At 35.5% G+C, this 278,664-nt stretch overlaps 22 protein-coding genes, 2 long non-coding RNA genes, 1 other non-coding gene and 1 pseudogene across 37 annotated transcripts; 17 read left to right on the top strand and 9 right to left on the bottom strand.

The window, feature by feature from the left end:
- Positions 1-16,352: 16,352 nt before the first annotated feature.
- LOC109002543 (probable pectinesterase/pectinesterase inhibitor 61) lies at positions 16,353-20,308 on the top strand. Its single transcript, XM_018980334.2, has 3 exons — positions 16,353-17,542; positions 17,960-18,096; positions 19,254-20,308. The coding sequence occupies exons 1-3, from the start codon at positions 16,587-16,589 to the stop codon at positions 19,952-19,954; spliced, it is 1,794 nt and encodes a 597-aa protein (XP_018835879.1). The 5' UTR covers positions 16,353-16,586; the 3' UTR covers positions 19,955-20,308.
- Positions 20,309-24,596: 4,288 nt separating this feature from the next.
- LOC118344253 (uncharacterized mitochondrial protein AtMg00310-like) lies at positions 24,597-25,094 on the top strand. The gene has a single exon (XM_035684405.1). The coding sequence runs from the start codon at positions 24,597-24,599 to the stop codon at positions 25,092-25,094; it is 498 nt and encodes a 165-aa protein (XP_035540298.1).
- Positions 25,095-27,281: 2,187 nt separating this feature from the next.
- On the top strand, positions 27,282-33,944 carry LOC109002544 (SEC12-like protein 2). Its single transcript, XM_018980335.2, has 10 exons — positions 27,282-27,759; positions 28,232-28,326; positions 29,235-29,385; positions 31,209-31,300; positions 31,481-31,580; positions 31,868-31,943; positions 32,048-32,168; positions 32,675-32,791; positions 32,900-32,967; positions 33,670-33,944. The coding sequence occupies exons 1-10, from the start codon at positions 27,454-27,456 to the stop codon at positions 33,753-33,755; spliced, it is 1,212 nt and encodes a 403-aa protein (XP_018835880.1). The 5' UTR covers positions 27,282-27,453; the 3' UTR covers positions 33,756-33,944.
- A 4,419-nt stretch (positions 33,945-38,363) lies between these two features.
- LOC109002534 lies at positions 38,364-59,638 on the bottom strand. 5 transcript variants are annotated; one of them, XM_035684255.1, is made up of 27 exons: positions 59,200-59,283; positions 58,684-58,966; positions 58,417-58,526; positions 58,153-58,279; positions 54,719-54,817; positions 54,572-54,640; positions 54,324-54,458; positions 54,184-54,252; positions 53,671-53,726; positions 53,355-53,514; positions 52,936-53,100; positions 51,580-51,664; positions 50,877-51,113; positions 50,660-50,754; positions 50,460-50,502; positions 50,173-50,330; positions 48,559-48,669; positions 47,306-47,374; positions 47,042-47,185; positions 46,540-46,614; positions 46,270-46,446; positions 46,097-46,182; positions 41,450-41,504; positions 39,529-39,654; positions 39,276-39,389; positions 38,893-39,009; positions 38,364-38,698 (listed from the first exon to the last, which is right to left on the bottom strand). In XM_035684255.1, the coding sequence occupies exons 2-27, from the start codon at positions 58,684-58,686 to the stop codon at positions 38,633-38,635; spliced, it is 2,751 nt and encodes a 916-aa protein (XP_035540148.1). In that variant the 5' UTR covers positions 58,687-58,966; positions 59,200-59,283; the 3' UTR covers positions 38,364-38,632. The 5 variants fall into 5 exon arrangements, with proteins under 5 accessions (XP_035540148.1, XP_035540146.1, XP_035540147.1 ...); XM_035684253.1 differs by lacking the exon at positions 58,684-58,966 and having other exon boundaries at positions 59,200-59,638; XM_035684254.1 differs by lacking the exon at positions 58,684-58,966 and having other exon boundaries at positions 54,722-54,817; positions 59,200-59,638.
- Positions 54,964-57,840, bottom strand: LOC118344192. Its single transcript, XM_035684258.1, has 2 exons — positions 56,482-57,840; positions 54,964-55,998 (listed from the first exon to the last, which is right to left on the bottom strand). The coding sequence occupies exons 1-2, from the start codon at positions 56,702-56,704 to the stop codon at positions 55,394-55,396; spliced, it is 828 nt and encodes a 275-aa protein (XP_035540151.1). The 5' UTR covers positions 56,705-57,840; the 3' UTR covers positions 54,964-55,393.
- Positions 59,639-67,077: 7,439 nt separating the features above from the next.
- Positions 67,078-71,201, top strand: LOC109002545 (nudix hydrolase 25). The gene is made up of 6 exons (XM_018980336.2): positions 67,078-67,434; positions 67,980-68,030; positions 68,720-68,812; positions 69,361-69,455; positions 70,729-70,840; positions 70,920-71,201. Exons 1-6 carry the CDS (start codon positions 67,369-67,371, stop codon positions 71,022-71,024), a joined length of 522 nt encoding a protein of 173 aa, XP_018835881.1. The 5' UTR covers positions 67,078-67,368; the 3' UTR covers positions 71,025-71,201.
- Positions 71,202-71,626: 425 nt separating this feature from the next.
- Positions 71,627-79,864, top strand: LOC109002546 (mitogen-activated protein kinase 9-like). Of its 2 annotated transcripts, XM_018980338.2 has the most exons (12): positions 72,177-72,283; positions 72,590-72,739; positions 74,214-74,622; positions 74,725-74,852; positions 74,945-75,004; positions 75,458-75,607; positions 75,761-75,916; positions 76,039-76,176; positions 76,287-76,360; positions 78,822-78,923; positions 79,025-79,280; positions 79,550-79,864. In XM_018980338.2, exons 3-12 carry the CDS (start codon positions 74,217-74,219, stop codon positions 79,598-79,600), a joined length of 1,521 nt encoding a protein of 506 aa, XP_018835883.1. In that variant the 5' UTR covers positions 72,177-72,283; positions 72,590-72,739; positions 74,214-74,216; the 3' UTR covers positions 79,601-79,864. The 2 variants fall into 2 exon arrangements, with proteins under 2 accessions (XP_018835882.1, XP_018835883.1); XM_018980337.2 differs by lacking the exon at positions 72,590-72,739 and having other exon boundaries at positions 71,627-72,283.
- A 2,838-nt stretch (positions 79,865-82,702) lies between these two features.
- LOC109002547 (serine carboxypeptidase-like 50) lies at positions 82,703-84,555 on the top strand. The gene has a single exon (XM_018980339.2). It carries the CDS (start codon positions 82,872-82,874, stop codon positions 84,258-84,260), a length of 1,389 nt encoding a protein of 462 aa, XP_018835884.1. The 5' UTR covers positions 82,703-82,871; the 3' UTR covers positions 84,261-84,555.
- A 302-nt stretch (positions 84,556-84,857) lies between these two features.
- On the top strand, positions 84,858-86,703 carry LOC109002535 (annotated as a pseudogene).
- A 1,242-nt stretch (positions 86,704-87,945) lies between these two features.
- LOC109002548 (ATP-dependent DNA helicase homolog RECG, chloroplastic) lies at positions 87,946-107,425 on the top strand. Of its 2 annotated transcripts, XM_035684283.1 has the most exons (18): positions 87,946-88,106; positions 88,293-88,387; positions 88,618-88,700; positions 88,773-88,887; positions 89,454-90,005; positions 90,104-90,216; positions 91,370-91,604; positions 93,329-93,492; positions 94,528-94,609; positions 95,427-95,516; positions 96,262-96,496; positions 103,113-103,183; positions 103,448-103,600; positions 103,681-103,824; positions 104,410-104,568; positions 105,116-105,199; positions 106,437-107,009; positions 107,178-107,425. In XM_035684283.1, the coding sequence occupies exons 2-18, from the start codon at positions 88,349-88,351 to the stop codon at positions 107,268-107,270; spliced, it is 2,985 nt and encodes a 994-aa protein (XP_035540176.1). In that variant the 5' UTR covers positions 87,946-88,106; positions 88,293-88,348; the 3' UTR covers positions 107,271-107,425. The 2 variants fall into 2 exon arrangements, with proteins under 2 accessions (XP_035540176.1, XP_035540178.1); XM_035684285.1 differs by lacking the exon at positions 87,946-88,106 and having other exon boundaries at positions 88,605-88,700.
- A 4,517-nt stretch (positions 107,426-111,942) lies between these two features.
- LOC109002549 (homeobox-leucine zipper protein HOX3-like) lies at positions 111,943-116,076 on the top strand. The gene is made up of 4 exons (XM_018980343.2): positions 111,943-112,141; positions 112,516-112,700; positions 112,915-112,994; positions 115,267-116,076. Exons 1-4 carry the CDS (start codon positions 112,054-112,056, stop codon positions 115,553-115,555), a joined length of 642 nt encoding a protein of 213 aa, XP_018835888.1. The 5' UTR covers positions 111,943-112,053; the 3' UTR covers positions 115,556-116,076.
- An 8,630-nt stretch (positions 116,077-124,706) lies between these two features.
- On the top strand, positions 124,707-128,372 carry LOC109002550 (auxin efflux carrier component 4-like). Its single transcript, XM_018980344.2, has 6 exons — positions 124,707-126,192; positions 126,298-126,607; positions 126,700-126,785; positions 127,198-127,355; positions 127,452-127,528; positions 127,620-128,372. The coding sequence occupies exons 1-6, from the start codon at positions 124,953-124,955 to the stop codon at positions 127,684-127,686; spliced, it is 1,938 nt and encodes a 645-aa protein (XP_018835889.1). The 5' UTR covers positions 124,707-124,952; the 3' UTR covers positions 127,687-128,372.
- A 6,534-nt stretch (positions 128,373-134,906) lies between these two features.
- Positions 134,907-136,926, top strand: LOC109002537 (probable aquaporin NIP-type). The gene is made up of 5 exons (XM_018980326.2): positions 134,907-135,380; positions 135,474-135,695; positions 135,798-135,995; positions 136,113-136,174; positions 136,294-136,926. Exons 1-5 carry the CDS (start codon positions 135,264-135,266, stop codon positions 136,502-136,504), a joined length of 810 nt encoding a protein of 269 aa, XP_018835871.1. The 5' UTR covers positions 134,907-135,263; the 3' UTR covers positions 136,505-136,926.
- A 7,012-nt stretch (positions 136,927-143,938) lies between these two features.
- Positions 143,939-149,598, top strand: LOC109002551 (protein WVD2-like 7). Of its 4 annotated transcripts, XR_001998018.2 has the most exons (11): positions 143,939-144,255; positions 144,347-144,430; positions 145,346-146,119; positions 146,377-146,598; positions 146,803-146,846; positions 146,921-147,016; positions 147,096-147,192; positions 147,288-147,359; positions 147,767-147,877; positions 148,643-149,387; positions 149,485-149,598. XR_001998018.2 is itself a non-coding variant. In XM_018980346.2 (10 exons), the coding sequence occupies exons 2-10, from the start codon at positions 144,389-144,391 to the stop codon at positions 149,120-149,122; spliced, it is 1,938 nt and encodes a 645-aa protein (XP_018835891.1). In that variant the 5' UTR covers positions 143,939-144,255; positions 144,357-144,388; the 3' UTR covers positions 149,123-149,421. The 4 variants fall into 4 exon arrangements, 3 of the variants coding, with proteins under 3 accessions (XP_018835891.1, XP_018835892.1, XP_018835890.1); XM_018980346.2 differs by lacking the exon at positions 149,485-149,598 and having other exon boundaries at positions 144,357-144,430; positions 148,643-149,421; XM_018980347.2 differs by lacking the exon at positions 149,485-149,598 and having other exon boundaries at positions 146,927-147,016; positions 148,643-149,421.
- A 1,401-nt stretch (positions 149,599-150,999) lies between these two features.
- Positions 151,000-151,440, bottom strand: LOC109002536 (leucine-rich repeat extensin-like protein 3). Its single transcript, XM_018980325.1, has one exon. It carries the CDS (start codon positions 151,438-151,440, stop codon positions 151,000-151,002), a length of 441 nt encoding a protein of 146 aa, XP_018835870.1.
- A 10,833-nt stretch (positions 151,441-162,273) lies between these two features.
- On the bottom strand, positions 162,274-163,058 carry LOC109002111 (vegetative cell wall protein gp1-like). The gene has a single exon (XM_018979717.2). The coding sequence runs from the start codon at positions 162,891-162,893 to the stop codon at positions 162,501-162,503; it is 393 nt and encodes a 130-aa protein (XP_018835262.1). The 5' UTR covers positions 162,894-163,058; the 3' UTR covers positions 162,274-162,500.
- A 2,282-nt stretch (positions 163,059-165,340) lies between these two features.
- Positions 165,341-167,500, bottom strand: LOC109002110 (dnaJ homolog subfamily B member 7-like). Of its 2 annotated transcripts, XR_004797921.1 has the most exons (6): positions 167,110-167,500; positions 166,897-166,984; positions 166,687-166,757; positions 166,536-166,592; positions 166,072-166,165; positions 165,774-165,868 (listed from the first exon to the last, which is right to left on the bottom strand). XR_004797921.1 is itself a non-coding variant. In XM_018979713.2 (5 exons), exons 1-5 carry the CDS (start codon positions 167,215-167,217, stop codon positions 165,656-165,658), a joined length of 537 nt encoding a protein of 178 aa, XP_018835258.1. In that variant the 5' UTR covers positions 167,218-167,499; the 3' UTR covers positions 165,341-165,655. The 2 variants fall into 2 exon arrangements, 1 of the variants encoding a protein (XP_018835258.1); XM_018979713.2 differs by lacking the exon at positions 166,072-166,165 and having other exon boundaries at positions 165,341-165,868; positions 167,110-167,499.
- A 13,073-nt stretch (positions 167,501-180,573) lies between these two features.
- Positions 180,574-180,680, top strand: LOC118344376. The gene has a single exon (XR_004798149.1). It is a non-coding gene; the product is annotated as a small nucleolar RNA R71 (small nucleolar RNA).
- A 5,954-nt stretch (positions 180,681-186,634) lies between these two features.
- Positions 186,635-188,176, top strand: LOC109002109. Its single transcript, XM_018979712.2, has one exon. It carries the CDS (start codon positions 186,923-186,925, stop codon positions 188,024-188,026), a length of 1,104 nt encoding a protein of 367 aa, XP_018835257.1. The 5' UTR covers positions 186,635-186,922; the 3' UTR covers positions 188,027-188,176.
- Positions 188,177-191,196: 3,020 nt separating this feature from the next.
- LOC118344189 lies at positions 191,197-200,645 on the bottom strand. Its single transcript, XM_035684211.1, has 2 exons — positions 200,381-200,645; positions 191,197-191,779 (listed from the first exon to the last, which is right to left on the bottom strand). Exons 1-2 carry the CDS (start codon positions 200,495-200,497, stop codon positions 191,456-191,458), a joined length of 441 nt encoding a protein of 146 aa, XP_035540104.1. The 5' UTR covers positions 200,498-200,645; the 3' UTR covers positions 191,197-191,455.
- A 6,750-nt stretch (positions 200,646-207,395) lies between these two features.
- On the bottom strand, positions 207,396-214,640 carry LOC109002108. Of its 3 annotated transcripts, XR_001997970.2 has the most exons (5): positions 214,525-214,640; positions 214,294-214,371; positions 209,075-209,189; positions 207,621-207,830; positions 207,396-207,454 (listed from the first exon to the last, which is right to left on the bottom strand). XR_001997970.2 is itself a non-coding variant. In XM_018979711.2 (3 exons), exons 1-3 carry the CDS (start codon positions 214,578-214,580, stop codon positions 212,284-212,286), a joined length of 435 nt encoding a protein of 144 aa, XP_018835256.2. In that variant the 5' UTR covers positions 214,581-214,640; the 3' UTR covers positions 212,265-212,283. The 3 variants fall into 3 exon arrangements, 2 of the variants coding, with proteins under 2 accessions (XP_018835256.2, XP_035540632.1); XM_018979711.2 differs by lacking the exons at positions 207,396-207,454; positions 207,621-207,830; positions 209,075-209,189 and adding an exon at positions 212,265-212,584; XM_035684739.1 differs by lacking the exons at positions 207,396-207,454; positions 207,621-207,830; positions 209,075-209,189 and adding an exon at positions 212,265-212,584 and having other exon boundaries at positions 214,294-214,389; positions 214,525-214,634.
- Positions 214,641-235,058: 20,418 nt separating this feature from the next.
- Positions 235,059-237,756, top strand: LOC118343737. Its single transcript, XR_004798054.1, has 3 exons — positions 235,059-235,128; positions 237,290-237,429; positions 237,626-237,756. It is a non-coding gene; the product is annotated as an uncharacterized LOC118343737 (long non-coding RNA).
- An 818-nt stretch (positions 237,757-238,574) lies between these two features.
- LOC109007637 lies at positions 238,575-241,861 on the top strand. The gene is made up of 5 exons (XR_004798053.1): positions 238,575-238,646; positions 238,750-238,902; positions 239,262-239,438; positions 240,301-240,368; positions 241,616-241,861. It is a non-coding gene; the product is annotated as an uncharacterized LOC109007637 (long non-coding RNA).
- Positions 241,862-258,179: 16,318 nt separating this feature from the next.
- LOC109008181 (putative 1-phosphatidylinositol-3-phosphate 5-kinase FAB1C) lies at positions 258,180-267,271 on the top strand. Its single transcript, XM_018988194.2, has 11 exons — positions 258,180-259,853; positions 260,261-261,049; positions 261,159-261,312; positions 261,477-261,821; positions 262,018-262,677; positions 262,802-263,133; positions 263,227-263,353; positions 263,489-263,653; positions 263,786-265,324; positions 265,451-265,717; positions 266,549-267,271. Exons 1-11 carry the CDS (start codon positions 259,264-259,266, stop codon positions 266,801-266,803), a joined length of 5,223 nt encoding a protein of 1,740 aa, XP_018843739.1. The 5' UTR covers positions 258,180-259,263; the 3' UTR covers positions 266,804-267,271.
- A 1,018-nt stretch (positions 267,272-268,289) lies between these two features.
- On the bottom strand, positions 268,290-270,826 carry LOC109008172 (uncharacterized protein At1g66480-like). The gene is made up of 2 exons (XM_018988181.2): positions 270,029-270,826; positions 268,290-268,641 (listed from the first exon to the last, which is right to left on the bottom strand). Exons 1-2 carry the CDS (start codon positions 270,665-270,667, stop codon positions 268,582-268,584), a joined length of 699 nt encoding a protein of 232 aa, XP_018843726.1. The 5' UTR covers positions 270,668-270,826; the 3' UTR covers positions 268,290-268,581.
- Positions 270,827-273,951: 3,125 nt separating this feature from the next.
- On the bottom strand, positions 273,952-277,580 carry LOC109008163 (U-box domain-containing protein 11-like). Its single transcript, XM_018988171.2, has 4 exons — positions 277,165-277,580; positions 275,921-276,037; positions 275,401-275,850; positions 273,952-275,235 (listed from the first exon to the last, which is right to left on the bottom strand). Exons 1-4 carry the CDS (start codon positions 277,492-277,494, stop codon positions 274,165-274,167), a joined length of 1,968 nt encoding a protein of 655 aa, XP_018843716.1. The 5' UTR covers positions 277,495-277,580; the 3' UTR covers positions 273,952-274,164.
- Between the last annotated feature and the right edge of the window lie 1,084 nt (positions 277,581-278,664).

Here is a 278,664-nt window from a genome sequence, read left to right as displayed (position 1 = left end):
AGCAAAATCATTTTCACTAGTATTAATTCGATCGAAACATATATGTATGTGTATATATATATATATATAGCCTTGGATTCTCCAATTTGAAAGCAACTTATCAATTAGCCACAATTTGATTGAATATGATCGTTTTGGCCAATGCTGACTGAAATGTTTGCATCATGATCAGGACGACGTTCATCAGGATCTAGCTAGCAAGCATTTATATATATTTATATATATATATATATAAATCATTCATGGTACGAAGATGATTTCTTACACGTAATATTAGGCCTAGCTAGCTAGCTAACACTCAACAATTATTCATGAAAGTTGACTCAGTTTTCTGGACGGCTCTTAAAAAAAAACTAGAAGTAATTAATTAATTAAGTTGTTTTATTTTATTGAGAAATTTCCATTACCCATTAAATTACTTGACAAAGAGAAATAGTAAAGTGTAATTTAATCTGTATTAAAATGAATGATTCACACCTCGTATGCAAACCCTTTATAAATTCACCAACCCAATTAAATTTAGAAAAATTCTTCTTATCAATTATTATTCATTATTCCACACCCTATACCTTATTAAAAACACTTTCACATTTTATAAAAAAAAAAATTATATGTGTAGAGAGTGAACACATGCTGAACACATGCCGTTTTGGATTTGGGAAAATAGGTAGAAGTTTAAAGAAATCAAAGCATTAGAGGCATACAGCTCATGTAATAATGAATATTGAATGGAACATATATATATATATATATATATATATATATGCGCGGATTTATACATGAAGTCTTGATGCATGATACACGTATAGATCATTAATGGTGGACAAGCTAGCTAGGTGACTTTGAACAGTACTGTTTACAACACAATAGAAAGAAAATGACAAAACAGTACAGCAAATTATAAAGTGCATGACAGATGATCGATCAAGCTAGGGGAAGCAGATCATGAAAAGAATGAACGACGTTGAACTGTGACCAGTACTACTGATCAGCAATAATTTGCCAGAAATATATATATAAACCACAGCACTGTGGGGATCGATCAATCGATGTATGGAAGTACTTTTGCATACTTTCCTAGTGTTAGTCTTGTGGATGGACAAAATTTGCAAGTCACTTCACAACATGCAATAGTCAGCATTACTAGTACTCCAAAAATAATCAGATCGATTTATATATCTCAGATTCATGCGCATGCATTTTGTGAAAGTCGTGCCGTAGAAGAAACGACAATGTAGAAAAAAAAATCACATAAAATCAAATGGGAGAGCTAAAGTAAAATAAATATTGAAATATGCCCAGCTGGTTCATGAGTACTGCATGAGGTACCTCTTGAGTACCGACTAATTGGCCAGTCAGGAACAATTACATAAATAATCTTTCATAAATCAGCTCAATTATTATGTAAAAGTAGAAGAAATCAATGACCGTTTACAATTACTTGACTAAGCTATAGCTTTAGGATGATGATATGTACTTTAATATATAGTATTACATGAAGCAAGATTAGGGACAAAAAACAGAGTATATAATTGGAATTTTTGATTCCCTTTTCTAGACCACAAAGTTTTCTAAGTAGATAAGGTGCCAAGGGTTGCTGTTTTTTCCAAGGAGAAACCAAGAGCGCCGTGGAATATCTAGCTGATACATATTATATATGCATGAGTAGTGGGGACTTTTAAAATGAAGTTTCATTGGACATTTAGTCACTATCTTCATTATCAAATCCAAATAATCCTCGAAATATATAATAAATGTTTATGGGTAGAGATTTGTAATATATCCTATATACAAGGAATCATGCATGTATGCTTGGGATTTTGGCCCCATGTCCCCCCTACCACCATGAAAGTGGGCACCGGCACATGCTTTTAGCTAGTTTGTTTGTTAGCTTGGCCATTCATTCGTATCCCTAGCTGTTATCCTCTTCTCTTTTTTTTTTTTTTTTTTTCTCCCACCGATTTGATCAAAGCATTCCATAACAGAAGCAATATATAATATTATTAGAATATATATAAGGCCTCGTTTGGTTGCATAAATCATAAGATGAGATGAGATAAAAATTAAAAATTAAATTAAATTATTATTAGAATAAATTTTTTTAATATTAATTTTGTTTTAGAATTTGAAAAAAAAAATTGAATTATTTATTATATTTTGTATGAAAATTTAAAAAAATTATAATGATTATATGAGATCTTATCTCATTTACCAAACAAAACCAGGTGCGTGTGAGAGAGAGAGAGAGATCATATTTCACAACTACTAAATAACTTGGCCCTCGAAGGATGTTGTTAAAAATATAATACAAATAATTAAGTCTAAATTTTTTTATCATCTTAAATTTTTGAAACAAGTAGTAATTTTACATAGTATCATAACAGAAGTCATGAGTTCAAACCCTGATTCTATACTCAATCTAATTTATTTAAATATTTTATATGTTAGACTCACTTATTGAAGAAAAATCTCAACCTAAACTTTTAAAACAAGAAGTAATTTTATATACGTTATATAACAAAATAAAAGTCTCGTGAGATTGCCCCAAAAGTGAGTAGATTAATACACAGATCCGAACTCTTATTGTATAATTACCCCAATTATAGATCATCATGAAGCGACTATAAATTATCAAGGAAATAACATCCAAACAAAAAGTAAAAATTGGAAAGAGATATATAAATATATATATATATATTATATGTTCTTACGTTTTACTGGAAATGAACATTTCTATTTGCAAAAAAGGTGATACCCTTATACTTCATTTACTATTATTTTACTATCTTTTTTTTTTCTTTTTCTCTTTGAATCTAGATTAAAAATTTCAGAACATGACATTTTTGTATAATCTAAAAGAAGATAAACTCAATCAACCAACATAATCATGTAATTTAATTAAAAATAAACTCAATTTACCTTTTTTTGCTCTTTGAGTTTTAAATATGTCAGAAAGAAAGAGACCCTTTTTTTTTTTTTGTAGGCAAGTTTCATTGATGAAAAAGAAGATGTTACATAGTTCTGATAGTAATTAGACAAATAACTATACAAATAAAGGAGGGTCCTTTACACTATGAAACTCTAGGAGACATTGTGGAATTGAAATGAGGGGAATGCTTCCAAATTTGAGTTTGGATGCTACCCATTGTGCCAAGTTGTGCGCACATCAATTCTGAGATCGATGTATTTTTTTCACCTTCCAGTCTTCAAAACTGCATAAGTTGTAGTGAATATCTCTTGTTATGGCTTGCATTGTCCAGTCTAAGGTTGTATTTGGGTTAGAAATAGCTTGTACAACATGTTTTGAATCTCCTTCTATCACAATCTTTTTGATGCCCCTGATTGCAGCCTGTTGAATTGCCATAAGAGCCGCAGAGGCCTCTCCTATGTTTGGGTTGGTGTTGTGGATGTAATCTGTCTGAACAAATATTGGGATTCCACTTTCTGATCCGCATATTGAAGCTATGTAGCTTCCTTGATCTCTAACTGCTACATTAAATGTCAGTGAATGGTAACCTTTTGGTGGATTTTTCCATTTCAGTTTCTTTTGTAGTTCTTCTGTGATCCAGGCTTTACTATGTTCCTTGTGGAGTTTTGTGACTCTGGAAAGAAACCACTCAAGACTTGGGCATTGAGTGTTGTGGATAATTAACTTAGTTTCTGAAAAACCAAAGATTATCCATTGCAATAGTTGTAAAGATTTGGAATGAATGGATTTCCTCTTCTGGGATTTTTATGAGATGGGCTGGATTGAGAATTATTTGGATCCAATTAGAGATTGGTTGACTGGCAAAGGTAGAGATGTTGATTGACCATTGGAATTGCCTCCATAAGATTCTTGAAAATGGACAGTTAAGGAAGAAGTGGCTGAAATTTTCTTCTTCTATCTTACAGAGGGGGTAAAGAGTCTGATCTCCTTGTTTGGTGGGGATAACTCTCTTGATGACTTCTTTGGTGGGTAGAATATTATGCATTATTTTCCAGAGTATGAGTTTTAGCCTGTCCTGCATTTTAAGTTTCCAAAGCTTTTTCCAGAGTTCAGAGTTTGGGCTTTCTGGTGGGGGATTTTGAGTGTTTGTTATGATGGCATAGGCTGATTTAACAGAGAAGTTGCCACTGTTATGATGAAGCCATTTTATCTTATATTCTCTGTTGATGTAATCATTAGTGATATACATATTGTAAATTATGAAGAGAATATCAAACTTATAAATTTTTTATAATTTTATATTAAAATAAAAGATATTTTTATAAAATTAAATTTATTTTTAATTAAATTAAATGATTATCCAAACTAGAGATGAGATAAGAGCGGTGCTACCCTATTGCTCATATTTGCCCGCTATAAGTTACTGCTAGACCAAAATCAACTTCTTGTACACTAATTTCTACCCCAAGACGATCAACACTTCAACTATATATAAAACAGTAGTTGTACTGTGCACCCTTTCTTTAGATCGGACGGTCAAGATTAATGTATGTGTTACGACACTTGTTTTCATCAATTTTTCATCTATCTTTAACAATTATTATAAGAAAAATGTTATGTTGCGCTCTCAAATGTACCGCTCAAAGTTATCCTTAATGCATTTGTGTGTATTTTATATTTTAAAAAATATAAATAAACTAACGATAATTTTGAACAGTACATTTGAAAGGACAACGTAGTAGAGTCCTTATCATAATTTGACGGTGCTATTTATCAAGTTTTGGTAGTGAAATGGTGTATTGACTATCAATCTTAATAGTTATGGATCCACAATATTGCAAACAATTATTAGTTGAATTAATGATGGAAATAGTATTTTCCCCTATTAATATATTTATCTAAGAACTCTCTCATCATTCCAACACTCTATTATATATAATTACTAAATGATGACTAATTAAGTCTATTAAGTTTTGCAGACCTGTTCCATGCATGTATTTCTATGTAGGTCGAAAATATTGGTAAGCATAGAAAATTAAAAGGTAGCAGTACTTGATAAATTAAGTTTATATATATATATATATAGAAATGCTACTTATAATATTACTACTAGCGTAACATCAGTGGTGTTACATCCTATATATACATGATTATCATGCATGCCTTGGTCATCATGTTACATGCATAACATCAATGGCAAGCAAGCATTGGGCATTAATAAAATTTGGAAATCAAATAATATATAATAAATCTTTCAATATATATATATATATGGGCACCATATGATCAATAATGTTACGAGCATGCATGCAGGGTCATGTGACGGTGATTGTGTTAATTGTGAGTTACTTTTAATTTCTTTAATATATAAAAGGTTATTTTTCATTGATCATCTTTTAATTAATTCGATCCCACATGAATTAGATATATATTTTATTTCGAATTAAATCATTGGTGACCAATTAGATAGGGCTGAAAATCGATGGGTTCGGCGCAGTTTTCGGTGCCAAATTGACGTCACGCCAACGTTTGCCATGAGAGCACAGAACCGGCCGAAACCGGTCGATTGGGAAGAGAAAATCGATATTATCGATCTCAACGAGGTGCAGTTCGATTCTTCAATCTGCCGTCGGCGTCTCTGTAACAGAGAGGGATGCCACGTCGTCTACCATGAGAGAGTAGAAGGAAGTTGCAGAGGAGAAAACGACATTCTAAGGAAGAAGAAAACGCGAAGAAGAAGAAGAAGAAAAGGAGCCAAAGGGTTTATTAATCCATTTTGAAATGGAGCATCGTTCCGTATGTTTTTTTCCTTTTTAACTTCCAATTGGCAAAACGATGCTGTTTCATTTAAGTGAAACGACTCTGTTTTATAGAGATATATTTAATATATATATATATATATAGAGAGAGAGAGAGAGAGAGAGAGTGAGTGAGTGAGTCAGCCGGTTCAGTGATTTTCCAATGGTTCAAGCCGGTGTCGAACCGGCCGGTATTGATTTTCATCAATTCCTGCTACCCGCTAACCGGTTTCGGCCGATTTACATAGTTCCTATACACCCCTATAGCTAGATATATTATAAATAAGTAAAGATTAGACCAAGGGATGGGAGATCATATTAATTAGGGCTTCCCCCTAAAAAACTAATAATAAAAATTATAAAATTAGCTTTAATTTTCATCTCTAAGAAATTTTAGAATATAAGCTCCTTAATTTGGCTTTGGCTTCTCAAACTCTAAAAACACTCCTAAGTAACCCTCTCAAAATTATGAAAAAACCACTTCAAAATTAAGTTGGACAAATATTACCCAAAAAACCTTTTAAAAAAAAATACATGTGTGATGATCGTCTTTCAAGACACAAAACATTAATTATTATTATTATTATATGATTTTACCCTTTTAGATTCATGCGTTGTATATAAATAAATATATATATTAAATGCATGCTAGCTATCTTACTGGCATTTTTAATTTAAATTTAACGCAAAATTTTAAAATATCTCATTTGGCTTCTCAAAAATCTGAAAACACTCATAATTAACCATTTCGAAAATATGAAAATCACTTTTAAAAAGTTGAAGGACGATTTTTACTCAAAAGAAATATTTTAAAAATACTTGTGTGTATTAGTTTTTCTAAGACCCAAATTAATTTAGATAGGATTTGGAAATTTGTCTTTTAAGGCGTGAGAATTTAGTTATTACATGATTTTTAACTTTTTCGACTATATTTTTCTATATTAGGATTTCTTGTATATATATGGACTTGATCCATAAAATCCAACAGTTTAAATAATTATTTCGAGAATTCATGTTTGATTTTTCTTACTGATCTAATGCTTTGCCTTTGCGTTTGGGTTTTTTGTTGGAATTATAATACATATATAATTCCCTAAAGAAATCAGAAATTATATCACAATCATGTGGTGTGTGTGTATATATATATATATACATACATATACACACACTCCACTCTCCAGCCGGAGTCAATGTAAAAAAATGACTTAATTCGTCCGGGAATAAATAAATAAATATGGAAGCAAAAATGTAGTCAAACATAATTATTATCTGTGACGCGTGTAGCAACATGCACTAGTATTCAATTATGTCAAATTGATAGATATGATGAATCTTCCACAGTCTATAATATTATAGTGTTCCATCGAGTTCTCTATGATTGTCCAACAACGTCATTATCACATCATTATCATTAATAATGTTATAGTACTACTGTATATATATATGCCTTTATGTTTTAAATTAAATAATTATATATTTATTTTATGAATAATGTATTATATCATGCACACTGTAATACATCATTATCAACCTGGCTACGATACCAAGTCAGATTTAATAAAAATGGAGGCTAAGCTCATATGGGATAAAGAAGAAGCAGTGCAAAAAATAGACGACAAAGGTGCAATGTGGAATAATTCGACTGAACCTTTTCTTCATATCTCATCTATGCTGTACAGTAAACAATATATAGAAGGAATCGTCTAATGTTATACAATGTAAAAAGACTAAACTATCCTAACTATCTGTACAAATTACACTTTATGCTAGAAAGTTTGTTGAGAATTCTTTTGTGTGTCTCTCGAGTTGTTTTGGTGACGTGGCAGAGGAATTTTATTCTGTAATAACTACCATTCCACTATATAACATATTAACATGTGACACATTTATCATAAACATTAGATAATAAAGAAATATTTAATAAAGGATCATTCAATTGTAATATTTGTACCACAATTTTACATAGTGGGATGATAGTATAGTATAGAATTTTCCTTATTTTATGTATATATAGAAGGAGTTATGCTACGCATCATCTATTTTACCATAATCCTCTCATCACATGATATGACATTAAATGATTAAAAACTATTTATTATATATATCTCACTTGCATGCCTAACTTTTAATACCACATTAAAAAATGTTGATGATAAAAATAATAATAAATATGTTTTTCCATATAAATATATATATATTAAATAATTTAATTTAATTTAATTTTTTTTCATCAGTTTCAACTCATGAGATAATAAGTGACGATTTTATTTGATATCAGAGTAGATATCTTATTAATAAAATATTTTAATTAATGACATATTGAAGTCTACTTCTTTATATATATATATAAGAGAAGTATACTAATGATCTATATGATCCGGGACTGACTAGGAGGGCACAGAAAAGACATGAGTTACTAAAAACTTCGCTATCGACATGCATGAAAGGAAGAAAGAATTGAAAGGATCAGAGACTTCTTTCTAGTGGTTTAGAGATATCTTAAGAATAAATAATATTGTCCCATGCGCTGGGACTGTCGGTGGATTCTCATAATTAGGCCCCATGGTCTTTGTCTCCATCGAATATTATTATACATATATACACAGTACATTTAATTAAACCAATCATGAATTCCTAATTAATTCGTTAATTTTATAACCGTCGAATTTAAGAAAAAAAAAAAAATCATATCCCCTAAGAGAGTTCTAAAAAACACTCTTCCGGTCCTCCCAAATTTTGATATTGCCCTTAAGACCTCTTGCCAAAAAAACATATAAACCTATAGTATTACTACTCTCTCAAAAGAGTACTGCTACATCCACCGAACGATGTAACCCGAGAACCCTTCGAAAAGGTAAAAATAGCTTTTTTTATATATTTTTTTAATCATCATAAATATTTTTTTAAAATATAAAAAATTCACAATATTATTAAAAAAATATTTCCTTAATCGTTAAGTAAAAAAAAAATTATTCGGGACACAAATTCAGAACCCAAATTTAAGTCCCAAAGCATTTCTGCTCTCAAAAAACTCTAATGATGTGTGTATATATATACAAAAGAGAGTTTTCTTTCTAACACTGAAATGTTTACCCCCAAGCTTTTACTAAATTATTGATTTTTACACATTGCCTAATCAGCATTTTGACATGCGCATGCATGCACCTTCTTACTATACATCAAATATAATATTTTATTTTTTTCTCTCCTACTAAATGTACATTTGGCAAAACTCTTTTGAAAATAGGCTACTCTCATCCATTTTGCCAGTACTTAGCAACTGTAGAAGATGAGGGCCGTGTGGAAAGTTCTATCGGATTTTCTACGTAGTTGTAATAAAATAATAATAGATAATAGTGAATAATTTGTAAATAATTATAATAAAGTAATTATATTCCTAAAAAAGACTCGTAAACTCTAGTTCGTGTATCACTACGGCCTGTTGCGGCTTTAACGGCCGGCCTAGTAGCCTACAATATCACAATTTTTAAAAGAGAAGATCGCAAATGTACGTCTTTAATATATATTATAATGATCAGATTGTATATACTATTTTGTAAATTAAGTGCATTTTTATTAAGGGTATTCATTCGAGTTCTAATCCGAAAATTTGGGTATATTTGAATTGAGACTCGAGTTTTAAACCCAAGTTAGAATCCAGATCGATTTGATTTGGGTCAGACTCGGGCCAAAATCCCGGATAGATCCGGATTCATTGAAACTTGAAAATCTGAGTTCCGGATTGTACCCTGACTTTTTTTTTTTTTTTTTTACAAAAGCTTTTTTATTATTAATTGTACTTCAAATATTTTGTCTCCATTTAGAATTTCAAATCATATTCTCAATAGAAAACCAATATAAATATCTTTTAGTCTTACTTCTTAATACAACATAAGCCTATAAACAATTAATTAACTTTTTACTTAAATGCATGTAAAAATAAATAAATTATTATTCATCATGTAAAATACATGTGATATACAAGATGCAATCAACTACATATTACATTGTTTAAACTAATTTGTTAAGAATATTACAAAACACATACATTGCTTTAATCAAACTCTAATACACAACAAATTGTTTGCAAAAAATTAAAAAATTTTCCATCAATTAGCTATTCTTCCAACAATTACTGAATAGCTCTCTTGGCTGAATCAAAAACTAGTATTTGATGTTGTTGCACGCTATATGGGAAAATGAGCATTTGTTACAACCTGTACAAACTAGAAGCAATATCAAAACGGCGTCGTTTTGATACCGGTTTTTATTTATAAAAAAAAAAAAAAAAAAAAGATCCGAGTACCTCGGATTTGTCTGGGTTTTTCAACTCGGGTTCTAGCCAGGGTTTGATTTGGGTCGGAACCCGATTTTTCGGGTTCCAGACCACTCGACCCGGATGAACAATCCTAATTCCTATCCACTTTCTTAAACACCTGTTATTTCTATATTTTGGGAAGATTTTTTGGAGAAATCTTAAAAGCCTCCTCTCATCCGGATTCCTAAATTAGGGATTTCATTTAGGGTTGCTACTGTACATATTGGAACCACTGTACATCCCTAATCGAGCCATCCGTTCCTCTCTTGCTGTTAGTCCCGCGTGAAAATCTGTCTCGAGTCTCGATTGCCCTCGATCTAATTGGCCCTCTCACGCACCGTTTGCCACCATCTTCAAAGGCCCCTCTTCATCGGTCGGATTTCATGTAAGTCTTTATCATTCTCTCCCGCACAAATGCACTTCTTGTTTCAGTTTCCTCCATGTTTAAACTATGTCCTTCTCTCTCGCACAAATCAAACACACTCATTATCTCTATCAGGTATGGCTTTCATCTGAGACACTGCACAATTTTGACTTATTGGTTGTATGTATTTTGATCTTTGGATACTCAAAATTGAAAACCGTACATTGTGAGCTACTCTAGGGTTTCAATTTGGATCTTAATTTTTCTTCACCGCAGCCATTCGAGGGCCGATATAGTTTAGTTTGGACTAATTTCATCAACTGCATTATTCTGGTTTGAGTAAATTGTGTGTACCTTTAAATCCATTCATACATTGTTTGTTGGCCATTTGAATTTTGTGTTAGTTTGCCTATTTAATCTCTTTTTTAGTTTCTCTTTGTTTTGATTCTATTTGGCAGCCCGGAATTAATGAATTTTGTGTTGGTTTGCATTGATAACCATAATGTTACCATGTCGGCTTTGTTGGTTTGCATTATTAAATTGTTAACCATAATGTTACCATGTTAGTTTGCATTGTTAACAATTTTTTAGATTATTACATTGTTAAATTGTGTGTGCGTTGGTTTGCATAATGTTGTCATGTGTGTTGGTTTGAATTTTGTGTCGGTTTGCATTGGAGAAATTGTTAACCATAATGGTTTGCATTGATAACCATTTTTTAGATTCCCTTTGTTTTCATTCTATTTGGCAGCCTATAATGCTATGAATTTTTTGTTAATTTGCATTGTTAACCATTTTTTAGATTCTCTTTCTTTTCATTTTGTTTGGCAGTCATTCCTTATGGATTCTCTCTACTGCTTTGGGTATTGATTTCATTATCTATACTGTGATATATAATTGATTTTATAATTGGATTTTTTGGGTATTCAAAAAAAAGCCCTACATTGTTATATGTTGCTCTAGGGTTTTAATTTGATTTCACTATCTTTGCATTCATTATCTTTCTTTTATGGACTATGTCTTCTGCTTTAATTGATTTCAATATCTTTGTTATCATTGTTATCATTTTCTTTGTTTTCATTGATTTCATTTTTGTTGTTTTCATTATCTTAGTTTCCCTAACCCACCATGATCGATCTGGACTAATTTATAATAATGTTTCATGTGATGTTTATAACCATGATTATCCACCATTTGTTGCCTCTTTTATTTCTTGATATGTGAATGATGCTACATAATAATTGGTGCATTGATCATCACCTTGCAGCTATCAAAATTTCCTCCACGACTCTTTTGCTTTGTTGTTTTATTTCTCAATAATTATGCAGGCACCTTCAATCAAGTTACCTCATTATATTTGAGATATATTGCTTATCTCATTGGTGTTTAGTTTTACTTTTGTCCTTTGCAACTTTTGGTGTTTATTTAGGTCTATTTTCCTAGGTTGCATGTCTAATGTAAGGTTGTGGTGATGGTTCTAATTACTCAATGGGAGGGGATTAATTCACAAGTATTTTTATTGGGGTTCTATTGATATGGCAAGGTAATCCGAACCCAGATGGCCACTAAATATTTTGTGATAGTTTTCACAAAAGGCAACCGGGGTTTAATGTTTTTCAGTCATTCGAGGTTGGGCTCCTGTCTTACACATGTTATAAATAAATAAAAAACCATTATGAACTCCATGGAACACACATTTGTTATAGAAGCGGATGTGAATGCTCTTTTTCATTTAGCATCGATTCAGTTTCTTTACTATCACTATCTGTTTATTAAGTAACTAGGATTTATTCATGTGATGTTCATTTATTCGACACACAGCCATTTTCTATTACGATCATTAATTCTTTAGTTTGTCATTTCTGTTTTGACCATAACTTTCTTACTTTCTCATTTATGTTTTTATGTTCTTATTCATTTTGCATGCTGCTCAGTATTGTATTAGAACATTCTGTTTTAATCCATATATTACTTCTCTCATATTTGTTTTGACAAAGCCTTGTGATATTTGCATGTTGATTTCCTGTTGTTTGGATTTTGAAAATTGAAGAAGCTTGGCAGACACGTTGTGAATTACCGATATGAATTAATTATTTTATTTGTCGCTTTAGAACATTCTGTTTTAATTGATATATTGCTCATTTTTGTTTTGTTGGTCTTAATCATTTGTTTGGATTTTGTAAATTATATTTTTTGGTGTTATGTTGTGATTTAGTAATATCACTCAGTTTTCTTTGTTGGATTAAAGCATGCTTGCCGTTGGATTTTCCTTCTCTAACCCCCTCAGTTGTGACAATCACAAAGTCTCGTGGAGACAAAGGAAATTTGGTACATACCTCCATGGCATGGTAACTCGTACGGCCAATAAGTAGTGGCAACCGGTTGTTGCAGTCATTTGAAAGTGCCAAATTTCCTATATGTTACCATTTGATTCCTGAGTCGCTTAGCAAAATCACATTTCCATTATTTTTAAGTGTCTAATATGTCTACCAACTATTGTGTGTCTATAATTTGTTAGAGATTGATTCACAAGACCATGGACATTTGTACTTCACCAATCTTCTCAGTCAATACCCTCAAATTGACCACACTTACAGTAATCAAAGTGAACAATCTTGTGCGACTTTCGATGACTCTCCACCCCCCACCCCAAGTAGAACCTCTCTCCGTAAGAAAATCAACCAGGGGTGCAAACTTCACCCCCAAAAAAGACAAGTTACTTGTCTCAACATGGCCGAATACTAGCGTTGATGCCATCCAGGAAACGAACCAAAAATACGCCCAACTTTGAGAAAAAAATTAGTCAATACTTCAATGAGTATAAAGAAAGTACAACTGAGCGGAGTGTTGGATCTTTAATATATCAATAATCTGCCATTCAAAGTGTGACCAACAAATTTTGTGTTAAACTAACCAAAGTCGAAGAGTTGAATCAAAGTGGCATAACCGAGCAAGATAAGGGCAAAAATATTACCGTTATATAAAATAACAAAAATATATTACCATTAGACAACATTAAGAACTTGAATTAATTTTTTTGAGATTATCTTAGTTAATCAGCAGCACTTAATTAATTTAGGGCTTAATTGCTTTCCTCCGTGGTAGTCTATTCATCTTTAATTTGTAGACCTATTTACTTATTGTCGTTAAGTTCACTCCAAATGAACTCATGCAAATTATCGATCAACGTACTAATTATCACAAAACATTAATGTCTGATCAGAGAAAATTACTTGAGAAACAAACATGAAGGCAATCGCCAAAGCCCAAAAAGATTAAAAAAAAAAAAAAAAGGTAGAAAAAACAGGCTAAGCCAGAAATAATGAGTTGTAAAGATTACTCTAAACAAGGTCAACCAAGTCTTCATGCATATTAGGTAGCAAAGTATTTTCCAAATTATTCACTCATGAAATAACATCTAAAAAGAGATAATTAAAAAATCTGTAGCCAATTAATTCTAACTCATGTGTAACTCGTCTAACGTACTGTGCATCGAGCACTAGTACCATATATTGTTTTTGTTTGGAGGATATAAAGCAGCGCCATATATATGGATATATATATATATATTAATAAAAACCAACATATAATATATATATATATATGCATATTAATATTATAACTAACTGATGAACCTTCTAAAAACTGTTTAGTAGCAAATAAGGAAAGGAGCCTTCTAAACATTTCAACTTGCCTAATTTTATATATCTATAAATATATATATATATATATAGATACGAAATTTTCATGCTTCCCTTAATATCTGTAGAAAATATATGTTATATTAATTAATATAATATAAAAGAAGATGGAGAAGAGAGAAAGATGGAAATAAGAGGCTTTGAGGGTTACATTTTTACTATGATGAAGTGTCTAAATACATAACATATATCCTTATTTATAAGGGAATGGAACTAAAGAAATAATAGAAATACAATCAATCAATGATACTAATTGATATTGATTGATTTACACAATAAATTAAATATGATAGAGAATAAATTATATTACCATATATACATATTAAAATATTATGAATATTATATTTTAAATATGATAATATTGTATAATAATATTTTAACAATATCATTAATACATATATGTAATCGTCCTATCTAGTTTCTTGAGTCGACATTCAAAAGATAGTAAATCATAAGCTGATCATCGATCTCTGATTAATATTACAGAGTACGTCTTTCTACATAGTACATGATCATCATCATTTGTCAGAAGCCTAAACATGCATGCAGGTAATAAAACATTTTCTATTAAAAAAAATACTTATATATAGTCAATTATTTTTTATTAAAATGATAATTTTCTATTAAAATGACTCGTCAATTCTTATTATAAATTAAATAGTCATCTTTGTCGTAAATTATAACTCTTCATAATTATTTTGTTTTTAATTTTTTTTTTTTAATTTTTAGTGTTCCTTGCAATATTTTGAGCAAGTAATAAAAGAATAAATTATTTAAATTTGTGTGCCTTCAATGCCATATCGATCGTCTATGATACATAGGACCATCATTTTCAGAATCCTATCTCATGCATGGGGGCTGGTAGGGTGGGTATGCGAATTAAAGGTTTGGGGGGATCGAATTAATTACTGCACCCTCTTTTTATGAAATATTAATTTTATTTATCCTTTTGGATTGATGATACTTTTTACATATTACAATACAAGTCAATTACAAAAAAGTCAAGTCAAGCTATAGGCCTATATAATATCACGTACGTACCATTTATATATATAGAATTAATTAATGGTCTGCATCTATCTATATATCTTGCCCATTGTTTTATTACCTGACTTGCTTTCCAGTTTATCTTTCTTCCTCACTATTGTAAAGTATACTTTACTAAAAAATAGTAAATATGATTCAATATTCTTGTTTTATTAGCTCACTTGCTTAAAATTTCAAAGTCATTTTATATAATTTATTGAAATTAGAAAAAATCAATAAATTAATAAATAAAGAACTCCTCATGTCACCTATAAACCTAGCTATATATGATCGACGATTCTCTCGTGATTGTAGATCAAAATTGACCACAAAAGAAACAAAAGCTTAATTAATCAGAATGATCCTGATCTCATGATAGTCTCTGCATTGGCATGTAATAGATTGATTAAAGATGAGATGAAATAGTTTTAGATGAAAATAAAAGTTGAAAAAAATATTATTTTTTAATATTATTGTTATTTTGAGATATAAAAAAATTGAATTGTTTATTATATTTTATGTAAGAATTTAGAAAAGTTATAATGATGCGATGAGATGAAATAAAACATTTTCTGAATCCAAATAGGCGTAAGGGACAAGCTGATGATTTTATATAATATGTAGAAGGAAAAATGTATGCAAAAACAGAGAGTTAGAGAGCTCATGATCATAATCAAGACGATGGAGAACGCCCAAATAATATTGGCGCTGACTCTAATTAATTAGGTCCAGATCGAAAGGTATAAAGAGCTCCTAACTTTGGTGAAATCAGTACCCCCAATCACAGAAAAGAAAGAAAGAAAGGTTTCTTTTTAAGTCCCAAATCCACTAACTGAAAAGTGAGAACTTTTATGAGCATATGAGTATACAATGGACGAAAGAATAGGACTTAGCTTAATACTTAAGAGAATGCAGACGCAGTGCAATATGCACCGGCCTCATCCCCCCCCTCAACCTCCTTTCACTTTACCCAAAATCTCACTTTCCTAAATCTTTTATGTTGTCCTTAATTATATGACTAAATCGATGGAACCATGAAGGAAAGAAGACCAAGATCAATGAAAAGCAACCACATTTAGGCTTAATTTGGGCGTAAGATATTCTCAGATATTATTATTTTTATTATTATTTATAATATTCTATTATTACTTTTCACTACTTTTTTTTTCTTTTTTAGATACTATTCAATACCCAAAAAACAACCTTAACCCCTCTCTTTCTCTCTCTCTAATCTTTGGGCTCGCTAGGAAGTAGCGGCCAGCTCATGCTCTCCCTAGACATCGACCTCGCACCAACCTCCTTTACTCAATCGATCCCTTCCTCTCTTTTATATATTTGGTCACACTACTACTCATGCGCCCATTCCACCTCCATTGTTAAACCTTCGTAATTAGCTCTATCTCTCATCTCTTTTCATAAACTTGGCGCTCTCTTTGACGACCCCAGCAAAATGGAGTACTACGGCAGGCTCCAACAGCCTGACACGCTGGGTGAGTCATCCAGAAGCCACATCCATGTACCGGAAGACGCCAGTACTATACCCTCCCCACAGCGCAGCAGAAAGAAGAAAGTGATCCTCCTATCACTGCTCTCAGTCGCTCTAATAGTTGCCGCTGCGATCTCCGCCGTGATTCTGATCGGGCTCCCTGGCGGTGTGTCTAACCGACCCGAATCGGCAATCCACCGCAAGCCCACCCAGGCTATCTCCAGGACCTGCAGCAAGACCCGGTATCCGGACCTCTGCGTTAACTCCCTGCTCGATTTCCCGGGCTCGCTCACCGCGTCGGAGCGCGACCTCGTTCACATTTCCTTTAACATGACGCTGCAGCGACTGAGCAAAGCCCTCTACTTCTCCTCCGGGATCTCCTACGTCCAGATGGAGCCACGCGTACGTTCCGCCTACGACGACTGCCTGGAGCTTCTCGACGACTCTGTGGACTCGCTCTCCCGTTCGCTCGTCTCAGTCTCCAGCACCACCTCCACCCAGGACGTGCTGACGTGGCTGAGCGCGGCGCTGACTAACCAAGACACTTGTGCGGAGGGGTTCGCGGACCTGAGCGGGTCCGTCAGGGACCAGATGGCGGCAAGGTTGAAGGACCTGTCTGAGCTGGTAAGCAATTGCCTGGCCATATTCTCGGGGGCCGACACGGACGACTTTTCTGGAGTCCCGATACAGAACAGGCGCAGGTTAATGGAAAACGATATGTCGGTGGAGAATGAGGATGGTTTGCCGAGATGGTTGAGCAGGAAGGAGAGGGAATTGCTGGATATGCCGATATCGGCAATACAAGCCGATATAGTGGTGTCCCATGACGGGAATGGAACGTATAAGACGATTGCAGAGGCGATCAAGAAGGCACCCGAGCATAGTTCTCGACGGACGATTATTTACGTGAGGGCAGGAAGGTAAATTCAATTCACTTTTCCTATGTTTTTCAAAATAATAATAATCATAAATAACTTTACAGCTGTATATAATTGTCCACCTTATTATAATTGTAATAGTACAACGACGGTGGTTAAAGAAATTAATAATTATATATGGAAAATTTATTTAGTTTCCGAAGTTTTTGGTATTTCCTTTGGGGCAGTGATAATTGACTCATTGACTTCGCCTGACTAATCATGCTCTATACTCTAGTTGATTTTTACAATTCTCTTTTCAAATTTATTCGTATTATATATTAATGTATAAAAAGTCTGTCACATCAATTACCAATTTCTTATATAGTAAAGTAATATATTTCAATTTTAAAAATTAATAAAATTATTTTTATTTTCATAGTTTTGGTATTAATTAATAGTTGTTGTTTTGTTTTTAAGGTACGTTGAGGAAAACTTGAAAGTGGGAAGGAAGAAGACGTACTTGATGTTTATAGGGGACGGGAGGGGTAAGACGGTCATCTCGGGTGGCAAAAGTGTTGCCGATAAAGTGACGACATTCCACACCGCATCGTTCGGTAAGTTGTGCTCTACGACGATTGTCTGGCAGTTCCTTTGTTGTCGTATAATTTTTCTATTATTGTTCTTTTTGTTTTTGTCAGTAAGAAATCTGTGGGCCATTACTGTGCATGATGTAGGAAGTTGCACGTGGTCTGTCCCCTTCATACTTTCATGCCACTTAGATTCCAGTTATCGGATCCATCCATTATTGCATGTGGCTCATTTGTTTTGTCCATTTTGGTCGGAATTGCCCTCTTAAAACTCCACTTTCAAGTGATCTCAGCCAATTTATTTTTTAGAGTTGAAGGGGAAGCTAGAGTCACTATAAAAAATAAAAAATATTTATAACAAATTATTTACCATGAAAATAATTATTTGAGATAAAAATAAATAAAAAATAATCATTATCACAAAAAAATAATTTTATTTTATTTTATTTGACAGTCACAGTTGAAGGGTATAATTAAGTTGGCTCGTTTCTCCAAGCATGAAAGCTATGTTCTTCAAATGCTGTTTGTTTCTAGTTTTTTCAACCTGGGATGTTCTCTTTTTCAGTGTGCACAGAAAATCTGGAAAATTATGCAAATTCTTGTCGTACGTACATCAAATCATGCGTATTAGTCTCACTTGTAAACGTAAATAGACATCAACACCGTCCCAAAAATAACAGGTGCCTACAAATTAGAGAAAGAAAATCCAATTGTCGGTGTGGGTCACTGATATAAAGCGAATCGTAAATCAGTTTTGTGTCTTAACAAAAGTCACCGCAAACATAGGTAGCCTTTGTTTTTTCATAGGGTCGGAAGGGCAGAGGACTTTTCTTGAATTAAGTAATTAAAGAGGATGTTTATTTATTTAAAGCCACTGAAATTCCATTTTAGTACTCCAATACTATTTACTTTAATACTAGATCAAGTCTAGACCTCCGAGCTCCTATATTTATTTATTTATTACAGCAAAGTTATCATGCTTTCCTTTATACTGCATGTTGAGAATTCTAGATACAATCTGCACAATTTAAAAAAAAAAGAGTTTGTTTTATTGTTAAAAATTTAATTTTTTTTTAGATAAATTCTATATTTAGTTAATTTTTTAAAATAATTATCCAGCACTTACAATTACAAATATTATTTCTCTAACTCATGTTTTCATGGACCTACGTACTGATTTTCAGCGGCAACCGGAGCTGGTTTCATTGCACGGGACATGACATTTGAGAACTCGGCAGGACCAGGCAACCACCAAGCGGTGGCGCTTCGTGTTGGTGCGGACCATGGCGTGGTCTACCGCTGCAACATCATCGGCTACCAAGACACGCTCTACGTCCACTCCAATCGCCAGTTCTTCCGCGAATGCGACATCTATGGCACTGTGGACTTCATATTTGGCAACGCTGCCGTTGTGTTCCAAAACTGTAACATCTATGCTCGCAAGCCAATGCCCCAGCAGAAGAACACCATCACCGCCCAAAACCGCAAAGACCCTAATCAAAACACCGGCATTTCCATCCACGCTTGCCGGATCCTCGCCACCTCCGATCTCGAAGCATCCAAAGGTAGCTTCCCGACATATCTAGGCCGTCCATGGAAGATGTACGCCAGAGTTGTCTACATGTTATCCTACATGGGTGATCACATTCACCCACATGGGTGGTTGGAATGGAACACAAGTTCGTTCGCTTTAGATACACTGTACTACGGCGAATACATGAATAATGGTCCAGGAGGAGCAGTTGGGCAACGCGTCAAATGGCCGGGGTATCGAGTTATTACGTCGAAAGTGGAGGCAAGCAAGTTTACCGTTGCACAGTTTATTTATGGCTCGTCGTGGTTGCCGTCTACCGGAGTGGCATTTTTAGCCGGGCTCTCCGTTTAAATTACACCAGTAGTGTATAATACTAGGGGGTGATAATGCATAAAATATAGAATTTCTTAAATCCCGATCATCATTTTCAAGTCAAAATGCTTAAATCAATTAAATTTGCCACGTCAAAGTGTGACAAGATTTTAACTATTTAATTTAAAAATAATAACTGGGATATGAGAAATTATATATATATATATATATGGTATAATATATAGGGTAAGGAGAATCTCAAGATATCGATGGAGACAACTGAAAATTTTTGTCTTTATTTTTTTTTTTTTATTACCTCTTCTGTATTAATCAATAGCTTAATGTTTATGTGGATTTCTTGTATTATAAAGGTGGAAGAATTTCTTTTATTTATTTCTTTGCTTTGTGAACAATGTCAAACGTTAAGGCCTAGTTCACTTTTATAAAATTTTTTATTTTATCTTATCTAATCATTATAATTTTTTTAAATTTCTATACAAAATATAAAAATAATTCAAATTTTTTAAATTTTAAAATAAAAATAATATTAAAAAATATATTTTTTAATAATTTTTTATTTAATTTTTAATAAAATATATTTTCTCATTTTATCTGCATAACTAAAAGAGTTCTAACTGTGTGGATGGAAAGCGTACGTACCATGCCACAAAGTTTTTATCTTGTTCTCTTGCATCTTGTGAACGCGTAGGTAGGTTTCTTTTTAGAAAAAAGTAAGGTCGAGATTTATCCTATTTTAATGTTGTCGGTGGCAGTTGGAAAAGAAGAATTTCTTCGGGCCAACTAAAAAATGGCCCACATCATTAAAGCTAAAGTTCAATTGCATTGAATTCAGGCCATTAGCTTAATTATCTTATGGGCTAGGACTTTTCTCTTAGCTCCAGTCCAAACTATGGCGTTGGCTTTTACTGGAAAAGTCCGATCAGAAAGGAAAATTTTTAGGAAATGTTCTTATCCTGCCTTCCGATTAGATGTCACTATGTTTTTATATTTTCGAGATTTGACGACTACAATAAGATTGTATTTAAATTTACTTCATCGTGTAATGGTAAAAATTTTGTTTCATTTATTTCCAATAATTTTAAACCCAACTATCAGCTCTCATGCCCATATCTAAATGAGTAGTAATAAATACATAACACTTTACACAACCCATGTTATAAAATAAGAGTATTTTTATAAAATGATGTTAGTTTTATAAGGTATTTTATAAAAATACTCTTCTTTTTAAAATATTGTTGTGTAAAATGTTGTGTAAAGTGTTGTGTGTTTATCATTTTTCTATCTAAATAGAACAAATGAAAATTATAACTTCAGAGAAAGACTTATTTGCAAGTTTGTTTATTTGATGTGTAAGTCTGTCACGTCAGGCAACTGTTTTCAATTTAAAAGTAATTGATGTATGAAAAAGTCTACTTATCATCTCCTACATCACACATCAATATGTGATTTATCAATTTTGTCCATGTTAAGAGATGATTTGATTCCTGTTAAAAAATGCCTCTACAAATTGTTCGCTCAAGCTGTGGTTCTGCCGCTTGAGCAAAGCTTTAGACAAACAGTTCACTCATCATTTGTTCGAGAGTCAGCTTGAGTAGGACCCAACCCGAGAGTTCACTCATCACTCACTCAACACTCAGCTCAACCAAAATGCTAGCCCTAATGTTTGCTTGACCCTCGCTCTGACATGCAGCTCGAGCGAATGTTTAGTTTTAAGGCTTCATGCGCCGTATAATATAAATATATGTTATTTTCATTATATTTCATAATTTTGACACTTTTGAGCAGCCAAATTACATAGAGAGATTGAGATCCTTTTGTGAGAATCCTAAAAGGCTCATTGGGTATATTGGAGCTCTGGGATTAAAGATTTTCTAATTGATCTCTTGTACTCCTCCTTTGTTGAAAGTGAATTGACTCATATTGAGCCAAATCACTTAAATCTTGGTATTCTATGTGTGTGATTATCGTTATTTTCTTTTGATTTGCTTCTGCTATTTCACTTTAACTTAGTAGTTGATAACCAGTTAATCCCAACAGCCCATTTAAACACACATATTAATGTGTAAATATCTATTTTTAAATAGAAGAATAAAAATGATAAATCACATATTGATGTATTTACATCTCGGCGTGCAAATACCAAAACATTGGTACATAACTTTAACCTCAAATCCTTGAAATTTTACTGTATGTGGGATTGGACAAATTGCATAAAGTCACTAGCATTTTAACTTTGTAAGGGCGCGCGATCACTTTCGTTCTCGTATATACATGGCTATTTATTCCCTAGTCCTTGGTGCCAAGCGGTAAAGGGACCACCTCCTCTGCCGAGACGGCAATGTCACTCGAGCTGGAATTGATTCGAAAGGCATTATTTATCCAATTGATACGTGCCACAGGCCAAATACCACATAAATCTCATGTGGTTCTACCCAAAATTTATCATGCCAGCATCCAGGTATGGGTGATCTGTTTGTAGATATGCATACCCCATAAATAATTTCACTTTTGTGATTCTCTTCTGCCAACCAATATTACCAATCAATACCAACTTCACTCCCCCATATATGGTTTTGACAATGTTGGATATGAAGGGCGTTAATTTAATACGTACGTTAATTGTGCCTAGCGAACTGAGTTGTGAATAATTAATTGCAGCCTATACCGTTTGTGTTGCGATACAGCTTTTAATGACATACATAGGAAGTTCGCCTGTGAAATTTTAGAAATTCATCCGAAAAAGAAATTGTTTTATCAACTATAAAACATAAGGTATAGGCATCTTTAAATTTGTCACTTGCAAAAGAATATATAATAAGAGCTGGGGCGATTCTAATGCAGTTTGGCAGGACCTATAAACTTCTTGAGCCATATGCTAAAAGGTGCGCACTACATTTATTTAATTACATATTTGTTTGGGATGTTTAGAGAATTAGATGAGACGAGAAATCTATTAATAATAGTGAAATAATTTATAAATAGTAGTGAAATAGTTTGAGTTATAATATTTGATGAGATTTTGATAAATGAGAGATAAAAAATTGAATAAAAATATTATATAGTTAAAATATTGTTAGAATATAATTTTTATTTTGAGATTTGAAAAAATTAAATCGTTTTTTATGTTTTATTTGAAAGTTTGAAAAAGTTGTAATGATTTAAGTAATGATAATGTGAAAAAATTAAAAATATGAAATTAAAAAGTGTATGTTTGAGATGTGATGGGATGTTGAGATGTGGAGATGAGATGGCATGAGATGAAATTATCTCAACATCCAAGCAATCCCTTATAGTCGATGGATCTTATTTTTTAGCACAGTCCAATATTGGAAAGACTACTAAACGACTCTTATGGAAAATGATAAACACAATATTTTTTACAACCTTTTGCACAGTCATGTTTTTGAAGGAGTGGTATTTTTATAAAATAACTTATAAAAATAATATCATTTTACAAAGAAAAATGATATTTGCAGTTATGGAATACGCAAGCACCGCGCAATCCGTAAAAAAAAATGAGTAAATAAGGGGACTCACATGAAAAAAAAAAAAAACTAATTTTTTAATAGTAAACCTCACTCTTTTTCAAAAGAATTGTGTAATATTTGTACATTCCACGATTATTTCAAGCATTACTCTTTTACAAAAATACCTTCACTTTAAAATATGGAAAACTAAAAAGGGTTGTTCGTGCATTTAGTATCACAATTTGAATATAGAAATAAAAAATAATTTGAGTTTTTAAATAATAATAGTACCATATGAGTTTGCGAGTAACAAGCTCCAAATGCACAAATCTTGTATAAGTCATTTATAAAAATTAGATCTAACTATAAATAAGTGAATTTTTCATATTTTTTTATGATAAGGTCCAATTTTTTATAAAAGACATAAACGAAATATTGTACATTTTAGACTTATATATATTATTATTTATCTAATACAATATAAAAATTTTAATAAATTTATTTTTGTAAGATTATCTTTTCTCTTTCTCAAATATACTATTAGAATTCTAAGGTGTATTCATTCCCCTTCATTCTCAGTTTTGCTTAATGGGGTTCCACAAGAAGTGTTTAAATCTTTTAGAGGTCTAAGACAAGGATGCCCTTTATCTCCTTTTCTGTTTATTATTTGTGCTGAAGCCTTAACTGCACAGCTTCAAGAAGCAGAGATGAAAGGTACTATTTCAAGGGTCCCATTGGCTAGAGGGAAAGTAAAGATGAATCATGTGTTCTTTGCCGATGATAGCCTTCTTTTTTGTCGAGCCAACATGCAAGAATGGATGAGTTTAAATCAGATTTTAAAGGAATATGAGGAAGCTTCTAGACAAAAGCTCAATAGACAAAAGACAGCCTTGTTTTTTAGCAAAAATACCAAGCATCTAGCAAGAATTTATATCAAATAGGTTACTGGGTTAACTGATACATCCAATTTGAAAAAGTACTTAGGCTTGCCTTCTCTCATAGGTAGGTCTAAGATAAGAGAGTTCCAAGGTATAATTGAAAGGGCTAGCAAACGAATTGAAAATTGGAAAACTAAATTTCTCTCACAAGCTGGAAATGAAATATTGCTCAAGGCTGTCATTCAAGCTATTCCAACTTATAGCATGAGTGTCTTTCCTTTACCTAAACTTCTTTATAATAAGCTCAATTCTATGATGTCAAATTTCTGGTGGGGCTCTCAGGATAAAGCTACTAAGGTGCAATGGAAAAATTGGGAGAATTTGAGTTTAAGTAAAAGGGATGGAGGGCTTGGCTTTAGAGATCTAGTGTCCTTCAACTTAGCATTATTGGCTAAACAAGCATGGAGGTTGCTCACACAGGAAACACCAATAGCAACTCGAATCCTTAAAGCTGTGTATTATCCTAACACTTCCATTCTACAGACTCAGGCTGGTTCTAGACCTTCATTTGCTTGGAAGAGTATTTGTGCAACAATTCCTATTATAAAGGAAGGTTATATTTGGCAGGTTGGGGATGGCAAGAGTATTAAGGTGTGGGAAGATAAATGGATTAAGAGAGAGGGGTCCTGTACAGTTCATTCACAAAGGAAAATTATGTCTGAAAGTGCAATGGTTGCAGATTTAATTGATACTAATGCAGGATGGTGGAATGTTCAGCTTATAAAAGAGATTTTCATGGCAGCAGAAGTATAGCAGATTTTGCAAATACCTGTTTCACAAACTGGTTCTTCAAATAGATTGGCTTGGAAAGGCATAGCAGATGGTAGTTTTTCTGTACGAAGTGCTTATCACCTGCAAAGACAGAAACAAGGAATCAGAAAAGGGGAATCATCAAACACAACTGACAAGAGAGAATTGTGGAAGGGTATATGGAATATGAAGACTACAAATGCTGTTAAAGTCTTTACATGGCGTGCTTGCAAGGATGCACTACCCACCAAACATAATTTATGTAAGAAAAGAATAATTACAGACCCTACTTGTCCCATTTGCCTTCAATCACAGGAAACACCAGGACATGTTCTCTGGTCTTGTCCCTCGTCTCAAGATGTTTGATGTTTGGCACCTGTTGCAAAAAGCTTCTATAACAGATGAGGAGTTTGGGAATATTTTTATGCAAGTGCTTAACAGAATTGGACCTCAGGAGATTGTTTTCTTTGCAGAAATAGCAAGGTCTATATGGATTAGAAGAAATAAGTTTATTTTTAAAAATATTTTCTTACATCCATCAATTTTGTATAACAGATCTTTAATAGCACATGAAGACTTCATCCAAGCTCATACTCAGATTGAAGGTTCAAACAGTATCTGAAACCAGCAAGCTGGTATACAATGGCAACCTCCTCCAACAGATTGGTTAAAACTGAATTGGGATGTGGCAATTAGGAAGACAAACCAGAAAATAGGTGTTGGAGTAGTGTTAAGAGACCATGAAGGGGATGTTTTGGCAACTTTTATGCAATCAGTAACTTTTTGTGTGCAGCCTAGTATAGCAGAGGCAAGGGATTTGGTCACTGCAGCAGGTTAGTGTAAAAATTTGGGTTTGCAAAATGTGATTTTTGAAGGAGACTCAAGGCAGGTTGTTAATGCAGTGAAGAAGAGAAGTGATTAACATGGTATTCTGAATTGCATGGTGAGAGATACAAGATTGATCTTGGCTGATATAATGTGGGATATTAAACATACTAAGAGGGATGGAAACAAAGTGGCACATTTATTGGCTCAACAGGCAGCTTCACTATGCAATGGAGTTATTTATCTTGACAATGTAATACCAAGTATTCTGCCTCTTGTAATGGCTGATAGCCATAGAACAGTTTTATGAAATGAAATAGAGGTTTTATTCAAAAAAAAAAAAAAGAATTCTAATAGAAAAAGGATAAAAGACAGTCGCATAGAAAAAGGATAAAAGGATAAGTCCACCTCCTGAACACCCACAAACATATCATTTTACCTTTTTACTCTCATTTTACTTACAGACATGTCGTTCCAGATTCCGTCCCTTTGTTCCCCCCCAAGTCCCCTGCTTCCTGGCCCCTAACTGCCGGAAAAAAAAAATTCCTATCGCAAGAAAAATCCAAGTCCCGTACTTTCTACTCTTCACTGCACTAAGAACTTAGACTTGGGCATATTCCGATCGGCAACACAGGAAGGAGTTATAAGGTAACTGTAGCAACTAGCCCCCCCCCCTCTCTCATTTTTGTAATCTCACTGTAAATCAGTCGGCTGTAATCTCATAAGGGATTAGAGCTAAAAAGTTGGGTTAGAGCTAGACATTAATGTAACTAGCAATAGTATTAGCGATTGTCTGGGAGAGAAACCATATGGCTTTCTAAAGTTCTCTGTTTTCGACTATTTGTGATGCAAGTATGTTCTCTGTTATCGGCTATTTGTGATGCAAGAGAAACCATATGGCTTATAGTAGAAATTTTGGCCCAGTTTTCTTTTGCAGCATGACAAATTGCTAGAGATGATTATGCAAGTACGTTGGCGGAAGTTTTATTCTCTCCATGCATTTGAAGGATGGCTTTGAATCTGATTTACACCAACATATGAAGTTGATATATTAATATTTTTTTGGAATTACGGAATGGTTGATGACATGTTGCCTATCGGAGTCATCATGGCCATTCTTAATCTGAAAATTGTAGCAAAAATTGTTTTACTCAATTGCGATCTTGTGACTAAAGACCAGGAAGCGTACTTGGAGAGGGGGGGCGGCGGGAAGAAGAAGGGGACGGAATCTGGAACATGTTTTCGAGTAAAATGAAGGTAAAAATGTAAAATGATTCCATACATGTTTTTACGTAAAATGAGGATAAAAAAGTAAAGTGACATATTTTTATTTTAATTGAGTGTGCATGAGGCTATGACGGGTATCATGACCCGTTTCCAAATGTGTTATTTAGCTTTGTCATCGCGAAGGAAATGTCTGAACAGAGTATCGGATTCATAAAGGTGTAAAGGAAGGTAGCTCTTCCAAGAGCTTATTAATTCCTTGACTTATTCTGCTGGAGAAGCAAAGATCTAAGTGGCACTCCGATCAAAGAAAATGGGGAGGAGCAAGGGCCTGGACACTCCCAACTTCCAGAAATACGGCCTCCCTTTCTATTCGGCCGCTTGGGTTCCGTTTAAGAGCATCAAATTCGAACACGAATCCTCAGGCCAGGAGGAAGACCTCAACCAATCCAGCGATCAAATTTCCAGAGGCGACGGATCTTCTCTGGCTCCGGAGTCCTCCGCCGATTATAACTACATCGTGTTCGCCGGTGGCGGCGGCGAGGGCCGGAGTGGAATCCCGAACGCCGTTGTTCTTGCCCGATTCGACTACACATCTAACGTTCTCTCCGATCAGCCTGTAAGAATTTCTCGTTCAGATTTGAGTTTTGGTTATTGAGTCTTTTTTTCTTGTGCTGAGTTGTAAGTGGAATAAATTTGGGGATTGTAGAATTTTGGAATCGCTGTTGAATAATTGTATATATATTGATTTTTGGTATCAAATTACATGTAAGTCTTTGCTTGCCTAATGTAAAAACTCCATTTTCAGCTAGCTTAGTTTTAATTTTAAGGTTCTAGAGGATCAATGATGATAAGATCACTACTTCAACCTAGATAGGTCTTATCTCTTGTATACCATCCGGTGTACTTGGGCTATGCCTATCTCTGTTAATAACATCGTTTACTTATAAAAAAAAAAAAAAAATGATGATAAGATCGTTAGCTTCCGGCGTTCCCCAATTGTTCAAGACAGTCATGGATTGCTAAATATATTTTATCATTTGAGATGATACTTTTTCTTCTATTTATAAATGAGTTGTCTTTCATTTCAGGTGGCTAAGCTTGGAACTGGCTCTGATTTGCCTTATAGAATGGGGATTCATCCTGGTCGAGATGGCCTCATTTGTTCAATGCCTAAGAGTTGCAGGTATTCATTCTTTCCATATTTTTCCAGAAATTGACAAACATTATCTAAGGAAAATTATCTCTAGAGCGGCAAAATCACAAAGGTTATGTAGCGTAGGGAAGTTCAGAACCTATGAACTTTTTGTGAACAAAGGTTATGTATCGTAGGGAAGTTCAGAACCTATGAACTTTTTGTGAACATTTTAAGTATGTGTTAAATTTCTGCTTATATATATATATATATATAATATATATATGCAGCAATCTCAAAGTTTCTTCTTCTTCTTCTTTTCTCTTCTCTCATAACACGATTAGCTTTCTTGTGTAAAAGGAAAAGGGTTTATGATGCTGTAATAGGCTTCCGACAAGTCAGATAAAAGCAGAGAGAGAGAGAGAGAGAGATTCTCAGTTAGCACCAGAGGTATAGTTAAGACAAGAAAGAGAAGCAAAGAGCATGAGAGAGCACGGATATTCCTCCCCTGTTAAAATCATGGCCAGGCTGTTTCCAAAATTTGAAATGAATTTCTCATTACCGAACACATTTACAAAATGCACCCGCCTGCATTTGAACTGTATCTTTGGTATATCTATGCTTCATAGCTTAGAGATGATTGCAATGAAATCATTTAAATTATATAGACCCATTTCTCTTCAAGATCCTGGAATAACTCAATTAAGAACCACTAGGGAGGACCTCAAATGGGTGTGCTATTGTGTTGGATAATATGGAGGCAATTAACGTCATTGTGGCAGTACACGATCTAGAAACTTCATTGTGAAAAACTTGTTTCTCAAAGATATGCTTGAGCACTTAATTAGAGTCCCATATTAACAGACTCTGTGAAAATAGTTGAGTAAATTAACCCATTAGTTTTGTTCTATCCAGTTAATTGAGATTTGTTGATCTATTATTGAGTTCTTTCAATGCAGATGGTTCAAATGGGAAGTAGAAAAGAGCGAGGAAGTTCATAAATTGGGTTTGAAGCTGTCTGATAAAGTGCTCACCCAGTTGGAAGATGTTGGACAGCAATTAGCATTAGCTTTTAACAAGGAGGGTTCTGCGCTTGCTGCTGGTGGCGAGGTAGATGCTGTCTTTCAACATTTTTCTCATAACTTAACAGACATTACATGTCTTGTAACATGAGAAAGTGACATTTCAACATATTACGTTCTGACTTTCGGTCTGATTCTGCACTAGAGAGATGGTCGTCTATTAATTAAAATAAACTCAGAAGTTGTTTGGAGTGTCGGCAGGTTTGGAGGGTGGGATGAGACACAAAATTCTCATCGCATCTCATCTCATTATTACACCTTTTTCAAATCCCCATACAAAATATAATAAACAATTCAACTTTTTCAAATCCCAATTCAACTTTTTCAAATTCCAAAACAATAATAATATTAAAACATAATATTTTAAACTTTCAAACAAAACACAAAATTCTCATCTCACTTCCCAAACCTGCCTGAAGGGTCTCTTTACACCACTGTCTTTTCTTTTTTTTTTTCCATTTATGGGTCTCCCAAGGTAACATCTCCTTTGCATCTCAACTAAGGAATGCTCTATACACGGTATGAAATGGTGGGACTAAGATAGTAAGATAAAACTTTGCTGTTGATGACTATAAAGGAGCATCTGGCCCTTTTATAGAGTTTTACCATGAAAGGAATTATTTTACCAGCCTCATGTAACCAGAATTAAAGTGAACTTGTCGTGGGCCTAACCATTCTTTCGAAAGCTTAGCACTGTTGGATACTGATTTAATTAAGCCCTCAACCCTATGGATTGCAACATTCCACCCCGGTTCCACATCCAACTTTCATGGAATGTCCACTCTATCAGCAAGTGACCCAATCTTTTTCTTTCAGCTGCTCCACTTATCGATATTCAATGACTTAAGACTACACCCATTCGGAATACCCATAGATTTTGATCATGTAGGATACCTCTCCGTGACTCGAGCTCGTGACATGGTGTAGGCTCTTATCTCAATTATTGCAAGTCTAATTATTGTTTCAAAAGTCTACTTAGCAAAAAAAAAAATTATTGTTTCAGAAGTCCCATGCCTATTAGATATTGATGATTTCCTTTTACCCTTAACCCTTAGGATCGTGAAAAAAACCAAGCATTTCAATGTGAAACTAATTTTTTTTCCTTATTTTCAGCTGTTTTTGCTCATCTTCTATTTAGAGAAATGATTTGTGCAAGCCCCATACAAGCCCTTGTTAAAAAGTGGACCCCACCTAAAAAAATTGTAAAAAAAAACTATTCTTTATTTGTGGGACCCATCCTCTCGTTAAATTAATCGATTTATTCTCTCTTGTAAATTACTCGATTTCACTTAAAAGAGACTCCCTTGTTTCTTTTGAGCCATAGTGTTTCATGTACTCCCTCTCTGGCATGTTCTGAATACATAACTTTGCTTTGGCAACACTCTGAAATTGGCATGGTAGATTATATCAGAAGGTTGACGTTAGAATAGTTTTCTGGTTTTAATGCAAATCTTAATGAATTAGCATCTTTTTCTTTTTTTCTTTTTTTTTGTGCTAAAAAATGTGGATTCAGGTTCTTAATTCTGTTGGTTTCGTTTGAATTTTATAAGCTTTGTTAGGAAATACATCATAGTCATCTACATAAACAAATCAGAATGCAAGTCATGCAAGTTTGCTTTCTACAACTAAATTCTTTTCTTTGGAATACATTGCCTGCTATGGGGTCTATTCTCCGGTTTATCTTTATATTCATTGGCTGATTTTTGTATATTGTTCAATGGAGTTAAGTTTTGCTTCGTCCCTGGACTGAAAGCTTGATTTCCATTATCTGGATTTTCTTTTCCAAACTTTGTCTCTTGTTTCATGCAGATATAAGATGCCATATGATGATCTGAATTCTGTGCAGTACAGGATGGAAATTTGAGGGTCTTCAAGTGGCCTAGCATGGAAATTACTCTCAATGAGGCTGGCGCTCATACCACTTTGAAGAACTTAGACTTCAGGTCTGATGGCATGCATTTGAAATTTCACTCTTAATATTACGAGATTTAGAGAAAAAAAAAAAAAAGGAAATTTGAATTTATACATACTACCTCTCTTTTAATATATCTTTTAGTAAGCACATGTTGCATCCTTTGTCTGAAAGGAAGTTGTGTTGACGCTCTAGTTTGGTTTTATTGCAGCCCTGATGGGAAATATCTTGTCTCCTTAGGAAATAGTGGCCCTGCCAGGGTTTGGGATGTGACATCCTCAACGGTCATAGCTTCACTTCCAAAGGAAAATGTAAGCAATTCATTGAAATTTTCCAATTTCCAATGAAGGAAAAGCTCATTTTCAACTTCAGTTGAAACCAGATTGATACTTCGCTTTCTAAGTTGACAGCCGCTTCCAGTCAAGTATATTTGGTTGATGTTTTTAACATGCAGTCATGGCATTATCGATTGTGGGCTTATTGTGGAACCACCTGGCCATGATGTCAGACGCTGTCTATTTGAATTAAGTTGAAAGGAGAAAATTCACACCTTTCCTTTGATTTGAGCTGATAAATTTCCTATCATCTGTGCATACAGGATGAGGTTTTTTGCTCATGTAAATTTTCTGAGAGTAGTGATAAGAATCAGGTCCTATATATTGCTGCAGTGACAGGTGAACATTCAGATGAGATGCCATCCTCCCAGTTTATGGTGAAAGTTTTTGTTGTTTACATTACTGTTTAATGAGCTGACCACTGTTATCATTATCCTACATAGGTAAAGGTGGGAGCATCGTGACTTGGAATCCAACCACGTGGAGGAGGATGGGATCCAAGCCTGTTGCTCGGGACACAATTTCTGCCTTTAATGTTTCACCAGATGGAAAGTTCCTTGCTTGGTAAGATTCACTTGGCTAGTTTGAAGCGCTTTACGACATGATTTGTCACCCTACATTCAATTATTTTCAAGTATTGGTATTGAATAGATATGATTGTGCCTTACATCACCAATTATCCTCCACCTATGTCGTCTACAATGGAAATCCATATAGCCAATGCTCAACTCTTTACAGCGAAAAAGAGTGAACTTGGATGCTTTTGAAGACATCCTGCAAGATGTGTTCCCAGGCCACTGGCTTTAAGACAGACAGTCTATCATGACAGCAAGCTGTTGTTTTCAAGATCACCCGTTCGTCACAATAATTACCTTTTTTTTCAGTATTGATATGGCTAAAGCAGGCTTTCTTGGTTGAATCCTTTGCGGGGAGGATCTCCTCTATGTGTGAAAAAGAGAACCAAATCTTCCTTTCCTTCCATAACAATGCGTATTGTACAACTATCTAACACTTAACATGGAACTTAGTCAGTTTTTAACTTATCCTCCCTTTGATTGGTTGACATTCAGCGGGACGACTCAAGGAGACATTTTGATTTTAAACTCAACCAGCATGCGGGTTCAGACAATGGTTAGGAAAGCTCACGTTGGCTTTGTAACTGCCCTGGCATTCTCTCATGACTCAAGGTATCAATAAGCAAATCTGCTCTGCTTCTTAATAACAATTATGCTGTGCAGTATTTCCCTTAATAGGAATAAATAATTTGGTGATGAACCATGAAACTTTGAATATAGGGCTTTGGCTTCTGTATCCCTGGACTCAAGTGCGAGGGTGACACTTATTGAGGAGAGGAAGAAAACGGGTATGTGCATTCCTTATTTTCTGATGTATCGAGTAAACTATCTCTGTTTTGTTGGGCTGGCAATGGTCAACGCGATCTACAGCCTATCCAGTCACTTGATAATATCTGACTTCAGCTCAAATTGCAAATTTAGGCCTCAAGGATTAGGGTTTTCATAGCTTCGTTGCTTTAGTTGAAAGGATAGTTTCTCTAATGGAACTGACATTGAATTTGGGAAGAATGAATTTAATCCTGAAAGCTTGATAACGGCCAGGAATTGAAATGTTCAAGAGAAACCTGGAAGGGAGAAGGGACAAGGGAGAATGTGGGGGGTGCATTCAGATATCTAGGAATGGCGAGAGACCTGTGCTAAAGTAAAACTATGTTTAAACATATCAGTAGAGATTCATCTGGCATGTCCCTTGTGTCTTGCCATCGCTTCTAAAGTTTTAATGGACACGTATTTCTCATTTTAGGTTACACTCTGCAACTGGCTCCTCGATAAATTTTCCGAAACATATTGGTTCCAAGCCAAATGTTCTTTCATCTAGTAAATAATTGGAGTTAATGCACTTGTAAAAAATATAGGTTCAACAAGAAGTTGGGTTGAACCAGTTGACCGTCTTGATGGAAGGATGGAGTCTGTAATTACTAATTCTTTCGACGTGTCTGATAATCTGTTGTTGAGCGGGGATTCACTCCAATTTATTGATCTTCTTGCAGGTGGATTGAGCTTATGGGTCATTGTGTTCGTCATTCTACTCGCCGTTGCTGTATATTTTATGAAGAATGAAGGAATCCTTAGCTAGAAGTTGCTGTTTTATTCTGTTTGAATGAGAAATTTGTACCAGAACTCCAAAATTGTACCGATTGTCAATAAGCAGTTTTGGCCCTTGTTTGAAATTCATGTATGTTTCTTGAAAGAAACCCCCTTAAATTAGCAAACAAAAACACTATATGCAACTGGTAGGGAAAATGAAACGTGGCTTTTTGTATTTTCTTCGGTCTTCAACCAGGCATTTTCCTCCCTCCATTTGACACCGAAATCTTGCAGCGCCTGGTCGATGGTGAACATTGGGGTGCCGTCTCTGCCACAAGTGAAAAGGAGTGAAGCAAAGATGCTGCCAGCGCGGGAGCCAGCCACGACGTCCAAAAAGTCAGAAATGCAGGCATCTGGGTTACCGGATTTGCGGCAAATAAGGTGTTAAGAACGTGAGACTAGAATAATTTTATTCTCAAATGACTTGTTGATTACAATGATACACTGTTGATTAAATAGATAAAGGAAGTTAAACTAAATATGGAAATAAACAAATGTAAGGAAATAACTGATATTTACAAATCAATGGAAATAACTGATGATTCCTTGGTTGATTTTGTGCAAATTGAAATCCTGAGAATTGGATTTGATTGTGTCAATACTCTCCCTCAAGTTGGCGCATGAAAATCCGTAATGCCCAACTTGAATAAAAAATGATGAAAAAATTCTCTGCCTAACGGTTTAGTAAAGATGTCCGCAATTTGTTCATGTGATGACGTGTGGACCGCAGTGAGTCCAAACCGGATCTTGTCTTGAATAATGTGGCAATCAATCTCAATGTGCTTGGTGCGTTCATGGAACATAGGATTATGGGCAATGTGTAGAGCAGATTAATTATCACAGTGCAAACTGAAAGGTTCAGGATGAGGGATACCAAAATCAGTTAGGAGTTGTTTCAACCAGATAAGCTCGCATGTGGTGACAGCCATGGCACGATATTCAGCTTCGGCGGAAGAACGGGCTACGGTCGTTTGTTTTTTTGTGCGCCATGAAATAGGACTTATGCCGAGCTGAATGAAAAAACTGGTGGTGGAGCGACGAGTGGTGGGACAGCTGGCCCAATCAGAATCAGTGTAGGCTATAACATGTAGAGGGTTGGAGGACGGAAAGAAAATGCCTTGGCCTAGGCTGCCTTTGATGTAGCGAAGAACACGAGTGGCGGCTTGCATGTGTGGAAGGAGAGGAGCATGCATAAACTGACTGAGGATGTTCACGAAGAAGACAATATCAGGACGAGTGATGGTCAGGTAGATGAGTCGGCCCACAAGTCGTTGATAGGCACTCGGATCAGAAAGAAGGGGACGATCTTGATTGGTGAGTTTCAAATTTTGTTCCATGGGAAAAGGAGCGACTCGAGCACCAAGTTGGCCACTGTCATTCAGTATGTCAAGAGCATATTTTCGTTGGTTAAAGAAGATGCCTTTTTTGGAACGAGCAATTTTGAGACCAAGAAAATATTTGAGGGGGCTAAGATCCTTGGTTTTGGAAATTGGTGGAGAGAGCACGTTTGAAGACCTCGATTTGGGAGATATCATTGCCAGCAACCGGGATATCATCGACGTAGACAAGCACAACGGTGATACTCGTGGTGGTGACTAATGTGAACAAAGAGTGATCTGCTTGAGATTGAGTGAAACCTGCATCAAGAAGCACAGCGGTTAGTTTAAAAAACCAGTTGCGAGAGGCTTGTTTGAGGCCATAGAGAGATTTGCGAAGATGGCAGACGCGGGTCTCCCCCTTAGGACAATATCTGGGAGGTGGTGTCATGTACACTTCTTCATCAAGATCACCGTGGAGGAATGCATTGTTGACGTCTAATTGGTGGATGATCCATTGTTGAGTGGCAGCGACAGCTAACAAACACCTGATAGTAGTCATTTTTGCAACGGGTGCAAAAGTCTCGTGATAGTTGAGACCTTCAACTTGAGTGTAGCCTTTTCCAACAAGATGAGTTTTATATCTTTCAATTGAGTCATCGGCTTTGAGTTTGGTTTTAAAGACTCATTTGCAACCAATGGGTTTTTTTCCAGAAGGGAGGGGCTCAAGTGTCCAGGTGGAATTGGCTTCAAGGGCACATAACTCATTAGACATTGCTTCCCGCCAATGAGAATGACGAAGAGCAATAGAATAGCAAGAAGGTTCAATAGAAGTGGTGAGAGCATATAAATATGTAAGATGAGAAAGAGAAAAACGAGAGTAAGAAAGAAAGGCAGATAAAGGGTGAGCAGTACCTAAGGTTGATGCAACGAGTGATGATGCCACGGGCCCTGCGTGTAGTGTCGGACAAACATAATCCTGGAGATAAGCTGGTCGAGTAGTAGTGCGACGAGGATGAGTGGATGGAGGTTATGGGATAGAAATAGGAGGAGAGGCCGTGGTGATATGAGGAGGAGAGGGAGGTGAGGTTGGTAGAGGAGTTTCGGGAATGGGTAAGGGAAGTATAGGGAGAGGTGAGTGAGAAATATCTGGAAGATCTTGAAAATGAAAGATGTCTTCATGAAAGGTGACATCATGGGAAAAAAAGATGGTTTGGGTGTCGAGGTTATATAGTTTGTACGCTTTGTGATTGCTAGGGTAGCCAAGAAAGATACATTTTGAGGCATGGAGAGAGAATTTATCTCGATGAGCACCGAGGGTTTGAGCGTAACAGAGACAACCAAAGACATGAAGATGAGTATAGTTTGGAATGGGGTCAAAGAGAAGTTCAAAAGGAGATTTATTTTGAAGAGTGCGACTGGGTGTTCGATTAATAAGATATGCAGCAGTGAGCACACATTCGCCCCAAAATTTGAGGGGTAAGTGGACTTGGAAACGAAGACTACGAGTAATATTCAATAGGTGTCTGTGTTTTCGCTCTACAACACAATTTTGTTGGGGAGTTTCAATACAGGTACGTTCATGGATAATGCCGTGATTATGAAGATATGTTTGAAATTTGTGCGAAATAAAGTCTTGACCATTATCAGTGCGAATTTTTTTGACCGTGGTATTGAATTGATTTTGGACAAGGGCAAAGAAATGCATAAGATTGGTATATGCTTCAGATTTATGACACATAAGATAGAGCCAAGTGGTACGGGAAAAATCATAAACAATAGTGAGAAAATAATGAGAACCACAAATGGAAGAAGTGTGGTAACTACCCCAAATGTTACAAAATATTCTATTAAAAGTAAAAGTACTTTTATTATCATTAGAGGAAAAAGGCAAACGTGTGTGCTTAGAACGAGCACAAATATCACAATTCGAGACAACATAAGAAGAATTAAATAATTGAGGAAGAAAAAAACAAGAAGGATGACCTAGGCATCGGTGCCATAAGTCTTTATTAGTAGAGGATTGCATGGAAAAAACCAGGACGTTGTTGGGCCGGTACACATAAAGCCCATTGCAAAAATCATCCGCTCCAATCAGCCTCGTCGACTGTGGGTCCTGAAAGAAAAAGTTTTTCGAGGAAAAAGAAACAATGCAATTTGTGTTAGTGGTGAGCTGAGGGACAGACATTAAAAAGTGTAAGGGAAGGAGATAAGTGACAAGTGGGTGGAGCTGAAGGACGCTGTTGTTCTTCCTGAAATAAAATAGAAAAAACCTTGGTGATGGGAGGAAGAAGATCCATAGCTAGAATTTGGGTTTTGAGTTGGGCAAAGGAGTCGTTGAGGCCAAGGAGAAACTGGAAGACACGCTCATCATCGGCTTGTTTTTGCATATCTTTGAGATCATTGATGTTTTGAAGGTGACTTAATTCATCCCAGATTTGTTTGATGTGGTTGTAATACTCACAGATGGAATTGGTGTTTTGTTGCAGAGAGGAGAGCGCACGCTTGAGGTGGTAGAGACAGGCGTTGTTGCCGTGGCTGAAACGCGACTGGAGGTCAACCCAAACGTCGCGTGAGTTTGTGTGATATTCAAGGGAGTTGGCTAGAGATTGACTGATGGAGTTCAAAATCCAGATAAAGACCATGTCCTTGGTTTAGTTCCATTGTTTGTATTCGGGAGAACTAGAATCAGGGGTGGGAAGGGAGCCATCGACAAAGCTGAGTTTATTCTTGGCATTGAGTGTGTGGGTCATGGCTTTTTGCCATTTTGAAAAATTATCTCCGGTAAAGAGACCAGAAACAAGAATTAGGTTAGGAGAATCAGAGGGACATCAGTTAGGGAAGAAGAAGAAGAAGAGGAAGACATGGAGGGTTCGGGTTAGGGAGGGATCGTGTTTAGGTTGATACCATGTTAAGAACGTGAGACTAGAATAATTTTATTCCCAAATGACTTGTTGATTACAATGATACACTGTTGATTAAATAGATACAAGAAGTCAAACTAAATATGGAAATAAACAAATGTAAGGAAATAACTAATATTTATAAATCAATGAAAATAACTGATAATTCCTTGACTGATTTTGTGCAAATTGAAATCCTGAGAATTGGATTTGATTGTATCAATATAAGGAACCCTCGTGTCCCTGGTATTGGCTTCTCAAAAATGGTGTTTCCTTATTTGCAGGACCTCCGTTCTCGTAGCCCTTTTTTTTTCTTTTTTTCTTTTTCTTTCACATAAGTTTTGCAAAACTCATTAGCAAAATGGTCTTTCCATTTTGTATTTCAGAATGGATGTAACTTTACTTTCTTTTATGCAATCTTCCAAAACGAATATCACTCGTTAACACTTCAATGACCTATGTTAACTCTTGTATGAGTCATAAATCTTGGATCTTGATACTGTCAGCATCCCTGCCCCTCTAGATTGTCACAAAATGCCTGAACAAAAATACGTACGCCATGGACAATCTTTTATGGCACTATATCTGACTTGAGTATGACATAAATGGATCAACTATCGTCAATGCAAGTAAAAAAAAAAAAGCCATTATTGGCGCTTCCTTTGGTAGAGTGAATAACCAACAAGGGCAGACATCAGGAAGGTCCAAAGTACCTGCGAAAAGTTTTTTTTTTTTTTTTTTTATAAGTAAGATTCTTTATTGAATAGAATGAAACTAGACAATACCCAAGTACACGGAAAGTATACAAAGTGAGACCTGTGAAAAGATATTCAGCAGGGAATATAATCGGAAAAGCAATAAAATTATTTAGAGAAGTAGACAATGTGAGAAAAGGTGTTGCACTTACCGTATTGATGGTGTGCCACCTTTCAAGCCTTTTAATCCTGGATTGCATGTCTTCGATAATCCCATCTATTGGAGATACCTCCCTACATGGTGAGGATTCTGAAGCAGAACTGCTACCCTGTTGGTTCCACAACAGTATTTCAACCAACAATTAGAGATGTAGCAAATATGGCATCTGCACTTTAATGCAAATAGGGAGGAAAGAGAAATTCCACTAGTTTTGGAGATTTCTGGGGATGATAATCTGCAACAGTACAGAGTCCACAGAAAAAGCTATGCAGATAGTATTTGACATGGTCCTAAAATTTAAACCAGGAATATTATCTGTTGTTTAAATTTCGGAAGCAAATGGCAATCATCCTTATTTACTCATCTCTAAGATACCTGAGATTGAATAAATTCCACGAGTTCCTGCAGCCTTGCAGCTTGCTGAGGGTTAATTCCACTGGAACTTCTTTCGATCGCGGGTAATCTCTCCAAAATTATTTGAAGATAACTCTACAAATACAAAAAGCATCAATAAAATTCTGACAGAATTATGATGCGATTTGGTTCTGGTGGTGATTTATTTACTGGCATGCAGCTTGCTACGCAAGCACGCAAACATTCTATGTTGTTCAAGTAGTAGGGGCAAGACCTTCGTAGTATATGAGCCATCCAGTTTAAGCATAGAACCACCAGCAGCTACAGCCTCTTTATTAACACCTTTAATTTGTAGGTAAGGACTAGGGGCGTCTTGTAGATGATCAACCTCAATCAGGATCTATAAAAGGCAACCAAGATAGACATTATCAGTTCAAAGATGATTAAAAAGGAAAAAGGAATGAAGGACGAACTTTTAACATATCAAGAGAGAACTGGGAAAAAGCATCTTATAATAGTAGAAAACATCACACTTTGCCATTATCAGCTCATCAATAGCAGGAGATATGAATCAGATTCAATTCAGGGCATTAGAAAGAGTATGTACTTGAGCAATGCCTATTCTTCTTTTAATATTAGTAAAACTTTTACTTGTCAAAAAACCTAATAATAATAATTAGGTCACTCGTAAATTCAAGTAAATATAACTTTATTTCACATTACATATTGAAGTTCCTGCATATTGGAAGAACATTCTCTGGAAAGGAATAGATATTAGACATTCCATGCCATTCAGTACGGTCAAACAGTGAATCAGAGTTAGGAAGGTAAGTTGGTCAAGCATCAAGAATTGGTGGATCATATATTAAGCGTAGAAGAAAAGTATTATGTTATTGAATGATGAACACCATAGCACATTTAGGAAGATTAAAAGGGCTTGTTTGGGAACACAAACATTCTCATCTCATCTCAAAGTTTCTCATAATTTCTTTCCCAAACATCACTCAAACACAAACACTTTTCAATTCCAAATCTTCAACTTTCATCTAATCATTACAACTTCCCCAAACGTCCAAACAAAACACAAAAAAATATGTAACATTTTCAAATTCCAAAATAAAAATTATATTAAAAAATTATATTCTAACAATATTTTAACTTTATAATATTTTTATTCAACTTTTTCTCTCATTTCCCAAAACTCAATAAAACATCTTAATTCAAACTATTTCACTATTATTCACAGACCATTTATTTCACTACTATTCACAGATTTCTCATCTCATCTCATTCCCCAAACATCTCCGATCAAGTAAAACCGTGTAACATTATTTGGAAGGAACCCATTTGAAAAACAAAATTGATAATAACAATGGTGGCAATAAGAGGTAGAAACGTTTGTTTTACATAACATAAACCTTTTTATCTTGAGAAGTGATCTCATTAGTGCAACAGAAAATGAAACACACTTCCATTACTGCAAATGGCGACAATAATACGCTGAGGTCCAGTCGTGACTTAAAACTAGAGAGCAAATCATTGCAAAATTTGTGAACCTTTTAAGTTTAAACCTTCAAATTGAACCCTGAAGTCTCAACTACAATAATTGTAGAACTTATTTTTTGATAATTAATAATGTAGATCATATAGTCTCAAGATCATTGCAATCAGCGAGTCTTTTTTTTTTTTTTTATAAGAATCAGCGAGTCTTTGATAAGCATATGCGATAGAAACCTACTTAAACTGTCCTTCCGACCTCTTTCAAAGCTGAAAACACTTCAAATAAACAGCAAGCGATATCTATGTCGTTATACGTACTAGTCAATGCATGCACACACCAAATGTAAGCAACCACAAATTTCCACACCGGACAAGGGCAAGTACATGGTGTGTGATATTTGATCACAAAGTTTCCTGTGTCACAAACCAGTAGCCATCCAGAACATAAACGGTATGAAATTGTTTTTTCTAGATCCTTTTATAAGTAATTAAGCTACATGAAAAATCTTTCAGAACCACAAGAAATTAAGATGAAACACATTGAAAAACAAAATTTGGATTGAATGAAATCCCACCAGTAAGATCAGGAAAGGAAAAAAACTCAAAAGAAATTCAACCTAATTGCTTCAACAAGTGAACTTCACCCCAGAAACATACATTTCACAAAAAAGTAACTTCCTATAACTTGAACTGACCTTTCCATCTTGATAAATGAATGCAGATGCTTCTATATAAGCTACAGCTTGATACCTGACATTGAAAGAGTACCAGCCATTAAGAACAAAACAGAGAGAGAGGGGGAGAGACAAGTATGCAAATCTATCTCCTATAAGGCATGGAAAAGAAGAGAGCATCTAAATGGTAATAACTAGTCAGAAAAATCATGTAATGAAATTACTTCTTTAAAAAAAGATCACAGGCATGTTTTCACACTGTGCGCTAAAAAAATGGCAGCCTTTTAACTCACCATAAATGAACTGATTTCCATATCCATACAGAAGGTGGATCATTTTTTTTTTATATATAAGAAGTAACTGTAACAAGAAAGTCATGGAAGCTGAGACCATTTAACTCTAAAGCAATGGCCCACATAAACATACAGAAGGTGTATCATAAAAACAAAACAAACCTGAGAGTTGATTTTAACTCTTGTTTCACGCCGGGGGCGGGGGGAATCTTGTCAAACTTGTCCTAATGTAGCATGCACAAACATCCTTGAACTCCCCTTGACTAATTTTTAACCCTTTCTACTCATGAACTATCTCACAAAGCTTTAAATTATGCTGTAACAACCCAAGAAAAACCCAAGCCACATCTATGTATATACTCCAAAAACACTGGTCAAAGATTACAATTAGAGCTCACTAGAATCGGCATAAAGCCCAATTCTGCATAGAAACAAATCAATGTGAGACTTGACACTCATTGCACCTTTATTATACTTATTCACCTCTATCATACTTGTTCCATTCACTGTGGGACTTAGTAAGCATCACAACCTCCCCTGCTCAAATCCCTAACACCCGTCAACGCCCATGATGCATTGAATGCCCCAGTGCCTTATAGTGTCGCTAAGTCAAAAAATAGATTGCACAGGTTGTGTTTTCTAAAGTGGGACAACCTAGGAATTGAACAGCTTACAGAGTTTAATTCTTTCCGTAGTGAGGTTTAAGTTCTGGGCTTCACACTAATGGAACGCCAGGGAAAGCTCAGCATAACCTGCAGCTGGGTGTTAGTGTCAGTCAAACTCTGGAGGGCGAAATTCATGTTACTCTCTGCCACACAAGTTGAGTATATATAGGTGTCTAGTAGGCTTTACCAGGCATACAAGTAAGCATCTGGTACAACATACGATGGAGTGGATACTCCTAATCCTTGTCTCCTTAACAATGCTTGCACTTATGAGTTCTTTGTCAACAACTCTCAACAAAAGTATGGAGACCATGATGGCAGCAGCAACTTTTAACCTCATAAATCTAAGATATTGAGAATATAATATTTTCCACCATTCATCTAGCATTGTCTAGGACAATCTTATGAAACAACTCCCCCATCTAGGTAAATAATCATTTCAGAGGATCATCCTCCACAATAAAGTGCACTGATGGCTACCAAACTGTACTTTCCAACATGTCCGAAGATTCACCATCCAAGCAGGCATAATTCGATCTATCCCAAATAGGCCAAACCAAATCCCATAAGGTGCTAGCAACTTCGCAACCCAAGAGACGGTGATCCAATTTCCCCCTTTTTTCTTGCACATGAAAAACCAATTAATCATTATGATGCCCTGCTTCCTCATGATATCCAGGGTAATAATCTTTCATAAAGTACTTATCAAAAAAATAATAATAATCCTTTTTTTATCGGTAAACAATATTTTTTTTTTATAAGTATAGGCATACATTAATCGTAAGCATAGGCATAAGCACAAGTATACGGGGCATACAAGAGTACCACCTGAGAGTGCTAGTTCATTGATACAAGAAATTCATGAAACATCATTCCATTGAAATCAATTACAACCGACTAATGAAGTTTTGAAAAACAATTTCCTGATAATAATCTTTCATAAAGCTGCAGTCCAAGTGAAGAAGTTCACTCTAGGGGGGCTTTACGCTTCAAATAAACTTTCACAGGAAATGATCTCTAACATGGGCACACAACACATTGAAAAATGACTTTACTTCAAATATTCCTTTCCTAGGTGGCCCCAAACGATTTTGTCTTCACCATATTGTAACAACCCAGGGAAAACACTAGCGACATCCATGCTATAACCTTATAAAGGCTAAGGAGACGAGTTTATAGAGAAACTTCATCGGGACTTCTTGTGGGGCGGAATAGGAGACGAGTTTAAATTTCATTTAGTAGGATGGGATAAGGTGTGTACCCCTTTGAGAGATGGAGGATTGGGCGTTCGGAATATGAGGGCTTTTAATAAGGCTCTAATGGGCAAATGGTTGTGGCGTTATAATAAGGAGAGGGAAGCTTTGTGGAAAGGGGTGATAGACATGAAGTATGGAAGTACTCGGGGGGGGGGGTGCTCTAGAGAGGGGAGGGGGGCATATGGTGTGGGGCTATGGAAGTTCATACGGAAAGGTTGGTGCTCCTTTGTTCGTCATACTCGGCTATGTTTGGGGAATGGCAATCGGATTAGCTTTTGGCATGATGTGTGGATGGGAGACACGGCATTGAAGGAGGCTTATCCCCCTATTTTCAGAATTACAAGGGACAAAGAAGCTATGGTGGCTGACTTGAGGGTTATTACTAATGGCATACAAGAATGGAACATTAGCCTTACTCGTGATACTCATGATTGGGAAGTGGCGGAGCTGGTGGAGTTTCTTAACTTGCTGTATACTGCTGATATGGCTGTCACAAATGAAGATGAGATGGTATGGAGACCTTCTAGGAAAGGGATTTTTTCTGTACGCTCCTACTATGAATCTTCTACCATACAACAGAGGCAGATTTTTCCTTGGAAGAACATTTGGAGGAGTAAGGCACCTACAAAGGTGGCTTTCTTTGTCTGGACAGCAGCTTTAGGGAAGATTCTGACTATTGACAATCTTAGAAGACGGGGTTTAATTATTACAGATTGGTGTTGTATGTGTCGAAATAGTGGTGAATCAGTGGACCATCTACTCTTACATTGTGAGTTTGCAAGAGAAGTTTGGAATTATTTCTTTTGTAGAATGGGTATTGCATGGGTAATGCCGGGAAGAGTGGTGGAACTACTAGCAAGTTGGAGAGGGATTACTGGGACACCACAGATAGCAGCAATGTGGAAGATGGCTCCTTTATGTATTCTTTGGTGCATTTGGTGTGAAAGAAATGATAGACTTTTTGAGGATCATGAACGTTCCTCAGAAGAATTTAGGATTTTTATGTGGAAGACTCTTTTTATGTGGGCCATTGCTTTAGATTTGCATGGTCTCAGCTTCCATGATTTTCTTGTAACTGTTTTAGTTCCTAATTAGGTGTATTCACATGTATACCTCCAGTGTACCGGGGATATGCCTACTCTTTGATAAATAAAATACCTTATTACTTATCAAAAAAAAAAAAAAGGCTAATCAATTCAAGATTTCTCTAGAATCACTTATAAATCCTAGTTTCACCTAATAAGTAACCAATGTGGGACTTGACACCCGCGACGACATTTATAATTAACCTACTCGACCTGGGTTATTTTTTTTTTTTTTTGTAAGTAACTTGACACGGGTTATTCATATTCCCAATGAGGGACTGGGGTGTTACAAGCTCCCCCTCTTAAATTACTGACGCCTTCATCAAGGCTATATCCCACACTGCTCTAGTATCACATGACTAGTCTTACTAGGTGACTCCAATACTATATGTAACGACCTAGAAAGCACTAGCCACATCTAGTCAAGATTGGGTTAAGCTTAAGCTTAAGCTCTTAAATGAAAGTAGATCTTTCACATTCTATAAGAGAGCATATACTGTCAAGATGTGAGCATATATTGTCACATGAAAAATGCTTGGTCTACAAAGAAATCCTATATAAATTTTTTTTTATAGGTAATCAAGAAATTTTATTCATAGAAATAGACAAAGCCAAGTTCCAGAAATCCTATATAAATAAACTGACAAATTGATGTGGTACGTCAAATTGTAAAGCTCCTTTTATTGTAAAGCAGATCTAATGTCTCACATCGAGACATGTCAATTTGTAAGTTTGTTTTGATAAGAATTCTCTTGTTACGTAAGGATTCCACTATTTTTCAAAAAAGGGTAAACCACTTAGGATTATTTCCAAAAAACCTAAAAAAACTAGTCCCGCCATAAGGGTGGTCCGGCCACCCTATAGGCCGCCACCCCTTGGGGTGGGCAGACATCCTTGTATTTTTTTCCAATTCAGATATTTTAGCTTGTATATTTTTGTAGATTTAATTCATTGTGGGTGAGCCTATTTTATTCATCAGAGTAGAGCGGATGTATTAGCTTTTGATGGTGGAGTGTAAAGGATCGGGCTTACACTAAATCCTAAATGAAGACAAATTCATTCCATAATTACCTCATCATTCTATACAGGTAATCTTCACTCTTGATGCACTTGGGTGAAGTTCACAAGTGTGCAGGGCCTTTAATCCCAACCTCATATACCTAGGATACTACAAGAAACATCGTGCGCATATTCATCCCAATTAATTACTGCCTTACTTTTGACACACCAAGAAACTAATAACATCATCGACCACACAGCTTTCAAAAAATGCATGAAATCCCTGCAGTGAATTGAGTGTAGCCCAAATATGATCTTCTTTTACTCAACAATTAGGGGGAAATTGCATAAACTTATGTATGTGGCTTACCCAAGGTTAAGAAGACCAGAAACCGTACTGATGCTGATATCAAAATCCACTTTGGGTTGAATGATGAAGTTCCCTTCTCTTATTGGCTAACAAATTCAATTCATAAGAAAAAAATGAGCATCTACAGTTTCAGTCAAAGTTATTAAAAAGGATAAATCCGTTTCACCACAAACCTCCCGAATCAGCAATGCAAATCTGCCCTCACATATTCTGACGCGTATGCAGTCACTCTCTGTCAACTGCCCATTAGTGGGAATTCCAGGAAGCCTCAAATATATGTCAATAAAATTCTGGACAGAACTGCAAAACTTCTCTGGATCGAGAATTTTCAAAATATCTTGACAAGGCACCTGTTATTGTTTGGGAATATAGAAGTCTGTCAGGGAATATATATTGCAAGAGCTCAAGCTACCCTGAACAACACTACACAAAAATATGCTTACTTGCTTATTACTCTTCAACACAAACAACGAGCTCTCGGGGGAAAGGACAGGATCAAAGTCATTTCGAATTTTGACCTGCAACATGATGTAGCACCAAAAATGTTAGCTCTTACAAGTAACAACTTAGTATAAAATGAAGACTAACTTGATGCAGTAACATCTAGCTCAAAAAATATTTTCCCAAAAGAAACAAAAAAAAAAAAAAAAACTTCTTGAGAGAAGATGCAACCATTCTGAACGACAATTTCTCGGGGTAATATACTGCCTCCACAGTAGGTATTGTCCTTGTGAATATCTTGTAAGTTACAAAATGAGTGCTTCTAGATATAAGTAGTGTATTTATTGCAAAGAAGCTTTAAATACAAAATAAGCAGACTCAAATAAATGCTAAAGCTCTAGAACAATCTAAAACCTTGGCAATCATTGAAATACTCCCTATACTTACAAATGATACAAGAAGGAAACACACACACACATTCCATATGGTTCCAAGTCTACTAACATGAGCATGAACAAGATGTGGTTCAATGTACTGCTGGAACATTGGAAACACTGTCATCATGATCTCATTTTGGGACATAAAACACCCAACTCGACTTTTATCCCTTTGAACTCGAGAAATCAAATGCGAATGAACACCGCCAACCTGTTTTTCCAGAAATAGGAGTTAGCTGATTTTCTCATCAAATGACTTTGAACATAACGAAATAGATTAAGATGACATGAAAATTAAAGCTCCAAAGATTGAATAAGAAGTCATCCTTACAACAGCAATCCACAAGTCAAGTGATTTTCGAATATCAGGATGCAAAGCATAAACCCCTTCAAAAATGATCTGTTCAAATACAACAATAAGCTTAAAACAAACAACCATGCATTTGGAAAATAATCTAAAAATAAAGCTTAGAATAATATATCTAGTGACTGTTATGATAAGCGATCAAAACTTGGAATAGCAACCAACTAAAATTAATGGTATTGTGCAGAACCATAAAAATTACCATAGAAAGTATTAATATTTATGATGTAGTAAAAAGAAAGAGATTTTTTTTATTAGTAAAAAGAAAGAGAGATAAAGAGTATAAAAATGAAAAAAGAAAACTAGGAGTCTCACAGAAAAGTGAAGAGTTAAAACTCCTATGTCTAAACTTCAAGTGAGAGAGAAATATACTTTTTAGTATTGCTTTCAACATTTATATCACATAAAATAGATTTATAAATAATATAAAAATCATGTTTATGGTCAAAATTATCATCTTCTCTCTTCTTCATTACGTAATTAATTATTTTTAAACATAATACAAAAATGACGCCTTTGTTATATCGGACACCTTAGGCAACTGCCTACCGACACTGACAACTGAAAAGTACAAAGCCAACCACCTTTCTCAGGGACATGGCATGCCTTCCTCACGTCTTCAGAAAGATTCTTCCTATATGCCTATGCAAAAGCCTAAAATTTGGTAGCAACTAGAAACCAAACTTCACAAATCCTTGGGAGGTATCTGATACGGGGCCATTAGTGAACAATATTTTGCAGATTAAAATTTAAAACAACCTTTCTGAGGGCCGTTTGGTACTTTGAATCTAGAAGGTGCACTGATGTCCCCGAAATCTCCCAGTTACTTCTACATTCTATTGCTTTCTCCTGGCCTCCTTTCCTTTCTATCTTTCTTCTGTTTCCTCCTTCCTCAGTTATCTGTGTTTCTCTTTATGATCAAGAACCAGCGAAGACCTAGGTGCTCCTCCAGCCTAATGTTGAAAAGCATGGAAGAGAAACTTGCACCCTTCCTTTATTTTTTTCTATCTTATCATCTCCATAGCTAAGAGAGGGAGCCTTAGGCTCCTCATGAACTGATTCCCGTTATAATATTGTGTGTGTGTGTGTGTGTGTAGATGCCAACTCAAGGAATGAACTGCTTACTCTCAGCCTCTCTCTTACAATATTACATGTTAAATGAAACATAAATCCAGAGAAGTAATTGATATGAGGAATCCAAAACAGGTTTGATTAGATACCACTCCACAATCTTCAGAAACTTCAAGTTCTTTGAAGCCACTCCGAGCACCAGTCTCCAAGTCAAATGTGGGTACTTTTGTTCTTTGACCATTTCTTATATCACCAATATTCTGCGCCAGTGAATCATAAGAATAAGGATGCTAATACAAGGGAATAAAGAAGCGAATAGGCATAAATGGTTGATATTTCAACTTGCAGAAGTCAAGGATTTATCAAATAAATCTTCAATGATTTAGAAAACTACAGAACAAATTATATATTGCTACCAAATTTTTTTTAAAAAAAAAAAAGAATAAATGAAATACAGTGTGGATATGGGATAATAAAATGCAGTAAAAAAAAAACACATGTAACAGCAGATACAACGTTAGGACCACAACAACAGCTTCTTGAAAGCTGTTGTTGTAACTTTCAGAAAGCTGCTATGAGAGGTTGTTGTCAAGAAGCTGTGAGAAAGCTACTAGAAAACAGCTTCTACAGTCAAGTGTTTGGTATTGGAACAGGCGAACTTTTAATAATATAGCCTTTATTAAAGAGCCAAAAGGTACTATCCAAGTACACGAGAAGTATACATCAGATACACCTAAATATAGAAAGTAAAGATCAAAAAGTTTAATTTTGCGACAGGAGAAAATGGAAGATCTGTGGTCATTATCCTGATCTTTTGTGTGGGCTAAGGACAATTCAGGATTCCAAGAACTTCATTAATATGAGAAGCTATGGCAACTTTGAGAAGCAAGCCTTAAACCACTTCTCCAAAGCTACAACAAAACCCCAGGCCAGTACATAAAAGTGGCAAAAAGCCAGTGACCAAAAAAGGTGCGATAGCTTCCCTTTTCAAAGCATAAGCACCGATTGTGAATCCACAAGAAGCCCCACCAATGTGCCCGTGGTCTTCCACCTAAGGATAGTCACCTAAGCAGAAGCCCCCAATAAATTCAACCTCATTGTAGTGGATTGGTGTTGTATGTGTATCAAGTAGTAAGAGATTCATCTTCTTATGCATTGTGAAGTAGTAAGAGATTCATGGAGTTTGCTCTACAAGTTGTTTGGTGTTGATTGGGTTAAGCCTAGAACAGCGAGAGAGTTATTGGTGAGTTGGAGAGGACCGGGGGCCTCCTAATATTTTAAGTTTGAAGGTTAGCTCCTTTATGTGTCAAGTGTTGTATTTGGATAGAGTGGGATGCAAGGACCCTGGAATATAGAGAAACTTCGGTGGCAGAGCAGAAAAAGCATATTAAACTCCCTTTACAAATTGATAGCAGCACTTAATAGCGTGCCTTTATCTAGCATTCTCTGATTTTTTGAACTGCGGTTCTTCACATTTCAATTTGGACTATATAATGGAATGTTAGCACGACAGAATGAGTGAACAAAGCACAATCAATTTCAGGGACTAGAAATAAGAAAGGCTCTTGCCCTACAATATATTGATGAAAGGCCAACCACAAATAGATAGAAAGTCACACAAGTGTCACAAACTTGACCATAAAACCTGCTATCATCTAATATTTTCTAACATACTTATTTATCCAGATCTCAGTTGGGCTAAACTGCTTCCAATCTAATTGTTTTAAGTTAAAACAGCTTGTTGAATGAAATTGACGCCTTACCTTTGAAAGTAATGATAAGTCAAGAGAGCTGAAGTCATCATACTTAAAATCCTTCACTTGTTCAGATTTATAATAGCTTTCAAGGGAAACTACTTCACAGCCAACAATGTTTGCCATTTTATGAGCCAAACTAGTCTTCCCAGACCCACTTGGACCACCTGCAACATTGACAATGGCAAAGACACAGTAAAAAAACATCTCAGAGCTTAAACAATTTGAGCCACCTTGAAAAGTAACTTAATCAAGAGGGGAAGGGGGGAAAGAAAGAGATTGAGCCAACTCATTACCAATTCCAACTATAACTGGGAGACCTTTATTCTCCAACAAAGCCTGACAGATTTTTAAAAAACAAGTGTGAAGTTCGGATACTAGTTTTTTATAGTAATAAGTGTAAAGTTTGGATACAACTAAAAGTAGTTATAAGCTTCTTAAACAAGAAGCAAGAAGTCACCGAAAAAATTTCCCATCTGCTTATCACACCCCATACCTGGATTGCTTGAACAGAAAGAAGCAATCCTCTATCCAAGTCATATGAATCTGGCATTGGAGCGAGCTTTATGGTATCCCTGAAAGAGGCAGGATCTGTGGTTGCTTCATGAGAGAAGTCTATAACATAACATTTCATGACAGCAGATCCACGAAAGATCCCTGGATAGAAACAGTAAAAAGTTCGTGAATATATTCCCTATGTAAAGGAAGCATACCAACAACTGAGCGATCAGAATGGGAAGGATCTGACGAGATGAAATGCCATGCTGCTACTACAGGTTCCATTTTAGATTTAGTTGGTGATCGAGTCCATGGTTGAGATAGATCCTCAATGCGAGTGGCAAGGTTTGAAGAAGTAACACGAATTGGCCTAGGAGTTACAATTACCCGTTCTTGATTACTAGTTGGAGATGTATTAAACAAGGGTGGTGGTGAATTAAGGCGAGGTACACCTGCACATGAAGTAAAATTTTGGGAAGAGTAACAAAAATCAGACCAAACAGAAAAGATAGAAAAAATAGAAAAAATACAGACAACAGCTTTTATTTCACTTAATTAAATAAGTGAACATATCAAAAGATTCCCCAAAAGGAACTCAGCCACCATGTACAGAAGATGTGATCATCTCTAAGGGCAAAGCAGATATTACAAAGAATCTGAAAAGCCAAAAAAAAAAATGCTTGCACCAGCTTCTTTAACAAGTAAATTATCTTGGCACCAATAAAAGAAGAACTAGGAGTCAATTCAGTTTCCGTGGATTTTAAGGGATGTGAGAGCTAGATCTTGTCAAGACCAATAAAAAGGAGTGAAGCAAAAAAGGAGGAAATCCAACATGGACCAAAGGAGTAGAAAGGGGGGAATAGAAGATATGAAACATCAAGACAAAAATAGGAAAAAAAATAAAGCCCAGCTCCCAACCTTTTCTATCAAGAATCAATTCCAAATATGATTTGGTGATCCAAGGTCCATTGATGCCCATTCTCAACGCTTCCTCTCCCACAGTCTATTAAAGAAACCACGACAAACTATAAATTGCAGTTGGACATAATAAAGAAGAACACATCTTAGAACTCCATAAATGGCATGCAACATGCACAAATCACTGTCAAACAGAGGAATATTGTTGGAAAATTAACAAAACACCATGCTGTTCACCAAGAATGGAAAACAAGGATTTTATAGTCCAGGGACATAGATGTAAAGAAATAACTTGTAATCAACTTTTCAAAGAGAAAAATGAAGAAAAAATTTAGTAAATTGGAGTATATCATGTAGGTACGCAAACTCAAACTGAATCACGATGCACATCATCAATGGGACAAGATTAAGAACACAGATCAATCGACCCTGTATTCACCAACAGCATTTTAACCATATGAAATACATAATACCCAAAAAACCCACTGTTAAAGCTCAGATACGTAACTTGAGTCCACATATTACAAGAATTAAATCGAGACCATGTGTAGGAGGAATATGTTTAGAGAATGAAAGGGTGAGATCATTTGTCTTCAGGAAACCAAACTAGAATGTGTGACCAGCAACATTGTTTGCAGCATGTGGGGATGCCACCAGTATATTGGTTTTGTTTGGAGTCTCCGGGAGCTTCTGGAGGGGTGTTGGTGATGTGGGATAGAAGAGTAATGGATAAGGTGAACATTTGTATATGGGAATTCACGGAAGCCTGTTCATATAGAAATGTTAACCTAACGTATAAAAAATTTGAGAAATGTTAACCTATTCAATTTCCTTCTTTCACCAATTTTTGTAGCATGAACCCTCTCAGCAGCAAATTTGATTGTTTCAAAAAAATATATGGGTTTAATTTCAATTGAAATCGAAGAGACTTTCATTTTTAACCCAAAGGATGGGTATCTATAAAATTTACGCTTTCCAAAAATTATTTTCAAAAGTTTTTTTTTTTTTTTTGATAAGTAAAAAAAAAAAGTTTAATGATGCATTGCCACTACTTTCATTCTTTTTTCATTTTTCTCCTTTCTAGAACAGCATTGCCATACATATATATATATATGAAACTACACTCCAAGAATTCAACAAATCTTACTATTTTTGAGCAAGTAAAAACAGACGATAGAATAAATTTTGAGAAGGAAGAAAACTACCTAAACTATTTATACATCACTATAGATACAAAATAAAGCATATGCATGAAATGATGATTGTATACCTAACACAGAAATATTTGGGAACCTAGGGAGGGGTGAAGGGATCTTGAAACAAATGATAAAATAAATCTATAAAGAAGTTACATACTTTCCTATCAGTGCCCCTCAGCACCATGAATGTCTCACCAAGAGTATCAATGGTTTCAAGTGACAGGGAAAGATTGCCATTATTGACTGAGGTAGATGCTCTTTTATAACTGACTACCACAGTGTACCCCAAAGCCAGCAACCCACCTAAAGTCATTCGACCAACCTGTTCCAGCATTGAAGATGAGTCATGAAAACCATCTAAAATCATTAAGCATCAGGATATAGTACATCGTCCATATAGACTCATAATAGTACTTAATGTTACAGATGAAGTAGCAAGTAAAAGCTAAGCCTTAAACAGGTTTCCTTGGTTATAATAACAGCTAAAGATGCCAAAACACAATGCTTATAACCCATCATTATAAGATTGGTTTTTGTATGCCATTGTCATAGATCACGGTGGTGCAAATTCTTTACCTCAAATTCAGCTTTAGGCCTGATGATGTATATTTTGTCAACAATCCTTTGGTCACCAAGTGATAGATAATATCTAATACCAGATTGCCGCACCTTAATCCAATCATTTATCCGTGCTTCCTCACTTGCCGAAGGAGGTCTAAGGTACATCTCAATAAAACTGAAACCAGAGTAAAGTTTCTAGCACACTCAGTACCAAACATGGCTCTAGCAACAAAAAGAACAGAACTGATTCTCAGATTAATAATATGATAGGAAATGGTCAGAGCTAGAAACAACAATCTGCTGAAATCATTAAGCATCAGGATATACTCACTTGTCTGTTTGTGGGTCATTTCCTTGAAATGCATATGCAGCATGTCCATCTGGAGACTATCATAAAACATAAAATATGGTGAAACCATGTGGCTGACAAATATTACCTTATAATGAATTAATAATTTCATAGAGAGGAAATGGTTTATCAATAGAAGGCATGTGTTGTTTATCATTTATGCAACTAATATTATCATAAAATGGTTGGGAAGCATAAACAAACAAGGACCTGGCAAAACTATAAATCAGGGCACTACAAGCAAGAAATATTTCATGCACCTGGCCTTACAAGACACAATAAAAAGAGCTTTATTGTGCTCCTTCAATGTCTTTGATTGCATTTTTTATACAATAGTGAAGCCAATTAATAAGTTGCATATGGTGAAAAGTTTAAAGCAACTACCAAGTACCCCGGATCACTAAAATAAAATAAAAAGGAACATAGTTGAGGACAAGTCCAATTGTACATGTAGGCCAAAAATACATTTACAATGCCAATGAAATATATACGGACCTCATTTCTGCATTTCAACTTGTATATTGCCTCTCTAAATGATGAGACAAAGCTGTTGTTAATTCTAATCTGCAAAACAGATGTAACAAAAATAGAATTAGAAGTGAAAAATCAGAGTTGATAAAAATATGAACACCAACCTGTGCATGATGAAGGTCTGGTTCAATGTGCTTTCTAAACAATGGGAAAATACTGTCAATGAGGTAATCAAGCGAACAAGAATCCCCAATATCATATCGAACTTTAGAAAGAAGGCTGAAATGAACACCACCTACCTGATACACCAAAAATATATTCAAAACATCCGATCACTGTTTTCGGTAACAATTAATAACCCAGCAAGCCTCTCCAGTACAAACCATAAATCCTCAAAAACAAATAATATTACCACTGCAACCCGAATATCGAGCCAAGAGCGCAGTTTTGCATGTAGAGCATAGGTCCCATCAACTATTACCTAGATATAAAAGTAAGAAATTAATCAGCAGAATAGGAAATTGAGTAAATTGTAGAAACTGCAACTACACATGCTTACCACCTCAGATGAAGCACTCTTTATTGATTTTGAACCGACACGCCTTTTTTGTTGATAATCAAAAACCGGGATCAATGTATCTTTGCCTTTTGTCAAATCCTAGAATCAACATGAATTCGGTTTCTCAATGCAAGGAGACAAGACTAACCTTACCAAAAGTCAGGTGCATTCTTCATTGACACAACTTACAAATGCAATAATCTTTTTTTTTTTTTCTTTTTTTTTTTAGTAAAAATATTATATATATCAATAGGAGTAACCAAGTACACTAGACGTATACAAGAAAACATCAAGCCCATACTAGCTAGCCCCAAATGACCCAAAAAGCCCATGAAAATTAGAAATCTATCCAAAATACATCAAGCCCGAATTGGAATAGAACCCACCTCCCCCTAACCCCCACCCCCGGTAAGACTAATACTCCACCCGAAACTCCCTCTACGAGGACGTCTTCATAATGCCCTCCCTTTCATCTTCCCTCGACTTGAGCTACCTTCCTTAGTGTCGTAGTTGATTGCCCAAGAAAGACGTTTTAACTCCCTGCTTTTCTTAAAACTTGATTTGTTTTCAAGCGCGTGGCCAGCCTCTATCACAGTGAGTGGTGCTTTAAATTGGTCTTCACATCCTCCGTGAAAGCCCCACAATATGTTCAATCTCGTTAACCTTGTACAGAACTCAATTTGATGGTGAACTCGCTATGTTGTTTGTCGGAGGAAGAGAAACCAAGGGAATAACATTATCCCCAAACACAATTCCCAACTGCTCTCCCGACCCTGGACGTTCCTCCTCACAAGGCACTAACGACAAACCCGAAATTTCCTCCCCACAATATCCTGCATTCAAATTCCGAACCTCCTGAACAGCTATATTGTTACTATCCATTGTTGTTGTCACCATTAGAGTTTCTTTCACCTCCAGCATAGGTGTTGTCGTTCCATCAATGAGAACATTGCTTGTAGGTCCCCTCGACAACCCTTTATGTGCCACTTTGTCAGACTCTACTACTCCCTCATGAGGCAAAGAACAGGTCGAGGGAGCACTACCTTCTGTTACCCCATTTTCATCTTCTGAAAGAAGCTTGTCTGCTTCTTCCAAAGTACTCAAAATCCTGGAAGAGCCCCCATCTTCAATTGAAAGTGAACCTTGGAAACAGGTACTAACCCCAATTGCAACTGGTGACTGAGGGCAGTCAGACTGAAAATCGGTATGAACAATGATGCCGGCATCTGACGACCCTAACTGTGACGGCGTTGAAGTGCCTCTGCCAGAGCACTTGAGGCCTTCAAACCCGTAGGACCTAGCCCCCCCCCCCCCCGTAGTTTTCAACCCACCACCCAAACCCATGACCAGGTCCAACCCCTTATCCACATTAATTATAAGATCTCTCACATACTCCATAACTCCCGTCAATTGAGTTTTCACAATCCACAAGACCCCCTCCACTTCTCCCACACTCAAACACTCGACCGAGGCAACCATTCCACCCTGCACCACATGGTGCTTACCCTCCACTTCTCCCAATTTCACCCAACACCTTTTGTCTCCTACAAGTGTCATACCATTTCCTTCTGCCGCGGAGCTATTCTCGATCGGACCATCCGCATGTGACCTCAACACCGAGGCACCTTTGACCGAGGAAGGCCTTCCCACTGTCTTTCCATCAACGAACTCTCCTCTGTTTGCATGCTTCAGAACAGCGGCTTTGGACCCAATGACACTTCGAATGGAATTTAGAAAACATTTCCATCCAATGCCATTTGCACCTTCAGGGATCACCAACAAACCTTTCCTCTTCCCATTTCGGAATTCTGAAAGTTGCAGAAAACTGCCCCTTGTGTTAATATGATGTTCAATGATGAGAACTCCATTACCCATCCTTAACTCCCTGAAGAATCCATCATAGCATATGAGTTCTAAACAATACTCTATCCCCTTACCAATCCATGAAGCTGCCGCCCCACATAGGCACATGAACTTAGATATCATTTTACTACGTTCAAAGATGCGAAAGCTATTTCCTCCCTCTTTCGTAAAAACGAATGATTTTATTCTACCTTCAACCACCTCTCACCTTCCATCTGAAACGAAACTATATCACGCGTCATCATCCTCTGGTCCCAAATCACAACATCATCTCCCAAAACATCAAGCTTCCTCTCATTTCGTCATCTGCGGCATCATCTCCCAAAACATTTTGCGCCGGCGAAATCAATGGAGTGGTTTCCTGAGAAAATCCAATTGCCGGAGGGAGGACCAATGCAGAAGTGCCCTCAAAGGAGTCGCCTGAGCCCGATGGTATTGTCTGTGGTGGTGGAGGCACAGATCTGACAGACGACGGCCCAAGAGATCTCCTTGACGATTCTGAATCTCGTCGCCAGAGGGAGGACCGACGTCGGAGTGCCCTCAAAGGAGTTGCCGGAGCCAGTCGGTCTTGTCTGTATCGTGGAGGCACAGCACAGGTATGACGGTCGACGACGCCTCTGAGAAATTTGAGAAATTCCAGGTCGCCAAAGGGAGGACCGACGCCGGTAGTGCCCTCAACAAAGACGCCCGAGTCCGTTGGCCTTGTCTGTGGCGGTGGTGGGGTGTCTTAGGTGAACGATGACGCCGGTCAGTGCCTTAACTGAAGGGTGACGGCGGGGTTAGCCTTAGGGTTTTCTCTCTCTTGAAGTAATGGAAATTATTATTAATCTATTTTCTTAGACAAGTTAATTACATATGGTCAAATCAGGTTTTAGGACAACAAATTGGCCCAGGCTTCTCTTGGAAGAACAATGTCTGAAATAAAACTTCTCATTTTTTCTGATTCTTGGGCACGATTGAGCCAATGAAACTCAAATCCTTCAAAAGTTATTGAAGTAAAAAGGCATTTTGGCAATGATTTATCTCGCTAATGTTTTTTCTGATGATGAGGAGACCAAGCAAAGGCAACATGTATTTTACCCGATTAGACCCCCAAAGCCGTGTAACACGTCCATAATAATTGTTTGCACCCAAGGGTTCAAACCCTAGACCTAGACGAAGCAAATCACCAAGACCAAGGCCTTTACCACTTGAGCCAACCCCTAGAGGGGGGAGGGTAGGACTTTTGTTCTTTTTCTTCTTCTATTCAGCAGGGTGTGTTATCTTGTATACTTCCTATGTACATGGATTGTACTCCTCTGCATGTTTAATAAGATTGCTTTACGTATCAAAAAATAGAGTGGAGGATGTGATCATGGATTCAAGATCCACCATATGCAACTAAAATTCACTAACAAAAAAAAAGAAAATAAGCAACTCCAAGATCTTAGCTAATGCTAAACTCACATGTTGAAAACCTTCTAAAAAACTACACAACTTGTAAAGCTTCCAAGGAGCTCTCACATGATTCAAGCCAATGTCACGTGTAAAAATAGAATCCCACGATAAAGAAATGAGAAGCACATGCAGACCTCAAGATTTCGGACTAGCGTGTCAAAATCAATGGAATCCAGATCATTCCCTTCATCAACTCCAACACGATAGTTCTCCATGGATACAACAGTACAACCAATAACAGATGCCACCTTTTCTGCTAAGCTTCGGGGACCATTAAATTTACAAAACAAATTAGAACAATAGGATGTAAAACCAACAGAAAACACCTTTACTCTAGAAGATTTATGAAGACAATTTAACAAAAATTAATAATCATGAACGGATCACGGCATTCATACCTTGTTTTACCAGAACCGCTTGGACCACCAATGCCAACTGTGACAATACCTTTTTTCTCTCGCAGTTCTTGGATAGATTTTACTAATAAATAATAGCCATGATCGAATGACTGCACCATATCAAACCATCTATTTGTTAGGCCTATCAAAAAAATGATAGAGAAAACCACCAAAATGTTGACTGAACGACATCATCAAGAAATATGTCTTCCCATCCCAATTCCAAAACGAATTAGCTTGTTAATACTACTTTCCAATTTCTCGTACCATAAAAGCTCAGAGTTATGGACGTAGGAAGTCAAAACACAAAGCAGCGCCAACAACAAGCAGCAAAGCATCCCAATACCACAACATAAACACACATGGATGAGTGCAAAAACCATTCCCACAATTAGTCATGCTCTTGAAATCACAAAAGCAGATTAACAAATTCTTGAAATTACGTAATAAATGATGACAAAGAACTCCAAATCCCATCTCCACCAATAGCTATAAAGCAGGCTTCTCGACGAAAAACTATATGAAATGTGCGCACACATGAAATCGTTTCCTACGCCATATAAATAGAGATTAGAGGCGGCAGAATGGGAACATTAACACACAAGATGAATCAAGAATCAAACTTTTTCTATAAGTAAATCAAGAATCAAACTACCCACTAAGCCCCCATCAATATGCATTCAAACCCACACAAATCTCTCTTCAAGAAACCCAATTTCAAGAAATGCTAATCCAAGAAAATAAATAAAGAAATGGGCGCAAGTTTTGTGCGCGCGCGCGTACCACATGGAGAGGGAGGGATTGAAGGATGGAAGAGGAGGACGAGGAGGCGGAAGTGGAGGGCTGCTGTTGGAAGTAGTCCCGGCCTCCTTCTTGGAAAACCCGCTGAACAACTTCATCGTCCATGTTTTTCAGGGGGCGATGGATAGGTCTCAGAAATCAGGATCAAACCCTACCCCCCCATACCAGCGCTGCACCTTTCTTTACTCTTCTATCGCTATCTTTCTTTGTTCCCACCACCTGCTTGCTTGATTGCTTGTGAGGGGAATCTCAGGGTACATGAGAGAGAAGGATTATCCACTCGGTTTTTGTTTGGTGCTTTTCTTGCCTTTATTTTTTATTTTTTTTTCACTTCCTCGAAGCCTTCCTTGCCATGCCTGCCAAGCTTGAAAGTGAGAAAAGCTCCCACTCTCTCTTTATCGTCTCTCTCCTTCAAATCTCTCTTTCCATATTTATTTACTATTCTTCGGAGAAATAGGTGAGAAGAGTGTACTCAGAGATGAGCCACGTATGCAATTGCTTGGCGATAGGTCATTCTTCTATTAAAAATAATTTACTCAAAAATATTTTATAAATTTAAGGTATCAAAATAAACAAAATCAATTAATGAGTTTATTTTTTAAAGATTTTAAAATTATAAAAATTTTCTTTCGTAATTAGCAAATGTGTAAAGTAAGGCTTTAAAATCAAATAATGTTTCTATCTTTTGGGGAAAGAAAATCCTAACTTAAAAATAAAATTCAGCAACACCTAATTATTTTTTTCTAAAAATCTTATCAAATGATTTTCTTTAATTTTAGTAATAAAAATACAAAAATTGAATTAATTTAGTAAGAACCAAAAAAGCACACACCTCACGAAACATTTTGTTTAAAATTTTATTTAAAATAGATTTCTTTTATTATTTTTAATTGAATAATCTCAACTATATATATTATGTGATGTTATATAAAAAATTATATCCCACCATAAAAATTATCAAAAGTTTACTTTTTTTTTTTAATGAAATCTATTTTATTATAAAAGTTTTACATAAAATTTATACATTTAAAACTTATCTTTAATATTACTCTTTTAATTTATTATAAAAAATTATAATTTAGATGTCATTTCTACAAAGCTTCTCTCGCTAACTTCTAGACGGGAGAAGCATTTTCTTTTACGAAACAGTCATCAAGCCTGTAGCGTGTGGGTATGCGAGATACTTGCAAACAATTTTTTTTTTTTAGATTGCCGATTCTAATTTTATTAATTATCCTATTTTTTAAAGATAAATATCGTGATTACAATTGAATATTTGGAAATACGTATCATCTTAAATTCTAAATTCAGGTATCAAAATAAAATGCAAAAATACAAAGGAAACCCACTAACCTTAATTCAATAGAAATACCCAACAAATCAAAATACAAAAGTATGTGCTAACAAAACCTGCAATCAAAACAAGATAAAATGAAGTATAAATTTTACAACAAAATATAACACAAAAATGTTATCGATGTCATATAACTTGTAAACATATCTGATCCATTCGAATAGCTCTCATAATGTCTTTTGGAAGGTTGTCTCTGGTATTAAGTAAATACTTTGTACTTCTTGTGTCCAATTTAGTTAATTTGTCTGTAATATGGTTCGTTTCCCTAAAATAATGATAAGGACATACAACCAACAAACAAGCCATCAGTTTAGCCTCTTTCCAGTATCTCTAACTACGCCAAAGAACTTGCCCATCTTTCTCCCACCAATTAGCTACTAGCCTAGAATCCGTTTCAACTTGTATGTGATTAATATTCATTTTAGCACATAAACTAAGATCATCAGATAGGGCTCTTATTTATGCAATTTTGTTTGAATTAATATCATAGAATCTAACAAAAGCAAAAAGTATATGATCATTCTCATCTTGAAGAATACCTCCACCTCCACTTCGACCTAGATTGCTCATACTAATGCCATCAATGTTAAGTTTAGCAAATCTCTGAGCCGGGCGCATCCGCTTCAATATCTGCATAAATTTTTTTTTGGACAGACATCTTCATTAAATTGAGTTGTCGTAAAATCGTCCCATCTGAACATTTGGTAAATGGCTTATTCGTTTTTGTGTGAATGAGTTGGGCTAAAAATTCTTGATCTTGTAGCACACTTGCTCCATAGTTTGAGCAACCCCCTCCATTCTATCTTTACATATGTATAACCACAGAAACCAGCTTATTAATGAAGGAAGAATGTCAATCGCAATGTTGATTTACGAAACCGTCTGAGCCTTTGATAGCCATTGCTAAATTTTATCACGCCATGTATTAGTAAGAACAAGATTTAGATCCAGTGTGGCCTAAAAAAAATTCCAAACAAATGAAAGAATCTCTCCAAAAAGTAACTAGTCAAAAGGTAGACCATTAAATATACATTTTCACGTAAATATAAAAATTTTACTCGGAATTAATTTATGTCATATCTATTTAGCCCATGACACTTTTTCTTTAGGATCATGTTTGTTGTGTCAAGCTGAAATGTCATAACGTTGTCATTCTGCTTTGCTTTTCGTATAGGAATATTAGTACCTGAAAAAAAATAAATATGTTGTAACTTCAGTTATTCACAGATAGGACTCCCCATTATCTCCTAAATTTTCTCTCAGTTATCTCCCATATCATAAAAGACATCATCTATAGTCAAGTAGGCATTCGTAAAATCTGAGAGTTCACCAAATATCCCTAAAGATGACCAATTTTCAAACCAAGATGATATCTTGCTTTCATTAATGATCCATCTCGATCCTCTAATCAATGCTTTGATCAATGGTTGCAAACATATTAAGGCTACTCGGGTGGAGCCTTTTTAGCCCATGCTGTGGCACAGTGGCCGTTAATGATGAAGGTTTTTTTTTCTAAAACAAAACCGAAGAAAATTTGAAGGATGTAAATCATATCTAAAAATATAATTCCAACAACTAGGACAACCTAACGATATTTCAAATGAGAAATGATATTTATAATTTTAAGTTTTGTAATTACGTACATTTTTTTAAAAAAGTGGATAAATTTCAAATCTATATAAAAAAATTATTTTTTTAATGATAGACTCTATTTTTTCTAAAATGAAGTACACATAACTTATTCATCCTAAAACTATATCAAATGTTACTCTATAAATATTCATGAGAGTGTACACAAATTCCATGTCTCTAATACTGCCTATATACAAAACAAGAGAGGCCAATTACAACCATGTCTATGAAACAAGCTTTTGAGCAGACATTTACGGTTGAAATTCTGAAGGAGACTCTGTGCCAAATCACAAAGTAAGTGGATAATCATTTGACATCGAAATAACCAAATTCATCACTTGTGTTCTGTTTCTTCAACCATTTAATGCGCGACTTATGTTTATCATGTACTAGGGTGTACTCAGTCTGGAAGGTCACAGATCAATCATTTTGATCCATTTGGTTTGATTCGGTCTATGAATATTTTTTTAACATAAAATTAATACAAAGATTAAATTAAATTAAAATTAAGTAATCTTTTTAATATTTTATATATGATTAATGAATATTAAATAATTTCATTATATATATGGTCAATAGTGATTTCTTTGATGAAAATTACATAATTAACTTATACAACTATTATATAAAATAATATTTTATTTATAATACTTAAATATATAATATTTAAATATATATACATTCGGTCGATCTCGATCCAGTTCTGTCCAAAAAAATCACACCTGTTAGAGCATTCGATGATCAGTTAAGAGAATCAAGGAAATCAGTCAAAGAGTTTGATGATCAGTTGAGAGAATCATGGAAATCAGCTGAATAGCAATTAAGAGAATCAAGGGAGAAGTTGAAGACATCGGATCAAATCATAAGTGGTGCAGTAAACGATCCTCTCCAAATTTTCCTTTTTCTGCTTTGATTCAAATAATAGAACAAAGTTAGCTGTAAAATATATTTTGTACTCCTTAATTTTTTATAGTTTGTTATATGTAATCTGCTATTAATACAACGGAATGAAATACAAACGGCAAGCAAGTCAATCAGTTCAAACTCTCTCGTCTCTGTTTTACTTCATATGTTTATAATTCTTACATGATATTAGAGTCTGCCACAAGAATAATGGGGTTCATACTACTTACCCCATGATAAGGATCAGAAAAAAATACTGGCTTGCGTATGAGGGAGGATGTTGAGGAATAATCTCACATTGTCTGTGGATAAAATCTTGAGCATGTTTATAAAGAATGAATAATCATCTATTTCATGGTGTGCCAAGAAACAAGGAGTTGTCTTGCGTTCAAGCATGGAAGCGGAATACCGAAGCATGGTTGCGGAATATCGAAGCATGGCTTTGGCTACAACCAAAGCTTATTGGTTCTGAAAGTTGATAAAGGAATTCAAATTATATATTTCATCACCTCCAATTATCTGGTGTGACAACATAGGAGTATTGGCATTCGCTTCAAATCCCGTCTTTCATGTTAGGACAAAATACGTGAAAATTCGCTATCATTTCATTAGAGAACAAGTGGTTAACAAAGATATCTTGGTGAAGCATATATATACAAAAGATCAAATAGCCAACATGTTTACAAAGGGCCAAACAGCAACTCATGATTCGCCAACTTCCCATGAGTTTGCAGGGGATGTTAGAGCATTCGATGATCAGTTAAGAGAATCAAGAAAATTAGCCGAAGAGTTCGATGATCAGTTGAGAGAATCTAGGAAATTAGCCGAATAGCAGTTAAGAGAATCAAGAGAGAAGTTGAAGATAACAAATCAAATCAGAAGTGGTGCAGTAAACGATTCATCTCCAGATTTTCCTCATTCTGTTTTGATTTGAACAATAGAACAAAATTAGCGGGTAAAATATATTTTGTACTCCTTAATTTTCTATAGTTTGTTATATGTAATTTGCTATAAATACAATGGAATGAAATACAAACGGCAAGCATGCAAGCCAATCAATTCAAAATCTATTATCTCTGTTTTACTTCCTTTGTTTATAATTCTTACAAAACCTACCAATAAGACTATCAATCCGATATGAACCGAACCATTCGGTCCCCTCGATTTTTCCAACCCAGACCGATAGTCTCCCTATTAGTGCCACGTACTCGACGTTCAATATCTCATTATTATTTTTGCACTTTGCTAATACATCTACCAGCGTTTAAAGAGGGCTTAACAAAATGGAAGGCTAAAGTTTGAAACCCCCTCCTCCAAATATTAAAAAAAAAAAAAAAATTCAACTTAATAGAACTCGTACATGTGTGGCATTTTCCCCTTCAGCCACTCTCAAACTCAACATCAACGATGACATGATTGTCTTCTATTTGGTTCGTGTCCTTTAGAATTTACATTCGGAATTTTAAAATCTGAGATGAAAGAGAAATTAATATACAACATAGTATCTAAAATAATTTTTAAGCATTTATTCTGCTCAAGAAAATTACTGGATGTCAGTAAACATTTTATGACCCATTTTATATGTCTATTTATATTTGACGTATTGATGCAATCAAAACAAATTGATGTAGTTAGAATTTAATAATCTCAAATTAGAAAATAAATTTTTTATTTCGAGGTTAATTTATTTTCCCTGGCATTGTAACGTATAATTATCTAAAGTACATTGACTAGATTTTATTCTAAATTCATTTTATCTAATTATTATAATTTTTTTAAATTTTCACATAAAATAAAATAAATAATTTAATTTTTTCAAATATAAAAATAAAAATAATATTAAAAATATATATTTTAATAATTTATTATTTAATTATTTAATTTTAATCTCAAATCATCTCATCTGAAAAAACAAACGAGTAATATCGAGTTCTAGATTTCTCCTTTAAAAGTCGTGTTTAAATTTAATAAATATATAAACGCATAAAATACCGCTGATATTAAACTAAGCATTTGGGTGTGAAAATTGAAAAAGAATGTAATTTAATTAGTATCGTTTATAGTCGCCTGCCTTAATTAAGAACTTGTCAACTTGCAATACGTTTCACTCCCTAATATGAAGGGCTTAGACTTTTTTTGTCGATTGCATCCGAAGAGATATATATTTGTCACAATTATAATGCACATAAATTATATATATATATATATATATATATATATATATATATATAAGTTTAGGATAACGATGGACGTGGTCGTACGTTGTCGTGTTATGGTGAAACATTTAACATGCGTAGGAATTATGTTCATCTAGCTGGTTTCAGTAACGTAGACTCGAAGAGAAGAGAATACTAAGGCGGGTTTAGGTATAATAATTGTTTCGTTTGATTTTATTTCATTATTATAAATTTTTTAAATTTTTATATAAAATATAATAAATAATTTAATTTTTTAAAATTTTAAAATAATAATAATATTAAAAATAATAATATTTTAATAATATTTTATTCAACTTTTAATTTTTATTCTAACTCATTTCAATACCTAATTTTGACAAGCTGTCGATTTTTTTTGAATGGCACGTGGGATCAATTAATTCTCGTGATCAAACTCATGTTATCGTAATGCATGCTCAAACTGCACGTGGATGTTTATATAAAATATAAGTATAATAAATTATTTTGCTTTGATCCAACGCAAGAAACGTAGATTTCATGTGATCTTTGCTTCGATATCTTAAACTAATTACTTCAATTTCTGATCTAAGTTAAATAAAAGGGAAATGATTTATATCGTTTTAATTTTTAACGATGGAATCTATTTTTTTTATTGTAAAAAATAGATAAATTTATACACTGTAAAATTATATTTAATATTACTCTAAATAAAAAAATATAAAACTTTACGCACAACACAGTACTAAAAGATAAAATAAAAAAAAAGTGAATAAGCATATATTAAAATCTAGGCAATTTGCAATATGTTCTTTAATATCAACACTAATTAAATTCTATCTAATATTACTATATTTTGTAATCTTATTTTCATACTATTTAACACTTTGACTCCAAACATAAAGTTATAATTTATAACATCCACTAGTGATCTGACTATTTAACAACACGCCTAAAAGCAACAACTTTAGTGTGCAATAATTTATAACATCCACTATGTTTGTTTTTAATAAATTTTAGAAATTTTTTCAATGAAAAGACTTTTAAACTCAAGAAAGAATTATTTCTAAAATATTTACCTAATTAATTACTTTCCAAACATAAATAAAAATAAATCTCAAGACTATTTCAATCTAATCATATTATACAAATCTAAGGGTTCGTTTGTTTTCAGAAATGAGATGAGATGTGTTGAGATTAAAATTAAAAAATTAAATAAAATATTGTTAGAATATATTTTTTAATATTATTTTTATTTTGAGATTTGAAAAAATTGAACTGTTTATTTTATTTTGTATAAAAATTTAAAAAAATTATAATGATGAGGTGAAATGAGATGAGATATTTTCTGAAAATAAATTATACCTAAAAAAAAATATCAATAATTTCATATATATATATATATATATTGTTTTTGAAAAAAAGATCTTTGATACAAACAAGGAAGCAAATAAGTGCGTAGGTCCACCTTCCTTGTTTTTTTAAGGGTGTCTGTAGCGCGGCCAATGAAAGTCAACGGCCTCCCACGCCCACTACTTTCTGTCTAACATCTGGCTTTTTCCTTAAAAAATTTCTCTTCGCTATCTGATTGACTACGTCACCCTCTACGTGCGCAATGCTATCATGCGCCCACCATCCCCTTCTATCCCTATAACATGATGTCCTCATTTCCATATCATGTTCCCAACCCCAACCCCAACCCCAACCCCTCTCTCTCTCTCTCTCTCTCTCTCATTCATGTTCCATCACGATTCTATAAATACTCAGAAAATGAAGAAATGGAGAGAGCTCATGATAACAAGAAGAGGACGCTATGAGCCTATCCCTCCTCACCAGCCAATTTAATATTTGATAGGTACTAAATAAACTAAACCCTGGGTGGAACGGTGCGCACGATAAGAATCGCAAAATTCTCGAACCCCACTCCCCCATGAGTCAGCCTTTTTGTCAATAGTCAGAATCAGCTTCACTATTTCCCCACAACACCACTTACCCACTTTTTCTAGTTGAATTTCTTCGAGTCGTAAGCACTCTCTCTCTCTCTCTCTCTCTCTCCCTCCCTCTCTCTCTGAAAGCTCCAAAGCAAAAATGGAGGGTCTTCCTCCTGGTTACCGTCCCAACGTTGGCATTTGCCTCGTCAACTCTGACAACCAAGTAACTTCTGTCCCTTTTCCAGTTTTTCCTTTTTTTGTTAAGGGCGTAGATGGTCAGCTGTTTCTGTAATAAGAAGAGATATTAAAAATCGGCAGTGGATTTTCTTGTAGAAAAGTAGAATTGAGTGTTGAATATCTTTCTCTGAGTTTTTTTCAATTTCTTGGCAATGGTTTTTGTCTTTGTTGGACTTACCCTGTATTATTCTTTTCTTGTGGCTTTCTTGAAATCAGGACTCAAATCAAGTTATGATCTTTTCTTGTAATTTTTTTAAAACTATAGAATATTTTAGTCTGGACTCATCTGCAAGACTGCAATTAGAAATTTCGGTCAAACTCTGGCTGGAATTATTGATGTTGGGTGTTTAGGTTGGTTGAGTTTTTTCAGTAGAATTAAACACAACGCTAGAATGATATTTACCTACATGGATTAAATTATGGAGTGGAACAAGTAAAGCTGTAATAAAAAAAAACTCAAGATTCATTTCGGAGCTCTGCCTGCATAAGCAAATGGACAAAAAATGTCAACTTTTTGAGATTTTCTTGCAGGTATTTGTGGCTTCAAGATTGAATGTTCCAGGTGCATGGCAGATGCCTCAGGTGATACAGCATAGATGCTCTGTTTTGCTTTTATGATACCTCTTAACAAGCTCATGTTTTTATTTATTTATGCAATTAGATGCACACATCATATGGATTCATGGCCAAATTTTTTAAGGGCACTGATTTGATTCCTTAGGATTTGACCGCATGACTTACGGTATCTAGTAGATGATACTGTGTAGAGTAAATGCATTCCTTATCATTGCGCTCTATTAATAGAATTCTGTTGCCACATGAATTAACTGTGGCCGCTAAGGTAGTGGGGCCAAAGGGTTTGACCTAGTTATTCATATCCCCACCTCTCCATTTGCTGTTGTCATCCTACGAGACATTTTCCACACGGTAAAAGACTCTTTACCAATATTTTCCCAAGTGATTTGTTGAATGGACCATCATTACCTGCTGTCTCTGGGCAGAAAAGTTTGTCATGTTGGGTTCTAAGTCTATTTTGGCCTCAGACAAATCTTGGGTTTACTTGGAGTCAGTGACATCCTTCCTCAAGGCCATACTTAAGGTGAAATGATCCATTTTACGGATTTTGGTCTCAACCAACCACTATAGAGTTTGAACTTTCTTTTGCATCGTGCCACAATGTTTTTTTAGATTCCCAATTTTTACCCTACATTTTTCCTTAGTGGCAACATATTGCAGCTGACTTCAATTGGCTATGGGATCTTTAATCTCAGGGAGGCATCGAAGATGGCGAAGAGCCCAAATCTGCAGCCACCAGAGAACTGCGAGAAGAAACTGGAATAGTATCTGCTGAAATTATTGCCGAGGTTTGTAGGGGAAAAATGAAGCGCTTCTACTGTTTCAGTTTGCTGTTTGTTTAGTTCTATACCAGTACGATTATGCCCACGAATTCACTGGACCACCAAAATGTCAAATTTTAGGTCTCCTCATGTTTAAAAAATAATGTAATAATGATTAGGTTGCGTTTAGATAGTGAGGTGATCTCAGATATTCTGTGAATAGTAATGAAAAAGTAATGATAAAATATTAAATAGTAGTGAATAGTAGTGAAAAGTAGGTAAAAAATAATAATAAAATAATGACTCCACTACCCAAACTAGCCCTAAGAAAACAAAAGATAGAACATGCCAAACTTTATTTCTGTACCATCACGATTCTTTGAACATTTTTTGAAATCACTTCGATGAAGGTGCTAGAGTTGTATAATTTCACTGCAGGATGAAGCAATCTCAGAATGCTTGAAGCTTATAAGATGTGCTGGTATAATATGTTGCCACTCAAAGTCTATTTTGTAGGGTGGAGTAAAGTAAGGATAGCTTCTTTGTTAATTATGATTCAGAATATGTGCTAACAGGTTCCAAATTGGTTGACGTATGACTTCCCTCCTGCTGTGAAGGCCAAAGTGAATCGTCTTTGGGGAGGTGAATGGCATGGGCAGGCACAGAAGTGGTGCGTCTTTCTTTCTTCGGACACTCAAATGCATCATGAAAGAAAAACCATGTCTGGTTTTTTAAATATCCATTTGATTTTTGTCCCTCTTCAATTAGCCTTTGTTTTATTTTGGTATCTAAATACCATATTGTTTTGAACTCTGCAACTAGTAATGAGATGCATCTTGAGCTTGATGAATCAATCTCAAGGCCTGGTTTCTTCTAATTCTCATTTTCCACATTATCTTCTGTTCCACGCAATTCTATTAGAGTGTTTTCTTTCTTCCATTGGCCTTTGTTTGAATCTCAGAAACAACTGAGGGGAAGGAAAATCAAATTGCTTGAAGTAGCAGCTTCACTTCTTAAGCACTCAAGCAACTTTCTTTCCTCAGTCTTCTTCAGATCCAAACATAGGTTATGCTTTTCCAGGGAAATATATTAATTGTACCAGTTATATATGTGCGAATTGACCAATATGCATTTCTTATATGAGAGGAGAAGTGCCTGTTTGAGCATCCAGCTAAAGGAACTGTTTGTTTATTTATTTTTAGTCATTAACCTATGTTTGGAAACCCTTTTCCAAAAAAAAACTATAAGTGGAAAATAATGCCCCAAGTCTGCAATAGACTATTGATCTTCTTATATGTCCTAAAAATCTAACAGCTTTGCAATAACAGAGATTATATGTATTAGAGAGTAAGAGCTTCACAATAAAAGATGAAGAAGTTTTAGGTCAAGGTTTAAATTCGTTTACCAAAAGCTACCTTCCCAGAGGCTGTTTAGAGTGTAAACATCAGCTTCTTGATTAATTTAGTGGAAAGCGCCTCTCAGTTGCTTTAATGATAAATTAGGTCTCATATGGATTTTTTGTTCCTCAATCGTCTAAGATGTTTTCAAGGCTGACATCTATGCCTTTTGCATGCACAGAAAACAATTGACACCATGCATGCAAGACATGGAATACTTTTATTTGGTTGCCGTGAAAAATACATTTGGGTTTGTCTAACTTACTGGTACTCTTCACTCGTCAGGCTCCCATCTTAGTGAATTATGTGCACCCACAAATGAAACATTGAACAAATGTATTTTTTTGTCTTTGCCATTTGTATTTTTCAAGTCTCCATCCTTCATGCCTTTCCTCTCTGCTTATATTTTTTTGTCTTCGCCACTTGTATATGAAACATTGAACCCTTCCATCAATCTCTTACACTGTACCATGTGCCGATAGATTTATATGGGTATTTTACCCCAATACTTTGTGCTGCGTGATGATGAATTTGGACACATGACAGGTTCCTTATGAGATCAACAAAAGATGACAGTGAGATCAACCTAGCTAATGGTGAAGCAGAACCCGAATTTGCAGAGTGGAAATGGGCAAGCCCGGAAGAAGTTATTGAGCAGGTGTGCTACAGAAACTCTTTTGAGATAAATCTTTCTATCTGTTTCGACTTGGTAACATAAGGGATAAAACTGTTGGCAGGCGGTGGACTACAAAAGGCCAACGTATGAGGAAGTTATGAGCACCTTCAAGCCATACCTTAATGGAAATACAATATCCACAAAATGTAGATCGTCTAAATGGTGAACGTTGTGGGTGTGGATCTTGTGGTTTTGTAGTTCTGTCCATGATCTACTCAATTTACGTGTAAAATTTGGATTCGGTAGAAGTTTTCTCTTTGTAAATGGAAATGCGAGTAAGTACTTAAAGATTAAATGGATGTTTTTGTTTTGTGATAATAAAATCTGTGTCCAATTAATTTTACTCGTTTGCTTTCATGAAAACATGCATCATTTTGTTCATGTTGGGAGTGTCAAACCAAATCTCAAACCTCCATACACGTGGCATTCATACAATTTTTCAACTTAACACATCTTTATACGTGAGATTTATAATCTTTTTTAATTTTTCATAAATAATATTAAATTCATCTTAATATCAAATGCATCTAAACTCATTTTAAATAATCCAATACAACTCATTTCACATATTCAATTCATTACTATTCTCAAAGTGTTTTGTTCAGCTCAACTTTCAAAAACAACTAAATGTATAATTAATTAGCCTTTTTCCCTTTTTAGCCTCTCGGATTGGTCGTCATAATTTAGGTCATCATCCCATCCGCTTTTCCTTTGTTTTCCTTTACTTTCAATTCATCCAAACATTAAATGACGGGTGTGTTACTTTGTTCCTGTTAAATTACAGTGGTCCAAGTTGTAAGAATTTTATTGGGGGGTAATAGTTGAGCATAGAATGATAGAAACGTATGTAATATACGAAGCGTACACCGTTTTTCTCTTGTTGGTGCGGGATCTCTGGCTGATTTAACGGAGGGATCTTCCGTTCCGCACCGCCATTGCGTTTGTCTGCTGACCTGGCACCATCTTATTGGTTGCTTTACTCAATCGGAGAGAAACCATACCCACCGGGGAATTGCCAAACTATTTTCAGATCCGACACACAGAGGGGGGAAAAGAGGGACACGCAGACATAAGCGACAAGTGTTATTGGACTGAGCTGAGGGGAAAGATAGGGTGCGGCGCGTTGCAGATTTAACAATGGAAGGCTTTGTACGATGGTTTCAGAGTCTCTCCACCTCTTCCTCTTGTTCTTCTTCTGCTGTTGTCGACGCCATTGACTGTAACAGCCGTCATGAACGCTCACCAAACGACGCCGTCCAACCATCACCATCACAATCACCATCGTCAACCACCGAACAACACAGGGAAGAGAAACAAATTCAAAAGGAGCTGACGATCACTGTGGATATCAATATCTCGGGCTTGAAGCCGATCAAGGTCCCCCAACGAAAAAACCAGAGACTTGCCCCTACGGAACCTCGCAAGGTGAGTCAACCGTCAAGCGCACAATCTCTCTCTCAGCTGTTCTTGCAATTGTGGCAAAATGATAAGATAAGGCCCGCATTTTGAGACCTGCTGCTGCAATTAGTTCTGTCCTTTTCTAGACTGAATATCTGATCCAAATTATGCGCTTCGTATCATTTTATTCTTTCTTTATTTTGAAGAAAATAATAATTTACTTCACGGCTGTATTTGACTATATGTAAAAAAATTCGCCTTTCCAAATTGTGATCATTTACAGCTACAGTTCAGTTGACGAGCTCAAATTTTATTATTAATAAACATACGCAGACACACGAGCGCGCATATATGTACACACACACACACGTGAATGAGGCGGTGGTCGATTGATTCATATCCGGTCTGTGCTGCTTTGGAGAACACCGAGGGCACCAAGCAATTTCGTGTCCTCGGTCGCTTTGTTGACCGAGAAACAACAAGGTTTTTCTTTATTTGTTTTCTTTTGGTTCATCGTATTTTATAATTGTTTGTCAATCAATTTCATGCGCCGATCATGGATATGAAACTGTGTTAGCAGCTTTACATGTTATATACGGGTCAATGATATCTTTCTCTCGAATAATATTGGTGTTGAAAAACTTACGTAATTTTCATATGTAATTTTGCGATTCTTGATTATGGAATAAATGAAAAAACATCATTTTGTGTTGCGTGTTATGTGTCTGTTTCTTCTTGTGTTTTTCCCTGTACTTGGCCATGAAGGTGGTTTATTTCGTGCTCTTTGGGGTTTTGATTATTCAAAGTTGTCAATCCAAGGTTGAAGTAAAGTAATAATATTTAACACAGATCTCGTTGAGGAAAGTAGCCATTAGTCCTTAAATTTACTTTCAGGTAAGGTGATCTGGTCAAATTAATGTTCATGATCACTTCTTACCGGTGTACATACTTTAGAGTATGCTAAACTTTGCTGCACTATTGATAACCTATTGATAGTTGTTAACAATCAGGCAAATAAGCCAGCCATATGAAATTTTTTTTAGTATTGATTTAATTTCTTCCGGAATGTGAAACTGCCTTGTCTTTGTTCAAGTGCTAAATGATTGAGGGAAACAATGAAAATTTATCCATGTCAAGTTGACAAATCAGGGAGAATGATGTTTGCAGAACGTGATCCGACATGAATTGATAAATTCATGAGATAGTGGCACTAACGTATGGATGGATAACAAGGTTGAGTCAATGTGGTCAAGAGTAGTGCAACTCTTCTTTTATGTTCCTTTTTTCTTAGTAGTGCAATGTAAATGAATTTTGATTTGGATCATGGCATTAATGTGAGTGCATTTTGATGGTGGTGCAACAATCGTAAGTAGATTTTCTAAGCACAGAGACAGTTAATCAAGGAAAATTTCCAAATGTCGGTTTTTCTTATATATATAGATATTTTATGTATGACCAGGTTTGATTGCCTAATTGGTATCATATCAGCAAATCATTCTTTAAGAATGCAATGTCAATGACAATATTCACCCGCTCAGCTTGTATGGAATGCACAATTATTATCATTATTATCAATCAAAAAGATTAATAGAATCACCCATAAGAAAATAAATGTAGATAGAGTCTGTATGTGGTTCGGGAATGCTCCATTCCTTTTTCTCAACTGTCCTGTTGTTTGTTTGGAATTTGGATGGGGGAGTGATAGGATATATCCATAATTCCGTAATACATTTTCTAATGAAAAAATGTGTGAGGACTTTGAAATATCAAAATATTACATCTTTGTTACTATAGAATAATTTGTTGTCCTTTCAGTTTATTGCATAGTGTCTGTGAAGTAACTACATATGTTCAAATATGCACTAACAATGACAATCTTTTTTTTTTTCCGGGGGGACTTCAATTGTTGTATCCACTTGCTTTTGAAATGTTGACGTTTCATGTTTGATTTACTCAGACCATGCTTGAAAAAGAGTTCTTCACCGAATACGGTGAGGCAAGTCAATATGAAATTGAGGAAGTAATTGGCAAAGGAAGCTATGGGGTTGTTGCGTCTGCAATTGATACTCACACTGGAGAGAGGGTGGCTATAAAGAAAATTAATGATGTCTTTGAGCATGTTTCTGATGCCACACGCATTCTAAGAGAGGTGAAGCTCCTAAGGCTGCTACATCACCCAGATATTGTAGAAATAAAACATCTTATGCTTCCTCCATGTCGAAGAGAATTTCAAGATATTTATGTCGTGTTTGAGTTGATGGAATCTGATCTTCACCAAGTTATAAAGGCAAACGACGATCTTACACCTGAACATTATCAATTTTTCTTATACCAGCTTCTCCGAGCTTTAAAATATATTCACACAGGTTGAACCTCCATTTTTCAATGTCCTATAATAGAATTTCCTTTGGTTTTTACAAATCAGTGCCTCTGATACGTTTTCTTTTATGTTTTTGTTTTCTTTGCAGCAAATGTTTTCCATCGAGATTTAAAGCCAAAAAATATACTTGCCAATGCAGATTGCAAGCTAAAGATATGTGACTTTGGGCTTGCTCGTGCATCATTTAATGATGCCCCATCGGCTATTTTCTGGACTGTATGTGTTTCCCTCGATAGAAATTGTTATGTGTCACTTTTTTCAATGTTTTATTAAGCCTATACAAATGACCAACTGTAATTTTTTCTAAGGATTATGTGGCAACCCGATGGTACCGTGCTCCTGAACTCTGCGGTTCATTTTTTTCCAAGGTGAGTATTCCAATCCCCTGTGATTTTCAGTTCTAATGAATTTCTCCTATGGATATTTAAGTTTTTCAGAGGTACTTCTTTTGTGATTTCTGCTTGGGCTCGGGGAGACGGTTGCGCTTAAGTCTGTTTAGTGGAAGATACTGCATCTTTACTGATGAATCAATTGAAATTTGAAGAAGCTATCCTGCTTACTATATCAATTTCTAATTTTGGTTCATAAGATCTCGTTTTGAATTTACATGGTTATATTTTCTCTGGATTATGGTTGGTATGGCAGGTTGATCATCTGTGGTGATACATTTTTTGCTTTTGGTATCTGATTTCAACTCTCTGTTTTCTGCAGTGGGGGAGTTTATGTTATTTCTCTTTGACTTGCATGCTTTGTGTAGGATTAAAAATAGAGCCAATCCCTCCCAGATTTTGGTAATGCATTTTTTTGATCGTCTTTTACAGTACACCCCTGCTATCGATATATGGAGCATAGGATGTATATTTGCAGAAATGCTCACAGGAAAACCCTTGTTTCCTGGGAAAAATGTGGCACATGAATTGGATCTCATAACAGATTTGCTTGGCACTCCTGCAGCTGAAACCATTGCTAGGGTTTGTTGTATTTTTTGATCGGTCTCTTTGATATTATATTTCTCTTAAAACATTGTTAATATTTTTTAAGTGGTTCTTCGAATTTAAATTCACATCTATTTTAAACGTATGCTCTTGAGAGTTCATCAATTAGATTGTTTCTATTACCTGCAGATTCGGAATGAAAAGGCTAGAAGATATTTAAATAGCATGAGGAAAAAGCCACCAACTCCTTTCTCGCAAAAATTCCCCAATGCAGATCCATTGGCTCTTCGTTTACTAGAGCGTTTGCTTGCGTTTGATCCTAAAGATCGCCTGTCAGCTGAAGAGATAAGATTTTAGTAAAACTGATTGTTGTCTTGTCTACTGCAATTTTTAAAAATTATCATATGTAGAATCTGGTCGGACATCATATATTTATTTCCTGATATTGTCACTTGTTTCTTTTTCAGGCATTAGCTGATCCATATTTCAACGGATTGGCGAATGTGGACAATGAACCATCTATGCAACCCATTTCAAAACTTGAGTTTGAGTTTGAAAGGAGGAAATTGACAAAAGATGATGTAAGGGAGCTAATCTATAGAGAGGTATGACCATGGAGATTATAGGGGCCTCAGTACTACTATTCTTTATATCTTGATTTGCATTGTTCTCTTTCCCTTTCCATCTGTTATGGTGTAAATCTCAAACCATGCAGATCTTAGAGTATCATCCACAAATGCTGCAGGAGTACCTACAAGGTGCAGATCAGAGTAGCTTCATGTATCCAAGGTATTAGTGTTATTGTGCTTGTTATTACTACTACTACTGCTACTAATACTACCAATTAGGACTGTTCATCCAGGTTCTGGACCAGGTATCCGGGTATATCCGGCCCGGAATCCGGATTTCAAACCCGGCCCGGGTTATAACCCGGGCTGGAACCTGGATGAATCCGGGTTTTGGGTTCTACCTGGGTTTTTTTTTTTTTTTAAAAGGTAATGTTGAAAAGCATAATGTTTTTATTTTATTTTATCTAAAAGCCGATATTTCTGTTAAAAAGCATAATACTAACAGAAAATTGTCCATAATAATAAAAATGTATCAAAATGGAAAACTAAATTTTATGTAAAAAATAACTAAAGTTATAAACTAATTAACATTTTAACTAAATGCATGCAACACACAATGCGATTCACTACATATTACATTATTTTATATTTATACATTACATTATAAAACACAAAAATTAAAAAATTACAATATATGAATTATACAATCAGTAGCATGGTCTTCCATCATCAACTTTTATTCTAGTATTCCAACTCAGTGGCTCTTTGGGGTTAGTTCTCAAATGTTGCGGTTAGTTCTCAATGGCTGTCCCATTGAACTGAGATTGGTAGTACGAATGTGAATCAAGAGCAAGCATCTGCACAAGAGAATGCATAATATCAAACTCAATCTATCAACCAAACCATTTAATAAAGCAATTCAAAACCAATTCAGTAAGCCATGATACTCCAAATACCTGTTCCTGTGAATGGAAATACATGAATGGCATATAATGCAAGAAATGGCTTTTACCCACAGACCTGCACGTGAAAGGAATCCCCACCTAATGCAGGATAGCATGTTAGGTTCACAATGCATTAAATCTGAGTCACACATCACAAGAAAAATCTACTCTGTATTCAGAATAAACCCATGTACTTGTATCAAACCAAAATTAAACTCCACATATTTGTTCAGTTACGAAATACACTTTCCACAATAACTATGAGGGCTCCACTACTAACCCCAACATATGCAATATTACCTAAGCTCCAGGTTAAAATAAATTAAAAAACAAAAAGGTAAAACAAGCAAGTTGAAAAACCAATTCTTTATATGGTATGGAGGAATGGAATGGAATACTTTTACCTTTGGGGATATAAGCAGAGAATCATGACAGATGATGCTATCTTTAGATGACCATAGGGAGCATTATAATTTATGACCTTATCATTAATTACAATTCTTGAAAGCGATAAGCAGAAATAGAAGTCAGTTCCATGTTATGTCGAAAGAGAGTTATGTCGAAAGAGAGTTATAGAAGTCACAAGAAAAATACAAAGAAGAGATTTACGCTACCGACATGAGGGTGCATAACAGTCAACCATTCCAAAGAAGAGATTTCTAAACATTTTCTCAACCTATCAAGCAATCTGTCTATATAAATCCTGCACCGCACCCTGTTCTCTGCATCAAAAGCATAGTCACAGCTGAATGTATCAATTACTTTTACTACATATTGACAATCTTCTCATAAGTAATATATCTGCAGGAGCAAATGAAAGAGTCAAAAAAGGAACCATTTGGGAAAAAACCCTTAAAACTTAAGAATCACCAAAAGAGAAAACTGATTGAAGATCCGAATCACAGCATCACCTAGAAGATTTACGCTTCTCGTCAGCTGAACAAAGCCCATCATAATCTTTCAAATACCAAGACATTTTAACCCATAAAAATACTCTTTAAACATTCTCATCAAAACAAACTCAAAATCAACAAACAAAGAACAAAACAAACAAAGAGAAGAAAACATACCCAAGGATGAAGACGACGCTTTGATCGGCAGAGGAGGCTAGGGTTTCGGTGAGAGAGAGAGAGAGAGAGAGAGGGTTTTGGCGTTGGCGTCTCAGAAAAGAAAAAGAAAAGGATGACTTAGAAAAGAAAAAGAAAAGGATGAGGAAATCCTAAAAATCTTTGCTGAAAGGCTGACGGGTTTCATGGTCACTGGTGGGGAGTGAAGAATGAAAGAGAGACACGACGACGGCTAGGGTTTCGTGGCTAGGGTTTCGCGTGAGAGAGAACTTGGGGGAGTGAAGAATTGAAATCTGAAGTGAGATTTTTTTTTTTATCTAAACTCGGGTACCAGGATTTTAATACGGAATCCGGATCTCATACCCGGATCAGGGCTGGCTATATCCGGTTTTCACATTGCAGGTTCTGGCCCGGGTTTGACCTGGGCTGAAAATCGTTACTGGGACCCCGGATGAACAGTCTTACTACCAATCCTAGTTTATTCTGCTAAATTAGCTTTATTTCACTACACATCATCATGTTTCTTCTGGAGAGAACATCCCTTTTTACTTGGAGAAATTATTTTGTGCAACGTAATTTGATTTAACTCATTATTAACTATTCATGTTTGATGACTTTTTTTGTCCTTGTTTTTTATTCCTTCTTTCTTAATAAGTTTTATGTAACCCAGTGGACTTGATCGATTCAAGCGACTATTTGCCCATCTTGAGGAACAGTATGGTAAAAGAGAAAGAAGCACTGCACTCCAAAGGAAGCATGCCTCCTTGCCTAGGTTAAGTGTTGGACAAAATATGTTTTATCTGATGGCTATGCAGTTTGTTTGATTTTTTCATCTTTTCCACACTGATGGTTGTTATCCTTTCTATCCACCAGGGAAAGGGTTTCTGCACCCCAAGATGAGACTTCTTACCAAAATGGTTGTAAAAAGTGTAATGCAGCTTCAGCTTCTCGTGCAACCATCCAGAGCCCTCCAAGGTCCGAAAGGATTGAGACAATAGAATATACTTACCAAAATGCATTAGCTATGCAGAACGGCTGTAGCAAACCAAGTAATAGTCCCCGCAACCTGTTGAAGAGTGCCAGCATAAGTGCTTCTAAATGTTTGGCTGTAAAAGGAAATAATTGTGAGGTAAGTATTCTCTGATCAAGTATTAAATGTCCATTTGTTTGCAACTCACACATCATAGAACACTGGCCTTCCCCACATTCGCAAGCTACTCAAAACTGTTTCTCCTTATGAAGAGGGCATATAGAATGGGGTACTATCGTTTGTGTGTATGCACTATCTTGTTGGCACTTTTTGTGGCGTGTAGTCCATTATCGACATGAGAAAAGTTGCTGGCTACGTCCATTGTTTGGGACACAAACATGTAACTCTGCACCTCTGTTGTATTACAGGAAGAAACAATCCTGGAACAAGACGAAGAGGCGGTTGGTTGGTTGTCATAGAAAGTCGGAACAACATTATGCTTGGATTATACTGCTGATATGTGCAATGTTGGGATAGCTTTGTTTTACCTGCTAGGCCCTGATACTAATTGTGCCTTTTTTGCTAGTAGAAGGAAAGAAATGTTTTATTATAATTGTTCACAATTGCAAGAATTGGGTAATTGTATATGACATGGCTTTGGCCAAACTATCATAGTTTTGGTCGGAACCTGGATGAATAGTCTTAAAACTATGCGATGCATCTTGGTATTTCTTTTTCCCTCATCTTACGTCGGAAGCTATTAAAATATAATAATCTTTGCTATGCCTTTTAAGTTATTAAGCTTCAACATCTCTGATTTTGCGGAATTCCTCTCCATAAGTTTGTGCAATATTATTTAACATATTAATTTCCAAAGTGTTAGCTCATTAATAACTAACAATGTTTTGGTAGTTTTTGAGGCAGTAACTTCTTAAGGTGGAAAAGTTGTGGGGGGTGGGATTATGGGGTTAAACCTCGATCCGTTTGAACTATTTTCCAAAACTTTTCCACACCTTTGTAGCAACCAAATGAAACCTCAATTTCCCCGATATTTTCCCAGGAAACAAACAGACCAAAAGGCCAAGGAAGGAAATGAAATATGAAAACCTATTAGGCGACTATAGAGGCCTGGACCCTACTACCCATAATTTGCTCATGAGCTATTTGGTAACGTTCCTTCCCCACGAAAGAAATTTCTTCAACACACAGTTTGCTGATAATGATATCACAAAATTAGTGTACGTAACGATATGGAAATTCAACTTTTATCACAAAATTACTGAATATTAACCTTGTCAATTATTTTGTAAGCCAGCATGAAAATTCGACCATGACAATGACTGTTGGCGTATTTATTTCTCAATTGGTGTTCTTGCAAAAGTCCACATTTCGTTTCGTTTATTTTCACAATTCTTTTCAACTCATCTTATCTAATTATTACAATTTTTTTAAATTTTCACACAAAATAAAATAAGCAATTCAACTTTTTTAAATTTCAAAACAAAATAATATTAAAAAAATATATTCTAACAAAATTTTATTCAACTTTCAACTTTTATCTCACCTAATTTCTTTTGCAAAAACAAACGAGATAAGGGCTACTGGTACTTGATTGTTGTCTAACATAGCTTAATGACCATGTTAAACTTACTTACCAATTGAATTATAGAAATGATATTTGTAATTTTACCGTGTTTAAGCCATGCACACTTTTTTTTTTTAAAAAAAAATAGATAAATTAGGGATCTACATAAAAAAATTATTTTTCTAATAATGGATCCCATTTTTTTTTTTAAAAGGAGTGCAAAAGTTACACATTCTATAACTATATCTAGCATTACTCATAGCCAAGATATGTTTAACTAGCATTGTACAGGACTTTTGAGTGGTATTATACTTGCGTATTGTTGTTCAAGAGTAGCTCAAAACTTTGGATTGAGAATCTCCTTGAAATAATTGCAATGAAAAGAAAAATAATTTATACAGTTTTAAAGTGTGTAAATTTTATTATTTAAAATAAAATGAGGGACACTAAGGTAGTTTGGGGGTTGGGATGAGACACAAAATTCTCATCTCATCTCATCTCATCATTACACTTTTTTCAAATTCTTATACAAAATATAATAAATAATTCAATTTTTTTAAATTCCAATTCAACTTTTTCAAATTTCAAAACAATAATAATACTAAAACATAATATTTTAAACACTAAAACAAAACACTAAATTCTCATCTCATCCCCCAAACCTATCCTACTCGATTTGGATTGAAATAGACTCTCAACCCACCCTATCTCATCTCATTATTATAACTTTCACAAATTTTCATACAAAATATAATAAACCATTCAAATTTTTCAAATTTTTAACCAATTATAATATTAAAAAATAATATTCTAACAATATTTTATTCAACTTTTAACTTTCATCTCAGCTCATCTTTTATCTCAATTCGTATCCAAACCCTAACCTAATCCACACCAAAAAAACCTGCTTTCTCACGGTAGGCTCTATTTTTTGTCAAAGAGGCTGCAGAGCAGATGCTAAAACTATATCTAGCAGAGCAGATGCTAAAACCATATCCAGAAGCAGGGATGTATTTTATGAAATTTAGTAAATGGCTTCTGTCCGACTATAGGTGAAACAAAAGCAGCAAATTTTTGAAGATCGAATTATAAGCCTGAATAATATCATTGCATCTGAACAACATAAACCAAACGTGAAATTGAGGAAAAAAAAAAGACAACGTATATCCATCAAATCCTTTACATATTTGACTATGTCGCGCACAAAAGCAGCCTGTTCTACAAATATATATAGCTGAATATAACAGTACAAAATGGTCACTACCATAAACTAGAGTCTGGTGCACGCATGTGTTGCATGCACTTTCTTTTACGCTTTATCCTTATCCAACTGAAACTTTTGTTTCCTAGTTGAGTTCTGTTTTTCTTCAGTTGCGTTAATTTCCAATTTGGTCTCTGTTTTCTGAAGTTGAGTCAGTTTTGGAATTTAATCGGGTTTGAGTCTGTAAGGCTATAGAAGAAGCTGTATTGATATTAAAAAAATTATCTTTGAAGTTGTTTATGAGACTTTGTTTGGGAGGCCAAGGTTCCCCGAAAGCTTTATTTACTTGCTCAAATTTTCCCCTGTTTCAAGATAGGGAAACAGAGGAGAAACTCCTCATTTAATCGACATATCTCAGGCACGATATTTGTGTTTACAATCACACACTGTGTATAATATCTATATATATATATATATTTATATATATCAACCCCCTTCATATGCGTGGTAGCCAATTTTTTAATCAGATCTAGTTGTGATCAAAAGGAAATCACTTCACCATTTAAATCTTTTACCAAATGGCAGATCTTCCAGTTCCAAAGGGGAATTTCCAACCAGCTTCCAAAAAGTAAACGTTGATTTTTCTTTTTCTTTTTAAGCAAAGATATACCATGACTCACCTAAACTTAATTTTTAATGTTATGAACAGATCAAATCCTATTTTTTAATTCGAGACCATTTTTTACTCAGTCCAAGTCTAATTGGGGTTGTTTGTTTTCAAGCTTCCACGTTTTGGACGGTTTCAATTGATTTTATGGGGGTTTTGTTTTTCAAACAATGCTTCTTTTGTTTCTTGTATGAACCGGTGTCATCGATGAAAACCATGTAACCAAGATCAGTACCCTCTCTTAACGGAGATAAAGTCAAAACATATTGCTAATTGCAGAGGTAAGTGCACACTCTAATGCAGTCAATGTCCTCTATGTTCCTCAACTTCCTTCTTCTCTTGGCCTTCTCCCTCTTCTTCCTGGCCTTCCTCAACCACCTCACAGCCTCATCGCCACCCACTTCAACCTCTCTCTTTCCCAATGAAGCCCTCCCCACCAAAACTGGCTACCTCTCGGTCAATCCTGCCGACTCTAGTTCTGCCATGTTTTATGCCTTCTATGAAGCTCAGAACCCCATTTCACCGCTCTCCCAAACACCACTTATCATATGGCTCCAGGGCGGCCCTGGCTGCTCCTCCATGTTTGGCAACTTCTTCGAGCTCGGCCCTTGGCGCGTGACATCTCGCAAAGCCAGGTCTGAAACCTTTGTACTTGAACCAAATCCGGGCTCTTGGAACCGCATATTCGGCCTTCTTTTCCTGGATAATCCGATTGGAAGCGGGTTTAGTATCGCTTCCGCAACCGAAAATATCCCAAGAGATCAACTTTCTGTTGCCAAACATCTTTTTGCTGCGATCACTTCATTTATTGAGTTAGAGCCGTCGTTCAAGTCTCGTCCACTTTACTTTGCAGGAGAGAGCTATGCCGGAAAGTACGTTCCAGCAATTGGGTACTATATCTTGAAGGCGAATGCTAACTTGCCGGTGTCACAGCGGGTGAACTTGGGTGGTGTTGCTATCGGGAACGGCTTGACAGATCCGATGACTCAGGTTGCTACTCATGCTGCGAATGCTTACCATTCTGGTTTGATAAATGAGAGGCAGACAAGTGAGCTGGAGAAAGCGCAGCGGGAAGTGGTCAAACTGACCAAAATGGGGAAGTGGAAAGAGGCTACAGATGCTAGAACCCAGGTCTTGCTTATGTTGCAGAGAATGACAGGGCTGGCGACTTTGCACGACTTTAGCAAGAAGGTTCCTTATGAAACAGAAATGGTTTTTGCCTTTTTGAGGAAAGAAGAGGTGAAGAAGGCTTTGGGAGTAAAGGAGTCAATGGCTTACGATGTATGCAGCGATGATGTGGCGGCTGCTTTGCATGATGATTTCATGAAAAGTGTGAAGTTCATGGTGGAATTTCTGCTGAAGGAGAGCAAGGTTTTATTGTATCAAGGGCAATTCGATATGAGGGATAGTGTGGTTTCAACTGAGGCTTGGGTGAAGACGATGGCGTGGGAGGGGCTCAGTCAGTTTTTGATAGCAGAGAGGAAGGTTTGGAGAGTAAATGAAGGGCTTGCTGGGTATGTGCAAAAATGGGGGAATTTGAGTCATGTTGTGGTTTTAGGAGCCGGACATCTTGTGCCTACTGACCAGGCATTGAATTCTCAGGCAATGATAGAAGATTGGGTTTTGGAGAGAGGGCTGTTTGGCTATGAAGAGGAAGTATCGTCTTTTTCTTCTCTGTTTGATTAGTCGGATTTGTCATCAGATTCTGGGGTACCCATTTTGTAGCTATGAAGAAGAGGATTGGTCATCAGATTTCCGTAGTTCAACGTAAAATTCGTTGATCAGTCTCTTCTTCTTTTGGTAGAAATGGAGGAATTTCAGTAAATGCTTCAAATAATGATCAAAACTGGGATGTTGAGCACGCATCTATATCATCGAATAAATTCCAACACTCCGCATACCAATCGGTGAAATCTGACTTATCAGCAGAATTGCAATCCCAGCCCATGACTTTGTACATGAAATGTCCATTAATGCTAGAACCAAATGAATAACATGACTGTTTTAGTTTTTTTTTTTCACAATCCACTGTATTTCAGTCGATCTAGACTATGAAGAGTACTGATTGATGTTGATAACATATAGAGACTGACAAATGCATTAAAAAAAATAAATACTCTGACCAGCTAGCACAATCTTAATCATCAATTGCCATCGATTATAAAAGACTATCTCGTGGGTTTAATTGTTCAGCAAAAACTAAAAGTTTTGACCTTTTTTAATGTGATTTTCATAGTAGGAATGCACATTATCTAGCTGTATTAATGGAACTCCAAAAAGTCAATGACAATACCTGAGGTTAGTGATGGAGTCAGCAAGTCCCAACTTCCTCATCAAGCCCTTCTTGGCCATCTTACTCATCTTCTTCCTCCACCACATCAAAGCATTATCATAACCCCATCTCGCTATTCTCGGAGACTCCGCTTATCAGATGGCTCCAGGGTGGCCTTGGCTGCACGTCCATGGTTGGCAACTTCTTTGAGCTTGGTCCTTGGCGTGTGAAAGAACACAATACCAGCTCCGACTTACACCTTGTGCTTGAACGGAATCCGGGTTCTTGGAATCGCATATTCGGTCTTCTTTTTCTCGATAATCCAATTGGAACCGGGTTTAGCATTGCATCCGCGACTGAAGAAATACCATGTTGTATTATGTGGCTCATATTGAGGGGAACACGTATATAGAGAGAGCATATTGATGTCAAGAGTGAAGCAGATAGTAGAGTGAGCAGAGCGTAGTGTACCGAGCAGAGCAGAGCAGAGCGGAATGACTGTTTTATTGCCAGGGATGATTAATAGGTTGGGGGTGCGGGGGCAACACCTCTGTGGTACGGTATAAGGGTATTATTGAAATTTTCTAATACCTCTGTACAGCTAGGGTTAGTATAAATACAACATTATGTAACTCTATTTTGACAGTTAGTAAAAATTCAGCCCGCTCTTGTAGATGTAGGCATGCTACTTTCTTATTTTTCACTTTTCAGTATTGTTTATCATAGTTGCCGCACGTAGCACAACATCCCAAAAGACCAACATTCTGTTGCCAAGCATCTTTTTGCTGCGATCAGTCGTTTCGTCGCATCAGATCCATTGTTTAAGTGTCGTCCAATATATTTTGCAGGTGAGAGCTTTGTTGGGAAGTATGTTCCCGCAATTGGGTACTATATTCTGAAGAACAATCCCCACTTGCCAGTGTTACGGCGCTTGAACTTAGCGGGTGTTGCTATAGGAAACGGGCTCACAGACCCGGTGACTCAGGTTGCTACTCATGCTGGCTCATGCTTACTATTCTGTTTTGATAAATGAGAGGCAGAAAAATGAGTTGGAGAAGGTGCAATGGGAGGCAATTAACTTGACCAAAATGGAGAACTGGAGAGCGGCAACAAATACTAGAGTTAAGGTCTTGCATATGTTGCAAAGCATGACAGGTTTGGTCACTTGGAATGATTTTACTAAGAAAATTCCTTACAAAACCGAATTGCTATCAGAATTGTTGCGCATAGAGGAGGTGAAGAAGGCTTTGGGGGGTGAAGCAGTAGATGGATGAGATCTGCAGTGATGTTGTGGCGGCTGCATTGCATGATGATTTCATGAAGAGTGTGAGGTACACGGTGGAATTTGCTGGTGAAGAAGAGCAAGGTATTATTGTATCAAGGGAATTTTGATTTGAGGGGTAGTGTGGTTTCAACTGAGGCTTAGGTGAAAACAATGAGATGGGATGGACTTGGTGAATTCCCGATGGCGGAGAGGAAGGTTTGCGCAGTGAATGGAGGGATTTCTGGGTACCTGCAGAAATGGGGGAATTTGAGTCAGGTTGTGGTTTTAGGAGCTGGACATCTGGTGCCTAGTGACCAGACATTGAGTTCTCAGGCAATGATAGAAGATTTGGTTTTGGAGAGGGGGCTATTTGGCTATGAAGAGGAACTACCAGCTTAATTATCTCTGTTGGATTTGCCGTCAGATTTTGGGGTACCTATATTGTAGCTTATGTCTTTCCGAATCCTGTTGTACTTGCATGATATTGAAGTTCGGATACTAACATCATGCTCTATATAAATTGGTTTCACAATTCATGCTCTCAGGATTGTATTTGTCATCCTAACCCATTTCTTGCTGTCCATTTCAATCAGAAGAAAAGAAATCCTCAACCCATCGGGCCATCCATCATAGGCAAAGATATTATCTCATTTAATGCCCTCTAAAATTTTCGGCAAAATAAAATCCCGGCTAGATTATAGACCTAAGTTCTAAACTATCCAACATAACTTGTTGGTGATGGGTGTAAACAAGTAAGAAATTATTCTTCTTCAAGTCAATAGCCTGTACTTCTCAGGTTAGTCAGAGTATACGATCTATTCTTTGTTTTCATTTGATAAGTGAGTTTTAAAGCCTACCTTTTCTAAGGAGTTATAGCTGCTTTGGTAGCTTGAACTTCAAAGTTCGCAAGGAAATTTAACTGCCCATATGATCCTGGACTCAGGTTGAAATTCATCAAAAAAAAAAAAAAAGATCATATTTTCCACAAGAAAAAGAAAACCCACAAAAATTTTCCAGAAGGAAAACAAAGATCTGGATAGGGGGTGTTAATGTAATGGCATTTGGAGGCGGATTTGTGATGTAGAGGGGAAGATGGGAATGGGAAAAGAAGCTCAGGCCAGATAAACTTGGGGAAGTTATCTGAACACCGAAGATTCAATCCCATAGCCACCCCACCAAGGCACAAAACCCGTACTATGATGCCAATTTTTATTTGATGTACAGGGCCAGAACGGCAGGGCACCCTGTAGAAAACCTACAGGTTTTTCAGAGCCATATCATCTTTGTGTTGCTCTCCCCTATTTGCCTTGGCCCTTTCTGCTTACTTCTTCTATATAACCTTGTCTGCTCTAGAAAGTAAAAAGAACGAGCTGATTGAACACAGAACCTAAGCCTAGGAAAAACAGCAACTGCCATGACAGAGGAAGCTGAACTCAGGATGGAACGGCGCTTTGTGAAACCTAAATGCAGAGTATTTATAGAGCAGCCGTATGAAGGTCAGGCAGGCTTTTAGCTGGTGTTAGGTCTCTTCTAGTGTTTTAAAGGCGACAAGGCTCGTCTCAATAAATCTACCAATCGTTTTTATAGTGGCGACTTCAAGCCGTTCTCAATATATCATCGTAAACAATTAGATTCTTTCTTCCCTCTTCTTTTCTGTTTCCTTCGTTTATGTAAATAATTTTATAATATTTTTTTATTTTTATTTTTTTCTTATCGAATAAATAAATGATGAATAAAATAATTTAATAAATATAAAAGAAATAAAATCAAAAATAAAATTTAAAAAATAGAAAAAAATAAATATGATTTGTGTCGTGCGGAGACGAGTAGCCTCAAAGTATTACAACTAAGAAAAATGCTGCAAAATGCAAATAATACTAGTGCCCATCCTAACGTCTCCCTTGTCTTGATGTTTGTGGAAGGTTCGCTTCAGCTAAGCCATTGGGAGGCTCTCTCACTCTTCACTCCGCTCTTCTCCAAAACCACTGCGTCTCAGGTCCGTTTACAATTACTCGAGCTTTCATTTTTCTTTTTAAGCTCTTGCGTTAGGAAAAAAGAGAACAAAATGGCCCCCAGATTTCAATCAAACATCAGGATTTCATTTTTTTTCGATAGTTCTAATCGTTTCTCGTATTTGGTTTCTCGCCTTGGTCGATTAATTGGAAGGAAATGTGGTTTTCAGGTTTGGCGTTGATGTTATTCAGGCATGTTCTGTTCATGCAGTAAGCTTTGTGGCATATGGCACTGACAATCCCAATTGTGCAATCATGTGGCTTGGTATCAACTTATATCAAACTCTTCAACCTTTTTTTTCGGCTTAATTTAGCTTGATTTATTTATGTATTTTCCCCCCCTCTCCTCTCCATCTCTTCCAGAAAGCTTGATTCCTGAGTCTTGAAGAAAGAGTAGGGGATAAAAATAAACTTGATTTGGGTGAACTTAATTGCCATATGAATTTTTTCTTGTAAATTTGACATATTTGAACGTGTATAAGTTTTGTTTGCTAGTGCTTCTGTGGGAAACGATTGAGAGCTGCTATTGTTTTTGAAGCTGATAGAGGATACCGGAATGCTTTGGGTAGAAAAATGAGGTAATGCACTTCATTATTACTGATCATGGGACGATTGTAGACATTACTTTCACCAGCATCATCTTATTGCAGGTTCAATAAGTCTCTCATTTCAAAAATATCAAAAGTTTGTTCTCGCCCAAAGCATGACTTGTCATGGTTGGAGGAAGTGGCAAGAATCAAAGATCGATCAAAAATCCTGAAGAAGGTAGATCTTTGCTTGTTCACATTGAGTGCTGTCTATTTTGGTCTATCATAACTTAAAGAATGGGACAGTGGTTCATTTGGTGCTCATGTGCATGAATTATTTGGTAACACTGTCATTTTGAATCTATGTAATATATCTAGCAAATTGTTCATTGGGAAGTCCTGATTTTCTGGTACTCCTTGGCTCTATATTATTGTGAGGGAGATCCAAATTATTGAGCATGTCTTAAGACTGTAATTGTGCATGGTTTGGCTGTTAAGGAATTCCCACATCCAAAATTGATTGAACTCAATACTTCCTCATTGGGGAAATAGTCACAATGAATATTGTACAGGCACCCTTAGCCCAATGGCACACCTGGGCTTTTTGGAGTTTTGGTAGTCTGTTGAATTTATAGCACAACAGTTATTTTTTTTCTTATTTACACAAAAAGAAAGAAGTTATATGCTTGCTCGTGAAGGGTTTCTTCATACCTTTTGTGAAGCAGTTCAAAACGAGTTTCAAGAATTCTCTAATTGCTTTTTTCCAGGTCAACTACTTATATACTGCAACTTGTTTTGTCGTAGGTATGTGCTATGATGGATTATGATGGTCTTCATGACTTCATTGATAATGGAAGAGCTAAAAAGCAATCTCGTATGAACCTTAAAGGTGCAGAGGATGAGTTCAATGACTCCTTGGAATGTAAAAAATTCCCATCCATCATTTTAGGTAGTTCTCCTCAGGTTGAACTGTATGATGAGACTGCATGTTGGTCTGAAATGAGTAAGCTTTTAGCTACCCAAAATGGTGAAGGAATTCTTCCCAGTTCATTTGGTACAGAGCTAGTTCAAGAGAGTTGTACTGAAACATGGCCGCCTTTGTCTCCTACCCTTCAAAATGTAACGACTTCCTTACTTAAAGAAGAAGATTCTTGTGAGCCTTCTCAGCCGATGGCTTTAGAAACCATAGAAAAATCAGATTATTCAGTCACTGTGAAGGAATCTTCTGTCAAAGTGGGGTTTGAATCCCCACTAAATGCTGCCTCCATTCAATTATTTCTTGACAGATCTATCAATTGCATCCCTGGATTAAGTAAGAGGCACTGTCGTCAGCTGGAAAGTTCTGGTTTCAACACGGTGGGCGCTATATCTATAAAGCGAAGCCTTCTAGTTTTTATATTCTTAACTAGAAATCATGGGTTTATGTTTTTCTTTTTCTTTTTTTCCCCATGTAGTTGCGGCAATTGCTACGTCATTTTCCTCGAAGCTATGCTGATTTACAGAATGCACAGACTGCAATTGATGACGGGCAATACCTGATTTTTGTTGGGAAAATTTTGTCTTCCAGGTATTCCTCTTTTTTCCCCTGAAAGGATTGAGTTTTATTTGGAGAAGTTGATTGTATTTCTTGCAAGATGCTCTACTGATTAGACCTTTTGCAGCTTGTTCTTTAAGATATTTTAATTACTGTTGTTATAGAGCTTTGGGTGCCTGCCTTGGCACTTGGCAATGGGAGGTGTTAATAGAGTGCTTGCATCTAATCCTCTTGCGCTAAACTGAATTAATTTGCTTGCGTCAACTCTAACTCAAAGCAATACCAAGATACTAGCATACAACCCATGCACATGTGTATTCATTATTTCCATGCTTTTGTTTAATTTTAATTATATTTTTGATGATGTGACTTACTTATCAAAAAAAAATATTTTTGATGATGTGAAAGTTCACCAAGACAAGGCTCTTTGGACTCACCTTGGGGAGTAAACCCTGAATAAACTACTACACCCATCATAATAGTGTATTGGTAATTCAGAAAAACTCCTAGTGTGAAATCAAACCCAAGATTTGAGTCTACAGCTGATCCAGGCCTGCTGTTTGACCAATATGATTGGTCATGCCTAAGGCTATAACAAAAAAATTCTATGAAATCACTTTCAATATAAAATAAATTGGAAATATGTAAAATATATCATGAGGTATTTTTTAGTCTTATGATGTAGTATGATATAAATTTTCATCCATTTTTCTGATATAATATTTTTAACCCTCATCAATATGAGTCAGTAATTGTAGTCATAATTGTTCATTTTGAATGGAAACCAACTCCATCGTCATAGACTTTTTACCACTAAGACCGAATAGAGAAAGAGTAGAGAAGAAATACAAATGAGCCTTCAAGTTGAACAGAGGGATTCTGAAGGGTCAGGAAACGGGAGCTATGATCCCTAAAGAGCACTTTTGGTTCCTTTTTTTGATAACTTCGAAAGCATTCGTATTTCTCACAGTGCAAAGGGTTTGCATTATATACAATTGTGCTTTTCTCCATGTAAAACAACCTTTTCAAAAGCACATCAACTGACATATTTACTTTTGGTCAAATATTTTGTATCTTTTTAGATCATTTGATTTTGTCTATTCCAATTGTGTAAGTCAGTAGCTGCTTAGAACATTAGGGAGATGGAATCTTTTTTTATACATAACTTTTATGGTTTTTCTTGCAGGGGAATCAGAGCTAGTTCTTCTTTTTCATTTCTTGAGGTGGTAGTGGGCTGCGAGATTACAGAAAATCAATCAAATGTTGAGGATACAATCAATGATATTAATAGCAAGGGAAATAAAACAATTTTTTTGCATCTGAAGAAGTTTTTTCGTGGTACTCGTTTTACATTTCAACCTTTTCTGAAAAGTCTTGAAGCAAAGCATAAAGAGGGAGAGATTGTTTGCGTAAGTGGTAAGGTGAGTTTCTTGGAGATTCTCTGTCGTTGAGTTACTTGTTTTGTTCTTCGATGTGGTTTGACGGGTCTTGAACTCAATTCCATTTTATGGAGTTATATAGCAAGAGTCATACCTTGAGAAAAGGCAAACAATCTAATAAATCCTCATTATGTGATCTTAATGCTTTGAGTGAGACATTATTGCCAGTATTTTAAAACTGATATATGTGAACATGTTTTTGGTTTCATTCTATTTACTCATCAATTTGATGAGGTTTTTCCTTTTTCTTCACTCAATTTTTTGGCAGTAACTTACCAATATTTAAATAGAAAGGGCATTGTGTATGTTTGTGCTATGAGATTCTTGTATAATCCTGCTGAATTACAAACTATTTATGCCATCCTTACATCATTGCTTTTATTAAACCTCTAAGAAAATGGTCTTAACGCTATCATTGGTGATGTTATTGTAGAGATTGTGAGTATCATGCACAGGCATGCTGCTGCAGATGGTTTCTTTTAGAACATTTTGTTTTTTGTTGGCTGCAAGACTGGAAAAACAATATAGATAGGATTTTTAAAAGTCACATTCTATTCTTATGAGCTGGTGGGGATTTTTGACAATGGGGATTAATGCATGTTCACTTTTAGTTTGGATATTGAAACAGAAAGGCTAAGAACTTCAAGTACAAAACCAGGAATGATGTTGTGGTGAAGGCAGATCTCCAAGATATGGGAAAGTGATTTCTAAACTATTTTTTTTTAATCGTCAAACTAGATTTTATTGAAAATAATAATAGGCTTAGCCTAAGTACATGGGACATGCAGGCTATGCTATGCATGATTATCTAATGAGACAAGAAAGTCATGAATGTTCAAGTCATTAAAATCAATTACAATCGGCGAATGGTATAAAAGTATTAAAAAAGAATGTTCTAAGCTGATTGATTGACAGCTCACGATCTTCAAAATTTATTGCATTCCTATCCCTCAAGGTGCATACTGTTGCCCATTTCACTAAATGGAATTTAAACTCGTTTCTATTCCCCCCATAAGAAGTCCCGGTGTAGTTTCTCCATATGATGTGCCACTTTAGTTGGACAAAATACTCCTAGCAATATGTGAACATAAATGTTTCCTCATTATTAATGTACTTTGTATTATTCCCTTCTGTGGCTTTTGTTATGCTAGCATATTGTAGTAAAGTTTGTGCATGAGAGACTAGTTACTTTTCCATTTTACACGCGCCCTTTCCAAGATTTACTGCCTATGCTATGGCCCAAGACAACTAAAACATAGCACTAGCTCCTGCTCTAAACATTTTACCCGTGAATTTGTTATGTATTCTTGTGGTGTTTGGTAGAGCCAAAAGAGCATCAGCCAGCACATGATTGCATCATGATTTTTTGAATGTAAGATATTTCTAAGATCCATACAACTGGTTAAAGTCTCCCCTGGGAATTACATTACATTGTAGCCCAGATGTAATTTTTTTTAACTTTTATTATATGTATAAATTGGTTCATCAGTTGGTGTAGTTGGACAATGACAACTGAAGGGGCTAGACTTTATCTTGATGAAATTAAGCACAGTTTTTGCGTAGTTTCTGTTTGAGGATGCTATTTCGAATATTATGAATCTCTTCTTTGTTTTGCTAAATGTCAAAATTGTTCTTACCCCCTCCCATCTACCCCAGAAAAAAAAATATATGTAAGACTTTTTCTTAAATATTGCCTTCTGATATAGGTGAGGACTATGCGTACTAAAGATCACTTTGAAATGAGAGAGTACCATATCGATGTGCTGGAAGATGAAAATGATCCATCTTATTGTGCAGAAGGGAGGCCATATCCTATATACCCTTCTAAAGGGCGCATAAATCCAACTTTTCTTAGAGACATTATTGCAAAGTTGGTGCCTTCTGCCTTTTTCATAGTTTTATTTACCATGACTACACCCTTAAACTTTCCTTTTCTTGGTTATGTACATTCTTTTATGAATATTTGTGGGAAGCTATCTTAGTTGAAGAATCATGTTTCTTCATTGAAAAATGGCTGTTTTTGGTAATGAAATATGAACTTTTAGTGTGATAGCATTCCTCTTCATCTAATTGTTTGAATTGTGAAGGGAGTTTGCTTTCTTTGAGACATTTTTAATGGAAAGAAGTATACTTATCTTGGGGATTTTGATAGTGAAATTTAGAAATTTTTAGTAAATTGAGGAATGCCTCCAGGCCTTTGTAGAGGCAGTAGCCTCCTTATCTAACTGCGTTTGAACAGAGGATATGCACAGTTCAAAGAGACTTCAGTAACTGGATAAATGTCCCAAGTCCTTTTCTGTTACCAACTTTCTATATATGTGTGTGTATGAAATTTTTTTCCTGGGTGTAAAATGTAATCTTATTAATTAGCTTACCCTCTTTTTATTCCATTGTTGTTTTTTTTTTTATTGGCATCGGGTGTCCAGGGACAGTGTCCCAACTAATCCCGGGGGTGCATAGGCCCTTGGCAAGGAGATTCCCGCAAGTGTACCTTGGGTAATTCAGGGGGAAAATCCCCCAGTCTGATGGCCCCTAGAGATTGTTTGCACCCAAGGGGATTTGAACCTTAGACCTAGGGGGAGCATACCCCCAAGCCCAAGGCCTTTACCACTTGAGCCAACCCCTAGGGGTTTTTATTCCATTGTTTACATCATAATTTTGGATGCAATCTATTTATTCTAGTGAAAAAGCTGAGTAGGTTCAATTGGATGCTTGACACTTTGGTTATTTGGCTGTCATGACATCAAAGAAGTTATTTAACTGTAATGATGTTCCTTGTTTGTTCACTATAAATTTTTTTCGTATTGTTTTTTATTATTTCCTTAAAAGTAAATAATTGGTTGGTTTTCTGTCTGTAAGCATGCCTTTCTACTGATAGCAAAATTATTATTTCGATTTTTCCCAGAACCTTACAAGCTTTGCCTATTAATGTCGACCCTATTCCTGAAGATATTACTCAAGACTTTGGACTGTTAAGCCTTCATGATGTAAGTAGCTTTAATTCTGTTTGTTTTTCCGATGCATACTTGGTTATTCACAAGTGGCATAGTCATCATTCACTAGTATTATAAAAGGCATTATTGAGGTATGCGGGTTGCATATGGGAACCTAGAACCCTGCTCCTGTCCTGTAGCGATATTAATGTAGAAATGCACAGCCTATTGGAGTCTGTCAGATATCTATGCTACCTAGTATTATCATAAACCAGCCACTTATCTTCTTTTATCTAAGGAAGATTTTTTATTTTCCATTTGGATAAACAATAAATTATCTTTAAAAATTGCAAGAGGTGCATAACCCAAGTACAAAAGAAGAATATAAAGGGCATAAAACCTCTGGAAAATTGGGAAATTAATAATCAAGATCTAAATGAAGAGAATCTAAAAAATGAGAAAAGATGTGGAGGTTCCAAAAGAAAAATCGACCTCAAAACGGAACTGTAAGAAAATTCCACTTGATTTTACCCATTGTTTCTCCATGCCCGAAACTATTCTCCCTACTCTTCTCCTACCAAATGCACGGCATAACACATGAGAGGGTTGCTCTACCACTATCTAATACCAGTTCCTCCCAAATTCCATTAAATGCTCTTGCTGGGAACTTTCTTTTATGCACTGTGCTTCATTCAGCTATTCAAGTGCTGACCTAGTTGCTTATTTCTGAATCTTTCTTTGATTGTTCATACTTTAGCAGTTTTAATTAAACAATGAAATATGGATGTACATGCTGTGTTAGTGTTCACTTTGTTTTCAGTGTGCAGATTTTCAGTGGAGAGCTAAATAATATTGTTTTTAAATGATGTAGGCATACATTGGGATTCACAAGCCAAAGAATATAAATGAGGCGGATTTGGCACGCAAAAGGCTTATATTTGATGAGTTCTTTTATTTGCAGGTGAAACTTTATTTGCAGTACATTGCTAATTAAGATTTTTCCTCCTACTGTTGAGGTGGTAATTAAATAGCTACCTTTTGGTCATTGGCTCCTTGCTGCTATTATGAAGCCATACTTTTATCTTTGGTGGTTGGATGCTTATAGTTTTCTTACTTTTTCATCTGATGCCCTTTCAATAGCAGCTATATAAGGATTTTCTCGTAACTTCCCTCATTGTTCTCAATGTAAAGTCTCCACATTTTATTGTGACACACCCAAAACTTCTGTACTATGTGTTGTGTGCACATATCACAACCATCATTAAGCAATTCATGTGCTTCTATATGCATTGGACTCTTGAGTTTGTTTATGGACTTCAGGAAATTTTTTTGCAGCTGTACTTTTGTTGCAAACGTTATTCCGTTCAGAAAGCACTTTTATGTTTTCTAATAAAGACTTTTAATTTTATATGAGAATGCTACCCTGGGACAAGTAGCTAGGGACTTGTCCTGGACACCTGGTGCCAATCGAAAAAAAAAATTGATATGAGAATGCTGTTTTGGTATTATGGACCTGATTCCTATAAACTGTTTGCTTCTCTTTTTCACATTACTAGCTACTGGATGGTTTTATAGTGAAGTATGTTCTTAATGGCTTCATCTCTGAAGTCCCTTCTGGAATTATTAATGCTGGTAGTATTTATGCTTTGCTGTTATGCACTTGTAACACATTGACTCAAACTAATCAAATCATTGTTCTCTGTCAGTTAGGACGCTTATACCAAATGCTTGAAGGCCTTGGTACAAAAATAGAGAAAGATGGCTTGCTGGATAGGTATAGAAAACCTGAATTAAATGCTACTTATGTGGAAGAATGGTCCAGTCTCACCAAGAATTTCTTGAAGGCTCTTCCGTATTCCCTTACTTCTAGTCAGCTAAGAGCTGTTTCAGAAATTATTTGGGATCTGAAGCGGCCAATACCTATGAATCGGCTGTTACAGGGTTTACATTTGACATCATTATTGCTGCTCTCTTGCCAAATTATTTGCAGCCCATTTTTAGTTATTTTCAGGCTTATATCTTATAAACGTATATGAATGCTGTTCCTATGGTTTTAATGTCTAGATCTTGGACTAAATTGTCTAAAATTAAATGACATTCTCCCTCTTGTTGTTGGAGTTGGGTGGCATAATTTGGAAAAATATGACGCAAGAATTCTTGTTTGTCATCTCCTGTTTTATATGAAGCTATAGAAAAGAGATATGCTTCAATATGCTGATTTATATTGGCAATCCTGAGCTTCCCTTTATGTTATTTTTACTTTTTTTTTTTTTTTTTATCAATAAAAGATAGATATTATATATATGAATGAAAAAGGTATAGCCCTTGTACACAGGAAGTATACATCAGTGCTCCTAAATACATTCTAAGAACGATAAATTAAAGACAAGAAATCCTGAATATTGTCCCTATGCAAAACAATAGTGGAAAACCAACACATTAGAGTGTGGAGAAAAAAATTCTTCAACTCGGTCATTGTGCATTCCTTATCTTCAAAGCACCTCCCATTCCTTTCCGTCCAAGTACACCACATAATGCACAACGGAATCATCTTCTACACTGCTGCCACTTGTTGACAGCCTTGCAACTTTGTCCAACAACCCAACAAATCCACCACCCTCAAGGGCATAACCCAAGCAACATCAACCCTTTGAAAGATCTCATCCCACAACACCCTTGTTACCTCACAGTGTAATAAGAGATGGTCCACGGATTCTCCATTCTTTTTACACATGTAGCACCAATCCACCAATACACAACCTCTCTTCCTCAAATTGTCTGAGGTCAATATCTTCCCAAGAGTAGCATTCCAAACAAAAAAAGCTACTTTAGAAGGCACACGAGCTCTCCAAATATTCTTCCATGGGAACGGAGTATTGTCAAGATGTGTAGTCAAGATGCTATAATATGCCTTGACTGTACATATCTTGTGATTATTAGACCTCCACTTCAAGCTATCTCGTTGTGCCATAGGAATCTCCATGGAATATAATAAGCTGAAGACACTAGGTAATTCCCAATCATGAAAATTCCTATTAAATAGAATATTCCACTAGTGCATACCATGAGCAAATAACCGCACATCCGCCACTGAGGCTTCCCTATTAACTGCAATACGGTATAGAGCCGGAAAAACCCTTTCCAATGCTTGTTCTCCACACCACACATCTCGCCAACATTTGATTCGATTGTCCTCACCAACTACAAAACGAATTTGATTTGCAAAACATGACCACCCATTTCTTATATTCTTCCATAATCTCACACCATACCCCCCTCTCACTTCATTAGAGCACCAACCTCCAAGCCCAATACCATATCTAGCATCAATAATATCCTTCCACAATGATCCCCCTTCCAAATGATATCTCCAAAGCCATTTTCCTATTAAAGCTTTATTAAAGGTTTTCAAGTTACACACACCCAACCCCCCAATCACAACTGAGCCACATACAGCTTCCAACTCACCAAATGAAATTTTTTCTCCTCCCCCATGCCCCCCCATAAGAACATCCTAAAGAGTTTCTCCATTCTGTTCACCACCCCTACAGGCATAGGAAACAAAGATAAAAAATAAGTGGGGAGGTTAGTGAGAGTACTCTTGATAAGAGTGAGACGGCTCCTTTTTGATAAATACACTCGTTTCAAGCCAGCCAACCTATTCTCTATCTTCTCCACTACCCTATCCCATATAGCTCTATTCTTGAAAGTTGCTCCCAACGGATGGCCCAGATATTTCATTGGGAAAGAAGAAACCTTGCAATCCAGAAGGCTTGCTAAACTATAGATATTAGAGACCATACCCACAGGAACCATCTCAGACTTGCCTATATTCACCTTTAGCCCTGACACTGCTTCAAAACAGAGTAATAGTGCTCGTAGAGTTTGGATCTGGTTCTATTCGTTTCACAAAAAACTAACGTATCATCTGGAAAAAGAAGGTGTGAAATGATAGTAGGACCACCAGAACCATTGCCCACCTGAAAGCCAGATAAAAACCCTCCCCCAATAGAAGCCTGCACCATCCTACTTAAAGCTTCCATAACTATAATAAAAAGAAGAGGAGATAGAGGATCTCCCTGCCGTAGACCCCGCGAACTGTCAAAGAATCCAGCCGGTGTGCTGTTAACCAAAATTGAGAATTGGGTGGTTGAAATACAATAACGCATCCATGAAATCCACCTATCCCCAAAACCACATCTCTCAAGTGAGTATAATAGAAACTCACAGTTCACGTGATCATATGCCTTCTCCATATCAAGCTTGCACAGCACACCTGAACCTCCCTCCCGTAATCTGTGGTCCAAACACTTATTTGCAATGAGTACTGAGTCAAGAATTTGTCTCCCACGAATAAATGCATTTTGAGACTTGGAGATAATTTGTTCCAACACAGGACTAAGGCCTCGTTTGTATTCGTAACCCATCTCAACCCTCCTCAACTCATCTCATCTCATCTCATCATTACAATTTTCTCAAATTTCCACACAAAATATAATAAACAATTCAATTTTTTCAAATTTCAAAACAATTTTCTCAAATTTTCACACAAAATATAATAAATAATTCAACTTTTATTCTACTGTTCACAAACTATCTCAACCTATCTCAACTCATCTCTGAATCCAAACCACTCCTAAGCCTGTTAGTAAGAACTTTCGAGATAATATTATAAACACTACTAGCCAGGCTTATAGGCCGAAAGTCTTCAATAGTCACAGCCCCGTGTTTCTTAGGAATGAGAGCAATAAAGGTCGCATTTAGGGATTTTTCAAACTTTTGAAGAGAGTAAAATTCATTGAAAACTTGCATAACATCACCTTTCACAATGTCCCAACAAGTTTGAAAAAAACCTATTGAAAAACCATCCGGCCCCGGTGCTTTATCTTTAGCCATTCCAGATAAGACCTTGTAAATCTCCTCTTCAACAAAAGGTCTCTCTAAAACACTCACACTCTGCATGTCAATTGCCTCAAAGTTCAAGGCATCAAGCTTCGGCCTTCAAGAAAACGATTCTGTGAGGAAAGTCTCATAGTAATGTACTATATGATTTTCTAACTTGGGAGGAGAAGAAAACACCTGAGAACCTGATTGGAGTGACTCGATAGCATTATTACGCTGATGTGAATTAGCCACTTTGTGAAAGAACTTCGTACACCTATCACCTTCTTTCAACCAAAGGGCTCTGGATTTTTGACGCCATGAAGTTTCCTCTGACAACAAAACCCTCTCCAAATTTGCTATAACCATACCCTTCCTCAATAACGTCTTCTCTGAATTATCTCTCAATAACTCTTTATCCTCCAGCTCTTGCAGTTCCTCCAATAGTGTAGCCTTCTGATTGTCAATGTGACCAAAAACCTCCAAATTCCACTTCTTCAAATATTGTTTCAATGCCTTCAACTTACTTGCAAGAATGTAACTTGGAGTACCAATGAACTGATATGAAGACCACCAAGCACGCACCATCTCTACAAACCCATCCGTTGTTAGCCACATGTTTTTAAACTTGAAATACCAATGCTCCCTATGAATACCCCCACAATCCAAAAGGATAGGAAAATGATCAGAACTGACTCAAGCTAATCGTTTCTAACTAACTTCCGGATAATGAGCTTCCCACGCAGGAGATACAAGGAATCTATCCAATCTCAACCACACCTGTCCATTTGACCAAGTGTATTCATCCCCTACCAGGGGGAGATCCATGAGGTCAAGATCGAAGATGAACTCATGGAATTCATCCATGGCCAGAGAATTCCGACAATGCCCTGAGCGCTCACTAGGAAAGCGAATAGTATTAAAATTGCCCTCCATACACCACGACACATCCCATAATGAGTATAGACCTGCCAACTCCTCCCACTACCTTCTCCTATCCATATCCACGTTAGGGCCATATGAGTCTGCAAATGCCCATTTCCAACCATCCACCACATTTTTAAATCTAATCGCGACCGAGAATTCTCCGATACACTCCCGATTGACTCAGTAACTCTTTTGTCCCACATGAATAACACTCCACCAGAGGCTCCCAAAGAAGCCAAATAAGTCCATCCCACATACGAGCACCCCCATACACTTTGCACAACTTTCCTATCAATGAAACGCATCTTTGTTTCTTGAAAACACATCACATCACCCTTCTACATCCGCAATATTGATTTGATACGAATGCGTTTATTGCGATCATTAAGCCCCGTACATTCCATGATATAATCTTAGGCTTCATAAGAAACTATATTGCCCCTCCCTTTTGATCTGTCCCTTCCACCGCTCCCTTCTTTCACATCATAATTAATGGAACAAGTTAGCCTTTTAAGCTCCCTATCCCGCTTTGTGACTGACTTCGAATGACTAGCCTCAAGTGCTATAAGAAGAGCCTTGAAATGTTCTTCGTAACCTCCAAAAGAAATCCCAATGACATCTAGAATCTCCTCTACCTTCTTAAACACCCAATTTGACGAACAACTCCCATAAGTAGAGCTGGGAGGGAGTGTACACAAAGGAGTTAGGATGGCCCCCTCCTCACCTGTGCTGACAGGAGAAAATAAAGCCAGTTCTGATCCACACACTGAATCTAACTCCCCATTGGAAGGAGCAAGACCCATCAGAGACCCCATTGATGAAAAGCGATGTTTCGAAATGACTGACTACTCTGGATTCACCACTGGGCCTCCATCCACCACTCACGGCCTTGTTTGCGTATTTTCCAGCAATAGCCCACAAGGCAGCGTCGTGAAACCCACCAAAAACCCATCCTCTGCCAACGGTACCTGCATAGGAGCAACATCTACTCCTTCGACCACCACTTGTGGCTGAGATTGAATGCTCTCCAACAAAAAACCAGCTGAAGGCGACGGGAAAACAGCCCTCGAAATGAGCAGCTCCTCTGTTACCTCACCGTCGTCCCCATCTTCCCGTCCAAATGGCCTTACCGGCACACCATGGTAGTCGACCGCCACTGGCGGTTCTTTCTGTGCCGGTATGGGAGCCGGCGAGACGCTTATCGGCGCCGCCAGAGTTTGACTTAGGCCAAGGACCGAAATCTCGGGCATCGCCCGATTCCTCTGTTTCCAGCATTATTTTGGGCCTACGGCTTGGCCCACACCAAAGCCCATGCTAGAGCCCATCACAGGCTTCCCCTTTCCAGCACCCAAGCCCAAGCCCAACCCATCTCCTTCACGGCCCATCCCAAACTGCAGCACCTCCTTCCCCTTAACACTGCGTTTCAACCAGAGAATTTCATCCAATAAAAACCCAACTTTTTCCTCCATATTACTCAGCATCCCTAGTATACTTTCATCATTTGACCCCAACCATACATTGCCAACTACCCCACAATTCTGCACGATCTCTGGACAGGCCACGGCTGGCACCACAACACTCACATCTCGCGATTGAACCTTCTGTGCTTGAAGCACCTCACTATACGACCGTGAACCACCTGCTATTAACGATGAAGCACCACCTTCTTGCCTGAACAGCTTCAAGTTTCCTACCTGGAAAGCACTAGGTGCTCTGTTTCTCACCTTCGAGACAGAGGAAGAGAAATGAGGACTAAGCTCCTTCACTGTATCTCCAAAATTTCTCCAACCCTCCCCCTTCCTTCCTTCCGGCACAACAATCATACCTCTTCTCTTGTCATGCCCAAATTTCAAGAGGGCAATAAAACTGCCATAATAATTACTACCCCTCCGTACCATCAATACCATATTTCCTTTTCTACAAGTTCTCAGGAACTCTGCAGAACCCAGTGATGCTGCACATTGCTTCACCATAGAGCCCAACCATCCCATGGTTTTATGATCCAAAGAGATGTATTTCACCACACGACGACTGCTCTCTGTGATTCTCCACCACCTTTCATTCTCCTTTCTGAACTCAAAAACCTTCTGATCAATAACAACCTCCCTGCACAGCCCCATCAAGACAAACGAATACGGTACCCAGACTGGACTAAAAACTCAAAACTCTCAAGGAACTGTTGCCATTAACACACCAGTACCAGTACCAGTACCAGTACCAACAAACCAGAAAAAAGAAAAAAAACCAACGAAAACAGGAAGTGTATGGAGAGAGAAGTTTTTTAGAGAGAACTCAAAACTCTTCAAAACTCTTAGCTTATGTTCTTTCATCTAGTAAACTTCCCTTTGTTACCTCCCTCGAATCGGTGCCTATATATCAGACATACCCAACTTTGCATACCCAACTTAAAGTTACCTTTTATTAACGAGGGAAATTTCTTGTCTGGTTGTTTTGGTTTCCTTTGATCATCCACTGCTGATTTCCTAGTAGGCCTGTAAGCATTTGCAAGCTTGTTCTACATCTTACTTCCTTTACCAGGGGGAAAAAAGGAACTCTCTACTTCAGTTTCTATTAACAGAGATTATTAATATACTTACACTTATAAAAAAAAAAAAGTTTTCTATTAACAGAGATTATTCCAAATATTGAGTTGCAGTATTTTCAGTGACATCTGTGCACATGCAACCAAGAGTATAAAAAATGAAAAGGTTTTCCATCTAGGTCATATTTAGCGAAACTTCCTTTCAGGGTGATGTTGGATGCGGGAAAACTGTGGTAGCGTTTTTGGCATGTATGGAGGTTCTTGGCTCTGGATATCAGGTAGTAACTGTAATGATTTTATTTTGTTATTACGCACCAAAAAAATTGCTTTTTTACATCTAAAAAAATATTTTAGTTCATTATTAATTTCTTTTCACAAATGCAAGCTACATGTCAGTTTCACAAATTTCAGCTTCTGTGACATGTAGCTTGCATTTTTTTCATGGATTTAATTTGATGTTTCTTAATTGATTTGAACTTTAGTCCTGTAAATATATTTTGTAATATATAACTATTCTTCGGAATACTATGTCTAATGTGCAGGCAGCATTCATGGTTCCGACTGAGTTGCTTGCTATTCAGCATTATGAGCAGTTGCTTAATTTGCTAGAGAATATAGAGGAGGTTGACTTCAAACCTTCAGTTGCTTTACTAACTGGTTCTACCCCATCAAAACAATCACGGATGATTCGTGAGGCATGGAATTATCATCTTTTCCTTTGCTCTTTTTCTTTGACCATTTTGAGATACATATCATTAAGATTGTGGGTTTGCAGGGTCTCCATACTGGAAATATCTCAATGGTCATTGGGACCCACAGTCTAATAGCTGAGAATGTGGAGTTCTCTGCTTTACGCATTGCAGTGGTGGATGAGCAACATCGCTTTGGTGTGATTCAGAGAGGAAGGTTTAACAGCAAGGTGGTTATTTTCATTGACTTGAGATGATATGTTTTCTGGTGAAGTACTGAATGTTAAAAGGCATGGGTAGGGGAGCATATCCCGCCTTAGGGGGAAGCACCTGCATGAGCAGTTTCACATTTCCCAGAAAACTAGGCAGTTCCAAATTTTTTATTTTAATCTTAAATTTGATTGTGGGGTAGTACTTTGAAGATAATCTATCATTGAGTAAAATTGAGTAACGTCTTCACAACTTCACACAGTGAACTCCTGTTCCTGACAGTGTTGATCCTAGTTTCTGGAGCATGAGTTCTTTCGTTCATCCTATGACGTCTGAGTTTTATTTACTTAGAATAAAACATTGTTGGTAGAAATATCAACATTCAAGATTCTGATCTAAAATAGCACCTGTCAGATTATTTCTGAAACCATTTTCTTGGCCATGAAAAGCTGTCATTCTCTTTGTTTTCCTAGAATCTAGGTCAGCTAGGCCTTTTCATTTTGCCTCATCAACAACATGTGAAATTTCTAATTAATGCTTAAGTCGTTTTATGTTCTGCAATTCATTATCTAAGTTGAAGTGATTGAGACAGCTATTCCCTGCAGTTATATTATACCTCTTTGAGTTCAAGAATGGAGGCGGGCAATTTAGAGGTGTCCTCAAAAGGTGATGTGCATATGGCACCTCATGTTCTGGCCATGTCAGCCACTCCTATCCCGAGGACACTTGCTCTGGCATTATTTGGGGATATGTCGCTTACACAGGTATGTGAACAATTTGCATTTTCCATGATCTGGTGCTGCATTGAAATGGAGTTCTTGAGTCTGTTAATGTGCAATTTGAAGCAATCTGCAAATGCTTCTTTGTTAGTAACTTCCGTTTTGTTTTTAATGTTATAGAATGTATGTTGAGACTTATAAAAAAAAACCATAAAAAAGAATGTATGTTGAGGATAAGACTGTAGAACTTGTGCAATTGGTGATTTGAAATGCAGTTGGTGATTTTTCTAGGTCATAAGGAGGATGTTTATTTGAAATACAATTGGTGATTTTTCAAGGTCATTAGTAGGATGTTTATAAGAACTTGTGCATTGAATTTAATTGGGAGAGGGTATCTGGATGGTCCTTTTATCTGGATGTTATCAAGATGTGGTTTTGTAGATTGGAAAGTTTTGTGCTATTCTTTATATGTATATTACACACACAAAAAATTGACTTCATGATCAAATATTTGGATCCCTCATGTTCTTACAATTTTTTATTTAGCTTTTTGTTTCCTCGTGAATGTATTTTTTTGGTTTATCCATTACAGATTACTGACTTACCTCCTGGAAGAATACCAGTCGAAACATTCATTATTGAAGGAAATGATGATGGCTTTGAGAAGGTCTACAAGGTAATTGTATTTCTTGTTGTAAACAACCTGCTATTCTTTGTAAGAGAAATACTTCAGTCACAAAGAGATTACACAAAAGTAAATCCACAAACTGACGTGACTTGATGCAATATGTCAGATTGTAAAGTTACTTTTATTGTAAAGTAGATCTAACGGATCACGTAAAACCACGTCAATTTGCGGATTGACTTTTGTGTAATCTCTTTATGTCTGTAAACGGTTCTCTCTCTGTAATATCATTTCTCTGACCTTTAGTAGTTCTCTGGTTTAAGAGTGATTGTTTATTTTGAAACATGAGAAAGCCATCAATGCAAACAAGAAGGTATTTGTATTGGACTTAAGTTGTAGTCGTTGAGGGAATAATAGCAAAATATCTGCTTTTTGTCTAAAAAAAAAATCGTTGCCCTTTTAGAAACAAAGGACTCCCCAGTATTGTATATTTTTTAGAAGTAAACTGCAATATTACAGAAGAAGAATAAGCGAAAAATATGATAAAATAAAACAGATGAGATGCTCATATTGGACTTCTCTCTCTCACCGTCACGTCTCTTCGTATCATTTAAAGACTTTGGAAGAAACTCACTTTACCTTACCATAGAAGAGATTACACCATTCATAGGATGCTCACATCACAACGTGCTCACCTCCTATCTCCAAATTATTATTTTTTTGTCATTAGATTGCTTTTACACCAATCATAGATTACATATTAAGGACTTTAAGGATTGTAAAACAATGAGATAAAGCAAGGAGAGTCATAGAAGCTTTGGCATTGGGCCTTTAAATTATTCTTTGTATACTAACCATATGGAACAATATACCCCATGAATCGTTCAAAAAACAAGGAACAGAGGGGGGGGAATATCCCTTCACTCACGTTATGTGGCATTGATTTTTGGACATGGACATAAATGTTGCTTTTTACCTCGGTATGAGGGGTTGATCACATCTCTAGAAAGCCTAGCCATTGGCATTGATTTTTGGACATGGACATAAATGTTGCTTTTTACCTCGGTATGAGGGGTTGATCACATCTCTAGAAAGCCTAGCCATTGGTCGCACCAAAAATATATACTTCATATATATGTTTTTGTGTTTCTTTTTTCAAGTATTTCTATATAGACGTGTATCAGGTTTTAAAGGTTTATTATTCTGGAATGAAAGTCGGTTTTTAATGGATTCTAATTGAACGTGTGCAGCAGTCTTATGTTTCTGTTAATTACTTTTGCTTTTACAGATGATGCTGGATGAGCTAGAAGTAGGGGGCAAAGTGTATCTTGTGTATCCAGTGATTGAACAGTCTGAACAGCTGCCCCAGCTTCATGCTGCTTCTGCAGATCTTGAAGTTATATCTCGTAGGTTTCAGGGTTACAGCTGCGGGTTGTTACATGGAAAAATGAAGAGTGACCAGAAAGAAGAAGCATTGAAGCGGTTTAGATCTGGAGAAACACGTATACTACTTTCTACACAAGTAATTGAGATTGGTGTGGATGTTCCAGATGCATCTATGATGGTTGTTATGAATGCCGAGAGGTTTGGAATAGCTCAGCTTCACCAACTTAGAGGACGAGTTGGACGTGGAGAGCGAAAATCTAAGTGTATATTGTTAGCTTCTACTGCCAGTAGCCTAAACCGGTTAAAGGTGCTAGAGAAATCATCGGATGGTTTTTACTTGGCAAATGCAGACCTCCTTTTGCGTGGACCTGGCGACTTGCTTGGTAAAAAACAGTCAGGCCATCTTCCGGAGTTTCCTATTGCCCGGTTGGAGATAGATGGGAATATTTTACAAGAGGCACATCTTGCTGCACTGGTAAACATTATTTCTCTAACCCCTTATTGTGTTTGTTTTTTTTTGGTTTTAGATATACCAGTATCTTATTCATACTTGATGGCCTTGATCATAATCTCTTTTGTTTTGTTTTTAAATATTTTTTTCTCCAAAAGTATAAAACGAGGAATGTCGGTTTGTTCAATGCAGAGAATTTTAGGTGATTCCCATGATTTGGAGCGATTCCTGGCACTCAAAGCAGAACTTAGTATGAGACAGCCTCTTTGTCTTCTAGGCGATTGAGTTGTAAACATATCGAACTTCCACTATTCTATGCCTCAAGATGTTTCATGGTACGTTGGCCACAAAATTAATACTGCTTTTGCAGCTGTATACATCTTATTGTTCTGTGCTTGATACTTTCAATCTATAACAATATTACTGGTGGTTCTAATTTCTTCTGTCGCAATGCTTCAACACTCTATCTGTGTGTGTTATATGTACTCTCTCTCAATGAGTGTGCCCAATACGTGAAATATTTAATTAAATTGAATAAAGTGTAGAGTCAAGATTTAAAACTTTTGTTTTAATATCACGTAAAACTTCACTTCTTATTCTAAAAGCTTAAAAGCTTAAGTTGATGGAAAGATAAATATTTAATCATTTATATCTTAATAGGTTATAAATTGAAGTTAGTGAATTTGGATTGGATCGACAATTCCAATATAGTTAAAGATTTTCAAACTACGACATTGGCCCGACAATGTGAAGAGATTAAAACTGAAAATCAATTCTTATAGATATAGCTCACTTTGGGATTGGATTAATGGTCTAAAAAGTAGAAACTTTTTACAAGCATTTGTAAACTTGCACAAGTACTGTTTAATGTTGTCCATCTCTCTTAGCTGAATCATCCAATATGAGTCCCTAATTACTAGTTTATCGAAACTCAAAATTACTTCTTTACAGTGAAACTGCTAGCTCTAGTCTAAGTGGGTCAGTCACAAAATAAATATAATTGTGTTATGACAGAGCTTGTACTTATCTTGTGCATGTAGTCTTTTATTTTACTACTTTCGGAAAAATGACATAATGTCAATTGCCTATGGGTCAAATTGCATTTTCATTTATCATCAAGTGTGGAATGGCATGGTGGGGGAAATTGAAGATACAATTCCCTTTATTGTAAATAAAATTAAAAGAAAGTAAAGAGCATCAAAGGTCTTCTTGACCAATTGACATTATGGTTTTTGTTTTTTCAATTATTATCATCTCTCCTTCCTACTATCTGTAAAGTTTTATTAATGTCTTTATAAGGCTTTACTGTTATCATTATTCAGTTTGTCCAGCATATGCTATGATTCGAGCTTTATTTTCCTATTTCGTGAAAGTGAACATTTATGGCAGCAAGCAACTAAAATGACAGTTCATCATGGTGATTCTCTCCCTGTTCATACTGCAAGAATGTGCACATAAACTATGGTCAAGTGAAAATTTGTTCAATACTGAATTAGATTCGAGTTACATCTGAGAGTACATACTAATTTTAAAAATACAAATCAATATTAGTGTAATTGAAGTTTCGTAGAACCATTACAAAGAATTTAAACTTCTCTCAAGCATTATATATAGGATTCCATTGAAACCTTCGTATATGCATACAGATTATTAAATTAACATTTATATTCAAATTCTCTTGAGCATTATGGGATTTCATTCAAACTTTCCGATGTATATTTGGTAGATTCATGAAAACTGTTTTCTTATTTTATATGTAGTTAGTATGATTCGAAAAAGATGATGATATCACTGACTTATGTTCAATATCGGATTATTTGCAAGTATATTGAGTTATGTATAATCAGAAGGAGTTCTATATTGGTTTATGCATCAGATCTATATATAATGTTATTCAATGGACGTAATCATATGCCGTTTACTAGAGTCTGCCCTCCACTTAGTTTTCCTCAAAGGAAAAAAAATTAAAAACCCTAAACAGAGAAGAAATGGTTATAGCATTTTTCACGGCTTTTTCTTAATTCATCTCCTTTGTTTGCCGACAGAGAAAAGAACAGAAAACAAGAATCCCACTTTGGAATTGTAAAAGGTGAAGTCAAGGATATGGTTAATGAGGAGCCCACATGTAATCCACTGGGATTACAAGACAGGGTATGCTCATGGGCTGCCCAATCAGCAATGCAAGGGGAGGTTTGAGAGGACAAGCAGACAAGTGGGTCCCAATATGGTTCCCTACCCAATCATCAAGAGTAGGGTCCACCTCTCCCATGTTGCATGTGTTGTCCCTAAACCTAATCATCAAGGTTGGCCCCACATTTCCCCCACGCTTTTGCCATGAATTCCCCCCTATATAATAATATATGGTTTTCTCCGCCCGTGTGGAAAGTTGCTTCCAGCCCGACGAACCCGTGTGCGTGCGCATGACCTGACGACTTGGCCCTTTCACCAGCGCTTGCTTCCTTTTTTTACACGCCAAAATTCAGTCCCATTCAAATCTGATAAATTATATAATCTTGTTTTTTTTTGGTGTTATTTTAAAACATATTAGTTGATATATAAAATACCGAATTTTTATTTAAATAATTGATATAAAAATTCACTCAAAACACTAATTTTTTCCATTTATATTATTTTGCATTATTGGACTAGGAATATTAAAGTTATAAACTTTACCAGTAGTACTGTTAAATTCATCTATTTTGATGATGAGCACAGAGCATGCACAAGTCATGTGTCTGTAGTACTAGTAATGCATGTGAGAGAGCTAGCGCTAGCGCTCATTATAATTTGAGATAGCTTCGATCGATTATATATGCAGATCGATCGAAGACGTGAAATATTAAAGCTATCTGGTCAACTCGTGCTAGAGAACTTTAAACCATTAGTACGAAATCATTTGCTCGTGGTCTTCTTTTCTTTCTTCTTTTAGCTGTATGCATATAATTATATATATATATATATATATATATATATATTCAAGGGCCGGCGCAGGCAGTACTTATAAATTCCTGATCTTTGCATATATATATATAAATATATGCATGTACATTGTATGTATCATGTAGGTCAATGATCACTACCTAATATCCAATACCTTAACATGATTATATTTTTGTACATGAATTAATTAGCAATATACAAAGAAAGATGCGCGCTAGAAATGAAGTCATGTTGTTAAAAAATTAGAGAGGTTGGTGATAAATGCATGCATGTAGTTCATAAGGGTAGGTCCATTATTTTATTAGTCAACTACTGGAACTTATAGCCGTGGTGAACTAAATGAGGGGTAGTTGGCGAGTAGGCCGGAAGCAGAGTTAATTAATTACGTACGTACGAGAAAAAATGACGTTGAATACAGCTAGCTAGCTAGCTTGCAGCAGCTTATATATTTGTAGACGTTCGATGATCTCTGGCAGCTTTTCTCTTCAAAACTGGTCTAAACTTGAATAATATTGGAGATCATGTTCAAAGACGTTGTTTACTGATATTGGGGCAACAAAATCCTCAAAATTCCAATTTTGTGGGCTCTTCTTTTTTTTTTCCCTGGTGTCTTGATATTGAATTAAAGAATCTGACATATATATGACCAGCTAGCTGTGTGAATGAGCAGACTACTATTGGTTGTAATTGTTTTGGGTCTCATCAAATTCATTTGACCCATTTTTGGATCTTATGTATAGGGATGGAGCCCTGCGAAGGGTGCATGCATATAGACCTAAGTATTAAAACATTAAATATTGTAGCTAGGACGTTAATAACCCTACATACATACATATATATATATATCAATATTTCAAACTTTATACCATTCTCTCTCTCTCTCTTTGCTAACATGAATTAAAACCTCACCAAGAAGTTGACTGACACCCTATTGTGTTACAAGGTGTTGGCGTTTGATTTTCCAATCCCAACAGAGACAATAACTTCTGTCACTAAAATGGCAACACCAGCATTATATATGGGAAATTCTATACAATATCATACTACTATTATATTTTCATCCCACTAAATTATATAAGATTTGATATATTTATTATTATTAAATAATTATTTACTGCATATTTTTTTACAATCTAATAATGATAAATATGTCATATACTACTTTGTATGATTAAAATAAGATGAGAGTGTGGTATATAACATTACTCATTATATATATATATGTGTGTGTGTGTGGGATAAAAAAACGTTTTGTACAGCTGCAAAGGGAGTAACAGATCAAGTGTCTCTGCACGCAAGCATGCCCATCCCAACATAAATGACTCTAGTCCAAACTTCAGGTTCCAAAATTATGTCTCTTTTGCATCAATGCAAATTAGAGCCGGCGTTACAATTCTTTTGTACCTGCTAGCTAGTAGATGAAATATTAGCATTAAATTCCTCCTTACCTAAACATTAACTACATATATTTTGCATTTATGTTATGCCAACCTCACTGATCACCTCCCACAAAAATCACCTCCTCTTCCTTTGATCTCAGGTCGAATTCTCAACTACCAAGATAAAATCACACATGCACAGAAATTACCCATATGCTGAGAATGACATATTGAACAAGAAACTTATCTTTTTACGCCATTAAAATTTGAAATTTTTTTATGTTTTCTTTTGGGGGCATAAAAAATGTCATAGGTGCAAAGCTAGACCTCAAAGCCCTAGTCTCAGCTCCCAATCATTTCACCAGCTGACCGTAGAACCGACAACGAGACTCAGGTTCCCTGTAATATCGCTTAAACAGGAAAACCTGCCGGTTATTCTCCTACACTAGGTCTTTGTCATCAGTCTGACACGTGTCAAACATCAGACGGGTCAGACCTTTTGACTTGACGACCACAGTCAAAAACCCTAAACCGACTCCACACCAAAACCGAAACCAAAACGCACATCCTGATGATCAGTATCTGTCTTTTTCCATGTTCTATTTATTTGACCTTTGTATCTTAACCTTTTCCTCTCATTTCATCATCTACCTCTGTTTTCATCCCTTTCTTCTTTTGAGTTTTTCACTTTACCTTTTTCTCTGCCAGAAATCTTCTTCTTCTTCTTGTTATTTTGTTCTTAAAGTTCCATGGCGGTTTTGCCTTCAAGCCCGTCTAGCTTGGAATTGACCATATCTATGCCCGGCTTTGCTTCATCCCAATCACTTCCTCCATCTGGTAAGTAAGAAAGTTATTGCTTTATTCATTTCTACTTCTTCCATCCTCCCCCCCCCCCCCTCCCGATCCCTCTCTCTCATCTTCTTCTAATTTGATCGGAAAGTCTCTTTTTCTTTTGACCTTTAATTAACACAATCGTATCAGCTTGTCATCACATATATCAGTTTCCCCTTCAATAATTCATTTTTTATTTGTTTTTAATGCATGATCTTCTTCCTCTTGCATGACTGATCAAATGGATTTTCTCTCTTCCATAGCTATCTTTTACAGATATCTTACAACACGTATTAATTTATATGTAAGCAGTCGATTTCATAGTGTTCAAAAAATTGTTGGAATAATATCAGGGTTTAAAAGTGAAGTGATTTGTGCAGTGAGGAACTTGGACATAAACCAAGTGCCATCAGGAGGAGTAGAAGAAGATCAGTGGATAACGATGAATATGGAAGATGAAGAAGAAAGCAGCAACGGAGGCCCTCCCCGAAAGAAACTCCGTCTCACCAAAGAACAGTCCCGCCTTCTCGAAGAAAGTTTCAGACAAAACCATACCTTAAACCCGGTAATCCTCTCACTAGCTTCTTCCTTTATATATGTACAAGCTGATCTATCTCCCCCGCACCCATTTATTCTTCGATAAATAGAAAACAAATTAAAGAAAAGGGTGCAACGCCAGGCCTAGCTGCTTTTATTTTTTATTTTTTTTCCCTTTTCTTCCCTTAATTTATTAAATATTTTGATAATGTTTAATCTTTTTGGATATTTTTTTTCTACAGAAGCAAAAAGAGAATTTGGCTATGCAGTTGATGCTGAAGCCAAGGCAAGTTGAGGTGTGGTTCCAGAACCGTAGGGCCAGGTACTGTACCCTAAACATGCTGAGATGAATTTCAATGTTGTTATTCTTTTGGTGGTGGTTGATTGGGTTCAGATATTTAAGGTTGACAGAATAATAATAATAATACTATTGCAGAGTATATAATCTGAATCCGATTCTTACCCGTATCAATCGTACGTACACTGATCTATAAAAAGTGGAAAGAAATCCCTTTTGTTGATAAGATTTTCTTGTGACAACATCTGCAACATATATAATATATAGCACCAAGTTAATGATTCTTATGGCCGGGTTGCTTTGGTCATTTTAATAACAAAAACTTCTGGTTCTTAAATTTCAGCATATATATATATATATGCACCTATACATATACATATATATATATATATATATATTTAAATTTATCAATGGCCTAATGGCAAAATGCTACTTTTTCTAACTCTTTAAGAGGGAGGGAGCAGGTAGGTTAATTTGGGTTCAGTTCTCAACCAAACACATGCATGTATATTATATTTAGATGGATGCATGTCTGTACAGTGTGTCCAATGGTTTTGTTTGTGTTCTTTTTCTTCCATATATCTTTTAATGAGTTATTTATAATTTATTATTTACAAAATAAGGAAGAAAGACATGATGACGAGTGACTTGTATCTGGTAATTATATAGGAAAAATTCTTCTTTTCAACTACTATTCATCACCTCACAGTATCCTATGAAAAACACCCCACATCTTATAAAAAAATTATAGGTGTGGGATGTGGAAGTCATGAATATATAGTAGCTAATACATAGTATTCCTCCTTATATAAGCATCCGTATTTTGCATAAAGTTAATAGAATCAATGATATATTAACTAATTAATATATAATACATGTAATCCGCAATGCACCCCAAATTGCAAACTAATATTGGGTTGTGAAAATCTAAGAAAAAGCTTATTAATTTGTCCAGAATAATTATATAATATCAAACATCATTGAAGATAATATCAAATCAATAATGTATATTTGATTTGATTATATTGTATTGACTTGATTTTCATAATATTTACCTTATCTTATTTTAATATAATTTTTTTATAAATAGAAATGTATGCATTTGATAATGATTAAGAAAGTAAAAAATATAGAAAATAGTAACGAATATAGAAATTTTAGATATAGTGGTTGAATGTAAAAAAATTAATATATGGTAACACAGTCATGCAATATATTGTTATGGGCGACTTGGCATCGCTACTGATATATAGAAAATGGAGTAGGTGGCTTCCAAGTCTCACCGTAGACCGACCACCAATAATAATTATTAATATTAATATTAATACATGCAGTACTTTCCATAGAAAGCTGAAAGTACATGAGAATTGGCTGAGAAAAAATATATATGAGCAATAAATGATGTGGTTGTCGAGTGATGATGATGAGCTCATGCTAGCGCTATATATATATATATAGAGCTAATATTTTGTGCATGAACATAATGAGTAGTACGGTTGTCCAAAGTATAACAACAATGATAACATGCAGCTGCTTGCATATTTATTGTGAGGGCCAGCATCAGTACCTCCTAATTAATAAGGTCCATGCAGCATGCGTTGTTCTTCGATCGGCCTCGTGTGCTACTCCTCACATCATAACTACTGCAACTTTGACTCAGTCATTAATTTATACTTTAGACTTGCTCATCCATCCATCCATGCATTTAATTTTTATTTATTTATATGCAATTAAATACTACATGTTATAACGTCGTGTCTTACATTATTCATGCATATATATGGATCATTAATGCATCAACTCGACAACAATCTTATTATTGTCTTCAATTTTTTTTTATCACTAGTAACGACTACTTGATTTGTTATTTAATTTGTTATTGCTAGCTAGCTTTCATTTGCAGCGACAGTTTTTGAGAACCTATGAAGCGAAAATATCTATGAATCAATATGGAGAAGGCATTGATATTATTGTACGTAGTTAATATTACTAGATCATTTGAATACAGACATAAAAACATGCATGGATAAATATATATATATATATATATATATTGTGTATGTAATATATGAATGCATGCATGCATGTATGCCTATGTATATATGTTACAACCAAGCTTGATATATACATACATATATATATTTATATATATCCTGAAATGCAGGGTGTTTAAGAAACTAACCAAAAAATTAAGTCATGAACTTGGCAGCTTTGAGTTGATCTAACAAATGATCAATGTAAAACTGCATATATATAATATAATGATAGTTACTGCAATAATAATTCACACATGCAGGAGCAAGCTGAAGCAAACAGAGATGGAATGTGAGTTCTTGAAGAGACGGTTCGGGTCACTAACTGAACAGAACCGGAGGCTTCAAAGGGAGGTGGAAGAGCTGAGAGCCATGAAAGTTGGCCCGCCTACCGTCATCTCCCCCAATAGTTGCGAGCCCCTCCCAGCATCCACTCTCTCTATGTGCCCTCGTTGCGAGCGTGTGACCTCCAACGCCGCCCTCATCAACAAGGGCCCTACCAAGACCGCCACCACCACGCTGTCCACTAAAGTGGCAGTGCCTCCTCTTTAGTCATGGCTATCTTTGACTGCAGCTTGTTAGGAGTACGCAACTATTAATTATCAGGTGTAATTAATTAAATGACCTACGAAAGAGGAAAAAAAAAAAACTAATAGATTAAATTAACAATGTTCATAGAAAAATCAAATTGCTTTAGTTTCTATTCATGTATTGGTCAAGCTTGCCTTTGTTTACCGAGGAATTATTAAAGGAGATTAAAAAAAAAAAACCAAAATTTTACATGATCATGTGAGAGAACAAACGAGTCAATCCAAGACCATATACATGATAGAATAAAGTTTATAGTATTTTATGTTGTCCACGACCGACAGGCCTTGGACAAGGAAAGGGGAAAAAAAATGTTGTGATCGACATAAAGCAGATCAATTGGGGAGAGCTAGATCAGCTCAGAAAACTTGGGGATCATGCAAGGTGGTTGGAAGCTGGCGGATGTTGATTTTTTGATGTACATATTATTATATATATGCACCACTAATATTGTCTGTCCTGTCTTTGAATGAAGGATTTTTCTTTAGAAATGCAATTTACAAGTCTAAAGTACTAAAGACACTTTCTCCTTAATAGAAAGCTGGTAGAAATTGGGAGATTAGATACAATTAGCACGAGATGTCGGTGCATGGTGGGGTCTTTATAATATTGTTTGTGTGTGTGTGTGTACGAGGTGGATTTGAAACTTGAGATGGGATCGAGTAGTTTGGCCTTGAAATTGACTTGTGATTTTGAGAGTCTGAGACCATACTCACAAGCTAGGGCCTGGTCTTTTTTTTTTTTTTTTTTTCCTTTCTTTCTTTTCGGCCATGTTTCAAAAGGACATATATGTAAGGAAATAGATAAACACACAAGCCTTTACTCATATTGCAGCCGTACGTGTGGTGCATGCGTCCCGCGTGACCGCCATGTGTGAAATTCCAGGCTTTAGCATTCATTACATGAATACAAAATGAAATAAGGTCCAGCCCATTTGAAACTCATTACCGATAATAAAAGGAAGGATGAGACAAGAAAGAGAAAGTCAAATAGAGTTGACTAACATACAAAAAGTTGACTAACATAAAAGGGACCTCTATAAAATGGGGACTAATACAAACGTGGGCCGGATGAATCTAGCAACTTTCTCAAGATCAAAGACTTCTCTACAATCTCGGGATCCCCCTCTCTCTAGATTTTTACAGAACGACATCTATTTTCAACCCTATTTTTCTACTATATTGAGAGCTATGGGTGGCTACGAGTGACTATACAATCATCAAATATGGTACTGGATTTCAGCTCAAACTACACGTGGATTTAGACTTTTATGCCGAACTATGTACATTCCTGTATCTTTCTTTATTACGTTTTATTTATTATTTATTTCACGAATAAGCATCCGAGTAGTCATCGTGGGTCATTCAACTGTATTGATAGATTCGGGCTCCGCCCGAAAATTGCATTAACAATATAGAAACCCAAACTTAAAGAAAATTGAAACCCGAGCCCATATAAATGGAAAATAAATATTATTCATCATAATTTTACTATCTCGTCCTTATATATATTAACTCATAAGTAGTGAACAAGTAGAAAAAAAAAAAATTATTTTTTAATCATTTGATATTAGGTTAAGAAATTCTAAAAATATAATGGCTAAAATCATAATGAATAGTAATTCTCAATTAGAAAACCAGCCCATGTCTTCCGCGTTTAAGAAAAATGCCTTCTTTAATTTGGTTCCCCTCCAGGAAGTGGGAAACTACGTAAAACGGATCAGCCTCTACATGAACAACATGTCCAATAAGTAAATGAAAAGATGAAGAATGTGTGTAACCCAACATATTATATAAAGATCAACTCTTTCACGAAAGGCCTAAAGTCAGGGGGCCCAAATTTAGCCGAAGATTGGTCGCTTCAACTTGAGAGAAACATTAACCAGCAGTCTCTCGAACTATGATAGCTGTGGAATTTGAAGGCGAGCCCAACCCACATAAAATATTATTAAAATATATTTTTTTAATATTATTTTTATTTTAAGATTTGAAAAAAATTAAATTATTTATTTTATTTTGTGTTGTAATTTAAGAAAATTGTAATGATTAGATGAGATGGATTTAGAAGTAGTGTGAAAACAAATTAGCGAATGTTTAAAGTTAATTATATTCTAACAAGCTCGATCGTTCTTTGGCATCGTGCCCAACTTGACATGATTCTCGTAAAAAATAAGGGAGCTTGCTGTGAAGATCAGGAAAACTGAAAGTGGACAAAACGTTTCAAGAACAGCTAAGATATGTTGGAGATATTGATCATCATCTAGTCCCATTTCTGATTTTTCAAAAGCCCCAAGGGAAACAATCTTTGATCCTGTCTGAGACAAGGACCAAACCTTCATTTCAGATTTAATGTATGTCGGACATGATATATATAATATGCTCAGGTCAAGTTGCATTAGATGATCAGTACTTCTTTCGTTGGCTGTGGGGTCAAATAATTCCTTCATTAGGCAGGCATGGTTTTCCTAGAACAGATCAGACACAGCCGGCCACTAAATTTTTCTGGAGCTTTGTAGTACAGTACATGAAATTTCAAGTAGTGAACTGGATTCATGTGGAGGCCAATATTGGACACTAAAATAATTTAGAGGTTTGCTTTGATGTATGTTGTCTGCAGACACATTCGATGTCGGAAATGGATCGAAATCGAGAAATTTCTGCCTGAGCGGGCCGGTTCTATCCAAGAACAATAAGCCGGAGTAGTTGATCTAATATATATATATATAGTTTATAGCATGCACGTTGGAATTAGTCCGTCATTAGTGATGTCAGGTATATATATATATATGTACCTCTATTACATGGGTATGTAAAGAGAGGGAAAAGTACACAAAACATATATATATATTAGAAAACCATCAATGCTCGTTTCTTTTTGAAGTTTAGCTCATGATCATGATCAATATGGAATGTGCGTGAATGAATGATTAAGCTAGTTCAATAATTAATGCATATCAATGACTAATTGTAATTGCGCCAGAGTGAGTGCTTATGATCTTGATGATCACTAACACCAACCAAACATATGTGATATCATGTCCACCAAGAGACAGCCTTCCGACAATTCTCAATATTTTAGATAACATTCGATCTTTACTTAAAACTGATCAGGTATAACGTATAACTGGCCGGTGAATTTCTGCTCTATATATACTATAATATTAGTAATTAACTCATTAAATTAGCAACACTTTGTTCAAAATTAACAATTAATTCATAGTCACATGATGATTATAAGCCTCAATTTCACAATACTGATCACCGATCAAACAAATTCGAAACCACCTTATATTAAAACAGAAAAAGAAAAAAAACAAAACAAAATCCCTGCCTCTAAAATATTCTTGGACAAAATTATATATAAGAAGGTTGAATGATCGTAATTAATTAAACTACATTGCGAGCGTGATGATCACCTTTTATGTGATAAAGGAAAAAGTGCAAAAAATAGCAAACAGAAATTAATCTTCTCAGTCATTTCAGTACTACAACTTCCAACAACACAGTACATAGATGACTTTGTTGCGCACTTAATTCAAACTCCCCTCTCAACCGAACATGTAGAATAAATTCACTGAGCACCAAACAACATGATCAGTCCTACGGGGTTCGCACCAACGAGAGAGCTTTATTCGAAATGAATGGTTTTGCTTTGTTGGCACATATATCTTTGATGACAAATCTTCAGAAAATTACCACAAAGTGTCCTTTCTGACTTAAAATGTGTCAAAACATGAACTCAACATGTCTCCAAGCGCCATTAAATATGCTGCTCTTTTGTTTTTCTCTTTCTTGCAGTTTTTCTCCTTAAGATAACATGTAGTTCTTAGCTGTATTTTGGAACTTGCTCCTCTTAGAGATAGAAAGATATATGAGAATGGTATGGGCCGAGGAAAGAGAATAAGTGACACCAATATCGATCTCAAAAGAATGTTCTTTCACATGGTTAGCTTTGGAATTGTAAGTTACGACCCATATATTATGGTACACACTACCCTACAATCACGAAACCTCTAATTCCTATAAAACTGATCTGTTGCTGCTAATGGCATTGGTTACTGTTAATTATATTAATCAATATTTATCAAACTTAAAACTATCTTATTATATATAATAACCTTATCTTTAAGGGGTCACGGCCCGAGATAAATTAAGTCAACCTTATCTTCACGTGTTTAATAAACTATCATTTGTTGGTGGTTACCGTGGTTTAACTGCTCACTTAACGATTCCACAACAGGCCGGCTGCATGCTTAACATGCGTATTAGTTAATAGTTTGTCATTCTTTCTAGGTTAACTTCTGTGTGTAGCTAGTCAGGGAAAAGAAAATTGAGATTGAAAAATAAAGGACTTTGGTAGTTAGAAGGGTGGTAGCATTATAATCAATGTTTAGCTTTTAACAAATGAAGATAGGGCCAGCCAAATCCGACTGTCGAGAATATTATTGCTGGATTAAAGTAGTGTCAGCAGAAGCAGAGATCTTGCGCGCATTCACATGCCCTATGAGTTTTCATTTAGTTATAGTACAACTTTAGAGCTGAAAAGAACCCAAAGACATGATTTTTACACTCACATGGCATGCGTAGCTACAAGTTGAATTTTATACTTTTTATCGTAATTTATGGTTTTGATGGTCAGGCATTTTGGTTTGTAAACTTGCTAATTAACTAACTACATGCATGCCCACATTCTTTTGTAGGCCTACATATATAGCAACTTCTCCCTTCCACTGACTAGCTAGCATCAACCCCACTCCCCTTTATTCTCGATCATTAAGGTTTTCCCATAAAACTTTTAGTATTAAGAAAGTGGATCTCTCTCTCTCTCTCTCTCTCTCTCAATCTCACCCACCCGGCCCTTTTCTTTTTAATTTCTTCTTCCAGGCCTAAGGAAGTGGAGTTCAAATGAGCAATTATCATTCCTCAAAAGAACTTAAAAAAAGGGAGAAAGTGCAAAAAAAGAAAGAAAAGGTTGTGTATGGTGCGGGCTGTGATTATTGTTCAATTGACCTGTCTTACTCGATACAATAATTACATAAAAAATAGATTTGTGGGTTATCTATTGTTTACCAGAAGAGAGAACACCCAACCATCTTAAAAGTTATTAAAAAGATCATAGTTTCGAAGGAGGCATGCCAGATTAAAGAGAGGAGTCTATTATACGTGTGTGTTTTTGTGTAAAGGAAGAGTACTTTGAACTTTGCAACAGATGCCAGAGTAGTTTATGGTGGCATTGGTAAAGGGAATTGATGTTGGGAGGGGGGGTCTCCAGCAGCATGGTGAGCATGGGAGAGCGGTACTGGTGATGAGGATTGGGGCCGGAGAGGCTCAAATGGGGCCGACAGGGCTCACCTCTTTTGACTCGCACATGATCATCTTTATCAGTCCTTCAAATGTAGCAATTGCAATAAAGAGAGCCACTTCAAACCACTCAATTTGGACCCTGATATGACTTTTTTTCCCTTTATTCTCTCATCTCAATCACCTCTTGTACGTTTGGTCTGGCGGCAATATTAATTACTTCTCTCAACTCTATTGTGAGCTTTGTTTTATTACCACGAACTATGCAAAATCTTGAAGAAGTTCATAGTGAGATTGGTAATTGAGTGATAATTTTTTTTTTTTATCAATTTTCCATCTAAAAAGACAAAATAAAATCGAGTTAATGTCCCAGCACTACATATCATGTGTGCGTGCGTGTATGTGTGTGGATGCAAAATTGCAGAAAAAAGAATTTCAATTATAATATATATATATGTGGCTTAATTAGCCAATATATGTTTCTGTATTCACATGGTTATTTCTTGTGTATTCAGTGCATATATGGTAGGAGATGGGCCAAGAAGTGGGCACCGAATGGTTAAAAAGAACTGCGGAGTTGTGGTTTCAAAATGAGAAAATTCTGAGGAAGATCATGCATGAACCCAAAGAGGTAGGCCGGTTGGTCCTGAAGTCTTTTGGTTAGGTGCATGAGATCCGCACTCGTGTATATAGGTAGAGATACGCACGTGTGTGGTGACCCCTTTAATTGGCATGAATAATATCCATGTGCATTGCCAAGTTATTAGGGTTTGGGATCCTTTATGCTTTTCCCATTATAAGGTACAATTGGACCCCCTCCCATTGATAGAAACCTATCATGCCTATAGTTTCTGAGCCTTGCCTTTTTAAAGTTGTTCAATATCATGTATAGACCCACAGAGGCAGATTTATATGTGTGCGCGCAAAATCCATGGATACTTGGCCTGCTAATTCTATATATACTGAATCACTGTTTTATACAAGATGCACTTACCATTGGGAGATGAATCATATATACATATGAAAAAATATAAATTGAATAGATTATTTCATAACATATATAATTAAATATAATACTATGAAAACTGAAAAAAAAAAACTATACAAATTCATGCTAATTAACCACATATATATAGAATAACCCGTACGTATTTTCATATAAATGAAATCACTAAAAATGCTTATATATGCAGTACATACATGGTTCGACCATGTGAGAAAGGATCAAAAGGTATGGTTGAAAAACATTACTCTATTATTATTATTATTAGTAAGTTCATGTATATAGCAGCTGGTTCACCAATATGGTCCAAATTAAGTGCGGTCCCAATCGAAGTCTTTCTTTTATTTTTTAGTTTGGAGGAATTTTGTGGTGGGTAAGCTTGCAGGTCAGTGGCCAAACGGGTGCTACTTTTTATGTCTCTGTGATTTGATGATGTGTTTTCAATCATGATGAAGGGGAGGGCCAAAGGATATTTTATTTATGAAAAATGCTGTAGCTAGATCTTTATTTATGCCATCGATCGATCTCCATCTGATAATATTTTACTGATCATTTGAATGTGACTGATCATATATGCTTATAACCCAAAGGTCAAGAACTTCCATCTTCTATTCTATATAATTAATATATGAATCATATTCACATATAATGAGCTCTTGGTTGGCTCTTAATTTGTTTTAGCCCTTTCCATGGTTAATTATTAGTATGTATATTGTTGTAGTATGTGACTCATTTGAGTGGAACACGTATATAGAGAAAGCAAGCTAATGTCGAGAGTGAAGCGGAGAACACATACAGGGGTATTATTAAAATTTTCTAATACCTATTGTACGGTTAGGGTTTAGTCTAAATACATATAATGTAATCTTAATTTTCTGTGGTGTAGGCATACTACCGAACCACGTTAAATTTTGTATATTTTTCTTGTTTTCTTTTTTCTATACTATTTATCATAATTGTTGCACGTAACACAACATATATGATTAATGCTGATTACTCTGTAATCCAACTATATTCCCTTTGCTTCAAATGTAATTTAGTCACTATTAAAGCCACCTAGCTAGAATATAAACGAAAGAGCACCCAATATCATATCATGTGTATTAGGTAAGTAATTAAGTATTAGTTCATTGATGAAGGATGATCATAATCTTCAAAAGTTTCTCATTATCTATATATTATATATACTACTTAATTAATGTGTTGATCACAAGATTGCCAAAGAGGCTTAATTTACGTATAATGTGGGGCAACCCCAGCTTGCGTGCGCGCATTGGATGGTACTGCCAAGCTATAAATAATAAAGGATATTTTTCGTCCTTAATCCCATGATCTTCGGCTTGTGCAATAATCCGTGTGAGACATGTAGAGAGTAAATTAAAAGTGAGGAAAGGTTGTTGATCTTCTTCTTCTACGTACGTACGCAAGCATGCATGCACTAATCATTATATATGTATTATTTTGGTCAAATGTGAATATGAGTACTCCTACTAGCTACTACACATCATCATCAACATCACCATCCATTCACTACATGCAACTACTTAATTATAACTAATTAAGCGATGTACCTTTCATATAAATAAGCAGATGGGTAATTTCAGGCCAACCATGCAGCAGATTCATGAACAATATTTTTTTTATACAATACATGCATGCAAACACATGATATATGGGTAGTTTTAATCTTCTTTTTTTTTTTCCCCTCTTCCGCTTATTACAAGAAAATTACTTATTTACGACCTGTTAATTCTAACAAAATAATTATTTATAATTAAAATTAGTTAAAAATAATTTTTTAATTACAATAAATTTGTCACAAAAATTCATTTTTCTTGCAGTGGCTCTTTAATTCCCTCATGTATGCATCCTGCTTTCTTCGATCAGGTCACTTGGGCTAGCTAGCTCTCTTTTACAATATTTCACTGTCATGGGAACGAAAGTACTCCTCCCAAACCAAGAACTCCATGAGAAAGAGAGAGGAGTTGTTAATTAGATTGTGAGATGAGATAAAAGAAGAGATATTAGTTATAGATAAAAATTGAATAAAATATTATTAAAATATAATTTTTTAATTTTATTATCATTATTTTATAATTAAAAAAATTAAATTATTTATTATATTTTATATAAAAATTTAAAAAAATTATAATAATAAGATAAAATAAATTGAGATTTAACTCCTAAAAGAGGAAGTGAGGGACGTGTACAGAAGTACAAGATTGAGTTCAAAGTGGGTGATTTGGTAGAGAAGGAATGGGTGTAAATGTAGATGGGGTTGTGTGTGGAACATGTATTCACTATTTAGTAAAGCTAAATATAAACTTTAAATATATCTCATATAATTTTTTTTTTTTATAAAAAAGTGAGTTTTATTAATAAAAAATAAATTTTTTATATTTTTTAAAAATAATATCTAATTTTTTATAAAAATTTACATAAAATTTATCTATTTATAAGTTATACAAATTATTTATCTTGACTATTTACATGGGACTGCTGCTTCTTGAATTCTTTTAGCTTCTACCGAAACAAGTAAAGAAAAGATTAAAAAGATAAAAGATGTCCACGTCACTGAAAATCCTAATGCCACAGGAAGACTGCCACGTCTACAAAAATCCGACCCTATATGGGGTTAACCTAACTATGTCGGGCAGTCACTTCCTAACCAAGCTTCACACACTGTGACCACTGACCACCCACCACTTTTTTAACTCAATTTCTGAAGCCGCACAAGATCTCTCGTATATATCCACAATCCACTCTTCTCTCTCTTTCTACTCCTACTCCTATATATATATATTTATAAATTATATATATACACGTCCCACCAAAGTTACACCACTCGTAAAATCACTCTCTTCTTCAGAAGTACCCAAAATCTGCAGAGCTCAGCTGAGCAGAACAGAGCTGCTAACGGTTTTTTCCCCTACCCATTTTTCTTATTCATCTCTTTGTTTGATTCAGTTTCACTATCCAATGCCATTCAGTATCATCAGGAAACAGTAGATCTGAAACAGATAGTAGAGAGAATAGTAAACGCTTTGATCTCCGCAAGATGATTACCTGGGGGGACCTGTACACCGTGTTAACAGCGGTGGTTCCTCTGTATGTGGCGATGATTTTGGCCTACGGGTCGGTGCGCTGGTGGAAGATCTTCTCCCCCGACCAGTGCTCCGGCATCAACCGTTTCGTGGCCATCTTCGCCGTCCCTCTCCTCTCTTTCCATTTCATCTCCACCAACAACCCTTATGCAATGAACTTCCGATTCATTGCAGCGGACACCCTCCAGAAGATCATCATGCTCGCCGTCCTCGCCGTCTGGACTAACTTCACCAAGAATGGTAGCCTCGAGTGGATGATAACGATCTTCTCGCTTTCGACGCTTCCGAATACTCTGGTTATGGGCATCCCTCTGCTCATCGCCATGTACGGAGAGTACTCGGGGAGCCTTATGGTGCAGGTCGTGGTGTTACAGTGCATTATCTGGTACACCCTCCTACTATTTCTCTTCGAGTACCGCGGCGCCAAGATGCTGATAATGGAGCAGTTCCCAGAGACGGCGGCGTCAATCGTGTCGTTTAAGGTCGACTCCGACGTGATGTCGTTGGATGGTCGGGACTTTCTGGAGACCGACGCCGAAATTGGCGACGACGGTAAGCTCCACGTCACGGTGAGGAAGTCTAATGCTTCGAGACGATCCTTGGGTGGGTCGGTATTTACGCCTCGGCCGTCGAATCTCACCGGGGCCGAAATATACAGCTTGAGTTCTTCCAGGAACCCGACGCCCAGGGGATCGAATTTTAACAACGCCGACTTTTACTCCATGATGGGATACCAGGGCTTCCCGGCAAGGCATTCGAATTTCGGCCCCACGGACTTGTATTCCGTACAGTCCTCTAGGGGCCCAACTCCCAGACCGTCGAATTTCGAAGAGAATTGTACTCCAATGGCTCAGACAGTTTCTTCACCGAGGTTCGGATTTTATCCGACGCAGACTGTACCCGCAGCCTCGTACCCTGCGCCTAACCCAGAGTACTCATCCACCATGACTAATAGTAAGAGCTCCAAAAATCAGCAGCAGCTGCAGGCTCCCAATAGTAAGGCCAACCATGACGCGAAGGAGCTACACATGTTTGTGTGGAGCTCAAGCGCATCCCCGGTCTCCGATGCCGGTGGCCTCCACGTATTCGGTGGAACAGAGTTCGGCGCGTCGGAGCAATCTGGACGGTCCGATCTAGGCGCCAAGGAGATTCGGATGTTGGTTGCTGACCATCCGCAGAATGGGGAAAACAAAGGTAAAGAATCAAGAGACCCATTTAATTAATTATTAATGCAACTAATTATTTATTCCGATGTTCGAATGCCAATTCCAACATATTTTATTGGGTTGATAATTGAAGCAACTGCGGAAAGGGAGGGTTTTGGTGGGGAAGACTTTAGCTTTGCTGGGAAACGTGAAGGAGAAGGAGATCATGACGAGAGAGAGAAAGAAGGTGGCCCCACGGTACTCAACAAGCTGGGGTCTAGCTCCACGGCAGAGCTCCACCCTAAATCAGTGTCCGGAATAGCGGATTCCGGCATCGGAAAACAAATGCCTCCGGCCAGCGTGATGACCCGTCTGATCCTAATCATGGTGTGGCGCAAGCTTATCCGCAACCCCAACACCTATTCCAGCCTCATCGGTCTGGTTTGGTCCCTCGTCGCTTTCCGGTACAAACTAGAAACACTGATATATAGAAATTTAATGTCATTAGTTGTTTAAAGGTACTAAACATTTTGTTTTTTGGGACATATTGTTGAAGGTGGCACGTGGCTATGCCGAAAATAATAGAAAAATCAATCTCCATACTGTCGGATGCCGGGCTGGGAATGGCTATGTTTAGCTTAGGTGAGTCTTTTTCCACTGTTCTCCTACATTTGAAAGTTTTTTGAACTTTGAACGGTAACGAGGAAGATTAGCAATTTAGCAGAGTGCCATAAAGTCTTTTGGGGCCATAAGGATATAGTCCGGTCGGAATTGGGTCTTCTGTCAAATTAAGGTATTGTTGGGCGGTTCACGGCCACACAAATTCAGGACTACCTTCCAATATAATTTATTGGGTGATCTTGGTTCTATCTTTTTGGGCAATAAATAAATGGGATTGACCACCCGACATGTAGGGACCCGGCAGGCAGCGTCGCTTTCTGGTCCAGAGCCGGTGGGCACAATAATATTAGGGTGATGAAGGTAGTTTGATCGATCGGGTGGTGGGTGCGTGTGTATATAATAATGTTGCTGATTTGGTTGTTATTTTTTATAGGTCTTTTTATGGCTCTTCAGCCCAAGATAATTGCTTGCGGGAACTCCATTGCTACTTTTGCTATGGCAGTCAGATTCCTCACCGGCCCCGCCGTCATGGCTGCCGCCTCTATCGCCGTTGGCTTGCGTGGTACCCTCCTCCACATAGCTATTGTTCAGGTAATCGATCCTACTGTTTTGAATCTTTGATCCCATTTATAGAGTAAAATGTCATGTTAACTAACATGAAAATTGGTAAATATATGTATCCAATAGGCTGCACTTCCACAAGGAATTGTCCCCTTTGTGTTTGCTAAAGAATACAACGTTCATCCAGCAATTCTTAGCACTGGGTTAGTAATTAACATCCATCTGTGACTTGATGGTAATTATATTGTCTGAGACCTTTTGTTTTGATGGATGAATGTGATCATGATATTGCAGGGTGATCTTTGGGATGTTGATAGCACTACCAATTACTCTTGTCTACTACATTGTTCTTGGGTTGTGAATTTTTTACAATTAGCAGCAGCCAAAATACGAAAGAGTATGAAGTCATGAATTCTAAATGCATGTGATTAATTATATGTCATACTTGAGTTGCTGGGCATTGACCACGGTACGTACCGGAATATGTTGTTGTTTACTCGAGGGTTTTCCGGCAGAAATTATTGGTAGTTCGAAAGTCGCTAAGTTCCAGAGTTTTGGAGATAAGATAGTGTTGACTAACTAGTGAAAGCCCGGAATACGAGGATCGCATTCACCGCCAACAATAGCAGCCAAGTTTGAGAAGAACATGGAATGCTCGTCCAGCTTAAGGGGAACATAACAGAGGGAAACGAGGAAATTAAAGGACCGGAGTTCCGACGTACGTGCATGTAAATTAAGTTTGATGATTTCACAATTCCCCTCATCAGCAGCGCAGAAAGCGTCAAACTTGTTTAATGAATTTGAGGAAAAAAGAACAGTCCTGCGTAGGAGGGCATATTTAACTTTTTATTGTGTTTTTTTTTTTTTTTATTTGAAGTAGCTAGCTTTGTTCTTAGTGTTGGCTTTGATTGTCAGTGGATTCGGCAATTATCTGCTATATATTGTCGTTTTTTCTTTAGTTGGTTTGTAATTGAATTAGGATTATTATGATCAAAAGGGGTCATTAGTCATTTTGTTGATACAAAGATCATGTATTTTTTGCATTCAGATCACAAAAGGCATATCAATTTTATTTTGTTTCAACTTCCACACGCAGAGAAAGCGCAAAAACGAAAAAAAGGGAGAGACCTTGGGGGGGTTGTGAAAGCACAGCGTCTTTCTGCTGAGTGGTTTTTGTACGTTTTGTTGTTGTGAAGTGATGATCACTTCTCTCGTGGGGCTGATCGAGAAGAAACTGAAGAAAAATATGAGATAAGAAAGCCAGCGGAAAGCAAAGGGTCAAAAGCAAAGCGCAATGCGCGCCCAACTTTTGGCTTTGTGGCTTTCGGCTTTAGGCTTTTGATGCGCCCACAAAACAATCCAGCCATCCTCCTCTACCCTACAAAATTATAAGGAGGAAGAGTCATCATCACCACTGCCAACTGCTTAAAACCAGCAGCAATTCAAACTTTTTTTTTTTTTTTTTTTAGGTTTTGACAAGCAAGCTGACAAGCACGTGATGGAACGAATTTACGCTCATTCATTCATAAATTCATTCACAATGGTGACAAGACATCACCTTTCAAAGTTGCCGTAATCGTTACAAACTCACAAAAGCATACGTACGTGGTGCCAACTCGGGCCTGTCATTAGGAGCAATTTCAGGACAAATGAATTATGTTAACGCCGCCAGATCTGTGCTCGAGAATTCCTCTCCAGCCTCCGGCGCCTAAACATCATATTGCTAGGTGCGCAGAGGATCATCATTTTGTCGGCGGAGAACTGTTCAGACGCTTAAATCAGCCAATTAAGGCTATTTAATTTTGAGAAAACACTACTCTATCCTCACAATTGTACCGCCCAAGTAGCGTTGCCCTTGAGAGGAAGATGTGAAGAATCAAAAGATGATACTGAATTTCCGAGGCGCGTCCAAACTTCAAGAGTCAATTGCTAGAAACGTATAGTCACGCGATTCAGGAACATGTCACGGTCACGTGATTAATTAAGGCTATATTTAGGTAGCCAGCTGATTTAAGATAATTTATAAATAAATATAATAATATAATAATAAAAAAAATAAAAAAAATAAAAAAAATAAAAATAAAATATTAAATAATAATGAAGAATTCAAGACCCAATTACCACAGTGAGCATTAGCATTGGATTGCACTCATGATCAAATGAGTGTCATCTTCAAAATTTAATAAATTTATATTTAAAATCATTGAATTGGATTCAACATATACTAAATTATTTAATTTTGAGTTACAGTACATTTAAGTTCATCTCTAAATTTAAAAATTAACTATTCATTCTATAACTATTATTTTATTTATTTAAATTATTTTATTTAATTTTGAGCTACAATATATTTAAGTTGAGAAATAATAATTTAAGTATCAAATTAAATTATTAATTAACATATAATTAGTATAATTGTAAAATATGAAAAAAATAATATTATATTATTATTTTGACTAATCTAATAGTTAATCCAATATAAAGTTAATTATGACTATGAAAATTTTGAATTTATAAAAAATATATATTTTTCATAAAATCTCATAGATAAATTTGATGAAATGAACGCCAACACTGATCAGTTGCGGGTATTCTTTACTTTTCACGTTAGTTTTTGTAAACAAGTTACACGAGTGTTTCGAGAGCCAAGGTGCCGGCCCTGACCTATTCATCCTATCTTTAGTACATATATATATATATGCTTCAGCGAACTTATGAGTGCAAGAAATTGACATCTAGCACAACATTCCATCTATGAAATATACCGTACGTACTCTTGATCATGTATTCATGAATTGGGTAGGGGCCGGAATTGAATGGCAACCCCAAGATTGCAATCTGGCGAGGTGTAACATTATAAGAAAGGAACACAGGCACAAGATACTAGTTTTGAAACCCTCGATCGAACGCCTCAGGATCATGATCCCCATACATGGAAAAGCAAATATATTGAGATTTGACGTCGTCTCTCGCTAGTACTTGGAGCGAAATTAATGGCTTTGGGAGTGCCTAACTTAAATTAATATTTGCTTATAGAAATTAAGTAAGGGTGCAAATCACTTACTCCCATCCGGTCGGTCCATTCGGTCCGGTCTAATTATTATTTTTTAAATTAATTAATAAAAAAATTTATTTAAAATATTAAATTAAAATTATGATTTATTAATGTAAATTATATACTTAATACAATAAAAAAATATTTTATATTGTCAATGATAATAAATTAGATAAAAATTATATTATTAATTTATATAATTACTATATAATATTTAACTAATTGATATTATATATTAATTAATTGATAGAATATTAATAAGTATTAATAACATATTTAAAATTTTATATTATTAATATTGATAAATTAGATGAAAATTACATATATAATAAATTGTACAATTATTAATATATAAAATATATTTTTTATTTTTATTTTTCATTCCATCCGGTTCGATCGGATCTAAAATAAAAAAATTCTAAATCAAAACTGAACTAAGACTTTTCAATATTCTAAAATATGCCCCGAGAACTATTGGTCTCAATGTCAATTTTTCCGGTCCAGACCGTTTATCGCCCCCCAATTAGAAAGTGTAGACCTTGGGAAGTTGTACTAGTACTAGGACGGCGATTAATTAGATCGTGAGGTAAGTAGACCAACATGCTCAACGAGAAAGCGATAATGGAATTTTGTGATTTACAACGACAGAAATTAACGAAAGGCATGTACACTCATCAACGTCTTTTTCTATGCAACCATTGATGAAATTTTAGCCACGATCTCTGCGGCACAAACAGGACCATGCAAGCTGTAGGAAGCTGTTCATGCACGTCTCGGTTTGAAAATCTTACAAACATGCATCATTAATTTTCGCCGATCTTTATTTTCGTCACTGTATTAATACATAATTTTACAAACTATGTTAAAGTACTACTCATGTTCAACTTTAAATTTTCAAGGTTTTTAATTGGGTATGAATGAGTATTAACCTGACCATTTGAAAAAGATCGCATACATATATATATATGGATGTACGTACGTAGCAGCATTATTATTAGTAATTTAATTTCCTTAATTTGTTACAGAAAATGTGTGCGCAGGGACCAAGTCTTGCGTGGCAGGGTGTGACATGCACATATTTACTAGAGTTTGGGGCGTGGTCAAAGTTTATCCTACTATTCATCATGCACACGTGGCAGAAACATTGGTGGTCCATGCTCATGCGGTTGCCCATACTGCGTCCATGTGTGATCGATGCTAGCTAGGGTTTCAAACAGCGATTGAAGCCAAACTATGTACATGGTTTGTATTATTGCAGGCCAGGCCCTGGATCAGGAGAAAAGATCAAGCCAGGGAATCAGAAGAAGGTTGGAGAGGAAAGGGATTCAACGCATGATGTAGGGACTACTTTGAAAATAAAGATTGGCATGCAGCAGAGACGACTGTTGGAGGAGTTTGTTCTTTGTTGTCACTCGGTATTTTTCTTTGAATACAAAGCAGCTAGCGGGACCATGATACATGCATACATACACACACATATATATATATATATATATATATATATTTGTGACATTAATATTTGTCAATCTTATAGACTAATGTATGGTTATTACTATTTTGATCTAGTTCATATTTATTGCAAAGGTGTTCATTGTATCATAAATTGGGGGGCTGCAAAAACTGACCCTGGCCACCAAATATATATATATGAATGCTCGATCGATCGGTACGTACATATAATATATATATAGTCATACAAAAATCCATCATTGGTACATAAATCACCCAGAAAGGCAGCTAACTTCATATATATTATATGTAAATAGACTAAAATTATAAAGGTGTACGTTGTGATGAGCACCAAAAAAGAAAAAACCTTTTATTCTAAAGCTGTTCTCCACTCCTACTCTTTGATTGCCTGCATAAAGCAAAATGACAATAGACGCATGCAATGCATGTATATATAATATATGAGATGAAAAAGAACCCAAAATAAAGCTAAAAAATCATCTTAGCTGCTTCCCCCCGCCCGGCCCCCTCCCTTGCGATATAATTATGAACATCAATGACTGCATATAAGTCATTGGTATGAAAACGATGAGCATACCAATCGAAAGAACATATGGTTCTGTCCTCGTGCGCGTGGCTTCATTCTCCAGCATACACATGGGGGCCATGCATCTAATTCATTCGGTGGCTCCAACTAGCTAGTACATGAATTAAATAACGAAAAAAATTAATTAAAAACCTTCAATTTGGTGTACTACTGGATACCAGTTATCATGTCGATTCTATGATTAGACTGCATGCATGCATACCGAAAGCAGTATTTAAAAAATTGTTAAATCCAAAATTAGCAGAGTAACTAATTTTGATGTTTTTATAAATGGAGTGCAAAGTTTTATGTTAACTATGGCGACATATTGAACCTAATTACGCAAATGAGAATTATGAGTAACATATATATTTCCAACTCACATGTTTCAGATCATATATAAGATAAATTCAAGGATATTAATATTTCGTACAAGTGGGGTTTGGAGGAAGAAACATTGAACTTCAACTTGAGATAGCTAGGAATTCATAAATAAATATATGCACACGAAAACTAATCGAGGCATGCACTGAAAAATCAGAGAGAGGAGAGGTGTCAAGGTCAGTGTAGGGTAAACCAGGGACAGGAGCTTGGGGGCTGGACCAAAATTAGATGGGACCATTAAGGTAGGATGAGAAGACATGAGTACCCCAAAACCTATAAAAGAAAAAGTTCCTTTTACGGACCAATCCATGACACAGCATGTACGTACGTACACACGCTATTCTATCTAACTTAGGGTTACATCATGTCAAACAGACCCATGTTCCCTCTTTGATGGAACCTCTCTTTTACACCTTTTCCGCTGATGATTTTAGCTTTTGAATTTTCTAAAGCTCGCCTCATAGGGCGAACGTTTTCAGTGGCACTGATTAAGGAAAAAGCAGACTGTCAAAACTGTGCTTCAACCCATTACTTGCAGGAGTGAGAAGAAAGCAGGGTACTGTGTCTGTCAGCCTCTAAGGTATGATCCATGAATGGCTCAGATTATGCAGTACCCAGACCCAGAGAATCAATAATGTTTTTTTCCTAAAAGTAGTAATAGTCCAATTAAACACACAGACACCGAAATTATTAACATTAATAATGCTGATATATATTATGCTAGAAAGTTAAAGTTTAGACTTTACCAAGCTTATCATGTGCTGCTGCTAAATATGAATTGTTTGTGAAAGTTTTGGGAATTATACATAGCTTTTTACCAAAGTGTGGGGTGGGGGGCATTACATGACATGAGTGAGCTAGCTAGGTAGCTGGTCCAATATAGACCCACGGATTTATGGCTGGAATGAATTTTATCGAGGAGGTGACAGTACCATTAATTAAATTTGGTTGGATTTGAAGGTGGGTGGGTCCTTAATTTCTTGCTGCTGCACTCGGACAGTAACAGACAGAGGAGAGACTGAACAATATCCGATCCCCCAGTGCTCTAGCTAGCTAAACTTTCAGATCAGTATATATGCAATGAGATTATCACGAGGAAGAAGTCTGATCAATTACGGCAATTCGATCTATATACAGATGGATAGACCTCCTCCTCTGGCAGTCACACTCCTAGCTTCACGCGCCGCTACAGTCTTTTTTATTTTTATATTTTACTTTCTTTCAATTGGAAATTAAATTTAGATTTATAATTATAATCCATCATTTTTATTATTTTCTTTCCATTAGGTAAAAATAAAATAGTTTCTTAGATATTTTATCCTTCTCTCATATGAAAGTGTGATTTAAAATTTTTACTTTAGATAAAATATGGTCTCTCATACAATTATTTGTAAAGAATTATAAAAATTAAGATCATATCAATCACAAAAGAATTTATATATTGATAAAATTTTAATCATGAGTAATTAACTTATAATCTAAATTTTTTTTTATATGTATCATGTTATAGATATAATTTCGTTTTCATAAATAAATAGAGTCCATTCTATATCAAAAAGAAAAAAAAAAAAAAAGATGGATAGACCTCGTCTGCTCACATGTGATGTGGTCACCATGCAAGTATGCGGTACCGATCACACTGTACCTTTTGGTCCCCCACTGCAATGAGCAAAAGGGAACTTGTTCTTTCCTATGTTCTTCCTTTTTTTTTTCATAAAAAGGAAAAAAAAAAACAGAAAAAACCTAAGAAAGGCTCAGTAAGATATAAAATTATATTTTAAAATTAGTAGTCATTCAATTGATTTTCTTCAGAGCCATTAATTATAATTGTAAGGAATAAAAAAAAATGATCAATTGGTGTTAAAAAAAAATCATCAACAGACAAAATCAATTTATTTATTCACTACAATTAAACTCGTCATTTAATTTTATAAGCATAACGAATCCAATCTTTTTTATTTTTATTTTACCTGAATATAAGCCAAACTCTAGAACCTTGAGAGCAGGTGCCCTCGATTCATTTAAGAAAACCCAAAGTAATTGCTGATATTTCATTTTGGGCCTTAGCCTCTTAGCTCCCTTTATATATGGGTGGGATAGTCTCAATAACCATCCATGATTGGGCTGTTTATATCATAATGTTCCCAGCTAGACTCTGTTTGGTTCATAAGGAAAATAAAACTAGAAAATTGTGGCAGTTATTTCAGTTAAAGGCCTAGATTTGATAAGAAACTAGAAGCACATAATTAACTCCGTAAACGACTCCCAAAATATTAAGGAAAACCACCAATCCTCGATCATGTTGGCACTTAAATTTCCGTCTCATGACACCCTCATATCCGATTCCTAGTTTCTCGTTCACACGAGAATTAAAGAAGAGTACAGAGTACTATTATTTTGGTAGTTTGAGAATCATAATCTAAGTACGTACATTGCTTTACTTTGATTAGGAGGATCGAGAAAAATGTCCACACACGACATTACAGTTTCAAGGATGGAAGTAGGGGAGAGTTCATCAACAAGCAACCGAAACTCGGGGGGGCTGTGCTCTTCGTCCCAGGTTGTTCAGCTCCTTCAAAAGGTAGGCCATGCAGCAAAATAAATGCCACTATCTCAACTGCCATTAATGCATGCAACAAATCAAGTTTCTATTTTTTTTTTTTTTCTTTTTTAGGTGATTGCTGAAGTCATTGGGACATATTTCTTGATATTTTCTGGGTGTGGTTCGGTTGCTGTTAATAAGATATACGGCTCAGTATCATTTCCCGGGATTTGTGTAGTTTGGGGTTTGATTGTCATGGTCATGGTTTATTCCGTCGGTCACATTTCCGGCGCCCACTTTAACCCGGCGGTGACTATCACTTTTGCTATCTTTAGACAATTCCCTATCAAACAGGCACGTTTCAAATCCCATCGTATGTTAATGCTGCTGCTTTTTCTTCTTCTTCTTTTGTACGTATTACTTATTGTGATATGTATAATTTTCTTTTTTCTGCAGGTTCCTCTGTATGTAACTGCGCAGATATTAGGTTCAGTTCTTGGTAGTGCAACGTTATGTGCCCTTTTCCCTATAGACAAAAAGTCTTTCTTTGGGACGGTGCCTGTTGGATCCAATTTGCAATCTCTTCTTGTGGAAATCATCATCTCCTTTCTTTTGATGTTTGTTATTTCCGGCGTTTCCACAGATAATAGAGCAGTTAGTAACTTTTCATGTCTCTTATTTCTTCCTTCTTCTATAATATATATGCTTAATATTGCTTTATACTTCCGATCTGGTGAAGGTTTGAGAATTTGCGAATTATCTTTGTTGCAGATTGGAGAGTTGGCAGGAATTGCTGTAGGAATGACAATAACCTTAAACGTCTTTGTTGCCGGGTAATTTCCAGTACATGAGCTAGCTTCTAATTCCGGCCATATAGTAAACACTTGAAACTTTAATGCAAAATTTCTCAGAAAACTTCTATCTTTTACTGGTTTACGATTTAAATTTTCAGGCCAGTATCTGGGGCATCTATGAACCCTGCAAGGAGCGTAGGGCCAGCTCTTCTGGTGCACATATACAAGGGACTCTGGGTATATATTCTAGGGCCATTGGTAGGGACCATACTTGGTGGTTTGGCCTACAATATGATTAGACTCACTGATAAACCAGTGAGGGAGTTAACAAAGAGTGGATCTTTTCTCAGAAGCATATCCAGAAAATAGTGTGCATGGTTTAATCACCATTGATGATCTGCAGTGCTTAGAACCTTGTCAATGCTGCCAGCGAGTGGCAGCTTATAATTACTAGGTTAATTAGAGGAGGAAAAGATTAAAAAAACATGCCTACATTTCCTTTTTATTTAGTTGATCATTACGAACTAAATTAAAATACAGAAGTAGGTAATTATTTCCTTTTAATTACATGCAAATCTTAGGACCCATGAGGTGTATCATGTATGTAACAGTACTCTCATGTTAAAAAGTTTAAAGTAATGAGAAGAAACAAATAATTTAGCTATTTAAATTATATTATTTCTCTTAAATATGGGTTATACTTCTTTGTAATAAATTGTCCAACACTTGAAAATGAAATGAGAGTAAATTGTGGAGTTTTGATTCGAAGCGAATATTAATGTTTATTACTTTAATTAATATCATGTTAAATTATCACTTGATGGAGAAGATTTTATATCATGTTAAGCATCTTAGGTAAATTGCCGTCACTAGCTATATTAAGAAAAAATAAACAATTTTTTTTTATGAGAAAAAGACTTCATTCATTCATGAAAGCGAAGTTACAGCTGTAAGTGATACATACAGAACAAAAACTCAGATTACAAGCCAACTACGTACTCACGGTTGGGACTTCACCAGTACACAAATTCTTTTGTGACTGGTATGTTCTTAATTTCTATAACTCTCTACAGATAAACAATATGAGAGATCACACTCTGCCTAAAGCATAAATTTCAAACCCTATCCTCTGGAGGAGGAGAGGACTTTCACTTTATGAACAAAGTATCCAAGATACTAAAACAAAGAAAATAACAAAAAAGATACATGGAAAAATAACGAAATACATCTTGAAAAGTTGTAGATTTGTATTTTCAATCTTGGAGAAAAAAAAAAGAAAAAAAAAAGTAAGCACAGAGACTGTGATGACGTGTGAGGGACACGCGCCACCCTGAGAGTACGGCGGACAGTTAAGTCTGAAGAAATAGATGGCCTTGGTCCCAAAAATGCCGCACATAATAGCGATAGAGCTCTCCTTACGATGACGTGTGGCTAAAAAAATAAACATTTATGACAAGTTATTTACAACAAAAAAATATTATTTATTATGAGAATAGACTAAATTTGATCAGAACTAATAATCTTTGTAAGAAATAACTAATCATGAATAAATAATTTTTATGTAGTGTGTGATTTAATAAGAAAGATGGACAAATATGGAGCGTGCAGTTTGTGAATAAGATCATCTTCTGCATATAAATCAATATTCAATTGGATCAAATTACAAGACAATCAAGGATGAGTGTAAGTGCATGTCTATATGTGTATGATCTTTCGCCACTCTTTCTTAGAACATTAATATTCATGACCGACAAACAATTGAGCATGCATGGTAGATCAAGTACTAAACAATTAAGCACGGCAAGACGTTCAACATTAATGAAACTCAAACGAGTTTAGCATAGTTTAAAAACCACAAGTATTTTTATTATTTATAGAAACGAGGTAAAGTACTACTGTCGAATTTGATTTCTACTATTCATGCTTAATTAATTTACAGACCTAGCTAGCTATAGCATGCATGCATATATCTGAAAGTGTACAGATGATTAATGCAGCCACAGTACTAGTACTTTTATTATATATATAATATGTATATATATATATAATATGTATATATATATAATATGTATATTCTTGATAATAATCATGGGTTAATAGTTCGTCAGGAAATTAAAAAGTAGCAAACGCCGCTACCAAATATATTATATATACATCATGACATGAAGAGCTAATCACATGGCTGCTAATCATGTGACACTGTCACATGACATTCCCATGGCAGCTACCAAATATATATATATAATATATATTTGTATTTAATTACTTTTAGCTTGTACGCATTTTCTGTACGTAGTAGTAGTACCATTAATAACTCATTTTCAATGCTGATCAGTTGCAATGGTACTGTCACAACTAGCTGCGCATGCAGAGGCCCGCATATATACCCTTTAAAAACATATATATATATATATATATATAGGTATATATTTATAATAGACTTGCCTTATAATATGGTCCCGGTCGGCCCTTACCAAATTTAATTTTATAGGTTAAATTAGATCATTGACAATATATATTATTATTTGATTCCACATGGTGGGGTCTTATTCTGCTTCAATATTATCTTTCTTAATTATGAACTTTATTTCAATATCGATATACCATCCATATTGTCTCCAGATTATTTTTCTTTTACAAATTTAATATTATATGCACTTTATAAAATACAGGAGAAAAACACATATATACATACTAGATTAGGCAGTACTATGTTCATTACAACGTATGCATGCATATAATATACATGACCTTCAAACGAATCAAAACTATGTACCTAGATAAATCCTAGAAAATTACTTATTAATTAATTACTCTTGTTAACATTGTATTTCACACACATTTGGGTCAGGATCCGGCAACTCAAGTCTTCCAAAATGGGTTTGGAAAAGATGAAGGAGAGTATAACTAAGAGATGGAGGCCTTAGGGTCGAGGAATTTTCGATGTCAAAATTAGTAAATATTATTGGAAGTTTGTAAATAAATAAATTAGTCTAGGGATCAAAGAGATTTATCGTATCTGGAGCTTGCTATTTATACTATAGGCTGGGGAGGTGCAGATCGTCTTCGTCTCCAATGAGTTCGTGCCCCATTTGTTGTTAGAGTTTTTTAATGCAGCGTGACTTCTCTGACGACACCATAAATGTGGCGTGTAGCTCGGTAGTGACGTTATTAATGTGGTGTGGTTTCTTGACTTTGCGCATGTCCCCTTTGGGCCGTAGATGATCTAATGTCGATGGATCAAGGGCTGTCCGCATTTTCCATTGTGCTCTGTGCTGATTTTTGGATTTTGAACGCGGCCGTAGGCTGTCAGGTTGACTTGTCTTGTCAACTACTTGACTCATTTTCCTAGTAGATGACTCACCGCTTATCATTTGGTGGTCTTCAAGCCATGTATTGGGTTGAGGCCTAGTGGGCTTTGTGTAGTGGAGAAAATCCCCTTATAACATGCAATATGGCACCATTGACACCAAACACACGAATTGAAGTGGAAGATATATCATGATATTCTGTCTACTAGCTAGCTATGAAAAGGATATGTTTTTAACCATATATAATAGCCTTATATATTAAGGCATCTTATCATTGTTTTTTAGGTTTCAATTGGATGAAATAAAGACATTAGGTTAAGTCATTATCAAATTATATATAATATGGTTCACCGCGTACGTGACTGCTTGTAGAGACAATTGGTGCATCTTGTCACCAATATCATCTTTGGAAAATGATACTTCAAATTTGATAACTACCAACAACTTTTTTGTCAGAGATGAATCTATATTGATCTTAAATCAAAATTCGAACTTTTGAAGAAAATAAGAAAAAAACTTGTTGATGTTTGTCAAATGTGGTACGTACTCATTATCTTTAATTAGTTCTTTGCAAGTAGATTACCCATCAAAGCTCTAGCTAGGTCTAACAGCTTGATCGAATTGATAAAACGTGCTTTCAATATTGGTAGTGTGTGTGTTTGTGGGAAGCATGAAATTAATGCGTTAGATCTTGCATTCAATGGCTTGAAAGAACAAAAATAAAACCAGTAAATATGAAGAGAGAGGATCAAGAAGAAGAAGAAGATAAATGATGACTGATGAGGAAAGTTTGTGAGATCAAGAGGTAGACCTTTGATAGGAGTTCTTTGTGAAGAAGAGAGGGGAGTCCTGTGTGCATGCAGTTTGTTTTGTGGATCATTATTACAACAGTCTTGGATTTTTCGGCTTGTAGTAGCACTTTTAATTAATTTCTGCTACCGAATTTGATGTGCCAACGTACGTATTATTTACTGTGAGATTTATTATAGTTACAAAAATATTAAAACATCAATAATTATTTACTATTATAGAATCTTATACGACAGTAGTGTGCTAGATTTCTTTATTAAGAAATTCCTAAATAGGTGTTTTCTTAATTTAATCATAGTATGTAAAAGAGAGAAGCAAATGCTATGTGAACAAAAAACTACCATTGCATTCACAACAACGAGCTAGTTATATTTGATACAGTATTATAATGAGCAACCTCCATGTGTTCTTTTTGAAAAAAAGTAACTTCTTTATTAAAAAAGAAATTTTTTAATGTGAATTTTATATTTATCAAATTTTTTTAAATGAAGTGTACGAGACTTATACATCATAAGATTACAAATATCATTTTTTCACAACAACATTTAGGTGTGGTTCGGATATTGAGTTTAAATGAAATGAGATGAATTGAGATAAAAGTTAAAAATTGAATAAAATATTGTTAGAATATTATTTTTTAATATTATTATTATTTTAAGATTTAAAAAAGTTAAATTTTTTATTATATTTTGTGTAGAAATTTAAAAAAATTATAATGATTAAGTGTACATTTGGGTAGTGAGAATACTTGAGAAGTGTTGAGAATGTTTGTGAATAGTTATGAGTAGAGATTGAAGTGAGTTTGTGGGTCCCATTAAGAGTATTTTGAGTTGTTTGGATGTGTGAAGTATGTTGAGTTGTTGACTTTTGGATAAGTAGTTGAAAAATGTATGGGTCCCATAAATATTATAGTGATTTTATCTTTAGTAATAAATGTTATAATGATTTTTTAATATTAATAAATATTGTAGTGATTTTATTTTATTTTTATATATAATAATAATAAATATTATAATGATTTTATTTTTAATTTATAAATAATAGTGATAAATATTATAATGATTTTATTTTCATATATATAATAGTGATAAATATTATAGTAATGTTATTTTTTATTTATATATTATAGTGATTTTATTTTTTATTTATATACAATAGTGATTTTATTTTTTATTTATATATTATAGTGATTTTATTTTTTATTTATATATAATAGTGATTTTATTTTTTATTATATATTATAGTGATTTTATTTTTTATTTATATATAATATTGATTTTATTATAGTGATTTTTTTTATTTATATATATATTTTTTGATAAGTAAAAATATTGTATATATCAAAAGGAGAAAAGATAGAAAAAAATTGAATGGTTTGATTTATTTATATATAATAGTGATAAAAAGTGATTTTATTTTTTATTTATATATTGTAGTGATTTTATTTTTTATTTATATATTATAGTGGTAAATATTATAGTGATTTTATTTTTTATTTATATATAATAGTGATAAATATTATAGTGATTTTATTTTTTATTTATATATTATAGTGATTTTATTTTTTATTTATATTTAATAGTGGTAAATATTATAGTGATTTCATTTTTTATTTATATATAATAGTGATAAATATTATAGTGATTTTATTTTTTTATTTATATTTAATAGTGATAAATATTATAGTGTTTTTATTTTTATTTATATATAATAGTAATAAATATTTGTGAATAGTTATGAGTAGAGATTGAAGTGGGTTTGTGAGTTCCATTAAAAATATTTTAAGTTGTTTGGCATGTGGAGTATTTCTAATAGTACGTGAATACTTGAAAAGTGTTGAGATATGTTGGCTATCCAAACGTAGCCTAAATATAATGAGATTAGATGAAATTTTTTTACTATTCAAATAGAATCTTAAGAGCATTAACATTGAGCTGAATAGTTAAAAACATAGTTAAACTAGTTAGAGCTAATTAAGTACGCTATCTATTTCATAAACGTAACTAATTTTATAGATAACTCAAGGTGAGATGTATTAAAATTGGATTATATAAACTACTTAAAAGATGCTTTTTCTGGCCAAGTTTTAACCAAGAAATGACCAATTCTTCTTGAAAGGTGGTATTGTTGTGTTGCTTTATCCCAAATTAATGGAGAAAATAAAGTAATTGAAATTTATTAATAGGTGGGGACCCAACTCCAAGGGCACACGTGAAAGGTGGATGCAAGTGCACGAGTCTGGATCCGAACTTGGTTCAGCACTGCCGTGGGTGGCCCCGGCCCGGGACCCATCTCTTTGTTTGGTAGAGTGAGACACGGCAGGGCCCATGCACATGCACACACAGGATCGAAGTTTGTCCCTAATTAGGATTACCGGACCCCACCCTGAGATTTGAGCATTATTATTTATTTATTTATGATTAAAACCCAATGGATCCAAATCGAACGGTGGTAATGATTGAATCAAATCCATTGATCCCATCATTCGTCCATAAAGTTTTGGGGTCCCACTGAAAGTTCATTTCCATCAGTGGGTCCTGTCCTCCCTGACCTAATAAAACGTGGGACTGGCTGACAAATCTCATTAGATCATTTTTTTCCTTTACAATTTATTTTATTTAGTTAACCCAAGACTATATATATATATTTTTTTTAATGTAAACTTTATTTTTCAATTAAAATAACTAAACTTGGGGGCTTTTTATTTATTTATTTATCTTCAATACAATCTCATGTCCAAAACTACATGAAATCCTGTCTCAATCTATCTATGTAAAGTGAATATATGAGTATAGGTCTTTTTAGAACAAAAATCGTAATATATATATATATATATATGAGAGTAAATGAGTTCTTCATTCATATATAATCATCTTGGCCCTTAATCAATAATAACTAAATAAAAATCTAATAATACAAATTATTAGAGACTCTATCTTCATCTATAATTCCAAAGAGATAAACTTTTTTTATAAATACCATCTCACAATATTAAATTTTGTCTATGAATTGTGTGTATTAAGAGTTCTGTTACATATAATCACTTTTGCATATTTTTTTTTATATATTTTACTAATGTAATTGATGAAAATAATTATTTTATATTAAAAAAATGACGCCGTCAATCACATTAGTAAAGTACACAATAAATATGTAAAAGTAATTCCGCGTAGAGTTTTTGTAATATTAAATACAACCAAACTCACATGGTGTATCTTCTATTTACTAATTCTTTAAAATATTTCAATTAAAAATTTATGAAAAAAATTTAAATTTATTCCCAACCATGGCTCTAAAATAAGCAACTCATTATTTGGGGCCAAGCTATCAACATGATGTTGTTTCTTTTCTCTAATGTATAAACAAGCAATATCTAATTTTCTTTTGAAGGGAAACCAATAATAATTCTTCATTGATTAAACGAATTGCACAGATTCAGCAAAAAGGATAATCTTGTATAAGTTATTGTTAGGTGACGATCTTAATAGAAAAATAAATAAGACATAAATGAGTTTTTATGGAGAAATTAACTCCACGAAATAATGGGCCTGCTAGGTGCAGAGCAAAAGAAGACAAAAAAGAGGACAACTAGCACATGATTGACCGATTTGACAAAGCTTTTGATGTCTTTTATATTTATTTATGTATAAAATGAAGCAAGCCCTCTAGATTTAAGATTAGATTTACGACATTGCACTGTAAATCACTGACAACGACATCGAAAGCCTCTCTCTCTCTCACACAGAAGAAGAAGAACGGCGACAAGAAGAAGGAGGAGGAGAAGAGGATCTCGAAGCTTGCTTTCAACTGAAAAAAGAGAAGAAAACAGTGTTTTGTGCTTCTGTCTTTTCACTCTCAAACACGCTTCCTCCATATTCCTTTTCCATTCATTCTATACCAAGCTTCCTCCCCTCCATTTCTATAAATCTGCTGTTTTCAAGATTCCTTTCAGTGTTTAAGCTCTTAGTTCAACGTTTCTTTGGAAAATGCGCGTTTAAGGTACCTGATATCCTCCCTCTTTCTCTTTCTCTCTCTCTGTATGTGTGTAATTTTCATTGCCGGTATAATAAGATTTACTGATTTGGATCAGCGGTGGTTAGGGAGTGTGTTTGAGGCTTAAGTTTTGCTGATAATGGCGGGAGATATCGAAGAATCGTATAGCTTCGGCTTACAGGTATTCTTTTCTTACCAAGCATCCAATTTGTAAGTTTTGTTCTTCGTCATTTACATGGTGGATCTTTGAATTGGTGTGCTTGTGTTTGATTTACTTGATATTCTGTAAAGTATTTACAACCCAGATTCAAATTTATTTAGGAAAAATGGGCTTTAACTTTGACTCTTGAATTAGCAATCGATTAGTAGTAGAAACTTGAGTCTGGCAGAATTGTATGGGGAACAAAAAGGTTGATCGATCATAATTAATGGATGAAAAATTATATTTATAAGCAGGCGTGGATAACATTAAAATGCTTACGCTGCATAATTAGATTTGAAAAAAAAAATTAAAATTTGAATCTTATAGCTCAATCAAATAGTACCATGTAAGTGACATGGAAGACCGGCTTGACAATAAAATAACTCTTAATAAATTTGTAATCGGCTTTATATATGGAGTTTTCAGAATTTACTGTCTTCCCTTCCAAATAGATAGATGCTCTTACTAATAACCATTCTTTATTTCTATCAAGCATAAAAAGTATTCACCTCCCTGGTCAAGATGGTCCATTGCAATGGATTTGCTTTTTGCTTTAAGCTACAGCAAATAATGTAGTTGTTTGGCATTTATATTTTCTGATCTATACATTTCTTTTTTCATCTATCATATATCTAATCACGGTTTTTTTCCTGCTCGCGGAATTGTGTTGTTAATTCACTATAGCTGTGCTTGGCATTGTGATCATGACAAAAGCCTAGCATTCCTTTATATTGGATATGCTGTCTTCTTTCTTTCCTTTTTCACCAGAAATTTTAGAAATTTGCATTAGCGGAAAACTGAATGAATTTAAAGATATAATTTTAGTTATTTCTCTCTTGGCTATATTTTTTCCATTTATTCTCGATCTAACAGCTATTTCATTGACATAAGCAGGCAGATTCTCTGCACTCAGGTTCTATATCATTTGGAAGGTTTGAAAAGGAATCCTTATCGTGGGAGAGGAGGTCGTCTTTCTCACATAACAGATACCTTGAAGAGGTTGTGAAATGCTCGAAACCAGGTTCAGTTATCGAGAAGAAAGCTTATTTTGAAGCTCATTTCAAAAAGAAAGGTTTACTTTGTCCGAATTCATCTGAGTTCCATAACGAAAAGGAGTATCAAACCAGTGAGAATGATAGGGATGAATCCGGGCATGTAAATGAAGGTAGACATTTTGCTCACTTTGATGAGAGCCCTGAAGGTTCAGAGTATCAAGGAGAGTATGAAGTGACAGTAAACGGAACAGAAAATCCAGAGGTTCCATTCTCTGTTCTTCAGATGGAACCTGCTTTGAACAGTGCTGATATTTTGGTTGGTGCTGCTGAAGATGTTAATGCTGAGGAAACACAACGAACTGAAACTGGACTTGACGAACTTCTTTCAGTTAAGGATGAATCAGAGATGCATGGGTTGGACAATTTTCTCTCAGTTAATGATGAACCTGAGATCAAAGTAAATCAAACTCTTAATGATGATGCTGTAAATGCTGATGAATCATCTAAAGCCTCAGTTAATGACGAACTGGTTATTGAAGTAAATCAGAACCTTGATTGTGACATTTTCAATACTGAAAACTCACCAAAAGACATCGATCCATCCCCCAAGACAGGACCCTCTGTGAAATCAGAAAAAACTCACTCGGAACATGGGAGGCATCCTTCTCCAAAGGTGTGGATATTCAAGACTATAGACATAATTAAAATTTTTATATCTTTCTCTATGGTTCTTTGTTTTATAAAAGCAATCACTTGATAGCCAATAGGGAGTCATAATCTGAAATAAAGATTAAAATGTAGTAGAATCTGCAGACATGCTCTGGAGGTGTTTCTCATTTTCAAATGAGTATCGCAGCATTACGCTTGCATCACTTAGCTTTTCTCAAGTATTTTACGATCTGGATTAACTCCTTGATTTTCTAACTCTAGTTGAGGTCTGCAATGGAAATCGGAACTTTGAAGCCCAAAGAGAAGTGTCGGGCAAATCTTGCTCTAGTCCTGACAGATATTTCTGGTGCTGCGTCTAAAGATCCTGCAAAAACTCCAAATAGAAGAGAAAGAGAGAGTACCCTAAGAACGAATCTAGAAAAGAATTCAGTAAAAACTGACATTCCAACTACACCTGCTATGCAGAAATCTCCAATCTTAGAGGTAAGCTTTGACAATGCCAATATGTTTAGAAGTCAGTTCAGGATATTTACTGAGTAATCTTCTAGAAAAGATTTCAGTAAAAACTGACATTCCAACTACATCTGCTATGCAGATAACTCCAATCTTAGACTCGAGCTTTGAGACAATATTTTACTGAGTAATCTTCTTCTTTTTCTTGTCATTGCTCGGCCTTTTTTTGCACAGGATTCTAGAAGTCAAAAAGCAAAATTAATGCAAGACAATAAAAGGTACTTATTGTTTCTTGGAAGTGGAAAACCTGTATGGTTTACTGATTTAAACCTCAAGCCTGATGCTTTTCTAGTTGCAGTGGTGAAAAAGATTCAAGGAGAAAGAAAGTTGGGGAATATCGACCTTTTCCAACAAAGGCTGAAACGAGAGGACATCAAGCACCACACAGGTTTATTGTCAATACCATTAGCAATACTCATATTGTTTAAAGATTTAGCTTCTGAAATTTCGTATAATTATCTTTATAGGCTCAATCGTACTGTGAATTCAACAAAGGCAGATGTCAGGTCAGGTGCTGCAGCTTTCAGTTTCAAAAGTGATGAACGGGCAGAAAGAAGGAAAGAGGCAAGCGAGAATGCTGTAATTTTAGTTTTATTTTGCTTGATTTTAGGGATCAGACTTTGTGTAGCTTACACCTCTGTTGACTTCATCAAATTCAGTTCTATACAAAGTTGGAGCGAAAAATGCATGCCAAGGAGGCTGAGATGAATCAGGTCCAAGCAAGAACACAGGTATATTGGATCATCTAATTGGTAGTTTTTTGTTATTTACTGAAAATTTTAATCGATCATTTGCCGCTTTGGTTAAAAAGAGACCGTGATATCATTCAAACCATCCTGGTGCTGTCTTGGCCATCAGGAAAATGACTCGATTAGCACGATCCTAACCAAGAACCCTATACTGCTGGCTGAAGGCTCGTGTGATACTAGATCATATGAGTAACTTGTTGAGAATGCTCAGATTTCTTTTTTCCCTTTTTTCTTTGTATTTTTAAATGTGGTGTTGTTAAAAACATTTTCCAAACTCAAACTTGTAAATTTTCAAGTAAGGTTTATTTTATGTAATTTTCTTAACAAAGATGAAGCAGATAGGGACCGAATAGTATCCATCTTACTTGGTTCAGCTATTCTTATTGCAGGAAAAGACAGAAGCTGAGATAAAACAATTCCGGAGAAGCCTAAACTTTAAAGCAACGCCAATGCCTTCTTTTTATCACGCGGCTGTATCTCCAGGGTCAGATGGGAAAAAGGTATACTTCTGCTATGACTTGGTTTTCTCATTCCCTTTTTGGGTGGGTATATGATTATCATAAAAGAGGAAAATTCTATATATACCACACCATCATCCCACCATTATCCACTATGATGAGGTGACATTGCCCATCAACCTTTGAATAAATTAAGAGATGATCTACAGGTGATGGTAAGTGTTACTTTACAAAGTGGGATGAAAGTGGGATAAGAGTGTGGTATATCGCATTACTCTACAACAATCTATCCAACATAACTAGGGAAATCCACCTTCTTCACATTTGTTATATAGGACACTCAGCATGGTTGAAATTCTCACCCACAAGCCTTAAGAATATCTTGTGAAGCAAAAGAAGCATATCAATCAAAAGAGGGGCTTGATACGAAAATTTAAAAAATATAAACTGAAATGTTTATGGATTACGACTGGAAGAACTTTGAAAACTTCTAAAGAAAGAAAATACTAGGTTAAGACAAGACTTAATCCAGCTATGTTCTGAGTTTACCCATGTATACATGTCATCTTCAGCATGTGAAATCATTCTCACTGTAGTATCTGCCCTATTACATTTTTTTTTTTTATCACAATCCTGTTGCACCTTTGTTCTATGTTTCTTTAATCTTTCTTCAACCAGGACTAGATTTTTTTTTTCATTTCAGCTGAAGTATTTCATATCTGTATATGATGAGCCCTTTAGATGTTAATTTGGCGACAAATGATGCCTAATATCGTCCTGATGTTGGAAGTCCTTACGATTTGTCAGGCACAATCAAGTAACAACAAAGTTAATAAAGCACGAAATAAGTCAACTAGTCCAGGGAGAAGAGCTGCTGGCAGCTCAAAATCATGTTTGAAGGAAGGAAATGACCAAGCCTTGTCTACCTGTGAATCGGTAAACACAACTGAACCAATTGATGCCTCAGAGGCGACCAATTGCCCTACAGGTGACTTGGAAGTCACTGCAGCCTCTCAGGCTCCATATGGCAACCAAAGCTGTTCTCCAGAAGCTACAGCTGGAAATGAGATTTCAGGGAGGAAAGAACGAGTAAAGGAAAGGGATACTAGTGTGCATAAAAATCATGTGTCGGAAAGTCATAAGGCGATGAAAGGCCGAAAAGTTGAGGGGAAGCAGAAAACAGGTGGGCAGAGAAGTAGCAAAGAGATTGCCAAGAAGGACATGAAAGGCGTTGGCATTGGTAGTGGTTCTCAAATGAGTAATCTAGCTGTTGGTGTTGCCTCTTGAACACGGATTCCCCATCTCCTGATATATGTTCTCCGCCACCTGGTAGGAGGTGTGTCCATAACACAAATGTGAGAATTTAGGATTGAGGTTAGCATTTTAATTCCCTTCATCATTATTGCTGTCATTATTTATGTATGCTTAGTGTAACGTAAAGATGTAGCTGGAATAGATGACAATGGTGGAAGTGTTTGAGGAAGAGCATGATCTTGCCACCAAATATGTGGAAGACAAATTAGAGTTTTCAGTTTATTGCAATAATCATAAGGTAATAAGATTTGTATTTAGCATTTTGATATACATACATTCTGTATGGCTGCCTATTCATGTTCACTACATGCTACCTGAATAATATTCATCTTCAGATTTCATCATACTGAGAACTAGGAGAAAAGATGATTAGGCACTTTTGTGTGGATCCGGAGAGACTTTTCATTGGCTTTGATTCGGCCGAAACGATCGCATCTCATCCAGTTCAGAGAGTTGATGAATGTCTGAAGTAGGGAAGGAAAAACATTCTAATATTCATCGAAAGTCTATCAGTCAATCTACTGACGATTAATTAGCTAGTATGGATAAAATATTGGCATTTCTGCAACAAAGGTTACATGGCATCTTTTTTTCCCCTATTTTGCTATTTTGTCATAATGCTTTGATCGGTATTTTATGATCATGATTACACAATCCGTTTAGTCAATCCATTCGATTACACAACGTATTTTCCTTGTCATTACCAAACAAAAAAGTCAAGCTGTTGGGCCCTCATCCGACTCAATGTCTTCTCTCACTCCATAACCATTGCTTCACATCTCTGCAACAAAACACGTTGCATGAATATCTTTGCCAAATTCTTTCTCGTGCAATAGATCAAACTAATAACAAATCTAAATTTTCACTAAAGTGCGCAGAAATAAAAATTATATAAAAAAAGAAGAAGAAGATTAGCCGTACGTGGGGATCGTGACTATTGATCATCATCGTCCAAGAGAGGTTGCTGCAGAGTCGTTTGTCCGATGAAGCCACAAAAAAACTTGCGATACGCTGACGTTGGTTTAACATTTAGATAAGATACTTACCTAACAAAGGAGATCATATTCTTCAGATAGAGTATAGTTTTAATTGGTGAGAGATCATGTCACGAACAGTAGGTAATTGTGCTTAATTTGAAAAGATCACCAATTTTTTTAACCTTTTTCATTTCTAGTTAACCTTTTTGAAGCAAAATATAGTTTGTAACAACATTAATATTATTGCAGCCTCTGTTATTGGATTTCTCCGGGACTGTTCATCCGAATTCCGGCCGGGAACCCGGGAAATTGTGTGCCCTATGGATTCTTTGCTCTTTAATACAAACTATGGCGTATATAATTAACAATGTTATGACTCATTCCCACGTGAGCAAAGATTATAATTTAGGTTAACTTAATGGTGAATTAATAGAAAACCAGAAGATAAAAAACTTGGGGAAAAGATCGAAGAAAGAAACAAAGAAAGAAAAGTAGGAATTGGAATCCCAATTCCCAAAGGTTCCTCGATCGATCGGCTTCTCCTCAACCCCATTGTGGTCCACTAAGCACGCATCCAAAACAGGTGATGTAATCTAGTGGTTGTGTAATGCTACCCAAATCTTTAAGACAAAAGGGTGGAAAAAAAAAAAATATTCCTTTACATTCCCAAACAAAAAGTCAGGCTCTTGGGCCCTCGTCATCCTCCGCACAAGCTCTTCTCTCACCTGATAACCATTGCTTCACATTTCTGCAACTTAACACTTGACATGAATATCTCTGCCAGATTCTTTCTCACATAACATTGAAATTCATCAACTTTTCATTTCATAATGAAATAGCTTATATAAAAGTAATTAAACATACAAGTTTTCTCTAGAATACATGGACACAAACAATGGAAACAAACAGAAGAAGATTAGCCGTGGCAATCATGATTACTGATCTTCCAAGAGTAGTGGTTGCTGCAGAGTCGTCAGTCCGATGGAGAGGCTTTTTGTAGTAGAAAGGGAAGTAGGGCAATATGGGGTCAGGAGGGGGAGGGGAACCATACGAAGTACCAAAGGGCGGTGGAGAGTAGTATGGTAAATATCCTGCCGGTGTAGGGTTGTATCCAGCCGGAGGTTGGTATGACACTACCTGAGATGGCGGCGGAGGAGGCAACGTGATTGCCGGAGTTGTTGTACTGCCGGGGCCAGTAGGAGGCGGATAACACGGATACGGGCAGCTGTCGTCGGGCCTTGTCGTCCCGAGAAAACTCAGAAATATCAAGGCCAAGAAGAGAGTGGAGAGGACTTGGTTTAGCTTTGCAGCCATGGGATACATGTATAGGAGCTAGGAAGGAAAAGAGAAGGGATAGAAGAGCAAAATAAGAAGTGGGTGAGTGGAGTGGGATTGAAAGCCCAACTAATACGAGTCTTGATCAAGTCTTTTGTCGCAGAACTGAGGAAAAAAAAGAACAAAAGGCTAAGCGATAAAAAGGAGTGAAAAGCAAGTTGTAGCTACAACTTTCGAACGTCTCATTGCGATGATGATGAAGTACTCGACACATCTCTGAACATTATGTAGTTTTAAGTCGAAATAGAAACGGTTTTATCTCATCTCATCTTATTAGTATAATTTTTTAAATTTTTACATAAAATATAATAAACAATTCAATATTTTTAAATTCTAAAATAATAATAATATTAAAAAAATAATATTCTAACAATATTTATTCAACTTTTATATTTCATCTAAAACTATCTCATCTCGTCTCATTATCCGAATTTTCACATTTCATGATCTAAAGAAATAGTCTAGGAAAAATATGGCCTTTGATAACTTATCCTTGAAACTCTAAGACTACCAAATTCCAGTAAGTATATATATATATATATATATATATATATATATAACACATTTAATAGTTATTTAGTTGAAATTATATATCCCTCTTGAAATGAAAAGTTTTGTCTTAATTGGTTTGTATATCATGTAAGTTAGTCATTCTTTTGATGCCAATGAAATTATATATATGGTCCTATAATCATGACTTGGTACTTCTCTTCTTTCCTAAGATAGAGTTTTGAACCCCTTCTGATCATTATGGAGGTGACCTACTCTGCATAATTAGTATAATAGTCGACGAATTAAAAAAAAGGTTCTGTAAAGTAATAAATGGTGGCATATTATATAATCATTTCGACTATTGAAAATATAATAAAATAAAAAAATGCGTCGATTACAGCTTCTTCATCTCCTTGTATGGTTGGTAGCCCTACAATAATTGAAAAGGTGTGTTAAGAGCATTCCTATCCGATTCCTTAAATTTTTCTCTAAATTTTAGTTAAAAAGGACACTCCCTATAATTTTATCCTAAATTTTACTCATTTTTAAAAAACCTTCTACATCCCATTCCCTATCCTTTCTCTATTATATTAAAATAATATTCTTCTATTATTTCTTTATTACTTTTTTCTCTCACTTCCATTTTCAAACTTCACTACTTAATATTTTTTCTTATGTTTTGAACTATTATTATAGTGAATATTTTAAATAAAAATTTAAATTATTTTTTAAGGGTTTAATAATATTTTTAAAATTATTATTTTTATATTTTAGTAATTATTTAAATTATTTTTAAAAATATTATTTAAAAGTATAATAAATATGAGTATAAGAGAAAATGTAGTTGATTGAAAAAATAATTTATTTTATTTATTTAAATAAAATATTAATAAAAAATGATTTAGGGGATGAATAGTGGTTCCCTATATTTAGGGAACCACTGTTAATTTCCTAAATCAAAATCCTAAAATAGGGAATGGGATGGGAGGGGGTTTTTGAGCTTTTCCCTATAATTTTTCCTATAATTTAGAGAAAACAGTGTTTTAGGCATCCGGATGGGGATGCTCTAACTCGCTGTCTTGGATCTTGCCAAAATTTGTATGAAATGTTCTGTTCCTTCGTAATCAGGCCATATATATATATATATATAGGGAAATGCTATGCATCAGCCCCACACCGGCACACACTTCACATCACTTTTTTTTTTTTTTTTTTTTTACACTCAATAGGTTGAGTGTGTGCTGGTGTGGGACTGATGCAAATATTTTTCCATATATATATATATATGTATGGCCTGAAATACCATTCGTGTTTGACACCACACAATTTCTACTTATCTTTATTCTTTTTCTTTTCTTTTCCCATTGGCACTAAGAATTCTACACTTAAATCTATGATCTAAGACTTTTGTAACAGTCGTTTGGATAGTGAGATGAGATAAAATAAGATACTTTTAAATGAAATTTATTTTAAAATTTGAAAATGTTGAATTGTTTATTATATTTTGTGTGAAAATTTAAAAAAATTATAATTATGAGATGAGATGAAACCGTTTTTGTATCCAAACATGACCTCAGTTAATCATGGAGTGAGAGAGATGAAGAATTCTAATATTAAAGCGCCCCAATGACTAGTTTTGCTGACTATTGGAAAAGGAAAGAGGTTGAGTGAGTTTGAAGTGTAGGCCAAAACCCAACACAAGATCAAGGTAATTGGTTTTAATAAAAGAAAGGGTACTTGTTTGTTAAAACTGATTTGAATTTTGATTGTACCAAATCTCCAATATATAATTAAAAGGCTGGTGGAGAGGTTGGTTCAACATCTTTATAATATATGGAGATGAATTATATTAGAGGGGCAGATCACTCCAAAGGAACCCTCCTCCTCTTGTTTTCCAAGTGGATCTGAATTGGGAACAAGAAAAGGTAATTCAAGTACTGTTGCACTTTCTTCCACATGATTATCAATGTGTCGGTGGAAATTAAGGTCATCTACTTTGTTTCCATTTTCAATATAACCATTTATTTTGACGTGTGTAATGGTTTTCAGCTCCCAATGATTCCAAAACCCATTAAAAACACACACGTTTGGAGCTTTGCTTCTTTTCTTTTCTTTTTTCTTTTGGTTTCATGAACCATTGATTAAATTAATGAGTTATTTGGTCAAGATTCTCAAGTGCAAACACCTACTACTATCATAACCCTACAGCTTTCTGAGCTTTGTTCAACCATTATATTTCTTTCTTCCTAATCATTTAGTTTTTTCCAGCTCGCGAAGAACAAAGGAGAAAGAAGTTTTAAGTTCAACAAAAGTAAGGTACTGTATATATATATATATATATATATATAGCAAATTCGCTATCTCTGATTTTTTAATGCATGTTTGATTTAAAAAAAAAAAAAAAAAAAAAAACAGAGAGAGTGGTGAGAGGTAGTGAGGGGATTCTAATTAGTGATATTTTCTTTTATTTTTTAATAAAATCCCTAACTTTGACCCATTGAAAAGGCAGAGAGCAACATGATTTCTGGTCATATTTCAAAGATTTACCATTTTTCAGTAACTATTATTCTATTATTACTTATCTATTATTTACCATTTACTATTTAAAGATGGATAATAATAAGGTAGTAACTCTATTATTATTCTTACATTTATCAATTGTTTGCTTTATATTCAACTGCCCGCATGAAAAGGCTGTTGTGCTCGCTCTATTATTGACTACCAAATGAACTTTAAGAGATACCAACTAATGCATTACATAATAATTTATTGTAAGAAATTGTTTTCTTTTTTCAATGATTAATGCATCTCATGCATGCATGTTACCTATATATATATAATTCCTGAAGTAATTTTTTGAAGTAATATTATATATAGTTATAGAGTATGCAAGTGTCGTGCAGTCACTTTGAAAAAGAATGGAATTTACTATTAAAAAATTAATTTATTTTTATGTAGGTTTCGTATTTATTTACTTTTTTAAAGTGATCACACGGTGCTTGAGTCTTGCGCATTTACAACTGCAAGTGTCATTTCTCATGCACTCCTCCCTCATGTGTCCAAAACAGTGCATTATTCAATTTTCTTGATGATCTCATGGTGACCATGCATGTCAACATAATTTAATTGCATTTCTCTTTCTTACATCTTATCTATATTATATAAATATATATATATCCGTCGCGAAAGCAGTAGTGGTTGATCTATGTACTCCAAGATAACCCGTTATCACAGTGCCCTCCTCTTGGATTAACCATTCCACTTATATACAGCCCTAAGGTAATCTTTTGCCCCCCAAAGTACTAGTCCACATTCGCTTGGGGGGCCATCTTCTCGATCAAAGCCAGCTAGCCAGCCAGACAAATTTTCTCTGGGCCGCGGGGCATTTAAGGATTGATCTGAAGTCAGGACTGCATCTTTCAGCATCCTTTCGACATTTATAATCAGTTGACTTTGGTATGAACGAAAAGCTAGCTTGAACGGTATATAAACGTTGGAGCAAAAAAATTTGGAAAAAAGCTTGAACGGTATGAACAGCATTTATTAATCCATTCAATTTCTCACCTAATTGCTTTATTGTTCAAAGGGATTGATCGTAATACGTACGTTGTTGATTTTCTCACCTAATTGGCCTACACATTGTCAAAATCGGGTGTGGAGATACCCTTGACCAGAAAATACAGCACAAAACAATCAGCTGCGAATTTTAGTCGTAATTTTATAATCTGTTATCAGATTATACAAAAACCTCTTTAAGCGATTTTTCTTTGATGGAAATTAGCTGAGAGCTAAATTTTTAACTCCAGATTCCTATTTCTTATTTATTTTGTGTTGCATTTACTTATTTTAAGATGATTATTGGAGACTCCCACTTTATTGAATCCTTGTAATCACTTAGGCAGGTTTGGGGGTGCAACGAGACACAAAATTCTCATCTCATCATTACACATTTTTCAAATATACAAAATATAATAAAAAAATTCAATTTTTTCAAATCTCAAGACAATAATAATACTAAGGAGACGTTTGGATTCGCAAGTCATCTCAGCTCATCTCAACTCATCTCACTATTATTCATTATTATTCAGCAATTTTAACTCACAAATCTCATTACTATTCATAACTTATCTCATTATTATTCACAATCCATCTCAAGTCATCTCAGCTTATCTCAAGTCATCTCAAGTCATCTTCGAATCCAAACGTCTCCTAAAACATAATATTTTAAACTCTCAAACAAAATATAAAATTTTCATCTCACCTCCCAAACCTGCTAAATTTATCTATGAAATACTTGCTTAGAAAGAAAGTGTGGAGATACTAATGCCATAAAAGATCTCTCTCTCTCTCTCTCTCTCCCTAATGCTGAAAAATCTTACGTTCTCTATCCACTAGGTGGTTGCTACCCTCCTCCCATCTGTATAGTCTCGACTTTATCTTATTATATTTTTTTTCCTTCGTTTTTTGACCATAACATGAATAAGTGCCAATCTACTGTTTTTCGGCCACCCATGACGGTCACGCACCGCAAGACTCCCTAGTCGCCAATCCTTTAGATGACAAAAGCAGATCATCGAAAGGAGTGGCACATGAGTCTTACGTGTGGCCCAAACCGTACGTAGATCTCACGCACCGTCGCACCAGAGAGAGTTTGTCAACGCCATGCGCGACATTTTGGGGATCAACAGCCTCAGATCTCTTAGATACGATCAACGTCCACTCTCCTAGCGTGGTGTGTGGTCTTCATGAGCCTCTATAGTTCTTGGCAGTCGCTCCTCGGCTATTCGACGCTTCTTCTGCTTTCTATCTTCCTATGTTATTGTTCCTCCTAACTAAAGATTGTGGAAAAAAAGTAGTGAAAGTCTCTTTTAATCAATTCAGATTAACGACATTCAACACAGATCCATTCACTACGACTTCCGATCGAATATTATAGTTTGTTTTTCAGATTGTATCAAAACTATTTCTGACAGCTTCCCCTTGTAGGAAATGGGTGGGGGTCCCTTTTAGTTGTTTTTTTTTTTTTTTTTTCTTGTGTTGTACTAGCTAGTTTTGGATGAATGTCGGGACCTCTCATCTTGTTATATCTTGTATCTTATAACTGTTTTATATATTTATAATATAATTGCTTAAAAAAAAATACTTCTAATTGGGCCAGCTACAACTTCTTCACAAAATTTATAGCTAGGTACTTGCAATGATTTTTGTGTGAGATGTCATATGATCAGAGTAGCAAGCTGAAGACATAAAATGTAAATATACATTTGACAAATACTTAGTGTATGTTTGAGATTGGTGTGGGAAAAATAGTTTATAACTTTAGGGTTTATAACTTACAATTTAAGTAATAAATTCTACTATTAATAAGTTATTTATTGTGATAATCATATGTTTAAAGCACTTTCAAACATGTTAAATTTGTTTGGAAACAAATTTAAAATGTGCTTTCTGATATAGAAATGACGATCATTTGATTTTTTGAAAATTATGATCATATTTTTAATAGTTTGAAAGCTGTAATTATCTAAAACTTGTATAGGTATTTTCGTCTACTGACAGTTTATTTAAAATTTGAACTGCATTCCGAATTATCTAAAAAAGCACATTTGAAGAAAAATATTTTCTTCCTAACGTACTTTTTAACTTATTTGAGATTAAACAATAATGAACTTTTAAAACTATTTAAGAACTTTTTAAAACTCTTAACACGACCTCATACAGGCCATTATTCCCATGTTCCAAGCCATGCAAGGAAAATTTTATAAGAGATTCAAAGCTGGTCGGTTTGCATAATAATTATTTCCATGATTTCTGAATTTAGTTTTTCAAAATTCGAAGTTTCATTGCTTGAGTTTCTTTTTCTTTAATTTTCATTATTTGCATTAGTTAATTTAGACATAATTTTCCTTCTTTAGTACCCGCGCGCTTAGTTCAATTAATTGTATGCATGCATGCAACGTCAATGTTGCAAGCTGGGCGTACATGGTTGTTTTTTGTGAAGATTGGATTACAGCTAATTGTAGTATATGTTCCAAATTGATTATAAATAAATAAATTGTAATGTCCCAAAAGAAAATGGGTTGCCACAATTTTAGCTTGGGCAGTGTATATTTGTTCCGTAGCTTAAGCATATTTGGCTTTTACATTCCGTTTTTATATTTTATACATTTTAATTAGGCTTTATTTGTTGAGGTTTTTATTTTCCCAATTCATTTGCATTATTTTTTTTGTTTTTTACCATTGTTTGCTTGATTTTTTACTATTTTACAAATTTCACACAACTCTTCAATTAAATATTTTTATTTATCTTAATTTAAACCATCAAAGTCAAAACAAAATTTTGAATAAATTCAAAAAATGATAATATTTTATTGAATAGCTATTTAAAAGTTGTAAAGCAGTTGTATTTATATATTTTTGTTTAAAAACCATTAAAAAAAATAACAAATGGAAAGTACGCATGTTTTGTAAATTAACAAAGAGACCGTATGTATGTTGGATTTTTTGTGTGGAACCTGATTTTGTTTTGTGGCGGCCCGATTTTAAGATCCAATTCGACAAGAATTTTGGATTTGTTTTTTTGTGGATTTTCAATGAGGCTTGGTTCATAGAGCAGCCTGGTGTGTTTGGCAAGTACTCTCACTACAATTCTTTATTTTATTATTACTTTTTACCTACTTTTTTACTATTCATTATTTTTCACTTACTTTTTACTACTATTTAAATATTTTATTATTATTTTTTTACTATTATTCACAAACATTCTCAACACTTCTCAACACTTCTCACTATCCATACGTGAGTCGAATTAAGGAAAATGATTCTTGACGAAAGTGAAAGTGTAACCAACAGAAGATGTAAATAATGGATGATGTAGAAAATGAAAATCACTCCATCCAGAATAGTACTCATAATGCTCTCTTCGAGGGAGCTCTTCCATAAAGACGATTAACAGTAGAAACTTCTGAACAAAAAAACCACTCTCCCTCGCGCAGAGAGCATTATGAGTAATATTAAGGTTTGGGGCCAAAACCAAAACACAAAATTCTCATCTCATCTCATTTCATCATTACACCTTTTTCAAATCTCCATATAAAATATAATAAACAATTCAACTTTTTCAAATCTCAATACACATTTTTCAAATCCCAAAACAATAATAATACCAAAACTTAATATTTTAAACTTCAAAATAAAATACAAAATTCTCATCTCACCCCCCAAACCTACCATATAACCAACATAAGTAAAAGACTGAAATACCCCTCTTGCTAAAAGGCCCGTCTACTCAATAAAGAGAAATTAACTTTATTACATAAAGCAGATAATAACATAAAATCCAAAATGATAACTCTTGGGCCATGGCCCAGCCATTGTAGACCAACTTCTCACAGTCCGCTGTCTCAACGTCTGTAGCCCATTTGCCAGTGGCCCATCACGTGTTTAACCTTTAATCAGCCGACAGAACACATCTCCTTCACTGTCGGCGTGTCACAGAAAGCGAGTCGCTTTATAGGCAATATGGCGCGGGTCATGCTAGAGCTTTCCTTTTTTTTTTTTTTTTTGTTTAATGATTAAGAAAGTATTGTTAAATAAAATTATGAATTTTAAAAAAATATATTTAAAAGTGTTAAAATAATATGTGAAAAAAAAGTTACGTTTTTTTTTCATATTTTTTTTAATATTTTTTAAAAAATAAAAATTTATAATATTATTAAATAATACTTTCTTAATTACTAAGTTAAAAAAATTGGAGCGGAAGCTACAGCGGATTATCCAGCGGGATCTATCATTTTCCAATAAGGCAAAGGGGGTCATGATTTTTCTTAATGAATAAGCTGAAGGTGATGCAAATCCTGCAATGGTTACTTTGGAAAAAAAAAATCGGGTGATGATTATCGGGAAGGTTCCGGAACTTCTCTTAGGCAGACGTGGAAATATAGATCTTTTTAGGGTTCTGACTTCTGAGACATTTTGTCTTTTAAGAAACGTGTCTACTTATACGGATCCATCAGCTATACAGTAAATTGAGATTAAATGAATTAAAATAAAAATTAAAAAATAATAAAATATTATTTTTAATATTATTATTATTTTAATATTTAAAAAAATTAAATTATTTATTATATTTTATATAAAAATTTAAAAAATTATAATAATAAAATAAAATAAAATATTTTTATTATTCAAATGATGATATTCAACTATAATATGTCAAACGATTTTGAAATATAAATATTTTGGACCGTCGTTATGTTATTTTTTATATTAGTATTATTATTTTAATATTTTAAAAAAATTAAATTATTTATTATATTTTATATAAAAATTAAAAAAAATTATAATTATAAGATAAAATGAATTGATATAAATTTCGAATACAAACAATGTACATGGGATGCAACGCTATCCCAATCACGGGTCAAATATTCACTGTTCATTGGCAACGCTAACGTGGTATGGCACGTGTCATGTAATGTTAACTATGATGAAAATATGGGGATGCACTGCATGCCATGATAGTATTAACCACTCGACGATCAACATTTAGCCTCTGATTGGATGACGTGGCACGCTTGCTATATTAGCCTGTGCAGTAGCAATTTCCATACAACCTGCTTTGTTGTTTGGGAAGGGTAATCGAAAATAATTGATGTGATGTTACAAACGATAGAAATAATAGTCACTAGACAACATACAATTATCAAGCAAACACTCGAAGATAAGGTTAACTTTTTCTCATCGTATTCTCTCTCATATTACGAATTCATATGATTTTATTTTATTTTATTTTATCTTATCTTATTCTTATTTTTAAATATAATTTAAATATAAAATTTTTAAATAAAAATAAAAAATAATTCTAATTTTTTCAAAGTCTAAAATAAAAATTATATTCTTATAATATTTTAATTTTATAATATTTTTTATTTAATTTTTTTCTCTTATTTTTTATAATTTAAAAAATAATTAATTTATTATTATTTATAAGAGTGGGGCTACTCTGCTGCTCCACTCTTATTGCTGGGCTTACTGTTCAGTGGTTTTTTTTATTTTTTAAATACATTTAAATATTTTTAAAAAATAAAAAAAATATTAATATATTTAAAATAATTTTTTTAATTATTAAATTAATTTTTTTTCTTTTTTTTTATCAACGATCAAATAGAATGATCAAAATAAAAAGATAAAATAATTTTATTCTATTTATAAACTATCAATATTACTATTTATAAAATTGTCGTCTCACCTTCCTTCCAACCGACTTATAGGATTAAGAAGAGGCAACAACCAAACCTCATCTCCTAGACTTCGCTACGAGACCATGACCCCACCACAAACACATGATGTGCAAAGTAACAATGCAACAAACGGTCATTGCTGTAAGTGTGTGGGACCCTCCCAATACATAGTTAGTTTGGCGAAACCGATGTTGATTTCATCCACTGACAACTGACACCCAGTATCATTCTGCAGGAACGATCTCTGGTAAGGTACTTCCTTCCCCAATGATCAAGATGCCTTGGATTTTTCTCTCTTTTTTGTTTCTAACATCCAAGAACTGAACCATGTGCACCTTCGAACTTGATCTAAGGTTGAACCCAATTTCCCGTGAACCTTTTTGCATGCTCTTATAGTCTTATCGACATTAATATAATTTATTACAATGCGCATCAAATTAGATTTATCGTTTGAACTCAATTTTATTCAACTAAATTTAACATCTAAACTTAACCCTACACTCTCTATATAATATCATTTTTCAAAAATATTATATTTGCGTTTCATTCTAGTCATTTTGTCGGTAAAATTGTAGCTATTGTGAAATATAAGGGATATGCGTAAATTAAATATATAAAATAAGATAAATGATTTTGTAATTTTATACAAAGACAAAATTTTGGACAAGGCTACTAGGTTAGGCACACCGAGGTCGGGACCCATTGAATGTTCACCACAGAGGGCTTGCCACGTCTACAAATAAGGACACGCCTACGCACATCAGCAATTAATAATGCTAGTGGTTCATTGAGCTAGTGGGCGGTCCATTTCGTTCTACATCAATTAATAATGCTAAATTCGTACGAGTTTTGGACATTAATTTGTGTTTTTCTGCATTGGAACCCCAAGTTTCATTTACAGAATCTGATCACAATTTTCCTAGAAAACTAACAAATCAAAAAGAGAAGCAAATGATGAACAGCATGCATGGAGGTGATGAGAAAATTATGACACAAAATTAAAATCAAACCAAGTCCAGCTCATGATAGAGAAGAATTCTGATCAAGCTTAAAATCCTAAACATGGGAAAAGAAAAAAGAAAGATGAACATAATTAAATTCTTGGATAACTGGCAACAGATCAGTAGAATTTTTATTTAAGATTATTGTAGATTCAGATAAAAGCATGTACCAAAGATCGGTACTAACTAAAACAGGGTACCAAATTGTCCTGTCGATGAAATCTTAGACCTTAATAACATCTATGCATGTCCATAAAATTCTGTTCTACTGGCCTCCCTGGTTCTAAACTTTACCGGAATAAAGTCACCAAATTAAAACCAGAAGACCCAACAATCCACAGCTGATGAAAACAGGCAACGTCCTAGTGACCAAATTCCCTGTGGCGCCGTTGAAATTTTCGTCAATGGGATACAACTCCCCCGGCGGACCAGTTATGTATAAGAACGACGAGGGAGGCGGAGGGCAGAGTTGAGACGTTGGCGGCTTCTTGGGAGACCGTGGCTTTGGTGATGGCGGAGGAAGATCTGGTGGTGGTGGTGGTGGGCTTGGTGGAGGCGGCGGAGATGGCGGTGGTTGGGAGTTTGGATTGCACGGCATGCACTTCTGACCACCTTGATCATCAGCTGTGACGAGAACTGTGAAAACGGCGATCACAAGGAAAAAGTTTAGCAGCAATCGAGCGTTGAAAAGACGCATCTTTGATTGCTTTACTAAGGCCTTCGATTGCCAAAGTGCTATTTTTGCGGGCTTGCTTTGAAGAAAGTAAACTGGTAGAGAGGATTATCAACGCCAAGGTGGGTGTGGGAGAGTGGTTTGGTTACGTTATTGGGTGCATGGGGAGACTTTAAAAGACTGAAAGGCGAATTGATGATGCATAAGTTACTATTTATTTTTATATTTTATATTTATAATATTTTTATAAAATAATATTTATAATATTTTTATAAAATATAGAAATAATATTTATAAAATATGAGATGTAAAGTAATGAATAATGATTACTAAAAAGAATTTTTCATTTTACAAATGTAAATTAGTGTGTGAGAGATGTTCTGCAAAGACTTTGATCTTCTCGTAGGATATTACTTTTTCTTCGGGGAATGTTGTGCATGTGGATGGTCCAAAATTATGGGACCCATATTAGACACTTCTAGCACTTCATGCAGGCCGATTCTTTGTACAATCTGTGTAATCTATCTACATATAAGGCTACTTAATGTTTAATGGAATATTTTAGGAGAATTTGGGCCAAAGATCAAATGAAGTGTACGTGTTACACGTCATTGCATTAGCTAGGTTTTGATGATTTTAGTGAAGATTAGGAGCTAGACATGATTGGTGTAGAGCTAGCTGCATGCAGACAGTATTGAGGCGAGATCAGAGCTACGTATAAAGGAATTATATATATATACATATATATATATATATATAATCTAATGACAGGCTATCCAAGCTTCAAACCCACTTTTTTTTTTACAAGAAAGTTATAGCTTTTGTCATCTGCAGATCATCAAGAAAGTTATAACTTTCTTGTAAAATAAAAGTGGGTTTGAAGCTTGGATAGCCTGTCATTAGATTATATATATTCTTGCTATACATTCACATGATCAACTTATCTTTTACTTTTGAGGGGGAAAATTAAAAACAACATTTACAAGCTCACTTATATATAATTGATACAATACTGTCAGTACATCACTAATATGATTATTAATAAAAAAAAATTATTAATATTTCGGTTTCTTATGATTGTAATAGATTTTACAGTATTTACATATACCAGTTTGTAAGTAGCAAAACTCTTTAATCAAATTATACTCATCATGTATTATCAAGAAACTTATGATTATACTTGCATGATGGACACAAAAGATCACAAGGATAAGAAAAAGACATGTAAAAGACTTTTAATAAAGTAGTCTTGCATTTTGAAGCACCACAAATCAATATTGTCATTATTACCCTAAGAAACCCTAACCAATATGGCCAATAATCGGGCTCCCTTTTTTTTTTGTCCGATGGATATTTTATTTATTTTTTAAAGTTTTTTTTTTTACTTAATAATTAAGAAAATATTATTTAATAATATGGTGAGTTTTTTATTTTTTTTAAAATACTTAAAAATATTAAAAAAATAATGTGAAAAAAAAAATCAAAAATATTTTATTGATTTTTTTTTCACATTATTTTTTTAATACTTTTAAAAAAACTGGAGCCCCATTTTTTTCAACCAATATCATAGACAGGTCATCCATCACATTCACTGGGGGTATCCTGTCCTGCACCTTTCCTGAGTCATCAAGTCATATCCACAACTTTTTTACTCTTTCCTTTTTTTTCTTTTTTTTCGTGAATGATTCTTCCTCCGTTTGTTTAATTGGTTCTTCTAATTTGCTTTCCTTTCTAACATTATTTTCATATTCCCTAACTAATGAAGAAATGTATGATGGGAAAGGACAAAAAGTTAGGAGGATGGAATATGGACACGTAGATGAGTGGAAGAGAAAGAGGTTTGTAGAGAGAGAGAGAGAGAGCACCGTCCCATTTTCTCGAAGCATCTTCCAAACCTCCTTTTTGCTAGTCCATGGACTTTATCGGACTCGAGTCGGTCAACTTTCCGAACGAGACAGCCAAAAATGGGGTCCCAAAGTGTCAATTTTGGGAACCTTCTTACCTAAGGTAATCTCTTCTGTTCCAATAATTGACACTGGGCCAAACTGGTTGGTTTGAAAGTCAGAAATCTATCACGATCCTTTGTTTTTTACTTTTCTTTTCCCATAACTATTAACTATCCCTCTCATTAATAATATTTTTAAGAACAAAATTCAAACTTTTTTTATCTTTTAAAATATTTAATTTTCTCATTACAAAATACTACAAAAAATAATAGTGTATCTAATAAATAATCAAGATTATTAACTTTATACTCGAGCCTAAGGTCATATTTCATCGAATCAATCTCAACAACCAGCTGACCAGTGATATGGTTTTATTTACACCATAACAGTCTGAAGGGTCCAAAACTTCAATATCTAGTTCTTACACCCATGAAGTGGGCCTCCGTAGTCAAATAGCCGCTTGCATTGTCTATCAGCTGAGAGCCCAAAAGTAAAGCCCACCAAAATGTTTCAGAAACCAGAAAAAAATCACAGTAAAGAGAAGAGAGAAGAGAACTCTAATCATCTGTATGAAGACAATGCATAATAAGATTCATCAAAAGACACCATGCCCCACAGGCAGAGCTCTAATCTCTGTACACAAAACATTGCAGACCTTTTCTCTCTATCTCTCTCTCTTCTCTGATCTACTCCAGTCTCAAGCCTAAACTCATTCAACCCTCTGGCTCGGGTATTTTGACTCATTCGAAATCACAAGGTGAGCAGGAAAAAAAAAAAAAAAAATTGAATTAGTAGTTTCCTCATCATATCTTCTCTGGAAGAACGGTGAAAGCTTCCTCATTAATTGCAACAGCCGCTACTTCCAGACATCCCCAAGCTTGATGCATGCAAATGTGAGCTTCTACGCGGCATTTGATCTGTTTCCCAACGTGTTTTCTTTGAGCATCCGGAGTTTCCAACAATTGAGGGTCCGCAAAACCATGTAGGAGAATCGAATCCTTGAGCCATTTCCACAAGCATCCTCTGTAGCTCCTCCAAGCTATAAGTCTTTTTCTGTGTATGCAACCCATGAATTAAAAATCAACAGACTTATCAAAAACTTCACAACCTAGATTATCAAAGATTTCAAGATTTTAGGTAAGCAAACCATGAGAATCTTTGTGTTGCATTCAAGTTATGACATGCTTCTGATCAATGGTCACTTTATGAACTTACTAAAATTGACTAGATAAAACTTGAGAAAACAAAACTAGAACCTTCTGATCACCATTCTTCCACTTATGGGCCTCGCAAATCACCCCATTTCCCCCACACAATTTGGACTTAAAGCAGCCATAGGACAATTCTTCCCTTGAGAAAAGAAAGAAAACATGTCTCTCAGAATCCCAGCACAATTCCAGAACAGATCACTCTGTTTTCCATTTTAATCATTCTCGCACAACTTGCATAACTATCAACTTGCATAATAAGTTTCAAAATTTATGAATTCAACGTTCTATTACAAGAGCATTATTCAGAGTTCAGCTGTGTTATTTTAAGATATAAATAGGCCTAACTGTCAAACCAAACCAACCGCAATACCACTTTTCCACGCCAGTGTACGTCGAAAGCTCAATTAAAATCACAACATTAGAGCTGCGGAAACTCAACATAGTTGATCTAGTAGGAAAAGCAATACCGAAGAAAGAAACTGATATCTGAACAGAAACAAGATCCGTACCTCTTTCCTGGTCTGCTTCATGAGAGAAACCATTTCTTGGAGAAAATCAGAAAAGCCCTAAAACAGAGTTCAATTGCCAGATTATCAGTATCTTTATGATATCAAAATGCGTCGGGGAAATCATAGAAAGACACTCCTTCGAAATACCCACCTCATCTTGTTCATCATCGGTGTCATATAACCCTGCATCGTACAGCGTCCTCTTCCTCTGGTCTGACAGCACTGCTCCAACAACAGAAGAGGTTAATAAAACTCGTACGCACGCTTCCGTAGGCCAAACAAAAGATTTAAAAAAAAAAAAAAAAACAGGTAATCAAGATAACTAATTTCTCTCCAGAAAGTAAAAAAAAAAAAAAAAAACCTGAATAGGCTTCTTGAATTTGCTGGAATTTTCGTTTAGCTTGGCCCAACAAAGAAGGGGTTTTAGTCCATCTATCTGGATGCCATTGCTGCACCAAGAAGTAAAAACAACAACAACCAACAAAACAAACGCATATATTAACTTCACACGCACTTAGAACAACAACTTTTGGATCTTTAATGTATCTTTTTCCTGTGTTTAGGCCAGACTTACCATAGCAAGCTTGCGATAAGCACGCCTTAATTCTTCAGCAGACGAGTTCATACCAACACCAAGAACACCGTAATAAGATAGCGGCTCTTTGTCAGCCTCCATCTGCATCTCCGTCACAACCCCACCAATCTCAGAACCTCGAAAAAACCCAATACCCAGAAGCTGAACACTGTCTTGTATGAGTACTCAATTCAAAGGGAAGCCTATGAAGTGCCAGCGGACTCGATCGGGAGAGTTAGAACTCGTAAGGACAATGATTCTTGACGAAAGTGAAAGCGGGTCGCTTTATAGGCAACAAGGCAAAGGCGATCGTGATTTTTCTTCATGAATTCTGAAGGTGATGGTTACTTGGCAAAATAAATCTGAAGGTGATGATTATCGGGAAGGTTCCGGAACTTCTCTTCGGCAGACGTGGAAATATAGATCTTTTTAGGGTTCTCAGATATTTTTTCGTTTAAGAAACGTGTCTTCTTGTTACGGATCCAACAGCTTGGGATGTTTAGTTATTAATTGAGGTTATATAAATTAAGATAAAAATTAAAAATTAAATAAAATATTATTTTTTAATATTATTATTATTTTAATATTAAAAAAATTTAATTATTTATTATATTTTTAGTAAAAATTTAGAAAAACCAAAAATTATAGTTTGTTTGTATTAGACGATTTCTGGCCCCAAAAGTGGTCAACGACCAGTTTGTTCAGTTCACCGATAACACTATTACGACAAGCTCTGCGCCTGCGGTACATTGCTCAAGCATCTTATACCGTGTCATTTATCTCAGCCATGAGTAGGGATGTGCAATAGGGGGACTTCCCTCGACCCGTCTACAAGGTTAATGGGTGGGAATCAACTCTTTTTCTCCATACGAATGGATAGGTTAGTCTTGTTTATAGTTAGTGCGAGCGAGAGGCAAGTTATGGGCAAGTTACGATGGCCAAATTAGGGCTTCTCATTATGTGCCTTTTGCCATGTCTTCTCAACTCTTTTCCCCTAGCTATTCTTTCAATTTTCTTATCTCCACCTTTCTCTTCTTTCTTTTTATTTCTATTTTCTCTTCTACTAACTCTTACTCCTTATCCTCTTTCATTTTTTTTTCTCCTCCGACTCTTTTCCTTCTTATTTTCTCTCTCATTCTTCTCTCTTATTTCTTTATTTCCATTGATATGCACAAATCATGGCCATGTCGTGGGTTTTAAAAATTGAGTTCTCTAAGTCCAACGAGAGTGAGGTCTCCAATGTCAAGACCCACGACCATCAAAGGCCAACAAGACCGTGGGTCTTCAAGGCTGTTAAGAATTGAACTCTATATTTCTGAAAAGTATGCATTACAGTGTAAGACGTCTAAAATATATAGATACATACCTAGCCTTTCTATGATAACTATTAAAAAGTAAATAATTTCAATTAAATGACAAATTTCCTAAATAATTAAGAGATTGCTAATTTTGTGGGATTTGATTCTGTCAATACTCCCCCTTAAGTTGGTGCATAGAGATCCATAATGCCCAACTTGCGTAGAAAGTGTTGGAAAAGTTCATGTCCCAAGACTTTGGTGAAGATGTCCGCGACTTGCTCATGAGAAGAGGTGTGAATGGCTGTAAGGAGGCCTGCCCGAATTTTATCACGAACAATGTGACAATCAATCTCAATATGTTTGGTGCGCTCGTGAAAGACAGAATTGTGAGCGATGTGTAGAGCGGATTGGTTGTCATAATAAAGACTGATAGACTCAGAATGAGAGACACCAAGAAATGTGAGGAGCTATTTCAGCCAGGTGAGTTCGCAAGTAGTGACTGCCATGGTGCGATATTCGGCTTCAGCAGAGGAATGTGCCACTGTCTTCTATTTTTTTGTTTGCCAAGAAATGGTGCTCGTGCCGAGTTGAATGAAAAACCCTGTGGTGGATCTTCGAGTAGTGGGGCAGTTGGCTCAATCTGAGTTTGTGCAAGCGGTAACATGCAAATTGCTAGATGATGAGAAAAAAATGCCTTGACCTGGACTGCCTTTGAGATAATGAAGAACGCGAATGGCAGCTTGTATGTGTGGATCTCAAGGAGCATGCATGAACTGGATGAGAATATTCACTGCAAGAACAATATCAGGACGTGTTATAGTCAGGTAGATGAGACATCCAACCATTAGTCGATAGGAGCCAGGGTCGGTAAGGAGAGAGCCATCACGGTCTATGAGGCTTCAAATTTTGTTCCATGTGAAAGTGAGAAGTCCGAGCACCAAGTTGACCACTATCAGTCAGGATATCAAGTGTGTACTTGCGTTGGTTGAGGAAGATGCATTTATGAGAGCTAGCAACGTCAATTCTAAGGAAATATTTGAGGGAGCCGAGATCCTTTGTTTTGAAGTATGTAGAGAGAATGCTCTTGAAAATATCGATCTGAGAAATATCATTGCCATCAACTAAGATGTCATCAACATAAACGAGGACAATAGTGATGCTGGTGTGAGTGATAAGAGTGAATAGAGAGTGATATGAACCCACGGGAATGAAATCCCTTAAACCCACAATCAATTTGAAAACTCTTCAAGAAAGTCAAAATCAAGTCAATGGATGGAGAACCTAAACCCGATGAGAACTCATTTCAAGAACCTAGATTATATTAAAATCTAGACTCGTTGAAGAACCCGTCTTAAGAACCCAGATTACAAAGAAGGAACGTCACAAATGTTGTGTTTTACCTTTGATAAATTCAAAAGTTCAATTAAGAACAAGAAGAGTAGAACTCAACTCACAATGAATAAATTCATCAAATTTCATAAAACTCCTTAACATGAGGCAACAAAGCGTATTTAAACTAAAACCTAATTAAAACCCTAACCAAAATAATGCTTCATCTTCCAAAAAAATCCTGAGTGAACAGTGCCGCGGCTACAGTACACACTACAGTAACTCGGCTACAGTAACCTCTTGAAACCCTAGTTCCTATAAAATAACTTTCTAAATAAGTCCTTAGCCAAAATACAAGGTCTTCCCAAAAATCCTAGTTCATAAGAAAATAATAAATTTCCTAACATGCCCTTGAATCGGCCCTTCTTAAGTCATTCTCAAAATAAACTCAATTATTCTAAACTAATAAAATAAGTCATTTAAATGAATTAAACAAGTTGAAAGCATTCAAGTGCCCAAAGCATTTAAGTCATGTTGTTGCCCATTCCATAGCTTATCAAATGAATCAAAACTGAATCTTCATCCTTTAAGTCCATCTTTAATGTTGGGCTCTTGCTAAACTCGTCCTAAGTGGATTGTATCAATTCTTGTAATTGGCCCATCTAGAACTTGTAAAATATCTTTAAGATTAGGCCCACCTTAGTTCCCATGAAAGAGTGGTCTACCTGAGATTGATTAAAACCTACATCAAGAAGCACAGTGGTTAGTTTAAAAAACCAGTTGCGGGAGACTTGTTTGAGGCCATATAGAGATTTCTGGAGCCAACACACACGAGTCTCCCCCTTAGGGCAATATCCTGGTGGTGGGATCATATAGACCTCTTCATCAAGATCTCCGTGTAGAAAAGCATTGTTGACATCACGTTGTTGGATGACCCAATTTTTGGTGGCAACGACTGCCAGTAAGCAGTAGACAGTGGTTATTTTGGCAACCAAAGGAAATGTTTCATGGTAGTCAAGACTTTCAACCTGGGTGTAATCTTTAGCAACTAATCGAGCTTTGTACCTCTTGACGGATCCGTCGGCTTTGAGTTTAGTTTTGAAAACCCATTTACATCCAATGAGTTTCTTACCAGAAGGAAGAGGTTCAAGAGTCGAAATGGCATTATCCTCTAAGGCTCGGATCTCAGCAGTCATGGCCTTGCGCCAATGAGAATGGCGATGGAGTAACAAGAAGGATCAACAGATGTGGTGAGAGCAGTTAAAAAAGTAAGATGAGAAGGAGAAAAATGAGAATAAGATGGAAAAGCAGATAAATGATGAGCATTACCTGAAGCTGATGCAGCTAATGAGGATGCAGTGGACTCCGTATGTATGGTCGGACCGACATAATCCTGAAGATATGCATGTTGAGTGGTGGTGCGTCTAGGACGAATGGAGATAGGAGATGGTGGGGGTGGTGATGGGTCGGGAATAGGAGTGGAGGCGGAAGGAGGAGTTATGGGTTCAGGGATGGGGAGAGGAATAATGGGTAGTGATGGATCTGGAGGAGAATAAGCGGTTTGGAATGAGAATATTTGTTCTTGAAAAGTAACATCACGAGAATAAAAGGTAGCTTGGGTTTCCAGGCTGTAAAGCTTGTAAGCTTTATGTTGACCAGGATTCCCAAGGAAGAAGTATTTTGAGGCACGAGGTGAGAATTTGTCGCGAAAAATATAGAGGGTTTGAATGTAACAAAGACATCCAAATACACGCAAATGAGCGTAACTTGGTGAGGTATTGAAGAGAAGTTCAAAAGGGGACTTATTTTGAAGAATACGACTTGGGGTGTGGTTAATAAGATAAGTGGCGGTGAGAATACATTCACTCCAAAGTTTTAAGGGTAAATGTGCTTGAAATTGGAGACTACGAGTGACATTCAGGAGGTGCCAGTGTTTGCGCTCCGCAACACCATTTTGTTGCGGAGTCTCAATGCAGGTACGTTCATGATTGATCCTGTAGTCATGAAGATAATTTCTTATAATTTTAACCATGGTATTGAACTGATTCTGGATAAATGCAAAAAATGTATGAGATAAGTATATGCTTCAGATTTATGTCACATGAGATAGATCTAAGTGGAGTGAGGAAAATCATCCACAATGGTAAGAAAATAATGAGCACGACAAATTGAAAAAATATGTTAACCACCCTATATATCACAAAAAATACGATTAAAATCAAAAATATTTTTATTAGCATTCGAAGGAAAAGAAAGTTTAGTATGTTTCGAACGAGCACAAATATCGTAATCAGAAATAATACAAGGACTATTATTGAAAAGATTCGGAATATTTAAACGAGAAGGATGACCTAGGCATTGGTGCCATAGGATCTTATTAGCAAGAGTCTGTGTAGAAATAGCTGTGACGGGTTGAGGCCGATACACATAAAGTCCATTGCAAAGCTCACCCGCTCCAATTAGCTTTGTCAACTGTGGGTCCTGAAAAAAAAAACAATGAGTAGAGGAAAAAAAGACAAGACAATTATTATTATAGGTGAGTTGGGGTCCAGAAATTAAATTGAAATGAAATGAGGGGACAAAATAGACATTAGACAAAGTGAGGGATTCGGCCAAATGAATTGTGTCGAACTCTTTAATAAGAAAAACACCTATGGGTAAGCATACATTCGGTGCATGGGATGGAGATGAGAGTTTAGAGAAAATGGTCTGATCATGGCACATGTGGTGGCTATCTCCACTATTAATGATCCATGTTCGGCCTTGAGTAGAAGAGAGAGTGTAAGAGACGTTACCCACGAAATTTGCGGAAGGGTTAGGTGGGCTAAGCAAATCCAAAAATTTTTGGTAGAGATCGGGAGTGAGACTAGGTACTGGCGAGCTCGTGGTGGAGGAAGAGGCCTGGTGAGCCATCGGCAGTAGACTAGGAGGTGGTTTGCTGAGAAGGGAGGGCGGAGACTTCGTGTGGGGTTCACGGCCAGGGGCGCAGGAGGATATCTGTAACGCCTAGATCTCGTAGGGATCGAAGAGTTACTCTCTGTAACTTAAAACTCACAATTCATCAACATATTTACAGACTCCAAAATATAAAGTCATAAGAATACTACAAAATCTCTTAATAAAATCCGTCAATTCTAAGAAATCTTCTATGAGTAATCCACTATGCTTAAATAATAATCTCATCGATACTCCATAATCCTGATCTTTAGCTGAACTATTCAAAATCATCTGAAAAAATGTTTGAAGATAAGGGGTGAGTTATCAATAACTTAGTAAGTAGAAAACATATGCTAGTATGTAAATATGAACATTTTCACAGAGTTCAAAATGCAGAAACAAAACATTTAAATTTCAATATGCAAATTTCAAAAATACATATTATCAGAAATTCAGAGTGACTTTTCAAATATTTCATATTCAAAAACTAATTTTTCATATTCAAAGACTCATTTGGCACAACATGACTGAATATCTTCGTCTTATCATATCATATCAGAACATAGGCCATGTTTAACCCTCGCGGTAAAGTTGGGCATTCTGCGGAAAGCCAAACAGAACATAAATCACCATGTTATAAAAACGATTGCACTCAGAGCGGAGACCACAATTATATCCCGTGGTAGGGTTAGAGGTCACTATTATATCTCGTGACAGGGTCAAATGTCACTATTATATCCCATGATAGGACCACATATTAGAGCAAAACAAAATCAGAATCAGAGTCAAAACAGAATTTGAAAGTCATGCCAAAGATTTTTCAGATGCCACATCATATCAAAACAAAGTATTGAAATTCAGATCATTTCGCATTTTCCAAAACAGATTTAGAACATCTTCATGTCACATGCAAATTTATCAAATTTTCATATTCATTCATTTTTCTCAGTTCAATAACAGAATGTCAAAAATAAGCTCATGTCTACACCAGTTATATCAGAAAAATACTTTATTCTTATACAGAATTTCATGAGTAATGCATAACAAATAACTGAGGTCGTTTCAAATTTCTTTTCATAACAAAACATGCATATTTTTCAAAAATCAATCTCAGTCCATTTTATTTTTATGCAAAGTCTAGTATAGGAATTCCATTTACCTGAACTTCTTAGCTTATCAGAAATTCTCCATAGCAGTACTGAACGACAATCAATCGCCACCTATAAAATTGTCACGTAACTCCCATAAATTTCAATCGAACAAGTATTTCGATTCCTATACCTGAAATACTAAAATAACTTATTTTTCCTAAATGTCTAAAATTCTCTTAATCCTAAAAAAAATACCATCACTTCTCAAAATCATCAATATCGACATAATATCTTCGACCAAGATATTAAATTCTAACTTATTTACTATTGAAATTAGACTATAAAATTTAATACTATATAATATAATAAAAGCATTATACTTTAAAGCCCTAATTATCTTCTGTAATAATATTTTATTCTTAAAACCAAGCCTTCACATAGTAAATTAAAAACCAAGCCCAACGTATAACTAGGGATATTTTGGAAAAAAATGCATATAAGGCATGGATGCTTTGGTGAGTATGTTACAAAAATAAACTACTGAAAATACAGAACATAACCATGACAGCACTAAGCTCACTGGGAGAGAAGGAATCGCGACGGGACTGGGCGGCTGAGATGCAAACTCTGGCGGGCTGGGCGTCACGCGTTGAGAGAGAGAGAGAGAGAGAGAGAGAGCAAGAGAGAGCGACTCTGAGAGAGAAGGAGAGAACACGGCGTGAGAAGAGAGGAAACTCACCGAATGGGAGGCAGCAAGGGGCTCACTAGTGGCTGAGCTGAGGTCTACTGTGGAGGTTGGCTGCGTGGTTGTCGAGCGGAGTATCACGTCCATGCTTGTTGCTCTGTTTTGAGTATGGAAAATAGGGGTGGTTTTCTTTGGGTGTTTACCGAAAGGAATGCAGCTCATGGTGGTGTTAACCGTGGTGGTTAGTAGTCTACAGGGGCGTCTCATGGTGACAGCGTGGTGGTGAAGGGCAGAGGTTTAGGTTGTGGGCTTGCGGTTTCTGTCAAGCGGCGTGATCTCGACACAATGGCTTCCATTCGGAGTTGTTGTTCTGCCAGATGGGGGAGATGTTGCCGTTTATGGCAGGGGACAGGTGGTAGCAGTTTTCTTGAGGGGCTGGGCAGTGGCTCACGATGTCGCAGCGTGGCTGGTGGTCTAACGACGGAAATGGGGTTGTTGGCGTGGAGGAGCATGCCGTTGGTTGGTTTTCGTTTGAGGACACGGAGGGGCTAGGCTGTGGGGGCTGTCCCATCTTGTTGCAGCTAGGCACGACTGGTGGCTTCCAGTGGTGGTCTGGTGAGGTGTTGGGAGGCGGCTGGTTGGTAGGAGGCTGGGCTTCAGTGCTTAGTGGTTTGCGTCAGTGGCGTTGCCTTAAGGTCTGGGTCCATGAGGGTGAGAAACTAATGTGGGGGAGAGGGAGAGAGTCTGATGAGAGTGATTTTTTTTTTTTTTTAAAGTGAAGAAAACATAGATGCGGTTGAGAAGTTGATGAAAAAGTGGGAGTGAGATTCGGAACAAGCAAAAACTGAAAATCAGAGAGGGAGAGTGGAAGAAACCGTCGGAGGAAAAGAAAAAGAAAGGAAAACAAAGGCTTAAAGAGCCTTACCTGAAAACGGCGCCGTAATGCTCCTTTGGCGAGAACTTGCCTAGGCTTGGGTTTTACGTGTGGCCGTTCCGGCCACATTCCGAGCATATGAATGGTGGTTTTTTGGAGCCATTGGAGTGGGCGACGAAGCTTTGCAGGTCTGATGGAGAATTACGAATTTGAAGAAGTCTCTGTTGCTCCTCCTGAAACAGAATAGAAAAAAGTTTGGTGATGGGGGCAAGGGGTTCCAGTGCCAAAATCTGGGTTCTCAGTTGAGAGAATGAATCATTGAGGCTGAGTAAAAACTGGTACACTCGTTCATTCTTTGCTTGTTGTTGAAATTCTTTTAGATCACTGCATTTTTGGAGGTGACTAAGTTCATCCAAGAGATGTTTAATTTGGTTGTAGTATTCATGGATGGAGGTGGCATTTTGGTGCAAAGAGGATAACTCTCGTTTAAGGTGATAGACCCACGCGTTGTTCCCATGGCAAAAAATGTTTAAGTCGTTGGCCATTAACTTTGAAAGTGTTTCCACTTTGAGGATTAGTAATCTCAACAACTCCATATGAAAACACAGTCTTAACTACATAAGGCCCACTCCACCTTGATCTTAATTTGCCTGGAAATAGATTGAGGCGGGAATTGTAAAGTAAGACTTGCTCATTGGGCTCAAAACTCTTTCTTTGGATGTGCTTGTCATGTAATACCTTCATGCGTTCCTTTGACAATTTAGAATTGTCATATGCATCTCGCCTAAGCTCATCCAATTCTGAAATCTGAAATTTTCTCACAGAACCAGCATGGTCAATAGAAAAATTAAATTGTTTAACAGCCCAATATGCCTTATGTTCAAGCTCAACTGGAAGGTGACATGCCTTTCCATAGACCAAGCGATAAGGTGACATGTTAAGAGAGGTTTTAAAGGCTGTCCTATAAGCCCAAAGCTCATCAATAAGCCTTAAAGACCAATCTTTTCTGTTGGGGTTGACTGTTTTTTCTAAGATGTGCTTAAGTTCCCTATTAACTAATTCAGCTTGCCCATTCGTTTGCGGGTGATATGGAGTGGAAATTTTATGGTGTATACCATATTTTTTCATGAGGGCGGCAAATGGTTTGTTGCAAAAATGCGTTCTATTATCACTAATGATAGCTTTAGGCATGCCAAATCTAGCAAAAATGTTTTCTTTCAAAAACTTAAGCACGATCTTATGGTCATTTGTTTTACATGGAATAGCTTCAACCCAATTAGAAACATAATCAACAGCCACGAGAATATACAAATAACCAAAAGAAGATGGAAATGGTCCCATAAAATCAATCCCCCAACAATCAAAAATCTCAATGACCAAAATGGGTTGTAAAGGCATCATATTTCTCTTAGTGACTGTGCCTAGTTTTTGACATGGCTCACAAGTTTTGCAAAAATTATACGCATCCTTAAACATATGTGGCCAATAAAACCCACTTTGTAAAATTTTTACAACAGTTTTATTTGCAGAAAAATGCCCCCCACAAGCCTCATTATGACAAAAAGAAAGAACAGCTTGTATCTCATGATCAGGCACACATTTCCTTATGATTTGGTCAGAACAATATTTAAACAAGTAAGGATCGTCATAAAAGAATGACTTTACCTCATGCTTGAATTTCCGTATGTCTTGAGCACTCCAATGGGGTGGAGTTTGTCCTGTCACCAAAAAATTAACTATGTCAGCAAACCAAGGCAAATTTTCAACTGACATTAATTGTTCATCAGGAAAAGAGTCAATGATAGGGATAGTGTGATCATTTTCAGCAAATGTAAGCCGAGACAAGTGGTCGGTAACTACGTTTTCAGCACCCTTCTTGTCTTTGATGATAAGATCAAATTCTTGGAGAAGAAGAATCCATCGGATTAAACGTGGTTTAGCATCTTTCTTTGACAATAAGTACTTTAACGCTGCATGGTCAGTGAAAACAACCACAGGAGAACCAAGAATATAAGTTCGAAACTTGTCTAATGCAAAAACTACAGCAAGCAATTCCTTTTCTGTGGTAGAATAATTTCTTTGGGCTCAATTTAAAGTTTTACTTGCATAAGAAATGACATGTGGGAACTTATTTATACGCTGTCCAAGAACAGCTCCTATGGCTACATCACTAGCATCACACATTATCTCAAAAGGAATAGACCAAACAGGGGGCTGCATGATAGGGGCTGTGGTGAGCAAAATTTTCAGCTTATCAAAAGCATCTTGACAAGAAGAGGTCCATTCAAAAGCAACATCATGCATAAGTAACTCACACAAGGGTTTAGAGATAGAACTAAAATTCTGAATAAATCGCCTATAAAACCCAGCATGCCCAAGAAATGATCTGATTTCTTTTACTGTTTTGGGTATAGGAAGCTTGGAAATAAGTTCAATTTTAGCTTTATCAACTTCAATACCTCGTGATGAGACTATGTGACCAAGAACTATGCCTTGTTGAACCATGAAATGACACTTTTCCCAATTGAGAAGCAAATGATTCTCTTCACACCTGGCTAAAACAGCTTGTAAGTTAGTCAAACATGCATCAAAAGAACTGCCAAACACTGAAAAATCATCCATGAATATTTCCAAACAGTTTTCAATCATGTCACTGAAAATACTAAGCATACATCTTTGAAAAGTAGCCGGTGCATTACATAGTCCAAAAGGCATTCTTCTAAATGCAAAAGTGCCAAACGGGCAAGTAAAAGTTGTTTTCTCTTGATCTTCGGGTGCTATTTCTATTTGGTAAAAACCAGAATATCCATCAAGAAAGCAATAGAAATCATGACCCGCAACTTTTCTAGCACTTGATCAAGAAATGGCAAAGGGAAATGATCTTTCCTAGTGGCGGCATTCAACTTCCTATAATCTATACACATTCGCCAACCAGTAGAAATCCTAGTAGGAATCAGTTCATCTTTCTCATTTTTCACAATGGTAAGCCCATATTTTTTTAGAATTACTTGAATGGGACTTACCCACTTGCTGTCCGCAATAGGGTAGATGATTCCCACGTCAAGTAACTTTAAAATCTCTGTTTTTACCACCTCTTTCATGGTAGGATTTAATCTCCTTTGCATCTCCCTAGAAACTTTAGCATTTTCCTCTAAGTAAATCCTATGAGTGCACACAAGAGGATTTATACCTTTTATATCTGCTATTGTCCACCCAATGGCACCTTTGTGTCGCTTTAAGACTTCCATCAATTTGCCTTCTTGATCATGAGAGAGTTGGGCTGAAATCACCACTGGAAAGGTGTTGTCCGGTCCCAGAAATGCATATTTCAAGTCATTTGGCAATGGTTTTAGCTCTAGTGTGGGGACTTCATTTGCTGAAGGCTTCAAACTTGCTGTCAACAGTGGGAGTTGCTCAATCTTTGGCCTCCATTTAGTCTCCAATTTATTTTCTGCATTAAAAACATGAGAAACATCAATGGGGGTGTCATCATTGAGAAGTTCACAAAAATTTTCTAACTCAAACAGCAGGTTAGTGGGTTGGTATGCCAAATAAGTCTCCTCCTCAAGGATGCTTTCCAACAGATTCACTTCTTGTACATCTTCCAAGTCTTGAGGTTGCCTACAAATATTGAAAATATTTAGTTCAAGAGTCATGTTCCCAAAACTCAGCTTTAAAACACCACTCCTACAATTTATTAATACATTTGAAGTAGCAAGAAAAGGTCTCCCAAGAATCACAGGTACTTGAAAAGAAGATTTTGGTGTCAAGTGAACATCCAACACAACAAAATCAACGGGATAAAAGAATTTATCCACTTGAACCAAAACATCCTCAACAACTCCTCTTGGCATTTTAATAGACCTATCCGCTAGTTGTAAAATTATAGGAGTTGGTTTTAATTCACCCAAACCAAGTTGCTCATAAACATTATAAGGCAGCAAATTCACACTTGAACCTAGATCTAACAATGCTTGACCAATTTTTGAACTTCCTATAACACAAGCAATTGTTGGTGAACCGGGGTCTTTATATTTTGGTGGGGTATTACTCTGAATTATGGCACTGACCTGCTCAGTAAAAAAAGCTTTCTTTTGCACATTTAATTTTCTTTTAACTGTACACAAATCTTTTAGAAACTTAGCATATGCAGGAATTTGTTGAATAGCATCCAACAAATGGATATTAATCCTAACATTTTTGAATATTTCTAAAATTTCAGATTGGTGTTTGTCTTTGTGCAGAGGAACCAATCTTTGAGGAAAGGGAGCAGGTACAGGACATGAAATCTTTTCAGTTTCAGTTTCATTTTGTTCAAACTCACCATTTTCAGCCTCATTTAGTACAAGTTTAGAGACCTTACCAGCCTTGTCTGAACCTTGAGCTGGAATGTTCACCACCTTACCATTTCTCAAAGTAGTGACCGCCTTCACTTGCCTCACATTTGAACTCTCAACTGCTCCTTGTGGTGGCTGACTTTGTGGATTGGGTTAAGGTTGTGCAGGAAGTTTTCCTTTCTCTTGAGAGCTCCAAGCCGTAGTCATCTTTGTAAGTGTGCTCCGAATGTCATTTATCGCTTGAGAGTTTTGATTGTTGATTGTTGCTTGACCTTGCATAAACTGCTGCAAGGTGTTTGACAATTGATGCATCGTCTCCTCAAGACCCTTCTTTTGCATTGGAGGTGCTTGAATTGCGAGTTGAGAGGGTCCTGGAGCCAAGACTGCTGGAGCTAATTGCTGGTCATTCCTCCACCCAAAATTTGGGTGGTTTCTCCATCCTGGATTATAAGAATTAGAATAAGGACCAGAATATGGTTTTTGTATCATATTTACAGCATTAGATTGGTCCAACAATACCTCTTTGAATGCGGGGATCGTGGTTCACTCATTAGTTGCATGCCCATGATCCTCACATATGCCACACTTCTCTAAATTTTTATGGACAGCATGCACTTCATTTACCTTTTTCAATTCCATAGCTTCCATTTTTCTAGACAACAAGGTTAACTTAGCACACAAATCATCATCTTCTTTTAAAGTGTATTTTTCATGACCTGACTCAATTTGCCTAGACCTATCATGCACATCAGTCGTGTCCCAAGATTGAGCATTTTCAGCAAGGTAATCAAAATATTCAAATGCTTCCTCAGGCTCTTTGTCAAAAAATTCTCCATTACACATGGTTTATACAAATTGGCGCATTTTAGGTGTCAAACTTTCATAAAAAAAACTTATCAAACGCCAATTTTCATAACCATGATGAGGACAAGCATTTAAAAGATCCTTGAACCTTTCCCAACTTTGATAAAAAGTTTCAGAATCTTTTTGGGCAAAGTTCATAATTTGTCTTTTAAGTGCATTTGTCCTATGTATTGGAAAAAATTTCTTCAAAAATTCAGTTTGCATTTCCTGACATGTGCCTATAGATCTAGGTCTTAATGCATTTAACCATGTTTTAGCCTTATCTTTCAAGGAAAATGGAAACAACTTTAGTCTAATAACCTCCTCAGTGCATGTTGGGTCCATAAATGTAGAACAAACCTCTTCAAATTCTTTGATATGAATGTACGGATTCTCGGAATCCATGCCATGAAAATGTGGAATTAATGGAATCATTCCAGGCTTGAAATTAAAGACATTTGCATTCAAAGGTAGGATTATGCATGAGGGGGTACTAGTTCTGACAGGTTGTAAATAATCTCTAAGTGTCCTATTCTGATTCACTACTTCCCGATCATGATTCTCATTTTCAGCCATGGTACTATTAGTGTCAGAAGATGACTCAAGAGAAAGTGATGCTGAGGTAAAATATGCTTGTGATTCTGTCCTAACCAACCGAGAAGTTTGGTCCCTAGTCCAACCAGTCATACAAACAAGAACAGAAAATAAAAGAATATGCAAGACAAACAACAACAAAACAAAGAAAAAAAAATAAAAATAAAAATAAAATAAAGAAAAAAATAAAGTTAAGAAAAATGTCACCCAAGTTGTGAAGAGGTTCACAACGCTACAAACGTCTTCTCAATAATATGAGAATGCTTTGCTAAACACCAGTTGTCCCCGGCAACGGCGCCAAAAACTTGATCAGCTTTTAATTTCGACTTCCAAGCGTAGAAGCTGTCAAAGTAATACAAGGGTAAATCCCAAGATCGAATTCACAGGGACAATGAGAATTTAGCAAACATTTCATTTTCGCAAGACCACATATTACCGTTTGGAGTGACACGAAAATTTAAAATAATAAGTAAAGAGAAATAAATTCCTAAACTTAACCACTAACAATATTTACACCTAAATGTGGATATTTACTAAGGGAGTGTAGAATGAATTATGAGTGAAATTGTCGGGACGTTCAAGCATAAGTAAAGCTGAAAATAAAAGAGAATCTATTTTTCTAAAATTGCTAAGATTAAAGGGATTTAAAGAAATCGTATGGAAGTTAACTTAAACTTGTAAGAAACGATTAAACAAACACTTGGGATGCAATTTTCACCCACTAATTTGATGATGGATTTACTTCTCTTTTTATTTTCTCTCGACCATTTTCTCATTCCTAGAAATCATAGTCGGATAATATAGCAATGAACCACAATTTTATTTTAATAAAACTTCTTGACAAATTATATAACAATCATAGAAAGTGAAAGAAAAACATTAAAGTCATGTTACTTGTTCAAGTATCAATTGTGCCTTTACGTCTACAATTGATCTAAACCAAGAACAAAGAACTCTAATATTTTCTAGATGCACATTGAGATATAATCCATCAAGTTAATCATCAAAAGCACTAAATATTGAAGTAAATCCAATCCCAAATAGTCACGGGTTACTCATTGAATCCCAAGTTAAAAATCTAGCATATCATCTCTAGATTAACAAAATGCTCAAGAAAATTAAAATCTAACATCATCATATACTGTTTCAAATGAAAGTTACTGAATAAAAATATACTGTATCAATCAGATATGCTGAAATTCGAAACTGAGAAGAATAAAAACTGACGGAAAATAAAATGAAATAGCAATGTTTGCTGAAACCCAAATGCTGAAGATGAAGAATCAGCCGCCGGAAAATAAAAGTCGAAAATAAAAATATACTCCTAGTAACATGCGGAAGAAGAAGAAAATGAGAACTAAAAAACTAAAATAAAACTAAGGGCGCCGGCGCATGAAAAAAAATTTGTTTTTATATCCCTGCGTTTTACATGTGCCATTAGTGCGTTTCGGCTCCCGCATTTCGCCCACGTTCGTGCATTTCATCTTCCGCGTGCGCATGTCTCTTGCGTTTTGAGCTGCTTTCCAGCGTGAGTCTGCCTTCCAGCGTTTCGTGCCTCCCTCTCCTGCGTTTTGGTCCAGCCCCAGCGTGAGTGCCCTGCTGCTGTGCGTTTCGTCTGCGTGAGTGCTGCTTGCACGATCCACGTCGTGCGTCTGCTGCTGTGCGTTTTGCTCAGCACCTCTCCAGCCCAGCACCGCATGCGAGCTCGCAGTGAAGCCACGATAGTGCTTTGTTGCTGGCATTAGGTACTTCCAATAATATCCATATAATTTTAATATCTTTCCCACAATGCCCTGCAACATAAATAAATTATCAGAATAAAATTTGGGATATTAATCAGAATTTAACATTGAGTCAAGTATTAAAAATCAATACATAATTAAGTGCTTAATTCATTTTTTGTTAAATAATTCATTCACTTAAGCAGCTTTATCATGTAATTTTTATCACTTTATCAAACGGCATGGACTTACTTGGCCATGTAAGGACCATGTCCTTGGTTTGATTTCATTGAGTATACTTTGGTGAATTTGTGGCGGGTGGGGAAATGGTACCATCAACAAAACTGAATTTTTTTTTGGCATTGAGTGCACGGGTCATGGCTTTTTGCCATTTGGAATAATTATCTCTAGTGAGTATTCCAGAGACTAAAATGAGGCTACGGGAATCAGATGGGTGAAGGAGAGATCAGGGGAATGAAAGGGGTTGGAGGGAGTGGCCATGGAAGGCGTTGAGGTTGGAGGCTTATGAACGTTGTTTGGCTGATACAATGTTAAGAATTAAACTCTATATTTCTGAAAAATATGCATTACAGTGTAAGAACGTCTAAAATATATAGATACATACCTAGCATTTCTATGGTAACTATTAAAAAAGAAATAATTATAATTAAATGACAAATTTCCTTAATAATTAAGTGATTGCTAATTTTGTGGGATTTGATTATGTCAATAAAGGCTAAGACCCACAACCTTGGGTAAAACCCCCTTCCCTAGGGCTAGGGATGTCACGTATTTTCATAAATAAACCCAGACAAGAGATTTCATAATTTAATAAAATAAATATTTAATTCATAAAAGAGTTGTTAAATAAATCGTGTCTCAAATAATATTAAATCAAAGCCTTTAAGTAACTGAGTAAAATGTCTATCATAAAATAAATTAATCTACGAAAACTAGAACTAAATTAAACTGTTCCATTTAAGCCTGGGCTTGCATGCTCATACCCATCATCAACCTCACCTGAGGGTTATAAACATGAAATAAAATTAAAATGAGTCGAAAATTCAGTAAGAAACTCATAACAATGTAAACATAATAAACATAAAATTTTTTCATAAAACACTTCATGCTAAAGAAAATTCAAATCGTGTCATTTCACACTTATGCTTATGACATGTATGACTTGTCTTGAATTATTTGATTTATCTGACTAGCTAACAAACTTAATTTGATGTGCAAAGTTGTGCACCGACTTCACATCCTATGACTACAAGAGGAATCGCTGATAGTATTTTAGCATACTACGGTGAACCACGCTTAGGTTCGTGACTTGCACATCCACCCATAAATTTTATTGATACCATGCATCTGAATGACTATCTTATTAATCTTATCTTTATCTTAAATTTAATCTTATGAAAACTTACATGTCTTATACAACGTGATATGCATGACATACATAATACATACATAACTATAATATGCGAAATTAAACATGATCAAATATTATGATGAGTGATTCGTTTGTAGACATCATGACATGCATGGTACATAAACATTAATTTCTAAAGAATTAGTTTTAATAATATATCTAGCTAGCAAACGTGTGCTAATCTTAATTTTATGATCAAGCTACTTATCTTCTAGTGTTAATCTAATATTTCAAAGGCGCGACTAATTACTTATAAAATATATGTATCGTCATATAAATTATTAATAAATCGTCATGCATAGTCTAATTATAAACCTCAAACACTTCAATAACATATATTCCCTAAACCTAAAATTCTCTTAACTTTAAAATATCATCACTTGTTAAATAATTGATGTCTACGTTATTTCTCCAAATAATCATGTGATTAAACTATAAAATATTTTCCACCTTTAAACATCTAATTCATCATAGTTTTATCACTCGGATATGACAATAAAAACTATGGACCACTCACTATGCAAGGGCATTTCCGTAACTTGATTTATAAGGACTGAATTACAAACATAGAGGAGAGAAGTGGTCTTATGTGGGCAGTTGTGCAACGTGGTTTGTGGCTGTGGTTTCCGACGAGGAGTGGCAGTGGCTTTCTAGGGTTGCAAAACACAAAATGTGAGAGAGAGAGAGAGAGAGAGAGAGAGAGAGAGAGAGAGAGAGAGAGAGAGAGAGTTACGTGGAGATAGAAGGAAGAGCCGAGTAAGTGAGAGTGAATGACAAACCAATGTAGGGCCACCAAGAGGGTGGAGCGAAAACGTCTAGGTGCAGTGCACGACTTGGAGTAAGGTTATGGCAGTTGACATGAATGGGAGTTGGCCGTTGCTTTGGCATGGTGAATGTGGGACGTGGGGTTTCTTTGACCGGGTGGAAAGGCTGGATGTGGACTAGAGGAATCTACGGTAACCCTAGTTGGTTGAAGATGACAACGTGCATGGCTAACAAGTTATATAAGTACACAGGATGGGCTTTTTCCTCGGGCCCGTGGCCTATTCAGAATTATTCACTAAATCTCAAATGAGCTTTCCAGAAATATTAACCAATTAATATCGTCTAAAACCATCTACTAAACCTTAACGGGCGTTAAAATAAACTTTTGAGTCTATGAGCCTAATTGGAATACATCGTTAACCTCAATAAATTATAGCTCATGGGTACTCAAAATGATCCATTAAACTTAATTTAGGCTCAATAAAATTATTAATATTAAATCCTTAATAATATTAGGATCTGGTTGTTACATTTGGTCTCATTCGTTCAAATGCACGACGGATCTAGTCATAAAACTCTCGAAAATGTATGTATATGAGACATAGTTCAAATTTGCGTGACTGTATTGTTGACTTTTTTTTTGATAAAACGGATCTCATTCCATTCATTTAAAGAGGACTTACAACTTTGACTTCAAACAACAAGTCAATTACAAACGTTAGTAGAATCTCAGTACACTATTGTGACTGACATGATCTAGTCCAGACGGCTTATCTCTACAGACCGAAGTCTAAGAGATAGCACAACTCTGTTCCTGATAGAGTTCACAGTAACCAAACATAAAACTCCATACCCAACTTTGTTTGAGGTGGTGGTTTTTGTTTGGAATATGCTATGCATAGCTCAAATGTAGTTATTTGGATGACTTCAGTTTTGAGCAGGATAGCATAACGGTAGCCTTGGAAACCCACCCACTCTTTCAGCGAGGCAACGAGGTGAAGTGGCCAACCCGCCCAAGCAAGGATGGGTTCTAGGGAGGGCGGCTATGGATAGCACCCCTAACCCTAAGCAGTGTTACGTGGACAAACATTTGTACAGCATGACACCCCTGCATGACAAATGTGGTAATGCATTGGTTCGATCAACTAGTCAACAATAATGTGGCACGACACGTGTCATATTATGCTAGCGTTGACTGGTCAGTTAAAGTTGATCTTGGACCATAATCCATTATATATGATATAAACTCTAATGCTCCCTCAAGCTCTCTGTTACAGAATTCATAAAGAAGGAAAAAGAGGGGGGAAAGAAGATGGTCTACATGCTCACTATGTCCAACTTAACTCTAATCTATTTTCTATTGTGATTTTTTCTTTTTGTTTAGACCAACTCTCCCTTTTGCTTATTTATGTCTTTCCTCTGTCAAATTATAGATTTTCACAAGTTTCTTGTTTCACTCTTTTTTCTATGGATTAATTATAAAATAACGATTTAATTTTTTACAAATTGAGATCTATATTTTCAATTTTTTTAAAATGAATACTTGAATTTTAGAAAACTAGTAATTAAGCATCTCGTTAAAAAGTCAACAGTATGACACATGGCAATCTCTAGTTTTTCTAACACAAAATTGATTGAGTTACTTAATTGCAATTTTCTTAAAAGTTCTTCATATATCTTCCAATTAGCCGTTCCCGGAAATAGAATCCCAACCCTAAAAAATTGCTCTTTCAAACCATTACCAGCAACAACTCTCTTGGCAATCAAGAAACCAGACACGGTTTGTTTGACAAGCAAAAGAAAATAAAAACATCGATAGCTCTCTTCTATAAATAAAATATCCTCCAACTTGCAAAGCACCATCACACGAATTCCACTCTCGACTCTCCTACTAGGCTACTACGCCCATGTTTCTCGATATGTCCGCACCATCCCTTCTTATCATCTTCCTCTTCCTTCTCGTTGGCCCGGCGTCCCTAACCCTCGCCCGAAAGCCCCACTCTATCAGCTTCCGATCTCCTAATCTCTACCCAGAGGGCCTCGCGTGGGACCCATCTGCCCAGCACTTCCTCGTGGGGTCCCTTCGTAACCGCACAGTTGCCGCCGTGTCAGACGCCGGCGTCGTCGATACCCTAATCTCCGATCCCTCCCTCCCCGTAAACGTCACTGTTCTTGGTCTCGCCGTCGACTCCGTCAACCACCGTCTCCTCGCCGTCATCCGCGCCATGGATCCACTGCCTCACTTCAACGCCCTCGCGGCCTACGACCTCCGCTCCCGCAAACGCCTCTTCCTATCTCTCCTACCCTCAGATGAAGGCACTGCCGGAACGCGTCAGGGCGCGAACGACGTCGCCGTGGATTTCAGGGGCAACGCCTACGTCACCAACTCGATCGGGAACTACATCTGGAAAGTCAACATCGCCGGAGAGGCGTCGATATTCTCCCGATCACGGGCCTTCACGGCCCACCCAGTGGACCATGACTCACCGTTCAGCTACTGCGGGCTGAACGGGATCGCTTACGTCAGCAAGGGTTACCTCTTGGTGGTGCAATCCAATACGGGAAAGATGTTCAAGGTCGACGAGGACAACGGCACGGCAAGGCAGGTTTTGTTGAACGAGGATTTGACCCTGGCCGACGGGATCGCGATCCGAGGAGACGGCGTCGTTTTGGTGGTGTCCCAAAATAAGCTACGGTTTCTGAAGAGCTCGGACAGTTGGGGCGAGGGAGTGGTATTTGACAAAGTTGACCTTGACGTGGAGCGGTTTCCAACTTCGGTGGCTGTGGGAGCGGAGGACAGGGTATATGTGTTATATGGGCATGTGTTGGAGGCTGTAATGGGGAATTCGGGAAGGGAGGTGTTTGGCATAGAAGAGGTGAGGTCAGAGAAGGAGAGTGGGGAAGAGAATGTTTGGGTGTTTGTATTGGTTGGGTTGGGCTTGGCTTATTTCTTGTTCTGGAGATTTCAGATGGGCCAGCTTGTTAAGAACTTAGACAAAAAGACCAATTAATATTTTGGCATTTTCTTTCTCCTATCAGTTTTTTTTTTTGGCTGCATCGTACCACATCGACAAAAAGATACTGTCTGTAATTTCTCTGTTTGGTTATTTGAGTGAGAGTTTTATTGAATCAATGAAGTTTGGGTTTGTGTAAGGAATGAAGTTTGGGCTTTTTAATCCATTTAGGAGTGCTATCAACCGCGGCCATGGCAAGAGGGAGAAAGGGTAGCGTCTATGGCAAATAACAGCAGAGAAGAGAGTTTAGAAAGGAAAGAAGGAGAAAGAGAGAGAGAACTGATTACGAGAGGAGGGATAGAGGTGGTAATATGTGACACGATCTGTTAACCCTACACGACACAATAATAACAGATTTGAGTTTAGTTTTAACGGGTTTGAATAAAAATAGATTGATCTGTTAAGACACGATTATTTAACCGGTCTATAACAGGTCAACTCGTTTTGACCCGTTAAAAACTCTAAGTTCCTAAGTTCCCAACCCACACCCGTGTACACAGTCACTCCCCTTTTCACTCCAGTCTTCACTAACTGTCCCTCCCCTCGATTCACATATCCAAAAAATCATAACCCAATGACCCACCCAGTGACCCATGGTAGTACGGTTCCCACTTGAGCCACCCACTACCTCGTGTGTTGTAGGGTTTCTGCTCAAACCTCATCCATCGATGTCTCATCGCAAGTATGGGGCTTTAGATGAGACACAAAATTTTGATATGATCTCATTTCATCTCATTCCATTTTATTTTTAAACATAATTCAAATACAAAATTTTCAAACTAATTATTATAACTTTTTCAAACTTTCAAATAAAAAATAAAAAACAATTCCAACTTTTTCAAATCACCAAACAAAAATAATATTATAAAACTATATTATTACAATATTTTAAATTTTATAATATTTTTTATTCAAATTTTCTCTCTCATTTCCTAAAACTTAAAAAATACTCAACTCAAACTATCTCACTACTATTCACAAATTATCTTACTATTATTCACAAAATTCTCATTTCATCTCACTCCCTAAACAAGCACTTAGACTCTCACCCTTGATCTTGACTCTCGATCGTGTCTCTCAAGTCTCAATCCTGTCTCACGACGCTGCTTAACCAGGTTCTAGTTCTACATTTCTTCTCTTTTTCCTTAATTTTTCTTTGTAAAATTTTCATTTATCACTCTTTATTTGATGATAAAGATCTCTATTAGCTGAGGGAGGCTTTCGATCCCTTTTGGTTTTTTACGTTGTGGTGGGGCACTGGTTTGCAAAAAATACTTGGTTTTTTTACTTTGTAGTACTTCAATTTAATATAGGCAACGCTTACAAATCTTGATTTCTCTTTGCTATTATAGTTTATTGGGTGATCTGTTTTGATTTTAATTGATTACTCATCAATCAAGCTACCAAAAGATTGTAGAGTGCATTTGCTTTTTTTGCATCTATTTTTAAGGAGTGTAGATCAATTTAATATGTGTCATGTCATTTATTGATTTTCTATTAAAAAAACATATGTAATTGCTAACAAAAGTTAGATAATTGCTTATGCAGTGATTTTTAACAACTTACTATGACGTTACTTTGTATGAATAAACCAAAGTAGAGGAAGTGTGCATTTGCTTGAATAATTTTTTGTGATGTGTTGTGATAAATTGTGTGTGTTGTTATAGCCTCATTTCAGTGAATACTTTGTTTTGTTATGTCAAATGTCTGAGGCAGCAGGCGAAAACGATGATTTGATTGACTTGGACTTGTTGGAAAATGTCTCGGCAAGTTGTCAAAATGAGGGAGAGAATGCAAAACGAAGAAAACGATCAAATTGAAACAAGGCAAAACAATATTCAAAACTGGCATGCAAGTTGTCAAAATGAGGGAGGCCGCTTCAATTCCTTCTATAAATCAATCAAAAGTTTAGTTGTGTTTATTATTATTCGGATTGTAACTTAATGTTATCACAATATATTTATGTTTGTTTCGTTTATTGTAAGTTTGGACTTATGTTTAATATTTGGTATTGTTGGGATTTTATTTTTGGTATTTGGTATTGTTGGGACTTAAGTTCGGACTTTGTCATATTGGTTAGCTGTATTGTGTCTTTATTTGGTATTTGGAATTGTTGGGACTTAAGTTTGGACTTTGTCTTGTTGGTTGGAACTTGGCTGGATTGTTTCTTTGTGATATTGGTTGGTTGTATTGTGTCTTTATTAATAGGTAACTTGTTCTATATTTCTTCTAAAAGTTAACTATTTGTTATGAACGTGTATGTTTCATCTTTTGCATAAGTCATGTCACATACTACTTGCAGTTGGCCTTTTCTCTTCTAAGGATATTGGATTATTATATTGTTTTTAATTTTATTAGATGTTAACATATGAATAATAGTAATGATTTTTTTAATTAGTAGTTAGTTTTATGTTTTTGGAAGATATTGTGATTTTAATTTTAATGTGAAATTATGTGAATTAGGTTAAAATAAAACAGGTTGAAACAGATAAATTCAACCCAGTAACATAAAATGGGTTGAAATGGGTCGTGTCATGTTGACCCATTTTTTTATTAACTTATAACAGGTCGTGTTGTATCAACCCATTATGTTAATGGGTTATGTCAAGGTTTGAGACTTTGACACAATAAGCTTAATAAGTCATGTTCATGTCGATCCATATAGTATAATATTCATGCTTTAATATGACACGAATATGACTCATTAACACGATTTTCCATCTCGAGGAAAAATCTTAAACTTAAAACCTTCCAAAACGACGCAATTTTGTTCATTTTTTCAAAAAAAGAATCATTAACAAAATGATGCCGTTTTGATAACAAAATCTTTTTTTAATACTATGTGGGTGTGTATATATATATATATATATATATATATGTTTTGGGCTGTATTTAAGCCCCACCCGGGGTACGAGGGGTGGGGTGCGGATGGGGGTAGGGCCTCAGCCCACCCCTAAACCCATTCTTATATGTAGATGAGGGAATCATGAATACGGAGATAGATAAAGATAAAAATAATGTTATTTAAAAACCTTCATATTATACACCATGTGCGTGGCATGATGTGGTCGAATAACGGCCCTAATTCTAACTTTTTTCTGCGAGGTTCGCATTGGTCTCAGAATCTATGTACGGATTTGGTTTTTTCGGAACAACAAACTGCAAAGTAAAAAATCTAGATGGGCTACTAACAGAAGCCTTTAGGAACTGTCTCAGTAGTAGCTGAAGCGAAGATTAGGCAGCCCAAGCTTAACTGCCACTTCACAAATCTCATGGGTTCTCCCCCAGTACTGTTGATTCCGTGGCATATACATTATTATTCATAGTTTGAAGATAAGATAAACGAAAAATCTGAACTTTTGAACAAAGCCATAATTCAGAATTTAAGAAAAGATCATATGATGGAGTGTCATTACTATCATGTAGTCAGGGAAGATTTGCTTCCACCACAAGTGGTTTAGAATCTGGGAATGATATGGGTGGCTGCGAGGGTGAAAGCTTTTTCTCCGCTGGTTCTGCCGGGGGCGCCTTGATCCCATTCTCATTTTTTGGCTTTGACAACCCAGCCTTTTCCCTAAGCATCTCCAGTTTTTCCCTGATCTTTCTCCTGATCTCAGGCTTCGTGATGCGTGCTTCGACAGGTTCTGTCTGGCCAATCAAAGTCCCAGAAGCCAAATATATCATCATTTCTCTTCGTGAAACACCCAAGTTCAATGGAGCTTCTGGTTTCCATTCTCCCTCACTATTAATCTGCAAAGAGTTAGAAATTAAAAAAAAAAAACAAACCACAATGCAAAAGCTCTTTTCAAACCCTAATTGTCTCCATCCAAAATACCCACTTTAGTATCTGTTAATGTCCATTTTAAGTTTTGATAAAGCCAGAAAGATATGTGTTTAACTGTATTAAGTTTTTCAAACTTGGCCCCAACACCTGCACCACTGGCCCATCCACCAAAAACTTGTCAACATCACAGCAGATCCAACTTCAAATGTATCATGGTTATTAAGGAAAGTGATCCAACATAAAAATCAGTTTCTAATTAACAGCAAATCTGGAAGTTATTGCAGCAACAATCAAGCAAATTATCATGCGTGTACATCTTTTCATTTATGTAATTATTCTGTAAATTGATTTGTCCTTCATTATTTCAATAGCTGTAAGTTTCCTTAATGGGATTGTAAAAAGTCTATATATGGGACATACATTTTTATCAATAAAAATGTGTGAAGATTTCTACTGCAAATCTGAGTGTTTTAATTCTCTACATGGTATCAGACGACCAGCCCTCTAACGAGACCTCGATCCATTCTTCCCAAAACATTCCAATGTCTTCCGACAATCCAACCATCCCTTCCTCAGAATTGCCTCTAGTTGTTTTCAACATTACCGCTCAGATTAATGAGAAACTCACACCCTCATCTTTTCCCCAATGGCGCGCTCAATTTGAGGCCCTCCTAATTGGCTATGATCTAATGGATTATGTCAATGGCAATTCCAATTGCCCTTCCTCCGATGGCACTCCATCTTCTATAGCCAAGAAACATCACTGGGTCCGGCAAGATAAGCTAATTCTCAGTGCTATTCTTGCCTCTACTTCACCCACAATTACTCCTCTCATTGCCACAGCCAAAACCTCATACGAGGCATGGAAAAAATTATCCACTATGTATGCTAGTAAATCGCGTACGAGGGCAATGCAACTCAAGGAAGAACTAACCTTGATTCAACGAGGAACCCGACCAATCCAAGAGTATCTTCATGCGGTTAAAGGACTCGCCGATGAGATAGCTCTTATTGATCACCCAATCTCCGACGATGACCTCACCCTCTATGTTCTCAACGGGTTAGGTCCCGAATTCCGTGAGATTGCTGCTCCTATTCGCGCAAGAGAAAAATCTCTTGTTTTTGAAGAGCTCCATGATCTACTTGTTGGACATGAGAGTTACTTGCGGAGGATGGAGGCGGCCACACAGCAGTTCGTCGCTGCCGCAAACTTCACAAGTCGCCGCACTGGGTCCTCTGCAACTCAACAACCGAAAGTGAACCCTAAGAGTAATGGGTCTTCACGTCAACAAGGCCAAACCCAATTTCGGTCTTCTCATGGGCCATCTCGCGAGCAACGGAGAAATCCTTCTTCGGGCCGCTTCAATTCAAATCAGCGCCGCTTCCAGCCCAAATGCCAATATTGTGACCAAGTGGGCCACACAGCTAAAGCCTGCCCGAAATTGCAATCATCTGAAATGACTGTTAACTGTGCAGGAACATCTGATGCTCAAGAACAAAAATGGTTAATTGATTCTGCAGCTTCACATAATATCACGGGTGATCTCCAAAATTTATCCATTCACTCTGAGTATGATGGCACTGACGAAGTTATTCTTGGTGATGGTACAGGTTTGGCAGTTACACATATTGGTTCTTTAATCTTACCCACACCTAAAAAAAACTTCCATTTACATGATACTCTCTATGTTCCGAATATTCACAAAAATCTTATTTCCGTTCATCACTTCACCACACAAAATGATGTCTTTCTTGAATTTCACCCTCATTATTTTCTTGTGAAGGAACGATCTACGGGGGCGATACTTCTAAAAGGAGCGTGTGAGAATGGCGTCTACATGTTTCCACACTCAACGGTGGCCTCTTCCACTCCCAAAATGGTTGCTTATGTGCATGAACGAACCTCAATCGACGGGTGGCACAAGCGTCTAGGACACCCATCGATTAAAGTTGTTCAAAATCTTGTTAATCTTTTTTCTCTTCCTCTTTCTACAAATAAGTTACCATCTTCTTGTACTTCTTGTTCTATCAATAAAGCACATCAACAACCATTTAGTTCCACAAGTTTTCAAAGTCATTCTCCACTGGAAATTATTTACACAGATGTTTGGGGTCCCGCTCACATTACAGGGTTAAATGGTGCACGATATTATCTTATTTTCGTGGATCATTATACCAAATACATGTGGTTCTATCCAATGTCTACAAAATCCCTTGTCCCTCGCATTTTTCCACAATTTAAATTGCTTGTTGAAAAACGGTTCCATTCATCTATCAAAAGCTTATACTCGGACAATGGAGGAGAATTTCTAAGTTTAAAAAAATATTTGTCCGATCATGGTATAAGCCATTATACCACCGCCCCCTACACTCCCCAACAAAACGGTGTTTCCGAAAGACGTCATCGTCATCTTGTCGAGACGGGTCTTACCCTTCTTCATGATGCTTTCTTACCACTTTCTTATTGGCCCCATGCTTTTCAAACCGCCACTTATCTCATAAATAGGCAACCAACTCCTCTTCTTCAAAACAAATCTCCATTTGAGGTTCTTTTTGGGCAACGACCAAATTATCTTAAATTGAGAAAATTTGGTTGTTTATGTTATCCTCTCACACGGCCATACAACACTCACAAATTACAACCAAAATCAATTCCTTGTGTTTTCCTTGGATATTCCCAAACACAAAATGCATATAAATGCATGGACCCTTCCACGGACCGGATTTACATCTCCAAACACGTCACCTTTGATGAGACCCAAAGCCCACTTAAACCCCCTGATATACCTGGCCCAATGGCCAGCGGAAGCCCAACTCCCTCAACCCATTTCCTCAATTCACCCAACCCGTGCCCTAACTCTGTCATTTTTCCCCTTTCGGTGTCCGCTCAACCGAATCGTTCCTCTCCTTCGTCCCAAACCCAGCTGGTTTCTGCTCAATCGCCCACCATCAATTGTCAATCACAGCCACCGACGAGCATGGAAGCTGTTTCCGCCGTCTCTGCGCCACCTTCAGGTATTCCCTTGTCTTCTCCTTCTTTTCGTTCGGACTCTCATGAACTGCTTGATGCTGATTCTTTAAATCTGAATTTAAATTCTGATCTACCGATTGTTGCATCTCTTAGTTCATCCTCACCTCAACCCGAACCCATACCCATCTCTCCGTCCGATCCCCACCTCCCTGCTCACCATGAAACCCCATCAACCTGAACTCACTCCATGACTACCCGTTCCATGAATAATATTTTCAAACCAAAGCAACTGCATACCGTCTCTAAGCATCCTCTCCCGTTACCTTTAGAACCTACATGTGTAAGCCAAGCTGTCTCTCACCCTGAATGGCGTGAAGCCATGTCCAGTGAGTTAACAGCTCTTATGCGTCATGGCACTTGGGATTTAATTTCCCCACCCAAAAATTGTAAACCAGTAGGTTGTAAGTGGGTGTTTAGAGTCAAACGAAAACCGGATGGCTCTATTGATAAATTCAAAGCCAAACTTGTTGCCAAGGGTTACAATCAGAGGCCTGGAGTTGACTATAAAGAAACCTTTAGTCCAGTTGTTAAACCCGCAACAATACGAACTGTGTTGAGTATTGCCGTCATGAATGGGTGGTCCTTGAGACAAATGGATGTTAATAATGCTTTCTTGCATGGAAATTTGTCTGAAACTGTTTATATGATGCAACCCCCAGGGTTCAAAGATTTGTCTAGACCTGATTATGTGTGCAGATTAAGGAAGGCAATTTATGGTCTTAAACAAGCCCCACGGGCTTGGTATTCAGCTTTAAGAAATGCTCTTCAGGAAATTGGTTTTCACAATTCTAAAGCTGATTCCTCTCTTTTTGTTTATCACAATGATTCTGTTCTCTGCTACTTCCTTGTGTATGTCGATGATTTAATCATTACGGGAAACAGCAGCCCCTTTGTAGCTCATGTTATCAAAAAACTTGGTGCTCAATTTTCATTAAAAGATATGGGCTCACTTCACTACTTCCTTGGAGTAGAAGTTATACCCACTGCTGCAGGCCTATTTCTTTCTCAACACAAGTATGTCAGGGATATTTTGGAGACTACTAACATGGCTGGTGCAAAGGATGTTTCTACTCCTTTGTCTACCAGTCAGCCTCTTCACCTCTTGGATGGCACGGCTGCAGTAGATAGTACTGAGTACAGACGCATCATTGGCAGCCTCCAATATCTCTCCTTAACCCGCCCAGACATTTCCTTTGCAGTCAATAAGCTTTCTCAGTTTATGCACAAGCCAACAGCTACTCATTGGACAGCCACCAAGCGGCTTCTTCGCTACCTAAAAAGAACAATCTTCCATGGCATTCACATCAAGAAAACTGCAGCCTCGTGCTTAACCACCTATAGTGATGCTGACTGGGCTGGCAACATTGATGATCGCACCTCCACATCAGCTTACATCACTTTTCTTGGCTGCAATCCAATCTCATGGAGTTCAAAAAAACAAAGAGCTGTTGCTCGGTCCTCTACAGAAGCAGAATACCGCGCTCTTGCAAATGGTGCATCCGAAACACTGTGGTTACTTGCACTCCTTCAAGACCTGCGGTTTCCATTAAAGGTGCCTCCCTCTCTTTTATGTGACAATCTTGGAGCAACTCACCTAAGCTTTAATCCTGTTCAGTATTCGAGAATGAAGCATATCCAAATTGATCTTCACTTTGTGCGCGATCAAGTTCAGAAAGGAACACTTAAAGTGAGTCATGTTCACACTCATGATCAACTGGCTGACCTACTCACAAAGCCACTGTCCAAGGAACGCACAGAATTTCTAAGATCCAAAATCGGTCTTTCTGATGGCAGCCCCATTTTGCGGGGGCGTATTAAGGAAAGTGATCCAACATAAAAATCAGTTTCTAATTAACAGCAAATCTGGAAGTTATTGCAGCAACAATCAAGCAAATTATCATGCGTGTACATCTTTCCATTTATGTAATTATTCTGTAAATTGATTTGTCCTTCATTATTTCAATAGCTGTAAGTTTCCTTAATGGGATTGTAAAAAGTCTATATATGGGACATACATTTTTATCAATAAAAATGTGTGAAGATTTCTACTGCAAATCTGAGTGTTTTAATTCTCTACAATGGTTACATACAAACTGCAATTCAGGTGAAGACAACTTCAAGAATCTTGGACCTAAAACTCTTTAGAGACTAAGAACATTATTATACTAGATTCCATAAGAGCAACTTAGGCTGTGTTTAGACGTTGAATTGAGCTCAGCTGAGTTGAGTTCTTTATGAATAGTAGTGAGTTGAGTAGTAAAGAGAATTATGTGGGACCTATCTAGATTGAATTTAAAGTTTGTTTGGATGTTAAGATAAATTTAATACTTTTTATGAGAAATTGAAAAAGGTTGTGGATTTCAAGTATAAAAATGTTTTAAGTTGAAAAAGGTTGTAAGTCCCATGTATAAGAAGGTTTTGAATTGGGATAAGTTTAGTAATTTGAGAATTGAGTGTTTGGATGTTAGACTCAACTTAAAATTAGACTGAACTCAGCTGAACTTAGTTGAGTTCAGTAACCAAACAAAACCTTAAACCTTTTTTTTAATACATAGAGCAACTTAAACTATGGATGACTAATACTTAGCACAGCTTTTTAAACGAATTCAATCCATAGTAAAATGCCAAATCCAAGACGCCCATTTAGATTTGGGCGCATGGACACGAACAAAATCCCAAGCCGACTTTGATGAAAATTCCCCATTCAGATTTGGCTTCCAAATCAACAAATATCTTTTTTTTTTCCCCTAGGCAATTCAGGATTTCTTCCATTTTGGATTCCCCCACCAATCTCTGCAACAGGTCCACATCCCAACCATTATGAAGCCTGCATTCCTTTACTTTAAGAACCGGACAATCAGATATCTCACAAGAGTTTAAAAGGACACCTGATTTCAGCCAAGGATCTCGCCAGAAAGAGATATTTCTATCCCGAACCCGCCACCAGGAGTTGCCTAAGATCCTCGGAACGATACCCACAATATGTCTCCAAAATAAAGTTCATTTCCGATGATCCACCAAAGTCACATGCTTATCTTTCACATACTTGTTCTTGAAGAAATTTGCCCATAAAGAATCGCCTGTCAGAAGATTCCAAGCGAGCTTCATAAATAAGGAATCTTGAACATCATCTAATTTTCGGATACCCAAACCCCCTTCTTGAGTTGGAGAGCAAACTTTATGCCAAGCAACCCACTTACGCTTTTGTTTTCCATTCGAGGACCCCCAAAAAAAATTGTGATCCGATTTATGGCTAACATAATAGCCTTGGGAGCATGCATAACAGATAATATATGAATAGGTATACTAGCAACAACATGTCTCAATAAAAGAAGGCGAGCACCAGAAGATAAAAATCGGTTCTGCCAACCTTCCAACTTCCGTTGAATGCAATTCAATAAATCATCAAAATGAAATGTGACACTTTGATTTGGCCTACCACAAGAGGAACCACCAAATACTTAACCGGAAAACAACCTTCAGAAAAATACGTCAGCAGCAAACAGCTCCTTTTCCGAGCTGCAGTGGTATGCTTGGAGAAAAAAATAGAGGATTTTTCTTTGCTCACCACCTGACCAAACCAATCTTCATATAAAGCAAAAGTATCTATGATAGTTTGAAGAGAAGATCTTCGTCCATTCGCAAAAGAACTGGGGCATAGCTCTAACAATGAAGCTGAGCTCATTGCACTTTCCTATGGTCTTCAGTCTTGTAAGGACTTGGCAATTCGAAAAGTGGAGATTGAATTAGACTCTTTGTTAGTGGTTCATTGGATAGAAAAAGGGAGATGTGGTATATGGTACCTTGAAGATTATTGGGAAAAGATACAAACCATTCTTGCTACCCTACCATTCTTGCTACCCTGGAAGTTAAGGTAAGACATATTTATAGAGAAGGCAATGCAGGAGCAGATTTCTTGGCACGTTGGGCTTTAGATCAGAAAAATGGTACGTGAAATACTTACAATGAAGTGCCATTTTTGCTCAAATGGATTCTCAAAGTTGATAAAATTGGTCTTCATGCTATTCGTCTATAAGCGGAAGGTGCGTATGGACAGAATAAGAGCGTCAGCTGGTTTTATTCAGGTTTGGTTCAGTTTTTCTGCTTTAGGCTTGTTAGATGCTGTTTTCTAATATGTTCTTTTTTTGGCGTGTTTTGACACTTGGTTTTGGGTTAGTTTATAGCGCTCTATCTTGGAAACCCCCAAGTGTAATGATGTTACCACGGTCTTCCTCCACCACGAGTGAGGGTTAATTTAATAAACTTGGGACGGGGCCACTATGTGTGTGGCTACCGGCTCTTTAAAAGAAAAAAAAAAAAAAAAGCCTGTACGAGTTTGATATATCCACCATTAGTGTGATACTTCACACTTTTGCAACATAGAAAAGTAAGAGATGGCTACAAGATATCTGGTCCAAGAGTCCACTGCCCTGAAAGAGTATAGAGCATCTTATCTCGATAGGAAAACATAACTTAAAGTACCCTATGTTATTATAATATTAAGACTGCCAATGTGTCCGTTTTCCAGAATGATAAGAGAATATGGGAATGGAAGCAAAGCATTGCATAGTGTTGAAATGTGTTCACAGATTGCACATCAGCTGGCCTCATGATGACACAAAATTACACACATTAGTTACAGCATAGAGAGGATATTTAACTCTGTATTACACACCATGAAAAAATCTACAAATTGTGCAACTATATAAGTGGCATGGTTCACATTTTTTTTTTTTTTTTTTTTGCTCTTTTTCCCACTACTTCTCAAATAAGAACATTCATTCAAATGAAACTACAAAAGAGCAAGCTGCAAAACTAGATGCAGCAGAAAACAAAGTAGCAGCTACAAACAAATCAAAAGTAAAAGTCAAACAACTTGTTGAACCATTGGTTGTAGGATTTTAGGACTAGGGGACTTGATAGATATGCACTTCATAGGATCGCTATAGGGGTTATATATGAGAAAAATTTTATAGATCTGCTCTGGCTCCCCCTTTAATACTTTGAGTGATAACAGCTTCTACAGTCTTAGCAGTAGATGAATAACCCGAGAGTGCTAAAACTGAAAATGCTTCATTCAGGGAGTCTTTTCCTCACTTTGAAGGCTTTGATACTAAGTTTTGAACTAAAACTCACATAACCAGAATTCAATTCTTGTAAAGCTACCTCGTACAAAGGTCAGGTAGAAGTTTCCTAGTGAATCTAGAGAGAACCAGTGCCGACCCATTTTTACAACGTTCCAAGGAGACCCACAAAATCTATATAAATCACAGCCTTAAAGCATTACACCTGATATACCTTTCCATTCATTTATCATCGATGATAACACGAATTCTTGCCGTCAAAATTTCAAGAATAAAACCAGTGACCTTTACTGAAAAAATGGAGTTGAAAAAAACAAACAGAAACAAAAAAGTGAACCTGAATCGCATCTCATGTCTCCCAAAAATATTAAACTCAGCACCCAGAAGAATATTTCATAGTTAAGTAGCCACTTGATAAAACTCTATTTACATGAGAGCTTCTGAGTTCGAACCTGAAGAGGAAGAGATTTCCTTGTGGACATGATCGCCGGCCGCTTTATGGGTAAGTCTGGATCTCCGAGCCGAGCAGGAAGTGGGCCCGCCACCAGCTTCATGCTAGAGAATGCCATCTGTACCTCCGGCGAGATGACCGGCTACAATAAGCCACTTATCAGTCAAGAGTTCAAAGAGTAAAGTGATCAGTTAGACCTGAGTCCTGAGAAAAGTTGCAACTCTTTTACGAGTAGAGTGGGGAAGTTGGGCTGGCCTAACTCGAGTCTCGACGTTCCGCATGATTTAATGGGCTGAGTTGTAGGCGAATCAGGCTATTTGAGCATGCCTCAATTGTATTCGTAATTCATTTCAATCTATTTTAATTTATCTAATTTTATTATTATAATTTTATTAAATTTTCACACAAAATATAATAAATAATTTAATTTTTTTAAATTTTAAAATAAATTTCTACATAAAATATAATAAATAATTTAATTTTTATTTTACTATTCACGAACTATCTTAACTCATCTTAACTTATCTCTGAATCCAAACCACTACTTAAGTTTGGACCTACGATTCAACCCAGAAGGATTTGTACTTTACTCAATAAAGGATTTACACAAGCTTTAAAGCCTAAGTACATGATATGATTTCTAGGGATGTGAAACTACTATTTGTCTCAAAAGATTAAATAGATAAAAAAAAATAATTATTATTTATTTTATATCTTAACATTTTCCTCATATGTGGGCTAGATTCTCTTTTAATGAAGGCGCTTAACACGTGAAATATTTAATTAATTGGGTGAAGTGAAGAGTTATGATTCGAACTCAACACTTCTACTCTGATATTATTTGAAACCATCATTTATTCCAAAAATTTAACATGATGGAGGTAGATTTTTATTATTTATTTTATATAATCGTAACAAGGGATTCTACCTATAGAAATCAAGGAAAATGGCAAGGAATGAACCAGAATAAATTTAAATGATGATCCCTTCGAGGGGATTGATAACCTTCTGATATTAATTCCTTATAAAGTTATAAGGGTATATAGTTCTTAATATGGAAACGACAGATATAGTATCAACTCAAGCATGATTAATTTTGATTGATAAAATAGAGAGAAATGAGGAGAAATTGAATACAAATACTTGATATAGTTCATGGATCCTTACAATGAACTCTTTGAAGGTACTTAAGCTTACATAATTCAAACTAATATTTAATTATTTACTGAAGCTAATAATCTAAAAATTACAACTAATTTGAGATTGACCCTTAATCGGAAAATAAAGACCAAACCGAATAGAAGACTGGCAAAGGCCCCAAATGCAAATGTTCAAATCGACAAAAGCTAGACTCCATAAAAGAGAAAAGACTGGTTAGGCAACTAAAACTGCATCACTATTGCAAGAATGCTACTAAAATAAAGCTCTAGCCTCTTGCTTGATGCTTAATGCATGATTGCTGCAGAATACAAATCAGATATATATGCAGATGCCACAAACATGATGAATGTAACAAATTAAAGCTTTCTTGCTCGTGATCTCTCATTCGACCCGAACCTCTTGATCATGAAAAACCTCTTTGGCAGTCCCTAAGCTCCTTCGTGCCTTTCTTGGTGGTGTGAGTTGCATCATCATATCCACATTGGTGAGCCTAGACAAAGTTTTCTCTAAATGCAAGGCGCTTCAATAAGCCTCAAACATGTTAAGATGATTAAAATAAAAATTCAATGTATATTGGAATTGTTTCCTCATTCCACCAATATATTGAGATACCAATTGATACTTAGATTCCAACAAATTTGCATGCATGATCAAGTATATAATGCTCTATAAATCTATTACCTTGCATGATCAAGTAGATAAAAGTTAGAGCTATAATATTATGTAGTTTGTAGATACATAATTTGAAACGGGGTAGAAACATCGATCTCACATGCTTCAACAATTTTTCCTAACTGTTTATTTGTCTTCCCTTATCAATTTCTTAGTCAGTTTTTATTGTTGCCACCAAGTAGCTAGCTCACTACAAAAAAATTGGCCTTTTGCGGTGAGGAGTTTTGCTAAAGAAACACCCACTTTTCCGCGTAAATGGGAAATCTTGCGAATTTGGCTTCTCGAATGTTGGCCGACATCACTTCGTCTGGGAAGACTACCTGCGGAGAGATTTCAAGTTCGCCGCAATTTTGCTTTTTAACGATGGAATCTGAACGTCAACAAATGGTGTCCACCTTGTCAGAGATCAGAAACTCATTTCCGACTTATTATTCTTGCGGCAATGGTTTTAATGCTGGTGACATCATTTCGCCACTAGAGCACAAATTTATCTTGGCAATTTTTTTTGCCGTAATCGGAATGGTTTCTTGGCAAATCTTTCCCGCAACAATTGTATCTTATCTCCGTTGAATTGGGTTGGCAGGAGAAGTAGACTTTTCTCGGCGATGTAGACTCACAGAGAAGACGTTTGTTTGTGGGGAATTTAATTGGCATAAAAAAACCAATATTAGCGGTGACTTATTCAAGCCGTAAGTGACCCCATTGAAAGTACTGCATTTTTCAGAAATTTCTTCTCACATAAATTGTCTTATAAGTAATTACTTTTATTATTCATTATTTTCTTAATATTTTGGGCCCTCTAATACGAGGGCTAATTTGTTGATTACCCATCAACTGTCCCATTTGTGATCTTTTTGTATCCTTTTGAAGCCACAATGCACCGAAATACGAGCAAAATGGATGCAAGAGAGAGATTAGAGAATAGAGAGTAAAGTATAAAAGTGATGAAATAAAATTTATCAATTTCAAGTATAAAATGAGAGTTTTTGAGATGTTCTGTTGAATTTTAGACTTTATAGAGGCAGATTAGAACCATTAAATTTATAGCTATTATTGTGACTTTTGACTTTTTAAGAAAAGTTACAAAGTCTATAATTAAATAAAATTATATATATATTTTTTATAATTGTTAGCGTTTGTTTTTTACCATAGAGTTGGGAAGTGATATTTTCAATTTTTAATGTTAATGTCTCTTTGTGTAGTTTAGATAATTTAATTTTTTTTTAAATTTTTTTTACTTAATTATTTTTTTAGTATTTTCTAAAACCATCTTCCACTGTAAGGCCTTACAAAATTTGCCTAACTCGCCTTACGAAGAGTCGGTGCTATATAATACTTAACGCATTTCACAATCACAGGTAACAGTTATCGGAAAATTACCCTCATACCAAACCGTTTTAAACGGAACAAAACGAATGGGAAGCATTTACTCGATTTGTGTTTTGGGTCAGATAAAAAAATCTAAGCGAGGCAATAAAGGCCCATTACGCGGACAAGGTCAAGACAAGACGGCTTATCATTTCACAATGGGAAATACTTAACAACCTGCTCAATCTTCATATATTATATTTTTTTAAATTTTTAAATTTTTTAATATTTTTTTAAAATTTATTTTTAAGTTTATTCTTTTTAAAATAATTCAATTATTCTATTCATTATTCATTTATTAAATATTTGATAAAAGAAAAAATAATAAAAATTTTAAAAAAAATGTGATGTGTGGAAGTTGTGTGAATAGTAGGAAGTTGTGTGAATTTTTTCTTTCACAATAGCATAGAATTCGATCATGTTGATGGCTTGATGCATCAATGAAAGGATTCAGTTACTGTTAATTAGGAGAATTGTCAGAAAATATTTGCTGAGACTGTTTAGAAATGGATAGGATAGATAATTGATTTGGTCCGCTAATAACATTTTCAATGATTCATTTGTCTTATATTTTTAAAATATATTATTAAAACTTTTTTTATATTAATTTTTACAATATATCATACATTAATTTATTTTTTTCTATGTCTAATTTAATATTTTTATTCATTTCAAATATTTCTTCTAACTATCATTGATATTATCATATCTTTTGATATTTGCAATATCTACTCATATACAATATTATATAATTATGTTATGATAATATTAAAAAAGATATTATATTATGATAATATTCTCAAAGCATATTATGAGAATATTTATTTTTGATAATTGTGAAATAAAATTTTCATGATAATTATGAAAGAATGTTCACTTTCGAAAGCTTGTCGAATGACGTGCTCCGAATGTCAACTACTCAAATGTTAATGGAAATTATAATATAATGAGATATTATCTTATTGATGGTATATATCCTTTATGATTAACATTTATCAAAACAATTCATCTCACGCATGAAAATAAAAAAAATAATAATTTACTGCAGCTCAAGAGTCATCAAGAAAATATATAAAACAGGCATTTAGAATGCTTTATGCCCGATTTTCAATTGTACATAGACTTGCACGGTTTTTTTTGTCGTCAAACACTAAAGGAAATTATGATCGCATCATGGCATGCATAATTTTGAAACCAATGGTCTACAAAAGAGATTAGATACTCTAATAGCTAGTCCTAGCCCTAAATGATAGTTGATATTGAAGCATGATAAATCATGTTTATTTTGAAACTATCCTTTTAGCTTGTATTATTCTCTAATTAATCTAATATTTACTTGTGATTACATAATAATCCAATCGCATTATTATGTATTATAAGAACGAAACATGACTATCATGTATCTTCCTTATTATTTATATCGTTATTATATTTAATATTTGGATTTCATTTTGAGAACTTTTATCATACTTAAAAATGTGCTACTTTCCATTACCCTTGAATATTCATCTTGTTGTTTATGTTTTTAAAAATAAATCAAAATGATACGCGTAGGTGGGTTTCGCTCTTGGGTTAAGCACTCTACAGAAGCCCACTGACTTCCTTTAGAGGAGGGTCGTTAGTTCGGTCAGACTTTTTTACTTACTTTCTAGTGGCTCCTCATGGGCTTGTCTTGTGGGCCAATGGGGGCAAAATTACCTTACAATAATAATGAAATATGATTACTAAAATGAGATTATTATTTTATTTTTATTTTTCTCAGAAAATCACACTCACACCGAACCATTTTAAACGGAACAAAACGGAAGCGGAAGCGGAAGCATTTACCCTTTGGGTCGTATAAAAAAATCTAAGCGAGGCAATAAAGGCCCATTACGAGGACAAGGTCAAGACAAGACGGCTTATCATTTCACCATACCATAGAAGTCGCTCATGTTGAGGGCCTAATGCATCAATGAAAAGATTCAGTTACTATTAATTAGGAGAATTGTCTAAAAATGTTTGTTGAGACTGTTTAGATATGGATAGGATAGATAACTGACTTCGTCCGCTAATAACATGATTTTCAATGCTTCCTTTGTCTTATATTTTAAAATATATCACTAATTTTTTTATATTATTTTTATAATATATCATACATTAACTTATCTATTTTTTTTCTATATCTAATTTAATATTTTTATTCATTCAAAATATTTCATTTAACTACTAATGATATCCTCATATCTTTTTGTATGTGCAATATCTACTCATATATAATATTATATAATTATATCCTATTTCAAATTAATCCAAATTTATAAGTCAAATAAAAATTTAAATTGATTCAAAATATTAAAAAATATATTATATTATGATAATATTCTCAAAGCTAGCATATTACGAGAATATTTATTTTTGATAATTGTGAAATAAAATTCTCATGATAATTGTGAAAGAATGTTCACTTTAAAAAGCTTGATGAATGACGTGCTCCGAAAGTCAACTACTCAATCAATAGAAATGACTATAAGATATTATCTTGCAGATAGTATATATCCTTTGTGGTTGACATTTATCAAAACAATTCATCGTCCGCATGGAAAAAATAATAATTTATTGCAACTCAAGAGTCAACAAGAAAAGATATCAAACAGTCATTCGGAATGCTTTAAGCCCGATTTTCAATTGCACATAGACTTGTATGGTTTTTTTTTCGTCAAAAACTAAAGGAAATTAATTAATATGATGGCATGATCATGGCATGCATAATTTTGAAACCAATGGTCTACACATGCAAAAGAGATTAGATACTCTAATAGTCCTAGCCCTAAATGATAGTTGATATTGAAGCATGATAAATCGTGTTTATTTTGAACCTATCGGCCTTTTAGCTTGTATTATTCTCTAATTAACCTAATATTCACTTGTGATTACATAATAATCCAATCGTATTATTATGTATTATAAGAACGAAACATGACTATCATGTATCTTCCTTATTATTTATATCGTTATTATATTTAACATTTGGATTTCATCTGAGAACTTTTATCATACTTGAAAATGTGCTACTTTCCATTACCCTTGAATATTCATCTTTTTGTTTTTGTTTTTAAAAATAAATCAAAATGATACGTCAACATAGTGAGATAATTAATGGTATTGTATATAACATTTTCCTTTCATTAATTTATAGCATTTTAGCTTTTCTAACTTTATAAACCTAGACGTGTGCTTTAAGCATTATGTATATACGTACAGAGACAAATATGCATATATTACATTTATATGCGCACAAATATGTATATATATAGATATGGTTTTTTTTGCATGCATGAGTTTGGAGATCATATAGTGCCATATATATTTTCTAAATGGGGTGGAGCTGTGAGATGATTGCATCTAACTCTCCTAATAATAGTTTTTCTATGATAAGCTAGTACTGAATGATTTCAAGAAGTTTTCAAAATTTTTATGATTAATATTACTTAGTACCAAATTTTATTTGAATCTGAATAATAATTATTTTTTGTAGGCTTCTAGCTAGGCTAAACGCGGTTCCCCCAATTTAGATCATGTACGTACCACTCATATTATCTTTTCGTCTAAAAAGAATCCATTCGAACACTTTCAAAAGGAAATGCGAACTTTCATACTCTTAAAAAAACCTTTTGAAACAGGCCTTTTGAGATGATCAACTACTGGAGATGAAAAACTTTCGTCCTAGAACACTTTAAGAGACAAAATCAAAACTTTTTGAGACAGAAAGTTTTCTTCCCTAAATAGTAAATTTGTTGTACTGGTATTAAGCTTCATGAAGTCTAAAGCGAAATTATGCCATGCATGCAGGGAACACCCAAAAAGGTGAGACTTCGGCGTCTCAAAGGACTACCTACATATACACAGCTAGCGAGGTGAGTTTTTGCGAACTTAATTTTCTAAATATTATATATAGACAAAAAAAATATTTACAAAAATTAGATCATGTCTTCTTTTATAATTCTTTTTCTATATTATATATATATATATATATATAAATGAAGAGAGAGAGAGCATACCTTCAAGAATTGTCGCGGACATAAACTTTGTGGGGAATGTTTGGCTAGCTTTTGAGAAATCATATGATCTGGAAACATGTTTGGCTGACAGATCCGGTAAATTCCAAGCATATATAGGGTGTCAAATTCCATGCGAAGCCTTGTCAAATGAGCAGTCCTTGCGAATTCCTCAGATGCATTGTCATATCGACCTCGAAGTTTTAGACAGAACTGTACATATCTCATCTAAGTTTAGAGTTTTTGTTTTATTTTCTAGTTTTATGTGGAACGTTTAGTGATTGTTATTGTACTGACGCTAGTATTATTATGTGCTAAATTAAAGTACATTTTCTGAAGGATTTCATTGTACGTTTCTTCCGATCGAAATGATCGATCATCACACGACAACTACCATGATATATTCAAGCATGCACCTCGATAGGATATCATGAACTGGGTGCTGCTGTATCCATTTAGGCTTTAGCGAAAGTTCCATATGATCCTAAAGGAGGTCATGTTTACCCAACTATGATCTGGGAATTTGGTTATATTGTTAAAGGGCGGACAGTTCATTGTCTCTCCCTATATATATAAAATTAAGCAGCTAATTAGACCTCTAAATGGAAATTAATTGATCATGTTTATTTGGGTTCAATTAACCAAGCTACCATAAATATACAGCATCTTGTCTAGTACTACTGCCATAGTTTTGAGGACGAGTTTTTAAATATGCAAAATGCTATAGTACTGGTACTATATATGTACGCACCATCTTCCATTTTTCTATCCATATAGTACATATATATGGGACGTTAATTTGTAGTACTACTATATCTTTATACACACACACACACACACACACACACACATATATACACAACTATGATCTTCATGTTATATATATTTTATCGAAGATCCCCCAGCTTATCCTAGTTAGTAATGAACGTTGGAGAACACACACATGATGTAGATTTGATCATAATCAAAACTGTTTGAACATGATTGAAATCTAGCGCCAGAATTCTGGCCTACTCCCATATGTACATGTGTGTGTGTGTGTGTGTTCTTTATATCCACTGGATTATGTAGCAAGATTTCAAGTGCACCGCGTTACCATATGGCCAAAGCATGCGGTATCCACAAATGAAAAAAAAAAAAAAAAAGCTGTACCCATGCGTTTGATTTTACATCGATCTACCTAATAACACATATATAGGTTAAACTTACCTGATTACACGTAAAATATGCCCATGATTCATATGCAGCCGCACATAAAGTTATTGAATCGATGCCCTCAAAACCTCATAGTTTACTTAATTAGATCGTATCATGTAAATTAGCTGCTATGATCGATTAGGGTTTTGATGGTTTTTAGTCGATCTCTACCATCGGTTCAAGGTCGAACAGACAATGAGACAAAGGATAATCAGCAAAAAGACTGCTCACTTGACAAGCATAGCATGGAATCCACTCACCCGAATTCGATGATCATCAAATTGCTCCATCCGATGATCATACAAGTAATAACATGGCCATCGTATACAGCATCTTTCTTTTCTGATATTATCTTGAGATATATAACCGAGTCAGCTGAAAAAACATGCAGAAGAAAAGCCAGAGATCGAGTAAGTTTCAAGTCATCCTAATTAAACAAGCTCATTAATAAATATTAAACACATCAAGGAAAGAACAAATAAAAGGAAGAGAGGAAGAGGAAGAAGCTAGAAGAAGGAGGAGGCGGAGAAGAAGAAGAAAGGTATCTGACCCCTAGCTCCTCGATCTAGGGTGTGCTGGGTGTGCTGTGTTAGAGAACTAACTACTTAATTACTATGCTAATTATTAGTTAGTTTCGAAGTGATTTAATAGATAATCAGATAAGAACATACAGAATCAAGCTAGGGACGTTTGAAGCGTGTGAATTCTTGTCAAATGGTATGCACACCTGCTACGCGTACGTTCGACACGTGAGATCAGGAGCTTTGACTCACAGGTGACAGAGATCATTGCATGAAGAATTCATGTGCGCGAGTTTATTATAACAACGACCAGCTGCGCGCCCTCCCCCACATTTTTATTTTCCTTTTATGACCGATCATTTTCCTTTCCCGTTCATTTTCATGAGTTTTCCAATTATATGTATCATGTATTGAACTTAGAGAAATTATATGAATGGGCATGTAACAAGTTATGCGTCAAGCAGTAGTACTTTGATTTTCTTGATCGAGAGTTTTAAGTACTTTAATCTGATTTTATGTATAATATTATATATTTGATCATCATAATCAAGCTTAATTCACAAATTCATGCACAAGTTGCAACCATTAATTCAGTGGATCAATTCCATTAATATATATATGTGTGTGTGTGTGTGTGTGTGTGTGTGTACACTTCACATGCATGCATCGTTTTTTTCTTGTAAACACATCAATATATATATATATATAGGGACCCTTAAACATTAATGGGGATATTTTTGGCATCGAAATAGATCAATATGTAAAATGTAATTGTATATATATAATTATTGCTATAACAAACATTTTTCTACAATAGTTATTGCTTGACTAATATACTAAATACAATCTTAGTTAGAATATTGCCATATGCGCACCCTTTAAAGAAATTGGTCACACTATTAAAGGAATGTACGTGTGAGGCATTCATATCTTATAATTATAAAAAAATCATTTCCCTTATGGTTTTTGTACTATATTGCAGCGAATCTGTCATGTACCTAAGATAACTACCATGTGTACTATATATACACACACATGTATGCAGGAGTACTCATTGCCAATTAAAATTAATCATATACATGAAGCTGTACATAAATTAAACGTTAATTCAATATTTAATTAGTACGATTTCTTATAAAAAAGAAAAAAATGGTACGATTTCCTAATTACTTACCCAATACATCATGAAACTTATTCGGATGATCATAAGAAATTGTCAAATGGTTGACCCACAAATATTAGCACACGCTTGCAATCATGTACTGCACCATATAATACGTACGTACTGTTTAATTAATGCTTGCAATATTTTACATCTTAAGATCATATATCTTACGTACCATATTGCATGCATGCAGCTTTGAGATAATTAATGAAAACTTGTTACTTGACTACATATATGGCATTAATCTTAATGATAAGATTTTAACTGAGTATATATTAATTAGTACTTACGTAAGGTTGCGCATATATTTTTATTTTTTATTTTTTATTTTTTTAAGAAAAGGAAATAATTGGAGCTAGCACAAAAAGTAATTAGCCATATACGTACAGAGAGATGAATAAAATTTATTAGCGGTGGATTCAACAAAGTTTGAATAAAATTTAGTTAGAGAATTCACTTTTATAAATTTAGCTAATCACTTTTCAATAACATCAAATAACAGACTCTCCAAATCTATCACTATTCTATTTAAAATATTGATTTTCATATTTTCATTTATTTTAATTCTAATTGTAATTTGAATAATTATTCGTTACTAAAAAATTACACATTAATTTTTTAACGTTCATATTATTTCAATGGATAAAATTTTCTAATGGTTTTTTTTGTTTACAACGGTCATATTTTTTCAACTTATATATTTTTTCAACAGTCATATTTTTTCAACAATTATATCTCTAAAATGGATATATTTTTTTCAGTCTTATTTTTTCCAACGGCTATATGTTTTTATATTTTGATTTTCTTCTTTCTCAAATTGTTTCTTAGACTATACTAGCCAAATTGTACATCATGTAAAACAAACCTGATTTGGCTATTAATATGTCTAATCAAATAGTTAAGTTAGGGGCTAAGATGGATTCAGGGTAGGTTTGGGGGGTGAGATGAGAATTTTGTGTTTTGTTTTGAAGTTTAAAATATTAAGTTTTAATATTATTATTGTTTTGAAATTTGAAAAATGTGTATTGGGATTTGAAAAAGTTGAATTGTTTATTATATTTTGTATAGGGATTTGAAAAATGTATAATGATGAGATGATATGAGATGTGAATTTTGTATTTTGTTTTAGCCCCCAAACCTGCCCTCAGTGACATTCGCAACCGTAGTTGGTGCCTAAGGGATGTTACAATTGGTGCAACAAGGCAAAGATTTGACCAACAACTTAGAATTTTTTATGTAAAAATAATATTTAACCAACAATTTAGGCTGATAAGATTTATCAATAAAATTGATGAAAATTAAAAATACTATAATTTTATTGAGTCGACCACAATAAATTTTTATACAACTTAATTAAATTTTAATTAAAATATAATTTTGTTTAGTCTAGCGCTCTTAGGGTAGGTTTGGAAGTGAGATGAGAATTTTATGTTTTGTTTTGAAGTTTAAAATATTATGTTTTAATATTATTATTGTTTTGGGATTTGAAAAAGATGTATTGAGATTTGAAAAAATTGAATTGTTTATTATATTTTATATGAAAATTTGAAAAAAATATAATGATGAGATGATATGAGATGAGAATTTTATATTTTATTTTTATTACCAAGCCTGCCCTACTGGCATTAAATTCTTGAAATAGGCTGGCACGTACGGCATGAAACATTTTAGAAGGACGATCGATCGGGCATTAAATTCATGAAAAGCGGTCAAGTCAGCAGTCCTTTGCTGTTACCTTGGATCATCAGTTCGACCTAAGGAGGACAGCTAGCTCAGTAATTCTTTAATTTCTCGGGCCTAGTTTGGTCACAGCACATATTGATAGGTGCAAATTATTGTTTATCATAATATCCATGTCTGGTTCCAAATTTATGGGAACAATATCTCTCTCTCTCTCTGTGTAGCATGAAACAAAAACTAATTGGCTATGTATCAAAATTGCATGTGTGCACGTGTTAGCTAGGGGCGGCGCAAGGACAAGAACGTCGTCCTCCACAACAAGCAGTACTTCACGACAACGTACGTCCTCCTCCTCCTTAATCTCTCCCACATCTCTCTCCACCCAGTGAACAACCATGAACTCACTGGAGTTGTACGTAGAATTGGTGCAAAAGAACATATAGTTTAGAATTGAACCTAGAAGTTTAATATATACCATTTTCACCGACGTTGAAAAGTATTTTTTCTACCACCACAGGTCCAAAAAGTTACGAATTAAGTACAGTAGTTGACTGCAGTCATATCAATGCCAGTAAAGTAAATGCACAGCTTCACCTTCTAGGATTCAAATATGCATATATACAGCGTCTTTTCAAAATTTGACGTTTCTGGGTAAAGCAGCTCACTCGATCTTCTAGCTATGACAGACCTAACTTTCTATATATATTTTTTATTTGCTTTTACCTTTTTTGTGGAAAAAGATTGATTAAAAGAGAAAGGTCAGCTGTATATATATACATATATGTATATATATATATGTGTGTGTGTTTAGTTTATTCTACAGGTCCTGTCTTTCATCCCCAAATTGGGTAAAGGAAATGAATTAATCCCATATATAAATTGAAGCTCCACGTACGTACTGTTTTTCAACTCCAATACAAATTCTGCTACCTAGCAAGTCTGACCACATCTGCTACACTTGCACACACTTATGCAGGAAGAGGAAAGACAGGTTCCGTGAATATTTTAGCATTTGCTATCTCCAATTCTCCTCATCTCTGATCATTGAATCAGACTTAGAAAGATTAAAACCTAGCAAAATGGTGTGCAAGTCTTTGAAACAACTCAATCTTTTAGAATGTTTTATGATCAGAACATCAGCTGCTTAATTTGCACTGTATTAGCAATCAACACCCCCTGATCCCCAAGTCGACCTTCAACAGTATATATGACCAATCCAAACCTTAAGTACTCCTTCCATGACCATAATGAATTACCTTCTACCAACAGCCAAATCCGGTAGACTTCTCAAATTTCTTTAATTCGAGCCTTTTGTCTTTGATTCATTATGGTCTGAATGGTCTTATCTTCTAACTGACTAAACCAATATATCCAAAAACATCTCATGAATTATCATGATCACCTGATTCAGAAGATACGAAAGATCCTCATCATTGACCCATCTTTATATCAAAACCTATACCTCTTTTGATTGATCCAATAACAAATTTAATTTGATATCCATGAGAATTACGATTACTCTCTACACGTACACTAAAATCTAGTTAGTACTCTTTCCTATGTTTTACGTGTTTTCAGTGCACCTAGAAGTCATAAAAATACGGCAATCTAAAGCCCAGCTTTGCTCCTAAGTATTAGCGCATAAAATACATATAGCGTACTAGCTAGCTAATAACTACATACTTGCACATAAGAATTCTCAAGTCAGGCTCATGCCCGTATGTACATCATCAAGGACGACCATAACCAAGTAACTCAGAAAGCAGAGAGAGAGAGAGCTAGCAAATACTTTTTGCGCGAGCGAGAAAAGAGACCTAATTAACAAAAAGTCGTATGGTGTTGATCATACTATAATAGATTTTCTGGTTCACTTCTATCACTTCATATTTATGGGAAATTCATCGGCAAGGAAACTAATTAAAAGTACTGTGGTTTGCTTCCGGCCGGTAAATACTGGTCCAAAAAGCAATTTCAATTAGGGTTTTTTTCATTTTTCATGACTCCAGCCTTAGCTAAACCATAAGTACTCAAGGTAGAACAGACAAAGAACCAAAGATTAATTGGCAAAAAGACTGCTCATTCGACAAGCATGGTATGGATCGAATCCACTCACCAGTACTCCATGATCGGCATGTATCCAGTTATCTGATCATGTTCCAATCTCAGTTTGAACTGCCACCTCAGAAACCATCTGGAGGTAGTTAATGAACTACATGTTAGTCAGAAGGTCAAAATCACGCCAAAGAGAAGCTAAATTAATGAACAGAACCTGAGTTGGTAGATAGGACTAGGAGTAGACGACTCATGAATAAAGAGGAAGAAGAAGATGAATAAGAAGCAGTACCTTGTCCGGCCCTCGAGGCAAGTGATGATGATATTCTGGCCGGGTTTCATACCCATGTAGCTTGTTCGTCATGCGGTGAGGTCCCGACCAGAGTTTATAGAGATAGGAAAACAAAGAAATATCTATAGATCAGAAGCGCGCGTACGTGTGGGAGGTTTGCATCGTTTATGTGCATCTGCTACAACTGACACGTGAGGACCTTTGACTCACGGGTGACATATATACTTCTAGATGAGAGTTTGCATGTGCTTTTGCTCCCATAACAACCTTCCCATAGTAAAATAGGTAATAATTAATTAATTAATAGAATACTGCGAGAGAAGTTAACTCAACAAGAGCCAATAGAAAAGGCGAGAGAGAGAGTAGATGGAAAAGTTAGGGATGACTTTAGACGGAAGAGTGTGGTTGGGAAAGCTGGGGAGCAAAGGTTAGATCTGCGACGATCATGTGATTCTGAAATGCTGATGAAGAGCTGTATCTTGAAGAATCGGCCTCGTCCTTTGTCCTACCTCACATGCATTTATTGGTACTACTCCTATCTATCTACCATCGTCCTATTTCTGAATTAGCATCATGTTCTACGTGTCCCTCAAGCTCCACTAGCTAATTCCAAAAGAGAAATGCTATAAGCCTTTAATGAAACCTAATTAATCTTATGCCATTCACTTCATTTAATTAATATATAATTGTCATTTTTATTATTTTATTTAAATACATACATATTTAAATATTAAGATAAAAAAATTAAAAATAAAAAAAATTACGTATTAATTAAATAGAAGTATGTAGCGTAAGACAAAGGTCCATTCCAGTACTGCGAATTAATTAAATTAATTAAAAAAAATTACGTATTAATTAAATTTCTCATTACAAAATGAACCATTCCAGTACTGCGATGATCGACCATGGTACCGGGCCATTAATATCTCTAGATCGAAAGAATAGGATCCTCTCCGTACGTTTTAGGTCCGGCTTGAGTCTCTTTGAAAAAACATGAACAGAGTATTTCCTGTTGACCAAACGGACCCCTAGTTCGTTTTACCTTAAATGGATGTTAGCGAAAAATATGATATATTTTTACCATTTGACGTGGTCATGATCATATACATATATCTAACTACGTACACACAAGCTAGCTTTTAGTTGACTAAATATATCATGATGATCATGATCAGAGTTATTTGCCATATTTAGCTAGCTAGCTATAGCTTGCAGGTACGCTAATGGAAATATCGATAATTAAGATCATCAGATTATATATAGCTGCAGATCCCTAGACTCGATCAATTAATTAATAATATGCCCTCGAAAGAATATCCGCTTTTGATTACCTAAGAACTAACATTAATCGACTTATACATCAATTAATTAGAATAATTAATGGAGTTTGTCCATATATCTTTCTATCGTACGCACGTCGATTATCAAATAAAAAATTATTCTTTCTATATAATTATATGAAAAACATTAGTATTAATTCTATTTATGTATATATATATATATATGCTACAGTACATATATAGCTTGTTTCAAAACCAGGCCGTGATCGAAGTTATGATCTTCACAAAGATCATAACATAATTATATCACTATTTGACTAAAAAACATGATGACAAAACTATGACGTATTATTTACTTTCACAGATTAATTAAGGAAACATGATCTTAAGGTTCGTAAGAAAATGATCATTTTAAAAAAAATTATTTATCTATTTAAAATTTGTATAAATCATTTCGCATAAATCAAAGATGTAAGTTGTAGGCCCGTCTCGTCCCAATCTCGCACTCAATTTTTTTTTATACAAATATACATTTCTATTTATTTATACTATACATATTTAAAAATATTTATTATTTATACTATATATAAATATAATAATATATATTAAATATAACTTTTACTTAATACTTTTTATAAATTGTAACATAGTAAAGTAATTTTTTTTTATAGATTGTCAATGTAATACAAGAGTTTTCACTTTTCACATTGTTGAAGTGTGAGATTTGTATTGTGAAGACAATTTATAAAAATATCATCTGCCTACTACACTATAAGTTACATAAAATATATACTAATAAATTTAAAAAATACATTTACATAAATTTTAAATTATAGTTATATTTATAAATTTAAATTTATAATTTAAATCTAAAAATATATTTTTGACTCAAAAATAATTTTTAAACTTAATATATTGTAATCTATTATTAAAGTGTGCAGGAGCTAGCGGGGCGGGGAGGGTGCTACCGTATACTGCGGGTAGCACCCCTCGGCCGCTATTTATACATGCTGTGCATGGGTACGATCACATGGTCATATTTTGAGTACGTGTTTACTGCTAAGAGAACATAACATGCATCCAGCTGATCAAAGTCACTCTATCCTTGACTACAATATGGTCAAAATTGTCCAACTTTGTGAGATTTTGTATCCCCACTTGAAGCACCCGACTGATCAAATGGGAGAAGGTGTTAGGTGACGTTGCTACAGTAAAATATTCCCGTTTGTGGAAAAATTTAAATAAGAACAAACCATTTTTGGGGGAAAAATATCAAAGAAAAATGTGGTACTGTGCACCAACCCCTCCAACACAACCCCATCAACTACCACTGCCATTAACTAACCACTTTTAATATATATTAATGTGGTTGTTGGGTGATCTACATCCACTCACTACAAGAAAACTGTTTATTTGTAGCCATTTAATTCCAGCGAAATGATTATTTACAGTCAAAATGAGTCTATTTTGATCACAAATAATTTTTTCGCCGCAATTAAATGGCCACAAAAGCTCATTTTTCTTGTAGTGACCGATGAAAAAAAGAAGTTGATCATGATGAGTTTGCAGGAATATATGATCAATGAGATATGCTAATTATAAGAAAAATATACTTGCAGTCGTAAGTATATAAGTGCCGTGCAGTCATTTTGAAAAAAGTGAATAAATATGAGATCCATATGAAAATAAATTAATTTTTTAATAGTGGATCTCATTATTTTTCAAAACGATTGCACGGCGTTTACACATTTCACGAGTGTATGTAGTATTACTCTAATTATAATTAAGAATTTACAAAAAATTTAATTTTTCACTTATTGATATGTTAAGAAATTATGAAATTTAAATTTTAAAAAAGAATTGTAATTAACATGAGTCTTATATATAAAATTGTAAATATATATAACACTACTCATAATCTATTTCCACCAGAGAACGTCTGAAAACCAGTTTCCAGAGAGAAATATTGAATTCATGCATCCATGCATAAAGGCTTGTTTGGGATTAACACAACTGTTCTTAAATATTTTTGAACTACTTCACTACTATTTATTAGTATTATTCACAAATTATTCACTATAATTTTCCTACTATTTTACTATTATATACAAATTATAATTTTCTACTATTCACATATATTTTGATATTCTTAATACCCAAATGAGTCCTTAAAATCAATGCTGAATTAATTTGTTTTCCCATATTAAAAAAAAAAAAAAAAAAGTGTGCTGAAGGTGATGATCAATAATTCGTTGGATAAGAAGGCAAGATATATATAGCATGGTTTTGACTTAGGACCTTTCTACAGGGACTGATAATAGGAACCGACCGATCACGAAATGCACCGATTCACTTAGCATTTTCTTTTGGAATAAATCTTTCCAACTTTCTAATACTCCACACTCTACATTATTTTTAATTTTTATTATTTTTTTTATCAAATATTTATTATATAAATAATTAATAGAAAATTTGAAATAATTTAAAAAGAATAAACTCAAAAAAAAAAATATTAAAAATTTAAAAAAATGTAGAGTATGGAGTGTGATGGAGGTTGTATAGCAAAACTCTTTCCTTTGACTTATAACAGACAAAATGCACATCGATGCTTTTCGTCGACACCTTTTCTCAATTCACTTAACATTTTCCTTTGACTTATAACATTCCAAGTAAAAAGAGAATATTCAATAAAAGGAGGAAGAAAATGCAACATTTACACCATAGGATTGGCTATATATACAGCCATTGGTTCTTGGCATCATGACTCTCAAAAAATGCATGTTCAATTATTTTAAACAAAAGGATTGGGAAATGGGAACTCGATGTTCTGCAGATATCACTTAAAAGAGAGAGGGAAATAAATATCATCAGAATGCAGTGATCATGTACTAATTGACCTAAGAATTATTTTATTTTCAAGTCAATGTTTAGAGCACATTGTCCACATCACTTAAATAATAAAACTTGATTTGTAAGACTCAAATTTTAAAATTTTATTCTGAATCAAATTATGTCAAATTAGCGGTATGTGCATGGTGTAGAGACATTAGAATATATAGTAATGTTCATTGACCTAAATATCTATGCAATTCTAACCTATATATATAACTTCAAATTAGAGTCCTTAAACATGAGTATTATTACTTTCATTAATTTAAACATTCAAATTTTTCACCTCAATGTTAGTACTCATGAATTTTTTTTAATTATAATGAGATGAAGTTAATATTTTTGTTTTTAAAAATAAGTGAGTGATCGGAAGAGAAAAAAAAAAGATTAATTGGAACCAATAATTAAAATTAATTTTAAATTAAAAGTATATAGTTATGGAAAGAGTAAAATTTAAATATAAATGATCCACAACTGATCGAATGAGTTGGAAATGTAGAAATTCTGAGATATATAACACACCGTGCCCCAACCAATAAACTATTGGCCGTGGTTTGTCTATGTGTGTATATAGTAGGTGGAAGTCATGTGACGGCTTCCACACCTACTACACATTACTCTAATATGAAACGTGCCATCCGTTACTCCAATTCAATACTACTACTACTACTACTCGAAGCAAAATAAATAAATAAATAAATACTACTACTAGTACTGGATCAGTGCGACCTTTACGTTAATTATATATATTATAATTCTTAAGACATGTAGTTTATGATACTAATGACGAATTAGAATCAAAGAAAAATTTAATAAATATTTAAATTCCACATCGACATACAATTAATACCCTAGAGGATTACATATATATATGAGGCCCGCTGCGGTGTGGTTTGGCTGTTAAACCGAGAATAGCAGCCCTCCATTCACACGGTGACACGTAGACAAAAATACAATAAACCCATTAGACCTCACCACACAGAATCACAAGCAATGCACAGATTCAATTTCCAAGCTTACTCACGATTTCTTTTCTTCGTCTTTGTGCACTTACAGCTCGCCTCCTTGCTGCTCCACCAAGCCCGCCGCCCATCGACCAAGACTTTCAAGGTTCCACCACCACCACCATCTCATTTTTTTCCACCCTCAGAGAATAGAGACACCCCCATATAGAGAGAGTGATTTGGCAAAACAGAAACAAAATTAGGGTTTCTGATTATAATATTCTCAAAACAGATCTCTTGCGTACACACGTTCGGAGGGAGAGATAAATTAGGTTTTCTGATATTTTCTAAATACATTACTCATCCCCCAATTCTTCCAACTTAGATTTTCTACTTCCAATCCAAAATACTCAAAGACAAACAATTTTTTTCTCTTTCTTATTTCCAAAAAGTAACAAACTCTGAGACAGAGAGGGAGATAATTGGATCAAATTGATAAGTCAGAGATTGAGGATTTAAGCTATGGACTTAGATAGTGGCAACAAGCGTGTGTTCCAACGGCTGGGTGGACCCATGGATCCCAAGAACCAAAAGGTCTGCTTCCATTCACGGGTCGGTAATTGTAGTCGCCACCCATGTCCGTATCTACATAGAGGATTGCCACCTCTGCCTTCCAACGACTCATCCTCCAAGCGGGCTCATGGCTTTGTCGATGACTCATCGGGCTTCTCGGGTTCACGGTTAGGAAGCTGGAGAGAGTATCCAAGATTTGTAAATATTAGGTTTTGGGGAATTGTGGCTACAGCGAGCAGTGTAGGTTCTTGCATTCTTGGAGCTTGGGAGAGGGTTTTTTGATGCTAATGCTGCTCGAGGGGCATCAAAAGGTGAAGTCTGGGTTGAGTGCTGTGCGGGATGGCAATCGTGTTAAGATCTTGAGCCTCTCGGGGATGGAGTGGAAGAAGTTCAAAGGGAGGCATACGAGTGAGGAAGAAGGGGTGTAATGGATTCTCTGATCGGGTGTTTGCAAATGTAGAATAAACATAATAAATTGCCTACGTGTCACCTTGTGAATGGAGGACTGTTATTCTTAGTTTAATGGACGGACCGTTTCTCAGGATTTTTCTATATATATATATATATGATATTAATGCTAATTTGTTGATACCCAATTTCTCGGATATAATACTAACATAAAATATTAAGGATTATATAAAATATCATGATCGTACGGTGAAGCTGCTGGTATTTAATTTTTAGAAAAACTAATGAAATTATCTGCAGTTTATTAATTTATGTTTCTGGACAATACACACACACACACACAGATATATATATATATATATATATATATATATATATATAATCACTTTCCTGATCAACATTTGAAAGATTATATATGTAAGATTATATATGTGTGTGTGTTCAAGATTATATATTTGATCAGGATATTTAGTGATCTTTAGGTAGTACGTAGTTATAATTAAGAAGATTCTTAATTAATGGAAAGCTTCGATAATGTCATAATTATAGTATGAGAAATGCTATAAATCATACTGCAGCTTACATCCTAATCTCATTTTACTATGTAAAATGTGTCACTCTCACCTTGATCTTAAATATTATGATTTGATTTAGAATATTTATTAATTAAGACTTTTCTACAAAGTCCCGCCAAGTGATTACTAATATTTGACGATCGGAAGAGGGCAGAAAGATTGAACGGTTGCCATTCGACTTTGAAATAGTTGTGGTGACCCATCCATGCGTACATCGTGGGGCCACTTAATTAATCAGGTTTATCGATCATTGATCATAAATCTTATAAATGATCGATTCAGATCTTGACAAAGCTGACTTCTTTTTAATGATTATTCTATTGTATTTCATCACTAAATTATAATAAATAAATTAATTAATTAAATTAAATAGTGAGAGCTAGCTAGCTACGTAGTACTTGTGGCCTTATATATTTATAAATAAAAATTAATAATATATAGTCAATTTTGCCATCTGCCCAGAAAGGGATTAAAGGTGGCCATATATTCCACGTGCACGTAGCAACAAGGTAGGGTTGAAGCCGGAAAATGAGGAAGATGAAACAGACATGAGACAAGAATGGGTACCGACAAATTGCCTTTCTTTCTCAAGCAATATTATTATTATAATTAATTAATGCCCTATATACGATGGTATGCTTGTAGCCGTTCATTACTTCCTGTAACGCATGCAACCCAACAGAGTGGGACTCGTCCCACGTCCTCATGATATATAGTACAAAACATATATTATAATTCTTCAGGGTCCATTAATCCTTTTTGAGTTGTATGATCGTCCTGCGACATCATCTGAACTTTACTGTTCACATGGTTTTAATTTTGAGTACTGGTGTCACATATTTTATTATATATTTATATTTTTAAAATAGAATAGAACATCTAAGGCTCCCGGCCATTTTGGATTTAAAGATGAATTGAAATAATTTGTGAATAATAATGAGATTTGTGAGTTGAAATTTATGAATAATAATAATTAATAGTGAGATCACAATCTAAACCTAGGCCTGCACACCGTCCAACCCGTAATGGATTTGGCCCCGACCCGACCCGACCCGTCCGAATACAATCACAAGAAGAACCCGGCCCGTAATATTCGGGTCGGGTAAAACCCGAATATGCTTAGTATTTACACATCATTTCTACACTGTAAGAGCTCATACAAATAAAAAAGGATTTAAAAAGACTTTGAGATTTTTGAGAGAAGAGAGGAGGTTTGGAGGCTCATACAAATAAAAAAGGAAAAGATTTGGAGATTTTTGGAAAAAGAGAGGAGGTTTGGAACGTTTTCTGGCTCATACAAACAAAAAAGGAAAAGATTTGGAGATTTTTGGAGAAAGAGAGGAGATTTGGAACGTTGTAATTTCAGGCCTTGGGAAAGAGAAAATAGAAAGAAAAAGAGAAATGGTGGGCATTACGGGTTGAATGAAGAGCTTCTTGTTAGCATCGGCGTGACGCCATCCTTTTCCATCATTTTGTGCACTTGAGTCACTTAGAAGATTTGGGTTGGTTTCTGAATCTTCCATTTTTGGCATTTACTTTTCATGATTTCAAACTTTCCATCATAAAAGCTTCTTTCATTTTCAAAAATGGTTTCATTTTCAGAAATGGATATATGTTCTCATATTTTTCCAGTTTGCTCACTTCTTTAGTCTGAACACTCGAAGAATGTTAAGAGTCGGTGTGCCCCGTCATTTATCGGGTTCGACCCGACATTGAAGCAAACCGTATTTTGTCGGACGGATTTGATCGGGTCTAACGGGTATTTTGCACAGGCCTATCTAAACCGGCTCTAAAAATATAAAAAAAATTAAAATCTTAAATTATTTTTATTCTTTTTGTGTTTATATTTTTGTTTAATAATAAATCAAGCATTTGTCCTTTTTACTTTTTTTCATATAAAAAATGTTATCCAGTCATTTTTGTGTATTTTTTGTGCGTTCCACTGATGTGACTGACTACGTCATTTTTTTAATATAAAATAATTGATTTAGTCAATCACATCAATAAAGTACACAAAGAGTATACAAAAATGACTGTACGTAGTAAAACTCTTTTCATATACTTGTATGTACTATTTTTACTATTATTATTTTTATCTATTCTCCCTTAAAATCAGAATGACTGGTGTAAAAGTAAAACATACATGATTTTCTGTTAGATTTTGCTATATATCAATTACTATTCACCCTACATCCTGCACCTTACAGTTTTTTTTTTAATGTCAAACCCATCACCCATCACTCTAATTTCAATCTCTCTTTCGTCAAGCCCTCTCTCTCTCTTCATCCTTTCTCTCTCTCTCATTGAACCCCCTCCCTCTCTTTGACCTCTCTCTCTCTCCCCTCAAGCTATTTCCCTCTTTCCTCAAGCTCTCTCTCTTCGACCTCTCTCTCTCTCTCTCTCTCATCAAGCTCTATCTCTTCGACCACTTTCTCTCTCTCCTCAAGCTCTCTCTCTCTCTCTCTCTCTCTCTCTCTCTCTCTCATCAAACCCCCTTTCTCTCTCTTTGACCTCTCTCTCTCCCCTCAAGCTCTTTCTTCGACCTCTCTCTCCTTGTTAAGAAACAAAATGTGGGAAATATTTCTCTTGTTTATTCATTGATTTCATACATATGTATAAGCTTGAGTGAAATCATGTATACATGGAAAGAAAAAAAAATTTCTGTACAAAGAATGTGTAATGGCTAATTAGCTAGAATCATGAGATTTCTGGAATTGTGAAATCTTGCGGGGATGAGGGAAGTTTGATTTGGTAATACTTCCCTCAAGTTGGAGCATGAAGATCCGTAATGCCCAACTTGCGAGATAGATGATGAAAAAGATCACTACCCAAAGCTTTGGTGAAGATGTCAGCGAGTTGCTCAAAAGAGGGTAAGTGAGCGGTGGTGAGAAGACCATAGTCGAGTTTGTCACGAACAATATGGCAATCGATCTCAATATATTTAGTGCATTCATGGTAGACATGATTGTGAGCAATGTAAAGAGCAGATTGGTTGTCGCAGTAGAGAGTCATGGGACCTTTGTGTGTGATGCCGAGATCACGAAGAAGTTGTTGCAACCATACTAGTTCACAGGTGGTGACAACCATGTCACGGTATTCAACTTTGGTAGAGGAACGGGCAACTGTAGTCTGTTTCTTGGTGCGCCATGAAATAGGACTAAAGCCAAGAGTGATAAAAAAAACCAGTGGTAAAGCGTCGGGTGGTGGGGCAACTGGCCCAATCATAATTTGTGTAGGCGCGAACATGAAGATCATTTGAAGAGGAGAAAAAAATGTCTTGGCTTGGAGTGCCTTTGATGTAACAGAGAACACGAGTAGTCGTTGTCATGTGAGAAATTCTGGGAGCATGCATGAATTGGCTGAGGATGTTGACAGCAAAGACAATATCAAGGCAACTGATGGTGAGATAAATGAGTCATCCAACTAACCATCAGTAGGGAGCAGGGTCAGGAAGTAAATCCCCATCCATGTCATTGAGCTTCAAGTTATGTTCCATGGGAAAGGGAGCAGGGCGAGAACCAAGCTGACCACTATTATTGGCAAAAATATCTAGAGCATATTTGCACTGATTGAGAAAAATGTCTGAAGGTGAGCGAGCGACTTCAAGACCAAGGAAATATTTGGGAGGTCCAAAGTCCTTGGTTTTGAAGTGAGAATAAATAATAGTCTTAAAGAAAGTGACTTAAGAGAGATCATTACCGACGACCAAGATGTCATCAACATATATCAAGATAATAATGAGACTAGTAGTAGTAAGCAAGGTAAATAGAGAGTGATCGGCCTGAGATTGAACAAAACCTGCATTAAGAAGAACATATGTTAGTTTAAAAAATCAATTCTGGGAAGCTTGCTTGAGGCTGTAAAGGGATTTCCAGAGGCGACAAACACATGTCTCCCTCTTAATACAGTAGCCTGGTAGGGGTTGCATGTAAACTTTCTCATCAAGTTCATCGTGCAAAAAAGCATTGTGAACATCCATTTGGTGAATGATCCAATTCTTGGTGGCAGCAATAACTAGAATGTAGAGGACTATGGTCATTTTGGCAACTAGAGCAAATGTTTCATGATAGTCTATACATTCCACCTGAGTGTAGCCTTTGGCTACAAGTCGGGCTTTGTAGCGCTCAATGGTACCATTAGCACGGAGTTTGGTCTTGAAAATCCATTTGCAACCAATGGGTTTTTTGCCACAAGAGAGAGGTTTAAGTGTCCAAGTGGAGTTTTCCTCAAGGGCACGAAGTTCAGAGGCCATAGCTTCACACTAGTGAGAGTGGCGATTGACTTCAAAGTAACAAGTACGCTCAACAAAAGCAATGAGAGCAGTAAAGAATGAATGATGAGCATGTGAGAAACGAGAGTATGAAAAGAAAGCAGATAAGGGATGAGAAGTACCTGAGGACTGTGCAGCAGTTGAAGATGCATTGGACTAAGTGGAAATGATAGGACAAACATAATAAAAAAGATAAGCGGGACGAGTGATAGCACGACGAGGGCGGGAGGGAATAGGGGGGTGGGGTTTGAATAGGGAATAAAAGAATTGGGGTTCGGATCTGTAGGTGTGGTCAGTGTAGGAGTAGAGGAGGGAATAGGTTCAAGAATAGGTAAAGATGAAATTTGGGATGAGTTCGGATGGGAGGAACGGAGTGCTGAAAAGGAAATTGATTTTCATGAAAAGTGATGTCAAGTGAGTAAACAATTGAGTCAGTGTTAAGATTGTATAATTTGTAAGTTTTACGGTTGCTAGGATAAACAATAAAGATAAACGAGATGCTCGGGGAGAAAAATTGTTGCGATGAGCAGTAAGGGTCTGAGCATAATAAAGGCAACCAAAGACACGTAGATGAGAGTATGTGGGTGCTGTATTGAGAAGAAGCTGAAAAGGAGTTTTAGTTTGAAGAGACCGACTAGGGGTCCTATTGATAAGATAAGCAGCAGTAAGAACACATTCTCCCCAAAATTTAAAGGGTAAATGGGCTTAAAAACGAAGACTCTGAGCAACATTCAAGAGGTGCCTATATTTACATTCCGCAACACCATTTTGTTGAGGAGTTTCAATACAAGTACATTCATGAAGGATGCCATGGTCATGAAAGTAAGTTTGAAGATTTTTTGAAAGAAATTCTTGACCATTATCGGTACGAATAATTTTAACCATGGAGTTGTATTGATTTTTGACAAGAACAAAGAAATGAATTAAATGACTAAAAATTTTCGATGTAAAACGCATTAAATAAATCCATATAGTGCGAGAAAAATCGTCAACAATAGTTAAAAAATAATGAGCACCACAAATAGAGGTAGTAGGATAATCGCCCCAAATATCACAATGTAATCGATGAAAATGAATTAAACTTTTATTCGAATGAACTGGAAAAGATAAACGGGTGTGCTTAGAATAAGCACAAGTATCACAATAAGAAAGAATACATTGACTATAAAAAATAGTAGGAATAGTAAAGCTTGAAGGATGACCTAAACGACAATGTCATAGGGTCTTATTATCAATTTTTTGAACGAAGAAAGCAGTGCATTTTTTGGGCTAAAAAATGTAGAGTTCATTGCAAGCTTCACCAGCTCCAATCAGCCTCTTCAAATGAAGGTCCTAAAAAGAACAATGAGAAGATGAGAATATAGCAACACAAGATAAGTGAGTGGTGAGACTAGGGATAGAGAGGAGATTAAAATAGAAAGTAGGGACATATAGGACATTGTGGATAGTAAGGGTTTCAGAGAGAAAAATAGAGCCAATCCCTTCAACGAGAATGGTCTCTCTCATGGGTAACTGAATGGACCAAGCCATGGGTGGCGGCTGGAGGTGCGAGAAGATGGATCGGCAAGGGCTCATGTGGTCAGTCACACCACTGTTGATAATCCAATCATGTTGTGGGTTAAAAATAGAGGTCGGCGTGAGGGAGTTACCCACAAACTGCTCGGTCGAATAAGGAGGTTAAAGAAAGGCCATAAGCTGCTGGTAATTTTCTGGTGAGAGGCCTGGGATCGAACTGGAGCTAGCACTTGCAAAATGGGCAGCAATAGGCGGCTTCCCAAGAAGATGAGGGGTGCGATTGTTACAAGGTTCACGGCCAGGAGGGTAGCCGATGATATGCCAGCAACGGTGACGAATATGGTTGTCTTTGCCACACTCGATGCATTTGAGATAGGGTTTATTAGGATGGGAATGAGAAGCCCGAGCAGCAAGATCTATGTTTTTAGGTGGCTGATGGGTGAAATGGAGGAGGCATTGTTTTTCTTCTTGGAAAAAGATGGAAAAAACTTTGTTGAGGGGAAGAAGGAGATCGATGGCGAGGATTTGGGTGCGGAGAGCAGCGAAGGAGTCATTGAGGCCCAATAGAAACTGGAACACACGCTCATCCTTAGCCCTCTTTTCTAAGGTATTTGCATCGGTGGGGGGTTGAAGGCTGCCGAGTTCATCCCATAATTGTTTGATGCTATTACAGTAGTTGGGGATGGAAAGTTGGTTTTGGTAAAGATTAGAGATTTCTCGTTTGAAATGGAAGAGGTCGGCATTATTTCCATGACAAAAATGAGACTCAAGGTCGAGCCAGACAGCACGAGGATAATCATGGTAGTCTAGGGAGTTGGCAAGAGAAGGATTTATTGTGTTGAGAATCCAAGTGAGGACTATGTCTTTGGTCCTTCTCCATTAAGCATATTCAGTGGAGGTGATAGCTAGTGGTTTGAGAGTGTCATCAACAAAACAAAGTTTGTTTTTGATATTAAGGGCACGACAAAGAGCACGTTGCCATTTGGGGAAATTGTCACCAGTGAGATGACCGGAAATAAGAACAAGGCTAGGAGAATCAGAGGGATGTAGGAGATATGAGAAAGAAGAAGAAAAGGAATCATCAGAGGAGGAAGCTATGGAATGTATGAAAAATGTACATAAGGGTCGATATTTGGCTGATACCATGTTAAGAAACAGAATGTGGGAAATATTTCTCTTGTTTATTCATTGATTTCATACACGTATATAAGTTTGAGTGAAATAATGTATACATGTAAAGAAATCAGATTTGTTGTACAAATAATGTGTAACGACTAATTAGCTAAAATCATGGGATGGCTGGAATTGTGGAATCTTGCGGGGATGAGAGAAGTTTGATTTGGTAATACTCCTCAAGCTCTCAAGCTCTCAATCTCTTCAACCTCTCTCTCTCTTCAAGCTCTCTCTCGTTGACCTCTCTCTCTCTCTCATCATGCTTCCTTCAGGCGGGACTGAGATGGAGGGGTTGGCCATATAAGGTGTAGGGTGTGGGGTACGTAGTAAATAGTGGCTGATGAGAATATTTATTCTTTTCTATTATGATCGAGTTTGTTCTTTCATTAACGTCACAGTTTGTACTTACACTGACTCCTTACCCAAAAAGTACAACAAAAAGAAATCCAAATTGTATATGGTTGGTTGGTTTTTCAAAAGAGAAATTTACTTACCATAACAATATGAAAAATAATATGGGCAGGGGACTTGGCGTAGGGATTGCGCACGAAAAGCAAACAGATCCGTGGGAAAAATGATACGGTGCGTTTCAGTTTCACTCTTCCAACTTTTCGTTCTCCTTCCATTTTCGGACTCGCTCTTCCATTTTCGGCGGACTCCTTCCTCCATTCTCTGTCAATCCAACTAGTTTCAGCTATATTAATTTGTTTGGTCAAATCCTCAAAAAAAAGGAAAATATGAAATGATTATTTACCTTTATGATTTTTAACAAATATCATGAACCAAATAGTCATAAGCAAGCTGGGTGCTAAATGACACGATAGTCATGAATAAGAAGAAGAGAGAAAATTCATCAAGAGTTTGGTGTGCAAACATATAATACCAGAGCCAAAAAGAGGTTTCTTGGGCTGTGGAACTGCTCCCAATCTCTTTCCCTGGCAAACTCCGTCGTCTTCTTCTTGAGAAGATCAAGGGTAACACTTTGACCTTCTAGAGCCGCAGTCATCTCTTAACATGATATGATTTCTTCTCAGTTCTCTCCAAGAACAAGCAAAAACTAATTAAAACGATAAAGAACAAAGGAAATGGAGAACAAAACTTGAGTCAAGACACAAGAAGAAGAAGAAGGAATTGATTAGGGACAGCTAGCTCAATCCCAGAAAAAAGGAAAAAAAAACTTGTATTCAAACTTTCTTAGGGGCTTTAACGGTGGTGTGGGTGGCGGAGGAGTGTAGCGCAGCCCAGTCGAGGAACAGGTCTCTGAGGAACAACAAACGTGAATGAGTTTTAGAAATGGGTTGCAAAAATCAGTGTTTTGGAAATGAAGAAATGATGAATGTGAATGAGGGAGACGAATGTGAATGGGGTCGGAAATGGGTTGTGAAAATGGATTTCGGAGGAACGACAAACGCCTCTAGTCTTGTTTTGCAGCTTTCAACCTTTCGTTTGTGTTGGGCAATCATCTTCCATTTTCTTCTTATTTATTTTATTTCTTTAGTCATAGTTCATGTGACAATTCAACTTGTTTGTGCACAATCTCTGTGCCAAGTCTCATGCCCGTAGAAGAACTGCAATAATATTTCATTCTTATTCTACTATAAGGTAGTATTATCATCAAATTTAGGATTTTTCTTATTAAGATGAAAGTTATGAGGATGTTTGATAGTGAGTTGAAATGAGATAAGATAAAAGTTGAAAACTGAATAAAATATTGTTAGAATATTATTTTTTAGTATTATTTTTATTTTGAAATTTGAAAATTTTAAATTGTTTATTGTATTTTGTATAAAAATTTATAAAATTTATAATAATTAGATGAAATAAGATAAAATGAATTGAAATAAATTTTGAATCCAAACCGTCCCTAGGTTACATATTGGCCTTGGAAAGATCATACAGCTGAGAATACCACCATCTAAATACGCATAACTTATTTCATAATGTCAACTGATCTCGATATTTTCATCCTTATTTCATTACTGTTTAAGGACAAGACTAATGCATGGCTGGGTCGTATGAAACTAGTCTTGGACAAAAAAAAAAAATTGATGGCAAAGGAAAGGGGCATATGCGTGGCAGAGGGATTCTCACTAGGACAAGACTCAACAAAATAAAAGTTGTTATGAAATGTTCATTGCATTGGGGGATGGAAAATTTAAATGAGAATGTGGTCATAATATTTAATATTTTTTGAAAATTTTGAATTAAATAAATTTGGAGACAAAAAATACGAAAAATTAATTCTTAAATGCAATATTAAGGAAATCTCGTCATAATATTTGTGTTTTATTGTAAAACATATAAATAAAATAACTATTCCATCACTGTAACAACAATTGATTATGGATGAAAATTACCACTTTTTTAATTTCTTATAAAAAACTAAACATATCTCAACTTATTCCATATATCTAACCGCATTTCAATAGAACCTACATTCTTATACAAAACTCACGAGGAGACGTTTGGATTCGAAGGATATCTCAGCTCATCTCAACTTATCTCACTACTATTTATTACTATTCAGCAATTTTAACTCACAAATTTTAATACTATTCACAACTCATCTTATTACTATTCACAATCCATCTCAAATTATCTTAAATCATCTCAACTCACAAGTCACAACTATTCACAGATATATATATATATATATATGTTCCAATTAAATTAAGTCTTTTTGTCTTATTTTCCGAGGGTCAAAACAAAGATGTACATACAGATCATATTGTACTAGAGATGGGACTAATTCCTTCCCGGAAAGTCAGATAGAGTAGTTATAAGACACCGGTGGGTCGTAGCTGCAGGCGAAGCCGCTGTACCTGTGTTTCTTTCTTTCTGCCATGGCCCGGCCTCTCGAAAAGGTGACAACAACATTATTTTTACGTTAAAATAGTTGCACGTGGAAATGTAAGGAATTGACACATGAACACATACAACCTGTGACCATATTAGTTACAGACACTACTTAATCGTGGTATAGCCATCCATTGCATCCAGCTGGCTTGAGCCCTACAACTACAGCCATCCATTGCATCCAGCTGGCTTGAGCCCTACAACTACAGGTAAGCATTTTAGTCATACACCCTGCTGAGCCATACATGCTCTTCTCATTACTACCGGCTTATATAAAATAGAGAATTCCTACGTATATAAAAATATTTTATAAAAATAAATTTATAAATTAATATGACTTTATATATATATTACATTAAATTTATTTTATAATAAAAATAATTTTACAATCTAATGTATTACATCAAGTTATTAATTTGTAAGTTTACTTTTGTGAGATATTTTTGTGACTAAAATATTTTTCTATATATAAGATAATTACTTTCTTTTTCCATAAAATTTTATATATGAGTAGTGCTATATATATATATATATATATTTAAAATCATACTTACAAAATTCATTTTGTCAAATTTCTTTTAAAATTCTAATTTTCAATTTTAAATTTTATAATTTTTAGCATATTATGCACTAGTTGAGACGTCGAGAAGTAAGTTACTTGTGAGTTTTTCTTAAATACAATTAGCATTTATATATATATATATTAACTATTTAGTTAATAAAGCTTATGCATGCCTTTAAACTAACGATCCAGCCCTTGGCTGCATTCAGTTTTGCCTTTGTTTGATCTCCGGTACTACTTCTTACACGAATATATAGGATCGAAGACATGATCATCATGAAGAATCGATGTGGATGGGATTCTGGACATGGGGATACGTCCAACCACCTTTTTTTTCTTCTCTTTTTTTACTGCTCGTAAGCTTGTCGCTTGTTTATATAATATGTTGGGTTTGTTGATTTTAGGGATATTGTACGTAATTACTGTATAGGGTTTTGGTATATGGTCAAAATTAGGATAAACATCATATCACAAATCGATCCATTTGTCCACTTGCAATTCCCGAAAACGTCCATCTATAGAAATGGGCTTTAAATGGATTGTTTGGGCTGAGTTTTTGCATGAATCAACTATGAAATTAGTTGGTACAGTTGCATATGAATTTACTGGGGGAAGTTCCATTATTATAAGGCGGTGGAAGAGGCCAACCCACCACAATGCATGAGATTGAGGGAATTTGATTTTTTTTTTTTTTTTTTTGTGTTGCCTTTCTAGTTTCTTTAAACTAGTGATCATGAAACAAAGGCTGCATGTTGCCGATCGAGAAGAAAAGGAAACGAAAAATAATAAAGGAAGATGAAACGTAAGGCATGCAGCATATATGCAATTGTATACTTGATGCAGAAACATGCATGGAAATTGGAAACTAGTACTCCTTGTGAAGTATATATAAAAATTAAGCATCGTGCCAGACCATTTCATGCGGTTCCCGCAACAGAATTTTAGAGCCGATTGCTATTTATTGGTGAAAGAACAAAGACATGAAAGTTGCCTAATCCAAAGTTGAGAAAATACAAAACAAAAACAATTAATTTCCATTGTTATGGGCAAATGATATAATCATTAGGAAAGGAGAAGCTGTCGGTGTGTTTGAAAGGGCTGAGCTTGTGGTGGCAAGGAGAAGGTCCTGAAGGAGGCACTGGCCCTCTGGGCAGCTGACTTTGGAACCTGCTTTTGAACACCCTGATCTCCTTCGGAGATCGGATGCACTGTCCCTTTGAAGCCGTTGCCAGAAGTAGAAAGAACAGAAGAAAAACAACTCTTGTAACCATCAATGATTTTTCCCAACATGATGACATGGTTGCAAGCTTCTCGATCTTTTCTTCTTCGATCCTCCAAATATTTATGGTGTAAAATTAGCGGAACTTATAGAATCAGTAGGGAGAAAATGCTGTAAAGATAAAAATATGTATACCCAGAGACGTGGAAGGAGTGGGAGGAATATAGATCAGATTATGAAGAGGTTGAAATTTAAGGCCTCGTCGATCTCATGTAATATTGGACTAAAACTCAAAAGGAATGTTTAATTGCAAATGTTTTTGTTGTGAGTTTCAACGCCGAGAAACATTGGGCGCTATAAAGTGATCAAATTTAATCATTCTGTTTGAATTCTCTTTGTTGAACAATGCAACAGCAGCCATTTTGGAAAACAGCCAATAACTAATTGCTGATCAGTTTCAAACTCTGGCCTTTTTCTATTTGCTACCAACCCCAAATCGTCTTAATTCCCATATATATATATATATATATATATATATATATATATATATGCTTACGATCGACTCCTTTCACAGATGGCATCGAAGTCATATATATGTATCAACAGAAGAAGATCATCGTCAAATATCATGATTATCAGTTGCAACAGAGAAATAAACGGGCCCATGATTAATTTTAGCATCTTGGTCTCATCACGTCTTTTCTACTATTCAAGTTTGATGGCTTAGCCGGTTTGAATATAAAAAGTGTTTTATCTCATCTCATCTATTTTATTATTATAATTTTTTTAAATTTTTACATAAAATATAATAAATAATTCAATTTTTTTAAATTCTAAAATAAAAATAATATTTTATTTAATTTTTAATTTTTTATCACAATTTATCCATCTTAATTTACTATCCAAATAACACCAAAAGAAATAGAAAAGATAGTCTCAAGTCCTTGGTTGAATTAACAGTCTTTAAGCTGGGAGAGAGATATATTCACGAAGAGATCCTAGCTAGAGTATTTACTTTTGCTCGTGTCTATTTTAAGACAATATTAAATATATAATAATTATTTTAAGATTCATTTCACGTGTATATCTCTCAATTTTCTAAGTTTAAGTTTAGTTTAGATATTCAAAAAATATTTATTACTATTTATTATTTTATTATTATTTTTTATATACTTTTCATTAATATTCACTATTATTCAATATTTTATTTTATTTTTATTACTTTTTTACTAATATTCATGTAAATTATAATACTCTAAAATACCTTAGTATCTAAACGTAACCTGGCAGGTTTTGGGGGTGAGATGAGAATTTTGTATTTTATTTTAATGTTTAAAATATTATGTTTTAGTATTATTATTGTATTGGAATTTGAAAAAATTGAATTATTTATTATATTTTATATGTGTATTTGAAAAATGTGTAATAATGAGATGAGATGAGATGAGAATTTTATGTCTCATCCCACCCCCCAAACCTACCTTAATCTCAATCCGGCGGTTTAATGGAATAGGCTCACCAACAAGATGTTAAATATACCCTCAAATTCTCTGAACGTCCAAGTAGTAAGGTTAGCTGAAAACAATTTACTCTAATCTTTAATTGGCCATATGCATAATGTGTCCCGGCACAAGTTATAAATATTAAGTGGACCAAGTAAGAGATGCCTGTCCCTTGAATCAACGGCCATGATCAATTGCTACAAAAAAAAAAAAAAAAAAAATCAAAATCAAAATCAAGTAACAACAATTACTAATTATTATGATGATGGCGGCAGGCAAAACTTTAGCTGAATAGTATAGGGCTTGGGTGGAAAATTCTCACCTAACACATAAGGTCTTTAGAAAGAAAATGGTTTCTCCGCACAGTTGGTTTAGATTGCATAAACCATCAATAATAAAAAGGAAAATATCATTTTTTTATAATGATTAAAAAATAATTTTTAATATATTAATATATATTTTTATTTTTTAAAAATATTTAAATATTTTAAAAAAATATGAAATGAAAAAAAATAAAAATAAAAAAATTTGTGCTAGACGGCACGCCTAACGATGATTGTTAAATAGCAGTCTCGCACTATTCTTTTAGAAAAAAATTAATAATTAATATATTAATAGTCATTCATTTAATTATTAAATAAAAAAAATTAAAAAAATTAAAAAACATAAAATATCAAAATAAAAAAATAAATTAAACAGACAAAGTAGCATTTTTCTTTTATCTAAATACTCTCGGTAATATATTATCTGAGAAGCAGTCACTCACAACCGCTGTCCCGAAGTACTAATCTCCTGTAATTCTCTGCCTCAGCTAATTGTGACTGCAATCTCCAATCAGGTAAAATATCCATCCCTTACGAATGCTTGTAACATCTCTTTTCAAGATGATCACTCTCTCAGTTTTATTCACTTTTCTCACCTTTTTTTTGTGCTAGTATGGTTGGTTTTTCTTCATTATATATTCACTTCTTTAATTCCTAGGTTGCCATTCGACGTTGATAATCTAGCATGATTCTCAAGTTTTATGCCTTGCGATATACTATTTGTACACAAGAGTTTCCGAGTGCCTAGACCAGTTTGTTGGTAGTCGATGAAATGGTGCACGGGTCCTTCGGCTGTGAAGTTGTTAACTTTTAAGCCGAATGGTTGACAAGATATAAACATGTTATGATATTAGTTTCTGCTTCATTGTTTTTTCCCCTTTCACCAGTATATGTCTGGGAAGCTTGGGAATGTTGGAGCCCTTTTCCGTTGGATGGAGGATGCCTACGTTAAAAAAAAAAAAAAAAAAAAAGATTCTGACACGTTTCATGCCACAGCATTTGAGTTAACGGTTTACTACCATCACTGACACTATAGCACAATCGGCAATGGCTGTGACTTGCTAAATAGTTCGTGTCTTTAACGAGGCGCTCCTCTTTTAATATCTATTTCGTGTTTTAGGGATTTACTTGTTCCTTTCCATAGGTTTTGCTACAAGACAACAATAAAAACTGGCTCCAGTACATTATAGTTTTCAGTTCTTTAGTACTCTTACTTTTCGTTGTTACAAAATCTATAATTCGTGCTCTTACTTTCTTTCCCAATAGCTATTGCTAAATGCCAAAATTATGGGATGTTCATAGTTTCTTTTATCCCTCTGCATTCAGATTCCTAGTTTTTGCTGCTGCTACCTTCATCCTTTCATCCCATAAACTTTGTTGGCCAATTTTGCATAAGCTGATTGACAAGTTCAAGTTTTTGTAACCTTGGCATCAAATCCCTAAAAGAATTTACATTTTTTTCTTTCTTGCTCACACATATAAACCTTGTTTAAAGATTCTATAATGTCTGGTCTAAGCAGTCACAAGTAGCATGCCATTAAACCATGTGCCATCTTTGCTGGTAAAATATTAATAAGATGCTACAAACTTTAAAGATATACACAAAAAAATATTTTCCAAGTAACCAAACAGATCATCAAACTAGAAAGTTCAAATCCCTAAAGAATCAAAACATCAAAAGGACAACGAGATACAATCCCGTTTGGTGCTATGTTTGGACAAGACACCTCTTACAAATTGGGGCATAGGAACATGGCTTTATATATCTCTATCTATATGACTTTATGACACTGGTCATACATTTATCTTATGTTAGTGTTTGTTTATAGTGAAGAATAATAACTAGTAAAAAACTATAAAATTATTAACATTTCTGATTTTACCGACAAAATTGTTTGTAATAGTTGGTCAATGAACTCTGACTCAAATGACATTTCCTTCTCTTGTAAAAGCAAGGTGAAGGGTGAGGTCATGGGTTCAAAAGTTCCCATTTTCATGTGTAACTTTCCTCTAAAAGAACATATAACATATTTGATGGATGAACTTTAACTCAAAGGGCACCTTCTCCCCTTTTAGGATAAGGTTGAGGATAAGGTTATGGGTTCAACAGTTTTGCATGTCTATAAATTACTAGTAAAAGTGTGTAACGTGTTTGTATGGTGGCACATTGTTTATGCGAGTGAGGTGTATTGCCCTTAAGTCTTCATGCATATGAGTATTCAATACTACAACAATCGGATAGGGAAGGAGTTCTGAAAATAATATATTAATATTTTCAGGTGTTGTATTTTCCTTAAAAGGAAAAAACGTTTCTTACATATGCCTTTTGGTAACTCTGACTTTGTTGTTAAGATACATGCAGTAGTCCAATATCCACTTGAGATTTTCTTGTCACTCATCCAAAAAGAAACATAAGCGGTGATTGGATTTCATTCACACTTTTTTTGTGGCATGTATAATAGAAGAGGCTTGATGTATAGAGTAAAAAAGCTGAGCAGCACATTGAACACTTCCTAAGAGCTTCAGAATCAAAAAATTAATGGTTAGGATCCAATCTATCTCCACTAGTTGTGCCTTGCATATCTACGTTCTCAAGGTTTGTTTATGCATATGCTTAAAGAATTACATTTACTAAATCCAGTGGTTCACCATGATTTAATTCTCTGCACATTGCAGACAAATTGTTAGAGTGGTTGCAACTGCTAGAAATCCAAGAATGTCATTTGAATCCATGGCTTTAAAGCCTCCTTTGCACCCGACCTATGATTTGAAGGGAGTCATCAAGTTAGCCCTTGCTGAGGATGCCGGGGGTCAAGGTTATCTTATCATCTATCCTCTTTTCCAGTTCTTCTAAATGGTTTCAATGATTATAAAATTTGGTCTTATTTGTGTTGCCGAGTAGAGGCAGAGTCCTTTTGTAACGATTTTCATGGTTTTTAACATAGGAAAGGCTCCTATAAGTAGCATTCAATATTTTACAATGCCTGACAATTTGTTCACATTATTTTGCAGGGGATGTGACTAGCATGGCCACCATTCCTGTTGTGACATGGAAGTGGAAGCTAATTTTTTGGCAAAGGAAGATGGTTTCATTGCTAGCCTTGCGCTTGCAGATATGGTATTTCATGAGGTTGACCCTTCTCTAAAGGTACTGGACTGCAAAAGTCAACATTTTTTGTTTGAGTTGTCTTCATGCTTGATCATTATTAATATAAATTTTAATTTAAGGTGGAGTGGTCTGAGAAAGATAGAGATTACATTCATAAAGGACTGCAGTTTGGAAAAGTTTACAACAAGCCTAGAAAATTGAATTACCTGTAGCATTTTAGAATTCCATCGGGAGATGTTTCTAATCCTTATTCATGTGCAGGACCGGCACACAGCATTGTTTTGGCTGAAAGGCTAGCTTATGAAGAAGATGAGCGGAATAGCCACTTTATCAAAGGTGTCACTTTTGCAATAGTTTAAAAGTTGCTATAAATCTTTACCTGCATTTTTAGTCTTGCTTATATAAGTTGTGTACTAGAGCACGCATAATTGTGGATAATTATAAATTGGGGGCATAGGAAAATCACTGACCTTTTATAGCTGGATTATAGTACCTACCCCATAAACAAAGAAAGAGGAGGGGGTTGTTGACTGTTGTAAGTGTGGGAGGCTATCTATTTGCGTAGCCACATTGTATTTTGAGAAGAATTACTTGATTCTCTGCCTCTACGCCTCAATATATGATTTAGACAATATGATCAACACACAATGTTTGTTGAGGGACTAAGACTGAACACGGTATATTCTTTCTAGTTTTTCAAATTGATGAATTATGTTGTACAAAATTCAGATTTATCAATGTACAGTTGTCGTTTAAGGTCCACTACACCGAGCTAAATGCTTATCAGTCTTTGACAGATATGTGCTGCCTGAAGGAGAAATTTAAGATGACATTCTTGTTTTTAGCAGGAAATGGCAGACACTGCATACCCTGCATGTATTTAGAGATGAGGAAAACTGCTCCGGGTTTACGATTGGTGGATAAGTGGGTGGTGTAGATCACTTCCTTGCTTTTACTTAATAACTGTAATTTTCGATAATTTGTTTACAAGTTTTTGGGTTGACCTTCTAATATTCTCTCTTTATAGGTCCTTATTGATGGAGGGCAGAACCATAGAATGGGTTTATTCGATATGGTCTTGATAAAAGATAACCATATATCAATAGCTGGAGGCATCAAGAATGCCATTAAATCCGTTGACATGTATTTAGAGCAATAGAACCTTCAAATGGAGGTTGAGGTACTATTCTCTACTTCTAAAATCTCAATGGTTTTGATGTCTGTCAATTATCTATAAGCTGAGGTGACAATTGTCAAGTATCTTATATCCCCATATGTTTCTTGATGTAAATTTCATTTAATTGCCGAGTCTTCCTGAATGATTTCTACAAATTAACGTTGTAGTTGGTAGGTCCACCCATAGATTTTTTGTGTAAGTGTTCAAGAATGATGTCCCTCTCTTTTCTTTTTTTTTGTTTACTTGTGTGTGTGAGTGTGAACGTCTCTCTGTTTCACATGTGTGTGCTGAATTGGTTTTTGCAGAAATGATAATTGTTACAATATCTGTGTTATTTTTCTTCTTTTTCCCTTTTCCCCCAGGTTGAAACCAGGACACTTTACGAAGTAAACGAGGTATTGCATTATGCATCTCAAGCAAAGACAGCCTTGAATCGAATAATGTTGGATAATATGGTTGTACCGTTACCAATGGAGATGTAGATGCATCTATGGCTTAAAGAAGCTGTGGATATGATTGATGAGAGATTTGAGACTGAGGTATCTAATATTCTATATTCTTCATTCGTTTTGTCATAACATTTGGCGTATTAGTTAGCTATATAGATCTAACAAGATCTTTCATTATTGTCTACCCTGCAGTTATATTTTTTTCCAAAAATAAACAAAAAATGCATGTTAACATGGCCCAATTGATCATTATTTCAGCCATGGGTGTAAAACATTCCTGACTACCACAATAAAAGAGAGATCATTTTTTTAATCTCTTATATATGTGAGATTTTGTGGTAGAACATGCTCGTACCAGTATTTAGAATTCCATTTATTCGAGTACATTTTTTCCCATACCCATGCCAATACCTTAATGTGATGCATGGTTAGCATGAAGCTTGTCAGGGAGGGTGTATAGCAGCAATGAATATCAATACTGAATAGCTGCTTCATTGTCTCAACATTTCCATTCAGGCCTTAGTACATGTGTTTGGATGTTCATGCCATTAACTCAATGCAATGCATCTTCATGGTTAGTCTGAAGCCTGTGAGGGCAGGTGTATAGCAACAATGACCATCGTTACGGAATAACTGCTGCATTTTCTTTATCATCTCCATTCAGTCCTTCCATCTGTTTGAGTTTTTTTGTTTTTGTTTTTGTTTTTGTTTTTGTTTTTTTTTTTGCTGAGTTTTCTTCTCATTTATATCTTTTTGGGAGACCATCATTTTAATCTATTTTAAGCACTAGTCACACATAATCATTGTTCTTGTTTGTTCTAGACATTGAGTGCAATTTTCTTTGTTACAATGTTGAATGAGTTTGATCTTGCAATTGAATGAAGTGAAATCATAGTTCGATTGATTTTGTGCCTTTTTTTAAGCTAATTAGAAGTTTGCATGATGGTGATAGGCATCAGGCAATGTCACTCTTGAAACGGTACACAAAATTGGACAAACTGGAGTGACCTACATTTCTAGGTAATGTTGCAACTCTTAATATTAATTATCGAAGATTATAGTTTCAATGATCAAAACAGATGATAAAGCTGTTTTGGTAGAATTGGTACTGCTCAAGTTGTCCTATAGAGAATATCTGAGTGGACTATGATGCACATAGAAGGTACAACTCATTAAAAGGAGATGTACTCCTGAAGTGAGATATACTCATTCAATATGCTGTCTTTTTTTTTTCTAAGCTCATTCAATATGCTGTCATGTTGCTGCATGAGTAGCTAGTTCCATTGATATTGGAGATGTACCCGCTGCAGTGGCTGTGGAAGTATTGCCTATAAATGAGAATGTTGTACCTGTGTGAACTCAGTGCACTTCCGATTCCATCAGACAATGACACCAAACTATTAATCGATGGGTTGTACTGCTGCTTCTGGTGCAGCAGTGGTGAGTTTTTTGGGGAAAGTACACTTTGCACTTCCAAACTGATAGCCCATTTATGATCTGGTACATAAACCACCAAAGTTGCCAAAAGTATTAACAACATGCGATGTAGTGTGCTACATCGCATGTTGTTAATACGTTTGGGTACAATGCCTCAACTTTGGTGGTTTATATACCAGATTGCAAATCGACTATTAGTTTTATGATGAAAAGTGTATTTTCCCCTAAATTTCTCGGTAGATATTGTAAAATTTGTATCCCAATTCAAAGTTTTTTTTAAAATCTCATGCCAGCAAGTGGTCAAGGTACCTTGGTATTTTCCTCCTGGTTGTGGTGAGAATTACTAATGAGAAAGTACTTTTATATTCCTTATCATGTTAAAACACTTGTTGCTACATGTAATGGGAAGGGAATCCAAAAGCATTGCATTAACAGTATACTTCTGTTGGTCTATCAAAAATCACACATGTAATGCTTTTGTTTTCTAAAATTGGTCCGAGTTGAGAAACTGAACCTTGTTTAATTACCCAAGAAATAAGTAGGTAAATAATGACAAAATGTAGAAGATGAGATATTAGAATTAAATTTAGCGATTGAAAAGATAATGCCCAATATTTGAATGAGGTCAAATGGGAAAATTCAAAGGGGCTTGATGGATCGGAACAAAGCATTCTCAAAAAATCATCTGGTATTTGTACCCTAGCTAGTTAAGTATTTTGGTCTTTGAAGTAGTTGTTGTTAATTTACAGTCAAGTAATAGTATTAATACTGATATTCCCAGTATGATTAACAATCTTCAGCTGTTTTTTTTTTTTTTTGCAATGGTGCAGTAACACATTCTGTAAAAGCACTTGACATCTCCCTCAAGATTGATACAGAAGTTGGCCCTTCTAGTTGGAAGGCGTACAAAACGAGCATGACTGTCTGTCCTTCATATCGCATTCTTTTACTCTTGTTAATGCAATAAGTTGAGCTGCCGCCGGTAAATCTTACCATTCTGTCTCGTACTAAGAGATTGCTTCACTTCTTTTGTGGATTGACCATCAAATAAGATATTGTTTTATGTGTTTACTGCATCATGCTACATATACTGGTCAAATAAAACTTTTTAAGTTCATTTTCCAGAGAAAATCTCATATCTATTTCCTCCTTGAAAATTAAAGATTTCTCAACGTTTCACGAGTGAAATGAAACCCATTCAGCATCCTGCACATAATCATATGATAAGGGCAAACCTTGAACAATGCTGTAGAGGTGAAGTATCCATACTAGGGCTCATAGCGGGGCAAATATATGCTCTCTCATCTCATGGTCTAACAGATCTAGTCACTTGAATGATCAATGGAAGGGGAGAGATACTGGCGATGCTATGGTACGGACATTATATGCCTGTGTGAATTTAGTGGTATTCCGTCCAGATTTTAATTTAACCAAGACCCACAGCTTGGACATGGATTCTAAAACCAAACTTACCCTAATTTGGTCCCTCCGGTCATCAATCCAGCAACAACTTTGTGGAGGGTGGCATCGATTAATCAGATTACCAAAATGAGAGTAGTTTCGAGTGAGGAGTAATGACTAAAGACCACTTTAGCTGCAATTTAACGTTGCGGGTTGTTGGAGCATTAGTAGTGGACTCAACAAAGCTATATTTTGGTCAAAGTTTATGGGCAAAGATGGGATGAGATCCACAACAAGTACCTCCATTATGTAATTAGTTTTTGACAGTTTGAGTAGCCGATTGTTGAAAGTACTCAATCGCAGTTGTATCTAAAGGTGTTACTTGCGCCATATGGTGCGGGGCCACCCCCTCCCCATCCCATGCCCCCACCCCCGCCCCGCAAGCGATGGGGGTGGGGTTTCCAACCCTCTCCCGGCGGGACCCCAAATGGGCCATAGAAGCTGTTTCTTTAGCCCATTTCAGTGTTTTTGGGCCAATTTGGGCCCAACAATATTAAAAAAAAAAAAGGTATAATAACTAAATAGCAACAAACAATGTATTGAATTTACAATAAAAAAAAATACAAATTAAGATAAAATGAAGTATTACTAATACTCCTAAGTCCTAATACAATTTACAATTTACAATACAATTTACAATTTACTAATACTCCTAAGTATAACTTCTAAACTATTACAATTTACAATAATACAATTTATAATAAAACTATAATAACTAAACTATTACAATAATACAAATTAACATAAAACAATTAAAAAATTACAAACATAAAAGGGACATTGTATCAACATTACAAAGAACTAAATATGTAATATCTAAATACAATTGAACAAGAATGATAAAAATGAGCTGTTTAAACTTTGACTTTGACATTTGGAGTAGGTGGCCAAGGGTGGAAATAGAATTTAGTGCTGCTTGTTGTGAGATCATAAAATCCGAAACATTAACAATTGAATATAAAGATAAATTAGAATTATAAACAAAAAAACAAAAATTAAAATTACAAAGAACTATTAGAAATAAAAAAAAAAATTACAAATTAAAATCTGACTAACCAAGATGAGATGGGGATCAATATGCAATATTGAGAATATATCATTTGAGTTTCGGTTTGGAATTAGGATTGATGCTTGAGGTGTATATATGACAGTAAGATTATAAAAACAATTAGATATAAAAAATTATATAACTACAAAAAAAAATTAAGGGACAATACAACGGGGTCATACTTAGTATACCCATTCAACGTAGAACCCTCACTACTCACATTTGTTATTTTTTTAGTCTAATCTCTAGTCTAGATTGACTTTTCTTTTGTAAAAATCTCAATATTGGACTATTCTTGCATTGTTATTCTAAGTGCACATTTAACTATGATGTATCATGTTTCCTATAATGACATTCATAGAATTTACCAAAGTGGTTACACTTTGCTTGGGGGTTATTAGGGCCACCACCATCTAGTTGAGTAAAGTGAAACCAAACTATGAAAACAAATTTCTTATTTTGTGTGGGCTTTGGGGCAGAGAAAGGTTCTGTGCGGTTAGGACTAGGGTCCGTAGGGTTAGGTGTTGGGTTACGCCCCATAGGGGTAGGATATCTATCACTAAAATCTGAGAAAATAGAGGAAGACATTATCTGAAACAAGCAACAAATTTGAAATTAAAACAAAAACATATCACTAATATCAACAATCAACACATAGGATTTGGTAGGAGTCGGTAATCTGCAAGTGCACAGGTAATTCAAGAAAAACTCTCTTAGTCCAATGGTCCAAGTGAATGAATGCAGAGTTTTGAAATATCAAGTACGTACGTCCAATTTATCATGACTAGTCATCCCAAGACCACTATGCACCCTTGGAGTTATATATATTTTTGGAATTCTGTCGTGGATGTCATATTGCATGCAATACAATTATTAATAGATAAGAAGTCGTGGACTTCAATTTGCATGAATAAGTAAATTTAATAAATGAGAAATACTCTATGTAACTAAGTTAAAACAATGTGAATTTTGTTTTCAAACGTATTAAGTTTAGCGTTTTAATATTCAAAATCTTAGCTAAACAAGTACTTGATCTTCTACCACTAGGTGGTAGCTTCGTTGGTACGAGTTGGTATTTCATAGCCTCGAGGTCAAGAGTTCGAGTCAGGTGTAATTCGAAACTGCTTGCTGGAGTAGTGCCTAACTAAGGGTTTATGGGATGTGCTTTGGACCAGCTGACAGCTTGGTGGTGCTGTGGTGACGGGCTCGCTCATTAGGCAGTAGCTATGGCTCAAATCGGACATTCCACAACGGGAAGGGACTCCTATGGTCACGTCCAGAGAGGATAGCTACGCTGGTCGTCCCCATCTCCCTTTTTTGAAGGAAAAAAAAATGTACTTGATCTTCTTCCCCCATTCCCTCATTTTCTTCTCTATCAGTGATGACAAGTCTGACAAATCTGACTTGATTGAAAAGAGAGAACAACATCTATTTATACAATGAATAATGTTGTTGGATACAAATTCAAGGTATGCAAGTCTCGTGCAAGTCATTTGAAAAAAAAAAAAACTTATTATGGTCCTTGATGGCAATCAGTCATAACAAATATACTCTTTTTATTTCTTTTAAAATTTAATAATATTTATGAGATCTATTGGTTAATGGCATAAGTTAGGGGGGAAAAAAGTCTAGGGAGACTTAAAGACGACAACTACTTTTAAATAAATTTTTTAATTAAATTAGATTTATTATTTTTCATTTGAGTCTACTTTTAAATAAAAATTAGCAATTTAATTAGATGTATTATTTTTCATTCAAGAAGTTTAAGTTAATGACATGTTTAATTAGTTCATTTTCATTTAATTATGAGTGGATGATGTTGTTTCATAAGAATAAAGCTCTATACTTTGAAAACAATATGGTATATATATAAATATAGATATGGATATCGATATAGTAGCTGGATGACGATCGATGTGATTTTATAGCACTAATTATAATTTGATAATGATATAATGAGATAGTTCATGATGACGTGATTTCATATATAAGAGTAAAGCTTAATATTTTGGAAATATTTACAATAAAGATAAAAATTTCGATATAGATCATGTGCCTCGAGCCTGTTGGGATCTGTGATATGCATGGATTACGTAATTAAGTGCAGATTTCCCTTAAAAAGTTTTATCAATAAAAATACTAGCAAATTAATTGGTTAATTTGTTTTATAAACGTATATAAGAAAAATGTCCAATATTCCGTTGAAACCCTAAAGGTTTAGGGTTCCAATCCGAAACTCTAAATTAATTTAGAGGTTTCAAAGAGGGTTCGGATTAAAATCAAAATACATACATATACACACAAAATCACAACATCAAAACATGCACAATCAAATCTCCACAGCACACAGTTTACAAATTTCATCATCCATCTCCATTTAATTCCAACATTCATCCAATCTCCATAACTCAAAAAAAAAAAACATAAAATACTAAAAGGGCTTTCGGATTTGGGGTTTACCTTCAGTGATGATTATGCAAACAACTACGATGGATACAGAGAGCAACGAAGATGAGTGATGGAGATGAGTGAACACAATGACAAAGAGCGATGGAGAGAGAACTAAAAGAGAGAAGTGAGATTTGAGAAGGGGAGGAGGGAGTCATGGGAGGGGGGACTTAACATCCCAGTTTGGGCTGTTAAAAAAAATCCATACACAAAACATCTATGTTTTGTCTGTAGGTTATATATATATATATATATATATGGGTGCGGAGCGAACGGGGCTGGACAGCGGAGGGTGGGGCCCTGTTACCCAACCCTAGTTATATTGGAGTGTGGAGTTCACACATTAAGGGTGGTAGAGGGGGGTGTGACAACTTGAGGTTGTCAACTCCATTGGTATTGTCTGGAGCAATCTGTATTGCTCCATTAGTATTGTATGTGTTGCTAGAGGAGTTAATGGAGGCATGGCAAAGTGTGAGCCTCACATAGGATATTTTTTAGATGGTCTTTGGAGAAATCAAACGATCAACGGTCTCACAAGATCAGATGGGGCATGTGAGAATATATAGGGTCTCCAAAGGCAGCATATCAGATTGGAATTAGAGCTGTAAATGAACTAGTCTGTTCAATAGCCCGCTCAGTATTCGCTCGATTAAACTCGAATCGAACTCGACTAGTGAAAAAAAAAATACCCGTGAAAGCAGATATCTGCTTGATTAGTAAATGACACATATCCGACAAAACTTAACTCAACTCAACTCGTTAAGGCCCACTCGTTTATGTTCGAGTCGACTCGTTAACTCGACTCGATTAAAACTCATTCATATATTAATAAGTATATACATACACCTATGTATATATATATATATATATGTATTAGTTAATAATATAAACATAACACTTTCATAATTAAATATATAATATGTAACCTAATTACTCATGTCTATATATTAAATATACTTCATAACTATATTTCATAATTTGTACAATAATTAGTCGATAAGATTTAATAATTTTATATACTAATATGTGGGAACCACATATGGAATAGATATATGTTATCATATTATGTGTATGTATTAATAATATATGTAGGCATATAATATATTGTTATTATGGATAAATATCAACTAGTTAGATATTAATTATTTATAAATTTTTAAAATCTTATAATTCAATAGAGGTTGATCTACTTGTTAGTTGTACAAATTCAATATTAGATTTTTATTTTTTTATTTATCTAATTTATTAATTATTAAATCTTATAAAAAAATAAAAATAAACAACTCGAGTTTGAGTTGAGAGTTTAGTTTATCGAGTCGAGTTCAAATAAAGAATAAATAAAAATCTCGAGCTCGAGCTCAAGTATTTTGAGACGAGTCGAGTTCGACAAGCTAAAAACCGACTTGACTCAACTCGATTACAGCTTAATTGGAATCAAGTTGATGGAGAAAGAAACAAAAAGTTAGGTTTTTAGTATTTGTTTTTATTAGAGCTTGATTAAAAAGGAAATACAGAGGGGAAAGGCGCAAGTGCTGTTTCAACCCCATTCTAATTCAACCATGACTCACCTTGATTTGTCTCTAATTTTTTAGCCTGAAAGAAAGAAAGAGGACCACTGTTCATGTGTTTATCCAACCTCGAATCCATTAATATGAGCTAGCTGCTGTTCTGGTCCACCTATATATAACTAGTTTCTTTAGGTCCCGGCCGTGACACCATTGGTCCATTATAGTGCCGCCCCCTATAAAGCTTTTTCTTCATTCGGTGCCTTCAATTGTGAAGTTAGTACTTGACCCCTAACATGAATTCAGTGTACTAATATTATAATATGTATCAGCTTTAACATTGGATATCATATTTCCACAAGATTTTTCTGCACTGTGACCAACTTGTAGAGGTTTTGTTGATGGAGTGAAGGTAAGTAGATATCAAGGCCCTTTTTCTTGAAACCAAGATCAACAATGAACATAGCTGCATACCTTTCTCATAGCTTAACATCCCACCAACCAATCTTTGTTTCCATATTGAATTCTTACCTTTGGGACCAACGATCAAGACCCCTCGTGAATGACAACTACCTATAACAATCCCGTGAATGACAACTACCTATAACAATCCTAACGTGGCGAAATTCTTTATTGGGTAAGTTTTAGCCTTAAGAAACATGTACCGATTTGGGTAGTGTCTCGGAAATGAGTAATGATAACTATACAATATACTTTTGGACATATTTCACAATACTTGTATTAAAATGAGGATATTTTTATAAAGTGATGTTATTTTTATAAGGTATTTTATAAAAATATCCATCATTTTAAAATATAATTGTGTAAAGTGGTGTAAAAAGTTTTGTATGTTTATCATTTTTTCTCAGGAATTGGGAAACTTAGACACAAATAGGCGCACTTTGAGTTTCAGACAACACTTCTTAAAAACCATAAATTCATTGAAACTTTTTTTTAATCACATAACTAAGTGTAACCAAATATATGAGCATTTTATATACAAAAACTTTACGTGTAATCACTTTTACATACTTCTTACGCATTCTATTAATGTGATTGGCTGTGGTAACTTTTTTTTAATATAAAATAACTATTTTAACTAATAAATAACATCAGTGAAGTACGCAATAAATATACAAAAACGATTATATGCAGTAGAACTCTTTCATATATAGGTCCAATGATCTGAATTCCCAAAATTTCAGGCCTTGTTGTTGTCCACTGTATTTAAATAGTTTGATGTTGATCATATGGTATTAATTATGAGATTGATAATTCAAATATTCTCTACTACATGAAGCCAAGTATTGCCAAAATTCAAGAGGAAGTTGCTCTTGCTAAATTTACATAATATCGATGTTTATAACAGCTGCTCCCATCAAACTTTTAATTTTATTTTTTGATGATGAAGAATTCCAATTCATTCAAAGTCTCCAATATTGCGTACAAAGCTCCAAATTTCGAATATCCGAACCGAATAACATTGGTATGTATTCGGACATGCGGGTTCTAGATCGGGTCGGGTCAAAGTCTTGAGTCAAAATCCTATATATGTATAGTGCTCTAAACTTTTTAGGTTCCATAATTCAACCCAACTTTTTAATCCTAAATACAATTCCTAGATGTAGCAAAGTTGTAGCCAAATTGTATAACTTGTCATTAGGTCAAGAGAGGACCTATGGCCCTATGGGTATGGATCGAGGAAATTAACTATATAAATGTTTTGATGACTGGTAGTTATAAAGGAGGACCGGTACTTTTAATCTTTTCAAAAAAGCACCATATTATATACCCGACCTTAATGTCACACTTCTATCCAATTGGAATCTTAGTTATTTCCCCCATTATCTCTCTCCTCTTTGCTTAATTGTCATTAACCTGCGCGCCAAGTTCAACGACTGCTGCAAATTAGCAATGGAAAAAGCTAGCCTAATCAAATCCCACAACTTTCATATACCACGATTGAGATATTTACCCACCGATTAGCTAGATCAGAGAAGAAAATAACATGTGAATGCGACTTAATTGACACAGAAAAATTTAGAAAGAAAAAAAGGTTAGTGGGGAGTTCATGTTTTCCATCCATCCATCATGTCATGGGGATGGATGTTCTAACCGACCACATAGAAGAAGGAAATACACGACAGAATACACGTCTCCTCCTATATATAAATATATTTCTTTTAAGGAATCATTAGAACAGAAAACCCTTTTATGTTTTGTTTATTATATATTACTAATTTCTTGGGATGAATCATTAGATCAATAGGAACTCTTTTTATACCTGATGTTGAAATTTCTTACTCTGGAGAAAAAAAATAATTAAAATAGAAGAACAAATTAAGAGTATATATATTTTCTAAGCTTATGAAAGGATGCTGTTAAAAAGAAAAATAATATTTATAGTTGTGGAATGCGTAAATAATGCATAATTCTTTGTAAAAAGTTAGTAAATACTGAACTCATATAAAAAAAATAATAAATTTTTAATAATGAACTTCACTCTTTTTTAAAATAATTGTACAGTACTTGCGCATTCTACGACTGTGTGTAATATTATTCTGACAAAAAATATCACACATAGTTAGACTATTTTAGTGCTAATGGGGATTATTTCTGTTCATGATAGAGTACTACTGGATGATGACATTGACACCATAACATCAGTGATGACTCAAGAATGACAAAATAATATCAAGTAGGATTAGAATTATCCGCATCTAGTAAGCCAAACAAAGTGTAATTATTATATATAGACGTACGCCTTAAAATTTTGTTGTTTTTTTTTTTTTTTTTGTTTTTTAAATATGCATGAGACATGATTGACTTAAATTAATGGTATCATTCATTAAAAACACATTAGAGATGATATTATAGAAAAATAAAAAGGGTACGTAGGGGGGTCATGTCTTCTCACTAGGCTTTTTTTAGGGCAGAAGAAATGAAAATGTGGGGGCCTTTGTAACCCTAATTTGACAAGCAGAGTAATTTATTTATTTAAAAAAGGCAGAATGCTATGGATTTTCTAAGTACCCAACAAAAGTAATTCAACAAAAGAACATATCCTTCACATGGAGATGAGTCATGAATGATGATGACGATGAAGAAGAAGAAGAAAAATGTCTAAGGGGCGGCTCTCTTATCCATTAGTGACTAGTTAAAGCGTAGGAATGATTCAACTTTTTATGCATCTAGGGCTCATGTATGAGGGAGATCTAGAGAGAGAGAGAGAGAGAGAGAGAGAGATCCAATTTCTTCGAGCGAGAGCTTTAGGTGTATTTGAAAAAGAGTATATCTGTCAAAAGAAAACGCCAAGAAGATAAAGCATAAAACAAGAGAGAAGAAAAATATGAAGAGAAAGCTACATCGATCTTTCGGCACAGCCATGACAGCACCACACCTCTGCAGATGTTGTCCTCCCACCAAACCAAAACAATGCCCCAAATAATGCTACCAAATACTTCTTACCTTACCTGTAAATGCAGTTTGCATGGGACATGCCATCTCGTGCCACTCTTGCAGCCCATGGGTGGGGCATGCATTTCGGTTTTTTTTTTGAGATAATAATGCCCACTTCCAAAGGGATCTTCATCGATCGACATGATAGGATTCTAAAAGTTTATGGAAGTTTTAGAAAAATCATGTGCATTTTCATATAATAAATGCCTTTTTTTTTTTTTAGATAATAATTCCCACTTCCAAAGGGATCTTCATCGATCAACATAGGATTCTAAAAGCTTAAGAAAGTTTTAGAAAAATCATGTCTATTTTCATATAATAAACGCCTTTCTTTAATGGAACAGACTATATCATGGGCCGGGGTACACTCAAATTTGAAAAAAAAAATGGTTTTTGAGTTAAATTCAAAGCTAATAACATGGGAAAGTAAATGGGTTATCATTAATCTTTAGTTGTTGAAAACTTTCATTTGTTTTGGGCAATGTATAAAGAAAGAGAAAGGCTATAATGTCATTTGAGTTTGTCTCCTCACTATTCATGTATTTAATTTTTTTACTTAATGATTAAGAAATTAACTTTTAATGTATTAGTATATTTTTTTATTTTTTTAAAATATTTAAATATGTTACAAATATATAAAAATAAGAAATAAAAATAAATTTATACTAGACGACACGTCTAACGTTTATTGCTGACGGCAGCCTAGCACTACTCATAAAAAAAAAATAAGGATAACATGATCATTACTCTTTCTATCTCAAAAGAAAGAGAGAGAGAATGCTTTGCCTCTTAGAATCGATTGTCCAAAAAATAATCGAGGTAAGAGTACTGCCTGCCTTATTTTTTGAGTTGTCTCAAAAGAGATATGCAAGTTTCAAGTTTCAACAGCAATATAAATATATATTTATTTGACTTGGTCGGGGTTTAGTGGCGGCAACCGACCTTTCTCCAAGAATAGAGACTCAATTTGATGTAATTATATAAAAATAATTTTGCAATGATGGTTTGAGATAGCTGAGAATCCCTCCACCTTGCTTACATGTAAGTTACAAGTTTCGCTGTCACATCCCATTGTCAAAACATCTCTGATGAATACCATTCATGAAACCAAATTATGTGATTAGATGACATTAAATTAGAGAGCCATTGCCTTAGTTAAAGTCATTCAAAATCCATGTCAATCTAAAAATAAATAAAATTAGAAAGATTAATATCTCTTAGAGTTTTTTCTTTCAACTTTGAATGTTAAACTAAGTCGAGATGAGTTGAGTTGAGTTGAGTTGAGTTGAGATAATAAAATATTGTTATAATATTATTATTATTTTAAAATTTAAAAAAATTGAATTATTTATTATATTTTATATTGAAATTTAAAAAAATTATAATGATGAGTTAAAATGAATTGATATGAGTTTTGAAATCGAACAAAGCATAATTATAGAGTTTGAGTTTCACTGCAGAAAATGAACGCAGTACGTAATAACTAATCAAACAAACACAATACGTTATAAGAAATTTATATCTTAAAACTAGAGATTTCTCTCTTCTCTTGGGTATTCAATAATATCCATCTCTTCTTGCTGTCTCATATGTTGGAAATGTGATTATAAAACAATGAGCTTTTCTTACCTCATAACAAAAAACACTTTTAAATTAAAATTTACAAATTGATATGACTACATATCATACATTAGATTAGGGGTGGGCTCCGACTCCGACGGAGTCGGAGTTGTCATTTCCGACCTCCGACTCCGACCGGATTCGGAGCCAAAACTCCCCTCCGACTCCGACTCCGAACGTAGTCGGAGTCTGATTCCGATCGGAGGTCGGAGCTCCGACCTCCGATCGGAGCTCCGAACGGAGTTCGGAGGGAGTTCCGAACGGAGGTCGGAGCTCCGACTCCGAACTCAATTTCAGAATTTTTTATTATTATTATTATTTAAATTTTGTTGTTCAATTTCGTTTCAGATAGTGGGCAACATATATATATTTTTTTAAAAGTTAACCATCTACAAATATTTAGTTTATTCAAGAGTTTTCAATAATTTAAATATTCGTTCTGAGTTTGTTACTGAATTTTGATTATATCTTTAATTTGTTTTATGTCTGCCTGAAATTTAGCATTAAAAGTGCTCATGACTCATGAGTTGAAAATTACACAAATTTAAAATTTTATAGAAAATAATGATGGTACGAATTTGTATAATTCGATTAATTTCAGTTGGATAATAAATTATAAACTTTTGAGAGATGATGGATAAGTACTAATAGAAATTATAGAATAAAGAATACTTATTCCACGTATTTGCTCGGGATATAAGTACATAAATATAACTATATAAATAGTTTAAAAAGTAAATAACATGTATGATGCAGCCATAAGTTATAACAGTCTCATTTATAACGTAATAACAATATGACTCAGTCTTGAAATATAATTACATAAAAATTAAACACGGGTTTCACTCAAACCCCAATGTTCCATTGGTCACGCCTGAAATGAAGATAGAAAATAGCAATCAATAGATGAAAAAAAATTGATAATAAAAAATTATATACGGTAAAAGAATAATTTGATTCTTACCAAGAAATGAGGTTCTCTCAACTCCATCACAACTCTCAAGTAGCGTCCGTTCCAAACTCTCAATCATCGGTAATTATGTTAGGGTTCACAATTAGATCTATAAAATCATAAAAAGTAGAAGTTAGAAATATTAAAAATAATTAAATCATCATTAAAAAGCATATAAACTTACCTGATTCAAGCCTATAGCTCTCGGCATCAACGCCAACGGTATCTAGTCCAATGGGCGTTTCACTTATCCAATTCTGTGTGCAAACGAGGGCCTCCACGGTTGACGGTGACAATGAACTCCGATAAGCATCCAACACGCGACCTCCAGTGCTAAATGCCGACTCTGAGGCAACCGTAGTGACAGGAATGGCTAGCACATCTCGGGCCACACGGGAAAGGACTGGATACTTGGTGGAATTAACTTTCCACCAAGTTAATAACTGAAATACATCACTAGGTGCCTCGACAGCTTCCATAAAATATCGTTCAACCTCAGATGTACAATGCATAATATTCCTTGTTGACATGAGTTGATGATACTGCCGTATGACACGATTGCCTCTAACCCCTACAGATGGGTCAGTATCACCTGAGGGAACTGTCGATCCTGTCGGCCTCGAATGTGAGGAGCTACCAACTGCGGATGAAGGCTGAGCACTAGTACTGTAGTGATGATATAAGTCATCAACATCACTTTTTAGCAATCTAATAAACTCTCCAGCCTTCACTGCCCCGAGGACGGAATTTACCCAAAATTCTAGAACGGCCAACTTAACTCGAGGGTCAAGGATCACAGCCACAAATAGCAATCTATTTATCTTCTCAATATTCCCCCAATATTTATCATATTTTATCTTCATCCTCGTAGCCATATCAGATAACAATCCAGCAGAGTCAGTACAACTATTTTTCAACTGGAAGTGAAGCTCTGAGAGCTTACTGAAAAATAAGTTCGCAGTCGTATATTTGGATCCAGATAGTCGCATGGTTATCTCATAAAAAGTTCTTAAAAATTCAACAAAATAACTCACACTGGTCCAATCATGTGCGTCTGGCGCACCGAGCCCCTGTCATGCTGGCTCCAACAAAGCATACCTCAGGCCCCCATCCTCGACCTCCATCCGCTCGAATGCTTTTTGGTACTTCTGTACCACATCCAACATCATGTATGTAGAATTCCATCGAGTCGGAACGTCCAAGCACAGCATACTAGAACATTCAATCTTCAAATCTTCTGCTATTGCCTTAAACTTGGCAAGCCTTTGAGGGGAACCCCTCACATATCGTACAATGTTGCGGACTCGGGTTATGGAATCATGAACCTCTTTTAATCCCTCAACAACTATGAGGTTAATGAAATGAGCACAGCATCGAACGTGAATAAACTCGTGGGCCCGAATGACATCATCTCTCACCGTCGTGTTCCGCTTAAACCAATCAATTGCTGTTTCATTCGCACTGGCATTGTCAACTGTAATACACAGCACTTTTCGAATTCCCCAATCCTTTAAACAATCATCCATCTTCGCCTCAATGGATGCACCTTTATGATCCACAATTTCTTTAAAACCAATAATTTTTTATGCAAAATCCACTCACTGTCAATATAGTGTGCCGTGATACACATGTAGCAGACGTTCTGTATGGAAGTCCATGTGTCAGTCGTAAAAGACACTCTTTGGCCAGTGGTAATAAACATCTTCCTCATCTCCTCCTTGTCCTTCGCATGCCTCTTCATACAATCTCGCATCACTGTATACCGTGATGGAATGGGAAATCGTGGCTCAACAAAATTTAGAAACTTTCGAAAGCCTCTTTTCTCGACTGTGGTAAATGGCATCTCATCAGTAATTATCATCTCTGCAAGCATGTCCCTCAACATCTTCTCACTGTATTGAGGGATGACCAATTTCTTAGTCTGTGTACCATCAGTGGCTGTAGAAGTTTGGTAACTGAGGTTGGTCTGATCAGTGGCTTGCAATCCCTTCGCTATCTTATATCGTTGGCAACCATTTAGATGTGCTATCAACACACTGGTACCTTGCTTCTTCGAATGGCATCCACAAAGTGATCCACAATAATGACATCTTGCCACTGGGTTCGCAATTTCACCAGGAATTTTGGTGAAATGCTCCCATGTCCACGACCTCTTTTTAGAAGGTCGTGGTGGTTGATCTTGCTCAATGGGCATCTCCTCCTCCTCGTTGAACATATCTTCATCCTCTATATCAACTGGGAGTGGGAGTCGACTACTCGCACAAGATGTAGCTGCTCTAGATGTAGCTGCCCTAGATGTGGCTCTAGGGGTGGAAGTACCCACCGGTGTAGGAGTTGTAGCATTGGCATCCGCTACATCCCCTTGTGGACGATCATCTCCATTATGTCTAGGATCCATATCACAATCAATGAAGCTGAAAAAATTAAATTAGAAGCAAAAAATTAGTTTAAAAATAAACTAGGCTATTGTATTATACAATATGACATGTATTATTGTATCATAATAATACATGTATCGATGTATTATTACATTGAGGTTCGGTTGATGTGCGCTTGACTCAGACGAACCCATCCAGATGGGTTCGCTCGACGTGCGCTCGACGTGCGCTCGAGCAAGAGCCATACAGAGAGATTCGCTCGACGTGCGCTCGACATAGCGCTCGAGCAGAACCTATCCAAGAAAGGTTCGCTCGATGTGCGCTCGAAGTGGCGCTCGAGCAGAACTCATACAGAGAGGTTCGCTCGATGCGCTCGACGTGGCGCTCGAGCAGAATCCATACAGAGAGGATCGCTCGACCTGCGCTCGACGTCGAGCTCGAGCAGAATCCATACAGAGAGTTTCGCTCAGCGCTCGAGAGTTTCGCTCGATGAGCGCTCGACGTAGCGCTCGAGCAGAATCTAGAGAGGTTCGCTCGATGAGCGCTCGACGTAGCGCTCGAGCAGAACTCTTCCAGAGAGGTTCGCTTGACTTCCGCTCGACATATCGCTCGAGCCAATGTTCAAAACAACGTGCGCTCGACTTGCGCTCGACACATCGCTCGAGCGCAAGTCTTCAAAACAATGTAAAATTCATGTTTTTGAGCGCCGTGTTGGGGACTATATTGAATATTCAATACACAAGAATCACAAGAATCACAACTACTGGCTCCAATTCATAAGAGACGTGCTTGAATTAAATTTAGGGCTCATAAATTTATGGCTCACCGTAGGTGGAAGGCTGGAAGGCTGGAAGCTGAACAGAGGGACGGCGGCAGGGAGGAGCAACGACGAACGGTGTTCTGAACTTCACTGGTTCACTGGTTCAGTCACTGGGACGGGAGACGCGAGAGAGAAGTGAAGGAGGAAGAAGAAGTGAAGAAGGAAGAAGGAAGAAGAAGAAGTGAAAAGGAAGAGGACGCTAGACGTGAAGAAGAAGCCCCTTCAACTTGGAAATATGGAACGACGCCGTTCCATATTAAGTGGAACGGTGTCGTTCAAATTTTTTTTTTTAAAACCCAGCTTCGAGCTCCGACTCCGAATAATTATTCGGAGTAGCTCCGAATTCCGACTCCGAATTCCGACAACTCCGACTCCGTCGGAGTCGGCATCGGAGCGGAGGTCGGACGGAGTCGAAATTCTCGGAATTCTGCACACCCCTACATTAGATCACTTTATATTACCGTAATAATTTTTATAATCTAATATACCATAACATGCTATAGGTCAAAATAGATTAAATGGATTGAGTTTATAATTATTAAACAGGCCGTGTTATATCAACCGTTATTTAAATGAGTCGAGTTAGGATTTTAAAGATCCATTCAATTAAACTGGTGTTTGACTGACCTATATAGTTTAATGAATAATGTTACATACAGTCGTAGAGTACACAAATATCACACAATCATTTTAAAAAAAAAAGTTAGGTTTACTATTATAATATTATTATTATTTTTATATAAATTTCGTATTTATTAACTTTTTTTAAAATAATATTCATAACACTTATGTACTTCATAATTATAAATATCATTTGTCTATTCTAATATTCGCCATTTAATACAACACAAACACAACTGATAAACACAAATTTCTATCCGTGGTGTTGCTTATTTTGTAAATCCAATGTATCTGATTCAGGGGGTCAACGAAACGAAATCAGAAGTCGGACTAGAAATTAGAATTCTCAAGAGACGGCCGTTTGTTTTATGAATTGAGATTAAAATTAAAAAATTAAAAAATTAAAAAATTAAATAAAATATTATTAAAATATATTTTTTAATATTATTTTTATTTTAAAATTTAAAAAATTAAATTATTTATTTTATTTTATATTAAAAATTAAAAGAATTATATAAATAAAATGAGATAAGATGATGTATTTTTAAAAAAAAAATAATGTGTTTGGCAAGTGAGAGTACATCAAATACTCTCATTACTATTCTTTACTTTATTATTATTTTTTACATACTTTTTTACTATTTATTACTTTTTATCTACTTTTTACTATTATTCAATATTTTATTATTACTATTCATAAATATTCTCAACACTTCTTACTATCCAGACGTATCCTAATCAAACAACTCGGTAAAAACCAGACACTGACCCACCACGACGAGACCAGGATCCAGATTTGTCAACGGAGCGTGCATTACACCCACCGTAACCTCGCGTGTTTGTAGGCGGAAAATCCCACGTATCGTTGCTGACTCTGCTCGAAGTAAAGTTTGAACGATAGATGACTCTCAGACAAGGAAAAAAAAAAGAAAAAAAAAAAAGAACGTGTAAGTATTATGTTATTATTTTTAAAAATAATAAATACGAAATAATAATTTTTTTAATAATAAATTTTATTTTATTTTTAATATAATTGTATTAAACATTATACGATGATTGTACGTAACGTTACCGAGAGAAGAAAGATGTAGCGGAAAGAGAGGAAGTGGAGTGCTCTCTCTGGAAACGCTCGTTAAGAATAAAAAAGAGTGCTCTTTGTAAATCATTACTGGGTTGGCTGTGTATTTTTATATTAATATAATTAGTAAGGTGGAGGAGAGGGAAAGGAAAGAAAAAGGCGAAGGAAAGGAAAAGCGGAAAAAAGATGGTGTTGGGTAGGAAGGAAGAGGAGAAGAAGAAGCAAGGAGTATTGTTGCGGGTGACCTTATTCGTTCAGATGCGAGCTGTTTTCTCTGGGGAAAAGGGAAACTTCTCCGTTCTCGTTCTTTTCCTGCTTTTCATTCTCATTCTCATCCTTCCCAGTATTTGATTCTTCTTTTCTTCTTTCTTTCTTTCTTGTTTCTTGTTTTGATCTATGACTTGTGCGAGTCCGTGTCTTTTCTTGATGGTGGAGGGATATACTTGGGGTGTGTCACTGTTGTGATGCTCGAATCGGTCGCCGGATGCATTCTTGACGACTCTGGAATCGGTTAGCTGTTGAGGGGGGTTCTTTTTAGGGTTTTGCGGTCTTCTGCTTCGGCTTCGGCTTCGGCTTCTGGTTGCTGTTTGTTCTGTGTTGCTAATTTAATCAAAAGGATTTCTTGTTTCTTTGATGTTGTTGTTGTACAAAATAGTATTAGATTTGTGCAATCTTTGGGCTTTTTTGGTGTTAGGTTGTTGTGGATTTCCTCCTCCGATGTATTTTGTGATTCTTGGAGGATTTAAGCTCAGTTTCTAGCTTTAAGCCCATTTCGGAAGATAGAAAAAGGGAGGAAAAAAAAAAAAAGAAAAGAAATATCAGAGTCAGTTGTAAGGGTTTTTGTTTTTTTTTAAAAAAAGTTCTAAAAAACACATCCGAATCACCCACCATTTTTATTGTGGGGGGTTTATCAAATTTTCACTTTTGTTAATTTTCTTTTCAAAATATTTTTATAAAGAAGTGTTGGGGTAATTGGGTCTGAGGTTAGAGATATTATGTTATGTTTAATGTTGTGAAATATAGTTTCTAAATTTAGATCAAGAAGAAGGAAGAGGAGTTATACGATTTTCATTGGGTCATTACATTCTATGGGAGTACCTGATAGTTCACTACTAGATCTAATAAAGAAGGTTAGATCTTGGATATCTTGGGTAGCAAGCGATAAACTGTATTTGTCCGGGGAATTTGAAATGTCTGATAACACTTGCAAAATGTGTTGTGAGTGCAATACAAATCTTGCTGGGATTTCTCATAGATACCATTGCCAAAGCTGTGGCAGGGGCATGTGTGGGAAATGTATTCGTGTTGAATTGTCGGTTTTTGAATCGTATAGTTTCAAGAGTAAGGCTGAGGGTGGTGAGGGGACTATCAAGTCCTGCAGGTTCTGTTCTGATGTTAGTTTAAGGTGTGAAGGCGGGAGGAAGTCTAGTGAAAAAGTACATCCTTCTGCGTCTCCCCAAGAAAGCCCTCGAGAAAGCCCGGAACCACCATCTCCGTCTTGTTTTGATGGTGAAAGAATCGGTTGTTCCATGAATAGAGAATCGAATCGGAGTGATCACCTTGCTCACTATTTTGAAACCAGGGAATATGGGTATTCTCCACATGCAATGGCCCGCAGGCGCATCACCTCTTTTAGTGGTCACCAATCTCCTGTATCTGTTCGTCACTCTCCCTGCAGGTAATCTCTTTTTCTATAGTTCATGGTTTTCTTCAGAGAGTTTATTTATACGTTTCTCTCATCATTTCACTTCAAAGTATAAACAAACTGCCAAGAGATGAACCACATTTTTGAACTTTTACCGTCAGTGGAAGTAAGTTTTCTTTGTTGTTTGCTTTATTAGTGAGCACTGACAAAGATAATTGTACTTTTTGAGTACCCTGGATGTTAGCTTCTTTATTATTTTGTTTGACATTTCTGTTGTATATGATCAACTGGTGTGTTGACGTCTTTGAGCTTAAATTTTGATGTACAATTTTCTTATGTGCCAAAAAAATCCCATGCTGTTATGTATTTTCTCGGTTTTTGTTTGGTTCCCCATTTGTAGATTTTTCAATGTGTCAATAAATCTCTGTTTGCTAATGTAGGAGTGATGAAGACGAGGCAGAGGATTCTGGAAAGCAATTTTTCAGCCCATCCAGTGAATATTGTCATGACAACTCAGACACAGATTTGGGTAGTCTTAGTGCTAGAAATGAGTTTTACAGTTTTAGGTCAGTGGGATCTAGTCTGTTAGACAGCCCCTCTAGGATTAATTTTACTTCTAATAGAGTTGGGCATTCTGTACAGCAGGGGCAAGAGGGAAGCCCTATTTCTCAGAATGATGTTCCCTTTGATCAAGAAACAATGGCTATTTTGGGAAAACCTGATTTAGGTTCTGTGGATCCATATAACAATGATGATTGCTCCGATGACTTGTCAGTTTTTAGAAACCCTTATGAGAAGTCTCAAAGGCCATTGGATTTTGAGAACAGTGGTCATATCTGGTTTCCCCCACCACCTGATGATGAAAACGATGAGGATTTCTTTTCATATGATGATGAAGATGATGATATTGGGGACTCCGGTGCGATGTTCTCATCCAGTAGCAGCCTTTCTTGTATGTTTCCAGCTAAGGAGAAACAGAATGAGGGTAATAAGGAACCACTTAGAGCTGTGGTACAAGGGCATTTTAGGGCTCTCGTGTCCCAGCTTTTACAGGGGGAGGGTATTAAAGTGGGCAAAGAGAATGGTGTTGAGGATTGGCTTGACATAGTTACAACAATAGCATGGCAAGCAGCAAATTTTGTTAAACCAGATACTAGCAGAGGAGGCAGCATGGATCCTGTTGCTTATGTAAAGGTTAAGTGCATAGCATCAGGAAGTCCAAGTGAGAGGTATGATGTGTTTTAGGTTTTACAGACACTCCTTTTTATAAATAGTTCGGATCTTTTCTTGTGCAGGTCCATGTCATTCATCTTTAAGTTGTGGATTTGTTCTGTGCAGCACCCTTATAAAGGGAGTAGTTTGTACGAAAAACATAAAGCACAAGCGCATGACCTCACAATACAAAAATCCTAGATTGCTTCTTTTAGGAGGAGCACTCGAATATCAGAAAGTTCATAACCAGTTGGCATCTTTTGATACGTTACTAGAGCAGGTTCTCTTTTAATGCACTGAACTTTTAACTTATTCAACCCATCTACTTGGGCTTTTGCCTGTTCCTACGATCAATAAAATCTTATTTACCGATAAGAAAAAAACTTAATCAGTGTCGTTCATTTAATAAGGATGAACTTCTAAGCATTGTTTTTTTCTTGGCAGGAAAATGGTCATTTCAAGAATATTATTTCAAAGATTGAGGCTCTTCGACCAAATGTTCTACTAGTAGAAAAAAGTGTATCTTCATATGCCCAAGACTATCTGCTCGCAAAGGAAATCTCGTTAGTGCTGAATGTTAAGAGGCCGTTACTAGAGCGTATAGCCCTGTGTACCGGTGCTCTTATTACTCAGTCCATTGATAGTATTTCTACAGCTCGGGTGGGACATTGTGAACTGTTCCGGACAGAGAGAGTGTCTGAGGAACATGAGACTGCAAACCAGTTCCACAAAAAACCATCTAAAACATTGATGTTTTTTGAAGGCTGTACAAGGCGTTTAGGTTGCACGGTAATGCTTTCTATTTATAAAGTAGAATAGTTCTTTTTTCATCTCTATTTAATGGATTGAGATTATCTCCCACTATTTCCAGCTGCCTAACTTATATTGGTAATTATCTCATGATCAGTTATCCAATGTACTGGTTTAGTCTGACTATGAAAAGACTTGGTTCTGTTTCTGATCCTATTTTTGCGGTTGTTTGTAGGTCTTGCTTAAGGGCACATGTCGTGATGAGCTAAAGAAAGTTAAACATGTTGTTCAATATGCAGTGTTTGCAGCCTATCATTTATCTCTTGAGACATCCTTTCTCGCTGATGAGGGTGCTAGTCTGCCTAAAATGGCACTTCAACCCTCAATTGCTGTACCAGAGAGAGCAATGGTCCAAGATGCAGAAATTCTGAGTCTCAGTCTGGATCTTGAAGGATTGGAGTCATTGTCTGCTCATCTTGATCCTGTTCATCCTTTGTCTACTAGTTCCATTAACAGTAGGGTCGGAAATGCACCATCTGATATATGCTATGATGATTTAGCATCTAGTGAGGTTTTGGAGTCGTGCACTTCACATCAGTCAATGGAAATAAATGGGCCCACTCTGCTTCCTTCTGTTCTGAGAAAATTTTCCCAGTCAGAACTACAAGTTGGGGAGATGAATGAATTGACAAAATCTGAAAGGGCGGATGAAAAGGAAGTCTCCAGTGAATACTTTTCAGCCACTGAAACTCACCAGAGCATATTGGTATCATTTTCAAGCCATTGTGTGCTGAAAGGAATTGTATGTGAACGCTCTCGGCTCCAGCGCATAAAGTTCTATGGCTGTTTTGATAAGCCTCTAGGGAGATATCTTCGTGACAACCTTTTTAATCAGGTAACACTTTTGGGGATCCTCTGATCTTACTTTCTTTTAATTATTTATGATATTAGGACTATTTTTCCGTAACTATTGGTTATCAAATGGAATTTTATTAGTTAATAGAACTTTTCGTTGCCAGACATCTTGCTGTCAATCATGTAAAGAGCCAGCTGAGGCCCATGTCCTATGTTACACCCATCAACAAGGAAATCTTACGATCAATGTTAGATGCCTCTCCTCCTTAAAGCTACCTGGGGAACGGGATGGCAAGATATGGATGTGGCATCGATGCCTAAGGTGTCCTGATGTAGATGGAGTTCCACCAGCAACCCGTAGAGTTGTTATGTCGGATGCTGCCTGGGGACTTTCTTTTGGAAAGTTCTTAGAACTTAGCTTTTCGAACCATGCAACTGCTAATCGTGTCGCACCCTGTGGTCATTCATTGCAAAGGGACTGTCTCCGTTACTATGGGTATATGCTCTGATTTGGCATTCATTGTCAACTTTACAATTGTCGAATATCATGTTGGTGAGATGTTGAAAGTTGAAAATTTTCATTCAACAGGTTTGGAAGCATGGTTGCATTTTTCCGGTATTCCCCTATTGATATTCTCTCTGTCCATTTGCCACCATCAGTGCTTGACTTCAACGGTCATACTCAACATGAGTGGATAAGAAAAGAGGCAGCAGAGGTGCTTTTAAGAATCTTAAATTTCCGTTGACATGATTGGTAGAACTGATGCAAATAAGTAAACATAGATCTAACATGCTAGCTTTTACAGTTTCTTGGAACCACCATCTTATTAACATACTGCCTTTTGCTACAGCTTGTCAGCAAAATGGAAACCTTGTATGCAAATATATCTGATGTACTTGATAGCTTGGAAGAAAAATGTAAATCTTTTGGAAGTGAATGGTCAGATACATTTGAGCTACAGGACCGCATCATTGAGCTAAACGACCTGCTCAAAAAGGAAAGAAATGATTACAATGTATGTGCCCACTGCATGTATAATATTTTAATAGGTTTCTCAGTCCACAAAACCTTGTAAAGACCATGTGGTGTAATTTCTTTGATTATATAAATAAATTGTTCTGCTTCTAATTAGTCTCCTTTATAATAGTATTTGCTACAGCCGGCTATCATGGGGATTTCACGGCCAGACTGGATGGCTATCGACATTCTGGAACTGAATCGCTTGAAACGCTCTCTTTTAGTTGGTTCACATGTCTGGGATCGGCGGCTTTATTCGTTGGACGCTTTACTAAAAAATTGTTCTATTTCTAAGGTCCCCCAAGGGGATGTGTCTTATACCCAGCTGAAAGAGATGAAAAGAAAATCATCTTTTAAGGATGGCAAGCTTGACTTTGGGCATGAAGGGAATAAGTCTGAATCTTCAAGATTACAGGAGTCCCCCGGAAATGATTTGCAGTCAGAGCAGAAGCCTAGTTTCCTGTCCTTTGAACCTTGTGTTGCTCATGACTCCATGTTAACCTCATGTCATCATAACAGAGAGGAGGAAATACATTCAGATGTAGAAGTTAATGTAAATAAGACTCTCATTGAAACCTTCTCTCCCAATGAATCTACTCTATCTGAGAGAATAGATTCTGCTTGGACAGGGACTAGTCAAATTGCAATGAAAGCTGAACCGCTTCATACATCACAAGTAGATGGAGCACGACCTGGATCTGTAAGGCTGGTTGGTCAGAATGATAATCCTCCTTTTAGAAGGCTTATGTTGCCTATGAGAGTTCATTCTTTTGATTCTGCATTAAGAGTGCAAGACAGAATCCTGAAAGGATTGCCTCCCTCCCCATTGCATTTGTCAAATGTTAAATCTTTCCATGCTTCTGGAGATTACAGGAGTATGGTTAGAGATCCTGTTCCCAATGTAATTAGAACCTACTCCCAAATTCTGCCACAGGAGATACAGAAATTAAATTTAAGTACGAGTTACATGCCATCATTTCTTCCCTCTGCGTCTCATATTGCTGAGGGAGCTCGATTGCTGCTTTCCCAAACTGGCCGCAGTGATATTGTTGTTGCGGTTTATGACAATGAACCCACCAGCATAATTTCATATGCCCTGATTTCAAAGGAGCATGATGACTGGATTGCTGATAAATTGAATGAGCATGAGGGAAGCTGGAGTCCACATGATATCAATAGAGAAGATTCTTCAGCTTCCTCCATTTCTGCCTGGCAATCTTTTGGCTCTTTGGAGCTCGATTATGTCCATTATGGTAGTTATGGATCTGAAGATTCCTCATCATCTGTGGGTACCCTTTTTGAGGATCCCAAAAGATCTCCACATTTCACGATTACTTTTGAGGATGAGTCATCAACGGCTGGAGGTAAAGCAAAGTTTTCAGTCACTTGTTATTTTGCGAAACAGTTTGACTCTCTTAGGAAAAGATGCTGCCGTAGTGGAGTTGATTTTGTGCGATCCTTGAACCGCTGCCGGAGATGGAGTGCACAAGGGGGAAAAAGCAATGTATATTTTGCTAAGTCATTGGATGAAAGATTCATCATAAAACAAGTTACAAAAACTGAGTTGGATTCCTTTGAGGATTTTGCTCCTGAGTATTTTAAATATTTGACTGATTCTCTTATCTCAGGAAGCCCAACTTGCCTTGCCAAAATTCTCGGTATTTATCAGGTTAGGCCTCACTCCATTTATTGGTTGGTGTTTGTGTGTCAATGCACGTGGATTGGTGGTAAATCTGGGTGTATGTTGCATTGAAGTACACTTTCTTGCAATTCTAATGCTAATATTTGATGGCAGGTCTCTGTTAAACACCTGAAAGGTGGCAAGGAAACAAAAATGGATTTGATGGTGATTGAGAACCTCTTTTTCAAAAGGAATATCTCAAGGGTCTATGATCTCAAGGGCTCGGCACGATCCCGTTATAATCCAGATACAACAGGAACAAACAAAGTACTTCTAGATATGAATTTGTTGGAAACATTGCGTACTAAACCCATATTTCTTGGAAGTAAGGCAAAGAGGAGCCTAGAAAGAGCTATCTGGAATGATACATCATTTTTGGCAGTAAGCCTCTCTCTCTCTCTCTCTCTCTCTCATTGCTATGAGTGCATCAAGGTTCTAAATTTCAGCTTTTAAATACTTTAGAGCAACGATTATGGTCCTCACTTACAAATTAGAGCAAAATATTTGATTGTTTTTCATGGGTGATTTCTTTGTGGGTGTAGTGTATGTTGACCTCCCTAAGTTTCTGAAACTTTGTTCTTTAGATTTTAGAAACCTCGCTTACTTTCTACTTCCCTTAGTTCTGACAAAAAGTCAACTGACAAGTGACATCCTATGTAGTTTGGACAATGTCACATCCTTCTACAACTTAAGTGATGTGAAAAATAATAGATGATCTTGAACCAATCATTGAGATAATAAATTACCTATACAAAAATTATTGAGATAAGAGTAATGTTATACACCACACTCTCATCCTATTTTGATCATACTAAGTGGTATGTGTCATATTCATCACCATTAGATGATAAAGAAGCATGTAATAAATAACTATTTAATGGTGATAAATGTGTCACATCTTACTTAGTGGAATGGAAGTGGGATGGTAGTATAGTGTATAGAATTTTTCTTAAGATAATAAATAATATTAAAATCCCCTCAAAATGCAATTAAGTATTTCAGTTATTGTGGAAGGAGGTTAAGTCCGCTGAAGATAATGCCAGTACAAAATCTGTGGTGAGACCATTCTCAATTCATATACAGGGGGGAGGTTACACTCTAAATTTACCACAACAAAGGGTGGAGTTAGCTTGAATTCCAAAAAATAGGAAAATGGGTTTGAAATTCTGCTCTTTTAAATGCGATTATTCACTATTTCTCATGTTTCTGCAGTCCGTGGATGTTATGGACTATTCACTGCTGGTTGGGGTGGATGATGAGCGAAAAGAGCTGGTTTTAGGGATCATTGACTACATGAGACAGTATACTTGGGACAAGCATTTGGAGACATGGGTAAAGGCATCTGGGATTCTTGGTGGTCCGAAAAATGCTCCACCTACAATTATTTCCCCCAAACAATACAAGAAAAGGTTCCGAAAGGCAATGACTACCTATTTTCTCACTGTACCTGATCAATGGTCTCCTTGAAGATTCTGTCTTTCTTTTTTACTCCATAAGTTATCTGGCTCACCAATAAACGAACAGGGGGATTGTAATTGCATATGAATGGAAAGTAATATCCCTCCATATCAATTTTTTTTTCATTTAAAGATTTTGTATATTGGGACAAATAACCCAAACCAGAGGTGGTTTTAACACGAAGAGTAAAGAAGAGTTGGCTTATTCATGGCCTACTTCTGCGTCAGAAAATGTAATTCTCCCCTTTATATTTGCTTACCCTAGCCAACTTTTGCATGATTGTCACCACTGTTCGCTTCCCCTTAAACGGCCCCTTCCCCAAAAGCCACATCCATGATCCAACTCAACAACTCCAACCTTGTTCTGCGTGTATGTTTATATGAACACGCATCCTTTTATTGATTCACAGCACGTGATCTGGGCTCCATGTGTAAAAGTATTAATGATATGAAAAATTTTACTTATCGTTTCCATAGACCAAACTTTTTATTTTTTATTTATTTTCTTACCAAATGTGTGGTATATAGATAATGAGTAGAAGAATTTAATAAGTTTAAGAAGAATAAAAAAAAAAAAGTGTGATATGTAGTGTGTGAGAATGATGAATAGCTAAATTGGAATGATATATGAGAGAAATGTGGAGATCAAAAGAAGCACCTGTCAGAGCTCGAACCTTGCACATGATCTTTTTCATAGTGCTAAAGTTATGTTGAAGGTTTCTTCACATGAGTTCGTTGCTTTAAAGCAGAAATCTTTGCGTTGAAACTTCATTTTGACTCAATCTTATTCCCATGTTCCTGTCTCGTATAATCAGTCCAATATCGGAAGAGAGTTTGTTATTATTGGAAGAGAGTTTGTGTCCCCTATCGGGCCGGGTCCAACTGGAAGGGATATATTTGCCTCCCTCCCGGGCTGGGCTAAGCTTATCCCGGAGGACTTGTGATTAGCAGCACAATCCCATGAGTTGCGTAAGAAAGGAAAAGACCTAGGGCCTGTGTAGGAATAATAGGACGCTGACACCACCTTATAAACGCACGTCATTACATGGGACACAAACCCACGTCCCACCCACCTACCACAAGGGCGTGGTCATATGAGGCCACACCGCATTAAAGAAGATAACGTGGTATCCTATAAGGGAGATAGAAGCATCTGACATGGGATACTGAGTACCATCTCGACAGGTAGTATAAAAGTCGGGTACCATATTAAAATTCGAGATTTATATTCTTTTACTTACTAAAATTATCTCAGAAGAACAGAAAATTGACTTAGGCATTAAAAGTAACCCTTCAACACCGAGCACTCACCTTCCTTATGTTGCATGTAATTAAGTGTGCAAAACAATTTTAATTACTATGCACTTAATCTTCCTCCCTTTATATCATATTTTTATAAGGGAATGATATAACCGTTTTGAGTTATTATTATTATTGATTAACAATTATAACTTTTGATAATTTAAATTTACTTCTCCACGTATCAATTATTAATATGTTGAAAATTATAAAATTTAAAATTTAAAATTTAAAAAAAATTAATAAAATGAGTCTTATAAGTAAAACTGTAAGTAAAACTCCTCGTACATTAATATATAATATCATGACCTTTAATTAATATAAGCTCTTATTTCAGCATCCAACAACTTGTTTCATGTACGTACATGATAACTATCCCACCAAGTGTTAATTGGTTGGTTAGGTAGTAGTACTATCCCCTCTGGTTGGAGCAATGTATTAAACAGCTTTACTACTGTAGGCCATCTATTCTCTCTTCATGGCTTACTACTAAGAAGCAACAGCTATTTGAATCTCTCCTTCACTGATTGGCATGAAACTCACTCGCTTCTGCAAATCCAGAACAGAACAAATTAATTAAGAATCAGTGTGTAGAGGGATTAATTAACGTGTATTAATATTAGCATCTGGTTTCAAGTATTCCAAAAGTACGGCCAAAGAAACAGAATAATCGATCAGTCAAGCCGTCATGATCTTGCTTGTTTTGAATGGTACTAAGGCAAATGTGAATGCATGCATGTCGTGTTCAAACTGCTTCTCGTTTGATATAAATATATATATATATATATATATATATATATATAGCAGTATACAGGTACAATATGTCCATGACCACGTGGTCAGCGGTGGCCATGTTTTTCTTCTTAGCCGGATTGAATTCACATACAAGCTGCGATAAATAATATGTATATACACGGGAATATTTAAGCTCGTTCTTGCTCGTTTACTACTTACAAATTGTCAAACGGACAAACTAGATATTACACAAGTCAAATGTTGGAGTGTGCATGGGGTAAGAGATGATAAGTAGAGTTTTTCAAAAAAATATATATCCTAGTCTTGTTGTAAATAAGAGCACGCAATCCGAAAACAGCTAAAAATTAAAGCAATGCGTGATGAATATATATAAAGTAATTCTATATCGCGTAATCATTTTAAAAAAAAATATAATTTATTATTAAAAAATTAATTTTTTTATATAAATTTCATATTTTATTTATTTTTTTATAATAATTACTAGACAGTTGTATAATTTACAATTGTAAATATAAGTCAAATAATATTTAGAAACTAAGTAAACTTAAACTTTTGTTCTGATGTATTAAACTTCATTGATAAGTACTGGAGAGCTATATTATGCATTGGTACAATTTAGAGCTACTATTTTGGCTGTTTGACTAATTATATTAACATGCAGGCAAGGATGACTTAATTGGTCGAACTGCATCGCAAGATGCCATTTAAAATTAACCCTACCTACCTACCTACCTCATGTCACGGGAAAATAATCAATGGTCAGCAATTAATGGCACTTAATTATGCATGGCGAATTGGGAATAATGGCAATTAAGTATATATATGAATGCATGGCTGGCTTAAATTATGGAAGAACTGACATGAGTACTTTGAGGATATTTACAGCTTTAAATTAAAATTCGATGGAGTTAATTCTTAAAGAACTAATTCGTTTGATAAGTTTCGATGAATTGTTGCTGGAAGTACTCATGAATATCAAAGCTTAGCCAATATTCCCAAAACATGAAGCTGCAACATATAGTTGAAGAAAAAAGACATAGCATAATATATATATGTATATAAAGTCGTTTTTTGAAACCACGGCTCAATTAATCAAGTACCACGAACAAGCAAAAAATGTCAAACCCGGTGAACATGGCTGGAGAACTGGATCAAATTGTCTAGCTTATAGAAAACATACCTCACGCCCTTTCATGGTATTTCTTGATCCAACTCTTCCATGGCCATGAGCTTCCCAACGCGGTTTCTGCTCCAAGGCCATGATCTCTGCCTCGTTCCCCTTTGGTGAAACTTCACGCCCACCATTATTGCTGTTGCTCGCCCTACAAAGATTCAAAATCTTCTCAGCTGCCTCTGCCTCGTCTTTGCTTTCCTTCATCAACTTCTCCACTTCTGCTTTGGGAAGCCTCATTCTCAACCGCACTGCTCCGTTCTGTGACCCTTCTTTGGACTCCTCGAGCATAATGCTTGTCGGTTTCATGATGGACAGGTCAGAAACCGACCTTCGAGACAGCATTAAGCTCTCCAACCGGTCCTTTGCACTCATGTTTATCTCCGACCGAACTCTTCTCGGAACTCTCTCTTTTGGAGGCTGCGGCAACTCTACTTGGAAATAGAGCCTCCTTGGCTCCAGCAGCTGGTGCGGTTCCAAAGCCTTTGCTCGAATGCCATAATGCTTGACAGCCTCGGAATCCAACAAAACATGACCTGGGTAGTCTTTCACAACTTCCCCAGCTTGTACCGGTGTCTTCAACTTCAATGTCTCACCGTTAATTTTAATGACCTTTGCGGTTTTCTTAGCTCCCAAGCTATTACCCATGGAGCTTAGTTTCTTTCTCAGTAGCCAATAATGGCTTCTCTAGCTCAATGAGTATAAAATGAAAACAAAAGGGAGGTAGCTCGATCTTCTTGGTTGATATATATTAAGGCTGACAAAAAGAAAATCGAGGGTGGGTGGGAGAGACAGACATGAATGTTTTATTGGTACTTGGTAGTTATTTGTTGGGAGTCATTGGTCAAACAAAGAGGGCAAATTTTGAAAATCGGCTCTCCGTTTTGACAAAAACAAGATGTACGTAAGCAGTAATTAAGAGTAATGTTATTTACAGAATATGTAAATTTATTTAGTCATTTTAAGTTAGTGAGATTTATTATTAAAAAATTAATTATTTTTTATATAAATTAAATATTTATTATTTATTTTAAAATAATTATGTAACGCTTACGCACTCATGACTCACGCTGCAACTATGACTTCTCAACAAGTAAACCAAACTTGGTTTTTTTCTCCCACCTTTCAATAAGGTTGCTGTTAGTAATGTCAACAATCATATCTCCTCTTCGATCTAAAGACAAAAAGCCCGTGATCTGTGGGGGAAGATGATAATAATTACATAGTCATATTTGTTTCCTTCTTCACTATAATTCTTAGCGATGATCACGGCGGGGTTTTAACATTTTTGTTCATATTCAACCAAATGAACAATAAATTTGACTTGTTGCAGCTTGTATATATATATTTAGCTTGGAATATCAAAATTATTTACACCACATGAGTACTACTACTCCATGTGTATATGATTAAAAGCACGAATAAACAATTATTCAAGTTTGAATAGTATTACATGTACTTACAGTTTTAGTTATATTTTTACTTAAAATACTCATTTTGATAGTTTTTTTTAAAATTTAAAATTTTATGATTTTTAGCATAACAATAATTGATATATGTAGAAATAAATTTTTTTTAAAGTTTTTATTAAGTACATTTAATATTTTCCTTCAAATTTTTGTACGAATTGAAAGACTTTATATGATTGATTGAGACACATGAAATAGATTCTATAGGATTTATTAACCCTTCATTAATGTTAATATTAGAAAAACATGTAGGTTTTAATGCGTATTAATTATCTCTAATTTACTGTATACATGTTTATCTTATTTATTGATTAGCAATATTGGGAATGAACACGTGCGCATTCCAATAGCTTGCTTTTGAATATTAAATATATAATGGCGTACCATGCCAGGTCCAAAATCATGATAGTCCGCTGAGCAATTTGGAAGCTTTATAGGTTTTCCAACATGATCTTCGACGAAGGGTGAAAGTTCACTGACTTGGAAAAAAGAGTTGTAGTTTTGCTTCTAGTCGCTGACTACTTACGAACTGTTAACTGTTCCACCATATTCATGTCCTGGTTCATGACTTTCAATGAATTAGGCAAAAAGTACTTTATAAAAACCGAATATTTTATATATATACATATATATATATATATATATATATTCACTATAGTACAGGCTGTGTGCTTTGGTTTTCTACATTGTTCTCTGTTTGGAATCATTATTCCCTGGCCATGGAAGTCTGCAATTCCTATTTTCTTAATAACTCTAACTTCTACATCAACTTTATATGTAGAATCACGACTTAATTACCTATATCCACATAATATTATAATAATAAAAAAAGAGAGAAATACTTAATTATAATTAAATATTTGTGATTAAAATAATTATTTATTAAAATAATTATTTATAAAAAGAATCGCTCATTCTCATCACAAATAACCATCTTCATTGCAAATATTTTGTCGCGAATAATTATTATTTTTTGTATAGCGAGGATAAATGACAAATAATTGGAATTGACAATGTATTTTAATTGGTCCTTCATGGGAGGATAATTAAGCTATTTAATAAGAAATAATTACATAATTAATTCATGGGTGTTGAAGCAATTGCAATCGGAAGTATCTAATTATTTTCGAGTTGAGATAAGAGAGAACGAAGTGGCATAAACAAAGCTGATCTACGCTTCTTGAATTTTATGTTGTAATAGAGATCCAAATCTTTAGTTATTTTGATATCTCATTTCATACTGATATTATTATCCACATGATTGTTCAACTTTTTAACCTAATTTTCTTCAGCTTAGATCAGCCATGACACCATCGGTTCACCATTAAAATTAATTATAATTCCTTAAAGCTTATTTAGTTATATTCAAATAAAGAGGCTCCAACTTTTTGAATGAGTTGATTTCTTATCATATATCCTACTTTCTCCTCGAAAAGTTCCTCTCTGGGGCCAAAGCTGGTAGACAACGTACTGCCACAGTATACTTTTGGCTTATAGAAGGAAGCAAGGGTTGATCATGCAGTCGAGTCTTTTTATAGAAACTACGTTGATCGGATCGGATCGGTTTATAGTTCCCTTTGTTTATATAGATATAATGAGATAAGATAAAAATTGAAAGTTAAATAAAATTAAATTATTTAAAAAAATTAAATTATTTATTATATTTTATGTTAAAATTTAAAAAAACTGTAAGAATTATTTTTGTTGTTGTAAGTGTGAACTGATGCTGCTGATTCAAACTGCAAGTACAACAGAGTCAAATGAGTAATAATGGTGTTGGGACAGCCTAAGACATTTGAAGGGTTTCAATTCGAATTGGAAAATGATTTATATACAATATTTTATATAACATATTGTATTACAATGTATTAAATAATAGATATTTTTGTAAAATATCTTATAAAAATAACATAATTTTATAAAAATATCTTCTTCTTATAACATTATTGTACAATGTGTTACATAATTTAGTATGTGTATATCATTACTCAAAGGACGTTCGAGGTCAGCCGGCGGTGTTTTTCATTTTTGCATTCCAAACTATCAAGTTTTGATTGAGCATGCATGGGTAGTTTAGGACAAAAATTGAAGTTTTGATGGTTCCAAAAAATGCAAAGCAAAAAATATCATGTGATAGCTTATGTCCTTGAAATTCCACGTTCAAAGGCACGAGCATACCCTCGCTATGAATCAATAACAATATCTCATTCGTTTTAGATTGCTTTTGCTTAATTATTCCTAATCAGACTTTAATCACTTTTTGACTGACCATTTCGAAAGAGTCACGTCACTTAGTCCGGTTTGAATTAAAAATTTATCTCATTATTATAATTTTTTTAAATTTTTATATAAAATTAATTTTTTTTCATGTAAGTTCTATATTTATTCATTTTTTTCAAAGTGACTGCACGGCACTTGCACACTCACAACTGTAAATAACATTTCTCTTTCAGGGAATTATACTTTGAGAAAACATCATTTCGTATCAAATGAATTCTTTACACACTCATACACAAGGGAATAAATACACAGAGGCAATGAGACAGTCATTATTATCTCAAGCCCCTATTCTCAGTTTCCACTCCTGAAAAGAAATATGCGTATGTAACGTTCCATCTGTTAAATAATTGGAAGCAATGAAACAAATGAAAATTTCTTTAGGGACAACTACCCCTATTAAATCTGTTGTAACTTTCGGAGATGCTCCAACAATGAAGTAGCCTTCCGTTTGGCCCTCTCCGTGCCACTCTTAGCAACCTCTGTCAAGGGGATGACAGCACCAAGCCTACTTATGCAGGCAAGATTGTCAGTATCTCTCTTGCACAAGGCAAGCAAAATTGCTGCAGCATTTTCTTTGTTGCGAGGTAGACCTGTTCTTAAAAGATCTATCAAAACGGGAATAGAGCTAGCCTTTACAATAGCAGCCTTTGCCTCTTGGTGGCTAGCAAGAACTGACATTATAGTTAGAGCTTCGTCAACCATACAAATGCTTGAATCTGTAAGCATCTTCAATAATGCTGCGATGATTCCTGCCCTCACGGCCCTGCCTTTGTTCCCCTGGTAAATGCACAAATTGAACAATGCTGTTGCTGCGTCCTTCTTCCCTCTAGAGCTACCGGTTTGCAGCAATTCCACCAAAGCTGGGATTGCACCTGATGCACCTATTATTATTTTGTTCTCATCTGCAAGAGCCAAGCTAAAAAGGGTAGCTGCTGCATTCTCTTTTGCTTCCATGCTTCCATTTCTAAGGACTTGTACAATTGAAGGAACAGCTCCCGCGAGCATTATAAGACCCTTATTGTTTTCAAATATAGAGAGGTTAAGAATGGAAGTAACTGCATTTTCTTGTGTTAACACGTCTTCTGTTGTTAAAAGGTTGACCAGGATTGGAATGGCTCCAGATTCTGCAATTAGTACTCTGTTATCTGTGCTTCTTTTGGATAGTGATCTTATTTCAGCCGCAGCTGCTCTACACTCCTCAGTGGACTGGCTAGAGAGCTTGCGGACTAGAGCTTGAATGGCTGCTATGTCCCCACTAACATCACGAAATGATCCATCACTCTTTTTAATCCTCCCATTTGTTAGTCTGGTTGGCTGCTCAATATTGTGGTCAATACACCACTGAGTTATTAAACTTCTCAGAACATAATTAGGAGTAAGTGTAAAATTTTCGAGCTTCTGCTGAGTTTTTGGACATGTTGCATTCCCAGAATCTATCCATCTCTGTATGAAAGCTCTCTCATACGTCTGCAGAATCAAGAGAGAGACATATCAAGAGGCAGGTATAAGAAAGATGACTTAGTTATATAATTTCAGTTAATCTCCTCTAAAACTTTATATGTATATATATATATAGAAAGTAATCTATTCTAAAAGAGTATGTGTTGAATAGGCATTTGGTGTGAATCATGCCTGTCCGGTAGCCACAATAACTGGATCCCTCATGAGTTCCAAAGATATAGGGCAAAGAAAATCTTCAGGAATTACGACTGGATCAGGTTTCTTGATAAGCTCTAAATTGTTGGTAGCCAAATCGTCCTGTCCATCAGCTTCAACGTTATTTGCTGGACAGCCCTCAGAAGGATCAGAAGAGTTTCTGAACCTTTCAGATTTCTGATGTATCAGTTTCAAGTGACGTCTTTTGGAACCATTACCTTCAGGAATAGCATCTACCTTTGTCATAATGTCATCATCAATACTACCACTCTTCCGAATATGTAAACTTTCAATCACCCTGTCAACTGATTGCCCCTGATCAATTTCTTCATCCAGCAGCTGAGCTAAGGCCAGAGATAACATTTTGGAATTTGAAGATCCGTATCTTTCTGTGGCTCTTCTCAGCTGTGATCTCACCAGTTCCACCTAGTGAAAGTAAAAATATGAAGTGCAAGTCTAGTTGATAAAAAAGCACCATATATTTTTCAACTCCTACCTGTTCTTGAACTTCCTCTGAGATGCCAAAATGATCATATGGTATGCTGCTTAATGCCGTCTCCAATTTCCATATCACACATTGAAATTGGGAGGAAATTCTCCTGGCAGCTCCATCCTTGAATCATGATATACCAAAGTTCAGAGAGGTACCTTGACATTCTCTCAAGGATGCACGTGACAACAATACAGTCTTAGCAAGAGTAATGGTTTATTTGCATGACAAATGAAGCATCCCCTTTTCAATGAAAACTACTCACTATAAGTAAGCTTTTTATTCACATTACAGTAAAATACACAGAATCAGCATATGTCTAAATAAATTCCTCTTCTGTTTATACAAATCAATTCATCACCCAGTCAATAAACACTACATCAGTAACAGCCGTCAGACCAAGATTTAACAATTCTTTTTCGTACGATCATTTTATTTCAACACATTCGCCTGGCTTATGTGCCTCGCTTATTGATTCTAACCCAGCCACTGACCTGCAGACAACGGCCGACTAGAAATTTCATGTTATATAGCTTAACGTCAGCAGGACCAACAACACTTCGAAGGATTTTGAATTTTCCCTGGTACCTAACAATATTTTCTTCTAGAATTTTCCCCAAAATTAGAAATGATTAAATAGTTTCTTACTTTTTTTCCTTGATCGAGTGCAAACACAATCAATTTTGTCCTAGTCCAGGTTGCCACTCTCCCAAGACAATAATTAGTGGTTCCAAAAAATGCGTGACAACTACGTAAACCGACAGTCATGAGTGTTATCTTTAGTTCAGGAGAGTGTGATCCATAAGATCCAAAAATATCGTTTTATCCAAACAATTAAAAGGCACGAGAAAAATAATCTTAACAACAGCAAAAACAAAACTCAGAATATGCAACTGTGCAATTAACTAGTTATCAATCCAAAACTATTTTTTTCCAGAGGATCGTGCGGATACCAATCACAATATCACATTATCACTTTCACAAGCTACATCTTGTTTCAGCATAGCATAGATCCACGTATCCCAGAACAAAACTTACAGCAATGATTCGTTCGGCTGCCGATGAAATGCAGGAAATGCAAACAAATAAAAATTCAGAACACGAGATTCCACATCGACCGAACACACTATCATCATCAGCCGAACTACATTCCCAAGTTTTCGAATTTCAATTTTATACTGCTATAACAACTTTCCGAGCAACCAAACAGATGTTTTAAAAAAAGAACACAAATAAGAAATTAAACTCACGGAAGAGCTACTGGAGCGGAAGTTTCCAGCGAGCAACAAAAGGTGCTTGGTGGCCCGGAGAGCCACCACCAGATCTGACAACCACGATGAGGAGGAGGAAGAAGAAGTCGACGCATCCAACGGCGGAGAAAGGCCGCCGGCTCCACCGAATTCCCTGATCTCCTCGAGCAAATGCGTGAGCAACGCGATCCGACGTACCAGATCGGTACAGTCTTTCCTGAACAGTAACAATGCATCGTCGTCTGCAATGCCGGAGGCGGCGGGCCCAGCAGTTAAGACGTCACGCAAGAGATCGAGGAGTACGACGCCGGAGACCCCGCCGCCGGCCATATTAAAGACAAGTGCGGCGCTGGTGACTGGAATCGGAACCTCCCAGTACTACCTGTTTTTGGCGTGCGACTGAGAGATGGGACACGTTCTTGCACGTTTGCGGTCTCACTCTTCTCTTTACTTGTTTTAAGATAGAGAGTGAGCTACACGGATAAAGATAGCGAGTGAGCGTGTGTTGATGAGGACAGCGAGATTCTCGGAGAAGAAAACAAAACAATACAGTTGGATTTTAGGGAATCTTATGGATTGTATTACAACGAACTTAATTTTCTTTGGATTTATAAGTAAAAAACAATCAAAAGGAGAAAATAATAATAATATTAATAATGTTTTTGGCTGTTAAGTCTTTGTTTTGTACATTTGGTAATGGTGGTCACGCCACCTACAAATCCGCATTTTATTTTTTAATTATTTTTATCATAACTAAGTCTTTTTTCAGGCTAGCAAATAGCAATGATCTTTCCAATAAAATAAAAATAAAAATTGGACTAAACAAAAAGAAAAAGTAATATTAGATAAATTTATGGATTGTATAAAGGTCAAATATTTTTTTTAAAAAAATAAAATTTATTATTTTTATATAAATCATATATTTTCTATCTTTTTAAATGAATATACCATACTTGTGCATTCTAAATATCATTTCTCTTTAAAAATTTTACAATTTCACTAATTGACACGAATGATTACGTGCATATATATTAATTAATTAGTAGATAGACGCGTTCGTGTCAATTAAGTGCATGTAATTAGATACTTTAGGTCTTGATTCAAAGTTCAGATCAAATTTCAATTTCAATTATGTATTTACCTTAAGCTATTTTTATTCCAAAGATAAGATGAAAATCAAATAAATTAATATTTTCCTATAATTTAAAATATCCTTAAATCACTCGTCTTCCAATGATAGAAGTCAGACCAAATTAGCCTAAGATTAAGGAATGTATCGTTGGATGCATGCACCTAGCCTTTTTCCAATTGTATCCATAAATAACTCTCAATAATCTCTTCTCTAGGAAGAAACATGAAAAACAATAACATAAATTTCATTTTAAGATGGGGTATTATTATTGGTTTTACAATCAAACCAGGACTTTGACTTTAGGCTAAGTAGCTAGGGATGGCCTTAGTTTTTTCACTTAAATTTTATTATACATAACCAAATGAGTA

The sequence above is a fragment of the Juglans regia genome, chromosome 13 (assembly GCF_001411555.2).
Source record: "Juglans regia cultivar Chandler chromosome 13, Walnut 2.0, whole genome shotgun sequence".
Taxonomy (NCBI): Eukaryota; Viridiplantae; Streptophyta; class Magnoliopsida; order Fagales; family Juglandaceae; genus Juglans; species Juglans regia.
The sequence above is the reverse complement of the archived record's forward strand: the minus strand, read 5'-3'. Positions and strand labels throughout refer to the sequence as shown.

What these genes read in the sequence shown, in the direction of transcription:
- LOC109002543 (XM_018980334.2), top strand. Translation starts at nt 16,587, where the DNA reads ATGGAGTACTACGGCAGGCTCCAACAGCCTGACACGCTGGGTGAGTCA. An exon ending in ATTTACGTGAGGGCAGGAAG is followed by an intron (nt 17,543 to 17,959) that starts GTAAATTCAATT and finishes TTTGTTTTTAAG; the next exon opens with GTACGTTGAGGAAAACTTGA. An exon ending in ATTCCACACCGCATCGTTCG is followed by an intron (nt 18,097 to 19,253) that starts GTAAGTTGTGCT and finishes ACTGATTTTCAG; the next exon opens with CGGCAACCGGAGCTGGTTTC.
- LOC118344253 (XM_035684405.1), top strand. Translation starts at nt 24,597, where the DNA reads ATGTCAAATTTCTGGTGGGGCTCTCAGGATAAAGCTACTAAGGTGCAA.
- LOC109002544 (XM_018980335.2), top strand. Translation starts at nt 27,454, where the DNA reads ATGGGGAGGAGCAAGGGCCTGGACACTCCCAACTTCCAGAAATACGGC. An exon ending in ACGTTCTCTCCGATCAGCCT is followed by an intron (nt 27,760 to 28,231) that starts GTAAGAATTTCT and finishes CTTTCATTTCAG; the next exon opens with GTGGCTAAGCTTGGAACTGG. An exon ending in CTTCACTTCCAAAGGAAAAT is followed by an intron (nt 31,581 to 31,867) that starts GTAAGCAATTCA and finishes CTGTGCATACAG; the next exon opens with GATGAGGTTTTTTGCTCATG.
- LOC118344192 (XM_035684258.1), bottom strand. Translation starts at nt 56,704, where the DNA reads ATGATATCTAAGTTCATGTGCCTATGTGGGGCGGCAGCTTCATGGATT. An exon ending in TTTGTTGGTGATCCCTGAAG is followed by an intron (nt 55,999 to 56,481) that starts GTGCAAATGGCA and finishes ACGGGTTTGAAG; the next exon opens with GCCTCAAGTGCTCTGGCAGA.
- LOC109002534 (XM_035684253.1), bottom strand. Translation starts at nt 59,322, where the DNA reads ATGGACGATGAAGTTGTTCAGCGGGTTTTCCAAGAAGGAGGCCGGGAC. An exon ending in GGCCTAAAGCTGAATTTGAG is followed by an intron (nt 53,101 to 53,354) that starts GTAAAGAATTTG and finishes ATGCTGGAACAG; the next exon opens with GTTGGTCGAATGACTTTAGG. An exon ending in CCCAGTTATAGTTGGAATTG is followed by an intron (nt 50,331 to 50,459) that starts GTAATGAGTTGG and finishes TCAATGTTGCAG; the next exon opens with GTGGTCCAAGTGGGTCTGGG.
- LOC109002545 (XM_018980336.2), top strand. Translation starts at nt 67,369, where the DNA reads ATGGAGGGTCTTCCTCCTGGTTACCGTCCCAACGTTGGCATTTGCCTC. An exon ending in GTGCATGGCAGATGCCTCAG is followed by an intron (nt 68,031 to 68,719) that starts GTGATACAGCAT and finishes CTTTAATCTCAG; the next exon opens with GGAGGCATCGAAGATGGCGA. An exon ending in CGGAAGAAGTTATTGAGCAG is followed by an intron (nt 70,841 to 70,919) that starts GTGTGCTACAGA and finishes AACTGTTGGCAG; the next exon opens with GCGGTGGACTACAAAAGGCC.
- LOC109002546 (XM_018980337.2), top strand. Translation starts at nt 71,996, where the DNA reads ATGGAAGGCTTTGTACGATGGTTTCAGAGTCTCTCCACCTCTTCCTCT. An exon ending in CAGCTGAAACCATTGCTAGG is followed by an intron (nt 75,608 to 75,760) that starts GTTTGTTGTATT and finishes TATTACCTGCAG; the next exon opens with ATTCGGAATGAAAAGGCTAG. An exon ending in AAGCATGCCTCCTTGCCTAG is followed by an intron (nt 78,924 to 79,024) that starts GTTAAGTGTTGG and finishes TCTATCCACCAG; the next exon opens with GGAAAGGGTTTCTGCACCCC.
- LOC109002547 (XM_018980339.2), top strand. Translation starts at nt 82,872, where the DNA reads ATGCAGTCAATGTCCTCTATGTTCCTCAACTTCCTTCTTCTCTTGGCC.
- LOC109002548 (XM_035684283.1), top strand. Translation starts at nt 88,349, where the DNA reads ATGGCACTGACAATCCCAATTGTGCAATCATGTGGCTTG. An exon ending in TTCTTGGCTCTGGATATCAG is followed by an intron (nt 103,184 to 103,447) that starts GTAGTAACTGTA and finishes TCTAATGTGCAG; the next exon opens with GCAGCATTCATGGTTCCGAC. An exon ending in GAGGAAGGTTTAACAGCAAG is followed by an intron (nt 103,825 to 104,409) that starts GTGGTTATTTTC and finishes TATTCCCTGCAG; the next exon opens with TTATATTATACCTCTTTGAG.
- LOC109002549 (XM_018980343.2), top strand. Translation starts at nt 112,054, where the DNA reads ATGGCGGTTTTGCCTTCAAGCCCGTCTAGCTTGGAATTGACCATATCT. An exon ending in CCAATCACTTCCTCCATCTG is followed by an intron (nt 112,142 to 112,515) that starts GTAAGTAAGAAA and finishes TGATTTGTGCAG; the next exon opens with TGAGGAACTTGGACATAAAC. An exon ending in TTCCAGAACCGTAGGGCCAG is followed by an intron (nt 112,995 to 115,266) that starts GTACTGTACCCT and finishes TCACACATGCAG; the next exon opens with GAGCAAGCTGAAGCAAACAG.
- LOC109002550 (XM_018980344.2), top strand. Translation starts at nt 124,953, where the DNA reads ATGATTACCTGGGGGGACCTGTACACCGTGTTAACAGCGGTGGTTCCT. An exon ending in AATGGCTATGTTTAGCTTAG is followed by an intron (nt 126,786 to 127,197) that starts GTGAGTCTTTTT and finishes TATTTTTTATAG; the next exon opens with GTCTTTTTATGGCTCTTCAG. An exon ending in CCAGCAATTCTTAGCACTGG is followed by an intron (nt 127,529 to 127,619) that starts GTTAGTAATTAA and finishes ATGATATTGCAG; the next exon opens with GGTGATCTTTGGGATGTTGA.
- LOC109002537 (XM_018980326.2), top strand. Translation starts at nt 135,264, where the DNA reads ATGTCCACACACGACATTACAGTTTCAAGGATGGAAGTAGGGGAGAGT. An exon ending in TTGTTCAGCTCCTTCAAAAG is followed by an intron (nt 135,381 to 135,473) that starts GTAGGCCATGCA and finishes TTTCTTTTTTAG; the next exon opens with GTGATTGCTGAAGTCATTGG. An exon ending in TTTCCACAGATAATAGAGCA is followed by an intron (nt 135,996 to 136,112) that starts GTTAGTAACTTT and finishes TCTTTGTTGCAG; the next exon opens with ATTGGAGAGTTGGCAGGAAT.
- LOC109002551 (XM_018980346.2), top strand. Translation starts at nt 144,389, where the DNA reads ATGGCGGGAGATATCGAAGAATCGTATAGCTTCGGCTTACAG. An exon ending in CGTATAGCTTCGGCTTACAG is followed by an intron (nt 144,431 to 145,345) that starts GTATTCTTTTCT and finishes TGACATAAGCAG; the next exon opens with GCAGATTCTCTGCACTCAGG. An exon ending in CAGGGTCAGATGGGAAAAAG is followed by an intron (nt 147,878 to 148,642) that starts GTATACTTCTGC and finishes ACGATTTGTCAG; the next exon opens with GCACAATCAAGTAACAACAA.
- LOC109002536 (XM_018980325.1), bottom strand. Translation starts at nt 151,440, where the DNA reads ATGGCTGCAAAGCTAAACCAAGTCCTCTCCACTCTCTTCTTGGCCTTG.
- LOC109002111 (XM_018979717.2), bottom strand. Translation starts at nt 162,893, where the DNA reads ATGCGTCTTTTCAACGCTCGATTGCTGCTAAACTTTTTCCTTGTGATC.
- LOC109002110 (XM_018979713.2), bottom strand. Translation starts at nt 167,217, where the DNA reads ATGCAGATGGAGGCTGACAAAGAGCCGCTATCTTATTACGGTGTTCTT. An exon ending in CTTATCGCAAGCTTGCTATG is followed by an intron (nt 166,985 to 167,109) that starts GTAAGTCTGGCC and finishes TTCTTGGTGCAG; the next exon opens with CAATGGCATCCAGATAGATG. An exon ending in CCGATGATGAACAAGATGAG is followed by an intron (nt 166,593 to 166,686) that starts GTGGGTATTTCG and finishes ACTCTGTTTTAG; the next exon opens with GGCTTTTCTGATTTTCTCCA.
- LOC109002109 (XM_018979712.2), top strand. Translation starts at nt 186,923, where the DNA reads ATGTTTCTCGATATGTCCGCACCATCCCTTCTTATCATCTTCCTCTTC.
- LOC118344189 (XM_035684211.1), bottom strand. Translation starts at nt 200,497, where the DNA reads ATGGCATTCTCTAGCATGAAGCTGGTGGCGGGCCCACTTCCTGCTCGG. An exon ending in GGAAATCTCTTCCTCTTCAG is followed by an intron (nt 191,780 to 200,380) that starts GTTCGAACTCAG and finishes AACTCTTTGCAG; the next exon opens with ATTAATAGTGAGGGAGAATG.
- LOC109002108 (XM_035684739.1), bottom strand. Translation starts at nt 214,580, where the DNA reads ATGGGTATGAAACCCGGCCAGAATATCATCATCACTTGCCTCGAGGGC. An exon ending in TGCCTCGAGGGCCGGACAAG is followed by an intron (nt 214,390 to 214,524) that starts GTACTGCTTCTT and finishes ACTAACATGTAG; the next exon opens with TTCATTAACTACCTCCAGAT. An exon ending in ATGCCGATCATGGAGTACTG is followed by an intron (nt 212,585 to 214,293) that starts GTGAGTGGATTC and finishes GTACAACTCCAG; the next exon opens with TGAGTTCATGGTTGTTCACT.
- LOC109008181 (XM_018988194.2), top strand. Translation starts at nt 259,264, where the DNA reads ATGGGAGTACCTGATAGTTCACTACTAGATCTAATAAAGAAGGTTAGA. An exon ending in TCAGGAAGTCCAAGTGAGAG is followed by an intron (nt 261,050 to 261,158) that starts GTATGATGTGTT and finishes TGTTCTGTGCAG; the next exon opens with CACCCTTATAAAGGGAGTAG. An exon ending in GTGACAACCTTTTTAATCAG is followed by an intron (nt 262,678 to 262,801) that starts GTAACACTTTTG and finishes TTTCGTTGCCAG; the next exon opens with ACATCTTGCTGTCAATCATG.
- LOC109008172 (XM_018988181.2), bottom strand. Translation starts at nt 270,667, where the DNA reads ATGGGTAATAGCTTGGGAGCTAAGAAAACCGCAAAGGTCATTAAAATT. An exon ending in ATACCATGAAAGGGCGTGAG is followed by an intron (nt 268,642 to 270,028) that starts GTATGTTTTCTA and finishes CTGGATTTGCAG; the next exon opens with AAGCGAGTGAGTTTCATGCC.
- LOC109008163 (XM_018988171.2), bottom strand. Translation starts at nt 277,494, where the DNA reads ATGGCCGGCGGCGGGGTCTCCGGCGTCGTACTCCTCGATCTCTTGCGT. An exon ending in CAGAGGAAGTTCAAGAACAG is followed by an intron (nt 275,851 to 275,920) that starts GTAGGAGTTGAA and finishes TACTTTCACTAG; the next exon opens with GTGGAACTGGTGAGATCACA. An exon ending in TTATTGTGGCTACCGGACAG is followed by an intron (nt 275,236 to 275,400) that starts GCATGATTCACA and finishes TTGATTCTGCAG; the next exon opens with ACGTATGAGAGAGCTTTCAT.